General features: G+C 51.2%; 5 protein-coding genes and 1 pseudogene across 11 annotated transcripts; 3 read left to right on the plus strand and 3 right to left on the minus strand.

The window, feature by feature from the left end:
• Positions 1–6,512: 6,512 nt before the first annotated feature.
• TMEM25 (transmembrane protein 25) lies at positions 6,513–23,834 on the plus strand. 4 transcript variants are annotated; one of them, XM_038753884.1, is made up of 9 exons: positions 6,513–6,574; positions 6,699–7,206; positions 16,333–16,653; positions 21,834–22,124; positions 22,355–22,486; positions 22,605–22,635; positions 22,779–22,879; positions 22,957–23,019; positions 23,157–23,834. In XM_038753884.1, the coding sequence occupies exons 2-9, from the start codon at positions 7,137–7,139 to the stop codon at positions 23,228–23,230; spliced, it is 1,083 nt and encodes a 360-aa protein (XP_038609812.1). In that variant the 5' UTR covers positions 6,513–6,574; positions 6,699–7,136; the 3' UTR covers positions 23,231–23,834. The 4 variants fall into 4 exon arrangements, with proteins under 4 accessions (XP_038609812.1, XP_038609809.1, XP_038609810.1 ...); XM_038753881.1 differs by having other exon boundaries at positions 22,779–23,019; XM_038753883.1 differs by lacking the exon at positions 6,513–6,574 and having other exon boundaries at positions 6,774–6,780; positions 7,101–7,206; positions 22,779–23,019.
• Positions 23,835–28,052: 4,218 nt separating this feature from the next.
• Positions 28,053–41,200, minus strand: IFT46 (intraflagellar transport 46). Of its 2 annotated transcripts, none has more exons than XM_038754035.1 (13): positions 41,010–41,200; positions 36,675–36,771; positions 35,660–35,739; positions 33,457–33,582; positions 33,138–33,247; positions 32,695–32,769; positions 32,516–32,609; positions 32,263–32,391; positions 31,344–31,459; positions 30,394–30,460; positions 30,199–30,259; positions 28,578–28,663; positions 28,053–28,357 (listed from the first exon to the last, which is right to left on the minus strand). In XM_038754035.1, exons 1-13 carry the CDS (start codon positions 41,037–41,039, stop codon positions 28,265–28,267), a joined length of 1,164 nt encoding a protein of 387 aa, XP_038609963.1. In that variant the 5' UTR covers positions 41,040–41,200; the 3' UTR covers positions 28,053–28,264. The 2 variants fall into 2 exon arrangements, with proteins under 2 accessions (XP_038609963.1, XP_038609962.1); XM_038754034.1 differs by having other exon boundaries at positions 31,344–31,465; positions 41,010–41,198.
• A 14,951-nt stretch (positions 41,201–56,151) lies between these two features.
• On the plus strand, positions 56,152–94,081 carry ARCN1 (archain 1). The gene is made up of 10 exons (XM_038753809.1): positions 56,152–56,362; positions 77,116–77,379; positions 78,856–79,035; positions 79,130–79,335; positions 79,961–80,125; positions 84,808–84,973; positions 89,103–89,250; positions 89,688–89,796; positions 91,240–91,444; positions 92,586–94,081. The coding sequence occupies exons 1-10, from the start codon at positions 56,360–56,362 to the stop codon at positions 92,673–92,675; spliced, it is 1,536 nt and encodes a 511-aa protein (XP_038609737.1). The 5' UTR covers positions 56,152–56,359; the 3' UTR covers positions 92,676–94,081.
• Positions 94,082–114,972: 20,891 nt separating this feature from the next.
• PHLDB1 (pleckstrin homology like domain family B member 1) lies at positions 114,973–184,943 on the plus strand. Its single transcript, XM_038753869.1, is given in 23 exon segments — positions 114,973–115,057; positions 134,006–134,074; positions 134,374–134,497; positions 135,802–135,972; positions 154,366–154,491; positions 157,699–159,047; positions 161,546–161,827; positions 161,929–162,069; positions 165,523–165,660; positions 168,672–168,827; positions 171,585–171,695; positions 171,785–171,874; positions 174,714–174,848; positions 175,688–175,714; positions 175,716–175,829; positions 176,259–176,361; positions 179,344–179,638; positions 181,963–182,053; positions 182,213–182,359; positions 182,492–182,711; positions 182,994–183,079; positions 183,230–183,259; positions 183,846–184,943. Coding segments are annotated over 22 exon segments (4,125 nt in total). The 5' UTR covers positions 114,973–115,057; positions 134,006–134,026; the 3' UTR covers positions 183,987–184,943.
• LOC119935297 lies at positions 163,591–163,714 on the minus strand (annotated as a pseudogene).
• A 1,682-nt stretch (positions 184,944–186,625) lies between the features above and the next one.
• Positions 186,626–211,164, minus strand: TREH (trehalase). Of its 3 annotated transcripts, none has more exons than XM_038754091.1 (15): positions 211,058–211,164; positions 210,813–210,913; positions 207,139–207,283; positions 204,042–204,129; positions 203,189–203,289; positions 201,972–202,064; positions 201,764–201,880; positions 198,517–198,639; positions 198,354–198,403; positions 196,930–197,124; positions 190,901–191,118; positions 190,658–190,769; positions 189,492–189,604; positions 189,030–189,083; positions 186,626–186,793 (listed from the first exon to the last, which is right to left on the minus strand). In XM_038754091.1, the coding sequence occupies exons 1-15, from the start codon at positions 211,138–211,140 to the stop codon at positions 186,656–186,658; spliced, it is 1,731 nt and encodes a 576-aa protein (XP_038610019.1). In that variant the 5' UTR covers positions 211,141–211,164; the 3' UTR covers positions 186,626–186,655. The 3 variants fall into 3 exon arrangements, with proteins under 3 accessions (XP_038610019.1, XP_038610021.1, XP_038610020.1); XM_038754092.1 differs by having other exon boundaries at positions 186,759–186,793; positions 189,502–189,604; XM_038754093.1 differs by lacking the exons at positions 201,764–201,880; positions 201,972–202,064.
• Positions 211,165–227,014: the final 15,850 nt, after the last annotated feature.

Raw genomic sequence — 227,014 nt, forward strand, 5'->3', positions numbered from 1 at the left:
ACAGTGGGCTCACAGTCTAGAAGGGGGAGACAGACAACAAAAAAAAAAATATGTGGACAGGTGACAAGTCGTCAGAACAAATAGAATTAAAGCTACATAATAATAGTAATACTTGTTAAGCGCTTACTATGTGCAAAGCACTGGGGAGGTGACAAGGTGATCAGGTTGTCCCACGGGGGGCTCACAGTCTTCATCCCCATTTTACAGATGAGGTAATTGAGACCCAGAGAAGTGAAGTGACTTGCCCAAAGTCCCACAGCTGACAATTGGCGGAGCCGGGATTTGAACCCACGACCTCTGACTCCAAAGCCCGGGCTCTTGCCACTGAGCCACGCTGCTTCTCTGACTTCTCTGTGCACATCATTACCAAAGTAAATAGAATAGTTAATCTGTACAAGTAAAATAAATCGAGTAATAAATCTGTACAAGCACATAGACAGGTGCTGTGGGGAGGGGAAGGAGGAGAGGAAAAAGGGGGTTCAGTCTGGGAAGGCCTCTTGGAGGAGGTGAGCGCTCAGTAGGGTTTTGAAGGGAGGAAGAGAGCTAGCTTGGCGGATGTGGGGAGGGAAAAGAAGCAGCGTGGCTCAGTGGAAAGAGCCTGGGCTTTGGAGTCAGTGGGCATGGGTTCAAATCCCGTGTCTGCCAGTTTTGTTTTTTTTTAATTAAGTGCTTACTGTGTGCAAAGCACTATTCTAAGCGCCTGGGGGAGGGCGGGGGGATACAAGGTGATCAAGTTGTCCCACGTGGGGCTCACAATCTTAATCCCCATTTTACAGATGAGGTAACTGAGGCTCAGAAAAGTTGACTTGCCCAAGGTCACACAGCAGACATGTGGCTGAGCCGGGATTCGAACCCATGACCTCTGACTCCAAAGCCCGGGCTCTTTCCACTGAGCCACGCTGCTTCTTATTTATTTGTATTATTTATTCGTATTTTTCAGCTGTGTGACTTTGGGCAAGTCACTTCACTTCTCTGGGCCTCAGTGCCCTCATCTGGAAAATGGGGATGAAGACTGTGAGCCCCCCGTGGGACAACCGGATCACCCTGTAACCTCCCCAGCGCTTAGAACAGGGCTTTGCACATAGTAAGCGCTTAGTAAATGCCATTATAATAATAATAATAATTATTATTATTATTATCATTATTATTATTATTATTATTATTATTATTCCGGGCCAGGGGAAGGACATGGGCCGGGGGTCGACGGCGGGACAGGCGAGAACGAGGCCCAGTGAGGAGGTGAGCGGCGGCAGAGGAGCGGAGGGTGCGAGGGGATGGAGATTCATTTATTTATTCATTCACTGGATCGTATTTATTGAGCACTTCAATGTTTAATATTGACTCATCATCAATCATCATCAATCGTATTTATTGAGCGCTTACTATGTGCAGAGCACTGTACTAAGCGCTTGGGAAGTCCAAGTTGGCAACATCTAGAGACAGTCCCTACCCAACAGTGGGCTCACAGTCTAAAAGGGGGAGACAGAACAAAACCAAACATACTAACAAAATAAAATAGAATAGATATGTACCAGTAAAATAAATAATGAAGTACATATACTCCCAGTGGATTCTACTCCTTATTAGCCAAGTTAAAGAGTTACTTAGTTTAAAGATTGATACCTTGTTTTAATATTCCTCCCACTCAGTGAAAACACCACCATGCTTTATAAAATTCCTTCTGGTGATTTGTCATTATGGCTGTTTGGGTAACTCACTTTAAGACAATAATATTGATTATGTTACGAATCGGTACTACACAATCGCGCTTCAAACTATTCAATACATAAGAATTGGCCAACAGTATTATAAGAACACAGGCTTTGGAGTCAGAGGTCATGGGTTCAAATCCCGGCTCCGCCAATTGCCGGCTGTGTGACCTTGGGCAAGTCACTTCACTTCTCTGGGCCTCAGTTACCTCATCTGTAAAATGGGGATTGAGACTGTGAGTCCCTGTGGGGCAACCTGATCACCTTGTAACCTCCCCAGCGCTTGAAGCAGTGTGGCTCAGTGGAAAGAGCCCGGGCTTTGGAGTCAGAGGTCATGGGTTCGAATCCAGCCTCCGCCACATATCTGCTGTGTAACCTTAGGCAAGTCACTTAACTCTCTGAGCCTCAGTTACCTCATCTGTAAAATGGGGATTAAGACTGTGAGCCCCACGTGGGACAACCTGATCACTTTGTATCCCCTAAGCGCTTAGAGCAGTGCTTTGCACATAGTAAGCGCTTAACAAATGCCAACATTATTATTAGAACAGTGCTTTGCACATAGTAAGTGCTTAATAAATGCCATCATTATTATTATTATTTGTTAAGCACTTACTATCTGACAGGCTCTGTACCAAGCACTCGGGAGGCTACAATCAAATAGGATTGGACGCAGTCCCTGCCCAACACGGGGCTCACAGTCACAATTCCCATTTTACAGATGGGGTAACCAAGGCGCGGAGAAGTTTAATGACTTGCCCAAGTTCACACAGCGGACAAGCGGTGGGGGTGGGATTTGAATAATAATAATAATAATAATAATGACAATGATGATGATGGTATTTGTTAGGCCCCTACTATGTGTCAAGTGCCGTTCTAAGCGCTGGGGTGGGGAGTCAGAAGGTCATGGGTTCTAATCCCGGCTCTGCCGCATGTCTGCTGTGTGACCTTGGGCAAGTCACGTATGTTTTGTTTTATTCTCTTTCTCCCCCTTTTAGACTGTGAGCCCACTGTTGGGTAGGGACCGTCTCTATATGTTGCCAACTTGGACTTCCCAAGCGCTTAGTACAGTGCTCTGCACACAGTAAGCGCTCAATAAATACGATTGATTGATTGATTCTCTGGGCCTCAGTTACCTCATCATTATTATTATTATTATGTGGGACAACCTGATCCCCTCATCCGGAAAATGGGAAGCAGTGTGGCTCAGTGGCAAGAGCCCGGGCTTGGGAATCAGAGGTCGTGGGTTCAAATCCCGGCTCTGCCACTGGTCAGCTGTGTGACTTTAGGCAAGTCGCTTCACTTCTCTGGGCCTCTGTGACCTCATCTGAAAATGGGGATGAAGACTGTGAGCCTTATGTGGGACAACCTGATCACCTTGCATCCTCCCCAGCGCTTAGAACAGTGGTTTGCACATAGTAAGCGCTTAACCAATCCCAGCTCCGCCACTTGTCAGCTGTGTGACTTTGGGCTAGTCACTTAACTTCTCTGGGCCTCAGTTACCTCATCTGTAAAATGGGGATGAAGACTGTGAGCCCACTGTGGGACAACCTGATCACCTTGTAACCTCCCCAGCGCTTAGAACAGTGCTTTACACATAGTAAGCGCTTACTAAATGCCATTATTAAAAAAAACCAATGCCATTATTATTATTATTATTGTCAGCTGTGTGGCTTTGGGCAAGTCATTTAACTTCTCTGTGCCTCAGTGACCTCATCTGTAAAATGGGGATGAAGACTGTGAGCACCATGTGGGACAACCTGATCACCTGGTATCTACCTCAGCACTTAGAACAGTGTCTGGCACATAGCGCTTAACAAATACCATCATTATTATTATTATTATCATTCTCTGGGCCTCAGTTCCTTCATCTGTAAAATGGGGACTGAGACTTTGAGCCCCACGTGGACAGGGATTATGTCCAACCCGATTTGCTTGTATCCAGCCCAGTGGATACATGCCATTATTATTGCTATTATTATATTATTATTATATTATTATTATTATTGCTATTATTAATAATATCAATCATCATTATTATTAGAGAAGATACTCATCATCATCATCATGATTATTATCATGATGAAGCAGCACGGCTCAATGGAAAGAGCCCGGGCTTGGGAGTCAGAGGTCGTGGGTTCAAATCCCGGCTCCGCCAGTTGTCAGCTGTGTGACTTTGGGCAAGTCACTTCACTTCTCTATGCCTCAGTTCCCTCATCTGTAAAATGGGGATGAAGACTGTGAGCCCCACGTGGGACAAACTGATCACCTTGTATCCTCCCTAGCGCTTAGAACAGTGCTTTGCACATAGTAAGTGCTTAACAAATGCCATTATTATTATTATTATCATTATTACTATGTGGGACAACCTGATCACCTTGTATCCTCCCCAGCGCTTAGAACAGTGCTTTGTGCATAGTAATTGCTTAACAAATACCATCATTATTATAATTATTATCACATAGTAAGCGCTTAACAAATACCATTATTATTATTATTACCATGTGGGACAACCTGATCACCTTGTATCCTCCCCAGCGCTTAGAACAGCGCTTTGCACATAGAGAGCGCTAAACAAATACCATCATCATTATTATTATTATTATGTGGGACAACCTGATCACCTTGTATCCTCCCCATCGCTTAGAACAGTGCTTTGCACATAGTAAGCGCTTAACAAATACTATTAGTATTATTATGCGGGACAACCTGATCGCCTTGTATCCTCCCCAGCGCTTAGAACAGCGCTTTGCACATAGAGAGCGCTTAACAAATACCATCATCATTATTATTATTACGTGGGACAACCTGCTCACCTTGTATCCTCCCCAGCGCTTAGAACAGTGCTTTGCACATAGTAAGTGCTTAACAAATACTATTATTATTATTATTATGTGGGACAACCTGATCGCCTTGTATCCTCCCTAGTGCTTAGAACAGCGCTTTGCACAAAGTAAGCGCTTAACAAATACCATCATCATTATTATTATTATGTGGGACAACCTGATCACCTTGTATCCTCCCTAGTGCTTAGAACAGCGCTTTGCACATAGTAAGCACTTAACAAATACTTTATTATTATTATTATTATTATTATTATTATTATTATGTGGGACAACCTGATCGCCTTGTATCCTCCCCATTGCTTAGAACAGTGCTTTGCACATAGTAAGCGCTTAACAAATACCATCATTATTATTATTACTATGTGGGACAACCTGATCACCTTGTAACCTCCCCATCGCTTAGAACAGTGCTTTGCACATAGTAAGTGCTTAACAAATACCATTATTATTATTATTATTATTATTATTATGTGGAACAGCCTGATCACCTTGTATCCTCCCCAGCGCTTAGAACAGTGCTTTGCACATAGTAAGCACATAACAAATACCATTATTATTATTATTATTATTATTATTATGCGGGACAACCTGATCACCTTGTATGCTCCCCAACGTTTAGAACAGTGCTTTGCACATGGTAAGTGCTTAACAAATACTATTATTATTATTATGTAGGACAGCCTGATCACCTTGTATCCTCCCAGCGCTTAGAATGGTGTTTTGCACATTGTGCTTAACAAATACCATTATTATTATTATTATTATTATTATTATTATTATTATTATTATGTGGGACAACCTGATCACCTTGTATGCTCCCCAGCGCTTAGAACAGTGCTTTGCAAGTAGTAAGTGCTTAACAAATACCATTATTATTATTATTATTAAAAGGGACAACCTGATCACCTTGTATGCTCCCCAGCGCTTAGAACAGTGCTTTGTAAATAGTAAGTGCTTAACAAATACCATTATTATTATTATTATTAAAAGGGACAACCTGATCACCTTGTATGCTCCCCAGCGCTTAGAACAGTGCTTTGCATGTAGTAAGCGCTTAACAAATACCATCATTATTATTATTATTATTATTATTACTATGTGGAACAACCTGATCACCTTGTATCCTCCCAAGCGCTTAGAACAGTGCTTTGCACATAGTAAGCGCTTAACAAATACCATCATTATTATTATTATTATTATTACTATGTGGGACAATCTGATCACCTTGTATCCTCCCAAGCGCTTAAAACAGTGCTTCGCACATAGTAAATGCTTAATACCATCATTATAATAATTATTATTATTATTATTATGTGGAACAGCCTGATCACCTTGTATCCTCCCCAGCGCTTAGAACAGTGCTTTGCACATAGTAAGCACATAACAAATACCATTATTATTATTATTATTATTATTATTATTTGGGACAACCTGATCACCTTGTATGCTCCCCAGCGCTTAGAACAGCGCTTTGCACATAGTAAGTGCTTAACAAATACTATTATTATTATTATTATTATTATTATTTGGGACAACCTGATCACCTTGTATGCACCCCAACGCTTAGTACAGTGCTTTGCACATAGTAAGCGCTTAACAAATACCATTATTATTATTATTATTATTACTACTATGTGGGACAACCTGATCACCTTGTATCCTCCCCAGCGCTTAGAACAGTGCTTTGCACATAGTAAGTGCTTAACAAATACTATTATTATTATGATTATGTGGGACAACCTGATCGCCTTGTACCCTCCCCCTCGCTTAGAACAGTGCTTTGCACATAGTAAGCGCTTAACAAATACTATTATTATTATGATTATGTGGGACAACCTGATCGCCTTGTACCCTCCCCCTCGCTTAGAACAGTGCTTTGCACATAGCAAGCGCTTAACAAACGCCATCATTATTAGGATGATTATAGAAGCACATCCCAGGCCCGCGCTGTACGCACTGCGCCACGCTGCTATCCCCGTGAAGAGTAGCCAGCCCCATTCCCGGCCCGCTCCGGGCTTCCAGGTTGGAAGTTGGGGGTCGGATGGCCGGGAGGCGAAGTTGGGGTTCGGGGAAGTGTTGGGGGGGGTCAGGCGTGGATTGGTTGGGCCTGTCGGGGCCGGTGTCCCGCACTGCGGTGTCTTAGCAGACCCGATGAGTTGCTGCCATCAAGAGAGGAGCGTTGCAGTCGAGCACAGCCAAGCAACGCCAAGCCAAGGGACGCCCAGTGGGTGAGGCCTGGCCCTGGGGGTGGGGGGCGGCAGGGACCCATTCCCCCCCACCTCCCCAAACACACCATTGCCCAGCTCCCAACCCCGTCACCGACCCCCTCCCCCGGGCTGGGGGGCTCCCGGGGATGGACGGGCCGAGGGACGGGCCTGCAAGAGCCGGCTGGGGCCCACCTGAGGTCCGGGGGACCTGGAGAGCGAAAGAGAGGGAGCGTGTGCTTTGTGTGTCCACGTGTGTGAGCGTGTAGCCGCACGTGTGTGTCTTGGTGCCGTACCCATGGGTTTGCAGGGGGGTACGGGCGCCCAAATGTGTCTGTTTGCAGCTGTGGGGCCCCGGGCCGGCCCGCCCGGGGCTCGCCATGGCCCGGCCCCCGGGCCCAGGATGGCTTCCGCCCTTGCTGCTGCTCCTCCAGGCCGTCTCGCGCCCAGGTACATCCTCCCTCTTCGTTTTGGGGTCTTTCGTGATAATCAGAATCTCCCCCTTTTAGACTGGGAGCCCACTGTTGGGTAGGGACTGTCTCTATATGTTGCCAATTTGTACTTCCCAAGCGCTTAGTACAGTGCTCTTCCCCCTTTTAGACTGTGAGCCCACTGTTGGGTAGGGACTGTCTCCATATGTTGCCAATTTGTACTTCCCAAACGCCTAGTACAGTGCTCTTCCCCCTTTTAGACTGTGAGCCCACTGTTGGGTCGGGGCTGTCTCTATATGTTGCCAATTTGTACTTCCCAAGCGCTTAGTACAGTGCTCTTCCCCCTTTTAGACTGTTGGGTAGGGACCGTCTCTATATGTTGCCAATTTGTACTTCCGAAGCGCTTAGTACAGTGCTCTTCCCCCTTTTAGACTGTGAGCCCACTGTTGGGTAGAGACTGGCTCTATATGTTGCCAGTTTGTACTTCCCAAGCGCTTAGTGCAGTGCTCTTCCCCCTTTTAGACTGTGAGCCCACTGTTGGGTAGGGACCGTCTCTATATGTTGCCAGTTTGTACTTCCCAAGCGCTTAGTGCAGTGCTCTTCCCCCTTTTAGACTGTGAGCCCACTGTTGGGTAGGGACCGTCTCTATATGTTGCCAATTTGTACTTCCCAAGCGCTTAGTACAGTGCTCTTCCCCCTTTTAGACTGTGAGCCCACTGTTGGGTAGGGACCGTCTCTATATGTTGCCAATTTGTACTTCCCAAGCGCTTAGTACGGTGCTCTGCACATAGTAAGCGCTCAATAAATACGATTGATGATGATAATAACAGTGTTTGGTAAGCGCTTACTAGTCATTTGTTCCTTCAATCGTATTTATTGAGCGCTCACTGTGTGCAGAGCCCTGGACTAAGCGCTTGGGAAGTACAAGTACTAATCCCGGCTCTGCCACTTAATAATAATAATAATATTTCGGGTTTCTGCCCATCCGCCAAGCTAGCTCTCTTCCTCCCTTCAAGGCCCTACTGAGAGCTCACCTCCTCCAGGAGGCCTTCCCACACTGGGCCCCTTCCTTCCTCTCCCCCTCGTGCCCCTCTCCATCCCTCCCATCTTACCTCCTTCCCTTCCCCACAGCACCTGTATATATACGTATATATGTTTGTACATATTTGTTACTCTATTTATTTATTTATTTTACTTGTACATATCTATTCTATTTATTTTATTTTGTTAGTATGTTTGGTTTTGTCCTCTGTCTCCCCCTTTTAGACTGTGAGCCCACTGTTGGGTAGGGACTGTCTCTATATGTTGCCAACTTGTACTTCCCAAGCGCTTAGTACAGTGCTGTGCACACAGTAAGCGCTCAATAAATACGATTGATGATGATGTTGATGATGATGATATTTGTTAAGCACTTACTATGTGCCAAGCACTGTTCTAAGCACTGGGGGAGATACGAGGTGATCAAGTTGTCCCACGTGGGGCTTACAGACTTAATCCTCATTTTGTACAGATGAGGCTCGAGAAGCAGTGTGGCTCAGTGGGAAGAGCGCGAGCTTTGAGTCAGAGGTCATGGGTTCAAATCCCAGCTCTGCTGTGTAACTTTGGGCAAGTGACTTCACTTCTCTGGGCCTCAGTTCCCTCATCTGTACAATGGGGATGAAGACTGTGAGCCCCCTGTGGGACAACCTCATCACACTGGAACCTCCCCCGCGCTTAGAACAGTGCTTTGCACATAGTAAGCGCTTAATAAATGACATTATCATTTATTATTATTATGAGGTCACTGAGGCACAGAGAAGTGAGCAGCGTGGCTCAGTGGAAAGAGCCCGGGCTCTGGAGTCAGAGGTCATGGGTTCAAATCCGAACTCCTCCAACTGTCAGCTGTGTGACTTGGGGCAAGTCACTTCACTTCTCTGTGCCTCAGCGACCTAATCTGTAAAATGGGGATTAAAAGTGTGAGCCCCCACGTGGGACAACCTGATCTCCTTGTATCCTCCCCATTGCTTAGAACAGTGCTTTGCACATAGTAAGTGCTTAACAAATACCATTACTATTATTATTATTATTATTATTATTATTATTTGGGACAATCTGATCACCTTGTATCCTCCCCAGCGCTTAGAACAGTGCTTTGCACATAGTAAGCACTTAACTATTATTATTATTATTATTATTATTATTATTATTATTATTTGGGACAATCTGATCACCTTGTATCCTCCCCATCGCTTAGAACAGTGCTTTGCACATAGTAAGTGCTTGACAAATACCATTACTACTATTATTATTATTATTATTATTATTTGGGATAATCTGATCACCTTGTATCCTCCCCAGCACTTAGAACAGTGCTTTGCACATAGTAAGCACTTTACAAATATTATTATTATTATTATTGTTGTTATTATTATTATTATTATTATGTGGGACAATCTGATCACCTTGTATCCTCCCCAGTGCTGATAACAGTGCTTTGCACATAGTAAGCGCTTAACAAATAATATTATTATTATTTTTATTACTATTATTATTATTATTATGTGGGACAATCTGATCACCTTGTATCCTCCCCAGCGCTTAGAACAGTGCTTTGCACATAGTAAGCACTTAATAAATGGCATTATCATTTATTATTATTATGAGGTCACTGAGGCACAGAGAAGTGAGCAGCGTGGCTCTGTGGAAAGAGCCTGGGCTTTGGAGTCAGAGGTCATGGGTTCAAATCCGGACTCCTCCAACTGTCAGCTGTGTGACTTTGGGCAAGTCACTTCACTTCTCTGTGCCTCGGTTACCTCATCTGTAAAATGGGGATTAAAAGTGTGAGCCCCTCCGTGGGACAACCTGATCACCTTGTAATCACCCCAGCGCTTAGAACAGTGCTTGGCACAAAGGAAGCGCTTAACAAATACCATTATTATTATTATTATTATTAAGTGGCAGAGCCAGGATTAGAACCCACGACCTCTGACTCCCAAACCCGTGCTCTTTCCTCTAAGCAGTGCTGCATCTATTTGTTAAAATGCTTACAGCGTGCCAGACACTGTTCTGATAATAATAATCGTGGCATTTGTTAAGCGCTTACTATGTGCCAAGCACTGTTCTAAGTGAAGCGGTGGGTACAAGTAAATCGGGTTGGACACAGTCCCTGTCCCATAGGGGGCTCATAATCTTAATCCCCATTTTACATAGGAGGAAACTGAGGCACAGAGAAGTTAAGTGAGTTGCCCAAGGTTACACAGCATTCAATCGCATTTATTGAGCGCATACTGTGTGCAGAGCACTGTACTAAGCGCTTGGGAAGTACAACAGAGAAGTGGGAGTCAGGATTAATAATAATAATGGCATTTATTAAGCGCTTACTATGTGCAAAGCACTGTTCTTAGCGCTGGGGAGGTTACGAGGTGATGAGGTTGTCCCACAGGGGGCTCACAATCTTCATGCCCATTTTCCAGATGAGGGAACTGAGGCCCAGAGAAGTGAAGTGACTGGCCCAAAGTCACACAGCTGACAGTTGGCAGAACCGGGGTTTGAACCCGTGACCTCTGACTCCAAATAATAATAATAATAATAATAATAATAATAATAATAATAATAATAATAATAATAATAATGGCATTTGTTAATAATAATAATAATGGCATTTATTAAGCGCTTACTATGTGCAAAGCACCAGTCTAAGCGCTGGGGAGGTTACAAGGTGATCAGGGTGTCCCACGGGGGGCTCACTGTCTTCATCCCCATTTTCCAGATGAGGGAACTGAGGCCCAGAGAAGTGAAGTGATTTACCCAAAGTCACACAGCTGACAGTTGGCGGAGCCAGGGTTTGAACCCATGACCTCTGACTCCAAATAATAATAATAATAATAATAATAATGGTATTTGTTAATAATAATAATAATAATGGCATTTATTAAGCGCTTACTATGTGCAAAGCACCTTTCTAAGCGCTGGGGAGGTTACAAGGTGATCAGGTTGTCCCACGGGGGGCTCACAGTCTTCATCCCCATTTTACGGATGAGGGAACTGAGGCCCAGAGAAGTGAATTGACTTGCCCAAAGTCACACAGCTGACAGTTGGTGGAGCCGGGGTTTGAACCCATGACCTCTGACTCCAAATAATAATAATAATAATAATAATAATAATAATAATGGCATTTGTTAATAATAATAATGATGATGGCATTTATTAAGCACTTACTATGTGCAAAGCACGGTTCTAAGCGGTGGGAAGGTTACAAGGTGATCAGGTTGTCCCATGGGGGGCTCACAGTCTTCATCCCCATTTTACAGATGAGGGAACTGAGGCCCAGGGAAGTGAAGTGATTTGCCCAAAGTCACACAGCTGACAGTTGGCGGAGCCGGGGTTTGAACCCATGACCTCTGACTCCAAATAATAATAATAATAATGATAATAATAATAATAATGGTATTTGTTAATAATAATAATAATAATAATGGCATTTATTAAGCGCTTCCTATGTGCAAAGCACTGTTCTAAGCGCTGGGGAGGTTACAAGGTGATCAGGTTGTCCCACGGGGGGCTCACAGCCTTCATCCCCACTTTCCAGATGAGGGAACTGAGGCCCAGAGAAGTGAAGTGACTGGCCCAAAGTCACACAGCTGACAGTTGGCGGAGCCGGGGTTTGAACCCATGACCTCTGACTCCAAATAATAATAATAATAATAATAATAATAATAATAATAATAATAATAGCATTTGTTAATAATAATAATGGCATTTATTAAGCACTTACTATGTGCAAAGCACTGTTCTAAGCGCTGGGGGGGATACAAGGTGATCAGGTTGTCCCACGGGGGGCTCACAGTCTTCATCCCCATTTTCCAGATGAGGTAACTGAGGCCCCGAGAAGTGAAGTGACTGTCCCAACGTCACACAGCAGATATGTGGAGGAGGCAGGATTCGAACCCGTGACCTCTGACTCCAAAGCCCAGGCTCTTTCCACTGAGCCACACTGCTTCTCACAGAGCCCGGGATTCATAGAATTAGAACCCAGGATTCTTACAACCCAGGCCCTTCTGACTCCACTAGGCCACACTACTTGTCCACTCTCCACACCCGGGAATATGTTTGTACATTATTATTATAATTCTAAATAATTATAATTATTAAATTATTACTCGTTTGTACATATTTATTACTCTATTTATTTCTTTTACTTGTACATATTTATTCTATTTATTTTATTTTGTTAATATGTTTTGTTTTGATCTCTGTCTCCCCCTTCTAGACTGTGAGCCCGCGGTTGGGTAGGGACCGTCTCTAGATGTTGCCAACTTGGACTTCCCAAGCGCTTAGTACAGTGCTCTGCACACAGGAAGCGCTCAATAAATACGATTGAATGAATGAATGAATGAATGAATGAATAGCCCACCCCCTGCGCCCAAGAGAGCCCATGCCCACCTCTCCGGGACCACAGCGTTTAGTTGGAGGCTCTTCCCTCCTTGGGCTCCACTCCCACCCCGCATCCATTAGAGAAGCAGTGTGGCTCAGTGGAAAGAGCCTGGGCTTTGGAGTCAGAGGTCATGGGTTCAAATCCCGGCTCCGCCACTTGTCTGCTGTGTGACCTTGGGCAAGTCACTTAGCTTCTCTAGGCCTCAGTTCCCTCATCTGTAAAATGGGGATGAAGACTGTGAGCCCCCCGTGGGACAACCTGATCACCTTCTAACTTCCCCGGCGCTTAGAACCCTTCTCCCCAAGTGTTCCTGCTGGCTGGAAGAGAAGCCATCCAATCTGGAGCACCAGGGTCTGACCCAAGCAAACCCCCAAAGTCCAAGTTGGCAACATAGAGAGACGGTCCCTACCCAACAGTGGGCTCGCAGTCATCTCATAATGAAGAGATGAAGACTGTGTATTATTATTATTATTATTATTATTATTATTATTATTATTATCCACCCTTCTCCCCAAGTGCTCCTGCTGGCTGGAAGAGAAGCCAATCTGGAGCACCAGGGTCTGACCCAAGCAAACCCCCAAAGTACAAGTTGGCAACATATAGAGATGGTCCCTACCCAACAGTGGGCTCGCAGTCATCTCATAATGAAGAGATGAAGACTATGTATTATTATTATTATTATTATTATTATTATCCACCCTTCTCCCCAAGTGCTCCTGCTGGCTGGAAGAGAAGCCATCCAATCTGGAGCACCAGGGTCTGACCCAAGCAAACCCCCAAAGTCCAAGTTGGCAACATACAGAGACGGTCCCTAACCAACAGTGAGCTCGCAGTCATCTCATAATGAAGAGATGAAGACTATGTATTATTATTATTATTATTATTATTATCCACCCTTCTCCCCAAGTGCTCCTGCTGGCTGGAAGAGAAGCCATCCAATCTGGAGCACCAGGGTCTGACCCAAGCAAACCCCCAAAGTCCAAGTTGGCAACATACAGAGACGGTCCCTAACCAACAGTGAGCTCGCAGTCATCTCATAATGAAGAGATGAAGACTGTGTATTATTATTATTATTATTATTATTATTATTATTATTATTATTATTATTATTATTATTATTATTATTATAATCCCCCCTTCTCCCCAAGGGCTCCTGCTGGCTGGAAGGGAAGCCAATCTGGAGCACTGGAGTCTGACCCCAGCAAACCCCCAAAGTCCAAGTTGGCAACATAGAGAGATGGTCCCTACCCAACAGTGGGCTCGCAGTCATCTTATAATGAAGAGATGAAGACTGTGTATTATTATTATTATTATTGTTATTATTATTAATATTATTATTATTATTATTATTATTATTTTTATCCACCCTTCTCCCCAAGTGCTCCTGCTGGCTGGAAGGGAAGCCAATCTGGAGCACCAGGGTCTGACCCAAGCAAACCCCCAAAGTCCAAGTTGGGAACATATAGAGACGGTCCCTACCCAACAGTGGGCTCGCAGTCATCTCATAATGAAGAGATGAAGACTGTGTATTATTATTATTATTATTATTATTATTATCCACCCTTCTCCCCAAGTGCTCCTGCTGGCTGGAAGAGAAGCCAATCTGGAGCACCAGGGTCTGACCCAAGCAAACCCCCAAAGTACAAGTTGGCAACATATAGAGATGGTCCCTACCCAACAGTGGGCTCGCAGTCATCTCATAATGAAGAGATGAAGACTATGTATTATTATTATTATTATTATTATTATTATTATCCACCCTTCTCCCCAAGTGCTCCTGCTGGCTGGAAGAGAAGCCATCCAATCTGGAGCACCAGGGTCTGACCCAAGCAAACCCCCAAAGTCCAAGTTGGCAACATACAGAGACGGTCCCTAACCAACAGTGAGCTCGCAGTCATCTCATAATGAAGAGATGAAGACTGTGTATTATTATTATTATTATTATTATTATTATTATTATTATTATTATTATTATAATCCCCCCTTCTCCCCAAGGGCTCCTGCTGGCTGGAAGGGAAGCCAATCTGGAGCACCGGAGTCTGACCCAAGCAAACCCCCAAAGTAACATATAGAGACGGTCCCTACCCAACAGTGGGCTCGCAGTCATCTCATAATGAAGAGATGAAGACTGTGTATTATTATTATTATTATTATTATTATTATTGTTATTATTATCCACCCTTCTCCCCAAGTGTTCCTGCTGGCTGGAAGGGAAGCCAATCTGGAGCACCGGGATCTGACCCAAGCAAACCCCCAAAGTACAAGTTGGCAACATATAGAGACGGTCCCTACCCAACAGTGGGCTCACAGTCATCTCATAATGACGAGATGAAGACTGTGTATTATTATTATTATTATTATTTTTATTATTATTATTATTATTATTATCCACCCTTCTCCCCAAGTGCTCCTGCTGGCTGGAAGGGAAGCCAATCTGGAGCACCAGGGTCTGACCCAAGCAAACCCCCAAAGTCCAAGTTGGCAACATAGAGAGATGGTCCCTACCCAACAGGGGGCTCGCAGTCATCTTATAATGAAGAGATGAAGACTGTGTATTATTATTATTATTATTATTATTATTATTATTATCCACCCTTCTCTCCAAGTGCTCCTGCTGGCTGGAAGAGAAGCCAGTCTGAAGCACCAGGTTGTGACCCAAGCAAACCCCCAAAGTCCAAGTTGGCAACATAGAGAGATGGTCCCTACCCAACAGTGAGCTCGCAGTCATCTTATAATGAAGAGATGAAGACTGTGTATTATTATTATTATTATTATTATTATTATTATTATTATTATTATTATTATAATCCCCCCTTCTCCCCAAGGGCTCCTGCTGGCTGGAAGGGAAGCCAATCTGGAGCACCGGGGTCTGACCCAAGCAAACCCCCAAAGTCCAAGTTGGCAGCATAGAGAGATGGTCCCTACCCAACAGTGGGCTCACAGTCATCTTATAATGAAGAGATGAAGACTGTGTATATTATTATTATTATTATTATTATTATTATTATTATTATCCACCCTTCTCCCCAAGTGCTCCTGCTGGCTGGAAGAGAAGCCAATCTGGAGCACCAGGGTCTGACCCAAGCAAACCCCCAAAGTAACATATAGAGACGGTCCCTACCCAACAGTGGGCTCGCAGTCATCTCATAATGAAGAGATGAAGACTGTGTATTATTATTATTATTATTATTATTATTATTATTATTATTGTTATTATTATCCACCCTTCTCCCCAAGTGCTCCTGCTGGCTGGAAGAGAAGCCAATCTGGAGCACCAGGGTCTGACCCAAGCAAACCCCCAAAGTCCAAGTTGGCAACATATAGAGACGGTCCCTACCCGACAGTGGGCTCGCAGTCATCTTATAATGAAGAGATGAAGACTGTGTATTATTATTATTTTTATTATTATTTATTATCCACCTTTCTCCCCAAGTGCTCCTGCTGGCTGGAAGAGAAGCCAATCTGGAGCATCAGGGTCTGACCCAAGCAAACCCCCAAAGTCCAAGTTGGCAACATATAGAGACGGTCCCTACCCAACAGTGGGCTCGCAGTCATCTCATAATGAAGAGATGAAGACTGTGTATTATTATTATCATTATTATTATTATTATCCCCCCTTCTCCCCAAGTGCTCCTGCTGGCTGGAAGAGAAGCCAGCCTGGAGCACCAGGGTGTGAGCCAAGCAAAGCCCCACCACGCTGCGGCCTGCGCCCCTCTCCCCTCCGTCTTCCAGGCCGGGGCGAGCCGGCACCGCACATCGACGGGCGGATTTGGGCAGCGCGGGCCTTGCGGGAGGACGAGCGTCGAGCCTTCACCTGCCGGGCCCAGGGCGACGGGCACCAGGCCCCCCGGCTGGCCTGGTACCTGGACGGGCATTTGCAGGAAAGCAACAGCTCGCGGGTGCTGAGCGCGGGCAGCGGGGCCGTGGTGCGGGCCGCCGCCGCCACCACCTTCGTCGTCACTGCCCGGCGGGCACAGCGTGAGCTCAACTGCTCCCTGATCGACCCCACCACCGGCCGGGCGGCCAACGCCTCCGTCATCCTCGACGTGCAATGTGAGTGCCAGCCGCTACCGCTGGCCCGGGACCCACCGTTCCCTGGCCAATAATAATAATAACAATAATAATAATAATATATGTATAATATAATCAATCAATCGTATTTATTGAGCGCTTACTGTGTGCAGAGCACTGGACTAAGCGCTTGGGAAGTACAAGTTGGCAACACATAGAGACGGTCCCTACCCAACAGTGGGCTCATATATATATGTATATATATATATATATATATATATATATATATATATATATATGTTTAAGCGCTTAGTACAGTGCTCTGCACACAGTAAGCGCTTAATAAATACAATTGATGATGATGTGTATATCTATATATATATGTTTGTACATATTTATTACTCTATTTTACTTGTACATATCTATCCTATTTATTTGATTTTGTTAGTATGTTTGGTTTTGGTGTCTGTCTCCCCCTTCTAGACTGTGAGCCCACTGTTGGGTAGGGACCGTCTCTATATGTTGCCAACTTGGACTTCCCAAGCGCTTAGTCCAGTGCTCTGCACACAGGAAGCGCTCAATAAATACGATTGAGTGAATGACTCCAAAGCCCAGGCTCTTTCCACCGAGCCACGCCGTGACTTGCCCAAGGTCACCCAGCAGACAAGTGTCAGAGCCGGGTTTAGGATGTAATTCATTCAATCGTATTTATTGAGTGCTTACTGTGTGCAGAGCGCTGTACTAAACTCTTAGAGCACTGTACTAAGCGCTTAGAGCACTTGTATCTCAAGATGATACAAGATGGGGTAGATATAAGGCGATCAGGTCTGACTGACCCCGTCCCAGGTGGGATTCGCACTCTTAGCGGGAGGGCGAACCAGTGTTGAATCCCCGTTTTACAGATGAGGAAACCGGGAAGTGAAGTGACTTGCCCAGGATCACAGAGCAGGCACTTGGCAGAGGCAGGATTAGAATCCAGGTCTTTTATTTATTTATGTATTTTACTTGTACATGTCTATTCTATTTATTTTATTTTGTTAGTATGTTTGGTTTTGTTCTCTGTCTCCCCCTTTTAGACTGTGAGCCCACTGTTGGGTAGGGACTGTCTCTATGTGTTGCCAATTTGTACTTCCCAAGCGCTTAGTACAGTGCTCTGCACACAGTAAGCGCTCAATAAATACGATTGATGATGATGATGATGATGATGATGACTTCTAGGCCTGGGCTCTTTCCACAAGGCCAGCCAGGCCGCCCTGGGTCTCAGGCCAGAAGCACGACCCCGGGCATCATTCATTCAATCGCATTTATTAATAATAATAATAATTAATAATAATAATAATGATGATGGTATTTGTTAAGCGCTTACTATGTGCAAAGCACTGTTCTAAGCACTAGGGAGGTTACAAGGTGATCAGGTTGTCCCACGGGGGGCTCACAGTCTTCATCCCCATTTTCCAGATGAGGTCACTGAGGCCCAGAGAAGTGAAGTGACTTGCCCAAAGTCACACAGCCGACAAGTGACGGAGTCAGGATTTGAACCCATGACCTCTGACTCCAAAACCCGGGCTCTTTCCACTGCGCCACACTGCTTCTCTTGACCGCTTCCTTTTGTACAAAAGTTATGTGCCAGGTGCCAGGACAGGTTCAATAATAATAATGATGGTAATTGTTAAGCGCTTACTATGCGCCAAGCACTGTTCTAAGCGCTGGGGAGGTTACAAGGTGATCAGGTTGTCCCACGGGGGGCTCACAGTTTTCATCCCCATTTTCCAGATGAGGTCACTGAGGCCCAGAGAAGTGAAGTGACTTGCCCAAAGTCACCCAGCTGACAGTTGGCGGAGTCAATCAATCAATCAATCAATCGTATTTATTGAGCGCTTACTATGTGCAGAGCACTGTACTAAGCGCTTGGGAAGTACAAGTTGGCAACATAGAGAGACAGTCCCTACCCAACAGTGGGCTCACAGTCTAAAAGGAGTCGGGGGCGGGATTTGAACCCATGACCTCTGACTCCAAAGCCCGGGCTCTTTCCACTGAGCCACGCTGCTTCTCATGTATTGAGCACTTACTGTGTGCAGAGCACTGTTCGGTCCCAACCCTCATCCGGTCAACTGGGGTGAGGGGGCTTGACGTCAGAGGGCCAATAGCCACCAGGGTGGTGGGGAATCACGGTAGTAGAGAAGCAGCGTGGCTCAGAGGAAAGAGCCCGGGCTTTGGAGTCAGAGGTCATGGGTTCAAATCCTGCCTCTGCCAATTGTCAGCTGTGTGACTTTGGGCAAATCACCTAACTTCTCTGTGCCTCAGTTCCCTCATCTGGAAAATGGGGGTGAAGACTGTGAGCCCCCCGTGGGACAACCTGATCACCTTGTAGTCCCCCCCAGTGCTTAGAACAGTGCTTTGTACATAGTAAGTGCTTAACAAATGCCATCATTATTATTAAGTCAATTTCTCTGTGCCTCAGTTTCCTCATCTGTAAAATGGTGATGAAGACGGTGAGCCCCCCGTGGGACAACCTCATCACCTTGTAACCCCCACAGCGCTTAGAACAGTGCTTTGCACATAGTAAGCGCTTAACAAATGCCATTATTATTATTAAGTCCATTTCTCTGTGCTTCAGTTTCCTCATCTGTAAAATGGGGATGAAGACTGTGGGCCCCCCGTGGGACAACCTCATCACCTTGTATCCCCCCAGTGCTTAGAACGGTGCTTTGCACATAGTAAGCGCTTAACCAATGCCATCATCAGTATTATTATTAAGTCAATTTCCCTGTGCCTCAGTTTCCTCATCTGTAAACATGCGGATGTTTACACTGTGAGCCCCCCGTGGGACAACCTGATCACCTTGTAACCCCCCCAGCGCTTGGAACAGTGCTTGGCACATAGTAAGCGCTTAACAAATGCCATCATTATTATTATTATTATTTGGGCAAGTCACTTAGCTTCTCCGGGCCTCAGTTCCCTCATCTGTAAAATGGGGATGAAGACTGTGAGCCCCCCGTGGGACAACCTCATCACCTTGTAACCTCCCCAGTGCTTAGAACAGTGCTTGGCACAAAGCACTTAAAAAATGTCATTATTATTATTATTATTAGAGGTCTCGTAGGCTCCAGAGTGGGGGGGAATCATTCATTCGTTCATTCATTCAATCGCATTTATTGAGCGCTTACTGTGTGCAGAGCACTGGACTGAGCGCTTGGGAAGTCCAAGTCGGCAACATCTAGAGACGGTCCCTACCCGACAGCGGGCTCACAGTCTAGAAGGGGGAGACAGACGACAGAACAAAACCTATTAACAAAATAAAATAAATAGAATAAATATATACAAGTAATCGTATTTATTGAGCGCTTACTGTGTGCAGAACACTGTACTGAGCGCTTGGGAAGTCCAAGTCGGCAACATAGAGAGACGGTCCCTGCCCAACAGTGGGCTCACAGTCTAGAAGGGGGAGACAGACAACAGAACGAAACCTATTAACAGAATAAAATAAATAGAATAAATACGTACAAGTAATCGTATTTATTGAGCGCTTACTGTGTGCAGAGCACTGTACTGAGCGCTTGGGAAGTCCACGTCAGCAACATCTGGAGACGGTCCCTACCCAACAGCGTCTCACAGTCCAGAAGGGGGAGACAGATGACAAAACAAGACATATTAACAAAATAAAATAAATAGAATAAATATGTATTCATTCATTCAATCGTATTTATTGAGCGCTTACTGTGTGCAGAGCACTGTACTAAGCGCTTGGGAAGTACAAGTTGGCAACATATATGAGGAGAAGCAGTGTGGCTCAATGGAAAGAGCCCGGGCTTTGGAGTCAGAGGTCATGAGTTCAAGTCCCGGCTCCGCCACTTGTCAGCTCTGTGACTTTGGGCAAGTCACTTCACTTCTCTGAGCCTCAGTTCCCTCATTTATAAATCGGGGATGAAGACTGTGAGCCCACCTTGGGACAACCTGATCACCTTGTAACCTCCCCAGCGCTTAGAACGGTGCTTTGCATATAGTAAGCACTTAACAAATGGCATCATTATTATTATTATTATTATTATTATTATTTGGGCAAGTCACTGAGCTTCTCTAGGCCTCAGTTCCCTCATCTGTAAAACGGGGATGAAGACTGTGAGCCCCACGTCGGACAACCTGATCACCTTGTAACCTCCCCGGCGCTTAGAACGGTGCTTGGCACATAGTAAGCGCTTAACAAATGCCATCATTATTATTATTATTATTTGGGCAAGTCACTTAGCTTCTCTAGGCCTCAGTTCCCTCATCTGTAAAATGGGGATTCAGACTGTGAGCCCCCCGTGGGACAACCTGATCGCCTTGTAACCTCCCCAGCGCTTAGAACGGTGCTTGGCACATAGTAAGCGCTTAATAAATGCCATCATAAAAAGAGGCAGGTGTCTTTGACGCCACAGGGGCCCCCAGCCCCAGCCCAGGGATAAGATAAGATAATAAGATAATGATGGTATTTGTTAAGCGCTTACTATGTGCAAAGCACTGGTCTAAGCGCGGGGGGGGGGGGATACAAGGTGTTCAGGTTGTCCCACGGGGGGCTCACAGTGTAAACATCCGCATGCTTACAGATGAGGAAACTGGGGCACAGAGAAATTGACTTAATAATAATAATAATGATGGCATTGGTTAAGCGCTTACTATGTGCAAAGCACTGTTCTAAGCACTGGGGGGGATACAAGGTGATCAGGTTGTCCCACGGGGGGCTCACAGTTTTAATCCCTATTTTACAGATGAGGGAACTGAGGCCCAGAGAAGTGACTTGCCCGAAGTCACCCAGCTGACAATCGGCGGAGCCGGGATTTGAACCCCTGACCTGACTCCAAAGCCCGTCTCTTTCCACTGAGCCACGCTGCCCCCAACGATGGGGTCATCGTCCAGCCCCCCCAAAACTCTCCCACCGGTGCCAGGCCTCGCGCTGCCCGAAACGAGGCCCGTGCGGAGTCTGGGGGGACCAGGCCGGAGATGGAGGGGCTCCCCGGGACCCCCAAACTGGTCCTCCTCCTCTCTCCTCATCGGGCAACGCTCCCCTTCCCTGTACCTGGGGTGGGGGGTCTCCCCCTGTACAAAGCGCTTAGTCCAGTGCTCTGCACACAGTAAGCGCTCAATAAATACGATTGATTGATTGATCATGGCAGCGGACGGTCGGCAACCGCCAGAGGAGCGGGCGTTTTGGCAATTAAGGGCCGGTGTTTCTTTTGCCCCAGTCAAGCCAGAGATCGCCCAGGTTGGCGCCGAGGCCCAGGAGGCCCAGGGCCCGGGGCTCCTCGTCGTGCTGTTCGCCCTGGTCCGTGCCAACCCCCCTGCCAACGTCACCTGGACCGACCAGGATGGGCCGCTGCCGCTCAACGCCTCGGACGTCCTGGTGCTGGATGCCAAGAGGTACCCCTGGCTGACCAACCACTCGGCGCAGCTGCGGCTCCACAGCCGGGCGGGCAACCTCTCCGTCGTCGCCGCCAACGCCGTGGGCGTCACCAGTTCCTCCCTCCCGGCCCCAGGCAAGCCGGGCGAGGGCACGGGAGGCCAGGGTCAGGCCACCTACTAGGCCGGGCTGCCCAGGGTGGATCAGCGGGACGTCCGGGAGGGTCCTGGGGACGTTTGAGGGGGACTGGGGGGAGGACGGTGCCCGCGCCAGGCCCGAGGCTGGCTGGGACCCCTTCACCAGCCTCGTCCATGGAGGGGAGCGGGAGCACGGGCAACCTGGGGCCTAACCTGGGTTGTCCCCCAGGGCTCCTGGCTACCCGGGTGGAGGTGCCAGTCCTGGGCCTCGTGGTGGCTGGCGCCCTGGCCTTGGGTCCCGTGGCGGGGCTCGGCGCCCTGGTGGCCCGCCTGGTGTGCAGGAAGAACCGGAAGGCGGCAGGTAGGAAGCGTTCAGCTGGAGGGGGCGGTTGGCAGGCCCAGGCGGGCACCGTGAAGCCTGAAGACTTGGGGGCACCTTAGCCGGGCCTTCTCCTTTATGCCCTCTCCTCTCTCTCCAGTCCCCTCCCGGCGCCCATCTCTGCTCTCCAGGTAACCCGGCGGATGGCAGGGGGGCCAGCGGGACCGCCCCAAAGGGAAGTGGCAGAGGGGCCGGTGGCCGGGGGGGAGGTGGAGCGAGGGGAGGGCATCCGGGCCCGGCCGACGCCGGCCCCGGGGTCTGCTCTCTCCCTCAGCGACTCCAACAACCTGAAACTCAACAACGTGCGGCTGCCTCGTGAGAACATGTCTCTGCCCTCCAACCTGCAGCTCAACGACCTGACCCCCCGCCGTCCCGGTGCGTGCCCACCTCTCCGGCCGCTCGGCCTCCGGAGGCCGCGGGTCCTGCCCCTGAGCCCCGCTTTCCCCCAACAGGCAGACCTGGCAGCGGGCCTGACGTCCCGGACCCCTCGACTGGCACCCTTCTCAGCGGCCAAGGTAGCCGGGGCTCACGGCCGGCCTAGTGGGCTCTTTCTCTCTCCCCTTTGGTGGCCCACCTCCCCACCCCCTAGGCCTCTCTGCCCACGGGCACGAGGGTGGAGCCATCTGGGCAACCCTGGCCCTTTCTTCTGCAGGCTTCATCCACCTCCCAACACTGGGCTACATCTACCGGGTGTCCAGCGGGAGTAGCGACGAGATTTGGCTGTGACCGCCTGTTCCTGGGGCGGAGCGGGTGATGCCCCTCTCGTGCCCCCACCTCGCCCTTGCAGCTGTTGAGACAGGAGGACCACGGGCCCACGTTTGGATCTCCAGTGGAGTCCGGGGGGGAATGCCCCTGGGGTCGGGGATGCCCACAGGGCATCCGTGGGGTGGTAGAGAGATGTCACGTGCAACTGCTGCCATGTGTATAGGGGCATTTTGAAGTGGGGGGTGATGAGGCCGTGCTGGTAGCACTGGTCCAGCCCTGGAGAGGCCAGTGATGCCCACGCCATGGCCCATGCCAACTGAGGGACCAGTTTCCAAGCTCCCACCACAGCTAAGCCTCGTCCATGGGCCCACCCCATATCATCAATCGTATTTATTGAGTGCTTACTATGTGCAGAGCACTGTACTAAGCGCTTGAGCACTGTACCGTATCCCCCTGTGGCTCTCCAGGGACTGGGGACGGGGCGGTGAGTGGGTTCATTCCCATGGCCAGCGGCCAACACAGGGCACCTTGCTTTACTGACCCACTAAGAGTGGTATTTGTAGCGCTTACTATGTGCAAAGCACTGCCCTAAGCGCTGCAGAGGTTACAAGGTGATCAAGTTGTCCCACGGCGGGGGGCTCACAGTCTTAATCCCCATTTTCCAGATGAGGTAACTGAAGCCCAGAGAAGTGATTCGCCCAAAGGCACACAGCTGACGATTGGCGGAGCCGGGATTTGAACCCGTGACCTCTGACTCCAAAGCCCGGGCTCTTTCCACTGAGTCACGCCGTTTCTGTACTGCTGCTTTGGCACTTTATGCCCGGGCCTGGAAGTGAGCCAGGGCGAGCAGGTGGGAAGGCGGCCCACCCCTGCCTCAGCTAAGCATAGATTATTATTATTATGGCATTTATTAAGCGCTTATTATGTGCAAAGCACTGTCCTAAGCGTTGCGGAGGTTAGAAGGTGATCAGGTTGTCCCACGGTGGGGGGCTCACAGAGAAGCAGCGTGGCTCAGTGGAAAGAGCCCAGGCTTTGGAGTCAGAGGTCATGGTTTCAAATCCTGGCTCCGCCAATTAGCTGTGTGACTTTGGGCAAGTCACTTCACTTCTCTGGGCCTCAGTTCCCTCATCTGTAAAATGGGGATGAAGACTGTGAGCCCCCCGTGGGACAACCTGATCACCTTGTATCCACCCAGCGCTTAGAACAGTGCTTTGCACATAGTAAGCACTTAACAAATACCATCATAATTATTATCATTAATCCCCATTTTCCAGATGAGGTAACTGAAGCCCAGAGAAGTGAAATGACTTGCCCAAAGCCACACAGCTTACAATTGGCGGAGCCGGGATTTGAACCCGTGACCTCTGACTCCAAAGCCCGGGCTTTTTCCACTGAGTCACGCTGCTTCTCTACTGCTGCTTTACCAAAGTACCACTTTATGCCCAGGCCTGGAAGTGAGCCAGGGCGAGCAGGTGGGAAGGCGGCCCACCCCTGCCTCAGCTAAGCATAGCTTATTATTATTATGGCATTTATTAAGCGCTTACTATGTGCAAAGCACTGTGCTAAGCGCTGCGGAGGTTACAAGGTGATCAGGTTGTCCCACAGGGAGGGGCTCACAGTCTTCATCCCCATTTTCCAGATGAGGTAACTGAGGCTCAGAGAAGTGAAGTGACTTGCCCGAAGTCACACAGCTGACAATTGGCAGAGCGGGAATTTGAACCCGTGACCTGACTCCAAAGCCCGCGCTCTTTCCACTGAGCCACGCTGCTTCTCTACTGCTGCTTTGGTACTTTATGCCCAGGCCTGGAAGTGAGCCAGGGCGAGCAGGTGGGAAGGCGGCCCACCCCTGCCTCAGCTAAGCCTGGATTCGAATCCTGGCTCCGCCACTTGTCAGCTGTGTGACTTTGGGCAAGCCACTTCACTTCTCTGGGCCTCAGTTCCCTCATCTGGAAAATGGGGATTAAGACTGTGAGCCCCACTTGGGACGAACTGATCACCTTGTTTCCCCCCCCCAGCGCTTAGAACAGTGCTTTGCACATAGTAAGCGCTTAATAAATGCCATTTTATTATTATTATTAGATGCGCCCTCTGCTCTGCCCCTGCTTTCTCCTGGCCCCCAGAGCCCAATTTCAGACGTCCGTCTCCCGCTCCCCCAAGATTTCCATGCCAACCTGCCTGCAGGCAGTGCCAGTGTTGAGCAGCAGCATAGGATGGCGAAGGGGCCGAGGTGCCCGGAGAGGCACGACCCTAACAATAATAATAATAATAATGGCATTTGTTAAGTGCTTACTCTGTGCAAAGCACTGTTCTAAGCGTTGGGGAGGTTACAAGGTGATCAGGTTGTCCCACGGGGGGCTCACAGTCTTAATCCCCATTTTCCAGATGAGGGAACTGAGGCCCAGAGAAGCGAAGTGACCCAAAGTCACCCAGCTGACAACTGGTGGAGTCGGGATTTGAACCCATGACCTCTGACTCCAAAGCCCGGGCTCTTTCCATTAGAGCCACGCTGCTTACCCTAGGCATCCTTCGCCAGCCACATTAGCAGTTTGAAAAGGTCCCGTGCCCCCGGCTGGGCCGGCAAGTGGGGGCGGAGGGGAGGTCCTGGTGCCCACCCCGCATTAAGCACGGGCTTTAACCGCGTCTGTCGTTTGCTCCCGCTCTCGTTGCACGGGACCCACCTGCAGAAGCAATAAAACAGACCCATTTTGCTCCTCGACCTCCGCCGTCTGCTTCTACCCCGGGCAGGGATGCGGCCGGCCCGGGACAAGGGGCACTGGGGCCCTCCTCACCCCCTACCCAAGGGAGGAGGGAGTCTCGCGTCACCCCAAGTATCCAGAGACCCTTCTCTCTGATCTCCCATCCTCGTGTCTCTCCCCACTTCACTCCATACTTCATGCTGCTGCCCGGATTGTCTTTGTCCAGAAACGCTCTAGGCATGTTACTCCCCTCCTCAGAACCCTCCAGTGGCTACCAATCTGCGCATCAGGCAGATACTCCTCCCCCTGGGCTTCAAGGCTGTCCATCCCCTGGCCCCCTCCTACCTCACCTCCCTTCTGTCCTTCTCCAGCCCAGCCCGCACCCTCCGCTCCTCTGCCACCGCTAACCTCCTCACCGTTAGGCCTCGTTCTCGCCTGTCCCACCATCGACCCCCGGCCCACGTCCTCCCCCGGGCCTGGAATGCCCCCAATCCCTCTACCCATCCGCCAAGCTAGCTCTCTTCCTTCCTTCAAGGCCCTACTGAGAGCTCACCTACTCCAGAAGGCCTTCCCACACTGAGCCCCTTCCTTCCTCTCCTCCTCGTCCCCCTTTCCACACCCCCATCTTACCTCCTTCCCTTCCCCACAGCACCTGTATATATGTTTGTACATATTTGTTACTCTATTTACTTGTACATATCTATTCTATTTATTTTATTTTGTTAGTATGTTTGGTTTTGTTCTCTGTCTCCCCCTTTCAGACTGTGAGCCCACTGTTGGGTAGGGACTGTCTCTAGATGTTGCCAACTTGGACTTCCCAAGCGCTTAGTACAGTGCTCTGCACACAGTAAGCACTCAATAAATACGATTGATGATGATGATGATGATGATGATCAGCCCACGAGAGTGCCAACTTGGAACAGCTCCCAGATCTACTCGGGTCAGGATTCTTGTGAGCCCACTGTTGGATAGGGACTGTCTCTAATGTTGCCAACTTGTACTTCCCAAGCGCTTAGTACAATGCTCTGCACACTGTAAGCGCTCAATACGATTGATTGATTGATTCAGGGGCACCAGGTGACCCGGGGGAACAGCTCCTCCTTGCCTAAACAATAATAATAATCATAATGGTATTTCTTAAGTGCTTACTATATGCGAAACACTGTTCTAAGCGCTGTGGGGATACAAGGTGATCAGGTTGTCCCACATGGGGCTCCCAGTCTTCATCCCCATTTTACAGATGAGGTGACTGAGGTTCAGAGAAGTTAAATGACTTGCCCAAGGTCACGCAGCAGACAGGTGGCGGAGCCGGGACTAGAACCCATCACCTCTGACCCCCAAGCCCGTGCTCTTTCCACCGAGCCACGCTGCTTCTAAACCCTGGACCGTGGCCCGCAAATCCCATTCCTGTCCCGTCTCAGCCCGCAGCAGCGTGGCTCAGGGGAAAGAGCCCGGGCTTCGGCGGTCGGACGTCATGGGTTCAAATCCCGGCTCTGCCAATTGTCAGCTGTGTGACTTTGGGCAAGTCACTTCACTTCTCTGGGCCTCAGTTCCCTCATCTGGAAAATGGGGATGAAGACTGTGAGCCCCACGTGGGGCAACCTGATCACCTTGTATGCCCCCAGTGCTTAGAACAGTGCTTTGTACATAGTAAGCGCTTAAATACCATTATTATTATTATAATGAAGAATCCCAGCTCTTTCCACACTTCTTTGCCTGGAGGTGCACACGTGTTGTCTCCCTTTCTCCCATCTGGGTTTTGCCCTCCACCTCCCCTGCCCATCCCATCCTTCATCATCAATCGTATTTATTGAGCGCATACTATGTGCAGAGCACTGTACTAAGCGCTTGCGAAGTACAAATTGGCAATATCTGGAGACAGTCCCTACCCAACATCCTTCCTTCCTGGAGGCTGGAGTGCCCAGGGGCCGACCCACCCCGGTGAGAGGGGACGGTAGATCGGAGAGATCCTTGCTCTCGGCCCCTACCGCCCCATCTCCGGCTGTTTCTGGGCCCCATCCGCCGGCTTATCCTCCTTGCCCCCATTCCCGCCTCTATCCCGAGCTCAGGTGGCCTCTCCGTACAGGCGGTCGCTTCTTCTGCGCGATGTTTTATTTAGATTTTCATCCGGCTGCCCGGGCGGGTGGGTTGGGCCCCGACTCTCGGTCCCCTGGCTACCGATCCAGACGTCCACCCGCGGGATCGGTACCGGACACCGGGGAAACCCAGTCCGGGGCAGGAGGAGAGCTCCGGGCCGGGAGGGGAGAGGGTGAAGGCCGGGGGCGGCTCTCTCCCTGGCCCGAGGCCGACCCCGGTGTGGAGGCATCGCTCTGGGGGTCCCGGGCGAAGACGCGGGGGCTCAGGTGAAGCTCGCCATCTCGTCACCGGCCTGGGAGGGGGTGGTGGACGGAGGGGAAGGGGCTTTCTTCCCTTCGGCCAGGGCTTTGAAGTGCTGAGGGGAAGACCGAGGGGACGGATGCTCAGACAGGAGCCCTTCCCAGACCCACACGTCATCTCCAGCTCCTTCCCAGGTGCCCCCCTCCCGCTCCCATTCCCCACATTCCCTGCCACGCAGCCGGCCCTGGCCGTTCGGTTTTGAGCTCCTCTGCAGTCCCTGGCCCTGCAGGGACCCGGGCGGGCGGCGGTCTGCACTCTGGCCCAGGGAGACCTACCTGGGAATTCTTGAACTCGGAGTAGAGGGAGAAAAGCAGGTGGAGAGACTGGATCCGACTCTTGTAGACGGGGATGTCCAGGATGGCTGGAAGGGAGGTTATCCCAATGGGCAGGGCGGAACCGAACGCTTGGAACGGACATTCGGATTGGGACCCTTCCCCTAGGGGGGCAGCGAGGACCGTGGGAAGAGCAGAGGCCTGAGGGTCAGAGGACCTGGGTTCTAATCCCGGCTCCGCCACCGTTTTTTTTAATGGTATCTGTTGAACGCTTTCTGAGTGTCAAGAGCTGTACTAAACGCTGGAGACGATAATAATAATAATAATAATGATGGCACTTATTAAGCCCTTACCATGTGCCAAGCACCGTTCTAAGCGCTGGGGAGGTTACAAGGTGCTCAGGTCGTCCCACGGGGGCTCACAGTCTTCATCCCCATTTTACAGATGAGGGAACTGAGGCCCAGAGAAGTGAAGCGACTTGCCCAAAGTCACACAGCTGACAATTGGCGGCGCCGTGGTACCCTACCCTTGAGACACTGCTACACTGCTATGTTCACTGGGATCCACCCCGAATATGATGTTCTCCCCAATCCATAAAAATATATTCGCTGGGATTTATCCCTCAAATGACATTTTCTCTAAACCCATCAAAAAGGAGGGCAATCTGAAGGCAACATAATCTGCAGTGAAATCTGCCCTGGATCTGATTCTGCAGGCTAACGGAAATTCAGCCCTTCGGTCTTCTATTCAAAGATTACTCAAGTCAGACACAGTCCCTGCACCACCTGGGGCTCGGTCTAGGTACGCGGGGAGTAGGATTTAATCCCCATTTTACAGGAGAGGAAACTGAGACCCAGAGAAGTGACTTGCCCAAGGTCACGCAGCAGACAAGTGGCAGAGCCGGGACTGGAACCCAGGACCTGACTCTCTGAGGTCTGTGCTCTTTTCCCTGGGCCACACTGCTTCTCACTTCTCCACTGTGTGACTTTAGGCGAGTCATTTAACTTCTCTGGGTCATCATCATCATCATCAATCGTATTTATTGAGCGCTTACTATGTGCAGAGCACTGTACTAAGCGCTTGGGAAGTACAAATTGGCAACATATAGAGACAGTCCCTACCCAACAGTGGGCTCACAGTCTAAAAGGGGGAGACAGAGAACAAAACCAAACATACTAACAAAATAAAATAAATAGAACAGATATGTACAAATAAAATAAGAGTAAAAAAATATGTACAGACATATTGTTTGGGTCCCTCATCTGTAAACTGGGGATTCCGAACACATTCCCCTTCCCTTTTAGACTGTGAGCCCCACGTAGGGCAGGGACTGAGTAAACACGAGGCTTGGCACGTAATGAGAATTTAACAAATACCGCAATGATTATTATTATTGCCAGTTTGGGGGCTGACTAGTCCAGCAGAGCTGGGTCACCGGGGGAGAGGGGGTGGCACTGTCTGCTCAGGGGATGACTGCTCAATCAATCAATCAATCGTATTTATTGAGCGCTTACTATGTGCAGAGCACTGTACTAAGCGCTTGGGAAGTACAAATTGGCAACAATTTGCCAGCTTGGGGCTCGTAGGGGGGGATCGGGAGGTGCGGCAGGGCAGGGCGGCTCACCACAGATCATGTCGACGTACTCCGCCAGGCTGCAGTCGATGTCAGCGGTGGGCAGGTTCACCTGAACGTGAGGCCCGGGTCAAGGGCGAGACCCAAGCGCCCCATCTCCCGCCCACCGGCCCACTCGAGGGCTCAGACGGCACCCGTGCCTTCAAGGGGCCTGCCAGGCGCCAGCTCCTCCAGTCTCCCACCCACCTTGCCCAGGAGCTCCTCAAATTCCGGGCACCACTCCTGCATCAGCGTGTCGATGTCGGGCATGGGCCTGCGGGGGTAAAGACAGACCTCAGGGCAGCCCCCTTCCCCACCCTGATCCCACCTCCCGAGCAGGCAGGGCACGGCCCTGGCAACCAGAAGGACCTGGGTTCTCATTCCAGCTCCGACTTCTCCCTGTTTCCGTTCCCTCATCCGTAAATCAATCAATCAATCAATTGTATTTATTGAGCGCTTACTATGTGCAGAGCACTGTACTAAGCGCTTGGGAAGTACAAATTGGCATCACATAGAGACAGTCCCTACCCAACAGTGGGCTCACAGTCTAAAAGGGGGAGACAGAGAACAGAACCAAACATACCAACAAAATAAAATAAGTAGGATAGAAATGTACAAGTAAAATAAATAAATAAATAAATAAATAAATAGAGTAATAAATAAATATGTACAACCATATATACATATATACAGGCGCTGTGGGGAAGGGAAGGAGGTAAGACGGGGGGATGGAGAGGGGGACGAGGGGGAGAGGAAAGAAGGGGCTCAGTCTGGGAAGGCCTCCTGGAGGAGGTGAGCTCTCAGCAGGGCCTTGAAGGGAGGAAGAGAGCTAGCTTGGCGGATGGGCAGAGGGAGGGCATTCCAGGCCCGGGGGATGACGTGGGCCGGGGGTCGATGGCGGGACAGGCGAGAGCGAGGTACAGTGAGGTACATCCGTAAAGTGGGGATGAAGACCCTGAGCCCCACGTGGGGCAGGGACCGTGTCCATCCCGATTATATCGACCCCGGCACTTAGCACAGCCTGGCACGTTGCGCTTAACGGAGACCATAAAAAAAAAAACAACCCTCCGCAAAGGCGACAAGGCGAGACGGGGATGGGCAGACCTGTTTCCGCAGGCCCGGGCTGAGAGGCGGGAGGGCGGAGGAGATGCCCACACCTGGTATAGTGCACCGTAGCAGGGGGTTTGAAGCGGTGCAGCTCGCTGATGCTCTCGATCCACATGTCGATGGCTTTGGGGTTCTTCTCCGGGTCTTCCAAGCTCTTCACTTTCACCTGTTGCTGGGGAGAGGAAGGGGACACCGGCTTCTACTCCTGTGTGACCCGTGACCAGTCACGTAACTTCTCTGGGCCTCGGTTTCCACATCGCAAAATTGCGGATGAAATACCTTTCCTCCCCTCCCCTCGGCCTGAGTGTCCCGGTGGCACAGGGGTTGCCTTGTCGATTTACAGCGTAGCTACCCCACTGCTTGTCACAAGGCTTACTCTCCCCATCTCCATCCCCCCCATCTTACCTCCTTCCCTTCCCCACAGCACCTGTATATATGTTTGTACATATTTATTACTCTATTTATTTTACTTGTACATATCTATTCTATTTATTTTATTTTGTTAGTATGTTTGGTTTTGTCTCCCCCTTTTAGACTGTGAGCCCACTGTTGGGTAGGGACTGTCTCTATATGTTGCCAATTTGTACTTCCCAAGCGCTTAGTACAGTGCTCTGCACACAGTGAGCGCTCAATAAATACGATTGATGATGATGATGAAGGCTTGGCACAGAGTGCTTAACAATACCACCAGTACTACTGCTAAATCAAGAGAAGCGGAGTGGCTTAGTGGAAAGAGCCCGGGCTTTGGAGTCGGAGGTCGTGGGTTCAAATCCCAGCTCTGCCAATTGTCACTTCTCTGTGCCTCAGTGACCTCATCTGGAAAATGGGGATGAAGACTGTGAGCCCCACGTGGGACAACCTGATCACCTTGTATCCTCCCCAGCGCTTAGAACGGTGCTCTGCATGTAGTAAGCGCTTAACAAATGCCATCATCATCATTATTATTATTATTTTTATTATTATTATTACCGTGGTGGTGTGCTGCTTTGAGTTTTCCGTCAGCCAGAGGGACAGCACGGTGGGGTCCGACTGCTTGGTAGACGGCTCGTCCAAAACCAGCAGGCCGAGGTTGTCCGGCTTCCCGTCGGGCCGCGGGACCTGGAGGGCGCGGAGCGGGCACCCCTGGCGTCGCCCAACGGGCCAGAGGGAAAGGGATGCGCCCGTCCCTTCCCTACTAGGAGCCACTGGCACCGCCGGGCCGGGATCGGGGGCCGGGCCGTACCTTCAGGAAGGCGTCAATGTCCCCGACGGCCGGGATGAAGTCTGGAATGAAGGGTTTCAGTTTGTGGTCCAGGTCGACCAGCTGGGGCGTGTACCTGGGAGAAGTCCAGCAGAAGGTGAGGAGGCGGAGGGTCCGCAGCCCGGAGGGGACGGGGGCGAGGGAGTCCCCCCAAGACTCACCGGGTGATGTACTGGAAGAGCTCTTTCACCTCGGTGGAGACGGGCAGGTGCTCGTAGTCAGCTGGGTCATAGGCCCTGCGGAAAGAGGTACGCGTCACGTCCAGGCAAGCAAGGGACGGGCAGAACGCCGCCACACGGGGCCCAAGTGGCCACCCTGGACCGGCTCCGCTGGGGTCGGGGGCGAGTCACGTGGAGCCGGAACTATTTCCAGGCAATGCCAGGGCCGGAAAAGTGGCAGGACCGGCCGATGGCAGAGGCCCCAAGCACTGGGGACAGCTGGGATTTCAAAGAGATGATGCCAGGGCACAGAGGGAGAGCAAGAGAGCGTGTGCGTGTGTAGACCAAAGCCCAGATTTCCCTGTCAGCGAAAGGGGGAAGGAGGGAAGGGAAGCTGGGAAGGCAGGGAAGGAAGAGAGGGGAGGGAAGCGGAAGCCTGCGCTCACCCCTCCAGCGGGGCCCCGTGTTCGTCGTCGTCGTCCGAGTCCGAGTCGGTCTCGGATGAGTCTTCGTCTTCGTCGTCGCTAAATCCCCGCTGGGTCATCACCTTCTTCTCCTGGGGCGGGGGGGTCGGGGAAGGGGGTCGGGTCCCCCAACCCCCCTCCCCTCCCTCTCTTCTGCCCACCCCGGGGGCCGTTCACTGCCACACCTCAACCAGGGGCACCCCACCCCGAGGAACCCGGCTCCACTCTGCCCAGCTGCTGCCAGGACCTCCCCCCGTGCCCCAGGGCAGCGAGCAGCACGCCCCCCGCCCAGCCAGCCTACCTTTCTCAGCTTCTGGCTCCCCAGGTACCAGCCCACCCGCTGCGGTCCTCGGGATGGGGTGGGAGGGATGGGGTCCGTGTCTTTGCCTCTGTGGCCTGGGGGCTGGGGGACTCCCTCCCTCGGGACCTGCGGAATGACCAATCCCTTGGAGGAGCCGGGGGGCAAATAGTCCATTGCCACAGCCCCCGGGGGCTTCCCGGAGCCGACGCACGGACGTCTGCTCCAGGTTGAAGCCCCCGTGCTAGGCTAGAAACCCCCTCCCGGCGCTTCCCAACTGGCTTTGCCCCCGTCGGCTCCACGGTAGAAGGCGCATCTGGAACGTCCTCCCTCCTCATATCCGACAGACAATTACTTTTCCGACCTTCAAAGCCTTATTGAAGGCACATCTCCTCCATTCATTCATTCATTCATTCATTCACTCATTCAATCGTATTTATTGAGCGCTGACTGTGTGCAGAGCACTGTACTAAGCGCTTGGGAAGTACAAGTTGGCAACATATAGAGACGGTCCCTACCCAACAGTGGGCTCAAGTCTAGAAGGGGGAGACAGAGAACAAAACAAAACATATTAACAGAATAAAATAAATAGAATAAATATGTACAAGTAAAATAAATAGAGTAATAAATCCGTACAAACATATAGGCATATATACAGGTGCTGTGGGGAAGGGAAGGAGGTAAGGCGGGGGGGAGGAGGGAGGGGGGAAGGAGGGGGCTCAGTCTGGGAAGGCCTCCTGGAGGAGGTGAGCTCTCAGTAGGACATTTATTAAGCGCTTACCATGTGCAAAGCACTGTTCTAAGCGCTGGGGAGGATACAAGGTGATCAGGTTGTCCCACGGGGGGCTCACGGTCTTCATCCCCATTTTACAGATGAGGGAACTGAGGCCCAGAGAAGTGAAGTGACTTGCCCAAAGTCACACAGCTGACAAGTGGCGGAGCCGGGATTAGAACCCGTAACCTGTGACTCCAAAGCCCACGCTCTTTCCACTGAGCCACGCTGCTTCCCTACAAGTCACTTGGTAAATTCACTAAATAGGCCCTCGTTTCCCCCAGTCACCCTCCCTTCTTCATCAGCTAGGCACTTGAATCTGTAGCCCTAACGTACTTGTTATTCACCACTCCCCCAACAGAGCTTAGAACAGTGCTTTGCACATAGTAAGCGCTTAATAAATGCCATTATTAAATGCCATTATCAACACCCATGTGTATATCCTCATACCTTCCCATGTCCCTTTCCTGTAATTTATTTTCATCTGTCTCCACCTCTAAACTGCAGACTCCAGGAGTTTCCTTTCTTCCACTGTCCTCTGCACACAGCAAGCGCTCAATAAATACGACTGACTGACTGATACTAAGCGCTGGGGGAGCGTCTAGCTAATCAGGTTGGATACAGCCTTCGTTCCACACGGGGCTCTCAGTCGAAGGAGAAGCAGCCTGGCTTAGTGGGAAGAGCCCGGGCTCGGGAGTCAGAGATTGCGGGTTCAAATCCCGGCTCTGCCCCTTGTCTGCTGTGTGACCACTTAACTTCTCTGTGCTTCAGTTCCCTCATCTGTAAAATGGGGATGAAGGCTGTGAGTCCCGCGTTGGACAACCTGATGACCTCATATCTACCCCAGTGCTTAGAACACATAGTAAGCTCTTAACAAATACTATTATTATTATTATTATTGAGGATGTGACATCATCTCCCCCCCCATCCCCCCATCTTACCTCCTTCCCTTTCCCACAGCACCTGTATATATGTATATATGTTTGTACATATTTATTACTCTATTTATTTATTTTATTTGTACATATCTATTCTATTTATTTTATTTTGTTAGTATGCTTGGTTTTGTTCTCTGTCTCCCCCTTTTAGACTGTGAGCCCACTGTTGGGTAGGGACTGTCTCTATATGTTGCCAATCTGTACTTCCTAAGCGCTTAGTACAGTGCTCTGCACATAGTAAGCGCTCAATAAATACGATTGATGATGATGATGATCTCCACCGAGCAGGGATACGAGACTCCTTCCCTCTGTCCAGATGAGGCATTCTTCACCCTAAAACTCCCGGCACTTCTGCTCTCCTTTCTTCTTCTGAAAAGGTCATTCCTCGGATACAGCGCCGCTAATTTTCCCTAATTCTCAGGATCCCCCTCCTGACTAATGCCACCCAAGGCAAACCCCCGGAAGCCAAGAGTGCCAGGCCCTGACACCCCAGTACCTTGTTAATCTCCTCTTCAAACTCATCGCTGCTGTTGTCAGTCAGGGTACTGGCCGGGACGCGGGCAGACCGAGGAAGAGCTGAGGAGAAGATATATTCTTAACAGCTCTCCGGAATTCAATCAATCAATCAATCAATCGTATTTATTGAGCGCTTACTGTGTGCAGAACACCGTACTAAGCGCTTGGGAAGTACAAGTTGGCAACATCTAGAGACAGTCCCTACCCAACAGTGGGCTCACAGTCTAAAAGGGGGAGACAGAGAAAACCCAACATACTAACAAAATAAAATAAATAGAATCACATCCCATGTTTAGGATTACTTTCCATTCACTCAACAGAAAAGAAAATTTCACCAAAACAGTCTTTCTGCCTGACTGGTAAAAGCAAAGGCAGAAGCAGCATTGCCTAGTGGGTGGACCTGGGTTCTAATCTCAGCACTGCCCCGTGCCAGCTGGGTGACCTTGGTGACGTCACTCACCTTCTCCATGCCTCAGTTTCCTCAACTGCAAAATGGGGATTCAATACCAGGTCTCCCTCCCCGTTAAATTGTAAAGCCCACGTGGGGTAGGGATTTTGTCCAATAGGGTGATCTTGTACCTACCCAGGCAAATAGTGAAGGCGAAGCAAATACCCTTTGCAAAAAATGGAAAAGGCAGTAATCCACAGGTACAGAAGTCTCCCCGAGTGCTTTGAAGTAGAACGCACAACCCTCGGGTTCATTTCAAGAGTTTAATCGCAGCAGAACATTTTATTCTTGCATCTTCTCGATGCAACAGATTCCCAACAGATGTTGCAGCAATACCAATGCTAAATGAGGAAACCCTTTTCTTTCCCAGCCTCTTTAGGGCACGTGGCTCAGCCTTTACCCTCCATCAGAGACACGGCCAAGGATGTGATTTTAGCCTGACGTGGCAGAGGGTATCCTAAAAAGAGGACCGCAAGCCAGGGTCTTAACGAGAGCCAAGACCGCATCCGGCTCTCGGCATCCGAGCGGGAATCAGACTTGGTCCTACCTTGTTGTCGCGGGGTTGGAGTATAAACACTCGCCACCTCTTCGGAGTCATTAATCTCTAAGCTCTCGTCGTAGGGCTGGTTTTCAACAACCTTGGTCTAAAGTCAAAGGGCAAACGGTTACGGCTTTCACTTCACCCCGAAGGCCCACCCCACAGTAGCGTGGTCTAGGGGAAAGAGCACAGGATTGGGAATCAGATGATCTGAGTTCTAATCCCAGCTCTGCCGCTTGCCTGCTGCGTGGCCTCGGGTAAGTCACTTCACTGCTCTGTGCCTCAGTTACCTCAACTGTAAAATGGGAATTAAGACTGGGATTCCCACTTGGGGCAGAGACTATATCAAAACCCACTATCTTTCATTCATTCAATCACCCATCAATCAATCAATCAATCGTATTTATTGAGCGCTTACTATGTGCAGAGCACTGTACTAAGCGCTTGGGAAGTACAAATTGGCATCACATAGAGACAGTCCCTACCCAACAGTGGGCTCACAGTCTAAAAGGGGGAGACAGAGAACAGAACCAAACATACCAACAAAATAAAATAAGTAGGATAGAAATGTACAAGTAAAATAAATAAATAAATAAATAGAGTAATAAATATGTACAACCATATATACATATATACAGGTGCTGTGGGGAAGGGAAGGAGGTAAGACGGGGGGATGGAGAGGGGGATGAGGGGGAGGGGGGGAGACCCATATTTGCTGAGTGCTTACTGTGTGCCGAGCACTGTACTAAGCACTTGGGAGAGTACAATACAACAATAAACAGTCACGTTCCCTGCCCACAACGAGCTTATGGTCTGGAAACGGGGGAGACAGACATCAGTACAAATAAAATAACGGATTTGTACATAAGTGATGTGAGGCTGGGAGGGGGAAAAGGGAGCAAGGCAAGGCGACACAGAAGGGAATGGGAGGTGAGGAAAAGTGGGGCTTCGTCTGGGAAGGTCTCTTGGAGGAGATGGGCCTTCAATAAGGCTTTGAAGGTGGGGAGAGTCGTTGTTTGTCGGATTTGAGGAGGGAGGGCATTCCAGGCCAGAGGAAGGATGTGGGCGACGGGTTGGCGGCGAGACGGGAGAGATGGAGGCACAGTAAGAAGGTTAGCACTGGAGGAGTGAAGTGTGCGGGCTGGGTTGTGGAAGAAAAGCGAGGTGAGGTAGGAGGGGGCAAAGTGGTGGAGTGCTTTAAAATACTATCTTGTATCTACCCCGGCGCTTAGTACAGTGTCTGGCACATAGTGAGTTCTTGAAAAATGCCACAAAAAGGGCGGTGAGGGGATGGCTAGGAGGAGATTCGAAGTCAGTTTCGCTCTCTCTCTCTTTCCTACCCAAGGCAACGCTGGTGACCGCCACATCCCCGCCAGCCCCCAAATGCACTTGAACCCTGGTTGTAATAATAATAATAATGGTATTTGTTAAGCGCTTACTATGGGCTATGCACCGTTCTAAGCTCTGGGGTAGATGCAAGGTAATCAGGTTGTCCCACAGTCTTCACCCCCCCCTTTTACAGGTAACTGAGGCCCAGAGAAGTGAAGTGACTTGCCCATGGTCACACAGCTGATAAGTGGCGGAGCCGAGATTAGAACCCATGACCTCTGACTCCCAAGCCCGGGTTCTTTCCATTAAGCCACGCTGCTTCTCGCAGCCTGGGTAGGTCTCGCAGGTTGTGGCTCTAGCGGTCATCCTTGTTCTGTAATAATAATAATAATAATGATGGCATTTATTAAGCGCTTACTATGTGCAAAGCACTGTTCTAAGCACTGGGGAGGTTGCAAGGTGATCAGGTTGTCCTACGCGGGGCTCACAGTCTTAATCCCCATTTTACAGATGAGGGAACTGAGGCACGGAGAAGTTGTGACTTGCCCAAAGTCACACAGCTGACAAGTGGCAGAGTCGGGATTTGAACCCATGACCTCTGACTCCAAAGCCCGGGCTCTTTCCATTGAGCCACGCTGCTTCTCTGCATAGAAGTGATGGAATTTCACTGCCCCCACGTGAGAGAAGGAGAAGGCGAGGTAGGGGAGGATGGGGGAGACGATAATCAATCAATGCCATCGATTGAGCACTTACTATGCGAAGAGCACTGTACTCAGCTCTTGGGAGAGTACAAAACAGGAGAATTAGCAGACACGTTTCCTGCCCATAACGACCTTACAGTCTAGGCGGTGGAGGTCTTGGGCGCCGTACCGGGTAGGCTTCCTCACGTTCTTCTTGCCCTCTGCGGCAGCCCCAAAGACAGATGGAGTCCCGACCCTTAAACCCCCAAGGCCCTCATTTAATAAGAATAATAATAATAATAACGGTATTTGTTAAGCGCTTACTATGTGTGAAGCACTGTTCTAAGCGCTGGGGGGATACAAGGCGATCGGGCTGTCCCACGTGGGGCTCACAGTCTTCATCCCCATTTTCCAGATCATCATCATCATCATCATCATCAATCGTATTTATTGAGCGCTTTCTATGTGCAGAGCACTGTACTAAGCGCTTGGGAAGTACAAATTGGCAACATATAGAGACAGTCCCTACCCAACAGTGGGCTCACAGTCTGAAAGGGGGAGACAGAGAACAAAACCAAACATACTAACAAAATAAAATAAATAGAATAGATATGTACAAATAAAATAGAGTAAAAAAAATATGTACAAACATATATATGTATATACAGGTGCTGTGGGGAAGGGAAGGAGGTAAGATGGGGGGGATGGAGAAGGGGACGAGGGGGAGAGAGGGAACTGAGGCCCAGAGATGTGAAGTGACTTGCCCAAAGTCAGACGACTAAGTGGTGGAGTCGGGATTAGAACCCACGTCCTCCGACTCCCAAGCCCAGGCTCTTGCCACTGAGCCACGCGGGATGCCCGCCTCTACCACTTGTCAGCTGTGTGACTTTGGGCAAGTCGCTTCACTTCTCTGGGTCTCAGTTCCCTCATCTGTAAAAGGGGGATTAAGACTGTGAGCCCTACGTGGGATGATAATAATAATAATGGCATTTATTAAGCACTTAGCATGTGCCAAGCACTGTTCTAAGCGCTGGGGGGGTACAAGGTGATCAGGTTGCCCCACGGGGGCTCACAGTCAATCCCCATTTTTTACAGATGAGGTAACTGAGGCCTGGAGAAGTGAAGTGGCTTGCCCAAAGTCACACAGCTGACAGTTGGCGGAGCCGGGATTTGAACCCATGACCACTGACTCCAAAGCCCGGGCTCTTTTCCACTGAGCCAATCTACCCCGGCGCTTAGAGCGGGGTTTGGCACAGAGCAAGCGCTTAACAAACACTGCTATTATTATTATTATAGTGAAGCAGCGTGGCTCAGTGGAAAAGAGCACAGACTTTGCAGTCAGAGGTCATGGGTTCAAATCCCTGCTCCGCCAATTGTCAGCTGTGTGATTTGGGGCAAGTTACTTCACTTCTCTGGGCCTCAGTGACCTCATCTGTAAAATGGGGATGAAGACTGTGAGCCCCCCGTGGGACAACCTGATCACCTTGGAACCTCCCCAGCGCTTAGAACAGTGCTTTGCACATAGTAAGAGCTTAATAAATACCATTATTATTATTATTATTAAACCTTTTATAATAGACTAGTAATAGTATTAAGTGCTTATTGTATGTGGTAAAGATATACAGGTGGGAACTAGAGTAGCACTGTGGCTCAGTGGAAAGAGCACAGGCTTTGGAGTCAGAGGTCATGGGTTCAAATCCCGGCTCTGCCAATTGTCGCTGTGTGACTTGGGGCAAGTCACTTCACTTCTCTGGGCCTCAGTGACCTCATCTGTAAAATGGGGATGAAGACTGTGAGCCCCCCGTGGGACAACCTGATCACCTTGTGACCTCCCCAGCGCTTAGAACAATGATTTGCACATAGTAAGCGCTTAATAAATACCATTATTATTAGTATAAAGCGCTTATTGTATGTGGTAAAGATATACAGGTGGGAACTAGAGTAGCACTGTGGCTCAGTGGAAAGAGCACAGGCTTTGGAGTCAGGGGTCATGGGTTCAAATCCCGGCTCTGCCAACTGTCAGCTGTGTGACTTGGGGCAAGTCACTTCACTTCTCTGGGCCTCAGTGACCTCATCTGTAAAACGGGGATGAAGACTGTGAGCCCCCCGTGGGGCCACCTGATCACCTTGGAACCTCCCCCGCGCTTAGAACAGTGCTGTGCACATAGTAAGCGCTGAATAAATGCCATTGTTATTATTATTACGGGAGGGATGCCCCTCGTTGCCATGGAGACGGCGCCAGTTGTCAAGGGAACAGGTAGGGCATCCCCGGGCAGGTCCAAAGACCGGCCTCCAAACAGGCCGAGTGTGGGGCCCAGGAGAGGATGACGGTTACCTGGAGCCCCTCCGAGTCCGTCTCCTCCATGGGGAAAAAGCCCGGAGCTCTGGGCTCTTCCCCTCCCAAATCAAATGCCTCCACTCAGGGTAACCCCCTTCTTCACCGTCTCCAGGCGGTCCAGGCCTCGCGAGACATCCGGGCCCCTAAGCTGTATTCTCGCGAGAATTCCATCCCCTCCGCCACCGATAAGCGCACTCATATTATTGCCCAAGCTGTATTCTCGCGAGAATTTGCATCCCCTCCGCCGCCGCTAAGCGCACTCATATTACGGCCCAAGCTGTATTCTCGCGAGAATTTGCATCCCCTCCGCCGCCGATAAGCGCATTCATATTACAGCCCAAGCTGTGTTCTCGCGAGAATTCCACCCCCTTCGCCACCGTTAAGCGCATTCACATTAGGGCCTAGGGCGGCCTTGTCTGGTGTCATTCATTCGTTCAATCGTATTTATTGAGCGCTTACTATGTGCAGAGCACTGTACTAAGCGCTTGGGAAGTACAAGTCGGTGGCAACATATTGAGACAGTCCCTACCCAACAACGGGCTCTCAATCAATCGCATTTATTGAGCAATTACTGTGTGCAGAGCACTGTACTAAGCGCTTGGGAAGTCCAAGTTGGCAACATATAGAGACAGTCAATCAATCAATCGTATTTATTGAGCGCTTACTGGGTGCAGAGCACTGGACTAAGCGCTTGGGAAGTACAAGTTGGCAACATATAGAGACAGTCAATCAATCGTATTGAGCGCTTACTGTGTGCAGAGCACTGGACTAAGCGCTTTGGAAGTCCAAGTTGGCAACATATAGAGACAGTCCCTACCCAACAGTGGGCTCACAGTCTAGAAGGGGGAGACAGAGAACAAAACCAAATGTATTAACAAAATAAAATAAATAGAATAGATATGTACAAGTAAAATAAATAGAGTAATAAATATGTACAAACATATATACATTTACACAGGTGCTGTGGGGAAGGGAAGAAGGGAAGACGGGGGAAGGGGGAGACAGAGAACAAAACCAAACATATTAACAAAATAAAATAAATAGAATAGATATGTACAAGTAAAATAAATAAATAAATAGAGTAATAAATATGTACAAACATATACGTATATACAGGTGCTGTGGGGAAGGGAAGGAGGTAAGATGGGATGGAGAGGGAGAAGGGGGAGACAGTCTAGAAGGGGGAGACAGACAACAAAACAAAACGTGGACAGGTGTCAAGTTGTCAGAACAAATAGAATTAAAGCTAGATGCACATCATTAACAAAATAAATAAATAAATATGTAACTGTAGTGTCTATTAAGCCCTTTCTATGTGCCAGGCACTGTACTAAGCACAAGGGTGGATACAAACAAATTAGGTTGGCTAAAATTAGGTTGGCTACAGTCCCTGTCCCATGTGGGGCTCAATGTCTCAATCCCTCTATTACAAACAAGGCAATAAATACGAATAAATACGAATAATTGATCGATCGAGAGAGATCAATTTGGGAGCAAACCCATCTATCTCTCTGCTCTACTAACTCTTCCTTCCCTTGCCCCTGGCATGTAAGAGCATCTGTGCTGAAGATTTCCCCTCTTAGTGCTCTGCACACAGTAAGCGCTCAATAAATACGATTGATTGATTGATTGATTGATTGATTGATAATACGGAGAGATAACACCCTGAATAACCAAGTCCTTTTAGGAGGCCCGTTCTCAGGCGCATCGGTGGTTTCGGAGCATGTGCAGGGAGCGGCACCTTTTCAATAGAGGCATTGCCAGGGAGGCCGCTTCCACCTATTCATTCATTCGTTCAATCGTATTTATTGAGCGCTTACTGTGTGCAGAGCACTGTACTAAGCGCTTGGGAAGTCCAAGTCGGCAACGTATAGAGACGGTCCCTACCCAACAACGGGCTCACTGTCTAGAAGGGGGAGACGGACAACAAAACAAAACAAGTAGGAGCCGACGCCTGAGTTGAAATAAAATCAACGGCATTAATTCTCTCTTCCTACCGCGGAGCGTTCATTCATCATCATCATCATCATCAATCGTATTTGTTGAGCGCTTACTGTGTGCAGAGCACTGCACTAAGCGCTTGGGAAGTACAAATTGGCAACATATAGAGACAGTCCCTACCCAACAGTGGGCTCACGGTCTAAAAGGAGGAGACAGAGAACAAAACCAAACATACTAATGAAATAAAATAAATCGAATAGATATGTACAAATAAAATAAATAAATAAATAAATAGAGTAATAAATAAATAAATAGAGTAATAAATATGTACAAACATATATACATATATACAGGTGCTGTGGGGAAGGGAAGGAGGTAAGATGGGGGGATGGAGAGGGGGACGAGGGGGAGAGGAAGGAAGGAAGACATTCAGATTTGAGTGTCTGGAATAGCTCCACTCGGAATGGCTGGGGAGAAGGGGAAAACTCAAAGGAATATGCCCTAGGCCTGTTTTGGGCAGAAGGAAGGAGGAAGATGAAAAAATCGCAGCTAAATAGCTGTCCTTTGTATAACAAAGAAGCAGCTGGCCTAGTGGTTAGAGCGTGGGTTTGGGAGTCTGATGGCTCTGGGTTCCCATCCCGGCTCCACCACTTGCTGGCTGTGGTGCCTTGGAGCCGACAGATTAATTTTTTAAAAAAATACATACGTAAAAAAAATGATAAATCAAGCAGCAGCGTGTGCCGTACACTGTACAGAACCATTTGAAATCTGAGCAATAAGAGAATCCTAAAAAATAATTTTACCTCTCAAAGTAATGTAAAATGTAATTAATGGTATTCGGTAGTAGCCTGAAAACATTGCTGAGTTACTTAAAGAATTTCCCAAGTTCTGGACTGATAGTAAATTTTACTTACTTAATTTTACTTCACTTAAGCTCTACTGAAGAATGAGCGGGCGTACATTAGAAAGATGATTACCTGTCAGTTTTTTCATCTGATCAGTGATGAGAACCAGGCAAGTACAGATAACCTGTATATATGTATATATGTTTGTACATATTTATTACTCTTTATTTATTTTACTTGTACATATTTATTCTATTTATTTTATTTTGTTAGTATGTTTTGTTGTCTGTCTCCCCCTTCTAGACTGTGAGCCCACTGTTGGGTAGGGACCGTCTCTAGATGTGGCCAACTTGTCCTTCCCAATAATAATAATAATAATGGTATTTATTAAGCGCTCACTATGTGCAAAGCACTGTTCTAAGCGCTGGAGAGGTTACAAGGTGATCAGGTTGTCCCACAGGGGGCTCACAGTTTTCATCCCCATTTTCCAGATGAGGTAACTGAGGCCCAGAGAAGTGAAGTGACTTGCCCAAAGTCACACAGCTGACAATTGGCGGAGCAGGGATTTGAACCCATGACCTCTGACTCCAAAGCCCAGGCTCTATCCACTGAGCCACGCTGCTTCTCTGCTTCTCTGCTTCCCAAGCGCTTAGTACAGTGCCCTGCACACAGTAAGCGCTCAATAAATACGATTGAATGAAAGTAGGTAGGTGTCAATACCATCAGAATAGGTGCCAACTTGTACTTCCCAAGCGCTTAGTACAGTGCTCTGCACACAGTAAGCGCTCAATAAATACGATTGATTGAATGAATAGAATTATAGCTATATGCACATCATTAACAAAACAAATAGAATAGTAAATATATACAAGTAAAATAGAGTAATACCTATGACAAAGAACTAGTAATAATAATGTTGGTATTTGTTAAGTGCTTACTATGCGCCAGGCATTGTTCTAAGCGCTGGGAGGGATACAAGGTAAGCAAGGTTGTTCCCTGTGGGACCCACAGTCTTCATCCCCATTTTACAGATGAGGGAACTGAGGCACAGAGAAGTTAAGCGATTGGCCCAAAGTCAAACAGCTGACAAGTGGCGGAGGCGGGATTAGAACCCATGACCTCTGGCTCCCAAGCCCAGGCTCTTACCACTGAGTCACACTGCTTCTCTGCAGCATAGGGCTGTATTTCCCTGGCTGCCTCCCCAGTTCTAGAAGAGGCATTCGTTCATTTATTCAATTCAATCCTATTTATTGAGCGCTTACTGTGTGCAGAGCTCTGGAATAATAATAATGATGGTGTTTGTTAAGCGCTTACTATGTGCCAAGCATCGCTCTAAGCGCTGGGGTAATCAGGTTGTCCCACTTGGGGCTCACACTTTTAATCCCCAATTTTACAGGTGAGGTAACTGAGGCACCGAGAAGTCAAGTGACATGCCCAAGGTCACACAGCAGACAGGTGGCAGAGGCGGGATTAGAACCCACACCCTCTGACTCTCAAGCTCGGGCTCTTTCCACTAAGCCAAGCTGCTTCTCTTGTAGTAAGCGCTTGGGAGAGTGCAATGGAAGCAGCGTGGCTCAGTGGAAAGAGCCCGGGCTTTGGGGTCAGAGGTCATGGGTTCAAATTCCACCTCCGCCGATTGTCAGCTGTGTGACTTTGGGCAAGTCACTTAACTTCTCTGTGCCTCAGTTACCTCATCTGGAAAACGGGGATTAAGACTGTGAACCCCCGGCGGACAATCTGATCACGTTGTAACCTCCCCAGCGCGTAGAACGGTGCTTTGCACATAGTAAACGCTGAATAAATGCCACATTATTATTATTATTACAATAATAAACAGACTTCCTTCCATGACCTCTGAAATCAATAAATCAAGTGAGCAATCCTATTTATTGAGCACTTACTTGTCAGAGCACTCTACTAATATATTGGGACAATACAAAGAATTAGTACCCAGCACTTAATATCAATCAATCAATCAATCAATCAATCAATCATATTTATTGAGCGCTTACTATGTGCAGAGCACTGTACTAAGCGCTTGGGAAGTACAAGTTGGCAACATATAGAGACAGTCCCTACCCAACATTGGGCTCACAGTCTAAAAGGGGGAGACAGAGAAAAAAAAAACCAAACATACTAACAAAATAAAATAAATAGAATAGATATGTACAAGTAAAATAAATAAATAAATAAATAGAGTAATAAATATGTACAAACATATATACATGTATACATTAATACAGTTCCTGGCACATAGTAAGCACTTAATACCGTAATCATAATGATTATTATTAGTCATTTGGGGTTTGGTTAATTTGCATTTACGCATTGATCGTGCAACCCTTCCCCCCAGTCAAGAAAAATGCAGTGTCCAAGGCACAAATGAGCCTGTAGAACTGCCAACCTTTGGAAGCTGTAAAAGAGGTGATAAGGGGAGGAAAGCAGTGGGAAAACCAGTTCCTGAAATTAATCTGTGGAAGAAATCCTCCTGGCTTTGCGAAGAGGAAAGTAATAATGATAATAGCATTTATTAAGCGCTTACTACATGCAAAGCACTGTTCTAAGTGCTGGGGCGGTTACAAGGTGATCAGGTTGTCCCTCGTGGGGCTCACAGATTTAATCGCCATTTTCCAGATGAGGTAACTGAGGCACAGAGAAGTTAAGTGACTTCATCATCAATCGTATTTATTGAGCGCTTACTATGTGCAGAGCACCGTACCAAGCGCTTGGGAAGTACAAATTGGCAACATATAGAGACAGTCCCTACCCAACAGTGGGCTCACAGTCTAAAAGACTGTGACAGTCTAAAAGTCTGACAGTCTAAGAGTCAAGTGACTTGCCCAAAGTCACACAGCTGACAATTGGCGGAGCCGGGATTTGAACCCGTGACCTCTGACTCCAAAGCCTGTGCTCTTTCCTACTGAGCCACACTGCTTCTCAATTACCCGATAAAGCCCAGGAAGAGGGACTGAGAGAAAAAACCAGCCCGTCAGCCCACTCGAACGTGAATATCCATCCTCCTCCCTCGTACATACACACGCACACGTGAACGTTGACCGCTCTAGTTATAATTTTTTTAATGGCAGTTGTTAAATACTTCCTATGTGCCAGCCACTGAACGAAGTGCTGCGGTAGAGACGAAATAATCAGATCAGACACAATCCCTGTCCCTCATAAGGCTCCCGGTCTTGGTCCCCATTTTACAGACGGGGTAACTGAGGCCCGGGGACACACAACAGGCAAGTCGTGGAGCTGGGATTAGAATCCCGGTCCTCTGATTCCCAGGATGAGGCTTCTCATGGTTGTCTCCCCCACTAGCTTGTAAGATTCTTGTGGGCAGGGAATATCTTATTTCTCTCTCCCTCCAGCTCGGGAGTCCTTTGTGGGACAAGGAATCAATCAATCAATCAATCAATCAATCGTATTTATTGAGCGCTTACTGTGTGCAGAGCACTGGACTAAGTGCTTGGGAAGTCCAAGTTGGGAACATATAGAGACAGTCCCTACCCAACAGTGGGCTCACAGTCTAAAAGGGGGAGACTAAAGGAATGTGACTGAACTGATTCTTTTATACCTATCCCGGCTCGTAGCGTCATCATCATCATCATCAATCGTATTTATTGAGCGCTTACTATGTGCAGAGCACTGTACTAAGCACTTGGGAAGTACAAATTGGCAACATATAGAGACAGTCCCTACCCAACAGTGGGCTCACAGTCTAAAAGCATCAAACATTGGCCTCTCATAAGTGAGCCCGGTTGTGGGCAGGGATTGTCTCTTATTTGTCGCTGAATTGTAATAATAATAATAATGGTATTTGTTAAGCACTTACTATGTGCAAAGCACTGTTCTAAGTGCTGGGGGGGATACAAGGTGATCAGGTTGTCCCACGTGGGGCTCACAGTCTAAATCCCCATTCTACAGATGAGGGAACTGAGGCCCAGAGAAGTTAAGTGACTTGCCCAAAGTCACACAGCTGACAATATACTTCCCAAGCGCTTAGTACAATGCTGTCCACACAGTAAGCACTCAATAAATATGATTGAATGAATGCTTAATAACGATGATAATGGCCCTGATCAATCAGTGGCGCTTATTGAGTGCTTTCTGTGTGCAATCAATCAATCAATCGTATTTATTGAGCGCTTACTGTGTGCAGAGCACTGGACTAAGCGCTTGGGAAGTCCAAGTTGGCAACGTATAGAGACGGTCCCTACCCAACAGTGGGCTCACAGTCTAGAAGAGTGCAGGGCGTTGTACTAAAGGAGAGTATAATACAACAGAGTTGGTAGACGCTTTCCCTGCCCACAGTGAGCTTACAGAATAGAAGGGGAGACAGATATAAATATAAGTTAAGTAATTTATAATTTATAGATATGTATGTAAGGGCCGAGTTGCTAAGGGTGGGGCGAATACCAAATGCCCAAAGGTCGCTGATGATGATAATGATGGTTCTGGGGAGTGTTGTAATGGAAGGATGATTGAGAGGAGGGTGGGGAGAGTGGAGTGGGGAGGTGGGGGAAAACTCCAAGAGCCTTCCCTGATTAATAACAATAATAATAATAATAATTATAGTACTTGCTAAACACTTACTATGTGCCAAGCACTGTTCTAAGCACTGAGGTAGTTGCAAGTTAGGTTGGACAGAGTCCCTGTCCCACATAGGGCTCACACTCTTAACCCCCATTTCACAGATGAGGTATCTGATAATAATAATAATAATAATGATAGCATTTATTAAGCGCTTACTAGGTGCAAAGCACTGTTCTAAGCGCTGAGGAGGTGACAAGGTGATCAGGTTGTCTCACGGGGGGCTCACAGTCTTAATCCCTATTTTACAGATGAGGGAACTGAGGCATAGGGAAGTTAAGTGACTCGCCCAAAGCAACACAGCTGGCAATTGGCGGAGGCAGGATTTGAACCCATGACCTCTGACTCCAAAGCCCGGGCTCTTTCCACTGAGCCACACATCTGAGGCCCAGAGAAGTGAAGTCACTTGCCCAAGGTCACACAGCATATGTGTGGCGGAGCCGGGATTAGAACCCATGGCCTTCTGATTCCCAGGCCCATGTTCGATCCACTAAGCCAGGCTGCTTCTCTTAATGACTAAGCCCTCATTTAATTCATTCATTCAGTCAGTCGTATTTATTCATTCATTCATTCAATCATATTTATTGAGCGCTTCCTGTGTGCAGAGCACTGGACTAAGCGCTTGGGAAGTCCAAGTTGGCAACATCTAGAGACGGTCCCTACCCAACAGCTGGCTCACAATCTAGAAGGGGGAGACAAACAACAAGACAGAACGTATTAACAAAATAAAATAAATCCATTCATTCATTATCCATTCAATTGCATTTATTGAGCGCTTACTGTGTGCAGAGCACTGGACTAAGCGCTTGGGAAGTCCAAGTTGGCAACATACAGAGACGGTCCCTACCCAACAGCGGGCGAACAGTCTGGAAGGGGGAGACAGACAAGACAGAACATATTAACAAAATAAAATAAATTCATTCATTCATTATCCATTCAATTGCATTTATTGAGCGCTTACTGTGTGCAGAGCACTGGACTAAGCGCTTGGGAAGTCCAAGTTGGCAACATCTAGAGACGGTCCCTACCCAACAGCTGGCTCACAGTCTAGAAGGGGGAGACAAACAACAAGACAGAACGTATTAACAAAATAAAATAAATCCATTCATTCATTATCCATTCAATTGCATTTATTGAGCGCTTACTGTGTGCAGAGCACTGGACTAAGCGCTTGGGAAGTCCAAGTTGGCAACATACAGAGACGGTCCCTACCCAACAGCGGGCGAACAGTCTGGAAGGGGGAGACAGACAACAAAACAAAACATATTAACAAAATAAAATAACTAGAATAAATATGTACAAATAAAATAAATAGAGTAACAAATCCGTACAAACATATATACATATATACAGGTGCTGTGGGGAGGGGAAGGAGGTAAGGCGGGGGAACAAGGGGGAGAGGAAGGAGGGGGCTGAGCGTGGGAAGGCCTCCTGGAGGAGGTGAGCTCTCAGTAGGGCCTTGAAGGGAGGAAGAGAGCTAGCTTGGCAGATGGGCAGAGGGAGGCCATTCCAGGCCCGGGGGAGGACGTGGGCCGGGGGTCGATGGCGGGACGGGCGAGAACAAGGTACGGTGAGGAGATTAGCGGCGGAGGAGCGGAGGTTGCGGGCTGGGCTGGAGAAGGAGAGAAGGGAGGTGAGGTAGGAGGGGGCCAGGGGATGGACGGACAGCCTTGAAGCCCAGGGTGAGGAGTTTCTGCCTGATGCGCAGATTGATTGGTAGCCACTGGAGAGTTTTGAGGAGGGGAGTAACATGCCCAGAGCGTTTCTGGACGAAGATAATCCGGGCAGCAGCATGAAGTATGGATTGAAGTGGGGAGAGACAGGAGGATGGGAGATCGGAGAGGAGGCTGATGCAGTAATCCAGTCGGGATAGGATGAGAGATTGAACGAGCAGGGTAGCGGTTTGGATGGAGAGGAAAGGGCGGATCTTGGCGATGTTGCAGAGCTGAGACCGGCAGGTTTTGGCGACGGATTGGATGTGAGGGGTGAACGAGAGAGCGGAGTTGAGGATAACACCGAGGTTGCGGGCCTGGGAGACGGGAAGGATGGTAGTGCCGTCAACGGTGATGGGAAAGTCAGGGAGAGGGCAGGGTTTGGGAGGGAAGATAAGGAGTTCAGTCATGACCTCTGACTCCCAAGCCCGGGCTCTTTCCAGTGGGCCACGCTGCTTATTATTGAGCGTCTACCTTGTGCAGAGCACTGTACTAAGAGCTTGGGAAGTACAAATCGGCCACAGATAGAGACGGTCCCAAACCAACAACGGGCTCCCAGTCCAGAAGCAGCGTGGCTCAGTGGAAAGAGCCCGGGCTTTGGAGTCAGAGATCATGGGTTCAAATCCCGGCTCTGCCAACTGTCAGCTGTGTGACTTTGGGCAAGTCACTTCACTTCTCTGTGCCTCAGTTACCTCATCTGTGAAATGGGGATTAAAACTGTGAGCCCCCCCGGGACAACTTGATCACCTTGTAACTTCCCCCAGCGCTTAGAACAATGCTTTGCACATAGTAAGCGCTTAACAAATGCCATCATCATCATCATCAGCTAGAAGCAGCGGGCTTTGGAGTCAGAGGTCATGGGTTCAAATCCCTGCTCCGCCAATTATCAGCTGTGTGACTTTGGGCAAATCACTTAACTTCTCTGGGCCTCAGTTCCCTCATCTGTAAAATGGGGATTAAGACTGTGATCCCCCTGTGGGACAACCTGATCACCTTGTAACCTCCCCAGCACTTAGAACAGTGCTTTGCACATAGTAAGCGCTTAGTAAATGTCATCATCATCAAAGAGCATGGGCTTTGGAATCAGAGGTTGTGGGTTCAAACCCCGGCTCCACCAATTATCAGTTGTGTGAATTTGGGCAAGTCACTTCACTTCTCTGGGCCTCAGTTCCCTCATCTGTAAAATGGGGATGAAGACTGGGAGTCCCACGTAGGGCAACCTGATTACTTTGTATGCCCCAAGCGCTTAGAACAGTGCTTTGCATATAGTAAGTGCCTATTCATTCATTCATTAAATCGTATTTACTGAGCGCTTACTGTGTGCAGAGCACTGTACCAAGCACTTGGGAAGTACAAGTCGGCAACATATAGAGACGGTCCCTACCCAACAACGGGCTCACAGTCTTATCAAATACCATCATCATTATTATTATTATTAGAACACAAAGTAGACAGGTGTTTTGTTGTGTGCTTCCCCCTTCTAGACTGGAAGCCTGTTGTCGGGCAGAGATGGTCTTTATTAATTCATTCAATCGTATTTACTGAGCACTTACTGTGTGCAGAGCACTGTACTAAGCGCTTGGGAAGTCCAAGTCGGCAACATATAGAGACAGTCCCTACCCAACAACGGGCTCACAGTCTTATCAAATACCATCATCATTATTATTATTATTAGAACACAAAGTAGACAGGTGTTTTGTTGCGTGCCTCCCCCTTCTAGACTGGGAGCCCGTTGTCGGGTAGGGATGGTCTCTATTAATTCATTCAGTCATATTTATTGAGTGCTTACTGTGTGCACAGCACTGTACTAAGCGCTTGGAAAGTACAAGTTGGCAATGTATAGAGACGGTCCCTACCCAACAACGGGCTCACAGTCTAGAAGGGGGAGACGGACAACAAAACAAAAAATGTGGACAGGTGTCAAGTCATTAGAATAAATAGAATTAAAGCTAGATGCACATCATTGAGAAAATAAATAGAATAGTAAATACGTACAAGTAAAATAAATAGAGTAATAAATCTATACAAACATATATACAGGTGCTGTGGGGAGGGGAAGGAGGTAGGACGGGAGGATGGGGAGGAGGAGAGGGAAAAGGGGGCTCAGTCTGGGAAGGCCTCTTGGAGGAGGTGAGCTCTCAGTAGGGCTTTGAAGGGAAGAAGAGAGCTAGCTTGGCGGATGTGTCACATCACATCATATGCACCTCATTTAACAAAATAAATAATAATAATAATAATAATAATGGCATTTGTTAAGCGCTTACTATGTGCAAAGCACTGTTCTAAGTGCTGGGGGGATACAGTGGGATCAGGTTGTCCCACGTGGGGCTCACAGTCTTAATCCTCATTTTACAGATAGAATAGTAAATATGTACAAGTAAAATAAATAGAGTAATAAATCTGTACAAACATATATACAGGTACTGTGGGGAGGGGAAGGAGGTAGGGCGGTGGGGATGAGGAGGAGGAGAGGAAAAAAGGGGGGGCTCAGCCTGGGAAGGCCTCCTGGAGGAGGTGAGCTCTCAGTAGGGCTTTGAAGGGAGGAAGAAAGCTAGCTTGGCGGATGTGTCACATCACATCATGATATGGACCTCATTACCAAAATACGCAGAATAGTAATAATAATAATAATAATAATAATAATAATAATGGTATTTGTTAAGTGCTTACTATGTTCCAAGCACTGTTCTAAGCACTGAGGGGAGATACAAGGTGATCATGTTGTCCCACGTGGGGCTCAGTCTTCACCCCCATATTTACAGATGAGGTCACTGAGGCCCAGAGAACGATAATAATAACAATAATAATAATGGTATTTGTTAAGCGCTTACTATGTGCCAAGAACTGTTCTAAGCACTGGGGGAGATACAAGGTGATCAGGTTGTCCCACGTGGGGCTCAGTCTTCATCCCCATATTTACAGATGAGGTCACTGAGGCCTACAGAACGATAATAATAACAATAATAATAATGGTATTTATTAAGCGCTTACTATGTGCCAAGAACTGTTCTAAGCGCTGGGGGAGATACAAGGTGATCAGGTTGTCCCACGTGGGGCTCAGTCTTCATCCCCATATTTACAGATGAGGTCACTGAGGCCCAGAGAACGATAATAATAACAATAATAATAATGGTATTTGTTAAGCGCTTACTATGTGCCAAGCACTGTTCTAAGTGCTGGGGGAGATACAAGGTGATCAGGTTGTCCCACGTGGGGCTATGTACAAGTAAAATAAATAGAGTAATAAATCTGTACAAACATATATACAGGTGCTGTGCGGAGGGATAGGAGACAGGGCGAGGGGGAGAGGAAAGAGGGGGCTCAATATATTTATCTGTTGCCCAATTGTAGTTTCCGAGCACTTAGCCCAGTGCTGTGCACACAGTGATAATAATAATAATGATGGCATTTTATTAAGCGCTTACTATGTGCAAAGCACTGCTCTAAGCGCTGGGGAGGTTACAAGGTGATCAGGTTGTCCCACGGGGGGCTCACAGTCTTAATCCCCATTTTACAAATGAGGTAACTGAGGCCCAGAGAAGTGAAGTGACTTGCCCAAAGTCACACAGCTGACAATTGGTGGAGCAGGGATTTGAACCCATGACCTCTGGCTCCAAAGCCCGGGCTGTTTCCATGGAGCCACGCTGAAGTAGGCGCTCAATAAATAGGATTGAATGAATGAATGGATGAATGGATGGATGGATGGATGAATGAATGGATGGCTGGCTGGCTGGATGGATGAATGAATGGATGGCTGGCTGGATGGATAATAATAATAATAATAATGATGGCATTTATTAAGCGTTTACTGTTCTAAGCTCTGGGGAGGTCACAAGGTGATGAGGTTGTCCCACGGGGGGCTCACAGTCTTAATCCCCATTTTACAGTTGAGGTAACTGAGGCCCAGAGAAGTGAAGTGACTTGCCCAAAGTCACACAGCTGACAAGTGGTGGAGCTGGGATTTGAACCCATGACCTCTGGTTCCAAAGCCCGGGCTCTTTCCACGGAGCCACGCTGAAGTAGGCGCTTAATAAATAGGATTGAATGAATGAATGGATGGATGGATGGATGGACGAATGGATGAATGAATGAATTGATGAATGGATGAATGAATGGATGGATGAATGAATTGATGGATGAATTCAAACGTATTTCATTCAATCGTATTTATTGAGCGCTTACTGTGTGCAGAGCACTGTACTAAGCGCTTGGGAAGTGCAAGTTGGCAACATAGAGAGATGGTACCTACCCAACAGTGGGCTCACAGTCTAAAAGGGGGAGACAGAGAACAAAACTTATTAACACAATAAAATAATTAGAATAAATATGTACAAATAAAATAAATAAATAGAGTAATAAATCTGTACAAACATATATACATATATACAGGTGCTGTGGGGAGGGGAAGGAGGTAAGGCGGGGGGGGAAGGAGGATGAATGAATGAATGGATGAATGGATGAATGAATGGTTGGATGAATGGATGGATGGATTGATGAATGAATGAATGGATGAATGAATGGATGGATGGATGAATGGATGGATGAATGAATAGATGGATATAATAATAATAATAATAATAATGGCATTTGTTAAGCGCTTACTATGTGCAAAGCACTGTTCTAAGCGCTGGGGGGGATGCAAGGTGATCAGGTTGTCCCACATGGGGCTCACAGTCTTCATCCCCATTTTACAGATGAGGTTAACTGAGGTGCAGAGAAGTGAAGTGACTTGCCCAAGGTCACACAGCAGACGCGTGGAGGAGCTGGGATTCGAACCCATGACCTCTGACTCCAAAGGCCAGGCTCTTTCCACTGAGCCACGCTGCTTCTCTGCATGAATGAATGGATGAATGGATGGATGGATGAATGAATGGATGAATGAACGAATGGATGGATGAATTGATGGATGAATGAATGGATGGATGGATGGATGGATGGATGGATGGATGGATGGATGGATGGGTAAATGGAATGCCCCCAATCCCTCTGCCCATCCGCCAAGCTAGCTCTCTTCCTCCCTTCAAGGCCTTGCTGAGAGCTCACCTCCTCCAGGAGGCCTTCCCACACTGAGCCCCTTCCTTCCTCTCCCCCTCGTCCCCCTCTCCATCCCCCCCATCTTACCTCCTTCCCTTCCCCGCAGCACCTGTATATATGGATATATGTTTGTACTTATTTATTACTCTATTTATTTTACCTGTACGTATCTATTCTATTTCTTTTATTTTGTTAGTATGTTTGGCTTTGTTGTCTGTCTCCCCCTTTTAGACTGTGAGCCCGCCGTTGGGTAGGGACCGTCTCTAGATGTTGCCAACTTGGACTTCCCAAGCGCTTAGTCCAGTGCTCTGCACATAGTAAGCGCTCAATAAATACGATTGATGATGATGATGACTGAATGGATGGATGAATGGATGGATGGATGGATGAATGAATGAATGGATGAATGAACGAATGGATGGATGAATTGATGGATGAATGAATGAATGGATGGATGGATGGATGGATGGATGGATGGATGAATGGATGGATGGATGAATGAATGAACGAATGAATGGATGAATGAACGAATGGATGGATGAATTGATGGATGAATGAATGAATGGATGGATTGATGGATAAATGGATGAATGGATGGATGGATGAATGAATGAACGAATGAATGGATGAATGAACGAATGGATGAATGAACGAATGGATGGATGAATTGATGGATGAATGAATGAATGGATGGATGGATGGATGGATGGATAAATGGATGAATGGATGGATGAATGAACGAATGAATGGATGAATTGATGGATGAATGAATGAATGGATGGATGGATGGATGGATGAATGAATGAACGAACGAACGACCGAATGAATGAATGAACGAATGCCTGGCGGGCGGAGGTCGCCGGGGCCCCGTTCTGAGGCGACGGCGCGAGGAGGGAGGTGATTGGCCGGCGGCCGGGCGAGGCCCCGCCCCCTGCCCTTTGACCCGCGTCACTTCCGGTGGGAGACGTGGCTCCGGGCCGCCATCTTGGCGAGGGGCGAAGCGGCGTTGGCGGCGGCGGTGGCCGATCCGGTCCGCTCCGGTCCTGTCCGGTCCTGTCAGTCAGTCAGTCAGTCAGTCAGTCAGTGAGGGGAGCGCGGCCGGTCCCGTCGGCCCCCCGGCCCCGGAGGAAGGACCCCCGGGGTCACCCCCAGCGGACCCCGCCACCGCCCACCGCCCACCGGGAGGGAGGGAGGGAGGCCGGGCCCCGGCGACACCCACCTCACCATGGTAAGGCCAGGACCGCCGCGCCTCGGGACCCCCGAAGCCTTAGCCTGATACTCATTTACTATAACAATAGTAATAATCGTAACAATAATAATATTAGCAACAATAGGGGTGTTTGCGAAGCGCCTACTATGTGCCGAGCGCTGTTGGGGGCTGTAAGGCAACCAGGTCGTCCCCCCGTGGGGCCCGCACCCCCGAAGCCTTATCCTTCTACTCATTTACTGTAATAATAATAACAGTAATAATAATAACAATAATAGGAGTATTTGCGAAGCGCTCACTATGTGCCAAGCGCTGTTGGGGCTCTAAGGCAACCAGGTCGTCCCCCCCGTAGGGCCCGCACCCCCATAGCCTTATTCATTCAGTCGTATTTATTGAGCGCTTAGTGTGTGCAGAGCACTGGACTAAGCGCTTGGGAAGTCCAAGTTTATCCTTCTAGTCATTTACTGTAATAATGATAATAATAGGGGTGTTTGCGAAGCGCCTACTATGTGCCAAGCGCTGTTCTAAGCGCTGTTGGGGGCTCTAAGGCAACCAGGTGGTCCCCCCGTGGGGCCCGCACCCCCGAAAGCTTATCCTTCTAGTCATTTACTTTAATAATAGTAATCATAATAACAATATTAGGGTATTTGCAAAGCGCCTGCTATGTGCCAAGCGCTGTGCCAAGCGCTGTTGGGGGCTATAAGGCAACCAGGTCGCACCCCCAATGCCTTATCCTTCTAGTCATTTACTGTAATAATAATAACAGTAATAATAGTAACAATAATAGGGGTATTTGCGAAGCGCTTACTATGTGCCAAGCGCTGTTGGGGGCTCTAAGGCAACCAGGTGGTCCCCCCGTGGGGCCCGCACCCCCGAAGCCTTGTTCATTCATTCATTCAATCGTATTTATTGAGCGCTTCCTGTGTGCAGAGCACTGGATTAAGCGCTTGGGAAGTCCAAGTTTATCCTTCTAGTCATTTACTGTAATAATAGTAATAATAATAACAATAATAGGGGTGTTTGCGAAGCGCCTGCTATGTGCCAAGCGCTGTTCTAAACGCTGTTGGGGGCTCTAAGGCAACCAGGTCGTTCCCCCGTGGGGCCCTCACCCCCGAAGCCTTATCCTTCTACTCATTTACTGTAATAATAATAACAGTACTAATAATAACAATAATAGGGGTATTTGCGAAGCGCCTACTATGTGCCAAGCGCTGTTCTAAGCGCTGTTGGGGGCTCTAAGGCAACCAGGTCGTCCCCCCGTGGGGCCCGCACCCCCGAAGCCTTATCCTTCTACTCATTTACTGTAATAATAGTAATAATAGTAACAATAGTAGGGGTATTTGCGAAGCGCCTACTATGTGCCAAGCGCTGTTCTAAGCACCGTTCGGGGCTATAAGGCAACCAGGTCGCACCCCCGAAGCCTTATCCTTCTAGTCATTTACTGTAATAATAATAACAGTAATAATAGTAACAATAATAAGGGTATTTACAAAGCGCTTACTATGTGCCAAGCGCTGTTGGGGGCTCTAAGGCAACCAGGTGGTCCCCCCCCCCGTGGGGCCCGCACCCCCGAAGCCTTGTTCATTCATTCATTCAATCGTATTTATTGAGCACTTACTGTGTGCAGAGCACTGGATTAAGCGCTTGGGAAGTACAAGTTATCCTGGTCATTTACTGTGATAATAGTAATCATAATAACAATAATAGGGGTGTTTGCGAAGCGCCTACTATGTGCCAAGCGCTGTTCCAAGCGCTGTTGGGGGCTATAAGGCAACCAGGTCGCACCCCCGAAGCCTTATCCTTCTACTCATTTACTGTAATAATAATAACAGTAATAATAGTAACAATAATAGGGGTATTTGCGAAGCGCCTACTATGTGCCAAGCGCTGTTGGGGGCTCTAAGGCAACCAGGTGGTCCCCCCGTGGGGCCCGCACCCCCGAAGCCTTGTTCATTCATTCATTCAATTGTATTTATTGAGCGCTTACTGTGTGCAGAGCACTGGATTAAGCGCTTGGGAAGTACAAGTTTAACCTTCTAGTCATTTACTGTAATAATAGTAATAGTAATAACAATAATAGGGGTATTTGCGAAGCGCCTACTACGTGCCAAGTGCTGTTCTAAGCGCTGTTGGGGGCTATAAGGCAACCAGGTCGCACCCCCGAAGCCTTATCCTTCTAGTCATTTACTGTAGTAATAATAACAGTAATAATAATAACAATAATAGGGGTATTTGCGAAGCGCTTACTATGTGCCAAGCGCTGTTGGGAGCTATAAGGCAACCAGGTGGTCCCCCCGTAGGGCCCGCACCCCAGAAGCCTTATTCATTCAGTCGTATTTATTGAGCAATTATTGTGTGCAGAGCACTGGATTAACCCTGGGGAACTACAAGTTTATCCTTCTAGTCATTTACTGTAATAATAGTAATAATAATAACAATAATAGGGGTGTTTGTGAAGCGCCTACTATGTGCCAAGCGCTGTTCTAAGCGCTGTTGGGGCTATAAGGCAACCAGGTCGCACCCCTGAAGCCTTATTCTTCTACTCATTTACTGTAATAATAATAACAGTAATAATAGTAACGATAATAGGGGTATTTGCGAAGCGCTTACTATGTGCCAAGCACTGTTGGGGGCTATAAGGCAACCAGGTCGTCCCCCCCGTAGGGCCCGCACCCCCAAAGCCTTATTCATTCAGTCGTATTTATTGAGCGCTTATTGTGTGCAGAGCACTGGATTAACCCTTGGAAACTACAAGTTTATCCTTCTAGTCATTTACTGTAATAATAGTAATAATAATAACAATAATAGGGGTATTTGCGAAGCGCTTACTATGTGCCAAGCGCTGTTCTAAGCGCTGTTGGGGGCTCTAAGGCAACCAGGTGGTCCCCCCGTGGGGCCCGCACTCCCGAAACCTTATCCTTCTAGTCATTTACTTTAATAATAGTAATCATAATAACAATATTAGGGTATTTGCAAAGCGCCTGCTATGTGCCAAGCGCTGTTCCAAGCGCTGTTGGGGGCTATAAGGCAACCAGGTCGCACCCCCGAAGCCTTATCCTTCTACTCATTTACTGTTATAATAATAACAGTAATAATAGTAACAATAATAGGGGTATTTGCGAAGCGCCTACTATGTGCCAAGCGCTGTTGGGGGCTCTAAGGCAACCAGGTGGTCCCCCCGTGGGGCCCGCACTCCCGAAACCTTATCCTTCTAGTCATTTACTTTAATAATAGTAATCATAATAACAATATTAGGGTATTTGCAAAGCGCCTGCTATGTGCCAAGCGCTGTTCCAAGCGCTGTTGGGGGCTATAAGGCAACCAGGTCGCACCCCCGAAGCCTTATCCTTCTACTCATTTACTGTTATAATAATAACAGTAATAATAGTAACAATAATAGGGGTATTTGCGAAGCGCCTACTATGTGCCAAGCGCTGTTGGGGGCTCTAAGGCAACCAGGTGCCCCCCCCGTGGGGCCCGCACCCCCGAAGCCTTGTTCATTCATTCATTCAATCGTATTCATTGAGCGCTTACTGTGTGCAGAGCACTGGACTATGCGCTTTGGAAGTACAAGTTTATCCTTCTAGTCATTTACTGTAATAATAGTAATAGTAGTAACAATAATAGGGGTATTTGCGAAGCGCCTACTATGTGCCAAGCGCTGTTCTAAGCGCTCTTGGGGGCTCTAAGGCAACCAGGTCGTCCCCCCCGTGGGGCCCGCACCCTCGAAGCCTTGTTCATTCATTCAGTCGTATTTATTGAGCGCTTACTGTGTGCAGGGCACTGGATTAACCCTTGGGAAGTACAAGTTTATCCTTCTACTCATTTACTGTAATAATAGTAATAATAATAACAATAATAGGGGTATTTGCGAAGCGCTTACTATGTGCCAAGCGCTGTTCTAAGCGCTGTTGGGGCCTATAAGGCAACCAGGTCGTCCCCCCGTGGGGCCCGCACCCCCGAAAGCTTATCCTTCTAGTCATTTACTTTAATAATAGTAATCATAATAACAATATTAGGGTATTTGCAAAGCGCCTGCTATGTGCCAAGCGCTGTTCCAAGCGCTGTTGGGGGCTATAAGGCAACCAGGTCGCACCCCCCGAAGCCTTATCCTTCTACTCATTTACTGTAATAATAATAACAGTAATAATAGTAACAATAATAGGGGTATTTGCGAAGCGCCTACTATGTGCCAAGCGCTGTTGGGGGCTCTAAGGCAACCAGGTGGTCCCCCCGTGGGGCCCGCACCCCCGAAGCCTTGTTCATTCATTCATTCAATCGTATTCATTTAGCGCTTACTGTGTGCAGAGCACTGGACTATGCGCTTGGGAAGTACAAGTTTATCCTTCTAGTCATTTACTGTAATAATAGTAATAATAATAACAATAATAGGGGTGTTTGCGAAGCACCTACTATGTGCCAAGCACTGTTCTGAGCGCTTTTGGGGGCTATAAGGCAACCAGGTTGTCCCCCCGTGGGGCCCGCACCCCCGAAAGCTTATCCTTCTAGTCATTTATTGTAATAATAGTAATAATAATAACAATAATAGGGGTATTTGTGAAGCGCCTACTATGTGCCAAGCGCTGTTCTAAGCGCTGTTGGGGGCTACAAGGCAACCAGGTCGTCCCCCTGTGGGGCACGCACCCCCGAAGCTTGTTCATTCAATCGTATTTATTGAGCGTTTACTGTGTGCAGAGCACTGGACTAAGCGCTTGGGAAGTACAAGTTTATCCTTCTAGTCATTTACTGTAATAATAGTAATAATAATAACAATAATAGGGGTATTTGTGAAGCACTTACTTACTATGTGCCATGTGCTGTTCTAAGCCTCCTTCCTCTCCCCCTCCTCCCCATCCCCCTCGCCTTACCTCCTTCCCCTCCCCATAGCGCCTGTATATATTTATATATGTAGGTACGTATGTATTTATTGCTCTATTTTTTTACTTATTTTATTTGTACATATTTAATGTTTATTTTATTTTGTTAATGTGTTTTGTTCTGTCGTCTGTCTCCCCCTTCTAGACTGTGAGCCCGCTGTTGGGTAGGGACCGTCTCTCTATGTTGCCAACTTGGACTTCCCAAGCGCTTAGTACAGTGCTCCGCACACAGTAAACGCCCAATAAATACGATTGAATGAATGAATGAATGAATGAATATAAGGCAACCAGGTTGTTCCCTCGTGGGGCTCCCAGTCTTCATCCCCATTTTACGGAGGAAGGAACTGAGGCCCAGAGAAGTGACTTATAATAATGATGTGAAGCGCTTGCTATGTGCTAAGCGCTGAGGGGCCGATACAAGGCAACCAGGTCGTCCCCCGTGGGGCTCACAGTCTTCATCCCCATTTTACGGATGAGGGAACTGAGGCCCAGAGAAGTGACTTATAATAGTAATAATGGTGATGATGGTATTTGTGAAGCGCTTACTATGTGCCAAGCCCAGGGGGAGGATACAAGGCAACGAGGTTGTCCCCCGTGGGGCTTCCAGTCTTCATCCCCATTTTACAGATGAGGGAATTGAGGCCCAGGGAAGTGAATTAATAATAATAATAATGATGATGTGAAGCGCTTACTATGTGCCAAGCGCCAGGGGGGTATACAAGGTAATCAAGTCGTCCCCCGTGAGGCTCCCAGTCTTCATCCCCGTTTTACGGATGAGGAAACTGAGGCCCAGGGAAGTGACTTATAATAATAATAATAATGATGATGATGATGTGGAGTGCTTACTATGTGCTAAGCGCTGGGGGGGTACAAGGCAACCAGGTTGTCCCCCGTGGGACTCCCAGTCTTCATCCCCGTTTTACAGGTGAGGGAACTGAGGCCCAGAGAAGTGACTTATAATAATAATAATAATAATAATAATAATAATGATGATGATGTGAAGCACTTACTATGTGCCAAGCACTGTTCTAAGCGCTGGGGGGATACAAGATAACCAGGTCGTCCCCTGTGGGGCCCCAAGTCTTCATCCCCATTTTACGGATGAGGGAACCGAGGCCCAGAGAAGTGAAGTGGCTTGCCCAAGGTCACACACGGACAAGTGGCGGAGGCGGAATTAGAACCCACGACCTCCGACTCCCAAGCCCGGGCTCTGGCCACTGAGCCACACTGCTTCTCTACCGTCATTTCTATTAATGATGTCTGTATATCTGTAATTCTCTGTACATTGGTGCCATCGATGCCCCTTTATTTGTTTAGATAATAATAATGATGGCATTTGTTAAGTGCTTACTATGTGCCAAGCACTGTTCTAAGCGCTGGGGAGGATAGACGGTAATCAGACTGTGGGGCTCCCAGTCAATCCCCATTTTACAGATAAGGTAACTGAGGCACAGAGAAGTGAAGTGACTTGCCCAAGGTCACACAGCTGGCCAGCGGCGGAGCCGGGATTTGAACCCAGGACCTCCGACTCCAGAGCCCGGGCTCTTTCCACTGAGCCATGCTGTCTCCCCCTTTCTAGACTGTGAGCCCGTTGTGGGCAGGGATGGTCCCAATTTGTTCCTGAATGGTACTTTCCAGGCGCTTAGTATAGTGCTTTGCACGCAGTAAGTGCTCAATAAATACGATTGAATGAATGAATGAATGGGGGTCCTCGCCCCCTCCGGGCCGGAGTGGTGACCCTGAGGGTGGGGGGCCGATTGCTCCAGGAAACCTCACTCCCTTCCCTAAGAAGGGTCGTGCGTGCACTGGGGAAACTGAGGCACGGGGCGTTTGGGAATCGGGGACTTATAGACTGTGAGCCCGTCGTTGGGTAGGGACCGTCTCTATCTGTGGCCAGCTTGCACTTCCTGAGCGCTTTGTACTCTGTTCACAGTAAGCGCTCAGTAAATATGATTGAATGAATGAATGACCGGTTGGAAATAATAAAGGTGGTATTTGTCAGGTTGTCCCATGGGGGGCTCACAGTCTTAATCCCCATTTTACAGCTGAGGTAACTGAGGCACGGAGAAGTGATGTGGTGTGCCCAAGGTCGCACAGCAGACAAGTGGCAGAATTGGGGTTAGAACCTGTATATATAATAATAATGGCATTTATTAAGCGCTTACTATGTGCAGAGCACTGTTCTAAGCGCTGGGGAATTTATAAGGTGATCAGGTTGTCCCATGTGGGGCTCACAGTCTTAATCCCCATTTTACAGATGAGATAACTGAAGCCCAGAGAAGTTATGTGACTTCTAGACTGTGAGCCCACTGTTGGGTAGGGACCGTCTCTCTATGTTGCCAACTTGGATTTCCCAAGCGCTTAGTACAGTGCTCTGCACACAGTAAACGCTCAATAAAAGCGTTTACTATTTGCCAAGCACTGTTCTAAGCGCTAGGGTAAATACATGGTAATCAGGTTGTCCCACTTGGGGCCCACAGTCTTAATCCCCATTCTAAAGATGAAGTAACTGAGGCACAGAGACGTTAACCGGCCTGCCCAAAGTCACCCAGCTGACAAGTGGTGGAGCCGAGATTAGAACCCATGACTAGGTAAATACGTGGTAATCAAGTTGTCCCACTTGGGGCTCACAGTCTTAATCCCCATTCTAAAGATGAAGTAACTGAGGCATAGAGAAGTTAACCGACCTGCCCAAAGTCGCCCAGCTGACAAGTGGTGGAGCCGAGATTAGAACCCATGACGCCTGACTCCCAAGGCCGTGCTCTTTCCACCAAGCCACGAACTGCAGACCCCCTGGGGCCCAGGTGTCCCGGCTGAAGCAGCGTGGCTCAGTGGAAAGAGCACGGGCTTTGGAGTCAGAGGTCGTGGGTTCGAATCCCGGCTCCGCCACATGTCTGCTGTGTGACTTTGGGCAAGTCACTTCACTTCTCTGGGCCTCAGTTCTCTCATCTGTAAAATAGGGGTGAAGACTGTGAGCCCCACATGGGACAATCTGATGACCTTGTATCTATCCCAGTGCTTAGAACAGTGCTTGGCACATAGCACTTAACAAATGCCATTATTATTATTATTATTATTATTATTATTATTATTATTATTATCTTCCTGAATAATAATAATTGTGGTATTTAAGCGCTTACTCTGTGCCAGGCACTGTACTAAATGCTGGGGTGTTTCTAAGCAGATGGGGTTGGACACAGTCCCTGTCCCATGTGGGGTTCACAGGCTCAGTCCCCGTTTTACAGCTGAGGTAACTGAGGCACGGAGAAGTGATGTGGCTTGCCCAAGGTCGCACAGCAGACAAGTGACAGAATATATAATAATAATGGCATTTATTAAGCGCTTACTATGTGCAGAGCACTGTTCTAAGCGCTGGGGAATTTACAAGGTGATCAGGTTGTCCCATGGGGGGCTCACAGTCCTAATCCCCATTTTACAGCTGAGGTAACTGAGGCACGGAGAAGTGATGTGGCTTGCCCAAGGTCGCACAGCAGACAAGTGACAGAATATATAATAATAATGGCATTTATTAAGCGCTTACTATGTGCAGAGCACTGTTCTAAGCGCTGGGGAATTTACAAGGTGATCAGGTTGTCCCATGGGGGGCTCACAGTCCTAATCCCCATTTTACAGCTGAGGTAACTGAGGCACGGAGAAGTGATGTGGCTTGCCCAAGGTCGCACAGCAGACAAGTGACAGAATATATAATAATAATGGCATTTATTAAGCACTTACTATGTGCAGAGCACTGTTCTAAGCGCTGGGGAATTTACAAGGTGATCAGGTTGTCCCATGGGGGGCTCACAGTCCTAATCCCCATTTTACAGCTGAGGTAACTGAGGCACGGAGAAGTGATGTGGCTTGCCCAAGGTCGCACAGCAGACAAGTGGCAGAATTGGGATTAGAACCTGTATATATAATAATAATGGCATTTATTAAGCACTTACTATGTGCAGGCCACTGTTCTAAGCGCTGGGGAATTTATAAGGTGATCAGGTTGTCACATGTGGGGCTCACAGTCCTAATCCCCATTTTACAGCTGAGGTAACTGAGGCACGGAGAAGTGATGTGGCTTGCCCGAGGTCGCACAGCAGACAAGTGGAAGAATTGGGATTAGAACCTGTATATATAATAATAATGGCATTTATTAAGTGCTTACTATGTGTTCTAAGCGCTGGGGAATTTATAAGGTGATCAGGTTGTCCCATGTGGGGCTCACAGTCTTAATCCCCATTTTACAGATGGGGTAACTGAGGCCCAGAGAAGTTAAGTGACTTCTAGACTGTGAGCCCACTGTTGGGTAGGGACCGTCTCTATATGTTGCCAACTTGTACTTCCCAAGCGCTTAGTACAGTGCTCTGCACACAGTAAACGCTCAATAAATACGATTGAATGAATGAATGAATGACGTGACTTGCCCAAAGTCACACAGCTGACGAGTGGTGGAGCCGGCATTTGAACCCATGACCTCCGACTCCAAAGCCCGGGCTCTTTCCACTGAGCCACGCTGCTTCTCTAATATATGTTTGTACATATTTATTACTCTATTTTATTTGTACATATTCTATTTATTTTATTTCGTTAATATGTTTTGTTCTCTGTCTCCCCCTTCTAGACTGTGAGCCCACTGTTGGGTAGGGACCGTCTCTATATGTTGCCAACTTGGACTTCCCAAGCGCTTAGTCCAGTGCTCTGCACACAGTAAGCGCTCAATAAATACGATTGAATGAATGAAGTGACTTGCCCAAAGTCACACAGCTGACGAGTGGTGGGGCCGGGATTTGAACCCATGACCTCCGACTCCAAAGCCCAGGCTCTTTCCACTGAGCCACGCTGCTTCTCTAATATATGTTTGTACATATTTATTGCTCTGTTTATTTTATTTGTACATATTTATTCTACTTATTTTATTTTGTTAATATGTTTTGTTGTCTGTCTCCCCCTTCTAGACTGTGAGCCCGCTGTTGGGTAGGGACCGTCTCTAGATGTTGCCAACTTGGACTTCCCAAGCGCTTAGTCCAGTGCTCTGCGCACAGTAAGCGCTCAATAAATACGATTGAATGAATGAACCCGTGACCTCCTGATTCCCAAGTCCCTGCTCTATCAATCAATCAATCGTATTTATTGAGCGCTTACTGTGTGCAGAGCACTGTACTAAGCTCTATCTAGTACACCATGTTGCTTCTCTACAATATATTTCTAAACAGTAGTCCCCACGGGCTTGAGGCTCACAAAGCCCAAATCTTTATCCTTTCTTATTTTCTTAACCTTGCTACCACCCAGTAAATAAATAGGAGGAGTCCCTTCCCCCACCCCAAATTTCTTTGTGGCATAATAATAATAATAATAATAATGGCATTTATTAAGCGCTTACTATGTGCAAAGCACTGTTCTAAGCGCTGAGCACTGTTCTAAGGCATCCATGCCATGCATGTATTCACCCAGGAGTAATTCTCCGGGCTGGAAGTGAACCCCAGATTCCTAACTGCCATCCTCTCGTTTCCTTTTAAATTGGGGGTTGCAGTCAGGAAGCAGACACTCAGTTCCCTACAGAAGTATTAATTTTACTTTTTAACCACAGTTTAATAACCGCTTTGATCTGGGCAAAGTAGCCATTCAGATCACAGTGGTGGTTAATAATAATAATAATAATGGCATTTATTAAGCGCTTACTACGAGCAAAGCACTGTTCTAAGCGCTGGGGAGGTTACAGGGTCATCAGGTTGTCCCACGGCGGCTCACAGTCTTAATCCCCATTTTCCAGATGAAGTAACTGAGGCCCAGTGAAGTGACTTGCCCAAAGTCACCCAGCTGACAGTTGGCAGAGCCGGGATTTGAACCCAGGACCTCGGACTCCAAAGCCCGGGCTCTTTCCACTGAGCCACGCTGCTTCTCTAAGGATAACCTCCCTTTGGAGTTTTGTCATTGCAAATACTCGGTGCCTTAGTTTAGTATAGTTTGTCGGCTGCCTCTTATCAATAGATTTTAATGGATATATTTTTCCCCTATGCACCTGGGAAAGGGCAGAATTTTCATTCAATTCATTCAATCATATTTATCGAGTACTTACTGTGTGCAAAGCACTGTACTAAATAACTTCTAGACTGTGAGCCCACTGTTGGGTAGGGACCGTCTCTATATGTTGCCAACTTGTACTTCCCAAGTGCTTAGTACAGTGCTCTGCACACAGTAATCAATCAATCATATTTATTGAGCGCTTACTGTGTGCAGAGCACTGTACGCTTAGAACAGTGCTTTGCACATAGTAAGCGCTTAATAAATGCCATCATCATTATTATTATTACTGAGCGCTTGGGAAGTACAAGTTGGCAACATATAGAGATGGTAAGTCTCAATAAATAATAATAATAAAAAATAAATCTCAATTGAATAAGCGCTCAATAAATACGATTGAATGAATGAATAAATGCTTGGTTTAGTGCTTGTCAAAAAAAGTGACACTTTACTGACAACCATTTAGGTGAGGGAAGGTCTGGCAAGTTTTAAAGAGCTGACAGGTTAGTTCATCATTGGTTCTCACAGGACTCTGTCGACTTTCTAAAACTTCTACAAGAGTTTCGATTTCCAAATTCCAAGGAAAGACGCAAGACTTTTGGAGATGTCAACCTTCCCCCACCCTCCAGTTAAATATTTTAGTCCTAGTTTTAGTCAGGTATTCTGAATTCACAGTACCTTTGCATCTTCTAATGGCCTTAAAGTGTTATTTGGTAGCACTTAAATGCCACATGTCCTCATATACTCTCCTTCTTCCTACCTGTAGCTTATTTTAATGTCTGAATTATGGGGGTGATTATAAAACAGTGTAAAACAAGATGTCCCCCTGTTTTGTGGTGCTGAAAGTGGAAAATAAGCAAATCGGTACTATTTTGAGGTGGGAGAATAATATTTTTGTTGTTGTTGTTGTTAAGCGCTTACTACGTACCAGGCACTGTACTACGTTCCGACGTGGATACAAGCAAATCAGGTTGAACACAGTCCCTGCCCCATGTGGGGCTCAGTCGCAAACCCATTTTACAGATAAGGTAACTGAGACACAGAGAAGTGAGGTGACTTGCCCAAGGTCACACAGCAGATAAGTGGTAGATACGCAGATACACAGAATAATAATAATAATGGCATTTATTGAGCGCTTACTATGTGCAAAGCACTGTTCTAAGCGCTGGGGAGGTTACAAGGTGATCAGGTTGTCCCACAGGGGGCTCACAGTCTTCATCCCCATTTTACAGATGAGGGAACTGAGGCCCGGAGAAGTGAAGTGACTTGCCCAAAGTCACACAGCTGACATTTGGCGGAGCCGGGATTTGAACTCACGACCTCTGACTCCAAAGCCCGGGCTCTTCTCCACTGAGAAGATCACAGATCTGCAAAAAGATCACAGAGGACCCGAGTTTTAATCCTGACTTCCCTGCTGCGACACCCTGACGGCTCTGTGCCTCAATCAGCTCATCTGTAAAATGGGAATTCAGTGCCCCTCCCACTTAGACTGTGAGCCCCACGTGGAACCGGGACCGTGTCCAGCCTGATTCCCTTCTGGCTACCCCCAGCGTTTAGCACAGTGCTTGGCAAATGGTAGGCACGTAACAAATATAATCACGATAATAATAATTGCGGTATTTGTTAAGCACTTACTATGCGCCAAGCACTATCTTGGGTAATCAGGTTGGGCAGAGTCCCTGTCCCACATGGGGTTCACAGTCTTAATCCCCCTTTTGCAGATGAGGTAACTGAGGCACAGAAGTTACCGGCCCAAGGTCACACAGCAGACGGGGCAGAGCCGCTGTTTCGAACCTGCGCCCTCCGACTCCCGTGATTATTATCGATCCGACCCATTATCCGTTCAGCCCAGTCCCTCCAGGAGCCCCAAAGGATGCAGTGGGCAGTGATGCGAAGGGATTTGGCTCGGCCCTCTCTCACCTGCCGTGGGTTTTGTCTGTAAAAAGGAAGAAACTTGAATATTTAGCCTGTAGCTAAATTTCTTTTTAACCGTTTTTACTAGACTTCCAGAAGTAGACTCAGGCCAAATGAACGCACTCTTGAGATTTCACATAACGGAGATAAAGCAGAATGTAAAAAGGGCTCCAGAGGTTTAAAGGGGAAATTAATGGGCTCTGAAGTTGCCGTAGGTTTTCCATCTCATTCCTTGCGCTTCTAGGGAGGCAGCAGACGGGGCAGAGCCGCTGTTTCGAACCTGTGCCCTCCGACTCCCGTGATTATTATTGATCCGACCCATTATCCGTTCAGCCCAGTCCCTCCAGGAGCCCCAAAGGATGCAGTGGGCAGTGATGCGAAGGGATTTGGCTCGGCCCTCTCTCACCTGCAGTGGGTTTTGTCTGTAAAAAGGAAGAAACTTGAATATTTAGCCTGTAGCGAAATTTCTTTTTAAACGTTTTTACTAGACTTCCAGAAGTAGACTCACGCCAAATGAACGCACTCTTGAGATTTCACATAACGGCGATAAAGCAGAATGTAAAAAGGGCTCCAGAGGTTTAACGGGGAAATTAACGGGCTCTGAAGTTGCCGTAGGTTTTCCACCTCTGAGGCCTCCCTAGAAGCGCAAGGAATGAGATGCGTGCGTTGGCTCTCCTCCTCTTCCAATTTCTCAGTTCTCTTCCAGTTAATAAAACAGAATGGATACATGGGCAGGGAATCAGCTCCTCATTCGCTTCTCCGGATTACCCGAGAGTTCCTGGGCAGTGTTCGGACCCCACCGTCCCCCTTCAAAAAGTCTCTGCTTAGCAGAAGGGAAATCCCTCAGGATTGATGTGCTCTTCTTGAACAGGTTTAGTGCAAATGCCCAGTGAAGCTATGTAAATTTGAACCTTGGGGATGAGGGGGAAGGCTCTGTTTGCAAATCATTCATTCAATCGTATTTATTGAGCTCTTACTGTGTGCAGAGCACTGTACTAAGAGCTGCAGTCACTGGCTGCAATCAGCCTGGCCTAAAGGCCTTGTTTGCAAATTCATTCATTCAGTGGTATTTATTGAGCACTTACTGTGTGCAGAGCACTGTACTAAGCGCGCTGCATGTTGTCACTGGCTGCAGTCAGCCTGGCCTAATGGATAGAGCAGGGACCTGGAGTCAGACGGTCGTGGGTTTGAGTTCTGACTCCACCACTTGTCTGCTGTGTGGCCTTGGGAAAGTCACTTCACTTCTCTGGGCCTGTTACCTCATCTGCAAAATGGGGATTAAGACTGTTAGCCCCATGTGGGGCAGAGACTGTGTCCAACCCGATTTGCTTGTATCCATCCCTGTGCTGCTGTGTGGCCTTGGGAAAGTCACTTCACTTCTCTGGGCCTGTTACCTCATCTGTAAAATGGGGATTAAGACTGTGAGCCCCATGTGGGGCAGAGACTGTGTCCAACCCGATCTGCTTGTATCCATCCCTGTGCTGCTGTGTGGCCTTGGGAAAGCCACTTCACTTCTCTGCGCCTGTTACCTCATCTGTAAAATGGGGATTAAGACTGTTAGCCCCATGTGGGGCAGAGACTGTGTCCAACCCGATCTGCTTGTATCCATCCCTGTGCTGCTGTGTGGCCTTGGGAAAGTCACTTCACTTCTCATCAGTCGTGTTTATTGAGCGCTTACTGTGTGCAGAGCACTGTACTAAGCGCTTGTACTAAGGCACTTCTCTGTGCCTGTTACCTCATCTGTAAAATGGGGATTAAGACTGTTAGCCCCATGTGGGCCAAGCGCTTAGTACAGTGCTCTGCACACAGTAAGTGCTCAATAAATGCGATTGAATGAATGTGGGACGGAGGCTGTGTCCAACCCGATTTGCTCGTATCCACCCCTGTGCCTGGCACATATTAAGCGCTTAACCACTACCACTAATTCTTATTATTTGAGCATCTCGGTGCTGAGCGGCAGAGCCATATCCCGCCCCTTTGGAGGATGTAGCATTGCCCAGTGGATATTTCGCTTCTTTCCCTCTCCTGCGTAATCCAGCAGATATCGCAACTGGACGCCTCCGAACATGTGCTGAAAATGTTTTCTTGCTTTCCCTGTGCTTTGCCACCTGCTGAGACACCCAGCAGGAACTGTGCCGCAGGAGTCCCGCTTGACTTTTCCTTCCTTTGGACTTGAAGTTTCTGCCTGGGAAGATAATCCCCTCCTCAAGGCACACCGGGCTTGGCCTGTTTATCCACAGCCAGGAGCCCAGAACAAGCGGAAAGGTCTTAAAACACCCCCATTGCGGTTGTTTGTTCTTATCCAGGGTTGAGATTCTGGGTGGGTTGAGGATTTCATTATTATAACTTGCTCCTGCTGTCCTCCGGGTTCACTGGATCGTGGAAGAGAAAACAGCCCCTTCTTGTGGGAGGGTCTGCTCGTCTTTCCAGCCTGTTTGGGTTGGAAGGGGACTTGGGCCTTCATGCTCCCGGGACTCGGGGCACACCTGGAAACTTCCCACGGCGGACCCCCGTCCACTGGCCGGAAGCACCAGGAAACACTAATAATCATATTTGAGTGCTTACTGTGTGTAGTGCACTGTAGTAAGCCCTTGAGAAAGTACAAGATAAAAGAGGTGGGAGACATTCCCTGCCCACAAGGAGCTTACAGTTTAGGGAAACAGTAGGGGACGGCTGATAACCAGAACAAGTTTGGATCGGACAGTTGGAAAAATAGGGTGGCTAGCAAAACCGGGAGTGAGCCCATCCCAGGAAAGCCAAATGGGTTTTGTTCCGTTAGCCTGAGCCCACCCAGCCGGGCTTTGGCGTAGGGGAGATTGGAAAGCCGCTTTACTGCGGGATGTGGGACCAGCCTTAAGATGTCTAAAATTCCTGGCATTTTACTTGCAAAGATTGAAGGGAAAGTGACCTGTTCACACTGGGAAAGCTGAACTTCCATTGTGGAAATGACCTGGGAAGAATGGGGAGGAAGGGGTGATATGTTTCACTGGAAAGTTGTGTATACTTATTCCCTGTCTCTGGCCAGACTTTGGGCCCTCTGATCAGGACCGGGGTTGGACTGGGGAGACGTCTTCAAGGAGTCTTCCTGGGAATTGCTCCGCTCCGGCATTTTGCTCATTTTATATACACGGCTGTGAACATGGAACAGCTGAATTCAGGTTCTTCAAGGAGTCTTCCTGGGAATTGCTCCGCTCCGGCATTTTGCTCATTTTATATACATGGCTGTGAACACGGAACGGCTGAATTCAGGTTCTCCCGTCAGGCGATGTGTTGTCAGTTCTGGGCTGGGGAATTGTACTGTTCGATCCTAACCAGAGTCGGCCCGAGCGTAACTTGGGGGGAAGTTACAGTTCACCTATAGAAATAGGGATTTTTGCTAGCCAGCAACGGCAGAATAGACGTTTGCCAATGTAAAGGGCTGTCTGAGCAAGCGACTAGTCTGCTACCTCGTCACTGACAACAGAAAAAGAGGAAATCAATCAAGATTTTTGCAGGAGAGAGAGCTAGGTGAGATTTAAAAGCAAGGGACCAAGGAATTTTACATTTTCCAGAGAACAAAGGAAAAAGAGTGACTCATTCGTCTGAGGTGTAGAGAATCCAGACTGAAGGCAGGGGGTTGGCCACAGCAATTCCGAGTCCTGTGGTCATTGCTTGTTTTGTCCATGACCCAAGAGCTGATGTGGATCTGAAAACGGTTTCAAAATATGGGCCCTAATGGGTTGGAGTGTGTTTATACAATGATAATGGACCTATATTGACTTCGGGGCCTGGTGAATTTCCCTAAGTTGATTTTTTTTATGGTATTTCAGCACTTACTATGTGCCAAGCACTGTCCTAAGTGCTGGGGTAGATCCAAAACCATCAGATTGTCCACAGTCCATGTCCCACAGTCTTAATCCCCATTTTACAGATAGGTAACTGAGGCAGAGTGGAGTGAAGCGGCTTGCCCAAGGTCACATAGCAGGCAAGTTTTGGAGCCGGGATGAGGACCCAGGTTGATTGTGAGGACTGGAGCGGAGCAGGCTATTGGGCTAGTCATCTGTGTTCTTTCCTAGAAAACTTTGAAGACGGGCTCGAGTTGCTTCAGAATGATGTCACATCCCAGAAGGAACGCGTGGGTAGACGTGGGGGCAGGTTGTCCCTTGTCAAACCACCCGTCTGGATCGGGATGACTGGAAAGGGGCTTATATACGCATACGTTTACTCTTCCACGTCACCTGGGTTAAGATGTTTTCTGCTTCTGTGGCTGGGGTTCATTAAGCCGAAGCAGTGACACAGCATTAGTCTCTGCTCCCTGAATTCCCCAAGCCGACGGCCGGTGTGGGAAGAACCGCCCTACCTGCCAAGCTTCCCGTGCACGGCACCGTCCCATATTCACGCTAATCAATCAATCAATCGTATTTATTGAGCGCTTACTGTGTGCAGAGCACTGGACTAATCCACGGTCCGAATCCTGCTTCCTCTTGGGCTACGGTCCCGTAAACGGTACTTGCAGCTCGCCCGGCCCAGCAAACAATGCCCCTGTGCGAAGAAATCCTTGTCTACTACAGTGTGCTTTTTGTTGCCCCGCCCGGAGCACCGAGACTCACTTCCTTAACGGCCCAGAGGAGGAAATTCCCTTTGGGCGGGGGGAATTTCACCGTGTCCCGTCTCTGCCTCGGTCATCTTGGCGGCCACATCTTGTTGGCCGGGCTGGGGGAGACCCACCCGCGCGGTAAGGGGCCGAGGCCTGGAGCCTCCCTAGCCAGTAGTGCAGTCGGAAGGAGAGTCCCCGACAACGATCCCGTGCCGTTTTCTCTCGGCAAGCTGGGGCTTGCCGCCGGAGATATTAGAAAAGGTCGCTGGTCTCCATCAATCGATCGGTGGTAACTCTTGAGCGCTCACCGTGAGCAGAACGCTGTGCTGAGGACTTGGGAGGGTACAGTACGGCAGAGTTGGCAGACACGTCCTCTGCCCATCATGAGCACGCGGTCTAGATGCATGATGGCGCACGCGCCCCCGCCCCCAACAGAGTAGCCCAGAGGCTACGAGATTAAGCGCTTAGTACAGTGCCCTGCACATAGTAAGCGCTCAATAAATACGATTGATGATGATGGTGATTAGTTCAACTTCTCCGTCAAAGCCCACGCAGAGGTAAGTCAGATGTGAAGTAGGAGCCAGTCTCGGAGACCACCAGCCCAATTTACCGGGAGTCGGTGGCTTTTTCACCGGGCTGGAGTTCGACGCCGCTCTCTGTGTCAAGGGAAGGGCCGGGACCATATGACAGGACCAGAATCTGTAATTTTATTTATATTGATTTCTGTTTATTTGTATTGACTTCGGTCTCCCCCACAACCCGCGCCAGACTGAGTTTGCTGTGAGCAGGAATAGTCACTCTTTATTACTGTATTGTACTTTTCCAAGCACGTAGTACAGTGCACTGCACACAGTAAGCACTGAATAAGATTGAATGAGTGAATTCTGCGAACAGAGGAGCAAGGACCTGAAATTCAGTCCCCTGGCCTGCTTCCTCAAAGCTCCAGGTATCTGACCTGCCGACCCTCCGTGTACTAGACGGAGCTGTGAAGCAGCAGCTGAATGTTTCCCTCGAGGGGCTTCGCCGTAGAGAGGCCGTCCTCGAGGCTGTGCAAGCGAATCAGCGAGTGAAAACCCAAATCCCAGTTCTTCAGAGGCGAATTATTTGGGCTGGGAGCAGATGAGGCTGGTCCCCCTTGTGTATAAATTGTCGGCTTCCTCCTGCCTTGATTAGAAGGATGAGCCTTGTCTCCACAACAACCCCGCTATTTTTAGAGAGAAAAAAGGAGTGATTCCACCTTCTCCGGTAATCAGCGTCAGACTTGGGGTGGGACCGAGGGAGCATCATCTGACTTTTAATGCCCAGGCGGGGTTGGAGAGCGGCTGATATTCAGGTGACTCCATGGTGGCCTTTGTATTCCAGCACTTAGAACGGTGCTTTGCCCATAGTAAGCGCTTAACAAATACCAAATTATCACTATTATTATTCCTTCTGCTTGGGAACGGTGCGGTGGCTGCCGTGAAGAACACAGCACCATAGCTCTCATTTCTTGGACATCCCAGCAAATGGTATTTTAGGTCTTCTCTCCGGGAGGGTGCTTGCTTCTTTTCCTTTAGTGAAGCGGGCCCTTGAAACCTTGTTTTCAGAGATGCCGGGTCTTCGGATATCACGTTTTGCAGGAAGCCTGGCGGGCTAGTTGGGGTGGGGTTTGCTAACTCCAGGAAGGCGGGTTTGGTCAAGAGGGAACAGAAAGTGGCGGCTGAGTACCTCTGGGAATCAGGGAGGGATGGCCCAGCTTTGTAGTAGAAGTAGTACATATTTACATATTTATTTGTTTTATTTATTTTACATATTTGTACATATTTATTACTCTATTTTACTTGTACCTATGTATTCTATTTATTTAATTTTGTTAGTATGTTTGGTCTTGTTCTCGGTCTCCCCCTTCTAGACTGTGAACCCACTGTTGGGTAGGGACTGTCTCTATATGTTGCCAGCTTGTACATCCCAAGCGCTTAGTACAGTGCTCTGCACACAGTAAGCGCTCAATAAATGCGAGTGATTGATTGATTGAAGTAGTATAGTATTGATTAAGCACTTACTGCGTGCGGAGCAGTGAACTGAGCGCTGGAAGAGAGTACTCGTGGAAATTCAAACCTGTCCTCATCCCTCAAGAGGCTCACAGTCTTAAGAGTGTTTTGTCCTGCCTGGATTCCAGGTCCTTGGACGCCGAATTCAATTTTTCATGGAGAGACAGAGAAATTTGGGCCCTGGCTGACCCTCGTCCCCACTGGTACCAGAAATCCCGGCTAGGAGAAGGGGAGGGCGGCCCGGCTCGGACTCAGAGGGGATAGCTGGCTCTCCAGAAATGTCTTTTTCATCCCCACCACCTTGAGAGTTGAAGTGGTTTGCCAGAAAGCTCTGTCTGTTTTCCTTTGGAGTGGTCGTTTGGTTTGAAAAGCACATCGATCAGTCGGTCAGCCCCACTGTCTCCTCCCTGTGGCTTGTGTTGCCTTCTGGGTTAATAATAATGGCATTTATTAAGCGCTCACTATGTTCTAAGCACTGGGAAGGTTACAAGGTGATCAGGTTGTCCCTTGTGGGGCTCACAGTCTTAATCCCCATTTTACAGATGAGGTCACTGAGGCCCAGAGAAGTGAAGTCCGCCCGGAAGATTCAACCCGGCGGCTCCGGCCGGCCGGCCCGGTGGTTTTCCCATCCGCCGAGCTAGCTCTCTTCCTGCCTTCAAGGCCCTACTGAGAGCTCACCTCCTCCAGGAGGCCTTCCCAGACTGAGCCCCTTCCTTCCTCTCCCCCTCGTCCCCCTCTCCATCCCCCCCATCTTAACTCCTTCCCTTCCCCACAGCACCTGTATATATGTATAGATGTTTGTACATATTTATTACTCTATGTATTTATTTTACTTGTACATATCTATTCTATTTATTTTATTTTGTTAGTATGTTTGGTTTTGTTCTCTGTCTCCCCCTTTTAGACTGTGAGCCCACTGTTGGGTAGGGACTGTCTCTATATGTTGCCAATTTGTACTTCCCAAGCGCTTAGTACAGTGCTCTGCACATAGCGCTCAATAAATACGATTGATGATGATGAAAGTCCCACAGCTGACAATTGGTGGAGCCGGGATTTGAACCCCTGACCTCTGACTCCAAAGCCCGGGCTCTTTCCTTCTGAGCCACGCTGCTTCTCGTTGCCCACTCCGTAGCCCGGAGCCAAGCTTGCCATCCAGCTGGGCTCTGGGGCTCCCGGGGGCTGCCACGTTGCGCCTTCCAGCACCTGTCTGGGGGTTCACCCAGGCACCGGTTCTGATAGCAGCCCCCCGTCTTCTCCCCCTGACCCCGTGACCCTTAGGACAGGGTGGGGGAGTGTGGAATCAGACCCCGTCTCAGGTGAGCTCCCAGTCCAGGCCGCCGACCGTGCCCGTGTCCCCGGCAGGTGCTCCTGGCGGCCGCGGTCTGCACGAAGGCCGGCAAGGCCATCGTCTCGCGGCAGTTTGTGGAGATGACCCGGACCCGGATCGAGGGCCTGCTGGCCGCTTTTCCGAAGCTGATGAACACCGGAAAGCAGCACACGTTCGTGGAGACGGAGAGCGTGCGGTACGTGTACCAGCCCATGGAGAAACTCTACATGGTCCTGATTACCACCAAGAACAGCAACATCCTGGAAGACCTGGAGACCCTCCGGCTCTTCTCCAGAGTGGTAAGCCCTCCTCTCCCCCCCGCCCGGGGCACCATTCACTCATTCAGTCGTATTTATTGAGCGCTTACTGTGTGCAGAGCACTGTACTAAGCGCTTGGGAAGGACAAGTTGGCAACATAGAGAGACGGTCCCTACCCCACAGCGGGCTCACAGTCTAGAAGGGGGAGACAAACAACAAAGCAAAACTATTAACAAAATAAAATAAATAGGAGAGTAAATATGTACAAGTAAAATAGAGTAATAAATCTGTACAAACATATAGACAGGTGCTGTGGGGAGGGGAAGGGGGTAGGGCGGGGGGGGATGGGGAGGGGGAGAGGAATGGGGGGCTCAGTCTGGGACTCAGTCTCAGTCTTTCCCATTGGGGGTGAAGCGGGGGGTCTCCTGCTCTCTGTGGGGGTGGCCTAAGAGAGCGAGGCTGGGCAAACCAGCCAATATTTATTTATTTATTTTACTTGTACCTATCTATTCTATTTATTTTATTTTGTTAGTATGTTTGGTTTTGTTCTCTGTCTCCCCCTTCTAGACTGTGAGCCCACTGTTGGGTAGGGACTGTCTCTATATGTTGCTAGCTTGTACTTCCCAAGCGCTTAGTACAGTGCTTGCACGCAGTAAGCACTCAATAAATACGATTGATTGATTGAATATACCAGGTCCACTTACTGATTTTTTTTTTTTTTTAGCCGTGTGGTGTTTTTTAAGCACTTATTGCATGCCTGGCTCTGGGGTGGGTACAGGCTAATAAGGTTGGACACAGTCCCTGTCCCTCATGCAGCTCACGGTGTTAATCACCATGTCACAGGTGAGGTAACTGAAGTACAGAGAAGTGAAGTGACTTGCCCAGAGTCACACAGCAGACAAGTGGTCGACCCGGGATTAGAGCCCGGGCCCTCCTGACTCCCAGTCTCCGGCTCCATCCACCAAGCCGCACTACCTCTCAGCCTTGCCGTCTGACTGCGATTTGTAGGGTGGTTCTCCAAGGCTGCAATTTCTTCCTGGGCTGGACGGGATTTTGCCTGTGAAGTCATCTGTGGAGCAAAAACCCAGCTGTGAAAATGTCAGCCGACTAAGTGCCGGAGCTTGGGGTTTCGGGTTTTTTTTTTGTTTTTTTTTTTAAAAGGAAAAATCTTGGTCTTGGCTCTCACTGCCTGCACAATCCACGCAGCCAGTGGTTCCAGGAAAATTTTTCTGGCTGCCCCTTAAGTGATCTTACCTGGCAATTCTATTAGCAGTCATCAGAACCCGCTCAGCCCCGTGAGGGCCTCGACCACTCATCACCCCCGACTATTTTTTAACGTCGGCCCTGGGCCTGCAGCCTTCCGAGAGCAAATGATTCATTCAGTTGTATTTACCGAGCGCCTACTGTGTGCAGAGCACTGGAAATGATAACTCGCCAGGCAGTTGGGCCAGTACTGAACCAGTCCAACCTGGGACTGCCCCTGCCCCTTACCGTGTGCCGCTGCCGTTCGGACTCAGATCCCGGAGTACTGCCGAGCCCTGGAGGAGAACGAGATCTCCGAACACTGCTTCGACCTGATCTTTGCCTTCGACGAGATCGTGGCCCTGGGCTACCGGGAAAACGTCAACCTGGCGCAGATCCGCACGTTCACCGAGATGGACAGTCACGAGGAGAAGGTGTTCCGGGCAGTCCGAGAGGTGAGTCGGGGGCGGCCGGCCCCGTCGCGCCTGGGCGTCTCCGGGGACGATCTGGTCGCCGGGCGAACCGGGCCTCGGTTTGCGCCTCCCGCAGACTCAAGAACGAGAGGCCAAGGCTGAGATGCGACGCAAGGCCAAAGAGTTGCAGCAGGCCCGGAGAGACGCCGAGAGACAGGGCAAGAAAGCCCCCGGCTTTGGGGGATTCGGAAGCTCGGCCGTGTCCGGCGGGAGCACGGCAGCCCTCATCACGGAGACCATCATCGAGACGGAAAAGCCCAAGGTGGCTCCCCCACCAGCCAGGTAGGAGCCCTGGGAGAGGCCGAAGCAGAGGCTGCCGAGGGGGCCTGGCTTCTAGCCCCAAAGCAGTGACGGGGTAAGTGGGGGACAGAATAAATTCACGCCCCAGCTGGGCGGAGGGGCCAGATGAGAGTCAGGAGAGCCAGTTGGACCTGGCGGAGAACGAGCTGGAGGCAGTCGGGACGATGAGGTGGCGGAGCCTTTATCATCATCAATCGTATTTATTGAGCGCTTACTATGTGCAGAGCACTGTATAAAGCCATCACGGGGCAGTCACTCTTGAACAGCAGAGCTCAGGCACTGGAGGCATCTCCAGAGGTGGTTCCTCCATTGAGGCGGCATTGATTTCACTCAGTGCTGCTCCTGTGTCCCGCCAGAGTCCATGTAGGGGCCGGCTGGAGTCGAGGAACGCTCCCCACCCGTGTCCTTTCCCTTTGCTGGGAGGTTGGTCCCCAAGTTTCCCCAAGTTTCAGGCAACCTGGAGGTTATGAGTGAATCAGGGGTGCTGAGATCCCCCGAGTGCGTGCTGCCGGGGGGGCAGAGCTGCAACAAAGTTTCTTCCACCCCAAATGTTGCCGCTGCCTCTCTCCCCCCCTCCTCTCCCGACCCCTCATTTTCTTCCCCTCAGGCCTTCGGGCCCCAGTAAGGCCCTGAAGCTCGGCGCCAAGGGGAAAGAAGTGGACAACTTCGTGGACAAGCTCAAATCTGAAGGCGAAACCGTCATGTCGTCAACAGTCGGCAAGCGGGTGTCCGAAGCAGCCAGGGTTCTAGCTCCACCTATTAACACGGAGAGGTGGGTATTGGGTATGTAAATCTGAAACACATGGGTGGTAAGCGTTCGCCCGTGGCAAATCATCATCATCAATCGTATTTATTGAGCGATCAGTGTGTGCAGAGCACTGTACTAAGTGCTTGGGAAGTCCAAGTTGGCAACCTATAGAGACGGTCCCTACCCAACAGCGGGCTCGCAGTCTAGAAGGGGGAGACAGAGAACAAAACAAAAGATATTAACCAAATAAAATGCATCATTAATACTAAATTGGGTGGCTACTATTGGCCCAATGGGAAAAGCCTGGCTTGGGGAATCAGGGCTCCGGTCCCGGTTCCACCTGCTGGGGCGGTGCCCACCGGTGACCAGAGTTTCTAACCAAAGCACCACCCGGGGCCTTCCGGAGAGGTGGACAGGCCCGGTGGGAAGCCCGAAAAGCAGCCGGCTGATGTGCCACGGCCAGATGGCACCTAATTCAATCAATCAATCAATCAATCGTAGTATTGAGCGCTTACTATGTGCAGAGCACTGTACTAAGCGCTTGGGAAGTACAAATTGGCAACACATAGAGACAGTCCCTACCCAACAGTGGGCTCACAGTCTAAAAGGGGGAGATAGAGAACAGAACCAAACATACCAACAAAATAAAATAAATAGGATAGAAATGTACAAGTGAAATAAATAAATAAATAGAGTAATACATATGTACAACCATATATACATATATACAGGTGCTGTGGGGAAGGGAAGGAGGTAAGGTGGGGGAATGGAGAGGGGGACGAGGGGGAGAGGAAGGAAGGGGCTCAGTCTGGGAAGGCCTCCTGGAGGAGGTGAGCTCTCAGCAGGGCCTTGAAGGGAGGAAGAGAGCTAGCTTGGCGGAGGGGCAGAGGGAGGGCATTCCGGGCCCGGGGGATGACGTGGGCCGGGGGGCGATGGCGGGACAGGCGAGAACGAGGTACAGTGAGGAGATTAGCGGCGGAGGAGTGGAGGGTGCGGGCTGGGCAGTAGAAGGAGAGAAGGGAGGTGAGGTAGGAGGGGGCGAGGTGATGGAGAGCCTTGAAGCCCAGGGTGAGGAGTTTCTGCCTGATGCGCAGATTGATTGGTAGGCAATTCCTGGTGCGTCGGCTCTCGGCTGCAATCAGCTTGGCCGCCGGTGGCCTCGGCGGAATCACATGGCGATGATCTCGGCCCCTCCCGCAGTCAGTGGTATTTACTGAGCTCTTACTGTGTGCAGAGCACCGCGCTAAGCGCTCACTCGCTAAGGTTACACACACATCGCACCCGTGGGCTGCCGGGCCGGTAGAGCATGAGTGGCATCGCTCCATGCAGCCAGCACTCTCTCGTTAGTTCCTTCGCCGTGAAAGTCTCAGGGCCGACTCCATCTTGTTGTGGGGCGGCGGGGGGATCTTAAAATGTCTCCCCCTAAATTCCAGAGCGGCCCGCGGAGTCGTTTTCCCCCCCACCCGGCACCTCCATCCCCCCGGCCCTTTCACATCTGGGAGAGCCAAGGTGACTTAACTTTCCTGGCAGACGGGTTGTCTGTCTGGGGCCAAACTGAGGGGCTTCTGGCGGCCCCGGGCTGGCCGGGGCTTACGGCCTCCTGCCGTTCTCAGCTGACTGGCGGAAAACCTCTGCTCCGTCCAAAGTTCACAATTACCCAGAGCTCAGATTCCAGGCGTTCGGTTTTGCACGGAAGGGAAAACACTTTAATCGGTCTGCTACCAAAGCCGGCTGCCCGAACTCTGACGTGTAGATAGAGCCTACGCGTTCACGGCTCAGATTTCTCGTGTTCCGGCCCAGAGCCCGTCACCATTTGAGGTCAGGTGAAAGAGGAGACTTGGGGACGTTGTGTTGGTGTGCGGGAGGCAAACTGTGTCTCGGGGACATTGAATCGTCGAATCGTCGAGGTTCGGCTTTGGAGGAAGGAGGGCATTGAATCGTCGAATCGTCGAGGTTCGGCTTTGGAGGAAGGAGGGCACGGACAGAGCCAGGTGAGGCACTGGACTCACCCGTCTGGCGATCAGCTGAAGGAGAATAATATTAACTGTGGTATTTGCTAAGCGTCTACTATGTACCAAGCACTGTAACTAAGCCCTGAGGTAGAAGCAAGATAATCAGGTCCCAGATAATAATAATGGCATTTATTAAAGCACTTACTGCATGCAAAGCACTGTTCTAAGCGCTGGGGAGGTTACAAGGCGATCAGCTCGCCCCACGGGGGGCCCACAGTCTCCATCCCCATTTTCCAGATGAGGGAACTGAGGCCCAGAGAAGTGAAGTGACTTGCCCAAAGTCACCCAGCTGACCATTGGCGGAGCCGGGATTTGAACCCACGACCTCTGACTCCAAAGCCCGGGCTCTTCCCACTGAGCCTCGCTCCGGAGTAAATAGGAGGGAGAACAGGTATTGATTGAGCCCCCTTTTTGCGGATGAGGGAACTGAGGCACGGAGAATTTAAGTGACTCGCCCAAGGTCACCCATCAGACAAGTGGCAGGACCAGAATTAGAACCCAGGTCCTCTTGATTCCCAGGCCCAGTCTCCTTCTGCTAGGCCACAGTGCTTCTCGAGGAGAGGTTTCCCTTTTGCTGTAGAGGCCCATTCCGGGTGAGGCTTTCCACACCCATGGTTGTCGGGATACAGAGGGGGCACTCAATCAATCGTATTTATTGAGCGCTTACTGTGTGCAGAGCACTGTACTAAGCGCTTGGGAAGTACAAGTTGGCAACGTATCCTTCACCGGGCATCCGGGGGAGCGGAGAGGAGGTGAAAACTGACCAAGCCCTCGGGTCTGGAGAGCGTGGGACCGAATCAGGTGCTTAGTACAGTGCTCTGCACACAGTAAGCGCTCAATAAATACAATTGAATGAGTCCTCTCCCTAGCCGAGCCCAGCTGCCCGGCACCGCTCACGTCACCTTCCCATCGGCCTCAGTCAGCTGCCCTCACACTGGAACGCCTCATCTTTTGTGGAGAAGCAGCGTGGCTCAGTGGAAAGAGCCCAGGCTTTGGAGTCAGAGGTCGTGGGTTCGAATCCCGGCCCTGCCACTTGTCAGGTGGCTGACTGTGGGCAAGTCACTTCTCTGAGCCTCAGTTCCCTCATCTGTAAAACGGGGATGAAGACTGGGAGCCCCCCCGTGGGACAACCTGATCACTTTGTATTCCCCTCCACCGCTTAGAATAGTGCTTGGCACATAGTAAGCGCTTAACAAATGCCATTATTATTATTATAATCTCCACACGGATTATTATTATTATAATAGTTCTCCGCACGGAGACGCAGCGTGGCTCAGTGGAAAGAGCCCGGGCTTTGGAGTCAGAGGTCGTGGGTTCAAATGCCGGCCCTGCCACTTGTCAGCCGGGTGACTTTGGGCAAGTCACTTCTCCGAGCCTCAGTTCTTTTAGACTGTGAGCCCACTGTTGGGTAGGGACTGTCTCTATATGTTGCCAACTTGGACTTCCCAAGCGCTGAGTACAGTGCTCTGCACACAGTAAGCGCTCAATAAATACGACTGATTGATTGACTGAGTATCCCCCAACTCAGTTCTGCTTCTCCCGCTGCAGTCTGCTCTACCCTCTCCTCCTTCAAACCACAATTCAGGGCCCCCCCCCTCCTCCAGGTAGCCTGTCCTGATTAACTCTACCCACGGTCCAACCTGTCAGCCCAATCCACTCCCTCCTCCCACGCCCAGCTCGTGTTTGCAGATCAGGTGGCAAGTTACCACCCCACCGGTGCCCTGCAGGATGCCAGCCTTGCTCGTGGAAGTCGGACAGTGAAGGATGGCAAGGGAGGAAACCCAGCGTTGAGAAGTGGGTGCAGTTGGTTAAGGGCGGTTGAGGTAGAATTTTTCCTGGAGGTATCATCACCATTCCACATCAGCCTTCTCTTCCCCACCTGGCATTCTGTGATACCTCTTATTGGTATGAAAAATAACGATAATTGTGGTATTTGGTAAGCCCTAGCTCTGTGTGAGAAGCAGTGGGGCCTGGAATCAGAAGGATCTGGGTTCCCGTCCCAACGCTGCCTCTTGTCTGCTGGGTGACTTTGGGCAAGTTACTTCATTTCTCTGTGCCTGTTACCTCAACTGCAAAACAGGAATTAAGACTGCGAGCCCCGTGCGGGACACGGACTGTCCCTGATTAGCTTGTGTCCGGGAACAGTGCTTCGCACATAGTAAGCACTTGGCAAATACCATTTAAAAATAAGAACAACTTCCCCGGAGACATTCTCGAGAACAGACAGGGACAGTTGTGGGCCTGAGTGGTGGCCTTGGACCTTGACTCCCAAGAGCAGGGACCATCGCTAGCGGTGGCCAAGACTGCAAGCTCATCTCTGTTCATTCAGTCGTATTTATTGAGCGCCTACTGTGTGCAGAGCGCTGTACTAAGCGCTTGGGAAGTCCAAGTTGGCAACATATAGAAGCGGTCGCTACCCAACAGCGGGCTCGCAGTCTAGAAGGGGGAGACAGACGACAAAACAAAACACATTAACAAAATAAAATAGAATAAATACGTACAAATAAAATAGAGGGGGTAAGCTCGTTGTGGGGAGGGAGCGTATCTGTTCCGTCGCCCTCTCCCAAGCGCTCAGGACGGTGCTGTCCGCGCTCAGTAAGTGCTCGGTAAATACGATGGACTGACGGCCGATCCGGGACGAAGCGCTCGGGCCCGTGGCCTCCCTCCACGGAGTGACCGTGCTCTCCCCCGCAGCGTGCACATGAAGATCGAGGAGAAGATCACGCTGACCTGCGGGCGGGACGGGGGGCTGCAGAGCATGGAGCTGCACGGCATGATCATGCTGAGGATCTCCGACGAGAAGTTGGGCCGCATCCGCCTGCACGTCGACAACGACGACAAGAAAGGAGTGCAGCTGCAGGTGAGAGGGTGGGCCAGCTGGAGAGGGAGGTCTACGGTTCAGGGCATCCCAGGAGATCGCATTTCCGACATGCCGCCGGCGTGGCTCCGTGGAAAGAGCCCGGGCTTTGGAGTCAGAGACCGTGGGTTCAAATCCCGCCTCTGCCAGTTGTCAGCTGTGTGACTTCGGGCAAGTCGCTTCACTTCTCCGGCCCTCAGTTCCCCCGTCCGGAAAGTGGGGATTGACTGTGAGCCCCCCGTGGGACAACCTGATCGCCTTGTAACCCCCCCAGCGCTTAGAACAGTGCTTTGCACATAGTAAGCACTTAGTAAACGCCATCGTTATTATTATTATTAACCCACCGAACCGGCAAAACCTACCGTGCCTGCGGAAGAGCGGGATCAGTCGATCGGTGGTATTGATTAAGCGGAGCTCTGCATTGTGCGGAGCTCTCTAGGGCTGAAGATCTAGATTTGGGGACTGTATCATTCATTCATTCATCCAATCGTATTTATTTCTTGAGCACTTACAGTGTGTAGAGCACTGTACTAAGCGCTTGGGTATAGGTTAGTATATGGTATATTACAGTATAGTATAGTACAGTGTAGAGAAGCAGTGTGGTTCAGTGGCAAGAGCCCGGGCTTTGGAGTCAGAGGTCAGGGGTTCAAATCCCGGCTCCACCACTTGTCAGCTGTGTGACCTTGGGCAAGTCACTTCACTTCCCTGTGCCTCCGTTCCCTCATCTGTAAAATGGGGGTGAAGACTGTGAGCCCTGTGGGGGGCAACCTGATCACCTTGTAACCCCCCAGCGCTTAGAGCAGTGCTTCATTCATTCATTCATTCCGTTGTATTTATTGAGCGCTTACTGTGTGCAGAGCACTGTACTAAGCTCCTGGGAAGTAGGGAAGCATAGTGGGTCAGCGGAAAGAGCCCGGGCTTTGAAGTCAGAGGTCATCGGTTCAAATCCCAGCTCTTCCACTTGTCAGCTGTGTGACTTTGGGCAAGTCACTTCACTTCACTGGGCCTCAGTTACCTCCTCTGTGAAATGGGGATTAAGACTGTGAGCCCCACGTGGGACAACCTGAACGCCTTGTAACCCCCCCAGCGCTTAGAACAGTGCTTTGCACATAGTAAGCACTTAATAAATGCCATCGTTATTATTATTATTAACCCACCGAACCGGCAAAACCTACCGTGCCTGCGGAAGAGCGGGATCAGTCGATCGGTGATATTGATTGAGCGGCTCTGCATTGTGTGGAGCTCTTTAGGGCTGAAGATCTAGATTTGGGGACTGTATCGTTCATTCGTTCATTCATTCAATCGTATTTATTTCTTGAGCACTTACAGTGTGTAGAGCACTGTACTAAGCGCTTGGGAATAGGGTAGTATATAGTATATTACAGTATAGTATAGTACAGTGTAGAGAAGCAGTGTGGTTCAGTGGCAAGAGCCCGGGCTTTGGAGTCAGAGGTCAAGGGTTCAAATCCCGGCTCCACCACTTGTCAGCTGTGTGACCTTGGGCAAGTCACTTCACTTCCCTGTGCCTCCGTTCCCTCATCTGTAAAATGGGGGTGAAGACTGTGAGCCCCGCGGGGGGCAACCTGATCACCTTGTAACCCCCCAGCGCTTAGAGCAGTGCTTCATTCATTCATTCATTCCGTCGTATTTATCGAGCGCCTACTTGTGTGCAGAGCACTGTACTAAGCACCTGGGAAGTAGGGAAGCATAGTAGGTCAGCGGAAAGAGCCCGGGCTTTGAAGTCAGAGGTCATCGGTTCAAATCCCGGCTCTGCCACTTGTCAGCTGTGTGACTTTGGGCAAGTCACTTCACTTCTCTGGGCCTCAGTTACCTCCTCTGTGAAATGGGGATTAAGACTGTGAGCCCCACGTGGGACAAACTGATCACCTTGTAAATTCCCCAGCGCTTAGAACAGTGGTTTGCACATAGTAAGCGCTTAATAAATGCCGTCATCATTATTATTATTATTATTGTGGCTTGGGAGAGTACAGTAGAGTTAGTCGACCCCATCCCTGCCCTGAAGGAGCTTACCATCTAGCGGGGCGCACAGACCTCAAGATCACTTGTGTCTTTTTATTGTCATAGCATACTCTCCCGGGCTCTGCACACAGAGAAGCAGCATGGCTTAATGGTTAGAGCACGGAGCTGGAAGGACCTGTGTTCTAATCCTGGCTCCGCCACCTGTCTGCTGGGTGACCTTGGGCAAGTCACTTAACTTCTCTGGGCCTCAGTCGCCTCATCTGTAAAAGGGGGATTAATTGTGTGAGCTCTGTGTAGGGCAGGGACTACACAGTGTAGTAGCACTCTTTCTTCTTACCTCCTTCCCTTCCCCACAGCACCTGTTTATATGTATATATGTTTGTACATATTTATTACTCCAGTTATTTATTTACGTATTTTACTTGTACATATCTATTCTATTTTATTTTGTTAGTATGTTTGGTTTTGTTCTCTGTCTCCCCCTTTTAGACTATGAGCCCACTGTTGGGTAGGGACTGTCTCTATATGTTGCCAACTTGTACTTCCCAAGCGCTTAGTACAGTGCTCTGCACACAGTAAGCGCTCAATAAATACAATTGATTGATTGATAGCAGCGTAGCTCAGTGGAAAGAGCCCGGGCTTTGGAGTAAGAGGTCATGTGTTCAAATTCCGACTCCACAAACTGTCAGCTTTGTGACTTTGGGCAAGTCACTTCACTTCTCTGGGCCTCAGTTCCCTAATCTGTAAAAGGGGGATTAAGAGTGTGAGCCACCCCCGTGGGACAACCTGGTCACCTGGTAACCTCCCCAGCACTTAGAACAGTGCTTTGCACATAGTAAGTGCTTAATAAATGCCATCATTATTATTATAATCCAACCTGATTAACTTGTATCTTCCTCAGCGCTTAGAACAGTGCTTGGTACATAGTAAGTGCTCAACAAGTACTATAATCACTATTCTTATTATTATAGTAAGCGCTCAATAAATACCACTGAATGAATCAACCGCCCCTATCCATAAGGACCACATATTTAGGGCATTAATAGGGTGGGGAGGGGTATGTCCGTCCAGCTGTTGGTCATTCCAGTTTCCCCTGGTCGCTGTCCCACTGCGATTTCGCTGAGATTAAAGCCCGATCCCACGTACTGTGTGAGCCCCACCTCTACGAGAAAGAGGGTACTGTCTCCCAGCTGTGGCGGTGCGGGGAGGTTCATTCATTGTCGTATTTATTGAGCGCTTACTGTGTGCGGAGCGCTCGGGAAGTCCAAGTTGGCAGCACATAGAGACGGTCCCTACCCGACAGTGGGCTCGCAGTCTAGCCACCTCATGTAAGATAACCGCTTCTCTGTCCGGGGGAATGTAAATTGTCCCCGTCCATCTGTCCCTCCCCGACCGCCAGTCAAGATGCCCACCCGCACATCCGTCTGAGCTCTCCTGTAGCACGGCCGGGGCGGGGGGTTCTCTCATCGGGGCCCACGGGCGCCTGTGCAGTGTTCTGCTGCCCTCCCCTCCTCCTCCAATCGACCGGCCGTGCCCCCCGACCCGGACCGTCAGTCCAAGCACGCTATGACAGTAAAAGGACACAAGTGATCTTGAGGTCTGTGCGCCCCGCTAGATGGTAAGCTCCTTCAGGGCAGGGATGGGGTCAACCAACTCTGCTGTACTCTCCCAAGCCACAATAATAATAATAATAATAATAATGATGATGGCATTTATTAAGCGCTTACTATGTGCAAAGCACTGTTCTAAGCACTGGGGAATTTACAAGGTGATCAGGTTGTCCCACGTGGGGCTCCCAGTCTTAATCCCCATTTTGGACCCGGCCTCGAGGCGACGCTCAGAAAAAGCCTCCTTGGAAAGATCTGCGGCCCCGCGACCAGCAGTCTTTCCCTTCTTCGTGCATTTTTTTCCGCCCGCGCTGCGTGTCGCCCATCTGGAGGTCGGCCAGTCCTGTCCAAGGGAGGGGCCGGAGGAGAAGTTGCGGCGCCGGGGAGCTTTTGTCCCAACTGGGAGTCGGGCTTTTCTTTCATTCCTTTCTGGGGCGTGGCCTGCGGCAGGCCAGGGCCCAAAGGGGATGCTCCTCTCGCCACCCCCCTTGCTCTGCCTTGCTGGGCTGTCTTAGGGTCTCTCTTTCCACTCCCCGCTGTTTCAGACCCACCCGAACGTCGACAAGAAACTTTTCACGGCCGATTCTCTGATCGGCCTGAAGAACCCCGAGAAGTCATTCCCGGTCAACAGCGACGTCGGGGTGCTGAAGTGGCGGCTCCAGACCACGGAGGAGTCTTTCATTCCCCTGACCAGTGAGTGCGGCTACCAGCTGGAGACCCCAACCCGGGAGGGAGGACCCCAGAGGCCACGCTCCAGCCCCCCGTTCCACCTCTTTAAACCCGACGGTGTGGTCTAGGGAATGGGTGGGCCTTAAAACGGGCTTTTAGGCAGGATGGAGTAGCCACGACTGCACCATGGAACCGGAAAGGGACCGAAGCGGGTGTCCAAATGTTGTCCGTCCATGTCCCCCGACCTTTTCCCCCTTTCTCCTTCCATTTCTCCCTCCTCGCCATGCCTCCAGCACTCTACCCCAAATTCAAAATGAAGCATTTCTAGCAGTATCATCCGCCGGGGAGAGTCTGACGTTGGGCAGGGCCCGTGAGGGCGGACTGATCCCGGTCGGTTACGATCGCCATCCCAAGATCCCCCGCCCCTGACGCGCCAGTGTGCCCCGCTTGTGTGCCCCCAGTTAACTGCTGGCCCTCGGAGAGTGGGAACGGCTGTGACGTCAACATAGAGTACGAGCTGCAGGAGGAGAGCCTGGAGCTGAACGACGTGGTCATCACCATCCCACTCCCGTACGTGCCACCCCGCCCCTTCCCTCCCCACCCGAAGTAGCCGCTTACTCCTCCCTAGTTGGATCCGGCCTCCACTTCAGAGACACAGCTCTGGGCCCACCCCCGGAGAGCCGGCCTCACGGGGGTGGACCAAGAGGCTCACCGTCGCCATGGTAATTTCCCGGCAGGCGGGATTGAACGCTGCTGCTGTTGGGAAGGGGGAGCCCCCCGCCAACCCCTCTCCACCATCCCACCCCGCGACCACCTGGCTCCTCTTTGCCTCGGGGCTTCCAAGCCCCAAGGGGAACGGTGCTGCAGGGGGAGGAACCCGTCACCCGCCAGCCTCTCTCACCAGACAGCCAGGGTCTTGGTGGGCTGGGGTGGGCCCGTCTCCTTGCCAAGGAGATATCCCCGAGACCCTCAAACCGCGGGCCGCGGAGGGGCAGCGGCCGCCTGTCCGGAACCATAAGTAGTTTTCCAGTCCCGGCAAACGATAGTCTCTGCCAGGTGGCGTGGATAACCGAGGGACCCGCGGCGGCGGGTCGGGGGGAGGAGGGAGGTGTCTCCCTGACAGCCGTCACCACTGGAAACCTTCCCAGCCAGTCGGCGCGAGTCCTTCTGACTTCACCCCTCCACCTCCGAGAAGTTCAGCCCTCCACCGCCCGAACGGATCTTCCTCCCGCCCACAGCCGTGCGCTCCGTTTCCCATCCCGTTCCGCCCCCTGAGCCTCAACCCCAACCTCCCTCTGACGTGTCCCCCATCATCCGTGTTCCGCTCGGCCTGTTTACTGCCTCGTAGGGAACAATAGGCGGCTGCCCTGAGCCGGTACGGGCCGGGGCCGGAGCGATGGGTGTGGGTTTTTGTTTGTCAAGATTTGCTGGACTATTTTTAGGACGCCACAGTTTTTTTTTCAGTCTCCCGGTCTGCCCTGCAATTTAGTGGTTTCCTGTGTCTTCAATCAGTCTTGTAGTTGTGTCTGCGAGAGACCCTCACGCCCTCCCCTTTACCGCTCTCCTAGAGCGTCATGGGATCCTGGTTGGTCTTCGGGGGGGTCCTTGGGTTTGGGGCTGTCGGCGAGGGAGGTGGCACGTCGAGAGTGTCGTAAGTTGCCCTTGAGGGTGGTGGTGGTTTGCCCTATCTCCCCCGCATTTACTACCCCTAATAAGCACTGGGTCCTTCGGAGGGGGCAGGGGTCCAGTTTAGAGGCCAGGAACGGAGATCGGCAGAGGAGGCCCAGCTAGCTGCAGTCGATTTGCTTGAAAATGAAGGGCAACCAGTTTCTCATGGCCCCCTCCCCAGCTCCCAGGGTAGCGGGGCTTGGCGACCGTGGTGACCAGTAGCCAAGAGGAGCCCTCGTCCCAAAGCGGACATTCCCGCTCACCCGGGCGAGTCTCACAGAGGGGCCAGCCCGGCCAGGGCGGGAGGCGGGCGAGTTGACACCGGGCCTCTGTTGGCTGGCACAGATCGGGCGTGGGCGCCCCCGTGATCGGCGAGATCGACGGCGAGTACCGCCACGACAGCCGGCGGAACACTCTGGAGTGGTGCCTGCCGGTCATCGATGCCAAAAACAAGAGCGGCAGCCTGGAGTTCAGCATCGCCGGCCAGCCCAACGATTTCTTCCCGGTGCAAGTCACCTTCGTCTCCAAAAAGAACTATTGCAACATACAGGTATCCAGCCGGGGCACCAAGGGGCAACTGGGAGGCTGGTGGGGGGGCCAGGACCAGAATTCAGGTCGGGAGGAGGCGAGGCCGGCTTCCCACCCCGCAGCTTTCGGCGCTCTGGGTGACCTTGACCAGATCCCTCCCTCCTGCTCTGGGCCTCTCTTCCCCTGCTTGGGGGGCAACCATCAGACCCCATCTCTGCCACCCCCATCCCGAGGTGGAGGGTGAGCTTGATGCCAGGGGCCAGAGCTCTGGTTTTCGGTGGTCATCGGGCTGATTCCGATGCCTCGGCCGGCCCTTCCCTGCAGGACCCTGGGAACCAGCCAGGGCGGGAGGTCAGAGAGACGGGCTGTGCTTTTCCCGACTTCCTGCCTGGGCAGCTGGGCCGCAGGGACCAGGTCACGCCGTGGTGGCTCGCTCTTACTTCCTTTCCGTTAGCCGGCTGTCTTGGCAGCCTCCCTCCCTCTCCCTCCCCCCCCAAGCTGGAATCCATCTCGTGAGAGAAGTGGTTGGGAAGTTCCAGTTTCCTGTGCTGGTCATTCCCTAGGAGTGGTCCCCTCTGGGTTAGTCCTTGGCGGATCTCCTCGCTATCACTGACCAGCCCCGCGTGCGCCAGCCGGGAGGAGTTCCCATTCGACTCACTACCCGGCCTGGGTTGCGGGGGCTACGAAACCCGGGGTTGGTCCCCTCCCAGGGAACAGCTCTGCCGGGGCTCGGGCCCAAAACTGCCGGACGTATCCCAGGATGAGGAAGGTCAACATTCCAGGGTGACGCATCCCGGACAGCCAGGCCGGAGAAGGCAGAGGGGGAATGAGGAGGCTGGCTGGAAGGCCGCCCGCCAGCTGGGATGGGCTCCCCCGGCCTTGCGAGCTCCTCCCATCCAGATCATCTAAGGCGCTGCCTCCCCCGGGCCCACCCAGCCGGCTGGAAGTCGGACGTGAGGGTGGCAGGGTGGGCAACAAGGGGAGTGGAGTGAGGACAGGGACCGCAGCAGCAGGGCTTATCCTGCTGGACTCTTCCACGGCTCGATCACACCATCCTGAAACGCCGGGCGGTGGGAGAGAAGTGGATCCCGTGAGGGCAGGACCCTGATCGGAATTGGGGGTGATGCCCTGGCCCTCACCCACCCTCGTCCTTGTCTCCCCAGGTTACCAAAGTGACCCAGGTGGAGGGGAACAGCCCGGTGAGGTTTTCCACAGAGACCACCTTCCTCGTGGAGAAGTACGAAATCCTGTAAGGCTGGAGGAGGGGACCCAGGCGGAGATTTTGCAATGAATGGAAGAGAAGCCCGTCAGGGCCGAAGATTTCTCCCGAATCTCCAGGCCACCCAAGACCTTTTGTTTTCTGATGATGCTATATGCGCACGGACCCCGCCCTTCACCCCCGCGGTCCAGGGTCCCGACAACCTCATTCTTTGGCCAAGAATTGACAGACCGTGGAGGGAAAGTCCGCTCCCTTCTTCGGCAGATCCTCTCGGTGGCAGAGATGCCCCCGGTTTTACCCCCGCCCCAACCTCACCCCGGCCACCATCGTTCCTTGTTTCCTCCCGGTTTTAAAACAGTTTGCTCCGCCGAAGGCGGTTTCGGTTGAGTTTCCCCGTCCCTCTCCGGTCTTCAGCTTCGCCGAGTCGGGCGGGCGACAGGAGCCCCTCCGGCGTAGGCAGAGTTTGGCACTCACGGTCCCACCCCGAGAGGCGGATCACACCCGGGGATCCGGCCTTGATTTTAAAGGATTATGAATGGGGTGTGGGCACTAAGGCTCTTTTTTTTTAGGAGAGGGTGCCTGGGGTCTCCATCTTCCCCCTCCTCACCCCAATCCTTGCCCGCCCCACTTTGCTCCTTTCTGAATCTGCCCCCTAGGATGGTGCCTTGGCCCGGAGCATCGTCCTGCTTGGCGGGGAAGGTGGGCCCTTGGCCCTTTTACGAAGAAGGAGGCCGCCTAGTCACCTCTGACATCCAGGGACCAGCTAGGCCAGGGAAGAGTAATTTTAGAGTTGGCCCCGGAGTGGCAGGGACCCGGTCTGGGCTAGGACCCGAGCCGCCTCATCTCTCCAGTCCCCCACACTCTCCCTTCCCCGCTCCCCAGCCCTGCTTGCCCATCGCACCACCCCAGCTGGCCCAACGTGTCCTCTGACCTTTGAACTTTTCCAGGGCTGGCAGTGGGCATCATCCCAGGTGGCAGCCGAAGGGAAAAGAGATTCCCGTGGCCGCCGCTGTCGACGAGGAAACGGCCCCCTCTGTACACCAAGGGCAATGGGAACGGCTGCCAAAAAAAGTGACTGGCTTCTTCCTCTTTTCACAGAGACCTTGTGGCATCAGTCCCTCGGGCCTGGTGGCCCCGGGAGGGGGGAGGAGAGCAGGGGCAGACCCCTCGTCACGTAGCTATATAGGCAAGAAACCCTATTAATCCAGTTTTGTTCGAGAAATGCTTGTCCACACGATTTTTTAAATGGAGTCAGGTTTAGTTTCAACCATCAACAGGAGCCCCCCCTTTTTTTTTCCCCCTTGAAATTACTTTTGGGGTAATATTTAAAATGAGAGAAGTTTTGTAACCCTGTAAATTAATTACATAGGGAATATGACATTCCAGTGTACACACAGAATACGAATTCTTTAATCAAATAAAAGAGTATTGTAAAATTGAGCCACCTGGGGAGTTTGCCGCGGCGACCGCCGGGTTCCCTCGTCTTCCCCAGCCCCGGCCTGGGTGAACGTGGTGAGGGAAGAGTCACGGCTGGGGGACTTTGGTTTGAACTTTGGGCGAAGGTGGAGTGGATTGGCCGCTCTGAGGCTTACAAGGGGGCCGAGGGTCCCGGAGGCCGGGGTGGGAGGCTTTGTCGGCCCGTGAGTTGGGGGAAAAAGTAGCTTCTGGCCCCATCGGAGTGGACCCCAGCTGCTCCTGGCTTTCATTCTTTCATTCAATTGTATTTGAGTGCTTACTGTGTGCAGAGCACTGTACTAAGTGCTCGGGAAAGTGCAACACAACAATAAAGAGTGACATTCCCTGCCCACAGTTGAGTTCACAATTTGGGAAGGGAGGGCTGCGGGAGGAGACGGACATCAATACAAAGAAAATTGGAAAAGAAAAGAAAAGGAGAAGCAGCGTGGCTCAGCGGAAAGAGCCCGGGCTTTGGAGTCAGAGGTCATGGGTTCAAACCCCAGCTCCGCCACTTGTCAGCTGTGTGACTTTGGGCAAGTCACTTCACTTCTCTGGGCCTCAGTTACCTCGTCTGTAAAACGGGGATTGAGACTGTGAGCCCCCCCGTGGGACAACCTGCTCACCTTGTATTCTCCCCAGCGCTTAGAAGAGTGCTTTGCACATAGTAAGCGCTTAATAAATGCCATCATTATTATTGTAAAATGACACGTACGTAAGTGCTGTGTGGCTGGGACCGGGGGGAGAGCAAGAGGAGCAAGTCAGCGGGATGCGGAAGGAAGAGGGAGGTGAGGAAAAGGGGGATTTAGTCTGGGAAGGCCTCTTGGAGGAGATGTGCCTTCAATGAGGCTTTGAAGTCGGAGAGTAATTGTCGGGTGTGAGGAAGGAGGGCACTCCAGGCCAGAGGCAAGACAAGGGCCAGGAGTCGATAGGACGGGCGAGATGAAGGCACAGTGAGAAGGTAATAATAATATAGCATTTATTAAGCACTTACTATGTGCAAAGCACTGTTCTAAGCGCTGGCGAGGTTACAGGGTGATCAAGTTGCCCCATGCGGGGCTCACAGTCTTAATCCCCATTTTGAAGATGAGGAAACTGAGGCACAGAGAAGTGAAGTGACTTGCCCGAAGTCACCCAGCTGACAATTGGCGGAGCCGGGGTTTGAACCCATGACCTCTGACTCCGAAGCCCGGGCTCTTTCCACGGAGCCACGCTGCTTCCCAAGGTGAGTACCGGGGGACAAAATCTGGGGGTTGGGTTGCAGGGAGAGAGAAGAGAGGCGAGTTAGGAAGGGGCAAGGTGATGGACTGCTTTAAAGTTAACGCTGAGGAGTTTTTAATACGCAGATGGATGGGTAACCACTGGAGTTTTTTGAGGAGTAAAGTGACTCGTCCTGATCGTTTCTGTAGAAAAATGAACCGGGCAGCAGAATGAGAAGCAGCGTGGCTCAGTGGAAAAGAGCCCGGGCTTTGGAGTCAGAGGTCATGGGTTCAAATCCCGGCTCTGCCAATTGTCAGCTGTGTGACCTTGGGCAAGTCACTTCTCTGGGCCTCAGTTACCTCATCTGTAAAATGGGGATTAAGGCTGTGAGCCCCCTGTGGGACAACCTGATCACCTTGTAACCTCCCTGGCGCTTTGGACAGTGCTTTGCACATAGTAAGCGCTTAATAAATGCCATTATTATTATTATGAGTGATTGTATTAATGTGGTAGATTGGATGGAGAGGAAAGGGCGGATGTTGTAAAGGCGGGAATGGCAGGATTTAGTGACGGATTGAATATGTGAGTTGAATGACAGGAGTCAGGGGTAACACCATGGTTACGGGCTTGTGAGACACGAAGGATGGTGGTGCCGTCTACAGTGATAGGGGAGACAGGTTTTGGGTGGGAAGATAAGGAGCTCCGTTTTGGACGTGTTACGTTTTAGGTGACGGTAGAACATCCGAGCGGAAATGTCTTGAAGGCAAGCAGATGCGGGACTGGAGAGAGGGAGAGAGATCGGGGCCGGAGCTCTAGATTGGGGTAGCATCCGCAGAGAGGTGGTAGTTGAAGCCATGGGAGTTCTCCAAGGGAGTGGGTGGAGGTGGAGACTAGAAGGGGACCCAGAAATGAACCTTTATGGACTCCCACAGTTAGGGGACGGGGGGCAGAGGAAGGAGACGGAGAATGAACGGCCAGAGAGATACGAAGAGAACCAGGACGGGATCAGTGAAGCCAAGGTTAGATACCGTTTGCTAGAAGGGAGCTAAGAGGTCAAGGAGGATTAGGCAAGGAGGTCATTGGCGACCTTTAATTCATTCATTCAATCGTATTTATTGTGCACTTACTGTGTGCAGAGCACTGTACTAATTAATCAATCGTATTTATTGAGTGCTGTGTGCAGAGCACTGTACTAAGCGCTTGGGAAGTCCAAGTTGGCAACATATACAGTCCTTACCCAACAGTGGGCTCACAGTGTAAAAGGGGGAGACAGAGAACAAAACCAAACATACTAACAAAATAAAATAAATAGAATAGATATGTACAAGTAAAATAAATAGAGTAATAAATATGTACAAACATCTATACATATGTACAGGTGCTGTGGGGAAGGGAAGGAGGTAAGATGGGCGGGATGGAGAGGGGGACGAGGGGGAGAGGAAGGAAGGGGCTCAGTCTGGGAAGGCCTCCTGGAGGAGGTGAACTCTCAGTAGGGCCTTGGGAAGTACTTGGGAAGTACAAAGTTTAATAATAATAATAATGATGGCATTTGTTAAGCGCTTGCTATGTGCAAAGCACTATTCTAAGCACTGGGGAGGTTACAAGGTGGTCAGGTTGTCCCACAGCGGGCTCACAGTCCATCCCCATTTTCCAGACGAGGTAACCGAGGCCCAGAGAAGTGAAGTGACTAGCCCAAAGTCACAAAGCTGGCAATGGGCGTAGCCGGGATTTGAACCCCTGACCTCTGACTCCAAAGCCCGGGCTCTTTCCACTGAGCCACGCTGACCTTTGAGAGGACGGTTTCTGTGGAGTGAAGGGGACAGAAGCCAGGTTGGAGGGAGTCAAGGAGAGTATCGGAGGAGAGGAATTTGACACAGCAGATGTAGACAACTCGCTCAGGGAGTTGGGAGAGGAATGGAAAGAGGGAGATGGGGCGATAACTGGAGGGAGCCAAGGAGAGTATTGGAGGAGAGGAATTTGACACAGCAGATGTAGACAACTCGCTCAGGGAGTTGGGAGAGGAATGGAAAGAGGGAGATGGGGCGATAACTGGAGGGAGCCAAGGAGAATATTGGAGGAGAGGAATTTGACGCAGCAGATGTAGACAACTCGCTCAAGGAGTTGGGAGAGGAATGGAAAGAGGGAGATGGGGCGATAACTGGAGGGAGCCAAGGAGAGTATTGGAGGAGAGGAATTTGACGCAGCAGATGTAGACAACTCGCTCAAGGAGTTGGGAGAGGAATGGAAAGAGGGAGATGGGGCGATAACTGGAGGGAGCCGTGGGTCAAGGGAGGGTTTTTTTTTTTTTTAAGGTAGGGGAGATACGGGCATGTTGGAAAGCAGTGGGTTTCCCTTCGCTGTGGTAAGTAGCACCCATCCTCCATCTCACAAGGCCTTGGCAACCCCGTCCTTGACTCATCTCTCGTTCCACCCACGTATTCGGTCTCACCAAATCCTGTCCGCTCTGCCCTCACGCCACTAAAATCTGTCGTTTCCATCCAAACGTTGACATCCTCTCCCGCTCTATCCTCATCCACTCACCCTATCCCACCTTGACAACTTTTATTAGCCCCCTCTCTGAACTCCCTGCCTCCGTCTCTCCCCACTTCAGTCCACAGTTCACCCTGCTGCTCAGATCGTTTCTCTGAAAATCCGTCCGGTCAATCAGTCGATCAATCAATCGTATTTATTGAGCGCTTACTGTGTGCAGAGCACTGTACTAAGCGCTTGGGAAGTACAAGTCGGCAACACATACAGTCCCTACCCAACAGCGGGCTCACAGTCGAGAAGAGCTCACAGTCAGTGCTTCCCCTCCTCAAAAGCCCACCCCACTCCGTATCAAACAGAAACCGCTTACCGTTGTTGGCTTTAAAGCACTTAATCCTCTCTTAACTTCCCATCTCCATCCCCCCAATCTTACCTCCTTCCCTTCCCCACAGCACCTGTACATATTTATATTTATACATATTTGTATGTATACATTTATATTATATATATTATTATATATTATTATATAATCATATATTATATATTATTATATATATTTATATTATACATATTTGTACATATTTATTACTCTATTTATTTATCTTGTACATATCTATTCTATTTATTTTATTTTGTTAGTATGTTTGGTTTTGTTCTCTGTCTCCCCCTTCTAGACTGTGAGCCCGCTTTTGGGTAGGGACTGTCTCTATGTGTTTCCAAGCGCTTAGTCCAGTGCTCTGCACACAGTAAGCGCTCAATAAATACGATTGATTGATTGATTGATTGATTTCCTACTTAGGATCTAGCACCCTCACTTCACTTCTCTAACTGCTAACACTCACGCTCTCTTCTGTCCCGCCGCCGGTCCCCTCACCCTTGGCCTCCCTCTTCATATCCGACAGATATCCCCACCTTCCAAGCCTCATTAAAATCGCATCTCCAAGAGATCTTCCCTAAGCGCTCATTTCCCCTTAATAATAATAATAATAATGGCATTTATTAAGCGCTTACTATGTGCAAGGCACTGTTCTAAGCGCTGGGGGTATACAAGGTGATCAGGTTGTCCCACAGGGGGCTCACAGTCTTCATCCCCATTTTCCAGATGAGGTAATTGAGGCCCAGAGAAGTTAAGTGACTTGCCCAAAGTCACACAGCTGACAAGTGGCAGAGCCACTTCCCCTTCTCCCCCTCCTTTCTGAGTCACCCTTGCATTATGATCCGTACTGTTTATTCACCTCATCCTCAGCCCCACAGCACATATAATATCCATAATTTGCAATAATGATAATGATGGTATTCGTTAAGCAATCAATCAGTCAATGAATCGTATTTATTGAGCGCTTACTGCGTGCAGAGCACTGTACTAAGCGCTTGGGAAGTACAAGTTGGCAACATATAGAGACGGTCCCTACCCAACAGTGGGCTCACAGTCTAGAAGCACTTACTATGGGCGAAGCACTGTTCTTATAGTAGTGTCTATCCTCCCCCAATCAATCAATCAATCAATTGTATTTATTGAGCACTTACTGTGTGCAGAGCACTGTACTAAGCGCTTGGGAAGTATAAGTTGGCAACCTATAGAGACAGTCCCTACCCAGCAGTGGGCTCACAGTCTAGAAGGAGGAAAGAGAAGGGAGCACATTCAATCCCAAGACACCCAGAAGAAATTCATTCATTCCTTCAATCGTATTTATTGAGCACTTACTGTGTGCAGAGCACTGTACTAAGCGCTTGGGAAGTACAAGTTGGCAACATATAGAGACGGTCCCTACCCAACAGCGGGCTCACAGTCTCAAAGGGAGACACAGACAACAAAACAAAACATATTAACAAAATAAAATAAACAGAATAGTAAATATGTACAAGTAAAATAGAGTAATCATGCCCCCCAGGCTGTAAATTATTTGTCAGCAGGGAACATGTATACCGACTGTAATAATAGCCTCTCCCAATTATAATAGTAATAATAATGATGGTATTTGTTAAGCGCTTACTATGTGCAAAGCACTGTTCTAAGCACTGGGGAGGTTACAAGGTGATCAAGTTGTCCCACGGGGGGCTTACAGTTTTAATCCCCGTTTTCCAGATGAGGTAACTGAGGCCCAGAGAAGTGACTTGCCCAAAGTCACACAGCTGACAGTTGGCGGGGTCGGGATTTGAACCCATGACCTCCGACTCCAAAGCCCGGACTCTTTCCACTGAGCCATGCTGCTTCTCTAAGTGTGGAGTACAGTGCCCTGCACACAATAAATGTTTAATAAATAAGATGGATTGATTGAAGTGGCAGAGCCAGGTTTAGAAGTCAGATCTAAGAAGCAGAAGCAGCGAGGCTCAGCGGAAAGAGCCCGGGCTTTGGAGTCAGAGGTCATGGGTTCAAATCCCGGCTCCGCCACTTGTCAGCTGTGTGACTTCGGGCAAGTCACTTCACTTCTCTGGGCCTCAGTTCCCTCATCTGTAAAATGGGGATGAAGACTGTGAGCTCCACGTGGGACAACCTGATCACCTTGTAACCTCCCCAGTGCTTAGAACAGTGCTTTGCACATAGTAAGCGCTTAATAAATGCCATCATTATTATTATTATTATTATCCTCTGACTCGGGAGCTCTTTCCATTAGGCCACGTTGCTTCTCTCCCTGGCTTTGGATAGAGCTGGCGCAACCTTAAATGTCTGCGAGTCTTTCCCGGATTTTCCCGGTTTCCTTTCTGGGAGTGTGGCTCTGTTCCCTCAGAGAGGGATGGCTCTGAGCCCCGTGAACCCTTCTCCCCAGCTGCCCAAGTGGCCACTAAATAAATTTTGACCAGTCCCTCTGGGAAAACGGGACGGGGGGTTTAGGCTTGTGCCGGGGCGGTGAATCCGGCCCGGTAAAGCAGAGCGGCTTTGCCGGGAGGCCGACCGTGATCCTCCTTCACTCCGTTGGGTAGGGACTGTCTCTATATGTTGCCAATTTGTACTTCCCAAGCGCTTAGTACAGTGCTCTGCACATAGTAAGCGCTCAATAAATACGATTGATGATGATGATGAGTAGAAAGGCGTCACCCCAGGGTCCCGCACCTGACGGGAAGCTGCTCGGGACCCGGGGCAGGCCTACCGGGAGAAGCAGCGTGGCTCAGCGGAAAGAGCCCGGGCTTTGGAGTCACAGGTCATGGGTTCAAATCCCCGCTCCGCCACTTGTCAGCTGTGTGACTTTGAGCAAGTCACTTCACTTCTCTGGGCCTCATCTGGAAAAGGGGGATGAACGTGAGCCCCGCGTGGGACAACCTGATCACCTTGTAACCTCCCCAGCGCTTAGAACAGTGCTTTGCACATAGTAACGCTTAATAAATGCTGTTATTATCATCATCATCAATCGTATTTATTGAGCGCTTACTATGTGCAGAGCACTGTACTAAGCACTTGGGAAGTACAAATTGGCAACATATAGAGACAGTCCCTACCCAACAGTGGGCTCACAGTCTAAAAGAAAAGAGGTGATAAGCGGAGGAAAGCAGAGGGAAACCCAGTTCCTGGAATTAATCTGTGGAAGAAATCCTCCTGGCTTTGCGAAGAGGAAAGTAATAATAATAATAATAATAGTAGCATTTATTAAGCGCTTACTATGTGCAAAGCACTGTTCTAAGTGCTGGGGAGGTTACAAGGTGATCAGGTTGTCATCATCATCAATCATATTTATTGAGCGCTTACTATGTGCAGAGCACTGTACTAAGCGCTTGGGAAGTACAAATTGGCAACATACAGAGACAGTCCCTACCCAACAGTGGGCTCACAGTCTAAAAGACTGTGTCCCTCGTGGGGCTCACAGATTTAATCCCCATTTTCCAGATGAGGTAACTGAGGCCCAGAGAAGTGAAGCGACTTGCCCAAAGTCACACAGCTGACAACTGGCGGAGCCGGGATTTGAACCCATGACCTCTGACTCCAAAGCCTGTGCTCTTTCCTACTGAGCCACGCTGCTTCTTCTCAAGTTATTATTATTATTATTACTACAGGGGCCCCAGACCCGCAGGCCTGACTTGCCCTGGCTCCTTCTTGGCAACCACCCTTCTAGACTGCGAGCCCACTGTTGGGTAGGGACCGTCTCTATATGTTGCCAACTTGGACTTCCCAGGCGCTTAGTCCAGTGCTTTCTGCACACAGTAAGCGCTCAATAAATACGATTGATTGATTGATTGATCGACCCGCAGGCCTGATTTGCCCTGGCTCTTTCTTGGCAACCACCTCAGGGCCCAGCCAGCGGCGGGGCAACGGGGCTTCAACTTTTTCCGGGTCGGCAGGCCGAGGAAGGTGGCAGGGAAGGCCCGGGGCTGCCTCTCTTCCGAGCCAGGGCCGAAGGCCGGACGGGAGTTGGGCGGCTTCTCCGGACGTCTCTGGGGGCTCCCCTCCCTCTCCCCCCGCCGTTCTTCCGCTTCGGAAAATCTGAAGTATCTGGAGCGCGGCAGCCCCCCGCCCCCAGACTTCCCAGCTGTGCGGCCTCTTGTGCAATTCCGGCGACGGCTCCAGATGTGGGGCGCGGTGGGAAGGAGGGGAGATGGAGGAGGAGGCCCCGCTGAGAGCTCACCTCCTCCAGGAGGCCTTCCCAGACTGAGCCCCTTCCTTCCTCTCCCCCTCGTCCCCCTCTCCATCCTCCCCATCTTACCTCCTTCCCTTCCCCACAGCACCTGTATATATGTATATATGTTTGTACATATTTATTTTATTTGTACATATCTATTCTATTTATTTTATTTTGTAAGTATGTTTGGTTTTGTTCTCTGTCTCCCCCTTTTAGACTGTGAGCCCACTGTTGGGTAGCGACTGTCTCTATATGTTGCCAATTTGTACTTCCCAAGCGCTTAGTACAGTGCTCTGCACATAGTAAGTGCTCAATAAATACGATTGATGAGGAGGAGGAGGAGGAGGAGGAGGAGGAGGAAGGGCGTGCCCACTGTGGGAACCAGGAGCCTTGGCCCCGCGTGGGTAGGGACCGTCTCCATGTGTTGCCAACTTGTACTTCCCAAGCGCTCACACAGTAAGAGCTCAATAAATACGATTGAATGAATGAATAATAATAATGTTGGTATTTGTTGAGCGCTCACTGTGTGTCCAGCACTGTTCTGGGCGCTGGGAGAGATACCGGGTCATCGGGCGGTCCCACGTGGGACTCACAGTCTTCATCCCCGTTTTACAGATGAGGTAACTGAGGCCGGGAGAAGTGAAGTGGCTTGCCCAGGGTCACACAGCAAAGTGGCGGAGTTGGGATTTGAACCCTCGTCCTTCTGACGCCCAGGCCCGGGCTCCTGCTACTCAGTAGACACCACTGATCGATTAATCTTGTACTTCCCAAGCGCTTAGTACAGTGTTCTGCACAAAGTAAGCGCTCAATAAGTACAATTGAAGGAATGAAGGAAGGGAGGGACGGGAGAGAGCCCTGAGACACCGAGTCTCCTGGGGGCAGATCCTGGTCAGTCCCCGAAACCCCAAACAAGACCCAGGAGGAGAGGGAATAATAATAATAACAATGATGGCGTGGTTCAGTGGAAAGAGCCCGGGCTCTGGAGTCAGAGGTCATGGGTTCAAATCCTGGCTCCGCCAATTGCCAGCTGTGTGACTTTGGGTAAGTCACTTCACTTCTCTGGACCTCAGTTCCCTCATCTGTAAAATGGGGATGAAGACTGTGAGCCCCCCGTGGGACAACCTGATCACCTTGTAACCTCCCCAGCGCTTAGAACAGGGCTTTGCACACAGTAAGCACTTAATAAATGCTATCATCATTACTCTATTTATTTATTTATTTTATTTGTACGTATTTATTCTATTTTATTTTGTTAATATGTTCTGTCTTGTTGTCTGTCTCCCCCTTCTAGACTGTGAGCCTGCTGTTGGGTAGGGACCGTCTCTATATGTTTCCCACTTGTACTTCCCAAGCGCTTAGTCCAGTGCTCTGCACACAGTAAGCGCTCAATAAATACGATTGAATGAAAATGAGTGAATGAGGCTATGCTACTTCTCAATAATAATAATAATGAAGGCGTTTGTTAAGTGCTTACTATGTGCCAAGCACTGTTCTAAGCACCGGGGGGATACAAGGTGATCAGGATGGCCCACGTGGGGCTCACAGTCTTCATCCCCATTTTAGAGATGAGGTAACAAGCTCTTACCTCTTTCCCCTCCCCACAGCACCTGTATATATGTATATATGTTTGTACGTATTTATTACTCTATTTATTTTATTTGTACATATTTATTTTACTTATTTTATTTTGTTAATATGTTTCGTTCTGTTGTCTGCCTCCCCTTTCTAGACTGTGAGCCTGCTGTTGGGTAGGGACTGTCTCTATATGTTGCCCACTTGGACTTTCCAAGCGCTTAGTCCAGTGCTCTGCACACAGTAAGCGCTCAATAAATACGACTGAATGAATGAATGAATATTATTATTATTATTATGGTATTTGTTAAGCGCTTACTATGTGCCAGGCACTGTACTAAACGCCGGGGTGGATACAAGCAAATTAGGTTGGACAAAGTCCCTGTCCCACTCCTTTGGGAGCAGCCTCTCCCCACCCCTCATCCCCCCTGTCTGGGCATGGCATGGTGGGCACAGGCCTAGATGTTTGGCCGCGGTGCGGGGAGGACGGTTCATATTTATCATATTTACTGAGCGCTCACTGGGTGCAGAGCACTATACTAAGCGCTCTGGAGAGTAGCGTACCATTCCATGCCCACGCTAGGCTTAGAGTCTACAGGGAGAGAAAGTCGTTAGCAGCATGGTACAGTGGAAAGAGCCCGGGCTTTGGAGTCGGAGGTCATAGGTTCGAATCCCAGCTCCGCCACATGTCTGCTGTGTGACCTTGGGCAAGTCACTTCACTTCTCTGGGCCTCAGTTCCCTCATCTGTAAAATGGGGATGAAGACTGTGAGCCCCCGGTGGGACAACCTGATCACCTTGTAACCTCCCCAGGGCTTAGAACAGTGCCTTGCACAGAGTAAGCGCTGAATAAATGCTATTATTATTATTACTATTATTAACAGTGCTTTGCACATAGTAAGCGCTTAACGCCTTCATTATTATTACTATTATTGAGAAGTAGCATAGCCTCATTCATTCATTTTCATTCAATCGCATTTATTGAGCGCTTACTGTGTGCAGAGCACTGTATTAAGCGCTTGGGAAGTCCAAGTTGGCAACATACAGAGATGGTCCCTACCCAACAGCGGGCTCACAGTCTAGAAGGGGGAAACAGAGAACAGAACGAAACATATTAACAAAATAAAATAAATAGAATAAATATGTACAAATAAAATAAATAAATGGAGTAATAAATACGTACAAACATATATACATATATACAGGTGCTGTGGGGAGGGGGAAGGAGGTAAGAGCCTGTTACCTCATCTCTAAAATGGGGATGAAGACTGTGAGCCCCACGTGGGACATCCTGATCACCTTGTATCCCCCCAGCGCTTAGAACAGTGCTTTGCACAGAGTAAGCGCTTAACAAACGCCTTCATTATTATTATTATTGAGAAGTAGCGTAGCCTCATTCATTCATTTTCATTCAATCGTATTTATTGAGTGCTTACTGTGTGCAGAGCACTGGACTAAGCGCTTGGGAAGTACAAGTTGGCAACATCTAGAGACGGTCCCTACCCAACAGTGGGCTCACAGTCTAGAAGGGGGAGACAGACAACAAAACAAAACATATTAACAAAATAAAATAAATAGAATAAATATGCTTACTGTGTGCAGAGCACTGGACTAAGCGCTTGGGAAGTCCAAGTTGGCAACATCTAGAGACGGTCCCTACCCAACGGCGGGCTCACAGTCTAGAAGGGGGAGACAGACAACAAAACAGAACATATTAACAAAATAAAATAAATAGAATAAATATGTACAAATAAAATAAATAGAGTAATAAATACGTACAAACATGTATACATATATACAGGTGCTGTGGGGAGGGGAAGGAGATAAGAGCCTGTTCTGTAAAATGGGGATGAAGACTGTGAGCCCCATGTGGGACATCCCGATCACCTTGTATCCCCCACAGCGCTTAGAACAGTGCTTTGCACATAGTAAGCGCTTGACAAATGCCATCATTATTATTATTACTATTCACTTCTCTGGGCCCCAGTTCCCACATCTGTAAAATGGGGATGAAGACCGTGAGCCCCACGTGGGACAACGTGATCACCTTGCATCCCCTCCAGCACTTAGAACAGTGCTTTGCACATAGTAAGCGCTTGACAAATGCCATCATTATTATTATTACTATTCACTTCTCTGGGCCCCAGTTCCCACATCCGTAAAATGGGGATGAAGACCGTGAGCCCCACGTGGGACGACGTGATCACCTTGCATCCCCTCCAGCGCTTAGAACAGTGCTTTGCACATAGTAAGCGCTTGACAAATGCCATCATTATTATTATTACTATTCACTTCTCTGGGCCCCAGTTCCCACATCTGTAAAATGGGGATGAAGACCGTGAGCCCCACGTGGGACAACGTGATCGCCTTGCATCCCCTCCAGCACTTAGAACAGTGCTTTGCACATAGTAAGCGCTTGACAAATGCCATCATTATTATTATTACTATTCACTTCTCTGGGCCCCAGTTCCCACATCTGTAAAACGGGGATGAAGACCGTGAGCCCCACGTGGGACAACGTGATCACCTTGCATCCCCTCCAGCGCTTAGAACAGTGCTTTGCACATAGTAAGCGTCTACTATAGAATTTATTGTAAGTAAGTTGCCCCTGGCCCTGTCAATGAGTTACCAGGAGTCCGGCCAAGTGACCGGCCTCTCCTGGCTGTAGGAGTTGAAGGCACAGGGCCGGAACGCTGACCGGAGCGTGCTGCGGATTCCCAAGGACACCCTGACCCTCTCTCCTCTACTGGCCCTTCAATCAATCAATCAATCAATCGTATTTACTGAGCGCTTACTGTGTTCAGAGCACTGGACTAAGCGCTTGGGAAGTCCAAGTTGGCAACATCTAGAGACAGTCCCTACCCAACAGTGGGCTCACAGTCTTCGGCCCCCTCTTCCCCCGGAGAAGGGACAAAGTCTCCAATCCCGACCCCATTCCCCGCGGGGGCCCGAGGACCCTTGTTGGAGAGAGCTCGAGGACGCTCAGGGTTGGAGAGGAAACTGAGGCACGAAGCGGGCCTTCCCCAGGCAGGAATCTCCCTTTTGAGGCGGGGAGCCGGGAGTGGACGGTGCCATATTCCTGCTCTTGAGTTGCTCGTACTAGCCCCAGTGCCCGTGGCTCTAGCCCCGCATCCGGGGCAAATAACGGTGGCATCCATTGAGCGCTTACTATGTGCCAGGCACTGCACTAAGCGCTGGGGTGGTTATAAACCAGAGAAGCAGTGTGGCTCAGTGGAAAGAGCCCGGGCTGGGGAGCCAGAGGTCCTGGATTCTAATCCCGGCTCTGCCACTTGTCAGCTGTGGGACCTTGGGCAAGTCACTTAACTTCTAGACTGTAAACCCACTGTTGGGTAGGGACCGTCTCTATATGTTGCCAACTTGGACTTCCCAAGCGCTTAGTCCAGTGCTCTGCACACAGTAAACGCTCAATAAATACGATTGATTGATCCTCTGGGCTTCAGTTCCCTCATCTGTCAAATGGGGATGAAGACTGTGAGCCCCACGTGGGACAACCTGATCACCTTGTATCCCCCCCCCAGCGCTTAGAACAGTGCTTTGCACATAGTAAGCGCTTAACAAATGCTATTATTATTATTAATCCCAGATCCTCCACTTGTCAGCTGTGTGACTTTGGGCAAGTCACAACTTCTCTGGGCCTCAGTTCCCTCATCTGTCAAATGGGGATGAAGACTGCGAGCCCCACATGGGACAACCTGATTACCTTGTATCCCCCCCCAGTGCTTAGAACAGTGCTTTGCACATAGTAAGCGCTTAACAAATGCTATTATTATTATTATTAATCCCAGATCCACCACTTGTCAGCTGTGTGACTTTGGGCAAGTCACTTCACTTCTCTGGGCCTCAGTTCCCTCATCTGTAAAATGGGAATGAGGACTGTGAGTCCCACGTGGGACAACCTGATTGCTTTGTATCTACCCCAGCGCTTAGAACAGTGCTTGGCACATAGTAAGCGCTTAGCAAATGCCAACATTTTTATTATTATTATTACAAACAAATCGGGTGGGACAAAATCCCTGTCCCACGTGGGGTTTCCAGTCTCGATCCCCACTTTCCAGATGATGGAACTGAGGCCCAGGGAAGTGAAGGGACTCTCCCGGGGTCACACAGCTGACAGGTGAGCCCGTTGAAGGCAGGGATGGTCCCCTTTTGTTCCTGAATTGTACTTGCCAAGCGCTTAGTCCAGTGCTCTGCACACAGTAAGCGCTCAATCGACACGATTGATTGAATGAATGAACGAGTGGCAGAGGCAGGATTAGAACCCAGGACATTTTAAGCCCCAGGCCCCAGTGCTCTGCACACAGTCAGCGCTCAATCAATATGATTGATTGGATGAATGAACGAGGGGCAGAGGCGGGATTAGAACCCAGGACATTTTAAGCCCCAGGCCCCAGTGCTCTGCACAGAGTCAGCGCTCAATCAATACAATTGATTGAGTAAATGAATGAGTGGCAGAGGCAGAATTAGAACCCAGGACATTTTAGGCCCCAGGCCCCAGTGCTCTGCGCACAGTCAGCGCTCAATCAATACAATTGATTGAGTGAATGAATGAGTGGCAGAGGCAGGATTAGAACCCAGGACTTTTTAGGCCCCAGTGCTCTGTGCACAGTCAGCGCTCAATCAATATGATTGATTGGATGAATGAATGAGGGGCAGAGGAGGGATTAGAACCCAGGACATTTTAAGCCCCAGGCCCCAATGCTTTGCACACAGTCAGCGCTCAATCAATACGATTGATTGAGTGAATGAACGAGTGGCAGAGTCGGGATTAGAACCCAGGACTTTTTAAGCCCCAGTGCTCTGCGCATAGTCAGGGCTCAATCAATACGATTGATTGGATGGATGAACAAGTGGCAGAGGCAGGATTAGAACCCAGGACTTTTTAGACCCCAGGCCCCAGTGCTCTGCGCACAGTCAGGGCTGAATCAATACGATTGATTGGATGGATGAACAAGTGGCAGAGGCGGAATTAGAACCCAGGACTTTTTAAAAAGCCCCAGTGCTCTGCGCATAGTCAGGGCTCAATCAATACGATTGATTGAATGGATGAACAAGTGGCAGAGGCGAGATTAGAACCCAGGACATCATAAGCCCCAGGCCCCAGTGCTCTGCACACAGTAAGCGCTCGATCAATGCAGTTGAATGAATGAATAATAATAATAATAACGTTGGCATTTATTAAGCGCTTACTCTGTGCAAAGCACTGTTCTAATTGCTGGGGGGGATACAAGGTGATCAGGTTGTCCCACGTGGGGCTTGCAGTCTCCATCCCCATTTTCCAGATGAGGGAACTGAGGCCCAGAGAAGTGAAGTCTTCTAGACTGTGAGCCCACAGTTGGGTAGGAACCATCTCTATATGTTGCCAACTTGTACTTCCCAAGCGCTTAGTACAGTGCTCTGCACACAGTAAGCGCTCAATAAATACGATCGAATGATTGAATGAATGAAGTGACCTACCCAAGTTCACACAGCAGACAAGTGGCGGAGGTGGGATTAGAACCCACAACCTCTGACTCCCAAGCCCGGGCATAGGCAGGGCTCAATTAATATGACTGATTGGATGGATGACCGAGTGGTAGAGGCGGAATTAGAACCCACGACCTCTGACTCCCAAGCCTGGGCATAGTCAGGGCTCAATCAATATGACTGATTGGATGGATGACCGAGTGGCAGAGGCGGGATTAGAACCCATGACCTCTGACTCCCAAGCCCGGACATAATCAGGGCTCAATCAATCCCACTGATTGGATGGATGACCGAGTGGCAGAGGCAGGATTAGAACCCACGACCTCTGACTCCCAAGCCTGGGCATAGTCAGGGCTCAATCAATATGACTGATTAATAATAATAATGGCATTTATTAAGCGCTTACTATGTGCAAAGCACTGTTCTAAGCACTGGGGAGGTGACAGGGTGATCAGGTTGTCCCACGGGGGGCTCCCAGTCTTAATCTCCATTTTCCAGATGAGGTAACTGAGGCCCAGAGAAGTGAAGTGACTTGCCCAAAATCACACAGCTGACAATTGGCGGAGCCAGGATTCGAACCCATGACCTCTGACTCCAAAGCCCGGACTCTTTCCACTGAGCCCCGCTGCTTCTCTGGATGGATGACCGAGTGGCAGAGGCGGGATTAGAATCCAGGGCTTTTTAGGCCCCAGGCCCGGGCCTATCCGTGCTGGCAAAGCGAGGCCCAGAGGGGACTCAGGAGTCCCCGGGGGCTTCGCGGCCTCCATAATAATAATAATAATAATGGTATTTATTAAGCGCTTACTATGTTCTAGACTGTGAGCTCACTGTTGGGTAGGGACCGTCTCTCTATGTTGCCAACTTGTACATCCCAAGTGCTTAGCACAGTGCTCTGCACACAGCAAGCGCTCAATAAATATGATTGAATGAATGAATGAATGCAAGGCACTGTTCTAAGCGACTCTGAGCCCGCTGTTGGGCAGGGACCGTCTCTCTATGTTGCCAACTTGTATTTCCCAAGCGCTTAGTCCAGTGCTCTGCACACAGTAAGCGCTCAATAAATGTGATTGAATGAATGAATGAATGAATGAATGAATGCAAGGCACTGTTCTAAGCGACTGTGAGCCCACTGTTGGGCAGGGACCGTCTCTCTATGTTGCCAACTTGTACTTCCCAAGCGCTTAGTCCAGTGCTCTGCACACAGTAAGTGCTCAATAAGTACGATTGAATGAATGAATGAATGAATGCAAGGCACTGTTCTAAGCGACTGTGAGCCCACTGTTGGGTAGGGACCGTCTCTCTATGTTGCCAACTTGTACTTCCCAAGCGCTTAGTCCAGTGCTCTGCACACAGTAAGTGCTCAATAAGTACGATTGAATGAATGAATGAATGAATGCAAGGCACTGTTCTAAGCGACTGTGAGCCCACTGTTGGGTAGGGACCGTCTCTCTATGTTGCCAACTTGTACTTCCCAAGCGCTTAGCCCAGTGCTCTGCACACAGTAAGCGCTCAATAAATACGATGGAATGAATGAATGAATGAATGCAAGGCACTGTTCTAAGCGACTGTGAGCCCACTGTTGGGTAGGGACCCTCTCTCTCTGTTGCCAACTTGTACTTCCCAAGCGCTTAGCCCAGTGCTCTGCACACAGTAAGCGCTCAATAAATACGATTGAATGAATGAATGAATGAATGCAAGGCACTGTTCTAAGCGACTGTGAGCCCACTGTTGGGTAGGGACCGTCTCTCTATGTTGCCAACTTGTACTTCCCAAGCGCTTAGTCCAGTGCTCTGCACACAGTAAGCGCTCAATAAATACGATGGAATGAATGAATGAATGAATGCAAGGCACTGTTCTAAGCGACTGTGAGCCCACTGTTGGGTAGGGACCCTCTCTCTCTGTTGCCAACTTGTACTTCCCAAGCGCTTAGCCCAGTGCTCTGCACACAGTAAGCGCTCAATAAATACGATTGAATGAATGAATGAATGAATGCAAGGCACTGTTCTAAGCGACTGTGAGCCCACTGTTGGGTAGGGACCACCCCTATATGTTGCCAACTTGTACTTCCCAAGCGCTTAGTCCAGTGCTCTGCACACAGTAAGCGCTCAATAAATGTGATTGAATGAATGAATGAATGAATGCAAGGCACTGTTCTAAGCGACTGTGAGCCCACTGTTGGGTAGGGACCGTCTCTCTATGTTGCCAACTTGTACTTCCCAAGCGCTTAGTCCAGTGCTCTGCACACAGTAAGCGCTCAATAAATACAATTGAATGAATGAATGAATGCAAGGCACTGTTCTAAGCGCCTATGAGCCCACTGTTGGGTAGGGACCGTCTCTCTATGTTGCCAACTTGTACTTCCCAAGCGCTTAGTCCAGTGCTCTGCACACAGTAAGCGCTCAATAAGTACGATTGAATGAATGAAAGGTGATGAGGTTGTCCCCCGGGGGGCTCCCAGTCTTCATCCTCATTTTCCAGATGAGGGAACTGAGGCCCAGAGAATAATAATAATAATAATAATAATAATAATAATAATAATAATAATAATAATAATAATAATAATGATGGCATTTATGAAGCGCTTCCTACGTGCAAAGCACTGTTCTAAGCGCTGGGGAGGTGACGAGGTGATCAGGTTGTCCCACGGCAGGGGCTCACAGTCAATCCCCATTTTACAGATGAGGGAACTGAGGCCCAGAGAATAATAATAATAATAATAATGGCATTTATGAAGTGCTTACTATGTGCAAAGCACCGTTCTAAGCGCTGGGGAGGTTACAAGGTGATCCGGTTGTCCCACGGGGGGCTCCCAGTCTTCATCCCCATTTTCCAGCTGAGGGAACTGAGGCCCAGAGAATAATAATAATAATGATGATGGCATTTATGAAGTGTTTACTATGTGCAAAGCACCGTTCTAAGCGCTGGGGAGGTGACGAGGTGATCAGGTTGTCCCACGGGGGGCTCCCAGTCTTCATCCCCATTTTACAGATGAGGGAACTGAGGCCTAGAGAATAATAATAATAATGATGGCATTTATGAAGCGATTACTATGTGCAAAGCACCGTTCTAAGCGCTGGGGAGGTGACAAGGTGATCCGGTTGTCCCACGGGGTGCTGCCGGTCTTCATCCCCATTTTACAGATGAGGGAACCGAGGCCCAGATAATAATAATAATAATAATAATAATAATAATAATAATAATAATAATAATGGCATTTATGAAGCGCTTACTATGTGCAAAGCACCGTTCTAAGCGCTGGGGAGGTTACAAGGTGATCAGTTTGTCCCACGGGCGGCTCCCAGTCTTCATTCCCATTTTCCAGATGAGGGAACTGAAGCCCAGAGAATAATAATAATAATGCTGGCATTTATGAAGTGCTTACTACGTGCAAAGCACCGTTCTGAGCGCTGGGGAGGTGACGAGGTGATCAGGTTGTCCCACAGTGGGCTCACAGTCTTCATCCCCATTTTCCAGATGAGGGAACTGAGGCCCAGAGAATAATAATAATAATGCTGGCATTTATGAAGTGCTTACTACGTGCAAAGCACTGTTCTGAGCGCTGGGGAGGTGACGAGGTGATCAGGTTGTCCCACAGGGGGCTCACAGTCTTCATCCCCATTTTCCAGATGAGGGAACTGAGGCCCAGAGAATAATAATAATAATGATGGCATTTATGAAGCGCTTACTATGTGCAAAGCACTGCTCTAAGCGCTGGGGAGGTTACAAGGTGATGAGGTTGTCCCGCGGGGTGCTCACAGTCTTCATCCCCATTTTCCAGCTGAGGGAACTGAGGCCCAGAGAATAATAATAATAATAATAATAATAATAATAATAATAATAATAATAGCACTTATGAAGTGTTTACTATGTGCAAAGCACCGTTCTAAGCGCTGGGGAGGTGACGAGGTGATCAGGTTGTCCCACGGGGGGCTCACAGTCTTCATCCCCATTTTACAGATGAGGGAACTGAGGCCCAGAGAATAATAATAATAATGGCATTTATGAAGCGCTTACTATGTGCAAAGCACTGTTCTAAGCGCTGGGGAGGTTACAAGGTGATCCGGTTGTCCCACGGGGGGCTCCCAGTCTTCATCCCCATTTTCCAGATGAGGGAACTGAGGCCCAGATAATAATAATAATAATAATAGTAATAATAATAATAATAATAATGGCATTTATGAAGCACTTACTATGTGCAAAGCACCGTTCTAAGTGCTGGGGAGGTTACAAGGTGATCAGGTTGTCCCGCGGGGGGCTCCCAGTCTTCATCCCCATTTTACAGATGAGGGAACTGAGGCCCAGAGAATAATAACAATAATAATGATGGCATTTATTTAGCGCTTACTATGTGCAAAGCACCGTTCTAAGCGCTGGGGAGGTGACAAGGTGATGAGGTTGTCCCACGGGGGGCTCACAGTCTTCACCCTCATTCTCCAGCTGAGGAAACTGAGGCCCAGAGAATAATAATAATAATGATGATGGCATTTATGAAGCGCTTCCTACGTGCAAAGCACCGTTCTAAGCGCCGGGGAGGTGACGAGGTGATGAGGTTGTCCCGCGGGGGGCTCCCAGTCTTCATTCCCATTTTACAGATGAGGAAACTGAGGCCCAGAGAATGATAATAATAATAATGATGGCATTTATTTAGCGCTTACTATGTGCAAAGCACCGTTCTAAGCGCTGGGGAGGTGACAAGGTGATGAGGTTGTCCCACGGGGGGCTCACAGTCTTCACCCTCATTTTCCAGATGAGGAAACTGAGGCCCAGAGAATAATAATAATAATGATGATGGCATTTATGAAGCGCTTCCTACGTGCAAAGCACCGTTCTAAGCGCCGGGGAGGTGACGAGGTGATGAGGTTGTCCCACGGGGGGCTCACAGTCTTCATCCTCATTTTCCAGCTGAGGAAACTGAGGCCCAGAGAATAATAATAATAATGATGATGGCATTTATGAAGCGCTTCCTACGTGCAAAGCACCGTTCTAAGCGCCGGGGAGGTGACGAGGTGATGAGGTTGTCCCACGGGGGGCTCCCAGTCTTCATCCCCATTTTCCAGATGAGGAAACTGAGGCCCAGAGAATGATAATAATAATGATGATGGCATTTATGAAGCGCTTACTACGTGCAAAGCACCGTTCTAAGCGCTGGGGAGGTGACGAGGTGATCAAGTTGTCCCACGGGGGGCTCCCAGTCTTCATCCCCATTTTCCAGATGAGGGAACTGAGGCCCAGAGAATAATAATAATAATCTGAAGCGCTTCCTACGTGCAAAGCACCGTTCTAAGCGCCGGGGAGGTGACAAGGTGATGAGGTTGTCCCCCGGGGGGGGCTCCCAGCCTTCATCCCCATTCGACAGATGAGGGAACTGAGGGCCAGGGAAGTGAAGCGACTCGCCCAAAGTCCCCCAGCTGACAAGTGGCGGGATTTGAACCCAGGACCTCGGACTGCAAAGGGCTCTTTCTACTGAGCCACGCTGCTTCTCCCGGCAGCTGCGGAGGGGAAGGAGGGGGCCGGGCCCGCCTTGGGCGCCTCCCCTTCCTCCGCCCGGCCTGCTTCATTCAGTCCCTCGGATTTGTTGGGCGCTTATTGGGTGCCGAGCACTGTACTGAGCGCCTGCACTAAGCTGTCGTCGGTCCTTCGGCGGCCCCGAAGGGGCAGTGGCCCCCACCCAGGTAACCCCGGGGCCCTGGGTTCCAGTCCTGCCCGCCGCCCCTCCCCGACTCACCCGGGGGGCTTCCCGGAGGAGGGGGGCTTCTGTGTGTGTGTGTGTGTGTGTCTGAGTGTGTGTGACTGTGTCTTCGTGTATGTGTGTGTGTGTGTGTCTGCGTGTGTGACTGTGTCTGCGTGTGTGTCTGTCTCTGCGTGTGTGTGTCTGTGTCTGTGTGTGTGACTGTGTCCGCGTGTGGGCCTGCCCCTGTGGATGTGTGAGTGTGTGTCCCTGAGTTGTGTGTGTCTGTGTGTGTAACTGTGTCTGTGTGTGTGTGTGTGTCTGTGTGGGTGTGTGTGTCTGCGAGTGTGACTGTCTCTGAGGATGTGTGTGTGGCTGTGTCTGCGTGTGTGTCTGTCTCTGAGTATGTGTGTCTGTGTCTGCGTGTGTGTCTGCGTATGTGTGTGTGACTGTGTCCGCGTGTGGGCCTGCCCCTGTGGATGTGTGTGACTGTGTCTGCGTGTGTGTCCCTGAGTTGTGTGTGTCTGCGTGTGTAACCGTGTCTGCGTGTGTGGGTCTGTGTGGGTGTGTGTCTGTGTCTGCGAGTGTGGCTGTCTCTGAGGATGTGTGACCGTGTCTGCGTGTGTGTCTGTCTCTGAGTATGTGTGTGGATCTGTGCGTGTGTGTCTGTCTCTGTGTGTGTGTGTGTCTGTGTCTGCGTGTGTGTCTGTGTATGTGTGTGTGACTGTGTCTGCGTGTGGGCCTGCCCCTGTGGATGTGTGTGACTGTGTCTGCGTGTGTGTCCCTGAGTTGTGTGTGTCTGCGTGTGTAACTGTGTCTGCGTGTGTGGGTCTGTGTGGGTGTGTGTCTGTGTCTGCGAGTGTGACTGTCTCTGAGGATGTGTGGCTGTGTCTGCGTGTGTGTCTGTCTCTGAGTATGTGTGTGGATCTGTGCGTGTGTGGCTGTCTCTGTGTGTGTGTGTCTGTGTCTGCGTGTGTGGCTGTGTATGTGTGTGTGACTGTGTCTGCGTGTGGGCCTGCCCCTGTGGATGTGTGTGACTGTGTCTGCGTGTGTGTCCCTGAGTTGTGTGTGTCTGCGTGTGTAACTGTGTCTGCGTGTGTGGGTCTGTGTGGGTGTGTGTCTGTGTCTGCGAGTGTGACTGTCTCTGAGGATGTGTGTGTGGCTGTGTCTGCGCGTGTGTCTGTCTCTGAGTATGCGTGTGGATCTGTGCGTGTGTGTCTGTCTCTGTGTGTGTGTCTGTCTCTGTGTGTGTGTCTGTGTCTGCGTGTGTGTGACTGTGTCTGCGTGTGGGCCTGCCCCTGTGGATGTGTGTGACTGTGTCTGCGTGTGTGTCCCTGAGTTGTGTGTGTCTGCGTGTGTAACCGTGTCTGCGTGTGTGGGTCTGTGTGGGTGTGTGTCTGTGTCTGCGAGTGTGGCTGTCTCTGAGGATGTGTGTGTGGCTGTGTCTGCGCGTGTGTCTGTCTCTGAGTATGTGTGTGGATCTGTGCGTGTGTGTCTGTCTCTGTGTGTGTGTGTCTGTGTCTGCATGTGTGTCTGCGTATGTGTGTGTGTGACTGTGTCTGCGTGTGGGCCTGCCCCTGTGGATGTGTGTGACTGTGTCTGCGTGTGTGTCCCTGAGTTGTGTGTGTCTGTGTGTGTAACCGTGTCTGCGTGTGTGGGTCTGTGTGGGTGTGTGTCTGTGTCTGCGAGTGTGGCTGTCTCTGAGGATGTGTGTGTGGCTGTGTCTGCGCGTGTGTCTATCTCTGAGTATGTGTGTGGATCTGTGCGTGTGTGTCTGTCTCTGTGTGTGTGTGTCTGTGTCTGTGTCTGTGTGTGTGTCTGTGTATGTGTGTGTGACTGTGTCTGCGTGTGGGCCTGCCCCTGTGGATGTGTGTGACTGTGTCTGCGTGTGTGTCCCTGAGTTGTGTGTGTCTGTGTGTGTAACCGTGTCTGCGTGTGTGGGTCTGTGTGGGTGTGTGTCTGTGTCTGCGAGTGTGGCTGTCTCTGAGGGTGTGTGTGTGTGGCTGTGTCTGCGCGTGTGTCTGTCTCTGAGTATGTGTGTGGATCTGTGCGTGTGTGTCTGTCTCTGTGTGTGTGTCTGTCTCTGTGTGTGTGTCTGTGTCTGCGTGTGTGTGACTGTGTCTGCGTGTGGGCCTGCCCCTGTGGATGTGTGTGACTGTGTCTGCGTGTGTGTCCCTGAGTTGTGTGTGTCTGTGTGTGTAATTGTGTCTGCGTGTGTGGGTCTGTGTGGGTGTGTGTCTGTGTCTGCGAGTGTGACTGTCTCTGAGGATGTGTGGCTGTGTCTGCGTGTGTGTCTGTCTCTGAGTATGTGTGTGGATCTGTGCGTGTGTGGCTGTCTCTGTGTGTGTGTGTGTGTCTGTGTCTGCGTATGTGTGTGTGTGACTGTGTCTGCGTGTGGGCCTGCCCCTGTGGATGTGTGTGACTGTGTCTGCGTGTGTGTCCCTGAGTTGTGTGTGTCTGCGTGTGTAACTGTGTCTGCGTGTGTGGGTCTGTGTGGGTGTGTGTCTGTGTCTGCGAGTGTGGCTGTCTCTGAGGATGTGTGTGTGACCGTGTCTGCGTGTGTGTCTGTCTCTGAGTATGTGTGTGGATCTGTGCGTGTGTGTCTGTCTCTGTGTGTGTGTGTGTGTCTGTGTCTGCGTGTGTGTGTATGTGTGTGTGACTGTGTCTGCGTGTGGGCCTGCCCCTGTGGATATGTGTGACTGTGTCTGCGTGTGTGTCCCTGAGTTGTGTGTGTCTGCGTGTGTAACCGTGTCTGCGTGTGTGGGTCTGTGTGGGTGTGTGTCTGTGTCTGCGAGTGTGGCTGTCTCTGAGGATGTGTGTGTGACCGTGTCTGCGTGTGTGTCTGTCTCTGAGTATGTGTGTGGATCTGTGCGTGTCTGTGTCTGCGTGTGTGTCTGTGTATGTGTGTGTGACTGTGTCTGCGTGTGGGCCTGCCCCTGTGGATGTGTGTGACTGTGTCTGCGTGTGTGTCCCTGAGTTGTGTGTGTCTGCGTGTGTAACTGTGTCTGCGTGTGTGGGTCTGTGTGGGTGTGTGTCTGTGTCTGCGAGTGTGGCTGTCTCTGAGGATGTGTGTGTGACCGTGTCTGCGTGTGTGTCTGTCTCTGAGTATGTGTGTGGATCTGTGCGTGTGTGTCTGTCTCTGTGTGTGTGTGTGTCTGTGTCTGCGTGTGTGTCTGTGTATGTGTGTGTGACTGTGTCTGCGTGTGGGCCTGCCCCTGTGGATATGTGTGACTGTGTCTGCGTGTGTGTCCCTGAGTTGTGTGTGTCTGCGTGTGTAACCGTGTCTGCGTGTGTGGGTCTGTGTGGGTGTGTGTCTGTGTCTGCGAGTGTGGCTGTCTCTGAGGATGTGTGTGTGACCGTGTCTGCGTGTGTGTCTGTCTCTGAGTATGTGTGTGGATCTGTGCGTGTCTGTGTCTGCGTGTGTTTCTGTGTATGTGTGTGTGACTGTGTCTGCGTGTGGGCCTGCCCCTGTGGATGTGTGTGACTGTGTCTGCGTGTGTGTCCCTGAGTTGTGTGTGTCTGCGTGTGTAACTGTGTCTGCGTGTGTGGGTCTGTGTGGGTGTGTGTCTGTGTCTGCGAGTGTGGCTGTCTCTGAGGATGTGTGTGTGGCTGTGTCTGCGTGTGTGTCTGTCTCTGAGTATGTGTGTGGATCTGTGCGTGTGTGTCTGTCTCTGTGTGTGTGTGTGTCTGTGTCTGCGTGTGTGTCTGTGTATGTGTGTGTGACTGTGTCTGCGTGTGGGCCTGCCCCTGTGGATATGTGTGACTGTGTCTGCGTGTGTGTCCCTGAGTTGTGTGTGTCTGCGTGTGTAACCGTGTCTGCGTGTGTGGGTCTGTGTGGGTGTGTATCTGTGTCTGCGAGTGTGGCTGTCTCTGAGGATGTGTGTGTGACCGTGTCTGCGTGTGTGTCTGTCTCTGAGTATGTGTGTGGATCTGTGCGTGTCTGTGTCTGCGTGTGTGTCTGTGTATGTGTGTGTGACTGTGTCTGCGTGTGGGCCTGCCCCTGTGGATGTGTGTGACTGTGTCTGCGTGTGTGTCCCTGAGTTGTGTGTGTCTGCGTGTGTAACTGTGTCTGCGTGTGTGGGTCTGTGTGGGTGTGTGTCTGTGTCTGCAAGTGTGACTGTCTCTGAGGATGTGTGTGTGGCTGTGTCTGCGCGTGTGTCTGTCTCTGAGTATGTGTGTGGATCTGTGCGTGTGTGTCTGTCTCTGTGTGTGTGTGTCTGTGTCTGCATGTGTGTCTGCGTATGTGTGTGTGTGACTGTGTCTGCGTGTGGGCCTGCCCCTGTGGATGTGTGTGACTGTGTCTGCGTGTGTGTCCCTGAGTTGTGTGTGTCTGTGTGTGTAACCGTGTCTGCGTGTGTGGGTCTGTGTGGGTGTGTGTCTGTGTCTGCGAGTGTGGCTGTCTCTGAGGGTGTGTGTGTGTGGCTGTGTCTGCGCGTGTGTCTGTCTCTGAGTATGTGTGTGGATCTGTGCGTGTGTGTCTGTCTCTGTGTGTGTGTCTGTCTCTGTGTGTGTGTCTGTGTCTGCGTGTGTGTGACTGTGTCTGCGTGTGGGCCTGCCCCTGTGGATGTGTGTGACTGTGTCTGCGTGTGTGTCCCTGAGTTGTGTGTGTCTGCGTGTGTAACCGTGTCTGCGTGTGTGGGTCTGTGTGGGTGTGTGTCTGTGTCTGCGAGTGTGACTGTCTCTGAGGATGTGTGGCTGTGTCTGCGTGTGTGTCTGTCTCTGAGTATGTGTGTGGATCTGTGCGTGTGTGGCTGTCTCTGTGTGTGTGTGTGTCTGTGTCTGCGTGTGTGTCTGTGTATGTGTGTGTGACTGTGTCCGCGTGTGGGCCTGCCCCTGTGGATGTGTGTGACTGTGTCTGCGTGTGTGTCCCTGAGTTGTGTGTGTCTGTGTGTGTAACCGTGTCTGCGTGTGTGGGTCTGTGTGGGTGTGTGTCTGTGTCTGCGAGTGTGGCTGTCTCTGAGGATGTGTGTGTGACCGTGTCTGCGTGTGTGTCTGTCTCTGAGTATGTGTGTGGATCTGTGCGTGTGTGTCTGTCTCTGTGTGTGTGTGTGTCTGTGTCTGCGTGTGTGTCTGTGTATGTGTGTGTGACTGTGTCTGCGTGTGGGCCTGCCCCTGTGGATGTGTGTGACTGTGTCTGCGTGTGTGTCCCTGAGTTGTGTGTGTCTGTGTGTGTGACTGTGTCTGCGTGTGTGTCTTTGTGTGTGTGTGTGTCTGTGTCCGCGTGTGACTGTATCTGCGTGTGTGTCTGTCTCTGTGTATGTGTGTGTGACTGTGTCTGCGTGGGTCTCTGTGTATGTGTGTGGCTGTGTCTGCGTGTGTCCCTGAGTATGTGTGTGTGGCTGTGTCTGCGTGTGTGGCTGTGTCTGCGTGTGTGACTGTGTCTGCGTGTGTGTGTCTGTCTCTGAGTGTGTGTGTGTGTCTGTGCGTGTGTGTCTGTCTCTGTATATGTGTGTGGCTGTGCCTGCGTGTGTCCCTGAGTATGTGTGTGTGTGCGTGTGTGACTGTGCGTGTGTGTGTCTGTCTCCGAGTGTGTGTGTCTGTGTCTCCGTGTGTGTCTGTGCGTGTGTGGCTGTGTCTGCCTCTGAGTGTGTGTGTGTGTGTCTGCGTGTGTGACTGTGTGTGTGCATGTCTGTGTAGGTGCGTCTGTGTGTGTGACTGTGTTTATGTGTTTGTGTCTGGGTGTGTGTGACTGTGTGTCTGGGTGTGCCTGTGTCTGTGTGTCTATGTGTGTATGTCCGTGTGCCTTTGTGTCAGTGTTTGTGTGTCCGGGAAGTGAGCGCCCCGCTACTTTCTGACGTGGCCCGGGACCGGGGCGGGGGTGTGTGTGTGTCTGTGTGTGTGTCTGTGTCTGTGTGTCTCTGTGCGTCTGTCTGTGTATGTCTGTGTCTGTGCGCCTGTGTGTCTGTGTGTATGTTTGTGTCTGTGTTTGTGTGTGTGTATCTGTGTCTGTGTGTATGTTTGTTTGTGTGGCTGTGTGTTTGTGTGATTGTGTCTGTGTGTGTTTGTGTATCTGTGTCTGTGTGTATGTTTGTGTGTTTGTGTTTGTGTGTGTCTGTGTGTGTTTGTGTGTCTGTATACCAGTGTTTGTGTGTGTGTCTGTCTGTGTTTGTGTGTCTGCGTATCAGTGTTTGTGTGTGTGTGTCTGTGTGTGTGTCAGTGTTTGCGCGTGTGCGTTTGTGTGTCGAGGAAGTGAGCGCTCCGCTACTTTCCGACGTGGCCCGGGACCGGGGCGGGGGCGGGTGTGTGCGTGTGTGTGTCTGCGTCTGTGTGTCTCTGTGTGTGTGTGTGTGTCTGTCTGTGTGTGTCTCTGTGTGTGTGTTTGTGTATCAGTGTTTGTGTGTGTGTGCTTGTGTGTCTGTGTATCAGTGTTTGTGCGTGTCTGTGTGTGTTTGTGTGTCTGGGTATCAGTGTTTGCATGTGTGTCTGTGTGTGTGTGTGTCTGTGTGTCTGGGTATCAGTGTTTGCATGTGTGTCTGTGTGTGTGTGTCTGTGTGTCTGGGTATCAGTGTTTGCAAGTGTGTCTGTGTGTGTGTGTGTGTCTGTGTATCAGTGTTTGTGCGTGTCTGTGTGTCTGTGTATCAGTGTTTGCATGTGTGTCTGTGTGTGTGTGTGTCAGTGTTTACGTACGTGTGTGTTTTTGTGTCGAGGAAGTGAGCGGTCCGGCTACTTTCCGACGTGGCCCGGGGCGGGATTGGGTGTGTGCGTGTGTGTGTGTGTGTGTCTGCGTGTGTGTGTCTCTGTGTGTCCGTGCGTCTGTCTGTGTGTGTCTCTGTGTGTGTGTGTGTGTTAGTGTTTCAGTGTCTGTGTGTGTGTCTGTGTGCTTTTGTGTGTCTTTGTATCCGTGCTTCTGCGTGTCTGTGTGTGTGTTTGTGTGTCTGTGTATCAGTGTTTGCATGTGTGTCTGTGTATCGGTGTTTGCATGTGTGTCTGTGTGTCTGTGTATCAGTGTTTGTGCGTGTCTGTGTGTGTTTGTGTGTCTGTGTATCAGTGTATCAGTGTTTACGTGTGTCAGTGTTTACGTGTGTGTTTGTGTGTCGAGGAAGTGAGCGGTCCGCTACTTTCCGACGTGTCCCGGGGCGGGGGCCGCATTCTGGCCCCGTTAGGTCACACCCGGCCGTGACTCAGGCCCCTGGGGACACACACACACACACACACACACACACACACACACACACACACACACACCCCACACTCCACCCCCTCTAGGCATTCACCCAGTACCCCACGCACAGCATCACTCACGAGGCAAGGCCTGTGCCCAACCCAGTTGTGTGCCCCTTGTTGGGTCGGGACCGTCTCCATCTGTTGCCAACTTGTCCTTCCCAAGCGCTCAGTCCAGTGCTCTGCACACAGTCGGCGCTCAATAAATACCATGGAATGAATGAGCTGGTGGCCACCTCAGTGCTTAGTACAGCGCCTGGCACGGAGAAATAATAAATAATGTTGGTATCTGTGAAGCGCTTACTACGTGCCAAGCACTGTTCTAAGCGCTGGGGTTAGTGCAGCGCCTGGCACAGAGTAATAATAAATAATGCTGGTATCTGTTAAGCGCTTACTATGTGCCAAGCACTGTTCTAAGCGCTGGCGCTTAGAACAGTGCTTGGCACATAGTAAGCGCTTAATAAATGCCATTATTATTATTATTATTATGAAAAGCAGCGTGGCTCAGCGGCAAGAGCCCCGGCTTTGGAGTCGGAGGTCATGGGTTCAAATCCCGGCTGCGCCAATCATCAGCTGTGTGACTTTGGGAAAGTCACTTCACTTTTCTGGGCCTCGGTGACCTCATCTGTAAAATGGGGATAAAGACCGTGAACCCCCCCGTGGGACAACCTGATCACCTTGTAACCTCCCCAGCGCTTAGAACGGTGCTTTGCACATAGTAAGCGCTTAATAAATGCCATCATCATTATTATTATTATTCTCTGGGCCTCAGTTCCCTCACCTGTAAAATGGGGATTAAGACTGTGAGCCCCCAGTGGGACAACCTGATCACCTTGTAACCTCCCCAGTGCTTAGAACGGTGCTTTGCACATAGTAAGCGCTTAATAAATGCCATCATTATTATTATTATTATTATTCTCTGGGCCTCAGTTCCCTCACCTGTAAAATGGGGATTAAGACTGTGAGCCCCCAGTGGGACAACCTGATCACCTTGTAACCTCCCCTGTGCTTAGAACGGTGCTTTGCACATAGTAAGCGCTTAATAAATGCCATTATTATTATTATTATTATAAATGTGTACAAGTAAAATAGAGTAACAAATCTGTACAATCTTCTAGACTGTGAGCCCACTGTTGGGTAGGGACCGTCTCCATATGTTCCCAACTTGGACTTCCCAAGCGCTTAGTACAGTGCTCTGCGCACAGTAAGTGCTCAATAAATACGACTGACTGAATGAATGCAAATATATATATATATATATATATATATATACATACAAAACACACACACACTGCCAGAGTCTCACCAACTCTACAAAATAATACTCATGATGGTATTTGCTAAGCACTTACTAGGTGCCAATCACTGTTCGAAGGGAGGGGAAGGAAGGGAGGAAAATGGAGGCTCAGTCTGGGAAGGCTTCTTGGAGGAGGTGAGCGCTCAGTATGTGTACAGTGTGTTGTGTAGAGTGTGTCTACGCGTGACTGTGTGTATGAATAACAATAACTGTGGCATTTGTGAAGCGCTTACTATGAGAAGCGGCGTGGCTTAGTGGTAAGAGCCTGGGCTAGGGCTCAGAGGTCGTGGATTCACGGGCTCTGAAGTCAGAGGTCATGGGTTCAAATCCCCGCTCCGCCAATTGTCTGCCGTGTGACTTTGGGCAAGTCACTTCACTTCTCTGAGCCTCAGTTCCCTCATCAGTACTTCCCAAGCGCTTAGTACAGTGCTCTGCACATAGTAAGCGCTCAATAAATACGATTGATGTTGATGACTGTGAACCCCCTGTGGGACAACCTGGGCATCTTGTAGAGAAGCAGCGTGGCTCAGTGGGGATGAGCCCGGGCTTTGGAGTCAGAGGTCATGGGTTCGAATCCCGGCTCCACCACATGTCTGCTGTGTGACCTTGGGCAAGTGACTTCACTTCTCTGAGCCTCAGTTCCCTCATCTGTAAAATGGAGATTGACTGTGAGCCCCATGTGGGACAACCTGATCACCTTGTATCCCCCCCAGCGCTTAGAACAGTGCTTTGCACATAGTAAGCGCTTAACAAATGCCATTATTATTATTATTATTATTATTATTGTAACCTCCCCAGTGCTTAGAACAGTGCTTTGCACATAGTAAGCGCTTAATAAATGCCATTATTATTATTCTCTGGGCCTCAGTTCCCTCATCTGGAAAATGGGGATCAAGCCTGTGAGCCCCACGGGGGACAACCTGATCACCTTGTAATAATCATGATAATAATAATTATAATAATGATGATGGCATTTGTTAAGCCATCGTGGCTCAGAGAGAAGCAGCGTGGCTCAGTGGAAAGAGCGCGGGCTTTGGAGTCAGAGGTCATGGGTTCGGATCCCGGCTCCGCCACATGTCTGCTGTGTGACCTTGGGCAAGTCACTTAACTTTTCGGAGCCTCAGTTACCTCATCTGTACAATGGGGATGATGACTGTGAGCCCCACGTGGGACAACCTGATCACCTTGTATCCCACGCGGGGGGCTCACAGTCTTAATCCCCATTTTCCAGATGAGGGAACCGAGGCCCAGAGAACTGAAGTGACTTGCCCACAGTCACCCAGCTGACAATTGGCGGAGCCGGGATTTGAACCCAGGACCTCGGACTCCAAATCCCGGGCTCTTTCCACTGAGCCACGCTGCTTCTCTACTTATTATTCTATTTATTTTGTTGATGATAGGCGTCTCCCCCTTCTAGGCTTTGAGCCCGCCGTCGGGTGGGGACCGTCTCTAGATGTTGCCGACTCGGACGTCCCAAGCGCTTAGCCCAGTGCTCCGCACGCAGTAAGCGCCCAATAAGTGCGACGGAAAGAATGAATGAATGTGTGGGTTCTGCTGGAACAAGCGGCTCCTTCTCCGGCCCGAAGAAAGGACATTTGTCCGCCGGGCCGGAGGGGCGGGTAAATTGAGGCTGCGGCTCTAACACAGGCCCCTTGTCCAGCCGGGACGGAGGGCGGGAGGGCTGAGGCCTCCCCAACTCTGCAATGATGTGGATGATATTTGTTGAGCGCTTACTATGTGCCAACCCCTGTACTAAGCGCTGGGGGACACGCAGGGCTCCTATCCTTGAGAAGCAGCGTGGCTCAGTGGAAAGAGCCCGGGCTTTGGAGTCAGAGGTCACGGGTTCGAATCCCGGCTCCGCCACGTGTCTGCTGTGTGACCTTGGCCAAGTCACTTAACTTCTCTGAGCCTCAGTTCCCTCATCTGTAAAGTGGGGATGAAGACTGTGAGCCCCACGGGGGACAACCTGATCGCTTTGTATCCCCCCAAGTGCTTAGAACAGTGCTTTGCACATAGTAAGCGCTTAACAAATGCCAACATTATTATTATTATTATCCCCTTCCCCATGGCACTTGTATATATTCCTACATATTTATTACTCTAGATGTTGCCGGCTTGTCCTTCCCAATCGATCAATCAATCAATCAGTCGTATTTATTGAGCGCTTACTGTGGGCAGAGCACTGGACTAAGCGCTTGGGAAGTACAAGCTGGCAACTGGAGCGCTTAGTCCAGTGCTCTGCCCACAGTAAGCGCTCAGTAAATACGATGGAAAGAATGAGTGGATGTGCGGGCTCTGTTGGGACCCCTCCTTTTTTCTTTGTCCATATAGTTGGCAACTGGAGCGCTTAGTCCAGTGCTCTGCCCACAGTAAGCGCTCAATAAATCTTACCTCCTTCCCTTCCCCACAGCACCTGTATATATGTATATATGTTTGTACATATTTATTACTCTATTTATTTATTTTACTTGTACATATCTATTCTATTTATTTTACCTTGTTAGTATGTTTGGTTTTGTTCTCTGTCTCCCCCTTTTAGACTGTGAGCCCAATGTTGGGTAGGGACTGTCTCTATATGTTGCCAATTTGTACTTCCCAAGCGCTTAGTACAGTGCTCTGCACATAGTAAGCGCTCAATAAATATGATTGATTTTGATTGATTGATAAATACGATGGAAAGAATGAGTGGACGTGCGGGCTCTGTTGGGACCCCTCCTTTTCTCTTTGTCCATATTTATTACTCTGTTTTATGAACGATGCCGTGGCTCAGTGGAAAGAGCACGGGCTTGGGAGTCAGAGGTCGTGGGTTCGAATCCTAGCTCCGCTGTGCGGCCGTGGGCAAACCACTTCACTACTCCGTGCCTCAGTTCCCTCATCTGGAAAATGGGGATGAAGACTGTGAGCCCCACGTGGGACAACGAGATCACCTTGTATCCCCCCCAGCGCTTAGAACAGTGCTTCGCACATTCATCCACTCAATCGTATTTATTGAACGCTTACTGTGCGCAGAGCACTGTACTAAGCGCTTAGGAAGTCCAAGTTGGCAACATAGAGAGACGGTCCCCACCCAACAGCGGGCTCACAGTCTAGAAGACTGTGTCTAGAAGTCTAAAAGTGTTCTCATTCATTCATTCAATCGTATTTATTGAGCGCTTACTGCGTGCAGAGCACTGTACTAAGCGCTCGGGAAGTCCAAGTTGGCAACATATAGAGACGGTCCCCACCCAACAGCGGGCTCACAGTCTAGAAGATTGTGTCTAGAAGTCTAGAAGTGTTCTCATTCATTCATTCAATCATCATCATCATCATCAATCGTATTTATTGAGCGCTTACTGCGTGCAGAGCACTGTACTAAGCGCTTGGGAAGTCCAAGTTGGCCACATAGAGAGACGGTTCCCACCCAACAGCGGGCTCACAGTCTAGAAGACTGTGTCTAGAAGTCTAAAAGTGTAATCATTCATTTATTCAATCGTATTTATTGAGCGCTTACTGTGCACAGAGCACTGTAGTAAGCGCTTGGAAAGTACAATTCGGCAACAGATAGAGACAATCCCTACCCGACAATGGGCTCACAGTCCAGAAGGGGTGGACAGACAACAAAAGAAGTAGACAAGCATCGAGACCATCAAAATAGATATAAAATTACAGATCTATAGACATCATTAATAAAATAGAGTAATAAATATATGCAAGCGCGAGGTCCTGCCACCTTCAGATTGAGATTATGTCCATGAGACCGTGTCGTCTATTGTGCAGATAATAATAGTGGTATTTGTTAAGCGCTTACTTTGTGCCAAGCACCGTCAGTGCTAGGGTAGATAGAAGATCATCAGGTTGGACACAGTCCCTTGTCCCACATGGGGCTCACAATCTTAATCTTAATCCTCATTTTCCAGATGAGGAAACTGAGGCACGGAGAAATCAATCAATCAATCGTATTTATTGAGCGCTTACTGTGTGCAGAGCACTGTACTAAGCGGGCGGGCGGGCGAGAAATCAAGTGGTTTGCCCAAGGTCACACAGCAGACAGGAGGAGGCAGGATTAGAACACAGTTCCTTCCGACTCCCGGCCCCCACCGGGCCACCCTGCTTCTTTACTACTCGCCCCACCGCATTTTTTTTTAATGGCATTTATTAAGCGCTTACTATGTGCAGAGCACTGTTCTAAGCGCTGGGGAATTTACAAGGTGATCAGGTTGTCCCACGGGGGGCTCACAGTCTTCAGCCCCATTTTCCAGATGAGGGAACTGAGGCCCAGAAAAGTTAAGTGACTTGCCCATAGTCACACAGTTGACAAGTGGTGGAGCCGGGATTTGAACCCATGACCTCTGCCTCCAAAGCCCGGGCTTTTTCCACTGAGCCACGCTGCATTTATGTAGAACAGTGCTTTGCACATAGTAAGCGCTTAATAAATGCCATCACTACTATGTATCTTTAAATTATATATTAGAAATTAGTTATTCATATTATCGTGTCTCCCCCTCTAGAGTGTAAACTTGCTGTGGGCAGAGGACGTGCCTGCTAATTCTGTTGGGTTGCCCTCGCTCAAGCGTTTAATACAGTGATCTGCACGTAGTAAGTGCTTAATTCATTCAGTCGTATTTATTGAGCGCTTACTGTGTGCAGAGCACTGGACTAAGCGCTTGGGAAGTACAAGTTGGCAACATAGAGAGTCTTTTAGACTGTGAGCCCACTGTTGGGTAGGGACTGTCTCTATATGTTGCCAACTTGTACTTCCCAAGCGCTTAGTACAGTGCTCTGCACACAGTAAGCGCTCAATAAATACGATTGATGATGATAGAGAGACGGTCCCTACCCAACAGTGGGCTCACAGTCGCTTAGAACAGTGCCTTGCATTCATTCATTCATTCAATGGTACTTATTGAGCGCTTACTGTGTGCAGAGCACTGTACTACGCGCTTGGGAAGTACAAGTTGGCAACATATAGAGACGGTCCCTACCCACCAGTGGGCTAATAGTCGCTTAGAACAGTGCCTTGCATTCATTCAATCGTACTTATTGAGCGCTTACTGTGTGCAGAGCACTGTACTAAGCGCTTGGGAAGTACAAGTCGGCAACATATAGAGACGGTCCCTACCCAACAGTGGGCTCACAGTCGCTTAGAACAGTGCCTTGCATTCATTCATTCAGTCAATCGTACTTATTGAGCGCTTACTGTGTGCAGAGCACTGTACTAAGCGCTTGGGAAGTACAAGTCGGCAACATATAGAGACAGTCCCTACCCAACAGTGGGCTAATAGTCGCTTAGAACAGTGCCTTGCATTCATTCATTCAGTCAATCGTACTTATTGAGCGCTTACTGTGTGCAGAGCACTGTACTAAGCGCTTGGGAAGCACAAGTCGGCAACATATAGAGATGGTCCCTACCCAGCAGTGGGCTCACAGTCTTAATAAATATGATTGATTGACCCTGGTACCCCTCTCGCCTCTGGGAGACCCGGTTTCCTCAACTGGGGATCAAGGGAAGAGATCGAGAGAAGCCGCGTGGCTCAGTGGAAAGAGCCCGGGCTTTGGAGTCAGAGGTCATGGGTTCAAATCCCAGCTCCACCAATTGTCAGCTGTGTGACTTTGGGCAAGTCACTTCACTTCCCTGGGCCTCAGTTACCTCATCTGGAAAATGGGGTGAAGACTGTGAGCCCCCCGTGGGACAACCTGATCACCTTGTAACTTCTCCAGCGCTTAGAACAGTGCTTAATAAATGCCATTATTAAGCACCTGTATATATGTTTGTACCTATTTATTCCTCTATTTATTTTACTTGTACCAATCTATTCTATTTATTTGATTTTGTTAGCATGTTTGGTTTTGTTCTCTGTCTCCCCCTTTTAGACTGTTGGGTAGGGACCGTCTCTATATGTTGCCAACTTGGACTTCCCAAGCGCTTAGTCCAGTGCTCTGCATACAGTAAGCGCTCAATAAATCCGATTGATTGATTGATTGATTAAGGGAGCAAGCCTAGGCACGCTCCCCTACCCCCTCCTCATCTCAAACACGACTGACTGACCGCCTTGCAGGCCGTAAGCGCTCAATAAGTACCGTTGGTTGATTGACTGATGGATGGCTCCTTATCTCTCTCCCCATCTCCCTCTTTCCTCTCCACCACCTTTATCTTCCTCTTAACTTTCACCAGGCCTCTCCTCTCACCCTCTCCACTCTCCCTTATCTCTCTCGCTCCTTATCGCTCTCCTTCTCGCCTTTCTCTCCCTCATATCTATTCTATTTATTTTATTTCTGTTAGTAGGTTTGGTTTTGTTCTCCGTCTCCCCCTTTTAGACTGTGAGCCCGCTGTTGGGTAGGGACCGTCTCTATACGTTGCCAACTTGGACTTCCCAAGCGCTTAGTCCAGCGCTCTGCACACAGTAAGCGCTCAATAAATACGATTGATTGATTGACTGCCTGCTGCCCCAAAGGCCGGTCCTCTGCCCACTGGGCACCGAGGCCTGGCACCATCCCCGGGGCCCGCGGCCTCGCTCCGGGCGCTTCCGGTCAGCCGGGGGTGGGAAGGCCAGGCCGGAAGGGCGGGAACTGGGAGCTGGAGTAAAATTAGTAACACCACCGGTTCCACTCGGATTCCACTCCCTGCCGCCCACCGGAGTCCCGGATCCCACCCCTTTTTCCTCTCAGAGTCGGCCGGAATGGGAGCGGGCCTCTGAAACCGGCACCCGTGGCGACTCAGTGACCCCTGGGGTGTGCGGGCTAGGAAAAGAGGTACCGTCTGGTCCTAACTTCTAGACTGTGAGCCCACCGGTGGGTAGGGACCGTCTCTCTATGTTGCCAACTTGTACTTCCCAAGCGCTTAGTACAGTGCTCTGCACACAGTAAGCGCTCAATAAATACGATTGAATGACTGAATGAAGTTGGGTCCCGTGTGCAGGTGATTACACACATGGGTGCACTCGGCAGGCCCGTGGCCCCCGTGACTTGTTTTTCTTTTAATGGTATTTGTTAAGCGCCTACTATATGAACTCAGTGTTGGGGTGGGTACAAGATGATCTCTGGAGTCAGAGGTCACGGGTTCGAATCCCGGCTCCACCATACGTCTGCCGTGCGACCTTGGGCAAGTCACTTAACTTCTCGGAGCCTCAGTTACCTCATCTGTAAAATGGGGATGAAGACTGCGAGTCCCACGTGGGACAACCTGATCACCTTGTATTCCCCCCCCAGCGCTTAGAACAGTGCTTTGCACATAGTAAGCGCTTAACAAATGCCATCATCATTATTATTATTATATGATCAGTTTGCACACAGTGCCTTTCCCACATGGGGCTCACCATCTTAACCCTCATTTTGCAGGTGAGGGAACTGAGGCACTGAGAAGGGAAGTGACTTGCCCATGGTCATACAGCAGATAAGTAGCCGAGCTGGAATTCGAACCCAAGTCCTTCTGATTCCCAGGCCCGTGCTGTGTCCACTAGACAGCACACGAAGGCGTGTGCAGCTGTGGTGTGTGTTTCTGGAGAAGAATGGGCCCCCCTTCCGCCCCTCCCTCACTAAATGAGAAGCAGCGTGGCTCATTGGAAAGAGCCCGGGCTTTGGAGTCGGAGGTCATGGGTTCAAATCCCGGCTCCGCCACTTGTCAGCTGTGTGACTTTGGGCAAGTCACTTCACTTCTCTATGCCTCAGTTCCCTCATCTGGAAAATGGGGATTAAGCCTGTGAGCCCCCCGTGGGACAACCTGATCACCTTGCAAACTCCCCAGCGCTTAGAACAGTGCTTTGCACATAGTAAGTGCTTAATAAATGCCATTATTATTATTATTATTATTATTAAATCTCACAGCTGATGAAGAGGGGAAAATTGAATGGGGGGAAGGGGCGGGAGGCAGGAGAAACAGAACCCTCCCCTTCCCCGCCGCCCTACCTCCTTCCCCTCCCCACAGCACCTGTATATATGTTTCTACAGATTTATTGCTCTATTTATTTTACTTGTACATATTTACTATTCTATTTATTTTATTTTGCTAATATGTTTTGTTTTGTTGTCTGTCTCCCTCTTCTCGACTGTGAGCCCGTTGTTGGGTAGGGACCGTCCCTATATTTGCCAACTTTCACTTCCCAAGCGCTTAGTTCAGTGCTCTGCACACAGTAAGAGCTCAATAAATACGATTGAATGAATGAATGAGTGTTTGTACAGATTTATTGCTCTATTCATTTTACTTGTACATATTTACTATTCTGTTTATTTTATTTTGCTAATATGTTTTGTTTTGTTGTCTGTCTCCCCCTTCTCGACTGTGAGCCCGTTGTTGGGTAGGGACCGTCCCTATATTTGCCAACTTGCACTTCCCAAGCGCTTAGTTCAGTGCTCTGCACACAGTAAGCGCTCAATAAATACGATTGAATGAATGAATGTTTGTACAGATTTATTGCTCTATTTATTTTACTTGTACATATTTACTATTCTATTTATTTTATTTTGTTAATATGTTTTGTTGTCTGTCTCCCCCTTCTCGACTGTGAGCCTGTTGTTGGGTAGGGACCGTCTCTATATGTTGCCAACTTGTACTTCCCAAGCGCTTAGTATAGTGCTCTGCACACAGTAAGCGCTCAATAAATACGATTGAGTGAATGAATGTTTGTACAGATTTATTGCTCTATTTATTTTACTTGTACATATTTACTATTCTATTTATTTTATTTTGTTAATATGTTTTGTTTTGTTGTCTGTCTCCCCCTTCTCGACTGTGAGCCTGTTGTTGGGTAGGAACCGTCTCTCTATGTTGCCAACTTGTACTTCCCAAGCACTTAGTACAGTGCTCTGCACACAGTAAGCACTCAAAAAATACGATTGAATGAATGAATGTTTGTACAGATTTATTGCTCTATTTATTTTACTTGTACATATTTAGTATTCTATTTTATTTTGTTAATATGTTTTGTTTTGTTGTCTGTCTCCCCCTTCTCGACTGTGAGCCCGTTGTTGGTTAGCGACCGTTTCTATATGTTGCCAACTTGTACTTCCCAAGCGCTTAGTCCAGTGCTCTGCACACAGTAAGCGCTCAATAAATACGATTGAATGAATGAATGAATGTTTGTACAGATTTATTGCTCTATTTATTTTACTTGTACATATTTACTATTCTGTTTATTTTATTTTGTTAATATGTTTGGTTTGTTCTCTGTCTCCCCCTTCTAGACTGTGAGCCCACTGTTGGGTAGGGACCGTCTCTATATGTTGCCAACTTGGACTTCCCAAACGCTTAGTACAGTGCTCTGCACACAGTAAGCGCTCAATAAATACGATTGATTGATTGATTGATCTATCCCAGGACTTGGTACAGTGTTTGGCACACAGTAAGCACTTAACAAATACAATAATAATAATAGCTTGTTTGAACAGAGGGGACGCAAGGAAGGGGCAAGGTGGCCGGGCTGCAGATTTCCCACTGGGGCCTCTACACCCAGTCTAGAGGGGCAACTTTTCAGGAAAAAAAAGTCTAAAAAATGTTCAATGCACCACCCCAGCCCCTTGGATGTGTATTTTCAGTTGTGCTTGGAACTCTGCTTTAACAAATATGATAATAATAATAGTTTGTTTGAACAGAGGGGACACAAGGAAGGGGCAAGGTGGCCGGGCTGCAGATTTCCCACTGGGGCCTCTACACCCAGTCTAGAGTGGCAACTTTTCAGGAAAAAAAAAGTCTAAAAAATGTTCAATGCACCATTCCAGCCCCTTGGATGTGTATTTTCAGTTCTGCTTGGAACTCTGCTTTAACAAATATAATAATAATAATAGCTTGTTTGAACAGAGGGGACACAAGTGGCTGGGCTGCAGATTTCCCACTGGGGCCTGTACACCCAGTCTAGAGTGGCAACTTTTCAAGAAAAAAAAAACCTCTAAAAAAATGTTCAGTGCACCACCCCGGCCCCTTGGATGTGTATTTTCAGTTGTGCTTGGAACTCTGCCTGCCTTTTGAACCCATTTCACCCCCCGACTAAGGTGAGGCCCCTGGAGCAAAATAGCAGGCTCTCAGAAGGAAATACCAAGTATCCCAAAGACAGAAATGTCCCTGCTGCTCAGGCGGAGAGGGACAGAGGGGCAGCCTGTGCCCTGTGTGCCCCTGAATCTGGCCCATTCATTCATTCATTCAATCGTATTTATTGAGCGCTTACTGTGTGCAGAGCGCTTGGGAAGTACAAGCTGGCAAAATATAGAGACGGTCCCTACCCAACAGTGGGCTCTAGTCTGGCCCATCTATAGGGGTGAGAGGATGGGCACCCCCTCTAGGCTGTAAGCTCGCCGTGGGCAGGGAGTGTATCGTTTATTGTTATATTGTACTCTCCCAAGCGCTTAGTACAGTGCTCTGCACAGAGTAATAAATACAACCCGATGAATGAATGACTGGGCATGGGGCAAGGCTGTCTGAAATGTCTTGGTTGCTTCATCATTCCCAGCGGTGGGCGGTGGGCATTAAGCCCCACGCGTACCGTTGCCATCCAGCGCTGACCTCCTCCTCCACCTTCTCCTGTCCAGGAACTCCGGATCCCCGAGACTATGGAGGCTTTCAACAGGAATACGGCGGGTTCTGGACGCAAGATTCAGGTAAGCCGTGCCCAGCGCCGGGCATAAGGGGCACTTGGCAGCCCTTCTCCCGTCCTTGGCCCTGTCCCCTCCTTGCTCCCCGGGAGCGACACCTGATTCAGCAATCACCTCTTCTCCATCCCACCCAATCCCATTAGCAAAGGTTCCTCAATCCGGTTAGACTAACGGGTTCTCCCCGGAATCCTGTTAAAAAGTTCTGGGGCTCTGTTCCTCTGTACCCTGGGGTCCCAGCTGGGAGAACTGGGCCTCGAGGTTCCCGCAGCTTCCTAACCACCCCGTTGTCCCGCTGCTGCCCACAGAAGGGACCCCTGGACCTGATTGAGACGGGGAAAGGGCTGAAAGTCCAGACGGACAAGCCCCACCTGGTGAGCCTGGGCAGCGGACGGCTCAGCACGGCGATCACCCTGCTGCCCCTGGAAGAAGGTGAGTTTGTGTCCTCTCTGGGGGCAGGGGGACCGTCCGCCCTCCGTGGGCGCCCAGCCGGTCTTTCCCGTGGCCTAGACGAACGGGCGAGATCCGGGCTCTCGGGGGAAACTGAGTTCCCACGATCTGGCCAGGTGTGGGTGATATCCAGCCATGCCTTTCTCTCTCCCTCTCTCCCTCCAGAGCGGTCTGCCCCCACATCCTGACTCCCCTTCCGTCCCAGGGAGCCCAGCCAGACTCCGGCCTGCCCTGGATTAGAGATGAGATTAGAATTGAGGGGAGAAGGGGAGTGGAAGGGAGGCAGGAGGCGAGAGCCGAGGGGGGACAGAAGGGGGGTAGGGAGAAGGCTTCGTTGCTATTGGCAACCAGTTGGTGCCCCTGGTCTGGAAGGAGGAGCGGAGGCGGGGGTGGGAGAGGAAGAGGCCTGGCCCCAGGAGGGACGCCGGCTGGGCACCCAGGGAGCGGGCTAAGGCGGCGGGGTTCCCCGAGGTGAGTTCCCTCACCCCGTGGCCCTCGCCCCATGCCCCTCGCCCCATGCCCCTCGCCCCCTCACCCCATCCCTCCCCCGGCACTGGCTGGCTTGAGGAGTCGCATTCCTGGCGTTCTCCGGATACCAGCCCTGGGGCTCTGCCAGGGTTGGGGCGGTGGAAACGGAGAGGGGGAAGGGGAAGGGATAGGATGGTAGGGGAGGAAATAGCCAGAAGCCCTTGCCTTGGGTCTCAGTTTCCCCTCCTGCTTGAGAGGGAGGAGGGTGGAAACGGAGAGGGGGAAGGGGAAGGTGGAGGGATAGGATGGCAGGGGAGGAAATGGCCAGAAGCCCTTGCCTTGGGTCTCAGTTTCCCCTCCTGCTTGAGAGTGGGGAGGGTCAGGAACAGCTCTGGGCATTGCCAGTCGTGGCCCAGCCCAGGTTTGGGGCCCACAGTCTCTCCCCCCTCTCAGGGGATGAAACGGTGAGGTTCGGAGGGCAGGTGTCTCTGCTTCTTGTTACTCCCTGAGCTTGGGTCAGGCCACTAATAATAATGATGGCATTTATTAAGCGCTTACTATGAGCAAAGCACCGTTCTAAGCGCTGGGGAGGTTACAAGGTGATCAGGCTGTCCCCCGGGGGGCTCACGGTCTTCATCCCCATTTTACAGATGAGGTAATGAGGCCCAGAGAGGTTAAGTGACTTGCCCGAGGTCACACAGGTGACAAGTGGCGGAGCCGGGATTTGAACCCGTGACCTCTGACTCCAAAGCCCGCGCTCTTTCCGCTGGGCCACGCTGCCCGTCCGCTGACCTCTACTCTTTGTCCCCCGCCTCCAGGGAGGACGGTGATCGGTTCGGCCGCCAAGGACATCTCGCTGCAGGGCCCCGGCCTGGCGGGGGAACACTGCTACATTGAGAACGTGCAGGGTACGCTCACCTTGCATCCTTGTGGCAACCCCTGTGCCATCGACGGTCTTCCAGTCCGACAGCCCACCCATCTCACTCAAGGTATCATTATTATTATTAATGATAATAGTAACGGTATTTGTTAAACGTTTATTACGTGCCAAGCACTGCTCTAGGCACTGAGGTAGATACAAGATAATCGAGTTGGACACAGTCCCTGACCCATTTAGGGTTCAACAGCCTGAATCCCCGTTTTATAGATGAGGGAACTGAGGCCCAGAGAAGTTAAGCGACTTGCCCAAAGTCACACAGCAAGCAGGCGGTGGAGCCGGGATTAGAACCCAGGTCCTTCTGAGCCCCGAGCCCGTGTTTTAATAATAATGATGGCATTTATTAAGCGCTTACCATGTGCAAAGCACTGTTCTAAGCGCTGGGGAGGTTACAAGGTGATCAGGTTGTCCCAGAGGGGGCTCACAGTCTTAATCTCCATTTTACAGATGAGGGAACTGAGGCCCAGAGAATAATAATAAGAATAATGATGATGGCATTTATTAAGTGCTTACTATGCGCAAAGCTGTGTTCTAAGCGCTGGGGAGGTTACAAGGTGATCAGGTTGTCCCACAGGGGGCTCACAGTCTTCACCCCCATTTTACAGATGAGGGAACTGAGGCCCAGAGAAGCGAAGTGGCTTGCCCAAAGTCACCCAGCTGACAAGTGGCAGAGCGGGGATTTGAACCCATGACCTCTGATTCCAAAGCCCGGGCTCTTTTCCACTGAGCCACGCCGCTTCTCTGAAACAGGCCGTGTTTTATCCTCTAGACCACCCTGCCCCGAGGCCCCTCAAGTCAGAAGGAGAGGCTGGTGGTCAAAGCATCACGGCCCACCCTCCTGGTTCCCATGGTAACCACCCAAAAAGCCATATTGGCCAGGCAACGGGGTGCAGTCATCTTGCCCCGTTTCTGTGTGTGTGTTTGGACCCGTGGACACGTGGGCATGCAAGCCCCTCCATGCTGGCCCTACGAGGGGAGCATCGCCGTCACCCGTGAGCCCCGGAGAAGATTACACCACCAGTTCTCAAAGGGCATCGCGGGGCAGTGGCGTGACAGCTGCGGCGGGAGGTGGCGGGTGGCCGAGGGAGGCCAGGAACAATGGGGCTGTTTGTGTGACGCAGGGAACTGGGGGAGCTGGCCGCTTAGAAACAAACCGAGCTGGGATCCTGGGTCCTCCCTCATCCCAGAAGGGGAGGTGGGGGCGGCCAAGGGGAGTTTTGCTCTTGGGAGAGGGAGGGAGAGGCAGCCGGGGAAAGAGGGACAGAGAGTGTGAAGAGAGGAAGGGAGGGACAGATTGAGAGAGAGAATGTGTGTATGTGTAACAGGGAGAGAGAGAGTTGCCATGGCAACATTCCCATCATAGTGTTGTAGAACCATCTGGGCCCAAGTGCCTTGGTTGCTGTGGCAACAGGCCCCCAGCCTGCTCTCAGGGTAGCTGTTCAAGTTGCCATGGAGACAGACAGGACGGGAACTGGGCCTAGTTGTTTCCCTTTTAGACTGTGAGCCCACTGTTGGGTAGGGACCGTCTCTATATGTTGCCAACTTGTACTTCCCAAGCGCTTAGTACAGTGCTCTGCACACAGTAAGCACTCAATAAATACGATTGATTGATTGATTGATAGTGGTTACAGGGTGAAACGTCCTCCGTGCCAAGTCCCCTGGTTGCCATGGAAATGCCTCTCCCCACCCCACGTTTCAAGCACAAGCTCGGGAGGGGAAGTGGGCCCTAGAGCTGTGAACCAGGGACTCCGGCTGTGACTCCTGGGCTGGCAGAGTGACCGCGTCCTGTCTGTGGAAGGGAGCCAGCCCTGGGGGAGGAGGAGGAGGAGGGCACGCGTTGGCAAGGCCAGACCTGGGGCATGAGCTGCACATCACCCCATCCCCGAGGCTCCAGCCCCAGCTGTGTGGTTACAGACCGCGGGGACCCCACCCAATCCCTCGGCCTCCCCTTTCTCCGACACCTGACCTCCCCTGTGCTCCCCTTCCTGTCCCGCCCAAGGTGGGATCACTGATGATATCACTTTAAGATTTCCAAGGGACAACTAGGAGGGAGGGCCTGGATGGTGACATACAAGGTGTGCCCTTATTTCATCTCCCGGGCCCATTGTGAAAGGAATCCAAGGGGTGTCCGAAGCCTGGCAGAGGGCTGTTGTCACGAGGAGCCCGGGCGTGCTGGAATCAAATGGGGGACCGAATGGCCGGGGAACTGGGGGAGTACCTCACGGTTTCCCCTCTGTGGCTCCCCTGAGGAGGGGACATTCATTCATTCAATCGTATTTATTGAGCACTTACTGTGTGCAGAGCACTGTACTAAGTGCTTGGGAAGTACAAGTTGGCAACATATCATCATCATCAATCGTATTTATTGAGCGCTTACTATGTGCAGAGCACTGTACTAAGCGCTTGGGAAGTACAAATTGGCAACATATAGAGACAGTCCCTACCCAACAGTGGGCTCACAGTCTAAAAGGGGGACACAGAGAACAAAACCAAACATACTAACAAAATAAAATAAATAGAATAGATAGGTACAAGTAAAATAAATAAATAAGTAAATAAAGAGTAATAAATATGTACAAACATATATACATATATACAGGTGCTGTGGGGAAGGGAAGGAGGTACGATGGGGGGAATGGAGAGGGGGACGAGGGGGAGAGGAAGGAAGGGGCTCAGTCTGGGAAGGCCTCCTGGAGGAGGTGAGCTCTCAGTAGGGCCTTGAAGGGAGGAAGAGAGCTAGCTTGGCGGATGGGCAGAGGGATTGGGGGCATTCCAGGCCCGGGGGATGACGTGGGCCGGGGGTCGATGGCGGGACAGGCGAGAGCGAGGTACAGTGAGGAGATTAGCGGTGGAGGAGCGGAGGTTGCGGGCTGGGCTGGAGAAGGAGAGAAGGGAGGTGAGGTAGGAGGGGGTGAGGGGATGGACAGCCTTGAAGCCCAGGGTGAGGAGTTTCTGCCTGATGCGCAGATTGATTGGTAGCCACTGGAGATTTTTGAGGAGGGGAGTGATATGCCCAGAGCGTTTCTGGACAAAGATAATCCGGGCAGCAGCATGAAGTATGGATTGAAGTGGAGAGAGACAGGAGGATGGGAGATCAGAGAGAAGGCTGGTGCAGTAGTCCAGACGGGATAGGATGAGAGCTTGAACGAGCAGGGTAGCGGTTGGGATGGAGAGGAAAGGGCGGATCTTGGCAATGTTGCGGAGCTGAGACCGGCAGGTTTTGGTGACGGCTTGGATGTGAGGGGGTGAATGAGAGAGCGGAGTCGAGGATGACACCAAGGTTGCGGGCTTGTGAGACGGGAAGGATGGTAGTGCCGTCAACAGAGATGGGAAAGTCATATAGAGACGGTCCCTACCCAACAGCGGGCTCGCAGTCTAGAAGATAAACGCTTACTACGTGCCAAGCACTGGGGAGGTTACAAGGTGATCAGGTTGGCCCACGGGGGGCTCACAGTCTTAACCCCCATTTTACAGATGAGGGAACTGAGGCCCAGAGAAGCGAAGTGACTTGCCCAAAGCCACACAGCTGACCGTTGGCGGATCTGGGATCTGAACCCATGACTTCGGACTCCAAAGCCCGGGCTCTTTCCACTGAGCCACGCTGCTTCTCACGGAGCCCGCTCCTCCTGCCCCCCGCCTGCTCACACGTGCGAAACCAGATGAAGCCAGGGTTCCTCCACGTACAATGCCCCCATTCAGCTGCCCTCCCGGGTGTTTCGCCCCATTAATTAGGTCTTGTTAGGTATTTCCTGAGTCCCTAGAGCTCCGTGCCCTTCTCAAACCTGCCAGGTCTCGGCAGCCCGGACACCCCCAGCGGTCCCGACCCCGGGAAAAACCTCGGGCCCTGATCCAGATGCCGCCACGCTCTCCCTGTTCAGGCCCATCCGCCACCGGGGAGCTTGGCAGTCTGCATGGGTGGGAAACAGACGCACAAAGGAGCCGTGTTCTCCCACCACCCCCTCGGCCCCTTCCCAACTGCTCCTCCCTGGGAGCTCTGGAAGCTGGGATCTTGTCTCATCGCTCCAGCGAGGCAGCCGAGCTGGACATTCTTGGGAGTATGTCTCCATGGAGACTGCACTTCCCAAGCGCTTAGTACAGTGCTCTGCACACAGTAAGCGCTCAATAAATACGATTGAATGAATCCCCCCATCTCCTTCCCCTTCCCACAGCACCTGTATATATGTTTGTACGTATTTATTACTCTATTTTATTTGTACATATTTATTCTATTTTATTTTGTTAATATGTTTCGTTTTGTTCTCTGTCTCCCCCTTCTAGACTGTGAGCCCACTGTTGAGTAGGGAGCATCTCTATATGTTGCCAACTTGGACTTCCCAAGCGCTTAGTACAGTGCTCTGCACACAGTAAGCGCTCAATAAATACAATTGAGTGAATGAATGAATGAATAAATACGATTGCATGAATCCCCCCTTTCCTCCTTCCCCTCCCCACAGCACCTGTATATATGTATATATGTTTGTACGTATTTATTACTCTATTTTATTTGTACATATTTATTCTATTTATTTTATTTTGTTAATATGTTTTGTTTTGTTGTCTGTCTCCCCCTTCTAGACCGTGAGCCCGCTGTTGGGTAGGGACCGTCTCTGTATGTTGCCAACTTGTACTTCCCAAGCGCTTAGTACAGTGCTCTGCACACACTAAGCGCTCAATAAATACGATTGAATGAATCCCCCCCATCTCTTTCCCCTCCCCACAGCACCTGTATATATGTTTGTACGTATTTATTACTCTATTTTATTTGTACATATTTATTCTATTTATTTTATTTTGTTAATTTTTTTTTCGATGGCATTTATTAAGTGCTTACTATGTGCAGAGCACTGTACTAAGCGCTTGGGAAGTCCAAGTTGGCAACACACAGAGACCGTCCCTACCCGTCAGTGGGCTCACAGTCTAGAAGGGAGAGATGGAGAACAAAACAAAACGTATTAACAAAGTAAAATAGAATAAATATGTACAAATAAAATAGAGTAATAAATCCGTACAAACTTATATACATATATACAGGTGCTGTGGGGAGGGGAAGGAGGTAAGGCGGGGGGGGATGGGGAGGGGGAGGAGGGGGAGATGAAGGAAGGGGGACTTCAGTTTGGACTGGCATCCCAAAACCACACCCCAAGACCCCAACCCTATGATCAATCAATCCGTTGTATTCATTCATTCGGTCGTATTGATTGAGCGCTTACTGTGTGCACAGCACTGTACTAAGCGCTTGGGAAGTACAAGTCGGCGACATTTAGAGACGGTCCCTACCCAACAGCGGGCTCACAGTCTAGAAGGGGGAGACAGACAACCAAACAAAGCATGTGGACAGGTGTCAGAATAAATAGAATTAAAGCTGGATGCACGTCATTAACGAAAGAAATGGAATAGTAACTTTGTACAAGTGAAATAGAGTAATAAATCTGTACAAACATATATACAGGTGCTGTGGGGAGGGGAAGGAGGTAGGTTGGGGGTGGATGGGGGGGGAGAGGAAAGAGGGGGCTCAGTCTGGGAAGGCCTTCTGGAGGAGGTGAACTTATTGAACGCTTACTATGTACAGAGCACTGTACAAAGCATTGGGGAGAGTAAAATACAACAGAATTAGCAGACACGTTCCCTGTCCGTATGGATCTGTGCCTAAAGGCTCTGGTGCTGAGGGTGGGATGAATAAAAAATCCAAGTGACGCAGAAGGAAGAGGGAGTGGGGGAAATGGGGGGTTCATTCATTCATTCAGTCAGTCGTATTTATTGAGCGCTTACTGTGTGCAGAGCACTGTACTAAGCGCTTGGGAAGTCCAAGTTGGCAACATATAGAGACGGTCTCTACCCAACAGCGGGCTCACGGTCTAGAAGAACAGTCTAGAACACAGTCTAGGGGTTATTTAATAAGGCTTTGAAAGTGGGGCGAGTGATCGTCTGTGGGCTGTGAAGAGGGAGGGAATTCCAAGCCAGAGGCAGAGTGACAAGATACATCAGATCTTCTGGATCTTCTAGATCTCGATCTTCTAGACTCGCTGTTGGGTAGGGACCATCTCTGTATGTTGCCCACTTGGACTTCCCAAGCGCTTAGTCCAGTGCTCTGCACACAGTAAGCGCTCAATCAATACGATTGAATGAATGACTGAATCAGATCGAGGAACGGTGAGCGGGTTAGGATTCAAAGAGCCAAGTGAGCAGACCAGGAACTAGGAAATCAGCCAGATGAGATAGAAGGGAGTGAGCTAATCCAGGGCTTTCAAGCAGATGGTAAAGAGATGGATGGGCAATCACGGGAAGTTCTGGAGGAGTGGGGAATCCTGAGCGGAATGTTCTTTATGAAAAATGATCTGAGCGGCGGAGTGAAATATGGACTGTAGTGAGGATATGATGTGCAGGGTAGGGCGGGCCAACCCCGAAGCCCCTTCCCCCAACCAGCGTGGCTCAGTGGAAAGAGCCCGGGCTTTGGAGTCCGAGGTCATGGGTTCAAATCCCGGCTCTGCCAATTGTCAGCTGTGTGACTGTGGGCAAGTCACTTCACTTCTCTGGGCCTCAGTTCCCTCATCTGGAATATGGGGATGAAGACTGTGAGCCCCCCGTGGGACAACCTGATCACCTTGTAACCTCCCCAGTGCTTAGAACAGTGCTTTGCACATAGGAAGCGCTTAGTAAATGTCATCATCATCAAAGAGCCCGGGCTTTGGAGTCAGAGGTCGTGGGTTCAAATCCCAGCTCCGCCAATTGTCAGCTGTGTGACTTTGGGCAAGTCACTTCACTTCTCTGTCCCTCAGTTACCTCATCTGTAAAATGGGGATAAGACTTTGAGCCCCCCCCCCCCTTGGGACAACCTGGTCACCTTGTAACCTCCCCAGCGCTTAGAACAGTGCTTTGCACATAGGAAGCGCTTAGTAAATGTCATCATCATCAAAGAGCCCGGGCTTTGGAGTCAGAGGTCGTGGGGTCAAATCCCGGCTCCGCCAATTGTCAGCTGTGTGACTTTGGGCAAGTCACTTCACTTCTCTGGGCCTCAGTTCCCTCATCTGTAAAATGGGGATAAGACTTTGAGCCCCCCCCCATGGGACAACCTGGTCACCTTGTAACCTCCCCAGCGCTTAGAACAGTGCTTTGCACATAGGAAGCGCTTAGTAAATGTCATCATCATCAAAGAGCCCGGGCTTTGGAGTCAGAGGTCGTGGGGTCAAATCCCGGCTCCGCCAATTGTCAGCTGTGTGACTTTGGGCAAGTCACTTCACTTCTCTGGGCCTCAGTTCCCTCATCTGTAAAATGGGGATAAGACTTTGAGCCCCCCCATGGGACAACCTGATCACCTTGTAACCTCCCCAGCGCTTAGAACAGTGCTTTGCACATAGTAAGCGCTTAATAAATGCCATTATTATTATTATTATTATTATTATTATTATTATTATTAACCAGGCTCAGTTTGTCCTCTCCTTAAAACCGGGTGGGGTTCTTGAGGCAGAGGAGGGAGGTTGGAGGGTTAGTTCTTTGTCACCAGACTGTTAGCTAGATGTGGGCAGGGAATGTATCTGTTTATCGTTGTGTTGTCCTCCGCCAAGCGCTTAGTATGCAGTGCCCTGCACACAATAAGCGCTTAATAAGTATGATTAGATGAATGAATGCCCCTGTGACCTGCTTCGAGGGAGGCTGGTTGGGGTCATCATCATCAATCGTATTTATTGAGCGTTTACTGTGTGCAGAGCACTGTACTAAGTGCTTGGGAAGTACAAATTGGCAATATATAGAGACAGTCCCTACCCAACAGTGGGCTCACAGAGGGGGGAAAGGAGTGGTGTGGGGGGAGAAATGGGGGGAAAGGAGTCTTCTAGACTGTGAGTATGTTTGGTTTTGTTGTCTGTCTCCCCCTTTTAGACTGTGAGCCCACTGTTGGGTAGGGACTGTCTCTATATGTTGCCAATTTGTACTTCCCAAGCGCTTAGTACAGTGCTCTGCACACAGTAAGCGCTCAATAAATACGATTGATGATGATGATGACCCCATTGTTGGGTAGGGACCGTCTTTATATGTTGCCAACTTGGACTTCCCAAGCGCTTAGTCCAGTGCTCTGCACACAGTAAGCGCTCAATAAAGACGATTGAATGAGTGAATGGTGGGGGGCTTGGCTCCTCAATCCACCCTGCTGCGGGGCTTAAGGTGATGGACGCCCCCAGACCGCTCACCCCCAGTGCAGTGAGCAAGAGCAGTGAGATGCAGTGGGATCAGAAACCGTCCTGAGTGTCACAGCTTCCACTGCCGCTGAATCACTCTCTTCCTGAGGAGCCTCGACCTTAACGTCCGCCGCTTGGCTCGGCTCCTGCGGGCTCCTCCCCGGCGTAGGGGGGTTAGGAGGGATGGAAAATAAACTGGAATGGTCCCTGGAAAGTTGGCTCAACTTCATACCTCCATCCTCTTAAGGCTCTGGGGTGAGCGTGGGTTTGAACGGGTCGGGGCCCGAGGGGCGTGTGTGGCGTGTGTTTTTTGGGCCTGTCCCCAACTCCTTCTTCCCCTCCCTCGCAGCCCAGCTCCAGCTAATTGGTGTGTGTGTGTGTGTGTGTTTGTGGCATCCTCCATCAATCAATCAATCGTATTTATTGAGCGCTTACTGTGTGCAGAGCACTGGACTAAGCGCTTTGGAAGTCCAAGTTGGCAACGTATAGAGACAGCCCCTACCCATCCATCCATCCATCAATCGTATTTATTGAGCGCTTACTGTGTGCAGAGCACTGGACTAAGCGCTTGGGAAGTCCAAGTTGGCAACCTATAGAGACAGCCCCTACCCATCCATCCATCCATCAATCGTATTTATTGAGCGCTTACTGTGTGCAGAGCACTGGACTAAGCGCTTGGGAAGTCCAAGTTGGCAACCTATAGAGACAGCCCCTACCCATCCATCCATCCATCAATCGTATTTATTGAGCGCTTACTGTGTGCAGAGCACTGGACTAAGCGCTTGGGAAGTCCAAGTTGGCAACATATAGAGACAGTCCCTACCCAACAGTGGGCTCACAGTCTAAAAGGGGGAGACGGAGAACAAAACCAAACATACTAACAAAATAAAATAAATAGACCTCAGAGATGATCCCCCAGCATAAGAAGCAGCGTGACTCGGTGGAAAGAGCCCGGGCTTGGGAGTCAGAGGTCGTGAGTTCTAATCCCGGCTCCGCCAATTGTCTGCTGGGTGACCTTGGGCAAGTCACGTCTCTGGGCTTCAGTGACCTCATCTGTAAAATGGGGATTAATAACAATAATAATTTTGGTATTTGTTAAGTGCTTACTAGGTGCAAAGCACTGTTCTAAGCGCTGGGAAGGATACAAGGTGATCAGGTTGTCCCCCGTGGGGCTCACAGTCTTCATCCCCATTTTACAGATGAGGTAACTGAGGCCCAGAGAAGTGACCTGCCCAAAGTCACACAGCTGACAATGGGCGGAGCCGGGATTTGAACCCATGACCTCTGACTCCAAAGCCCGGGCTCTTTTCCACTGAGCCACGCTGCTTGTGAGCCCCACGTGGGACAACCTGATGACCTTGTATCTACCCCAGTGCTTGGTGCATAGTAGGTGCTTAACAAATGCCATCGTCATTATTATTATTATCAATCAAATACTATTGGTCTGATTGGATTGTATCTCCCTCAGAGCTTATCACGACGCTTGTCACATAGCAGGAACTTAAATATTATTATACCCTGTTAGTAAAGCAGGATTTTTCCTCCAAGCTAGCCATCCCCCCCAGCCAAATTGATTGTAAACAGAAGAGGGCTTCCAGGTGGAGTTCCTCTGGGGATGGGTTCGGGATTTCGGGGGGCTGGATGTTCCTTCCCCATGGGGCTGGGGGAAGGCTCAAGGCCAGGGCCAGTCACCTTTCCGAACGGGGAAGGAAACAAAGGACCGGGAGGGGGGTCCTAGGGCTTCCCTGATCCCCCCCACCCCATTCTCGTTGTAGCCTCCAGGAACTGGGGGTCGGAGGAGGTGGGGATGAGGGAGGGGGCTGAGTCTCTGGCTTTCAGCAGGCCTCCCCTTCGCCCCCACACCCAGCCGGCTGCCAAACCGCCCCTTTCCCAGCCCTCGTCTCTCTCCCTCCAGTCTCTCCCCCTCCAGTGTCTCTCCCTGCAGCCTCTTTCCTCCCAGTCTCTTTGTCCAGTGTCTCTCCCTTCCGTCTCTGTCCCTGCAACTTCTCTCCTCCCAGTCCCTCCCCCTCCAGTCTCTCTCCTTTCCATCTCTCTTCCCTTCGGTCTCTCTCTGCTCCCAGTCTCTTTTCTCCAGACTCTCCCCCTCCAGTGTCTGGCCCTCCCGTCTCTCTTCCCTCCAGTCCCTCTCCCTGCAGCCTCTCTCCTCCCAGTGTCTCCCAGTTCAGTCTTTCTCCCCCTTCAGTCTCTCCCCCTCTAGTGTCTCTCTCCCTCCAGCCTCTCTCTCGCCCCAGTGTCTCTCTCCGTTCCAGTCTCCCTGCCCTCCTGACTCTCTCTCCCCCAGTCTCTCCCCTCCAGCCTCTCTCCCTCCTGTCTCTCTTCCCTCCAGTCTCTCTCCCTGCAGTCTTCCTCCAGTCTCCCTTCCCTCCCGACTCTCTCCCCTGCAGCCTCTCTCCTCGCAGTCCCTCCCTTCCAGCCTCTCTCCTGGCAGTCTCTCCCCTCCAGCCTCTCTCCCCCAGTCTTTTCCCTCCAGCCTCTCTCACCCCTATGTCTCTCCCTCCCGTTTCTCTTCCCTCGTGTCTCTCTCTGCAGTCTCTCTTTCTCCAGTCTCTTCCCTCCCGTCCAGCCTCTCCTCCCAGTCTCTTCCCTCCAGCCTCTCTCGCCCCCGTGTCTCTCTCCCTGCAGTCTTTCTTTCTCCAGTCTCTCCCTGTAGTCTCTTTCTCCAGTCTCTCCCCTGCAGCCTCTCCCCCTCCAGCCTCCCCCCTCCAGTCTCTCTCCCTGCATTCTCTCTTTCTCCAGCCTCTCTCCCACTCTCTCTCTCTTCTCTCTCCCCTCCAGCCTCTCTCTCTCTCTCTCTCCCAGTCTCTTCCCTCAGCCTCTCTCCCCCAGTCTCTCATTCTCCAGTGTCTCCCTTCCCTCCAGCCTCTCTTTCTCCAGTCTCTCCCCCTGCATTCTCTTTCTCCAGCCTTTCTCCCCCAGTCTCTCTTCCTGCAGTCTCTCCCCCTCCATTCCCTCTCCCCCTCCCGTCCCTCCGTCTTCCATCACTTCCTCTTCCCTCCCACCGCCGCCGCCTCGGTCCCAGGCCGGCCCCTTTGGCCCCGCCCCCGGCCCCGCCCCCTGGCGGCTCCCGCGCTCCCATTGGCTCCCGCCCCCCCTCAGCCTCCAGGCCCCGCCCACCAGCTCCAGGCCCCGCTCCCTGGCGGCTCCCGCGCTCCCATTGGCTCCCGCCTTCAGGCCCCTCCCACCAGCTCCAGGCCCCGCTCCCTGGCGGCTCCCGCGCTCCCATTGGCTCCCGCCTTCAGGCCCCTCCCACCAGCTCCAGGCCACGCCCCTCGGGCGGCTGACAAGCTCCCATTGGCTCCCGCCCCCCGCCTCCAGGCCCCGCCCACTACCTCCAGGCCCCGCCCCCGGGCGATTCCAGAGCTCCCATTGGCTCGGGGCTCCAGGCCCCGCCCCCGGGCGGCTCCCGCGCTCCCATTGGCTCCCGCTCCATACTCCGGGCCCCGCCCACCAGCTCCAGGGCACGCCCCCTGGCGGCTCCGGGATCCAGGCCCCGCCCCCCGGGCGGCTCCCGCGCTCCCATTGGCTCCCGCCCCCAGACCTCGCCCACCAGCTCCAGGCCACGCCCCCTGGCGGCTCCCGCGCTCCCATTGGCTCCACCCCCCGCCTCCAGGCTCCGCCCACCACCTCCAGGCCCCGCCCCCGGGCGGTCCCAGAGCTCCCATTGGCTCCGGGCTCCAGGCCCCGCCCCCAGGCGGCTCCCGCGCTCCCATTGGCTCCCGCTCCCGCCCCAAGGCCCCGCCCACCAGCTCCAGGGCACGCCCCCCCGGTCGGCTCCCGCGCTCCCATTGGCTCCGGGCTCCAGGCCCCGCCTCCGGGCGGCTCCCGCGCTCCCATTGACTCCCGCTCCCGCCTCCAGGCCCCTCCAAGCGGCACCAGGGCACGCCCCCCCGGGCGGCTCCCGCGCTCCCATTGGCTCCGGGCTCCAGGCCCCGCCTCCTGGCGGCTCCCGCGCTCCCATTGGCCCCGGGCTCCAGGCCCCGCCCCCGGGCGGCTCCCGCGCTCCCGTTGGCTCCCGCCCCCTACGCCTCCAGGCCCCTCCCACCAGGCCCCGCCCCCGGGCGGCCCCCGCTCTCCCATTGGCTCCGGGCTCCTGGCCCCGCCCCCCGGGCGGCTCCCGCGCTCCCATTGGCTCCCTCCCACCAGCTCCAGGCCCCGCCCCCTGGCGGTTCCAGCGCTCCCATTGGCTCCGGGCTCCAGGCCCCGCCCACCGGGCGGCTCCCGCGCTCCTATTGGCTCCGGGCTCGGGGCGCCGTGGACGGGAGGTGGCCACGCCCCCTCAATAGGCCCCGGGGCCCGGACCGGACGGAGGCAGCGGGTACCGGGTCCCCAACCGGCTTTCGCGGGGTGAGTCACCGGTGGGGCTAACGGGGCTCCCTGCTCCCGGAGGGTGATTAATAATAATAATAATAATAATAACAATAGCATTTAGTAAGCGCTTGCTATGTGCAAAGCACTGTTCTAAGCGCTGGGGAGGTTACAAGGTGATCAGGTTGCCTTCTAGACTTCTTCACAGTCTTCTAGACTGTGAGCCCACTGTTGGGTAGGGACCGTCTCTCTATGTTGCCAACTTGGACTTCCCAAGCGCTTAGTACAGTGCTCTGCACACAGTAAGCGCTCAATCAATACGATTGATTGATTGATTGGGGGCTCACAGTCTTCACCCCCAGTTTCCAGATGAGGGAACTGAGGCCCAGAGAATAATAATGGTAATGATGATGATAAGCGCTTAGTACAGTGCTCTGCACATAGTAAGCGCTCAATAAATACGATTGATGATGATTTATGAAGCGCTTACTATGTGCCAAGCACCGTTCTAAGCGGTGGGGAGGTGACAAGGTGATCAGGTTGTTCTCCTGGGGGCTCCCAGTCTTCACCCCCAGTTTGCAGATGAGGGAACTGAGGCCCAGAGAATAATAATAATAATAATGATAATAATAATGGCATTTATTAAGCGCTTACTATGTGCGTTCTAAGCGCTGGGGAGGTTCCAAGGTGATCAGGTTGTCCCCCGGGGGGCTCCCAGTCTTCACCCCCATTTTGCAGATGAGGGAACTGAGGCCCAGGGAATAATAATAATAATGATGATGGCATTTATTGAGCGCTTACTATGTGCAAAGCACCGTTCTAAGCGCTGGAGAGGTTACAAGGTGATGAGGTTGACCCCCGGGGGGCTCCCAGTCTTCACCCCCATTTTCCAGATGAGGGAACTGAGGCCCAGAGAAGTGAAGTGACTTGCCCAAAGTCACACAGCTGATAAGCGGCGGAGCCGGGATTTGAACCCTTGACCTCTGACTCCAAAGGCCGGGCCTTTTCTACTGAGCCACGCTGCTTCTCTGATAATAATGATGGCATTTATTAAGCGCTTACTATGTGCAAAGCACTGTTCTAAGCACTGTGGGTTGTGTGCCCTGGGCGGGAGGCCCTCTGCGTGTGTGTGTGTGTGTGTGTGTGCCCGTGCCCAGGGTGGTGGGAGGGTGGCGACTGCATACGTGGGGGTATGATGGAGGAGAGGTGTGGGGGGTTGTGCGTCCGCCCGGGGGGAGTCCAGAGGGCTCGATGTGCGGTTGTGTGATGGAGGAGAGTTGTGAGGGGTTGTGGGTCTGGTGGCGGGGGAGAGCTGGATGTGTGGTTGTGTGATGGAGGAGAGTTGTGGGCTGGATGTGTGGTTGTGTGATGGAGGAGAGTTGTGTGAGGTTGTGGGCCTGGGGAGGGGGGGAGAGGTGGATGTGTGTTTGCGTGATGGAGGAGAGTTGTGTGGGGTTGTGGGCCTGGGGAGGGGGGAGAGCTGGATGTGTGGTTGTGTGATGGAGGAGAGTTGTGTGGGGTTGTGGGCCTGGGGAGGGGGGAGAGCTGGATGTGTGGTTGTGTGATGGGGAGAGTTGTGTGGGGTTGTGGGCCTGGGGAGGGGGGAGAGCTGGATGTGTGGTTGTGTGATGGAGGAGAGTTGTGTGGGGTTGTGGGCCTGGGGAGGGGGGAGAGCTGGATGCGTGGTTGTGTGATGGAGGAGAGTTGTTGGGGTTGTGGGCCTGGGGTTGGGGGGTGTGCTGGATGTGTGGTTGTGTGATGGAGGAGAGTTTGGGGGTTGTGGGCCTGGGGTTGTGGGGGCTGGATGTGTGGTTATGTGATGGAGGAGAGTTTGGGGGTTGTGGGCCTGGGGTGGTGGGGAGAGCTGGATGTGTGGTTGTGTGATGGAGGAGAGTTGTGGGGGTTGTGGGCCTGGGGTTGGGGGGGGGCTGGATGTGTGGTTGTGTGATGGAGGAGAGTTGTGGGCTGGATGTGTGGTTGTGTGATGGAGGAGAGTTGTGTGGGGTTGTGGGCCTGGGGAGGGGGGAGAGCTGGATGTGTGGTTGTGTGATGGAGGAGAGTTGTGTGGGGTTGTGGGCCTGGGGAGGGGGGAGAGCTGGATGTGTGGCTGTGTGATGGAGGAGAGTTGTGTGGGGTTGTGGGCCTGGGGAGGGGGAGAGAGCTGGATGTGTGGCTGTGTGATGGAGGAGAGTTGTGGGGATTGTGGGCCTTGAGGAGGCAGTGGATTGGATGTGTGGTTGTGTGATGGAGGAGAGTTGTGGGGGCCGCAGTGTCACTGTGATGTACGTTTTGACCGAGTGGGGGGCGGCGCCTAACTGTGCGTATCCGAAGGGAGCTGGGACTGTGTGTGATTGTGGGTTTGTCCGAGGGGTGGCCGTGTGGGATGTGTGTGTGTGTTTGTGTGGATTGGTGTTTGTCCGGGCGTCGTGTGGGGGCTTTGGTTTTGTCTGAAGGAGGGCCCACGTTCGGCTGTGGGTGTGTGACCTTTGGTGGGGATGGGGGGGGTGCCCATGGAGGGGTGTGTGTGTGGTTTTGTGTGTGTGTGTATTTGTGTGTGTGTCCCTGGAGGAGGGGCCTACAGGCTCCCTCTCCCTTTTTCACACCCATGTGTCCCTCCCACCCTGGGAGGCCCCAATTTTTCCAGCTGTATCTGGCCCAGTGGAAAAAGCCCGGGTTTTGGAGTCAGAGGTCATGGGTTCGAATCCCGGCCCCGCCACATGTCTGCTGTGTGACCCTGGGCAAGTCACTTCTCCAAGCCTCAGTTCCCTCATCCGGAAAATGGGGATTAAGATTGTGAGCCCCACGGGGGACAACCTGATCACCTTATATCCTCCCCAGTGCTTGGTAGGGACCGCCTCTATATGCTGCCAATTTGTACTTCCCAAGCGCTTAGTCCAGTGCTCTGCACACAGTAAGCGCTCAATAAATACGATTGAGTGAATGAATCAATCAATCATATTTATTGAGCGCTTACCGTGTGCAGAGCACTGGACTAAGCGCTTGGGAAGTCCAAGTTGGCAACATCTAGAGACGGCCCCTACCCAACAGCGGGCTCACAGTCTAGAAGGGGGAGACAGACAACAGAACAAAACATATTAACAAAATAAAATGAATAGATATGTACAAGTAAAATAAATAAATAGAGTAGTAAATCCATACAAACATATATACCTGTGCGTATCCGAAGGGAGCTGTGACTGTGTGTGATTGTGGGTTTGTCCGAGGGGTGGCCATGTGGGGTGTGTATGTGTGTGTGTGTGTTTGTGCTCTTTTAGACTGTGAGCCCACTGTTGGGTAGGGACTGTCTCTATGTGTTGCCAACTTGGACTTCCCAAGCGCTTAGTACAGTGCTCTGCACACAGTAAGCGCTCAATAAATACGATTGATCGATTGATACAGGCATATATACAGGTGCTGTGGGGAAGGGAAGGAGGTAAGGCGGTGGAGGGGGGAATGAACAATGAATCAATGAATAGTACAGTGCTTCTCTATATGTTGCCAACTTGTACTTATGTTTGTACATATTTGTTACTCTATTTATTTTGCTTGTACATATCTATTCTGTTTATTTTATTTTGTATGTTTGGTTTTGTTCTCTGTCTCCCCCTTTTAGACTGTGAGCCCACTGTTGGGTAGCGACCGTCTCTATACGTTGCCAACTTGGACTTCCCGAGCGCTTAGTACGGTGCTCCGCGCACAGTAAGCGCTCAATAAACACGATTGATGATGCTTAGTACAGCGCTCTGCACACAGTAAGTGCTCAAAAAATGCGATTGATTGCTTTGCACATAGTGAGCGCTTAACAAATGCCATCATTATTATTATTATTATTATTTTTACTCCTTCACCCCACCTCTCCCCAGCCCCCCACTCCTTCACCCCACCTCTGTCCCCCCCCCACTTCTTCACCCCAACTCCCCTGTCCGTCCCCCACCTCAATCAATCAATCAATCAATCAATCGTATTTATTGAGCGCTTACTATGTGCAGAGCACTGTACTAAGCGCTTGGGAAGTACAAATTGGCAACACATAGAGACAGTCCCTACCCAAAAGTGGGCTCACAGTCTAAAAGGGGGAGACAGAGAACAGAACCAAACATACCAACAAAATAAAATAAATAGGATAGAAATGTACAAGTAAAATAAATAAATAAATAAATAAATAAATAGAGTAATAAATATGTACAACCATATATACATATATACAGGTGCTGTGGGGAAGGGAAGGAGGTAAGATGGGGGGATGGAGAGGGGGACGAGGGGGAGAGGAAGGAAGGGGCTCAGTCTGGGAAGGCCTCCTGGAGGAGGTGAGCTCTCAGCAGGACCTCCCCAGCCCAGAGGTGGAGGCCTGGACCCCCGGGTCCCCCGGGCGGGCATCTTCGGGTGGAAATAGAAAGTTAATTTGGGGCAGGAGCCGTCCAGGCGGAGCCACAGCCGCCGGCCCCTCTATTAATACGGCCCACCCGGCTGCCCACCCGCCCGGCCCGCCCTATTTATAGGGCGCCCGCTCCGGGTGGGCCAGGGAGACTGACCCTGTCCCGCTCCTCCTCCCTCCCAGCCTGCGAAGAAATCCCAATTAATTAGCTGAGGGGGAGAGGCCGGGCGCCCACTTGGCCACCCCTCTCCGGCAGCCACTCGGCTCTGCCCACCAACCCGTCATTTGACTGCTCTGTGCCAGCCGGCCGCGGGCGCTTGAGGTCCCAAGGGCTTATCTGAGCCGGGGGAGGCGGGCAGGCACTTGGCCGTTGCTCTGTGCCAGGGGGAGTGGGGGGATATCTTGTGAGCCCCGGGAAGTGGTAGGGGTCCCACAGATGTCCATCCAGCGCTCTGCCCCTCCAGGGTGCCCCCAAATGCCCCCTGCCCATGCTGCCCGCCTGGGCCGAGCCGTGTCTCAGCGTCCGGGAATGCGGCCTTCCCCGCCAGCCGTGACTCGGTTGGCTCGGAGTCCGGGGCATTGGTTGGCCTCGGGCTGGGCAGCTTTAGGGGGAAGGTTGTGGGCACGTCTGGGGCTCAGTGCCAGCCCTTTCCCCTGCCTGCTCCTTTGGGGCCCACACGCCTGCTGGCACGGAGAGAGTGGTGGAGGCCTGCCGGGATGTGCCCACGGCGCCCGCGGGCACAGCTGCTGCCTTACGCATTCCCCGTACCCCCAGGTCACAATTCGTGGCTCCCTCTCCCAGGCAGGACCAGGCTTGTGTCGCTCCATTAGGCACGCGCATGCTCCCGGAAGCCAGGGGGGCCCCCCGGGAGCAGAAAGACTCGCACCTCGGTCCTTAAAATGCCCCAAGTTGGGGTCCTTTCCTCCTTTCCTTCCCACAGCCCCCACTAACTCTTCCAAGGAGCAGAACATCCCTTTTGAAAGCCAGTCTCCTTACCCGAACAGCGTTGTCCTTGAGGTGGCAGAGATGCCGCTGACGGTGTGATTGTATCTAGGGTGCGAATGACTCTGGCACCCTGTGCCCATGGCAACCCAGCCTGGCACCTTTTCTGCCCCCACCCCGCCTTTCGGGGTGAGCATTGCTCAGACACGCCAGTGGATGATGCGGGGGGAGACGGTGTATCCGGCACAAAATGGGCTTGAGCTCCTTGGCGGTAGCGGGGATGGTCCTCCTCACTCCCCTGATCCCCCTATGTCCAGTGGCACACACTGCCGGCTGACCGGCTGGGGTGGCGGCCGCGATAGCCGCTCGGGGGGTACGGGTGGTTCCTGCTCCAGGGGGAAACTGAGGCTCAGAGAGGGTAGCGCAGCAGGTGGGGACTAGAATCCAGGGGATCCCGGCTCCCAGGACGGCATTCTCTGTGAGGAGGGGGAGAGAGGAGGAGAAGTAGTCCTCCGTGCTTGGAGAGGGGTGGGACCGTTCTGTGTGCGGGTGCCCGGGAATATATGTGTGATGGGGTGAGAGAGGGTGGGCACCCCTAGCTCACTCCCTGCCCTCCCGTCTCTCCCGCAGGCTGCATGCTGTGCCTTGGGCAGTCCACCTTTCTTCGCTTTAACCACCCGGCAGAAGCTAAGTGGATGAAGAGTATGATCCCGGCAGGGGCACGGGGCCCTGAGGCACCCTACAGCCCGACCCAAGGTACGTGCCCGTGCGCCAGCCTCCGGAACAAATACCCAGCCTGGGGCGAGAGGTCCGCTGACGCCACGTGATCCATCAATCCCATCAGTGGTGTTCATTGAGCGCTTACTAAGTGCAGAGCGCTGAACAAAGCGCTTGGGAGAAAAGAATGAGGGGAGGCGGTCCCTGCCCATAAGGAGCTGTTGGCAGCTTCCCGGGGCAGGCCGGGAGTGCTAGGAACGGGCAAGGCCGCGGATTTGACTCCCCGGGCTGAGGGCCCGGCGGGGAGGTGTACCAGGGGTGGATCTAGGGCACTGCCGTTCAGTGTTGGGTTTCCCCAGTTCTCAAGTGACTCCCGGGTGCCCTGGGGGAGGTGGGTTCTCTGCCAGCTCCTCTCCCGGCCGTACCCGGAGAGCGCCAGGGGCCGAAGCCTCGCCCCTCATCACGGCGATGAGATTTCTGGAGCAGTTCCCTGCGCCTCGAGGAAGAGCTCAGATTAGCACTCACTCCAGCTGGACCGGGGTTCTGCCCATCAGCGGGCACTGCCCCTGCCGTACCCCCAAACGTACACTTTGAGGGCACCGCTGGCTGATTGATTTTTTTTTCCTTTAATGGAATTTAAGCGTTTACTATGTGCCAGGCACTGTTCTAAGGGTAATCCGGTTGGACACAGTCCCTGTCTCGTTATGGCTCACACTCTTAATCCCCATTTTGCAGATGAGGTAACTGAGGCCCAGAGGAGTGAAGTGACTTGTCCAAGGTCACACAGCAGCCAAGCGGCAGAGCCAGGACTAGAATCCAGGGCCTTCCGACACTGAGGCCCGGGCTCGATCCACTAGGCCACGGTGGGCTATAGCAGCGTGGCTCAGTGGAAAGAGCCCGGGCTTTGGAGTCAGAGGTAGTGGGTTCAAATCCCAGCTCCGCCATTTGTCAGCTGTGTGACTTTGGGCAAGGCACTTCACTTCTCTGGGTCTCAGTTACCTCATCTGTAAAATGGGGATTAAGACTGTGAGCCCCTAGTGGGACAACCTGATCACCTTGTAACCTCCCGAGCGCTTAGAACAGTGCTTTGCGCATAGTAAGCACTTAATAAATGCCATCATTATTATAAGCGCTTAGTACAGTGCTCTGCACACAGTAAGCGCTCAATAAATACGATTGATTGATTGATAGGCTGAGCTCATGGCGGTGGCTTGTTTTAAATAACTAATCCACCAGAGAGAAACTGAATTGTCCCCAAGTCAGGTGAAATCCTAAACTGGGCATGCCCTCTTTGCCCTGCTGGGTGCCCTGGAACCGTGGCTGTAGTCGTCGGTTCTAATCCACAGATGAGGCAACTGAGGCCCAGAGAAGTGAAGTGACTTACCCGAGGTCACAGAGCAGGTGAGTGGCAGAGTCAGGTTTAGAACCCGTGACCTCCTGATTCCTAAGCCCAGGCGCTCTCCAGTACGCTTGGCACATTGTAAACGCCTAACAAATGCCATTACTATTAGTGGATGGGGATGGTGAATGTGAAATGGGCAGAGGATGATGGTGTTACCCCCGCCCTGCCCAGAAAAATGCCCGCTCCCTGCTGCCGGCTGGAACTTAGGCTCCGCAGCCCTTCCCCTGCGAGACCTCTAAACTGGTGATGTGGATGGCCCCCCCCAGTCATCATCATCATCATCAATCGTATTTACTGAGCGCTTACTGTGTGCAGAGCACTGTACTAAGCACTTGGGAAGTACAATTTGGCAACATATAGAGACAGTCATCATCATCATCATCAATCATATTTATTGAGCGCTTACTATGTGCAGAGCACTGTACTAAGCGCTTGGGAAGTACAAATTGGCAACATATAGAGACAGTCCCTACCCAACAGTGGGCTCACAGTCTAAAAGGGGAAGACAGAGAACAAAACCAAACATACTAACAAAATAAATAGAATAGATATGTACAAGCAAAATAAATAAATAAATAAATAGAGTAATAAATATGTACAAACATATATACATATATACAGGTGCTGTGGGGAAGGGAAGGAGATAAGATGGGGGGATGGAGAGGGGGACGAGGGGGAGAGGAAGAAAGGGGCTCAGTCTGGGAAGGCCTCCTGGAGGAGGTGAGCTCTCAGTAGGGCCTTGAAGGGAGGAAGAGAGCTAGCTTGGCGGAGGGGCAGAGGGATTGGGGGCATTCCAGGCCCGGGGAATGACGTGGGCCGGGGGTCGATGGCGGGACGGGCGAGAACGAGGCACGGTGAGGAGATTAGCGGCGGAGGAGCGGAGGGTGCGGGCTGGGCAGGAGAAGGAGAGAAGGGAGGTGAGGTAGGAGGGGGCGAGGGGATGGACAGCCTTGAAGCTGAGGGTGAGGAGTTTCTGCCTGATGCGCAGATTGATTGGTAGCCACTGGAGATTGAGGCCCCTGAGGCCTAGGACCCCTGGGTTCCAGCCACTTGGGACCAGCCCCCCGCCTGGTGTTCTCAGTCCGTGGGTCAGGGCCGGCTGTGGGCGGTGATTCTGGAGCGGTCTCGGAGAGGGAGAAGGGCTGGCAGCTTAATGGAGATAATTGGAGCGGAGCTGCTCCCCAGGCAGCCGACCTGCAGCCGGGGTTCCGGGAAGCAGCCGTTAGCGCTGGCCCTTCCTCCCCTTCCCTGCCCGGCCCACCGCCAAGCGGCTCCGGATTGGCCGTGGGCCCTGCCCGCTCCTCCTGACCCCACAGGTTGGGTTTGTCCTTCCTGGGCCCAAGGGGGAGGAGGATTCGGAGACCGCCCGAGCTGGGGCTGCCTGGTGGTGCCAATTTAGGCCCGCTCTCCCCTCCCACCCCCGCCCCCCGGGCAAGGTAAGTGAAGGAGTTGTCTGTCCCGAGCAGGGAAACTGAGGCAGAAAGCGTGGGAAGAATGGGCCCACCCCAGGACTCTCCGGCTCCTGCGTCTCCAGCTGTGTGACCTTGGGCAAACCAGTTAACTTCTCTCAGTTCCCTCATCTGTAAAATAGGGATGAAGGCTGTGAGCCCCGTGTGGGAAAACCCGATGACCTTGTATCTACCCCAGCGCTTAGGACAGTGGCACGTAGTAAGCGCTTAACAAATACCAACATTATTATTATCACCCCGTGGGAGTGATGCGGGGGCGACGGCGCCAGGTGGAAAGTTGGTCAGGGCACAGGGTGCAATTGGCACGAGGAGGGGTAGGGTGGGCGTGAATCCTGGGACCCGGTGGGAGTCCATTCTCTCTCCCGTCCACCCTAGTCTCCCCAGTCGAGTCGGAGAGCCTGGTGAATGGCAACCACCTCCCCCAGCCTGCTGGCCGGGGGCGCCCGGCCTGTGCCAGCCACAGCTCCCTGGTCAGCTCCATCGAGAAGGACCTGCAGGACATCATGGACTCGCTGGTGTTGGAGGAGCCGGCCGGGCCCGCCAAGAAGCCGCCCGCCACCTCCCCGCTCTCCCCTCTGCCCAACGGCGGGCGCTACCTGCTGTCGCCGCCCACCAGCCCCGGCGCCATGTCGGTGGGCTCCAGCTACGAGAACACGTCGCCCCCGTTTTCCCCCCTCTCCTCGCCCGCCAGCAGTGGCAGCTGCGCCAGCCCCTCACCCAGCGGGCTCGAGCAGGGCCCCGCCATGCCCCCCTTGGTGCCCGCCCGCTCCTCTAGCTACCACCTGGGCCTGCAGCCCCCTCAGTCCCATCCCGCCGAGAGCCCCCGGCCGGGCAGGAGGGGCGTGCCCGATGGGCCCTCCATCCCCGGCCTCCGGGCTCTGCTGACCGATGGCCCCGCGGCCACCATCCTGGCCGAGGCCTGCAAGGCCTCCGAGGGCCCGCGCCTCGGCATGCCGGTGCCCCCCACCGTGGCCGTCGGCCTGAGCGAGCGCCCGGCCGGGGGCGGCCGCTGCCAGCCCTCCAGCGTGCCCGGCAGCCCCCGCCTGCCCCCCAAGTTCCAGCCGCCGGTTCCCGCTCCCCGCGGCAAAACCGGCGGCCTCCAGGAACGTCCACCCAGTCCCTTCAGGGAGTCCCCGGGTGCTGACCGAGCCGTGCCCGCTGTCTCCTCCCGCCAGCTGCTGGGCAGAACCTTCTCCGAGGGGGCGGGGGGCGGCCCCCAGACCCGCTCCCTGCAGCCCCCAGAGAGCCCCCGCCCTGGGCGCAAGGGGCTGGACAGCCTGCGGGACCGGCCGCCCCTGAGCCCGGCCCTGTCCCGCCGGGCCCTGCCCCTCTCCCCCGTGCCCGCCCGGGCCCCTCGAGATGCCAGTCCGGACGGCCCCCGGGGACGGCGCTGGGCCGGCCCGCCCGAGGAGCCAGCCTGGACGCTGGGAGGCCGGGGCCGGCGGGCCCGGAGCCCCTCGCCCACCCTCGGGGAGGCGGCGGGCGCCCGCAGGACCGGCTTCGGGCCCGGGCTGAGCCCTGCCTACAGCCTGGGCTCGCTGAGCGGGCCCTCGCCCCGCCAGAGTCCGCGGGCGCGGAGGAAGCTGTCGGGGGGCGAGCTGGGAGCCCCCGGGGCCCGGGAGCGTAAGAACAGCGTCCCGGAGCTGGGCGCCCAGGGAGACCTACTGGACTACCACCGGCGACAGCGCCAGGAGCGCCTAAGGGACCAGGAGATGGAGCGACTGGTCAGTGCCTCACCTGGCCCTCACCCCTGGGGCCACGTGGGCAGCATGCGGGACTGCAGCCCTCTGCCAGGGACAGTTCCCTTTAAGAGCCCAGCTGTCCCCTCCTCCCCTTCCCCTTCTCCCCAGCACTCCTCCTCCTCCCCGCCCCACCCCGGCAGCTGTCCGGCCCAGGGCCCAGCCACTGCCGCCTGCCACCGCAGACACCCCAGGCCGCCGGGGATGGGTGGGGGGTGGGGTGAGGCCACCCTGGGGCCACCGTGGCTCCGAGGCCCAGCCAGGTAGGCCTCCTCCTTCTCCCTTCCCACCTCTTAACCTCTCTTCCCTGCCCTCAACCTCCCTTCCTCCTCTTCCCTTTCCCAATCTTTCCCTTCCTTACTCTTTCCTTCCTTCCCCCCTTAACCTCCCTTCCCCCTTAATCTCCCTTTCCCCCTTAACCTTCCCTCCCCCCTCTTTCCTCCCTTCCCCCCAACCTCCTCCCCTCTCAACCTCCCTTTCCCCCTTAACCTCCCTTTCCCCTCTTTCCTCCTTTCCCCCATAACCTCCTTTCCCCCCCTCAACCTCCCTTTCCTCCTCTCCTTTTCCCACTTAACCTCCCTTCTCCCCCAACCTCCCTCCCCCCTTAACCTCCCTTCCCAACTCTCCTTTTCCACCTTATCCTCCCTTCTCCCCTCTCAACTTCCCTTTCCCCCCTTAACCTCCCTTCCCCCTCTCCGTTCCCCCCCTTAACCTCCCTTCTCCCCAATTTCCTCTCTTCCCTTCTCCCTTCCCTCATCTCTTCTCCCCTTCTGCCTTCCCTTCTTCCTCTTCCGTCTCTTCTCCCCTCATCCCCCTTTCATCCCTTATCCCTTTTTGGTCCCTCTTCCCCACCCTTCTCCCCTCCTGTTCGTCTTTTGAGAAGAAGGGGCTGCCCGGCAGTGCCACCCGGCCATGCCACCCGGCCGGGGTGTAAGAGCGCAGCCAGGGGGACTTGGAGGTCGGCCACCGTGTGCGTGTCCGTTTGTGTCCATGTGTGTGTTCTCGAGGGGTGGGGTGTTGGGCTGGGCAGCTGCGGGGCCACTTGACGGGGCAGGATTCCCAAGATGGCTAGAAGAACGGGACTGGGAGACTTCCCCGCCCCTACGGGCCCATCCCTCTGGGGGGATCCGGGAGACTTGGTGATCCGCAGCTGGACCCCCGGCAAGAAGGGGACGAGGAGGAGGAGAAGGAAGAGGCCGGCCATGGGTGATGGAGCTCCGCCGGGCAAGGAAGGCCCAAGAGGCTATGGTCACCCGGTGGGGTGAGCGGGCGGAGCCCCTTCCTCGCCAGCTGGGCACGAGGCGGGTGGCTGGGGGGACCCCGGTGTCCTCTGAGGGAGCCCCATACCCCACAACTGCCCAGGCCTGTCTCCACCTGCCCCTTGAGGGCTTTGAAGCCTCCCGCCCTGCCTCTCCCTCCTGGCAGCTGCTTATCTGTGCCCTGGGGCCCGTGGCGGGGGAAGATCCGGCCCAGGAAGGAGGGAAAGCCACCCGGGCATCACCTGCCGTGGGCCGGCGATGGTGGGGAGCTGGGCACCCCTGGGGTCAAAGAGCTGGGGAAAGCAGAGAAGCACCCCCACACCCTTACCCCGGGCTAGGTGGCTCGGTGGAAAGAGCCCGGGCTTTGGAGTCAGAGGTCATTCATTCATTCAATCGTATTTATTGAGCGCTTACTGTGTGCAGAGCACTGTACTAAGCGCTTGGGAAGTCCAAGTTGGCAACATATAGAGGCGGTCCCTACCCAACAGTGGGCTCGCAGTCTGGGTTCAAATCCCAGCTCCGCCAACTGTCAGCTGGGTGACTTTGGGCAGGTCACTTCACTTCTCTGGGCCTCAGTTCCCTCATCTGTAAAACGGGGATTAAGACCGTGAGCCCCCCGTGGGACAACCTGATCACCTTGTAACCTCCCCAGCGCTTAGAACAGTGCTTGGCACATAGTAAGCGCTTAATAAAAATGCCAGCATTATTATTACCCACCTCTGAACCAGGGGATTGTGGCTGGGAGGGGGAGAGAGGCCTCTGAGCAGAGACGGGCATCTGGGCTGGGCCCACCGTTCATTCATTCATTTACTGAGTCGTATTTATTGAGCGCTTACCGTGTACAGAGCACTGTACTAAGTGTTTGGAAGAGCACAATGTAACAGTAAACAGATACATTCCCTGCCCAAAATGAGCTTACAGTCTAGAGGGGGAGACCAGCCAGTCCCCGGACACGGGACCAAGGGGCAAGGGAAGAGAAGTGGGGCTGGGGTGTGTGTTTGTGTGGCTGAGCGGGTGTGTCTGTGTTCCTCCATAAATCCCGGGTCCGAAAAGAAAGTGAAAGCCGGAGAGGTGCCTGGCCATTGTGCCCCCACGTGCCCTGCCACGGGTCTCTGGTTTCCCCGGCTCAAGACGGAGTGGGATTCCTGCAGTTGAGGAGTGGGCAGGGGAGCCCAGCCCAGTTCAGCCCCTGCACGCCCTACCCCGATCCCTTTTCCCCCCCAGGAACGCCAACGTCTGGAGACCATCCTGAGCCTGTGTGCCGAGTACAGCCGGGCAGACGGGGGCACCGAGGCTGGGGAGCTGCCCAGCATCGGCGAGGCAGCGGCGGCCCTGTCCCTGGTGGGCAGGAGGCCCTCGCGGGGCCTGACGGGAGGGTCGGGGCCCCCCGGCCGGGGGGGCGAGGAGCCGAGCGGCAGTGCCCAGCGGCTGTGGGAGCCCATGGAGCGCTCGGATGAGGAAAACCTCAAGGAGGAGTGCAGTAGCACGGAGAGCACCCAACAGGAGGTGACGGGCGGGTGCGGCCGGCCTGAGCGGGGGGTGGTGGGGGGTCTCCGCCGGCCTTCCGGCTTCCTCCCTCCCTGACAGAGGGTCGCCTCGCCCCTCAGCGTGAAGAAGCCCCGGGCACGTTGGGGCACGGAGAAGCCCTGGCCTTAGAGGAGGAGCAGGCCCGGGCGCTGGGCCGCGTGGACCAACTCAAGGGCCGGGTGAAGGAACTCGACCAGCAGCTGCAGGAGGCCACCAGGGAGGTGAGCCCCTCTCGGAGGGCCGGGGGGAAAGGGCCACCGAAAGTGGGCAGGCCAGCGTGATCACTGGCCATCAATCAATCGATCAATCAATCAATCAGTCGCATTTACTGAGCGCTTACTGTGTGCAGAGCACTGGACTAAGCGCTTGGGAAGTCCAAGCTGGCAACATCTAGAGACGGTCCCTACCCAACAGCGGGCTCACAGTCTAGAAGGGGTAGACAGACAACAATTTCAATTCAATTCAGTTGTATTTATTGAGCGCTTACTGTGTGCAGAGCACTGGACTAAGCGCTTGGGAAGTCCAAGTTGGCACCATCTAGAGACGGTCCCTACCCAACAGTGGGCTCACAGCTTAGAAGCGGGAGACAGACAACAATTTCAATTCAATTCAGTCGTATTAATTGAGCGCTTACTGTGTGCAGAGCACTGGACTAAGCACTTGGGAAGTCCAAGCTGGCAACATCTAGAGACGGTCCCGACCCAACAGCGGGCTCACAGTCTAGAAGGGGGAGACAGACAACAATTTCAATTCAATTCAGTCGTATTTATTGAGCGCTTACTGTGTGCAGAGCACTGGACTAAGCGCTTGGGAAGTCCAAGCTGGCAACATCTAGAGACGGTCCCTACCCAACAGCGGGCTCACAGAAGGGGGAGACAGAGAACAATTTCAATTCAGTTCAATCGTATTTATTGAGCGCTTACTGTGTGCAGAGCACTGGACTAAGCGCTTGGGAAGTCCAAGTTGGCAACATCTAGAGACGGTCCCTACCCAACAGCGGGCTCACAGCTTAGAAGCGGGAGACAGACAACAATTTCAATTCAATTCAGTCGTATTAATTGAGCGCTTACTGTGTGCAGAGCACTGGACTAAGCACTTGGGAAGTCCAAGCTGGCAACATCTAGAGACGGTCCCGACCCACCAGCGGGCTCACTGTCTAGAAGGGGGAGACAGACAACAATTTCAATTCAGTTCATTCGTATTTATTGAGCGCTTACTGTTTGCAGAGCACTGGACTAAGCGCTTGGGAAGTCCAAGCTGGCAACATCTAGAGAAGGTCCCTACCCAACAGCGAGCTCACAGTCTAGAAGGGGGAGACAGAGAACAAAACAAAACATATTAATAAAATAAATAGAGTAATAAATACGTACAAACATATATACACATATACAGGTGTCCTCCCAGGCGCTTAGTCAGTTAACGGTGTGTAGGGAGCACTTACTGTGCATGCAGAGTGCTATACTAAGCGCTCGGGAAAGTACAACATTGTGTTACTTGTTAAGTGTTTACTGTGTATAACAATTTTGGTATTTGTTAAGGGCCTACTGTGTGCAAAGCACAGCACTGGGGAGGATACAAGGTGATCAGGTTGTCCCATGGAGGGCTCACAATCTTAATCCCCATTTTACAGGTGAGGTAACTGAGGCACAGAGAATAATATTAGTAATAATGATGGCATTTATTCATTCAGTCATATTAAGCGCTTACTGTGTGCAGAGCACTGTACTAAGCGTTTGGGAAGTACAAGTTGGCAACGTATAGAGACGGTCCCTACCCAGCAGTGGGCTCACAGTCTAGAAGGGGGAGATATTAAACTGTTAAGAACAGATACTACACTTGATCTTATCCAAAAGGCCAAGAAGCGATTAAGCGCTTACTATGTGCTAAGCACTGTTCTAAGCACTGGGGAGGATACAAGGTGATCAGGTTGTCCCATGGGGGCTCACAATCTTAGTCCCCATTTTACAGATGAGGTAACTGAAGCACAGAGAATAATATTAATAATAGCGATGGCATTTATTAAGCGCTTACTATGTGCAAAGCACTGTTCTAAGCACTGGGGAGGATACAAGGTGATCAGGTTGTCCCATGGGGGGCTCACAATCGTAATCCCCATTTTACAGATGAGGTAACTGAGGCACAGAGAATAATATTAATAATGATGATGGCATTTATTTAGCGCTTACTATGTGCTTAGCACTGTTCTAAGCTCTGGGGAGGATACGAGATGATCAGGTTGTCCCATGGGGGACTCACAATCTTAATCCCCATTTTAATGATGAGGTAACTGAGGCCCAGAGAAGTTAAGTGACTTGCCCAAAGTCACACAGCTAAGCGGCAGAGCAAGGATTTGAACCCATGACCTCTGACTCCTAAGCCTGGGCTCTTTCCACTGAGCCACGCTGCTTCAGTGTGCCAAGCACTGTTCTAAGCACTAGGGTAGATACAAACTAATCAGGGTGGACACAGTCCCTGTCTCACTCTGGGGCTTATGCTCTTTTTCCCCATTTTACAGATGAGGTAACTGAGGCCCAGGAAAGTGAAGTGACTTGCCAAAGGTCACACAGCAGATATGTGGTGGAGCCAGAATTGGAACTCAGGTCCTCCTGACTCCCATGCCCGTGCTGTGTCCAGTAAGCCACGCTGCTTTTCGTAGACACGTTCCCTGCCCACAAGAAGCTTACAGTCGAAAGGGAGAGCTTACAGCGCAGGGCTTTGCACACAGTAAGCTCTCAATAAATAAATAGAGAAGCAGCGTGGCTCAGTGGAAAGAGCCCGGGCTTTGGAGTCAGAGGTCATGGGTTCAAATCCTGGCTCCGCCACTTGTCAGCTGGGTGACTTTGGACAAGTCGCTTCTCTGTGCCTGTTACCTCATCTGTAAAAATGAGGGTTAAGACTGTGAGCCCCCCGTGGGACAACCTAATCACCCTTTAACCTCCCCAGCGCTTAGAACAGTGCTGTGCACGTAGTAAGTGCTTAATAAATGCCATCATTATTATTATTATAATTAAATGCCACCGACTGATGGATTGACCAGGCATTATTATTAATAATAATCACAGTCTTCTAGACTGTGAGCCCACTGTTGGGTAGGGACCGTCTCTGTATGTTGCCAACTTGGACTTCCCAATCAATCAATCAATCAATCAATGGTATTTATTGAGCGCTTACTGTGTGCAGAGCACTGTACTAAGCGCTTGGGAAGTACAAGTTGGCAACATATAGAGCTGGTCCCTACCCAACAGTGGGCTCACAGTCTAGAAGGGGGAGACAGAGAACAAAACCAAACATACTAACAAAATAAAATAAATAGAATAGATATGTACCAGTAAGATAAATAAATAGAGTAATAAATATGTACAAACATATATACATATGTATGGGGAAGGGAAGGAGGTAAGATGGGGGGGAAGGAGAGGAGGACGAGGGGGAAAGGAAGGAAGGGGCTCAGTCTGGGAAGGCCAAGCGCTTAGTACAGTGCTCTGCACACAGTAAGCGCTCAATAAATTCATTCATTCAATCATATTTATTGATTCAATTCAATCATACAATTGAATGAGTGAATGAATTATATGCCACCGACTGATGGATTGACCGGGGCAGGGGAACCGAGGCGGGGGCATGATGGAGTCAATCAACCCTGTTGATTGGGCCCGGGGCTGTTGTGCCCGCAGGCGGAGATGGAGCGGGCCCTGTTGCAGGGGGAACATGAGGAAGAGCTGGCACTGATGCAGAAGGAGCAGAAGGCAGTTGAACAGGTGCAGGAGAAGCTGGTGGCTCTGGAGACGGGCATCCAGAAGGAGAGGGACAAGGTAACCCTGCAGTTGGCTCCCCACCGTCTGTAGGGATACCGTGAAGGGGGTGCCAACTGCCCTAGGTGGACGGGAGAGCTCTCCCTCGGAGGTCGCGGACCCCGTCGACCCTCTACCCCCCGCCGTCTGGAGGGGACCAGCTTGGGCAAGGGCGCTGCCAAGGTGCGGGTGTCTGGGCCTCTGCTCTCTGGATTCCTCTCCCTGTTGCCTCTGGGTGCCAGGGTCTCTGCCATGCTCGGTTTCCCCGGGCACTCACGCGGTGTCCGGACCTGGGACTTGGGGGAGCGTCTTCTCAAGCGGGCACATCAGGCGCGCAGAGTCCCATCCCGGGGGTTGGTATCCGAAGCCCGTCTGGATGATGATCAGGTTGCCCGATGCCCGGCTGCTATTCAGCAGTCTTATTCCACCAAACCTCCGAGATGGGGGACAGTGCCCCCTCCCCCTCCGCCTGGCCACCAGCTGTCCAGGACCCTCAGTTTCCCCAAGACAGGGACCCCCCTCACCACCTCTGATCCCTTTTGGGTCCTTGTCCCCCGGCTGCAGGGGGTGCTCCGGGCCCTTTGACCCCACGGTGCCCAAGGAGACGGCGCTCGGCACAGGCACTGAAGAGAAGAGGGTTTTTCCCGATTGGACGGCATGGTCTCCCCGGTGGATTTTGCTCATATTTTTAGAGGCTCCTTTTCTCCCGCCTCCGTTGCTGGAGACGTTTTCCTTCATTTTTCTTTTTGGAGTCTTGGGCTCTGGTCCCCACTCCTCCCAAAACACACTTCCCAAATCTGTGCCAGTCTAACTCTGCGCTTGCCAATCAGGTCTGCACTAACGACCCGCCCCCTCATTCTAACAACCACCCTGGGCTCTCCGCATGCCCTCTAACTGCCGGGGCAGACTAGGAAGGGGCTGTGCCCCTTGCTGCGTGCCAGCTACAACCCTGTCCATCTCTGCACTAACCCCATGGGCACATAGGTGCCCGAGTCTCTTCTCTGATATTGCCTCCTTCTGTTCTCCGTGATAACACTCGGGCACCGATCAAGGGACCGGGGGGATAGAGTGGAGAGGCCAGGAGCCTAGGTCAAGAACTTGGGGCTGGGAAGAGGCCAATGAGAGGGACTTCTCCAAGTCTTTCAGGCACCTGGGCACAGTTGGCTTTGGAAGAGCCCTGGCACCCATGATGCCCAAGAGGGTTCTAGAGGCTGGGTTGGTTCCTGGCTTTTGGGCCCCAGCTAGGAGACTCCCTGAGCTCAGTGGGTAAGAGCAGCATCTCTGTGATTCGTTCCTGGGCCGGGGGCGAGGGTGGCACCGCGTGGCACGGAGCGGACTCTGCTCCAGATCACTCAGGCAAGGGGCGAAAGGGAAGGGGGGAATGAGACAGGTGAGTCTGGAGGAGAAGGTCCCGGGTTCCACGGGGGGACAGAGTCGATCGATTTTTTTCCGGGCTCCTCTGCCAAGCCCAGTGGTTCTGGGTTCTTGAACCCGTTGGATGCTCGCAAAAGCCCAGAATGGGCAGGAAAGCCGGGTCCTTCCAGATGCTTGCATGGCATCTCTGGCCCCCCTGAAGGCTGGTCATCGCCCCTCTCTGCCCTCTCCCTGCCCTTCAGGAAATCAGAAATAACTGATGCCTCCACCCACCCACCCACCCACCCTTTGGCTGCAGGGGTGACTCACCGGGCTCCCCCCTCCCTCCTGAGGTGGCATCTCGCCCCAGATGGAGCTGCTGTGTCCCTCCCCCTTCCCCGTTGCCCCGGCAATGGCCTTGGTAATTGCAGGCCCGGGCCCTTCCTGTGGTTGAGATTCAGGTTCGGCCTGGCTAGGCTGGGCTGGTGCTGGGAGGGGGGCCGGGGAGAGGTGGGGAGGGCGGATGGGGAAGGGGTGTACCCAAGTCCCCTGTCTGTCTGCCTCACTAACCCCCCATCCCCTCGCTGCCCCCTTCCTCCCTCAGCTGCCAGGCTTGGGCTTTGGTTTGGGGGCCAGTGGGAGGGCAGGGAGATGAGTCATTCATTCATTCGTTCAGTTGTATTTATTGAGCGCTTACTGTGTGCAGAGCGCTGTACTAAGCACTTGGGGAGTACAAGTTGGCAACCACTCCCCCTGGGAAAGGTGGGGCTACTTGGGATCCAGCTCGCCCCCCTCTCTGTGGGCAGCTTGCCGGACCCTTCCTCCAGCCCCCCTCTCCCTCCGCGTCCATGAACCCGACTGGGCGGAAAGGGGGATTCCGGCGGGGCTGGGCCACGGGGAACCACCTGCGCAACCAAGACCAAGCCACAGCCCAAGCCGGGGACGGCCCCTTCCCTGCCTAATTGCTTGCTCCCCTGCCTGCTTCCTTCTCAGCTCCCCTCCCCGCTCCCCCCAGTCTTCGTCTGCCCCCCACGTGCCCCAGTCCTACCTTCCCACCTCCTCCCCTCTCCCCGTCCCCCCGCTCTGTGCGTGGCTGTCTGTCTCACCTCCTAGTCCTCTCCCTCCCCGGCTCCATCCGTCTGCCCCCACCCAGGGCCTGGGTTTGAGCAGTGTGTGTTCTGTTTTTTTTTTCCCCCCCTCTTTTTGTTGGTCTCTGCCCCTCCCACTCCCCCAGGAGAGGGCCAAGCTGGCCGTGGGCCGCCTGGAGTTGGAGGCACAGCAGGCGCTGTACGCGGAGCTGAAGACCCAGTTAGATAACTGCCCCGAGTCCGGGCGGGAGCAGTTGCAGGACCAGCTGAGGAGGGTCAGTCCTGCCCCCCACGGCACCGCCAGGACAGCGGGGCCCGGTCGGCCGGCGGAGGAAGGCCAAGGCTGAGGACGGGGCGCCTCTCCCCCGGGGGACCGGACCCCCACCTCTGCCCACCCTCAACCTCCCCGGGTTGTCCTTGAATCGATGCCTTCCGGTGACGGGCAGGGACAGAGCTGGACCGCGGGGATGGGGCACGGGGGGGGGGAAACCACTCGCTCTCCGCTCTTGGAGGTGGCCGAGTTTCCTTCCCCTCCCGAAGCCCGACCCGAGGCCTCAGCTGAACCCCCCGCACCCCCGGCTGTTGTTGAAGGAGGCCGAGGCGCTGGAGACGGAGACGAGGCTGTTTGAAGACCTGGAGTTCCAGCAGCTGGAGAAGGAGAGCCGGTTGGAGGAGGAGCGGGAGCTGGCCGGACAGAGCCTGCTGCACAGCAAAGCTCAGCTCCATCGAAGCATCGCCGAGAGGAAGGTGAGGCCGCGGGTGGGTGGGCTGCTGGGCCCGGGGGCTCAGAAGCTGAGGAGAGGTGGCCTAGTGGAAAGACTGGCAGTCCGAGGACCTAAGTTCTGTCCCCAGCTTGGCCGTTGGCCTTGGGCAAGTCGCTTAACTTCTCTGGGCCTCAGTGTTTTTTTTTTAAATGGCATTTATTAAGCGCTTACTATGTGCAAAGCACTGTTCTAAGCACTGGAGAGGTTACAAGGTGATCAGGTTGTCCCACGTTACCCTGCCTGTAGAATACCGGTTCCCCCTGTTCGCCCCATGTCTGGTCTGGTTATCTTATCTCAGAGAAGCAGTGTGGCTCAGTGGAAAGAGCACGGGCTTTGGAGTCAGTGGTCAAGGGTTCAAATCCCGGCTCCGCCAATTGTCAGCTGGGTGACTTTGGGCAAGTCACTTCACTTCTCTGGGCCTCAGTTACCTCAGTTACCTGTAAAATGGGGATGAAGACTGTGAACCCCCTGTGGGGCAACCTGATCACCTTGTAACCTCCCCAGCGCTTAGATCAGCGCCCTGCACATAGTAAGCGCTTAATAAATGCCATCATCATTATTATTATTATTATTATTCTCTGTGCCTCAGTTACCTCATCTGTAAAATGGGGATTAAGACTGTGAGCCCCCCGTGGGACAACCTGATCACCTTGTAACCTCCCCAGCACTTGGAACAGTGCTTTGCACATAGCACTTAACAAATGCCATTATATATCTATCTATCTATCTATCTATGTAGATATATCTATCTATCTATCTATCTATATAGATATATCTATCTATCTATCTATATATAGCACTTAACCAAGCACATAGCACTTAACAAATGCCATTATATATATATATATATATATATATATATATATATATATATGTATAAAATGGGGATTAAGACTGTGAGCCCCCTGTGGGACAACCTGATCACCTTGTAACCTCCCCAGCACTTAGAACAGCGCTCTGCCCATAGTAAGCGCTTAATAAATGCCATCATCATTATTATTATTATTATTGTTATACCAACCCCAGCAGTTAGTAGAGTGCTTGGCACACAGTAAACACCTAACGCACCCCACAACTGTTATTACTATACCCCATTCCTCAGACTGAGCCCTGGCGGGGTGGGGGAGCCCTATCTGCCTCTCTCTACCCCTCCCTCCTCTTCTTTCTGCCTCCCTCAGGCTGGTGCAGAGGGCGGAGAGCCCTCAAAGCTCCTCAGATTACTTTCGGTGAGGGGGAGGATGGGTGCTGTTAGAGAAAATGGGGTCTTTGTCTTCTCTGCCAATTTCACTTATCCACCCCCATCTGCGATGGTGGAGGTAGACGTTTAAAGGCCCGCACGTGGCCGAATGCGTTGAGCACCAGTCCGGGAGTCAGAAGGGCCTGGGTTCTAATCCCGGCTCGGCCACTTGTCTGCCGTGTGACCTGGGGAAAGTCACTTTCCTTCTCTATGCCTGTTACCTCACCTGTAAAATGGGGACTTAAGACGGTGGACAGGGACTGTGTCCAGCCCAATTTTATTGTATCCACCCCAGCACGTAGTACAGTAAGTGCTTAACAAATACTACACCTATTATTACTATTGTGAACTAAGCACTTGGGAAAGTGCAAGGGAAGCGTAAGACGTGTTCCCTACCCGCAAAGAGCTTCCAGTCTAACAAGGGAGACAGTCGATCTAGATGAGGTTAAAAAAAAAAAATACACAGGTATTAGGTGGGGCCGACGGGGCGATATGACTCGGGGTGCTGGGAGGAAATCAGGGAAGGCTCGTTGGAGGAGGAGGTGAGATTTTTAGGAGGGCTTTGAGGGCCGGAAGGGCTGTGGCCTGTCCGGTGTGGGAAGGTAGGGATTCCAGGCCAGGAGAACTGTAGGATCGAAGGGATGGGGGTGAGAGAGAGGTCAGAGCGAGGTGCAGTTAGAAGGTTGGCTGGGGAGGAACGGCTGGAGGGGGAGGCCCGCGGAACAGCGGCTGCAGGGAGTCTGGACCGAGTCCCCCGGCGCCCCGGCTCTGAACGTGGGAGAGACCCGACCAATCCGACTGGGAACACCAGAAGACCCACAGACCCCCCGCTACGAGTTGGGAAGGACAGAGGGACCAGATGGAGGGAGAGGGATGGGTATTGGTTGCTGCCAGGGTGATAATGATGATAATAATAATGGTATTTATTAAGTGCTTACTATGTGCTAATACCATACTTAGTGCCGGGGTCAGACACAGCCCCTATAATAATAATAATAATAATGATGGTATTTGTTAGTGCTTACTATGTGCAAAGCACTGTTCTAAGCGCTGGGGGGGGGATACAAGGTGATCACGTTGTCCCACGTGAGGCTCGCAGTCTTCATCCCCATTTTACGGATGAGGTAACAGGCTCAGAGAAGTTAACAAGGTCACACAGCAGACCTGCGGAGAAGCCGGGATTAGAACCCATGACCTCTGACTCCCAAGCCCGGGCTCTTCCCACCGAACCACGCTGCTTCTCTATCCACCTGGCGCTCACGATCTAAGTCAGGGAGGCCTTCCTGGGGGACAGGCGGGAGCAGGGGGGTCGGCAGGAAGCGAGGTGTGGATTGCGGGCCGGTGGTGGTGAGGCAGAGGACTGAGCTGTCCTGGGTTGGAGTAGCGGGTGGGGGGAGGCGGGTGGGAAGACGTCGTGGCTTTCCCCGCTGACCCTGGGCCTACGGAGAGGGCGGTTTCAAGGCCGACGCCGACCTCTGCCCCGTCCCCGCCGGCCCCTCGCAGGAGCGCCTGGCCCTGTTGGAGAGCCAAGCGGGCCAGATCCGGATTCAGGCCATGCAGGAGTCGGAGCGGCTGGCCCGGGACAAGAGCGTTACCCTGCAACAGCTGCACAAGGTGGGCCGGGGGGCCGGGCAGAGCCGGGCGAGGGGACCCATGCCCTCTCCGGGCCCAGCTGACCCCCTCCCCCTCGCTCCCCGGTGCAGGAGAAGGAGAAGCTGGCAGCCCTGGAGAGACGCTACCACTCACTCACCGGCGGACGCCCCTTCCCCAAATCGCCCTCCGCACTCAAGGAGGTAACCGTGGAGTGGGGCCGGGAGAGGGAGAGGGGTTCGGGGGCTTCCTGGCTCCCGGGCATGGTGGGTTGGGTTGTTGCTCGGCGCTCCGTGTCCCGCTGGGTGCCCTCCTCGGCGCCTTGCTTGCCCTGTTGGTTGGCAGCACCCACTAGGGCCTAGGCTCGGGAGGCTCTTGGAGCCACGGAGGCCGAGGGATTCGGACCCTGATCGGGATCACTGGGCGTCCATAGCCTGTGTCCTGCACGGGGAATCCCCAGGAGCTGACGTCACTGGGGGGGCGGGAAGGGTCAGGCTGTTCTCCCCAGGAGGCTGGAGAGGCTTGGTGCAGTGACACGGGTGTTGCCATGGGCATTGAGGTCTTGTCATTGCCGTTTCTATGGTGTGCCTGGTAAGGGCAGGGAGCGTGTGGCCGCGTGCCCAGGGAAGGGGCAACCTCTGGGCCCCAGCAGGCAGGCAAAACTTGATCCATAGCTAAAACGAGTGCCCCGGGGGGCCGACACAGTGCCAGCTGGGACCGGGGAGGGGGAACATCTCACCTGCCCCCTCTCCTCAGGATGTGCCGCCCATCTCCGAACCCACCCCCCTAACCCCGCCTGCCTCTGCCCAGCCATGCCCCAGGATGCAAGAGGTAATCTCCACTAACCGCCTGGCAACGGCATGCCTGCCACCCCCACCCCCGGGCCCAGAGACCAGTGGCGGGGGACGGGAGAAGAGGGTCAGACCCTGGTGTGGCACCCCGTAGCCCGTGCGCCTTCGTGGGTGTGCTTGTGTGTATGCTTGTGTGCCCGCGTCCGCTTGCAGGGAGGTAGCCGCTGCTGCTGCTCAGTTCTGCAGGGAAAGCGATAGCTGGTAGTTGGCACGGCGGTCTGCATGTCATCTGCCTGAGTTACACTGCCTGGCATGTATCGCCTGGTATCACAGATGTCCAGATGTTCAGAAACCCCCGTTCCTCCCTCCCCTCTGGCTCTGCCTAGGCTGGTCCAGGAGGACTCGCTTTGGGGTGCCAGCCTGGTATCACCTACAGTCTCTGCAGGCACCCCGCCCACTCTCCCTCCCAGGCCTCTGGCAGACTTCGGTCCCTCAAAGTCTTATAATAATGGCATTTATTAAGCACTTACTATGTGCAAAGCACTGTTCTAAGTGCCGATAATGTTAGCATTTGTTAAGTGCTTACTATGTGCCAAGCACTGTTTCTGTGTATCCACGCTGGGGATAATAGTAATGATGATGATGGTATTTATTAAGCGCTTACTATGTGCAAAGCACCGTTCTAAGCGCTGCGGGGATACAAGGTGATCAGGTTGTCCCACATGGGGCTCACAATCTAAATTCCCAGGTAGGATGCCCCACTACTCAGCAGGATCTGCAGGAATCTGCCCTCAGCCTCAGGATATGTGGACTAGAGTCAGATGCCCAGGGATCCACCCTGACCTGGGGAAACTAGGGGCCCGGCATGGCAGAAAGTATGTGCCCAGGGGGGCTGAGCCCTTCTTAGAGGCGAGCCAGAAAGCTGAAAGTGGTGTTGTCCAGTCTGGGCAGTTGTGGGCGGTTGGCAGGGGCACCCCAGGGTAGGGGAAAGAGCAGCCAACCTGGAGTTGTGGTCCTGCCCTTCCCTGGCACCCCTTTGCTCCCGGCCCGCCCGCTGGCTCTGGTTTCCTGTTGGTGTGGCATGGGCATGCTTGGCTGGGGGGCTGGGTGCCTGGCCCTGCCCAGAAACGTGCTCACCCCCGACCCCCGCCCGGGCTCTAGGAATACATCAGGTTGGCCGACGCTCTCCGCCTCTGCCCCCGCCTGGACCCGCGTGCTTCCTCTGCCTCGCCCCGGGGGCACCTAGTCGCTCTGCCTCCGCCTGCCCATGAGGTACCCGCCGCTGCTAGATGGGCCCCCTGCTGCCTGTGTGTTCCCCCCCCCAGGCCTTGCCCGCGAGGCTCTGGAACCCTCTGGCCATGGCGGGAGTCCCGTTAAACACCCCGGGCCCAGGGGTGGGGAGACGAGACCGGCCTTTTCTCCCTGCCGCCCCAGCCCTCCCTAGAGCCGTGAGGGAGATGGCGTACCTCCTGCTGCTGGTGACACAGGCCTCGTGGGTACGGGGTTGGAGGTGGAAGCGGGGGTCTCAGCTGATCAGGGGCCTGGGCAGACAGAAATAGACAGGACCTGGGCCCTCTGCTCTTATTCCCCTGCGCAGGCTCTTCCCTGCCCGGGTATCTCCTGGGCACCCTCACCCTCTGACCTGTCACTTTCCTTTCTGCCCACCCCCTGTCTCTCCCCTCCACCCTAGTATGTGACCCTTGAGCAGCTAAAAGAGATCTGGGGCTCCAAGCTGGCCCCCCCGGTGTCCCCACCCGGTGCCTCCCTCCCGGGCTCCGCCTTCCGAGCCGTCACTGCCGCCGCCGCCGCCCGCCCGCCCTGCTCTTCCTCCTCCTCCTCCTCCTCCTCCTCTTCCTCCTCCATCTGGCCCGAGGTTCGTGGCCTGAGTGCTCCCTGCCCCCTGCACGTGTGTGCTTGTCTGGATGCGTGCGTCTGTGCCTCCCACCAGCCTCTGCGGGGCTTCGGCGTGCCAGGCAGGGGTGGGCAACTGCATGGCTGAGGGGTGCAGCTGGCAGTACTGCAGTGGTGGGCACCACCCCTGTGTCTCCTCTTTGCCCTCTGTGCTCCCACCCCTCAACACCGGGGTGGCCAAATCTTACCGTCTCTCTTCTCTGCCTCCCCTCTCCTTCTCTTCCTCTCTCTCCTCCTCTCTCTCCCTGTCCCACTCCCTTCGCTCTCCCTTCTCTTCTCCCCTCTCCCTTCCTCTCCCGCTCCACCCCATCTCCATGCCCGCCTGCCCCCTCCCCTCCAGATGGAGTCACTCCTCCCTGCCCTTGACTTAGAGCAGTGGTATCAGCAGCTCATGGCAGGGCTGGAAGGGGGTCCGGCCACCTCCCCCCGCTCCTCCCCTCCGCCTCTGCCCGCCAAAGCTTCCCGCAAGCTGCAGGTAATGGTGCCCTCCCCCGACACCCGCTCTGGTCCTCCCAGGGCACTAATAATAATGATAATAATACTAATAATATTATGGTTTCTGTTAAGCACTTACTCTGTGCCAAACACTATACTAAGTGCTGACCCACTGGGGCCTCACAGTCTTAAGGGGAGGGAGGACAGGAGGAGACTGAGGCACAGAGCTGTGAAGGGCTTGCCTAAGATCACATAGCCGGGATGAGGATCCAGGTCCCCTCCCGGCTGTCAGGCTTGTGGTCCTTCTAGGTCGCATCGCTTCTCTGACTCTGGAAAGGGAGTCTGGCAGGGGTCTCCTGGGTCCTGCTGGGAGCCGGGTGGCTGTCCCGGGTGGTAGCGCCCGGCGCCAGGGGTGGTCGAAGTGGATTTCCTGAGGGACGTGTGGCCTGCAGCGATGCCTGGTCGGCTGTGACCTCAGACTGGTCCTCCTTGCCCCGTTCATTTCCGCTCTTGCAGGCCCTTCACACTGGTTTGCTCGGCATGGTCTGGGCTCGCCGGGCAGGGGCTGCCCGCGCTCTCCCTCACCCTGCCGGGCTTGTGGGCAAAACCGGCGCCTTCTGCCCACGGTGCTCAGGTGCGGGGCTTTTGGAGGTAGGGGCAGGACAGAGGGCACCCAGGCCTGGCCCCCCTGTGTCCGAGGTCAGGGGAATGGGCAGGGTGGCCCAGTGCGGGGCGTTTTCCGTGGCACCTGCCTGGCCCCCGTTCCCAGAGTGACCCCGGTCGGGCCCAGCCCGTCGGGCACCCGGCCTCCGGGCTCGCTCCCGTCACCGCCTGCCTCTGTGGAAATGCTGACGGGGGGCGGTTTGTCCCCCGCGCCAGGTGTTCCGCTCCAAGATGGAGGGAGACGGCGGCGGCCCCCCCTGCGGCCCCGCGCCCCCCCCCTTCTTCCTCTTCCTCCGGCTCCTCCTCGTCCTCCTCCCAGCTCAGCGTCGCCACCCTGGGCCGCGGTCCCTCCCCCAAGGTCTGGACGCCCGGTCTTCGCTGGCGGGGCAGGGGGGAGAGGGGTGACCCAGGGGCTGGGGGATAAAATGCTAGGAATGGCTCAGGGCAGCGGGGTTTGGAAACCCCTCTTCCCCGCAGGGAAATTGGGGAGACCGTCCTGGGGCCCCACTGGAGGAGAGAGGGGGCCCGCTGTTGGGTAGGGACTGTACTTGTACTTCCCAAGCGCTTAGTACAGTGCTCTGCACACAGTAAGCGCTCAATAAATACGATTGATTGATTGATTGACCCCCCCCGGATCTCGGATACCCCGAGAGCTCTCCCGGAGCAGTCTCCCCCATAACCTGGAAGCCCCCAGATCTCTGCCCTCTCCCCACCAACCCCCAAGCCCTGACTCCTTCCCTCCCAGCTCCCCCAGATCACTGACCCCCGATCCCCCCCGCCCCACCAGAGTCCTCCCCTCTCTCAGAGCAACCCCGGCGGGCTCCCCCACAATCTGGCGGCCACCCTGCAGGACATCGAGACCAAGCGGCAGCTGGCCCTGCAGCAGAAAGGTGAGCGTCCCCCATGCCCGCTCCCCCCAGCTCTCCGCCTCCGGGTTCAGGCGGGCACCCGCCCCATGCCACCCTTCCACCTTGGGACCAGGAGGGATTTGCGTTTGACCTTCCCGTCAGCGAGGGTTGAGAGACCTGCTACAAAGGCAGGAAAGGTTGGGAACAGAGGGAAGGGGAGAGGAGGGCCACTGTGAGACCCCCCCTGGGGTTGGGGCCACCCTCCTGCTCTCCCCATCTTCTGCTTTGATGCTCCTAGCACCCGGGAATATGCATTTTTGTTTCTCCGTCTTCTCCACCCCGGGGTGGATCTCCTCCCCTCCCCTCCCCATTCCGCCATGGCGGGTGAGTCCCTTCCCCATCATCACCCCCGGAGCCCCGCCGGTTGCCAACACACCAAACGGCACAATGATGTGGCACAAGTGGCTCTTAATAATGATGGCATTTGTTAAGCACTTACTATGTGCAGAGCACTGTTCTAAGCACTGGGGTGGGGATACAAGAGGACAAGAGGAAGGGTAAGGGGAGAAGATGGGGTAATAATAATAATAATGATGGTATTTAAGCGCTTACTATGTGCAAAGCACTGTTCTAAGCACTGGGGGATACAAGGTGATCAAGTTGTCCCACGTGGGGCTCACAGTCCCCATTTGACAGATGAGGGAACTGAGGCTCAGAGAAGTGAAGTGACTGGCCCAAGGTCACGCAGCAGACATGCGGCAGAGTCGGGATTTGAACCCATGACCTCTGACTCCAAAGCCCGGGCTCTTCCCACCGTGCCACGCTGCTCCTCTTGAGTTCCAGACCTCCGGCCTTCCAGCCCAAGCGCCTGCCCCGTGGCACAAAGTAGAAGCGGCCTGGCCTAATGGCCAGGACTTTAGAGCCAGAGGACTTGGGTTCTAATCCCGGCTCCCTCACTTGTCTGCTGTGTGACCTTGGGCAAGTCACTTCACTTCTCTGTGCCTCAGTTACCTCATCTGGAAAATGGGGCTCAAGACTGTGAGCTACATGTGAGACGGGCTTTGTACAATCTGATCTACCCCGACGCTTAAGGCTTAGAACAATACGTGGCACACAGTAAGTGTAACAAATACCGTAATTATTATAATTATGACATGGCTGCTACCCCTTCTGTAGCCCCCTCGGCCCCAGCTCCTACCCACCTCCCTTACCCGATGCCGGGGGCCCCTTCTGATCCAAATGGGCTCTCTGGAGACAGTGTGGCTCAGTGGAAAGGGCCCGGGCTTTGGAGTCAGAGGTCATGGGTTCAAATCCCGGCTCCGCCAATTGTCAGCTGGGTGACTTTGGGCAAGTCACTTCACTTCTCTGGGCCTCAGTTCCCTCATCTGGAAAATGGGGATGAAGATGGTGAGCCCCACGTGGGACAACCTGATCCACCTTATATCCCCCCAGCGCTTAGAACAGTATTTCGCACATAGTAAGTGCTTAACAAATACCATCATTATTATTATTATTATTATTATTATTATTATTATTATTATCCCATCTTCTCCCCTTACCCTTCCTCTTGTCCCTACTCCCTGGCTTCTCCTCCTCCCCTTCCTCTGGGCCTGCCACCATGACTCCTGCCATCTCTTGGATGGGTCGGCCAGTCTGAGACACCCCACCCCTGTCCCCAGGCACCGCGTGCCCATGTTCCCGGCAGGTCGGCCGGATGCGGTGTGGGGTGAGGTGAGATAATAATAATAATGGCATTTATTAAGCGCTTACTGTGTGCAAAGCACTGTTCTAAGCGCTGGGGAGGCTACAGGGTGATCAGGTTGTCCCACGTGGGGCTCACAGTCTTAATCCCCATTTTACAGATGAGGTAACTGAGGCCCAGAGAAGTGAAGTGACTTGCCCAAAGTCACACAGCTGACAGTTGGCGGAGCCGGAATTTGAACCCATGACCTCTGACTCCAAAGCCCGTGCTCCTTCCACTGAGCCACGCTGCTTCTCTAAACAATGTTCTAAGTTCTGGGGGGGGGGCGGGGGGATACGAGGTGATCAGGTTGTCCCACGTGGGGCCCACAGTCCTAATTCCCATTTTACAGATGAGGTAACTGAGGCCCAGAGAAGTGAAGTGACTTGCCCAAAGTCACACAGCTGACAAGTGGCGGAGCCGGGATTTGAACCCATGACCTCTGACTCCAAAGCCCGGGCTCTTTCCACTGAGTCACGCTGCTTCTCTAAACAATGTTCTAAGTGCTGGGGTGGGGGGGATACGAGGTGATCAGGTTGTCCCACGTGGGGCCCACAGTCCTAATTCCCATTTTACAGATGAGGTAACTGAGGCACAGAGAAGTGAAGTGACTTGCCCAAAGTCACACAGCTGACAAGTGGCGGAGCCGGGATTTGAACCCATGACCTCTGACTCCAAAGCCTGGGCTCCTTCTCTAAACAATGTTCTAAGTGCTGGGGGGGGGGAGATATGAGGTGATCAGGTTGTCCCACGTGGGGCCCACAGTCCTAATTCCCATTTTACAGATGAGGGAACCGAGGCACAGAGAAGTTAACAAGGTCACACAGCTGACAAGTGGCAGCGCTGGGATTAGAACCCATGACCCCCGAGCCAGGGCTCTTTCCACTGAGCCACGCTGCTTCAGATGGGAGGCAACCTCTCCTGCATCGGGGGGCGTGACGGGCTCCTGAGGGGAGTCAATCAATCAATCAGTCGTATGTATTGAGCGCTTACTGTGTGCAGAGCACTGTACTAAGCGCTTGGGAAGTCCAAGTTGGCAACATAGAGAGATGGTCCCTACCCAACAGTGGGCTCACAGTCTAAAAGGGGGAGAGTCACCCTGCTGAGTGGGCACCGGGGCGGTCAGTGCACCTGGAGCAGGGTAGAGAAGTGGGCGTCGCTGCCCACTGGTCGGGAGGTCCAGCGGCTAACCGGTGCCCACGCTGGCTGCCCTCCCCGGCCCCATGGGAGCCAGGGGGTAGGGCAGCCCCGTGACGTCAGTCCTCCCTCCCTGCCCTCCGTAGGGCAGCAGGTAATTGAGCAGCAGCGACGGCGGCTGGCAGAGCTGAAGCAGAAGGCGGCGGCTGAGGCCCAGTGCCAGTGGGAAGCGCTGCACGGGCCCCCCGTGTACCCCGCGGCGCCCGCTGGCTACCCCCCTCTTATGCATCACTCCATCCTGCACCACCTGCCCGGGGCCCGGGAGCGGGCGGAGGACGGGGACCACCACGCCTACGACACGCTGAGCCTCGAGAGTTCGGACAGCATGGATACCAGCATCTCTACGGGGGCCAACTCCGCCTGCTCTCCGGACATGTCCAGGTGCCGCCCCCCCACCCCAGCTAGTGCCCGACCCCAGGGAGGGGGGCGGGAGGGAGAGGCAGAAGGGGAGGCGATCTGAGCTCCCACGCGGCAGAGGCGCGAGTAAGTATGAGAGGAGCGCTCAATCAATCAGTCAATCAATCAATCGTATTTATTGAGCGCTTACTGTGTGCAGAGCACTCTACTAGTTGGCAACATATAGAGACAGTCCCTACCCAACAGTGGGCTCACAGTCTAAAAGGGGGAGACAGAGAACAGAACCAAACATACTAACAAAATCAAATAAATAGAACAGATATGTACAAGTAAAATAGAGTAATAAATATGTACAAACATATGTACGTATATACAGGTGCTGTGGGGAGGGGAAGGAGGTAAGATGGGGGGATGAAATATGTACAAACATCTATACATATATACAGGTGCTGTGGGGAAGGGAAGGAGGTAAGATGGGGGGATGGAGAGGGGGACGAGGGGGAGAGGAAGGAAGGGGCTCAGCCTGGGAAGGCCTCCTGGAGGAGGTGAGCTCTCAGTAGGGCCTTGAAGGGAGGAAGAGAGTCGGCTCAGGCCAATCCAGGAAGGTTGCCTGGAGGAGGTGAGGCTTTCGAAGAGGAGGAGGAGCAGCAGGAGGGGCGATCCAGGCTGGGGGACTGGTAGTGATTGTGGTATTTGTCAAGCACTTACGATGTGCCGAGCCCGTTCCGTAGCTTACAGTTGGTTCCGTGGCTTACGTGGTTAAAGCGCCTGTGTAGTAAATGGAAGATCCTGGGTTCGAATCCAAACGGGACCTCTTCTCGTCACCTTTTTCTAGACCGTGAGCCCACTGTTGGGTAGGGGCTTTCTCTATGTGTTGCCAACTTGGACTTCCCAAGCGCTTAGTACAGTGCTCTGCACACAGTAACCGCTCAATAAATACGATTGATTGATTGTTGGGTAGGGACCGTCTCTATATGTTGCCAACTTGGACTTCCCAAGCGCTTAGTACAGTGCTCTGCACACAGTAAGCGCTCAATAAATACGATTGAATGAATGAATCCAGGATAATTAGGTTCAGACAGCCCCTGTCCCACAAAGGGCTCCTGGTGTAAGTAATAATAATAATAATAATGATGATGGTATTTATTAAGTGCTTACTATATGCAAAGCACTGTTCTAAGCGCTGGGGGGATACAAGGTGATCAGGTTGTCCCACGTGGGGCTCACGGTCTTAATCCCCATTTTACAGATGAGGGAACTGAGGCCCAGAGAAGTGAAGTGACTTGCCCAGTCACACAGCTGACAATTGGGGGAGCCGGGATTTGAACCCCTGACCTCCGACTCCAAAGCCCGGGCTCTTTCCACTGAGCCACGCTGCTTCTCTAAGTAGAGTGGACGGTGGCTTGGAAGTGGTGGGGAGCCCAAGGGGTAGTAAGTGGGGAACCAGGGTAGATGAGAGAAAGGGGGTGAGGGTGGGTGGAGGCCAGGGACTGGAGTTCAGATTGAATAGTAATTATGATATGTGTTTTTAAGTGCTTACTATGTGCCAGGTACTGTACTAAGTGCTGGATGTGGGCAGCCTGGAGATGTTAACAATAATAATAATAATGGCATTTATTAAGCGCTTACTATGTGCAAAGCACTGTTCTAAGTGCTGGGGAGTTTACAAGGTGATCAGGTTGTCCCACGGGGGGCTCACAGTCTTCATCCCCATTTTACAGATGAGGGAACCGAGGCCCAGAAAAGTGAAGTGACTTGCCCAAAGTCACACAGGTGACAACTGGCGGAGCCGGGATTTGAACCCATGAACTCTGATTCCAAAGCCGGGGCTCTTTCCAGTGAGCCACGCTGCTTCTCCAGCAGCGTTCTGTTGGCAGGGATTGGGGGCGGGGTGGCACGTGGGTGGCCGTGGGTCTGTTTATTGTTATTCTGTACTCTCCCAAGTGCTTAGTACAGCGCTCTGCATGTAGTAAGTGCTCAATAAATATGACTGAGTGAATGAATGGGAGGGGCCAGAGTGTCAGTGCCAGGAGGGAGGAAGAAGTTGCCCGAATACTGAATCCTGAGCAGCATGGCTCAGTGGAAAGAGCCCGGGCTTTGGAGTCAGAGGTCATGGGTTCAAATCCCGGCTCCGCCAATTGCCAGCTGTGTGACTTTGGGCAAGTCACTTCACTTCTCTGGGCCTCGGTTCCCTCATCTGTAAAATGGGGATGAAGACCGTGAGCCCCCCCCGTGGGACAACCTGATCACCTTGTATCCCCCCCAGCGCTTAGAACAGCGCTCGGCACATAGTAAGTGCTTAACAAACGCCATCATTATTATTATTATTCTCTCTCCACCCCCCGCAGTGCCAGCGGCTTGGATGCGGGCAAGATTGAGGAGATGGAGAAGATGCTGAAGGAGGCACACGCAGAGAAGACTAGGCTCATGGAGTCTAGGGTGAGGCAGCGGGGGCACCCGGGGCAGGGCGGTGGAGGGACTGCCCGGGTCGGTAAAGGGGGAGATGCCAACGGCAATGCCAGTGGGGTGCCTGTTGTTGTTTTGAGCGGGTTTCGCCCAGCCAGCCCCTGAGGCCGTGCCCGTCCCCGTGTCCGGCAGGATCGGGACATGGAGCTGCGACGGCGGGCACTGGAGGAAGAGCGGCAGCGGAGGGAGCAGGTGGAGCGGAGGCTGCACAGCGAGGGGGCCCGGCGGCAGCAGCTGGTGGAGAAGGAGGTCAAACTGCGGGAGAAGCAATTCTCCCAGGTCAGGAGCCGGGGGCGAGGGGCCCGGGCCGGAGACGCCTCCGCCTCCCTGTTCTGCCGGGTGGGAGACCGAGGCCCGGACGGCGGGGACGGGGCGGGAGGGTGACCCGGCCACCTCCGCTGCGCCCCGCAGGCCAGGCCGCTGACCCGCTACCTGCCCATCCGGAAGGAAGACTTGGACCTGAAGACGCACATCGAGTCTTCCGGGCACAGCGTGGACACCTGCCTGCACGTGGTGCTGGGCAGCAAGGTGTGCCGCGGCTACCTGGTCAAGATGGGCGGCAAGATCAAGTCCTGGAAGAAGCGCTGGTTCGTCTTCGACCGGCTCAAGCGCACCCTCTCCTACTACGTGGGTGCGTTTTCCGCTGGGAGTCCCTCCGGCGGGGGCCAGCCTTGCCCACGGTGCCCGGGGAGGGCTGGGGGTGGGCACCGTCTGATCCGGTGCCTGGGATGGAGCGGCTGCCCAGCCGACGGGGCCCAGCTGGCCGAGGGGAGGAAGGGGCTTCACCACCTCCCCCGGCCCCTCCACTCAGATGGAGAAAGAGCGGAGGCCTGCCGGGGGGCCGGGGGCAGGTCTAGGGGTCCCACTGACTCCCGGCCCCCCGGGGAACTCGCCCGTCCCCTCTGCTCCGCAGACAAGCACGAGACGAAGCTGAAGGGAGTCGTCTACTTCCAGGCCATCGAGGAAGTGTATTACGACCACGTGCGCAGTGCGGCCAAGGTGGGCGAGGCTGCAAGAGGGCTCGGGAGAGGATTCAGGGGAGGGGAGACCGCACCCACTGGGCTGCCCAGCCTCTCCTGCTGACCTTCGCCCTTCTCTTTCTCCTCCTCCCGGCCCCCCTCGTCCCCTCCCCTCCCCGCCCATCCCCAGAAGAGATTGTTCGGCTGCAGCCTGGTGACTGTAGGTACCCCAGCCGTGCTTTAACCAGCCCTGCCCCCCGGCTCCTAACCAGCGCTGCCTCCCCCATTCCCCCCCGCCGCCCCAGAGTGGCAGGAGGGCCGTCCCAGGACGGGCCGGCTGCTTGTCAGACACCCCCGGCCGAGGGCGAGAACTGAATTTGGCTGCCAGCCGTGGGGATCCCGTTGCCCGGCGCCAGCTTGTTAGTCCCCTGCTCCTCTCAGTGGCCCCCTTTGTCTAACCCACTGCCCCGTGCTGCCCCCGACCAGGGGCCTAACCAGAGGGGGCGGGGGCTGGCCTGTCTCCCCTCCCTCTCCCACTTTGTTCTGACTCCCCTCCTTCCCGTGGTTCTGACTAATCAATCAATCAATCCGTATTTATTGAGCACTTACTGTGTGCAGAGCACTGTACTAAGCGCTTGGGAAGTACAAGTTGGCAACAGTGCCTCTGAGAGGGGGCCGGTGGCGTGGGGGGGACTGGCCTGGGTGGAGCAGGAGGGGCTCGGTGCCCATGTGGATCAGAGATGGGGGCACGGCCAGCTCCAGCCTCCTCCCGCGGTGCCCGCGTTCAGCCCTTCCTCCTCCCGCAGAGCCCCAACCCGGCCCTGACTTTCTGCGTCAAGACCCACGACCGCCTGTACTACCTGGTGGCACCTTCGGCGGAGGCCATGCGCATCTGGATGGACGTCATCGTCACGGGGGCCGAGGGCTACACCCAGTTCATGAACTGAGCGGGGGCCGCCCCCTCCCCACCCCACGCCTGGGCCCAGGGCCCACCCTCCTGGGGCATCGGACAGAGCGGGCCTCCAGCCGTGACCGGGCCCAGGACGGGGCGGCGAGGGACCGGCCATGGCCAGTCCACCCCCAGCTCTGACGCTACCCTGGCCGGGGGCCGGAGTACGGCGGGGGTGGACCCCTCTCCCGTGGCCGAGGGGCGGGTGAGGAGGCCCGGCAGCCGGACCTGCCATCTCTGCCCTGGAAAGACGGTGCTGGGTATGCTACTGCACTCTGCCAAAGATCTCCCCTCATCTCCTCTCCCCGGCCCCTTGGCAGCTGAACCAGTATGCCCCCTCCCCACCCTCCAGCCTCTCACCTTTGATGCTCCAAGTTCACCCCATCACCATGGTTACAGCCCCATCACCAGTGTGGGGGGGACCCGTGGCCTTTGTGTCTCCTCCCACCTCTCCACTTGTGCCTTGACCAACACCAGAGGTGCCTGGATGCCATGGCGGGGCGGGGAAAAGGGGGAGGACCCTGGCTGGTTTGAAGGTGCCTGGATGCTGGACTCCCCCCATCCCTCTCCCTTCCTCCACCCGAATCCCCGGCCCCTCCCTCAGTTACCCTCCTTAAAGTCAGCGGCGGCTGGCGAAAGGGGAGGGGGTGTCCCTGGCTGCCAGGGCTGAGCGGGGAGTGGGTCGGACCCCTCGCCTCTCCCGCCCATGCCCCTGGACTATAACACTAACACCCCCTGCCCCCTCCGCGTTTATAAGCGGTGTCTGTGGCCGGCGGTAAACCATTTGGAGTAAGCCACTGTGTCCACTTTTTCTTCCTCTGGGTTGCCAACGTCAGCCCTGGGCAGAAGGTTCTGCCCTGGCCTTAACCATGCCCGGTGATGGAGGCGGCTTACTGGAACCAGGCTCGGGCCCAGGATACTAAGGGAGATCAAGCAGTGTGGTCCAGTGGATAGAGCGGGGGACTGGGAGTCCTACGGGCCAGGGTTCTAATTCCGGCCCTGCCACACGTCCGCTGTGTGATCTTGGGAAAGTCACTTCCCTTCTCTGGGCTTCAATGACTTCATTGATAAAACAGGGATTAAGACTGTGAGGCCCACGCTGGGCAGGGATTGCGGCCAAACTAACTTGCATCTACACACTTAGAACAGTACTTGACACACAGGAAGCGCTTAGCATTATTATTAATTGACATGTGCGTTTACGGTGTTTAGAACACTGTACTAAATGTTTGGGGAGTGCAATACAGAGTTGATAAACACGTTCCCTGCTCCCAAAGAGCTTGGATAGACAAGCAAATACATTACAGAGAGGGGAATTGGCGGTGGGTAAAGATATGGACATGTGTGGGGGAGGCATAATAAGTGCTTAAAGGGTGTAGGATATGCAGAAGGGAGGGCAAGTAGGAGAAAGGAGGGCTTAGAGGAGATGTGATTTTTAGGAGGGCTCTGAGATGGAGGGGAGCGGTTTTCTGTCTGATATGGAGAATGTGGGCGAGGGTAGGTGAAACTGAGGTACAACATTGTTAGAGAGGTGAAGTGTGTGGGCTGAGTTGGACTTGATTAGTAAGGTAGGAGAAGAAGAATTGATTAAGTGCCTTAAAGCCGATGGTAAGGAGCTTCTGTTAGATGTGACGGTGAATTCGGCCACCACGGGTGAGGAGATGTGGACCGAATGGATTTTTTTTTAAGAAAAATGACCTGGCCAGTGGAGTGAAGTACGAACTGGAGGGGGGAGAGGCGGGAGGTCAACGAGGAAGCCGATGCAGTGGTCAAGGCGAGATGTAAGTACTTGGATAGACATAGTAGCCGTTTGGATGGAGAGGAAGGGATGGATTTTAGCAGTGTTGTGGAGATAGAACCAACAGGAGGTGGTGGCAGATTGAATTATGTGAGTCGAGTGAGAAAGATGAATAATGCCAAGGTTACGGACTTGTACTACAGGGTGGATAACGGTGTTGTCTACAGTGGTAGGAAAGTCAGGGAGGACAGGGTTTAGAAAGGAAGATGAGTTCGGTTTTGGATATGCTTGAGAAGTCATTCGAGACACCCAAAACATCCTAAAGGCAGGCGGTAAATGCCAAACTGCCAAGAGAGACGTCAGGGCTGGAGAGGTAGATGTGGAAATCACCCACAAAGAGATCATAGTTGAATGAGTTCTCCAAGGTAATGAGTGGAGCTGGAGAATAGATGGGGACCCAGAACTGAGCTTTGAGGGACCCGCGTTGGTAGAGGATGGGAGGCAGTGGAGAGGCCTGCGAAAGGGACTGAGAATGGCCCGAGAAATAGGAGAAAGACCAGGAGAAGACCGTGTTTAGTGAAGCCAAGATGGGAGAATGTTTCCGGCGGGCAGCAGAGAGGTCGAGGAGGATTAAGATGGCTTAGAGGCTGTTGAATTTGGCCAGAAGGAGGTCATTGGTGACCTTAGGGCCGTTTCCATGGAGTGAAGCGGGCAGAAGCCAGGTCGCAGGGGTGAGGGGGAGGAGAGGAAATGGACGCAGCAGCTGAAGCCAACTCGCTTAACGAGTTGAGAGAGGAATAGTAGGAAGGGGATGGGGTCATCATTGGAGAGAACAGGAGGGTTTTTTTTTAAGACGGGGAGGCATGTTCATGGTTGAGAGCAGTTTGGTAGGGGCTGAAGGGAGGCGGTGGGGCTCGAGGGGGAGTGCTTCAGCACAGCAGGTAGAGGAGGGGGCCGAGGATCAGGGCCACTGGGGGTAGGGCCAGCTGCCCCGTCCCCGATGTCAGGCGGTCGCCATAGCGAGCCAGGAGCTGCAGAGCCACCCCGTTGGTCCAACCGAAGCCCACCTGAGGAGAGGGCAGGGGGAAATGGAGAGGTAGAAAGGAGACCCCATCCCCGCCATCCTCTTTGCCATTTCTTCTGTGTTCCCCCCTTCCCCCTCGGCCTTCCCCCTTTCTTTCCCTCCATTCCCCATCCCCCTTTTCTTTTCCTCCATGCCCCTGTCCCCCCTTTCTTTCTTTCCTTCCATTCATTCAGTCGTATTTATTGAGCACTTACTGTGTGCACAGCACTGTATTAAGCGCTTGGGAAAGTACAATACAGCAATAGATACAATCCCTGCCCACAACAAGCTCAAGGTCTTGAGGGTGAGGGGAGTCAGACATCAATACAAATAGACATAACTATAAATATTCCCCTGCCCCTATCTTCCCGTTTCCGTCTTCCTTCCTTCCTCCTTCCCCATCCCCCCTTTCTTTCCCTCCATTTCCCCATCCCTCCTTTCTTTCCCTCCATTTCCCCATCCCTCCTTTCTTTCCCTCCACTTCCCCATCCTTCCGTTCTTTCCCTCCACTTCCCCATCCTTCCGTTCTTTCCCTCCACTTCCCCATCCTTCCGTTCTTTCCCTCCACTTCCCCATCCTTCCTTTCTTTCCCTCCATTTCCCCATCCTCCCTTTCTTTCCCTCCATTCCCCCTCCCCTTTCCTTCCCTCCTCTTACCCCCTTCCTTCCATTTCTCTTTCCCTTCCCCATCCCCCTTTCTTTCCCTCCATTTCCCCATCCCCCTTTCTTTCCCTCCATTTCCCCATCCCTCCTTTCTTTCCCTCCATTTCCCCATCCCTCCTTTCTTTCCCTCCACTTCCCCATCCTTCCGTTCTTTCCCTCCACTTCCCCATCCTTCCGTTCTTTCCCTCCACTTCCCCATCCTTCCGTTCTTTCCCTCCACTTCCCCATCCTTCCTTTCCCTCCATTCCCCCTCCCCTTTCCTTCCCTCCTCTTACCCCCTTCCTTCCATTTCTCTTTCCCTTCCCCATCCCCCTTTCTTTCCCTCCATTTCCCCATCCTCCCTTTCTTTCCCTCCATTCCCCCTCCCCTTTCCTTCCCTCCTCTTACCCCCTTCCTTCCATCTCTCTTTCCCTTCCCCCCATTTCCCCATCCCTCCTTTCTTTCCCTCCACTTCCCCATCCTTCCGTTCTTTCCCTCCACTTCCCCATCCTTCCGTTCTTTCCCTCCACTTCCCCATCCTTCCGTTCTTTCCCTCCACTTCCCCATCCTTCCGTTCTTTCCCTCCACTTCCCCATCCTTCCGTTCTTTCCCTCCACTTCCCCATCCTTCCTTTCTTTCCCTCCATTTCCCCATCCTCCCTTTCTTTCCCTCCATTCCCCCTCCCCTTTCCTTCCCTCCTCTTACCCCCTTCCTTCCATTTCTCTTTCCCTTCCCCATCCCCCTTTCTTTCCCTCCATTTCCCCATCCTCCCTTTCTTTCCCTCCATCCCCCCTCCCCTTTCCTTCCCTCCTCTTACCCCCTTCCTTCCATCTCTCTTTCCCTTCCCCATCCCCCTTTCTTTCCCTCCATTTCCCCATCTCCCCATTCTTTCCCTCCATTTCCCCATCTCCCCTTTCCTTCCCTCCACTTCCCCATCCTCCCTATCTTTCCCTCCATTCCCCCCTCCCCTTACCCCCTTCCTTCTATCCCTCTCCTTCCCTTTCCCCATCCCCATTCTTTCCCTCCACTTCCCCATCCCCCCATTCTTTCCCTCCACTCCCCCTCCCCTTTCCTTCCCTCCCCTTACCCCCTTCCTTCCATTCCTCTCTTTCCCTTCCCCATCCCCCCGTTCTTTCCCTCCACTTCCCCATCCTCCCTTTCTTTCCCTCCATTTCCCCATCCCTTTCTTTCCCTCCATTCCCCCTCCCCTTCCCTTCCCTCCCCTTTCCTTCCCTCCCCTTACCCCCTTCCTTCCATCCCTCTTTCCCTTCCCCATCCCCCCTTTGTTTCCCTCCACTTCCCCATCCCCCCTTTGTTTCCCTCCACTTCCCCATCCCCCCTTTGTTTCCCTCCACTTCCCCATCCTCCCTTTGTTTCCCTCCACTTCCCCACCCCCCCCTTTGTTTCCCTCCACTTCCTCATCCTCCCTTTCCCTCCATTCCCCCTCCCCTTTCCTTCCATTCCTCTCTTTCCCTTTCCCACTCCCCTTCTTTCCCTCTCCCACTCCCCTTCTTTCCCTCTCCCACTCCCCTTCTTTCCCTCCATCTCCCCATCCCCCCTTTCTTTCCCTCCCTCCCTCCCTCCCGCCCCGCGGCTCACCTGCACCTGGTATTCCCCTCCGGCTCCGGGCTCCCCGTCGCCGCTCACGTCGTACTGCGGGAGGGAAGGGAAGGGAAGGGAAGGAGAAGGGAAGGAAGGAAAAGGGAAGGAAAGGAAAGGGGAAGGAAAGGGAAGGGGAAGGGAAGGGGAGGGGAAGGAAAGGGGAGGAGAGGGGAAGGGGAGGGAAGGGGGAGGAAAGGGGAGGGGAAGGAGAAGGGAAGGAAGGAAGGAAGGAGAGAGAGAGAGAGAAAGGGAGAAAAAAAAGGGAGAGAAAGAGAGAAGGAAAGAAAGAAGGAAGGAGCGGTTTTGGCCCAGGACGGGCAGTGGGCGCTGCCGGCCGAGAGAGGCGGGCCCGGCCCCGCTGCAGTACTGCGCGTCGCCAGCGGAGGGCGCCGCTGTCCCGTGTGTCCCGGCGGGGGCGGGGGGGGTCGCGCGGCGGACGGGGGGGGGGGGGGGCCTCACCTTCTCGTACATGTGTTTGTGGCGCTTGTAGGTGTCCACGTTGGTCCTGATCCAGTTCTGGGCCAGCACGAAGGCCGCGGCCCCGGCCCGCTCGGACCCCGACTCGGCCAGGCCTGGGCACACCATCCCCCCCCCCGGCCCCAAACCCAAAAACTGCTCTGAGCCACTGCAGAGGGAAGGGGGCCCTTACCCCCTCCCATTCATTCGTTCGTTCATTCATTCAATCGTATTTATTGAGCGCTTACTAAGCACTTGGGAAGTATAAGTCGGCAACATGTAGAGACGGTCCCTACCCAGCAAGGGGCTCACAGTCTAGAAGGGGGAGACAGACAACAATACAAAACATGTAGGCAGATGTCGAAATCGGCAGAACGGAGCACTTACTATGTGCAGAGCACTGGACTAAGCGCTTAGAAAATACAATCAATCAATCGTATTTATTGAGCGCTTACTGTGTGCAGAGCACTGTACTAAGCGCTTGGGAAGTCCAAGTCGGCAACACATAGAGACAGTCCCTACCCAACAGCGGGCTCACAGTCTAGAAGGGGGAGACAGACAACAAAACATGTAGATGACAGATGTCGAAATCGTCAGAACAAATAGAGCGCTTACTATGTGCAGAGCACTGGACTAAGCGCTTGGAAAGTACAATTCGGCAGCAGATAGAGACAAGCCCTACCCAACAACGGGCTCACAGTCTAGAAGGGGGAGATAGACAACAAGTGTCAAATCATCAGAACAAAAAGAGCACTTACTATGTGCAGAGCACTGGACTAAACGCTTGGAAAGTACAATTCGGCAACAGATAGAGACAAGCCCTACCCAACAACGGGCTCACAGTCTAGAAGGGGGAGACAGACAACAAAACAGAACAAGTAGACGGGCGTCAATAGCGTCAGAAGGAATAGAGCGCTTACTATGTGCCAGGCACTGGACTAAGCGCTTGGAAAATACAATTCGGCAACAGATAAGAGACAAGCCCTACCCAACAACGGGCTCACAGTCTAAAAGGGGGAGACAGACAACAAAACAGAACAAGTAGACGGGCGTCAGTAGCGTCAGAAGAAATAAATAGAATTATAGATATGCCCAAGCGCTCAGTACAGTGCTCTGCACACAGTAAGCGCTCAATAAATACGATTGAATGAATGCCTCTCCCCACTTACCGGTGATGACCAGTTCCTGCAGGGGGGCCCAGGCGTTGGGATAGTCCCACTGCTCCCCACTCTGCTTCAGCGAGGTCGGGATCCCCTTCCCGAAGTTCAGGATACCGCTGTCCTGGAGGGGAGAGGGGACAGGGCCGCCCTGTCACCCCACCGAAGGAGGGGCCGGACCAGAGAGGTTACAGCCCTCCCCAAGCACACACAGCAATAGGGGTAGACACAGACCCACCGGCCCGGCCTCCGCACCTGCAGGTATTTGACTGCTCTGTCCCCTTCCTCCGGGCCTGGGGCGCAGCCGGCCCAGAGCGGAGCCAGGTTGGAGGGGAAGAAGGCCTGGTGCCGCTGCCCCTTGGCCAGGTTGTAGTCGAACCAGGTGCCAGCCTGCGGATCCCACAGCACAGCGCTCAGGGCGGCCTGGCACTCGGCCCGCTGGTCCTGGAAGGCCCGGGCCTGTGTCTGGTTCCCTGGAGAGAGGGTCAAGGGCAACGCTAACTGGCACAAGAGCGGGCGACGCCAACTCCTGCTGCAGCAAATAATCTCAGCTCCACCACTTCTTCTCTGCTGTGTGGCCTAAGATAAGTCACTTCACTTCTCTATGCCATTCATTCGTTCAATCATATTCATTCATTCAATCGTGTTTATTGAGCGCTTACTGTGTGCAGAGCACTGGACTAAGCGCTTGGGAAGACCGTCTCTATGTGTTGCCAACTTGGACCCTACCCAACAGTGGGCTCACAGTGTAGAAGGTGGGCTCACAGTCTAGCCTATATATTCATTCATTCATTCAATCAATAGTATTTATTCATTCATTCAATCGTGTTTATTGAGCGCTGACTGTGTGCAGAGCACTGGACTAAGCGCTTGGGAAGTACAAGTCGGCAACATGTAGAAACGGTCCCTACCCAACAGTGGGCTCATAGTCTAGAAGGTGGGCTCACAGTCTAGTCTATATATTCATTCATTCATTCAGTCAATCGTATTTATTCATTCATTCATTCAATTGTATTTATTGAGCACTTACTGTGTGCAGAGCACTGTAGTAAGCACTTGGGAAGTCCAAGTTGGCAACACATAGAGACAGTCCCTACCCAACAGTGGGCTCACAGGCTAGAAGGTGGGCTCACAGTCTAGTCTATATATTCATTCATTCATTCATTCAATCAATTGTATTTATTGAGTGCTTACTGTGTGCAGAGCACTGGACTAAGCGCTTGGGAAGTCCAAGTCGGCAACATATAGAGACGGTCCCTACCCAACAACGGGCTCACAGTCTAGAAGGGGGGGGACAGACAACAAAACAAAACATATTAACAAAATAAAATAAATAAAATAGTAAATATGTACAAGTAAAATAAATCGAGTAATAAATCTGTACAAACATATATACAGGTGCTCTGGGGAGGGGAAGGAGGTAGGGCTGGGGGGATGGGGAGGGGGAGAGGAAGGAGGGGGCTCAGAGGGCTTACTGTGTGCAGAGCACTGTACTAAGCGCTTGGGAAATACAAGCTGGCAACATCTAGAGACGGTCCCTACCCAACAACAGGCTCACAGTCGAGAAGGGGGAGACAAACAAACCAAAACATGTAGACAGGTGTCAAAGTCCTCAGAACAAATAGAATTAAAGCTAAATGCACATCACTAACAAAATAACAGAGAAGCAGCGTGGCTCAGTGGAAATAGCCCGGGCTTTGGAGTCAGAGGTCATGGGTTCAAGTCCCAGCTCCGCCACTTGTCAGCTGTGTGACTTTGGACAAGTCACTTAACTTCTCTGGGCCTCGGTTCCCTCATCTGGAAAATGGGTTTGAAGACTGTGAGCCCCCCGTGGGACAGCCTGATCACCTTGTAACCTCCCCAGCGCTTAGAACAGTGCTTGGCACATAGTAAGCGCTTAACAAATGCCATTAAAATAAGTAAATAAATAAAAATAAGTAGAAGAGTAAGCATGTACAAGGATTACCTTGTATTTACCTCAGAGCTTAGAACAGTGCTCGGCACATAGTAAGCGCTTAACAAATGCCATTAAAATAAGTAAATAAATAAAAATAAGTAGAAGAGTAAGCATGTACAAGGATTACCTTGTATTTACCTCAGAGCTTAGAACAGTGCTCGGCACATAGTAAGCGCTTAACAAATGCCATTAAAATAAGTAAATAAATAAAAATAAGTAGAAGAGTAAGCATGTACAAGGATTACCTTGTATTTACCCCAGAGCTTAGAACAGTGCGTGGCACATAGTAAACGCTTAACAAATGCCATTAAAATAAGTAAATAAATAAAAATAAGTAGAAGAGTAAGCATGTACAAGGATTACCTTGTATTTACCTCAGAGCTTAGAACAGTGCTCGGCACATAGTAAGCGCTTAACAAATGCCATTAAAATAAGAAAATAAATAAAAATAAGTAGAAGAGTAAGCATGTACAAGGATTACCTTGTATTTACCCCAGAGTTTAGAACAGTGCGTGGCACATAGTAAACGCTTAACAAATGCCATTAAAATAAGTAAATAAATAAAAATAAGTAGAAGAGTAAGCATGTACAAGGATTACCTTGTATTTGCCCCAGAGCTAAGAACAGTGCTTGGCACATAGTAAGCGCTTAACAAATGCCATTAAAATAAGTAAATAAATAAAAATAAGTAGAAGAGTAAGCATGTACAAGGATTATCTTATATTTACCCCAGAGTTTAGAACAGTGCTTGGCACATAGTAAGCGCTTAACAAATGCCATTAAAATAAGTAAATAAATAAAAATAAGTAGAAGAGTAAGCATGTAGAAGGATTACCTTGTATTTGCCCCAGAGCTTAGAACAGTGCTTGGCACATAGCAAGCGCTTAACAAATGCCATTAAAATAAGTAAATAAATAAAAATAAGTAGAAGAGTAAGCATGTACAAGGATTACCTTGTATTTACCCCAGAGCTTAGAACAGTGCTGGCACATAGTAAACGCTTAACAAATGCCATTAAAATAAGTAAATAAATAAAAATAAGTAGGAGTAAGCATGTACAAGGATTACCTTGTATTTACCCCAGAGCTTAGAACAGTGCTTGCACATAGTAAGCACTTAACAAATGCCATTCAAATAAGTAAATAAATAAAAATAAGTAGAAGAGTAAGCATGTGCAAGGATTACCTTGTATTTGCCCCAGAGCTTAGAACAGTGCTTGGCACATAGTAAGCGCTTAACAAATGCCATTAAAATAAGTAAATAAATAAAAATAAGTAGAAGAGTAAGCATGTACAAGGATTACCTTGTATTTGCCCCAGAGTTTAGAACAGTGCTTGGCACGTAGTAAGCGCTTAACAAATGCCATTAAAATAAGTAAATAAATAAAAATAAGTAGAAGAGTATGCATGTGCAAGGATTACCTTGCATTTGCCCCAGAGCTTAGAACAGTGCTTGGCACATAGTAAGAGCTTAACAAATGCCATTAAAATAAGTAAATAAATAAAGATAAGTAGAAGAGTAAGCATGTACAAGGATTACCTTGTATTTGCCCCAGAGCTTAGAACAGTGCTTGGCACATAGTAAGCGCTTAACAAATGCCATTAAAATAAGAAAATAAATAAAAATAAGTAGAAGAGTAAGCATGTACAAGGATTACCTTGTATTTACCCCAGAGTTTAGAACAGTGCGTGGCACATAGTAAACGCTTAACAAATGCCATTAAAATAAGTAAATAAATAAAAATAAGTAGAAGAGTAAGCATGTACAAGGATTACCTTGTATTTGCCCCAGAGCTAAGAACAGTGCTTGGCACATAGTAAGCGCTTAACAAATGCCATTAAAATAAGTAAATAAATAAAAATAAGTAGAAGAGTAAGCATGTACAAGGATTATCTTATATTTACCCCAGAGTTTAGAACAGTGCTTGGCACATAGTAAGCGCTTAACAAATGCCATTAAAATAAGTAAATAAATAAAAATAAGTAGAAGAGTAAGCATGTAGAAGGATTACCTTGTATTTGCCCCAGAGCTTAGAACAGTGCTTGGCACATAGCAAGCGCTTAACAAATGCCATTAAAATAAGTAAATAAATAAAAATAAGTAGAAGAGTAAGCATGTACAAGGATTACCTTGTATTTACCCCAGAGCTTAGAACAGTGCTGGCACATAGTAAACGCTTAACAAATGCCATTAAAATAAGTAAATAAATAAAAATAAGTAGGAGTAAGCATGTACAAGGATTACCTTGTATTTACCCCAGAGCTTAGAACAGTGCTTGCACATAGTAAGCACTTAACAAATGCCATTCAAATAAGTAAATAAATAAAAATAAGTAGAAGAGTAAGCATGTGCAAGGATTACCTTGTATTTGCCCCAGAGCTTAGAACAGTGCTTGGCACATAGTAAGCGCTTAACAAATGCCATTAAAATAAGTAAATAAATAAAAATAAGTAGAAGAGTAAGCATGTACAAGGATTACCTTGTATTTGCCCCAGAGCTTAGAACAGTGCTTGGCACGTAGTAAGCGCTTAACAAATGCCATTAAAATAAGTAAATAAATAAAAATAAGTAGAAGAGTATGCATGTGCAAGGATTACCTTGCATTTGCCCCAGAGCTTAGAACAGTGCTTGGCACATAGTAAGAGCTTAACAAATGCCATTAAAATAAGTAAATAAATAAAGATAAGTAGAAGAGTAAGCATGTACAAGGATTACCTTGTATTTGCCCCAGAGCTTAGAACAGTGCTTGGCACATAGTAAGCGCTTAACAAATGCCATTAAAATAAGTAAATAAATAAAAATAAGTAGAAGAGTAAGCATGTAGAAGGATTACCTTGTATTTACCCCAGAGCTTAGAACAGTGCTGGGCACATAGTCAGCGCTTAACAAATGCCATTAAAATAAGTAAATAAGTAGAAGAGTAAGCATGTTACAAGGATTACCTTGTATTTACCCCAGAGCTTAGAACAGTGCTGGCACATAGTAAATGCTTAACAAATGCCATTAAAATAAGTAAATAAATAAAAATAAGTAGAAGAGTAAGCATGTGCAAGGATTACCTTGTATTTACCCCAGAGCTTAGAACAGTGCTTGGCACATAGTCAGCGCTTAACAAATGCCATTAAAATAAGTAAATAAATAAAAATAAGTAGAAGAGTAAGCATGTACAAGGATTACCTCGTATTTGCCCCAGAGCTTAGAACAGTGCTTGGCACATAGTAAGCGCTTAACAAATGCCATTAAAATAAGTAAATAAATAAAAATAAGTAGAAGAGTAAGCATGTACAAGGATTACCTTGTATTTGCCCCAGAGCTTAGAACAGTGCTTGGCACGTAGTAAGCGCTTAACAAATGCCATTAAAATAAGTAAATAAATAAAAATAAGTAGAAGAGTATGCATGTGCAAGGATTACCTTGCATTTGCCCCAGAGCTTAGAACAGTGCTTGGCACATAGTAAGAGCTTAACAAATGCCATTAAAATAAGTAAATAAATAAAGATAAGTAGAAGAGTAAGCATGTACAAGGATTACCTTGTATTTGCCCCAGAGCTTAGAACAGTGCTTGGCACATAGTAAGCGCTTAACAAATGCCATTAAAATAAGTAAATAAATAAAAATAAGTAGAAGAGTAAGCATGTAGAAGGATTACCTTGTATTTACCCCAGAGCTTAGAACAGTGCTGGGCACATAGTCAGCGCTTAACAAATGCCATTAAAATAAGTAAATAAGTAGAAGAGTAAGCATGTTACAAGGATTACCTTGTATTTACCCCAGAGCTTAGAACAGTGCTTGGCACATAGTAAGCGCTTAACAAATGTCATTAAATAAAAATAAGTAGAAGTAGAAGAGTAAGCATGTACAAGGATTACCTTATATTTACCCCAGAGTTTAGAACAGTGCTTGGCACACAGTAAGCGCTTAACAAATGCCATTAAAATAAGTAAATAAATAAAAATAAGTAGAAGAGTAAGCATGTACAAGGATTACCTTGTATTTGCCCCAGAGCTTAGAACAGTGCTTGGCACATAGTCAGCGCTTAACAAATGCCATTAAAATAAGTAAATAAGTAGAAGAGTAAGCATGTACAAGGATTACCTTGTATTTACCCCAGAGTTTAGGACAGTGCTTGGCACATAGTAAGCACTTAACAAATGCCATTAAATAAAAATAAGTAGAAGTAGAAGAGTAAGCATGTAGAAGGATTACCTTGTATTTACCCCAGAGTTTAGGACAGTGCTTGGCACATAGTCAGCGCTTAACCAAAAGAAAGCTCCTTCTCCCAGGCCCTGGGTACAGGGGGCACTGCCACCTTCTCTCAGCCCCTTACCCAGTATGGTGTGAAACTTGGCCAACAGGCCCATGGCCTGGCAGAGGAAGGCGTTGAGATCCACGGGCACCGTGTGGCTAGTCCGCGTGTCCCGAAGGGTGCCGGCCTCCTGGCGCAGGTCGAACCAGCGTGAGGAGAAGTCCCAGCCTGACTCGGCCCCGGCCTTCAGCTCCGACCACAGCTCCTCCCGATCCGCTGTCCGGGAATGGGAATGGGTCGGTCACACAACTCCTGGGACGCGGGGCCAGTGACCCCGGGAAGGAAGGAGGGAGGAAGGGCAGGGACCGTTGGGAAGGACTGGCCCCTTTTAGACTGTGAGCCCACTGTTGGGTAGGGACTGTCCCTACATGTTGCCAATTTGTACTTCCCAAGCGCTTAGTACAGTGCTCTGCACACAGTAAGCGCTCAATAAATACGATTGATGATGATGATGAAGGATGGAGAGAGAAAAGCCAGGTGTGGCTCAGTGGAAAGAGCACGGGCTTAGGAGTCAGAGGCCATGGGTTCAAATCCCGGCTCAGACTTTGGGCAAGTCACTTCACTTCTCTGGGCCTCAGTGACCTCATCTGTAAAATGGGGATTAAGACCGTGAGCCCCATGTGGGACAACCTGATGGCCTTGTATCCTCCCCAGCGCCTAGAACAGTGCTTTGCACATGCCATCATTATTATTATTATTATCCCGGGAAGGAGGGATAACAGATTTAGACTGTAAGCCCACTGTCTTTTAGACTGTGAGCCCACTGTTGGGTAGGGACTGCCTCTATATGTTGCCAATTTGTACTTCCCAAGCGCTTAGTACAGTGCTCTGCACATAGTAAGCGCTCAATAAACACGATTGATGATGAAGGAGGGAGGGGATTCATTCATTCAATCACATTTATTGAGCACTTACAGTGTGCAGAGCACTGTACTAAGCACTTGGGAGAGTACACCACAACAATACAGACACATTCCCTGCCCATGAGCTTACTTTTCATTCATTCATTCATTCAATCGTATTTATTGAGCGCTTACTGTGTGCAGAGCACTGGACTAAGCGCTTGGGAAGTCCGAGTTGGCAACATGCAGAGACGGTCCCTACCCAACAGCGGGCTCACAGTCTAGAAGGGGGAGACAGAGAACAAACCAAAGCATATTAACAAAATAAAATAGAATATGTACAAATAAAATAGAGTAATAAATACGTACAAACATATATACATATATACAGGTGCTGTGGGAAGGGGAAGGAGATGGGGGGATTCATTCAATCGTATTTATTGAGCGCTTACTGTGTGCTTCCCATCTAGAGGGCTTCGGGAAGGAGGTTAGGGAGGGAGAGAGGGAGGATGGGGAGTCAGGCCACAGAACTACGGGCTCCCCGGAGCTGGGCAGAGCGTGTTGGGGAACGTTACAACCTCCCCTGGCCCCACTGCCGCTTACCTTGGCCCAGTGGCTCGGCCAGCTCCGCGTCTTTGCTGTACGACTCCGGCCTAGGGGAGGAAAGGGCCGGCGGGCTGCATGGTGGACGAGGGGAAACTTGGGGGGCTTCGGTACCGGTGCCAAGCAGGGTGGGGAGCGAGGGCACGGAGGGGCAGAGGCTCACCTGGGTCCCCCAAAGGGGACGTAATAGCGGAACATCTTGTAGGAGCGCGACCCCAAGGTCACCGTCACCGTGCGGTTCTGCCTCCAGAAGTCCAGTTCCTTCTCCAGGAGATGGATGTTGGCCCTGGGCAGAGAAGGGAAGGAAGGGAAGAAAGAGAGGGAAAAGGGGCCATCCGGTTCACCTCCATCCCCTCCATCCCACCGCCAATCCCTCGCCCACCTCCGGTCTCTGGCCTGTAACTCACACCCGCTTTATATCCGACTGAGGATCATTCATTCATTCATTCAATCATATTTATTGAGCGCTTAGTGCGTGCAGAGCACTGCACTAAGCGCTTGGGAAGTCCAACTTGGCAACATATAGAGACGGTCCCTATCCAGCAGTGGGCTCACAGTCTAGAAGGGGGAGACGGACAACAAAACAGAACATATTAACAAAATAAAATAAATAGAATAAATATGGACAAATAAAATAGAGTAATACGTACAAACATCATCACCATCATCATCAATCATATTTATTGAGCGCTTACTGTGTGCAGAGCACTGTACTAAGCGCTCGGGAAGTACAAATTGGCAACATATAGAGACAGTCCCAACCCAACAGTGGGCTCACAGTCTAAAAGGAGGAGACAGAGAACAAAACCAAACATACTAACAAAATAAAATAAATAGAATAGATACAAACATAAAAGCACATCTCCTCCAGGAGCCTTCCCCAACTAAGCCCTCTCTTCCTCTTCTCCCTCTTCCTCGCCCTTGGATACATTCGCTTTTTATTCACCCCACCCTCAGCCCCCCAGCACTTATGTCTGTGATTTACTGATGTCTGTTTCCCCTTCTAGGCTGTAAACCCGTTGTGGGTAGGAAACGCATCTACCAACTCTGTTATATTGTCCTCTCCCAAGCTCTTAGTACAGTGCTCTGCACACAGTAAGCGCTCAATAAATACGATTGATTGATTGATTGATTCAAAGCAGCGAGAAGCAGCGTGGCTCAGTGGAAAGAGCACAGGCTTTGGAGTAAGAGTTCATGGGTTCAAATCCCAGCTCTGCCAACTGTGAGCTGTGTGACTTTGGGAAAGTCACTTCACTTCTCTATGTCTCAGTTACCTCAGCTGTAAAATGGGGATGAAGACTGTGAGCCCTATGGGGGACAACCGGATTACCTTGTATCCACCCCAGCCTTAGAACAGTGCTTGGCACATAGTAAGCGCTTAATCAATCAATCGTATTTATTGAGCGCTTACTGTGTGCAGACCACTGGACTAAGCGCTTGGGAAGTACAAGTTGGCAACATATAGAGACGGTCCCTACCCAACAGCGGGCTCACAGTCTAGAAGGGGGAGACAGAGAACAAAACCAAACAAAATAAAATAAATAGAATAGATATGTACAAGTAAAATAGAGTAATAAATATGTACAAACATATATACATATATACAGGTGCTGTGGGGAAGGGAAGGAGGTAAGACGGGGGGGATGGAGAGGGGGACGAGGGGGAGAGGAACCAACATTATTATTATTATTATTCTCTGTGCTTCAGTTCCCTCATCTATAAAATGGGGATTAAAACTGTGAGCCCCCCCCTGGGACAACCTGATCACCTTGTAACCTCCCCAGCGCTTAGAACAGTGCTTGGCACATAGTAAGTGCTTACCAAATACCAACATTATTATTATTATTATTATTATTATTCTCTGTGCTTCAGTTACCTCATCTATAAAATGGGGATTAAAACTGGGAGCCCCCCACCCCACCCCCAGGGACAACCTGATCACCTTGTAACCTCCCCAGTGCTTAGAACAGTGCTTGGCACATAGTAAGCGCTTACCAAATACCAACATTATTATTATTCTCTGTGCTTCAGTTACCTCATCTATAAAATGGGGATTAAAACTGTGAGCCCCCCTTGGGACAACCTGATCACCTTGTAACCTCCCCAGCGCTTAGAACAGTGCTTGGCACATAGCAAGTGCTTACCAAATACCAACATTATTATTATTATTCTCTGTGCTTCAGTTACCTCATCTATAAAATGGGGATTAAAACTGTGGGCCCCCCTTGGGACAACCTGATCACCTTGTAACCTCCCCAGCGCTTAGAACAGTGCTTGGCACATAGCAAGCGCTTACCAAATACCAACATTATTATTATTCTCTGTGCTTCAGTTACCTCATCTATAAAATGGGGATTAAAACTGTGAGCCCCCCGTGGGACAACCTGATCACCTTGTAACCTCCCCAGCGCTTAGAACAGTGCTTGGCACATAGCAAGTGCTTACCAAATACCAACATTATTATTATTATTCTCTGTGCTTCAGTTACCTCATCTATAAAATGGGGATTAAAACTGTGAGCCCCCCTTGGGACAACCTGATCACCTTGTAACCTCCCCAGCGCTTAGAACAGTGCTTGGCACATAGCAAGCGCTTACCAAATACCAACATTATTATTATTCTCTGTGCTTCAGTTACCTCATCTATAAAATGGGGATTAAAACTGTGAGCCCCCCTTGGGACAACCTGATCACCTTGTAACCTCCCCAGCGCTTAGAACAGTGCTTGGCACATAGCAAGCGCTTACCAAATACCAACATTATTATTATTCTCTGTGCTTCAGTTACCTCATCTATAAAATGGGGATTAAAACTGTGAGCCCCCCGTGGGACAACCTGATCACCTTGTAACCTCCCCAGTGCTTAGAACAGTGCTTGGCACATAGTAAGCGCTTACCAAATACCAACATTATTATTATTCTCTGTGCTTCAGTTACCTCATCTATAAAATGGGGATTAAAACTGTGAGCCCCCCCCGGGACAACCTGATCACCTTGTAACCTCCCCAGCGTTTAGAACAGTGCTTGGCACATAGCAAGCGCTTACCAAATACCAACATTATTATTATTCTCTGTGCTTCAGTTACCTCATCTAGAAAATGGGGATTAAAACTGGGAGCCGCCCCCCTGGGACAACCTGATCACCTTGTAACCTCCCCAGCGCTTAGAACAGTGCTTGGCACATAGCAAGCGCTTACCAAATACCAACATTATTATTATTCTCTGTGCTTCAGTTACCTCATCTATAAAATGGGGATTAAAACTGGGAGCCGCCCCCCTGGGACAACCTGATCACCTTGTAACCTCCCCAGCGCTTAGAACAGTGCTTGGCACATAGCAAGCGCTTACCAAATACCATCATTATTATTATTTAAGGGGGAGAAGGGTGGGGAGCCGTGTCCGGGGACCCCACCGGAGGAAGGCCGTATCCTGGGTGTGGGCGACGTAGCGGTCCATCATGAGGGCCAGGAGCGGGGGCTGGCTCCGCTGCAGGTAGTACACGCGGCCTCCGTTGGGGATGTGACCATAGCTGCGTCAGAGGATGCGCTGTGATGCCACCCGCACGACCCCCGAACCCCGAGTGGGCCCCATCCTCACCCCTGCCCACCCTGTCGCCTCACTCTTCCACCAGATCCAGGAAGTTCTGCAGCATGCCCTTGACTGTGCTTGGCATCTCAGACAGGAGCAACCCCTGCATCACCCAGTACGAGTCCCTGAGAGTGGAAAAAGATTCATTCAATTCACTCAATCGTATTTACTGAGCGTTTACTGCGTGCGGAGCACTCTACTAAACGCTTGGGAAGTACAAGTGGGCAACATATAGAGACGGTCCCGACCCAACAGTGGGCTCACAGTCTAGTCCTCTCTCCCCCTTTTAGACTGTGAGCCCACTGTTGGGTCGGGACTGTCTCTATATGTTGCCAATTTGTACTTCCCAAGCGCTTAGTACAGTGCTCTGCACATAGTAAGCGCTCAATAAATACGATTGATGATGATGATGATATGTTGCCAATTTGTACTTCCCAAGCGCTTAGTACAGTGCTCTGCACATAGTAAGCGCTCAATAAATACGATTGATGATGATGATGATATGTTGCCATCTTGTACTTCCCAATAATAATAATAATGGCATTTATTAAGTGCTTATTATGTGCAAAGCACTGTTCTAAGCGCTGGGGAGGCTACAAGGTGATCAGGTTGTCCCACGTGGGGCTCACAGTCTTAATCCCCATTTTACAGATAAGGTAACTGAGGTGAGGCCCGGAGAAGTGAAATGACTTGCCCAAAGTCACACAGCTGACAGTTGGCGGAGCCGGGATTTGAACCCATGATCTCTGACTCCAGAGCCCATGCTCTTCCCACTGAGCCACTCTGCTTCTCCAGTGCTTAGTACAGTGCTCTGCACACAGTAAGCGCTCAATAAATATGACTGATTGATTGATTGATTAGAAGGGGGGCCCACAGTCTAGAAGGAGGGGAGAGGAAAGTCTTTTAGACTGTGAGCCCACTGTTGGGTAGGGACTGTCTCTATATGTTGCCAATTTGTATTTCCCAAGTGCTTAGTACAGTGCTCTGCACATAGTAAGCGCTCAATAAATACGATTGATGATGAGAGGAAAGGGGGCCTGGGGCAGGTCGGGTCCCGCCCCCTCCCAGGCCCCCCACGTCCACTTAACCTCCCCGTGCCTCAGTTACCTCATCCGTAAAACGGGGATTAACACCGTGAGCCCCACAAGGTCCACCCCAGAGCTGAGACCAGTGCTCGGCACATAGTACGCACTTAACAAATTCTATAATTATTATTATTATGATCCCCCCAGCATTCCCCCGAGCTCACCAGTAGTAAAATTCAGCAAAGCGGCCTCCTGGCACGATGAATGGGTTCTTGGCGGGGAGGAGGGAATAACGCTCCGGCTGGATCCTCACTTCGTCCTTCATCTGGGAGAGGGGGAAAGGCCGAGGCCCTGCCACTCAGCAAGGGTTGGGGGCTGCGTATGGTCCCCCCCGCCCTTCTCTTAATCATCAATCGTATTTATTGAGCGCTTACTATGTGCAGAGCACTGTACTAAGCGCTTGGGAAGTACAAATTGGCAACATATAGAGACAGTCCCGACCCAACAGTGGGCTCACAGTCTAAAAGGGGGAGACGGAGAACAAAACCAAACATACTAACAAAATAAAATAGAATAGATATGTAGAAATAAATTAGAGTAAAAAATATGTACAAACATATATACAGGTGCTGTGGGGAAGGGAGGGAGGTAAGATGGGGGGGTGGAGAGGGGGACGAGGGGGAGAGGAAGGAAGGGGCTCAGTGTGGGAAGGCCTCCTGGAGGAGGTGAGCTCTCAGCAGGGCCTTGAAGGGAAAAGGGGGAGACAGAGAACAAGACCAAACATACTAACAAAATAAAATAGATATGTAGAAATAAATTAAATAAATATAGTAAAAAATATGTACAAACATATATACAGGTGCTGTGGGGAAGGGAGGGAGGTAAGATGGGGGGGTGGAGAGGGGGACGAGGGGGAGAGGAAGGAAGGGGCTGAGTGTGGGAAGGCCTCCTGGAGGAGGTGAGCTCTCAGCAGGGCCTTGAAGGGAGGAAGAGAGCTAGCTTGGCGGATGGGCAGAGGGATTGGGGGCATTCCAGGCCCGGGGAATTGCATTCCAGGCTCTTCCCTCTCCCCCGCACCTTTCTCCCTAGAATCTTCCACAGCCCATGCAAGGCCCCGGCCCAGGCCCTCAACTCGGGGTCAGAGATGTTCTGCAGCAGCGGGAGGCTGGAAGACAGAACCGACACCGGTCCGGCCCAGTCAGGGTTGGCCCCAGATCTTCCCCAGAGCACGCGGGCGCATACACACATAGAAACAGAGACGCAGCGGGGCTCAGTGGAAAGAGCCGGGGCTTTGGAGTCAGAGGTCATGGGTTCAGATCCCGGCTCCGCCGATTGTCAGCTGTGTGACTTTGGGCAAGTTACTTCACTTCTCTGGGCCTCAGTTACCTCATCTGGAAAATGGGGATTGACTGTGAACCCCCCGTGGGACAACTTGATCACCTTGTTACCTCCCCAGCGCTTAGAACAGTGCTTTGCACATAGTAAGCGCTTAACAAACACCATCATTATTATTATTCTCTGGGCCTCAGTTACCTCATCTGGAAAATGGGGATTGACTGTGAACCCCCCGTGGGACAACCTGATCACCTTGTAACCTCCCCAGCGCTTAGAACAGTGCTTTGCACATAGTAAGCGCTTAACAAACATCATTATTATTATTATTCCCTGGGCCTCAGTTACCTCATCTGTAAAATGGAGATTGACTGTGAACCCCCCATGGGACAACCTGATCACCTTGTAACCTCCCCAGCGCTTAGAACAGTGCTTTGCACATAGTAAGCACTTAACAAACATCATTATTATTATTATTCTCTGGGCCTCAGTTACCTCATCTCTAAAATGGGGATTGACTGTGAAACCCCCGTGGGACAACCTGATCACCTTGTAACCTCCCCAGCGCTTAGAACAGTTTTTTGCACATAGTAAGCACTTGACAAACATCATCATTATTATTATTATTATTATTCTCTGGGCCTCAGTTACCTCATCTGTAAAATGGGGATTGACTGTGAACCCCCCGTGGGACAACCTGATCACCTTGTAACCTCCCCAGCGCTTAGAACAATGCTTTGAACATAGTAAGCACTTAACAAACACCATCATTCTTATTATTATTATTCTCTGGGCCTCAGTTACCTCATCTCTAAAATGGGGATTGACTGTGAAACCCCCGTGGGACAACCTGATCACCTTGTAACCTCCCCAGCGCTTAGAACAGTGCTTTGCACATAGTAAGCGCTTAACAAACACCATCATTATTATTATTATTATTCTCTGGGCCTCAGTTACCTCATCTGTAAAATGGAGATTGACTGTGAACCCCCCGTGGGACAACCTGATCACCTTATAACCTCCCCAGTGCTTAGAGCAGTGCTTTGCACATAGTAAGCACTTAACAAACACCATCATTATTATTATTATTCTCTGTGCCTCAGTTACCACATCTGTAAAATGGGGATTAAGACTGTGAGCCCCATGTGGGACAACCTGATCACCTTGTAACCTCCCCAGCGCTTAGAACAGTGCTTTGCACATAGTAAGTGCTTAACAAACACCATCATTATTATTATTATTCTCTGGGCCTCAGTTACCTCATCTGTAAAATGGAGATTGACTGTGAACCCCCCGTGGGACAACCTGATCACTTTGTAACCTCCCCAGCGCTTAGAACAGTGCTTTGCACATAGTAAGCACTTAACAAACACCATCATTATTATTATTATTCTCTGTGCCTCAGTTACCACATCTGTAAAATGGGGATTAAGACTGTGAGCCCCATGTGGGACAACCTGATCACCTTGTAACCTCCCCAGCGCTTAGAACAGTGCTTTGCTTATAGTAAGCACTTAACAAACACCATCATTATTATTATTATTATTCTCTGGGCCTCAGGTAGCTCATCTGTAAATGGGGATTTACTGTGAGCCCCCCGTGGGACAACCTGATCACCTTGTAACCTCCCCAGTGCTTAGAACAGTGCTTTGCACATAGTAAGCACTTAACAAACACCATCATTATTATTATTATTCTCTGGGCCTCAGTTACCTCATCTGTAAAATGGGGATTAACTGTGAACCCCCCGTGGGACAACCTGATCACCTTGTCACCTCCCCAGCGCTTAGAACAGTGCTTTGCACATAGTAAACACTTAACAAACATTATTATTATTATTATTATTATTCTCTGGGCCTCAGTTACCTTATCTGTAAAATGGAGATTGACTGTGAACTCCCCGTGGGACAACGTGATCACCTTGTAACCTCCCCAGCACTTAGAACAGTTTTTTTGCACCTAATAAGCGCTTAACAAACACCATCATTATTATTATTACTCTCTGGGCCTCAGTTACCTCATCTGTAAAATGGGGATTGACTGTGAACCCCCCGTGGGGCAACCTGATCACCTTGTAACCTCCCCAGCGCTTAGAACAATGCTTTGCACATAGTAAGCGCTTAACAAACACCATCATTATTATTATTATTATTCTCTGGGCCTCAGGTACCTCATCTGTAAAATGGAGATTGACTGTGAACCCCCCGTGGGACAACCTGATCACCTTGTCACCTCCCCAGCGCTTAGAACAGTGCTTTGCACATAGTAAGCGCTTAACAAACACCATCATTATTATTATTATTATTCTCTTGGCCTCAGTTACCTCATCTGTAAAATGGAGATTGACTGTGAACCCCCCGTGGGACAACCTGATCACTTTGTAACCTCCCCAGCGCTTAGAACAGTGCTTTGCACATAGTAAGCACTTAACAAACACCATCATTATTATTATTATTCTCTGGGCCTCACTTACCACATCCGTAAAATGGGGATTAAGACTGTGAGCCCCATGTGGGACAACCTGAATCACCTTGTAACCTCCCCAGTGCTTAGAACAGTGCTTTGCTCATAGTAAGCGCTTAACAAACACCATCATTATTATTATTCTCTGGGCCTCAGGTACCTCATCTGTAAAATGGGAATTGACTGTGAACCCCCCATGGGACAACCTGATCACCTGGTAACCTCCCCAGTGCTTTGCACATAGTAAGCGCTTAACAAATACCATCATTATTATTATAACACTGCTTTGCACATAGTAAGTGCTTAATAAATGCCATCATTATTACATTCAGTACAAACACACACACAAAAAAATCTATATTCTCGGTCAGCTTGATACCTGTCCTTCCAGTCTCCCGGCACCCAGGTTTCCAGCTCCTGCCCGGCGGGTTGGAAGTGTTTGCCCACAAATGCCCTCAGCTGGGCCTGGGTCAGGTTGGGTCCTTCCCTCTCTTCCAGCTGATTAAAATCCTGCAGCACTTCACCTGGGGGCAGGAAGCCCAAGTCACCCTTCCAGTCCCAGGGAAGAGGAAAAATCTGCCCCCTTCACGAACATGCCCCGGCTTGGGGGCGGAAGGCCCCACCCCATCCCTGGTCCTTTTAGACTGTGAGCCCACTGTTGGGTAGGGACTGTCTCTATATGTTGCCAATTTGTACTTCCCAAGCACTTAGTACAGTGCTCTGCACATAGTAAGCGCTCAATAAATACGATTGATGATGATGATGACGGTCCTGTCTAGGAGCTGGTATATGCCAACGTGGCAGTTGTTCGCCCCCCTCCCCTAAGTGAGACCCCCCCACCCCCAATCCATCCCCCCATCTCTGCCCCTTTGATTTTGTTAGTATGTTTGGTTTTGTTCTCTTTCTCCCCCTTCTAGACTGTGAGCCCGCTTTTGGGTAGGGACCGTCTCTATATGTTGCCAACTTGGACTTCCCAAGCGCTTAGTACAGTGCTCTGCACACAGGAAGCACTCAATAAATACAATTGATTGATTGATTCCTTCCTCTCCCCCTCGTCCCCCTCTCCACCCCCCCATCTTACCTCCTTTCCTTCCCCACAGCACCTGTATGTATGTATGTACATATTTATTACTTTATAATAAATATGGTGCTCTCGCACCACTAACCCACAGCCCTGGATCACTGCCACTGTCCGCCTCCTTCGCTCTTATGCTCGAGCTGCCGAACGCTGCTGGCGAAAGTCTAAACACCATGCCAACCTCGTTCACTTCAAGTTTATCCTTTCCTGCCTTAACTCAGCCCTCTCTTCTGCCAGACAAAACTATTTCTCCTCCCTTATTGACACCCATGCCCATCACCCCCGCCAGCTCTTCCGTACATTCAACTCCCTTCTCAGGCCCCCGGTTCCTCCCCCTCCTCCCCTAGTTCCTCCCCCTCCTCCTTCCCTCACCCCCAACGATCTGGCCTCCTACTTCATTACTAAAATTAAATCCATCAGGTCTGAGCTCCCCAAAGTCACTCCCCCGCTTTCCGCAACCCCCCGGCTCTCAACATTCTCTGCTACTCTCCCATCCTTCCCAGCGGTATCCTCAGAGGAACTCTCCTCCCTCCTCTCAAGTGCTACTCCAGCCACCTGTGCTTCTGACCCCATTCCCTCTCATCTTATGAAATCTCTCGCTCCATCCCTTCTCCCCTCCTTAACTTCCATCTTCAACCGCTCACTCTCCACTGGTTCCTTCCCCTCTGCCTTCAAACATGCCCATGTCTCTCCCATCCTAAAAAAACCCTCTCTTGACCCCACCTCACCTTCTAGTTATCGTCCCATATCCCTCCTACCATTCCTTTCCAAACTCCTTGAACGAGTTGTCTACACGCGCTGCCTAGAATTCCTCAACAACAACTCTCTCCTCGACCCCCTCCAGTCTGGCTTCCGTCCCCTTCATTCCACGGAAACTGCGCTCTCAAAGGTCACCAATGACCTCCTGCTTGCCAAATCCAACGGCTCATACTCTGTCCTAATCCTCCTCGACCTCTCAGCTGCCTTTGACACTGTGGACCACCCCCTTCTCCTCAACACGTTATCTGACCTTGGCTTCACAGACTCCGTCCTCTCCTGGTTCTCCTCTCATCTCTCCGGTCGTTCTTTCTCAGTCTCTTTTGCAGGCTCCTCCTCCCCCTCCCATCCTCTTACTGTGGGAGTTCCCCAAGGTTCAGTGCTTGGTCCCCTTCTGTTCTCAATCTACACTCACTCCCTTGGTGACCTCATTCGCTCCCACGGCTTCAACTATCACCTCTACGCTGATGACACCCAGATCTACATCTCTGCCCCTGCTCTCTCCCCCTCCCTCCAGGCTCGCATCTCCTCCTGCCTTCAGGACATCTCCATCTGGATGTCCGCCCGCCACCTAAAGCTCAACATGTCGAAGACTGAGCTCCTTGTCTTCCCTCCCAAACCTTGTCCTCTCCCTGACTTTCCCATCTCTGTTGACGGCACTACCATCCTTCCCGTCTCACAAGCCCGCAACCTTGGTGTCATCCTCGACTCCGCTCTCTCATTCACCCCTCACATCCAAGCCGTCACCAAAACCTGCCGGTCTCAGCTCCGCAACATTGCCAAGATCCGCCCTTTCCTCTCCATCCAAACCGCTACCCTGCTAATTCAAGCTCTCATCCTATCCCGTCTGGACTACTGCACTAGCCTTCTCTCTGATCTCCCATCCTCGTGTCTCTCTCCACTTCAATCCATACTTCATGCTGCTGCCCGGATTATCTTTGTCCAGAAACGCTCTGGACATATCACTCCCCTCCTCAAAAACCTCCAATGGCTACCGATCAATCTGCGCATCAGGCAGAAACTCCTCACCCTGGGCTTCAAGGCTCTCCATCACCTCGCCCCCTCCTACCTCACCTCCCTTCTCTCCTTCTACTGCCCAGCCCGCACCCTCCGCTCCTCCACCACTAATCTCCTCACTGTACCTCGCTCTCGCCTGTCCCGCCATCGACCCCCGGCCCACGTCATCCCCCGGGCCTGGAATGCCCTCCCTCTGCCCATCCGCCAAGCTAGCTCTCTTCCTCCCTTCAAGGCCCTCCTGAGAGCTCACCTCCTCCAGGAGGCCTTCCCAGATTGAGCCCCTTCTTTCCTCTCCCCCTCGTCCCCCTCTCCATCCCCCCGCCTTACCGCCTTCCCCTCCCCACAGCACCTGTATATATGTATATATGGTTGTACATATTTATTACTCTGTTTATTTATTTATTTATTTATTTTACTTGTACATTTCTATCCTACTTATTTTATTTTGTTGGTATGTTTGGTTCTGTTCTCTGTCTCCCCCTTTTAGACTGTGAGCCCACTATCGGGTAGGGACTGTCTCTATGTGATGCCAATTTGTACTTCCCAAGCGCTTAGTACAGTGCTCTGCACATAGTAAGCGCTCAATAAATACGATTGATTGATTGATTGATTGATTGATTGATTACTTTATTTATTTTACTGGTACACATCTATTCTATTTATTTTATTTTGTTAGTATGTTTGGTTTGGTTCTCTGTCTCCCCCTTTTAGCCTGTGAGCCCACTGTTGGGTAGGGACCGTCTCTATATGTTGCCAACTTGGACTTCCCAAGCGCTTAGTCCAGTGCTCTGCACACAGGAAGCACTCAATAAATACGATTGATTGATTGATTCCTTCCTCTCCCCCTCATCCCCCTCTCCACCCCCCCATCTTACCTCCTTTCCTTCCCCACAGCACCTGTATGTATGTATGTACATATTTATTACTTTATTTATTTTACTGGTACATATCTATTCTATTTATTTTATTTTGTTAGTATGGTTTGGTTCTCTGTCTCCCCCTTTTAGCCTGTGAGCCCACTGTTGGGTAGGGACCGTCTCTATATGTTAACTTGGACTTCCCAAGCGCTAAGTACAGTGCTCTGCACACAGTAAGCGCTCAATAAATACGATTGATTGATTGATTGATCTTGGAAAGGTGGAGAGGGCGATCTGGGGCCCCAGTTCCAGCCCTCCCCACACCCCCCTGCCCCGTTTGCTCACTGGGCCCCTTGTTCAGCGGCATGTCCACAAACTCCTTGTCGTCTGGGAAGAGCTTGGCCATCTGTACTTGCCGCAGGAGCGATCCGAAGCAGAATATCTCACTGCGGGGAGAGACGAGGACAGGTTCACCGCTGGGTCCCCTCCCCTTGGGCCCCCAGCCTCTGCAGAGCGGTGCGCAGAGGATGGGGAGGGTCGGCACGCCCCCCATCCCGGGGCGCCCACCACCCCTGGCTCAGTCTGGGTACCTGGGGCACGGAGGGGGCAACGCTGCTCCGAGGGCTAGGCCTGCGAGGAGGCCCAGGCCCAGCCAACAGCCCGAACCCCGCATGGCTGCAGACTGAGGGAGCCAGGCGGGGCCCAGAGGGGAAGCGAGAGGGAACCCGTGCCCTCTCCGCCACAAATGGACCTCTGACAAAGTCCAAGTGGTGACGCTCCGGGTTCCATACAGGCCATGTAACCTGAGCAAGGCAGGGCCCAGAGCCAAGAAAATCCCTCGGGCTTCTGATGTCCATCGATCCATCAGTCCTCCCCGAGGGCGGAGGGTCAATGTCCACCTGAAAATGGAGCCCATCCCCACCCCTCTCATCCAGCGCGCTAAACCCTGCCCCGGACGAGATGAGGTCCTCGCCCTGGAGAGGGCTACTCGTCCGCTGAAGCCGGCGGGGAAGGGTGGCGAACATCGAAGAGCCCGCTGTGGGGTTGGGACCGCCTCTATATGTTGTCAACTGCACTTCCCAAGCGCTCTGCACACAGTAAGCGCTCAATAAATACGATTGAGTGAATGAATGAATTTAATAAGTGATGGAAATCGAGTCCCAACCCTGACCCGTGGCAGAGCGAGACCCCAGAGGGGAGGGAAATGCTGCAATGCCCACCGCCGGGATGGAAGGCATCCTAGAGAAGGCAACTTGGGATCGGGGCAGAGAATAATAACAATAATAGTAATTGCAAAAGTGCTTACTCCATGATGAGTTCTTCTAGACTGTGAGCCCGTTGTTGGGTAGGGACTGTCTCTTTATATATCCCGACTTGTATTTCCCAAGCGCTTAGAACTGCTCTGCACACAGTAAGCGCTCAATAAATACGATTGAACGAATGAATGAGTACTGTATTAAGCACTCGGGTAGATACAGGATAATCAGGGCCCACATGGAGCTCACAGTCCAGGTAGGAGGGAGGACAGGTATTGACTCTCCATTTTGCAGCTGAGGGAACTTGAGCCCCGGAGAAGTTCAGTGACTTGCCCAAGGTCACACAGCAGGGATGTGGCGGGATTAGAAACCAGCTCCTCTGGCTCTCGGGCCCGGGTTCTTTCCTCTAAGCCACGCTGCAAGAGGAGCGAGCGAGAGAGAGTGAGCCATGGGCCGAAGGCAGATGAATTGGGTGACTGTAAGCCCACTGTTGGGTAGGAACTGTCTCTATATGTTGCCAACTTGTACTTCCCAAGCGCTTAGTACAGTGCTCTGCACACAGTAAGCGCTCAATAAATACGATTGATTGATTGATTGGGTGCGGGGGGACGGGGAGGAGGCCGAGCCGGAAGAGAGCCACGGGAGCCATTAGGTTTGGAAGGGGAATTTTAAATTTATGATTCGAGTAGGGCCGCCCTGCCCCCCTCCCCCACCGTTATGGAGAAGCAGCGTGGCTCAGTGGAAAGAGCCCGGGCTTTGGAGTCAGAGGCCACGGGTTCAAATCCTGGTTCCGCCAGTTCCCTCACCTGTAAAATGGGGATTAAGACTGTGAGCCCTGCGTGGGACAACCTGATCACCTTGTATCCCCCCAGCGCTTAGAACAGTGCTTTGCTCTTAGTGGGCGCTTAACAAATGCCATCATTATTGTTATTATTTCCATCTGCAAAATGGGGATTCAGTACCCATTCTCCCTCCTGTGAGCCTCACAAGGGACCCAATTATCTTGTATCTATCCAAGCACTTAGTACAGTGCTTAGCACATAATAATAATAACAATAACAAAAACAGCAAATCTCAGCTCCGCCAATTGTCAGCTGTGTGACTTTGGGCAAGTCACTTCACTTCTCTGGGCTTCAGTTCCCTCATCTGTAAAATGGGGATTAAGACTGTGAGCCCCGCGTGGGACAACCTGATCACCTTGTATCCCCCCAGCGCTTAGAACAGTGCTTTGCACATAGTAAGCGCTTAACAAATGCCATCATTATTATTATTATTTCCATCTGCAAAATGGGGATTCAGTACCCATTCTCCCTCCTGTGAGCCTCCGGGGGACTCCATTCATTCATTCAATCATATTTATTGAGCGCTTACTGTGTGCAGAGCACTGGACTAAGCACTTGGGAAGTACAAACTAGCAACATATAGAGATGGTCCCTACCCAACAGCGGGCTCACAGTCTAGCAATTATCTTATATCTATCCCAGCACTTAGTACAGTGCTTAGCACATAACAATAACAATAACAAAAACAACAAATCCCAGCTCCGCCAATTGTCAGCTGTGTGACTTTGGGCAAGTCACTTAACTTCTCTGGGCCTCAGTTCCCTCATCTGTAAAATGGGGATTAAGACTGTGAGCCCCGCGTGGGACAACCTGATCACCTTGTATCCCCCCCAGCACTCAGAACATCATCATCATCATCAATTGCATTTATTGAGCGCTTACTATGTGCAGAGCACTGTACTAAGCGCTTGGGAAATACAAATTGGCAACACATAGAGACAGTCCCTACCCAACAGTGGGCTCACAGTAGAAAAGGGATATGTACAAGTAAAATAATTAAATAAATAAATAAATAGAGTAACAAATATGTACAAACATATATACATATATACAGGTATACATATATACAGACAGTGCTTTGCACATAGTAAGCGCTGAACAAATGCCATCATTACTATTACTATTGTCAGCTGTGTGACTTTGGGCGAGTCACTTAGCTTCTCTGGGCCTCAGTTCCCTCATCTGTAAAATGGGGATTAAGACTGTGAGCCCCGCGTGGGACAACCTGATCACCTTGTATCCCCCCCAGCGCTTAGAACAGTGCTTTGCACATAGTAAGCGCTTAACAAATGCCATCATTACTATTACTATTGTCAGCTGTGTGACTTTGGGCAAGTCACTTCACTTCTCTGGGCCTCAATTCCCTCATCTGTAAAATGGGGATTAAGACCTGTGAGCCCCGCGTGGGACAACCTGATCACCTTGTATCCCCCCCAGCGCTTAGAACAGTGCTTTGCACATAGTAAGCGCTTAACAAATGCCATCATTATTATTATTATTTGGGACAACCTGATCATCTTGTATCCCCCCCCCCCAGTGCTTAGAACGGTACTTTGCACATAGTAAGCGCTTAACAAATACCATTATTATGATTATTTATGGGGCAGGCAAGGTGACAGGTGGGGAGACACAAATATGCCCACTCCAACCAAGGGGCCCAGAAGATAAGATTCCTGTTGGCTGAAGACTTGGGAGCTGCTCTGGGGTAGGGAAGTCCTGGTCCCTTTCCCCCTCTGCCATTCCCCTTTTCCCTCGCCGTCTCCCACACTGCCCTGCACAGGATCTGGTGGGAGGGAGCTCAGATAGTGTGTGGACTGACTGATAGCCAAGTGAGGCCAGGAGAACGGTGAGGCCTTCTGTGGGCATCAAAATCCCAGGCAGCAGCTGGCTGAGATAGTAATAATAATAATAATGTTGCTATTTGTTAAGCGCTTACTATGTGCAAAGCACTGTTCTAAGCGCTGGGGTAGGTACAAGGTAATCAGGTTGTCCCACGAGGGGCTCACAGTCTTCATCCCCATTTTACAGATGAGGGAACTGAGGGCCAGAGAAGTGAAGTGACTTGCCCAAAGTCACACAGCTGACAAGCGGCGGAGCCGGGATTTGAACCCATGACCTCTGACTCCAAAGCCCGGGCTCTTTCCACTGAGCCACACTGCTTCTCCTAGATGTCTCCCCGCTGGCAGCCCCCTGCCTTATTTCGACCTTTTCTGTCCCTGCCCCATCTCCATCCTCTTGCCCTGGGCGGAGGGAGGGCAAAGCCCGAGGCTCTGGGCTGAGGGGGTGGTCTTTGAAGCCTGGGGTAACAATCAATCAATCAATCAATCGTATTTATTGAGCGCTTACTGTGTGCAGAGCACTGGACTAAGCGATTGGGAAGTACAAGTTGGCAGCATATAGAGACAGTCCCTACCCAACAGTGGGCTCACAGTCTAAAAGGGGGAGACAGAGAACAAAGCCAAACATACTAACAAAATAAATAAATGGAATAGATATGAACAAGTAAAATAAATAGAGTAATAAATCATCATCATCATCATCATCAATCATATTTATTGAGTGCTTACTATGTGCAGAGCACTGTACTAAGCGCTTGGGAAGTACAAATTGGCAACATATAGAGACGGTCCCTACCTAACAGTGGGCTCACAGTCTAAAAGGGGGAGACAGAGAACAAAACCAAACATACTAACAAAATAAATAAATGGAATAGATATGAACAAGTAAAATAAATAGAGTAATAAATATGTACAACCATATATACATATATACAGGTGCTGTGGGGAAGGGAAGGAGGTAAGATGGGGGGATGGAGAGGGGGACGAGGGGGAAAGGAAGGAAGGGGCTCAGTCTGGGAAGGCCTCCTGGAGGAGGTGAGCTCTCAGTAGGGCCTTGAAGGGAGGAAGAGAGCTAGCTTGGCGGATGGGCAGAGGGAAGCCATTCCAGGCCCGGGGGAGGACGTGGGCCGGGGGTCGATGGCGGGACAGGAAGGCTGAGTAGGTGCGACTGAGGTTGGGTAACCCTCCGCTGAAGGCCCCCGGAGAGACGGTGATGATGGCGTCGCAGAGCCGTGAGCACCGGAAGACCCACAGCCTCCTGGGCCTAGGCTCCCCGGGGAACCAGGCTACTTCAGGGGACACACAGGGGTCTCCTCATCTAATAATAATAATGAGGGCATTCATTAAGCGCTTACCATGTGCAAAGCACTGATCTAAGCGCTGGGGAGGTGACAAGGTGATCAGGTTGTCCCCTGGGGGCTCACAGTTTTAATCCTCATTTTACAGATGAGGGAACTGAGGCCCAGAGAAGTGAAGTGACTTGCCCAAAGTCACACGGCTGGCAGTTGGCGGAGCTGGGATTTGAACCCAGGACCTCGGACTCCAAAGCCCGGGCTGTTTCCACTGAGCCATGCTGCTTCTCTACCACCTCCCTCCACCCCAGTCTTCCTCACCCCCTGACTGGGCCTGGCCCCCAACCTCCAACACAGGGCCTTGGAGCAGCCCTGCCCAAGAGCCTGAATTTCCCTACCAAGTTGGGTTTGTTGGGCACTTCATTCATTCATTCATTCATTCATTCATTCAATCATATTTATTGAGAGAGGGGTGAAGGTTAAATTCATTCATTCATTCATTCAATTGTATTTATTGAGCGCTTACTGTGTGCAGAGCACTGTACTAAGCGCTTGGGAAGTCCAAGTTGGCAACATACAGACACGGTCCCTACCCAACAGCGGGCTCACAGTCTAGAAGGGGGAGACTGACAACAAAACATATTAACAAAATAAAATAAATAGAATATGTACAAATAAAATAGAGTAATAAATCCGTACAAACATATATACATATATACAGGTGCTGTGGGGAGGGGACGGAGATGTGGGGGGGGGGATTCATTCAATCGTATTTATTGCACTTCAGCCGATCCCATGGCTCAGCAGTCCTGGGAAACTACCAAAACTCCAATCTCCCTAGCAGGATCACTGATAATAATAATAATAATAATAATAATAATAATAATAATAATAATAGCATTTATTAAGCACTTACTATGTGCAAAGCACTGTTCTAAGCGCCGGGGAGGTTACAAGGTGATCAGGTTGTCCCACAGGGGGCTCACAGTCGTAATCCCCATTTTCCTGATGAGGTAGCTGAGGCCCAGAGAAGTTAAGTGACTTGCCCAAAGTCACACAGGTGACAATTGGCGGAGCCGGGATTTGAACCTCTGACCTCTGACTCCAAAGCCCGGGCTCTTTCCACTGAGCAACGCTGATAGTTCAGTTGGGGGTGGGGGGCCCTCACCCCTTAGCCCTGCAGTCTCGTCTTTAGAAACAATCAGTGGTATTTATTGAGCGCTTCTGGGTGCAGAGCACTACTAAGTTCTTGGGAGAGAACAGGACAATCGTTAGTAGACACAAAATCCCTGCCTCCAAGGGACTTACAATCCAGAGGGGGAGATACATTAAAATAAATTACAGTTGGGAGAAATGTTCTTTGGGCCTGAGGGTGGGAATCAATCGATGGCATTTAAGCGCCTACTATGTGCAGAGTACCATATTAAGCACTCGGGAAATTACAATACAGCAGAATTGGCAGACCCCCCTGCCCATAATGAGCTTACAGTCTAGAGGGAATGAATAACAAGAAGCAGCGTGGCTCAGTGGAAAGAGCCTGGGCTTTGGAGTCAGAGGTCATGGGTTCAAATCCCGACTCCACCATATGTCTGCTGTGTGACCTTGGGCAAGTCACTTAACTTCTCTGAGCCTCAGTTCCCTCATCTGTAAAATGGGGATTAAGACTGTGAGCCCCCCGTGGGACAACCTGATCACCTTGTAACTTCCCCAGCGCTTAGAACAGTGCTTTGCACATAGTAAGCGCTTAATAAATGCTATAAAAAACATAAATATGATTGAATGAGTGAATGAATCAATTTGCTTCTGGGAGGAGGGATATTGGCCAGTCTGTACTTAGATCCCTGGAGCTACAAGCACCCCTCCCTCGACTCCCAAACCCACCCCAGGAAACTTCCTGCCACCTTCTAGGGATCCCAAAGCACAGACAATGACTCTCCCTCCCCTCTTCAAAGCCCTAGACTTCACTGAGAAGCAGATAGATAGATGAGAAGCAGCGTGGTTCAGTGGAAAGATTCCGGGCTTGGGAGTCAGAGGTCAGGGGTTCAAATCCCGGCTCCGCCAATTGTCAGCTGTGTGACTTTGGGCAAGTCACTTCACTTCTCTGGGCCTCAGTTCCCTCTTCTGGAAAAGGGGGATTGAGATTGTGAGCCCCCCGTGGGACAACCTGATCACCTTGTATCCTCCCCAGCGCTTAGAACAGAGCTTTGCACATAGTAAGCGCTTAATAAATGCCATTATGATTATTATTATTATTATAACAAGTGCTTAAGGGGGACAGATCGGGGCTGCAGAGGGGAGGGGAAAGGAGGTTTTAGTCTGGTTTTAGTCTGGTAAGGCCTCTTGGAGGTGTGATTTTAGGAGGGTTTTGAAAAGGGGGAGAATGTTGGTCTGTCCGATATGAACAGGGAGGTCGTTCCAGGTCAGAGGAAGGATGTGGCGCAGGGGTCGGTGACGAGAGCGAGGTACAGAGAGCTGGTTGGCTTTGGAGCGGCGTGCCGGCTGGGTTGTATTAGGAAAAATAGGCGGGAAGGGGAAAAGCTGATCGATGGTCTCCCTTCAAGACCCTACTGAGAGCTCACCTCCTCCAGGAGGCCTTCCCAGACTGAGCCCCTTCCTTCCTCTCCCCCTCGTCCCCCTCTCCATCCCCCCCCATCTTACCTCCTTCCCTTCCCCACAGCACCTGTATATATGGATATATGTTTGTACAGATTTATTACTCTATTTTACTTGCACATATCTATTCTATTTATTTTATTTTGTTAGTATGTTTGGTTTTGCTCTCTGTCTCCCCCTTTTAGACTGTGAGCCCACTGTTGGGTAGGGACTGTCTCTGTATGTTGCCAACTTGGACTTCCCAAGCACTTAGTACAGTGCTCTGCACACAGTAAGTGCTCAATAAATACGATTGATTGATTTTAGACTGTGAGCCCACTGTTGGGTAGGGACTGTCTCTATATGTTGCCAACTTGTACTTCCCAAGCGCTTAGTCCAGTGCTCTGCACACAGTAAGTGCTCAATAAATACGATTGATTGGTAAGGAGTTTCTGTTTGATGTGGAGGTGGTTAGTACAGTGCTCTGCACACAGTAAGCGCTCAATAAATACGATTGAATGGTTGGGCAACCACTGGAGGTTCTCAAGAAGAGGGGAGACAAGGACTGACCTGTTTTTGAAGAAATGATTCGCTCATTCATTCATTCAATCGTATTTATTGAGCGCTTACTGTGTGCAGAGCACTGTACTAAGCGCTTGGGAAATCCAAGTTGGCAACATAGAGAGACGGTCCCTACCCAACAGTGGGCTCAATCCATCAATCAATCAATCGTATTTATTGAGCGCTTACTTTGTGCAGAGCACCGTACTAAGCGCTTGGGAAGTCCAAGTTGGCAACATAGAGAGACGGTCCCTACCCGACGGCGGGCTCACAGTCTAGAAGGGGGAGACAGACAACAAAATGAAACATATTAACAAAATAAAATAAATAGAATAAATATGTACAAATAAAATAGAGTAATAAGTACGTACAAACATATATAATGATCCAGGCAGCGGAGTGAAGGAAGGTCTGGAGTGAGGAGAGACTGGAGGCAGGGAGGTCAGCGAGGTGGCTGAGGTGGTAGTCAAGGCGGGAGTTTAATTGTTTAAATAATGTGTAATAATAATGTAATAATAATAATGATGGCATTTATTAAGCGCTTACTATGTGCAAAGCACTGTTCTAAGCGCCGGGGGGGTTACAAGGTGATCAGGTTGTCCCACTGGGGGCTCACAGCCTTCATCCCCCTTTTACAGATGAGGGAACTGAGGCCCAGAGAAGTGAAGTGACTTGTCCAAAGTCACCCAGCTGACAATTGGCAGAGCCGGGGTTTGAACCCCTGACTGTAGGAGACAAAGAGCGAGGATCCTGTTCATTCATTCATTCCACTGTATTTAATGAGTGCTTACTGTGTGCAGAGCACTGTACTAATCAGTGGAAAGCGCCCGGGCTTGGGAGTCAGAGGTCATGGGTTCTAATCCCGGCTCCGCCGCTGTGTGACTTTGGGCAAATCACTTCACTTCTCTGGGCCTCAGTTCCCTCATCTGCAAAATGGGGATTAAGACTGTGAGCCCCACGTGGGACAACCTGATCACCTTGTATCCTCCCCAGCGCTTAGAACAGTGCTTTGCACATAGTAAGCGCTTAAATGCCAAAATTATTATTACTACTAAGCACTAGGGAGAGGGAAATATAACAATAAACACATGACCTGCCTGCATCGAGATTACAGTGTAGAGGGGGAGACAGACACTAATATGAATAAATTAATTACAGATTATGGACATAAGTGGCCCCCACCTTACCTTCTCCCCCCCCCCCACAGCACCTGTATATATGTATATATATTTGTATGTATTTATTACTCTATTTTATTTGTACATATTTATTCTATTTATTTTATTTTGTTAATACGTTTTGTTTTGTTCTCTGTCTCCCCCTTCTAGACTGTGAGCCCGCTGTTGGGTAGGGACCGTCTCTATATGTTGCCAACTTGTACTTCCCAAGCGTTTAGTACAGTGCTCTGCACACAGTAAGCACTCAATAAATACGATTGAATGAATGAAAAGTGCTGTGGAGCTGGGAAGGGGGATGAATTCATTCAATCGTATTTATTGAGCGCTTACTGTGTGAAGAGCACTATATTAAGTGCTTGAATAAGAAAAGCAGCGTGGTTCAGTGGAAAGAGCACGGGCTTGGGAGTCAAGAAGTCATGGGTTCGAATCCCAGCTCCGCCAATTGTCAGCTGTGTGACTTTGGGCAAGTCACTTCACTTCTCTGTGCCTCAGTTACCTCATCTGTAAAATGGGGATTAAGACTGTGCACTCCACTTGGGACAAGCTGATCAACTTGTATATCCACCCCAGAGCTTAGAACAGTGCTTTGCACATAGTAAGCCCTTAACAAATTCCATCATTATTATTATTATTACTAATAAAGGGAGCAAGTCAGGATGATGCAGAAGGGAGTGAGAGAAGAGGAAAAGAGGGCTTCCGGGCCCTCCCCACCCCCTTCCAACCCTGGTCAATCGATCAATCATATTTATTGAGTGCTTACTTTGTGCAGGGCACTGTACTAAGCGCTTAGGATCTGTTTAGGATCTGTTTACCCGAGGAATTGATATCCAAGCTGTGAATGTGGTGATAAACTTCGACTTTCCAAAGCTGGCAGAGACGTATCTCCATTGGATTTGGAAGATCAGGTGAGGGAAGAGAGGGAGAGGGGAGGTCGTTAGGCCGAGAGAAATTGCTACATTTTGTGATGTAACAGAGCGAATTAGAGGTGGGGGCGTAGTCGCAGTAATAATAATAATGATGGCATTTATTAAGCGCTTACTATGTGCAAAGCACTGTTCTAAGCGCTGGGGAGGTTACAAGGTGATGCTCTGTACATGGTAAACAATCAATCAATCATATTTATTGAGCGCTTACTGTGTGCAAAGCACTGCACTAAGCGCTTGGGAAGTCCAAGTTGGCAACATCTAGAGACAGTCCCTACCCAACAGTGGGCTCACAGTCTAAAAGGGGGAGACAGAGAACAAAACCAAACATACTAACAAAATAAAACAACATAACAGAGTTGGTATACATATCCAACTCTGCTGAGGCCCTGCTGAGAGCTCACCTCCTCCAGGAGGCCTTCCCAGACTGAACCCCTTCCTTCCTCTCCCCCTCGTCCCCCTCTCCATCCCCCCATCTTACCTCCCTCCCTTCCCCACAGCACCTGTATATATGTATAGATGTTTGTACATATTTTTTTACTCTATTTAATTTATTTGTACATATCTATTCTATTTATTTTATTTTGTTAGTATGTTTGGTTTTGTTCTCTGTCTCCCCCTTTTAGACTGTGAGCCCACTGTTGGGTAGGGACTGTCTCTATATGTTGCCAATTTGTACTTCCCAAGCGCTTAGTACAGTGCTCTGCACATAGTAAGCGCTCAATAAATACGATTGATGATGATGATATCCCCGGTCCACAAGGAGCTTCATCAGGCATTACTGAATCTGTACTATTTGTTTGGAAAAGCAGGTACACCACTTTAATTTAATTTTATTTTTTTTACAACCCAGTTTCTGCTCTGAAGCCACACCTGATAACGATTGTGGCAGTAGCCAGCGGCAGTTAGGCATCGCTGTCACTGGAGATGAAGAACAGGAGAGACTTTTCATTCTCTAGCATTGTCATAGGGTATCATCATCATCAATCGTATTTATTGAGCGCTTACTATGTGCAGAGCACTGTACTAAGCGCTTGGGAAGTACAAATTGGCAACATATAGAGACAGTCCCTACCCAACAGTGGGCTCACAGTCTAAAAGGGGGAGACAGAGAACAAAACCAAACACACTAACAAAATAAAATAAATAGGATAGATATGTACAAGTAAAATAAATAAATAAATAGAGTAGGGTATGTCACGGGGCTGTACAATGGCACCATCTATTAGGCTGTAGGAAAAGGCTCATAGTTCAGACGTACTTTTTTGTGTTTTACCGTCAGCCGAAGCAGCGTGTTCGATACAATTGGCGGATACTGGCACCCATACTAAGAAGGGAAGGAGTAAAAGTAGTACTAGCAGTTATTTACTGAGTGCCTACTTGGTGCAAATCCCTGTGCTAGGTGCTTGAGAAGTACAGAATACAGAATTTACAAGCTCCCCACCCAAAAAGGAGCTTACAAAGGAAGCGGCGTGACAGTGGAAAGAGCACGGGCTTGGGAGCCAGAGGTCATCGGTTCCAATCCCGGCTCCACCACTTGTCAGCTGTGTGACTTTGGGCAAGTCACTTCACTTCTCTGGGCCTCAGTTACCTCATCTGGAAACTGGGGATTAAGACTGTGATTGATTGATACTGGCAGGGATGTTTAGTAGTAGTAATAGTAGTAGTGACATTTAGTGGGTGTAAAGTACTACATTGAGGGCACGGTAGTTTGGGGTTTTTTGGGGTCTTTTTGAAGACCTGTTTTGGGTTCCAGTAAACACTAAACCACCCTTTAGACTGTTAAGTCCCTGTTGACTGTATGCTCGTTGTGTACAACAAATGTGTCCACTATCTCTGTGGACAGTGCTCTGCACATAGTAAGCGCTCAATAAATACAATTGATGATGATGATCTCTGTTATATTGAACTTTCCCAACCCCTTAGTACAGTGCTCTGCACACAGTCAGCACTCAGCAAATACCACTGATTGATTAGGTTCTGCTGTGACCTCAGTTCCTCCGGGGGTTACCTCAGTTTGGGGGGTGGGCACGGAGAAGGGTCCGGCAGGGCAGGGAGATACAGGCCTCCCCCCATCCACAACCCTGGGTCACCGCCGCCGAGACCGCAGCAGCATCATCATCATCATCAATCGTATTTATTGAGCGCTTACTATGTGCAGAGCACTGTACTAAGCGCTTGGGAAGTACAAATTGGCAACATATAAAGACAGTCCCTACCCAACAGTGGGCTCACAGTCTAAAAGGGGGAGACAGAGAACAAAACCAAATATACTAACAAAATAAAATAGAATAGATTGTATAAGTAAAATAGAGTAATAAATATGTACAAACATATATACATCATCATCATCATCAATCGTATTGAGCGCTTACTATGTGCAGAGCACTGTACTAAGCGCTTGGAAAGTACAAATTGGCAACATATAAAGACAGTCCCTACCCAACAGTGGGCTCACAGTCTAAAAGGGGGAGACAGAGAACAAAACCAAACATACTAACAAAATAAAATAGAATAGATATGTATAAGTAAAATAGAGTAGTAAATATGTACAAACATATATACATATATACAGGTGCTGTGGGGAAGGGAAGGAGGTAAGATGGGGGGATGGAGGGGGGACTAGGGGGAGAGGAAGGAAGGGGCTCAGTCTGGGAAGGCCTCCTGGAGGAGGTGAGCTCTCAGTAGGGCCTTGAAGGGAGGAAGAGAGCTATTAGAGTTTGGACCTTGTGGCGGGGACGGCCTCTTAGGCCAACGGGGCGGAGGAGGCGCAGTCCATTTGGCTTCCCGCCCGTCTCTCCCGCTTCTTCTCCTCAGCCAGGCCGGGGTGCGCAAGCCAAGGGCGGAGAAGGAGGACTGTCCCATTAGCAGGAGTCCAGGGGTGGGAAGGGAGTTACCGCAACCATCCACCATGACTCCGCTTAACTAGGGTCCGGGAATGGCCTCTCCCCCACCTCTGCACCCCAACCAGAAGGTCAAGGGTCATTCTCAGGGGCCAACTCTGCCCTCTAAGGGGTCTCCCAGGGGCAACTTAGATCAGGCCACGTTCCCCCGGGGCTGGGGGTGGTGAGTGAGCGCTAACTAATGACCAGGTGTGGGGATCATTCGAAGATTTCGGTCGTGGTAGTTTTCTCCCTAGGCCCCTCAACTCAATTGCCTAATCAATGGCATTTTAATAATAATAATAATAATGGCATTTGTTAAGCGCTTACTATGTGCAGAGCACTGTACTAAGCGTTTGGTAATAGAATTAGCAGACACAATCCGTCTCCCCCAGCCAAATCAAGCAGCGGCCCTCGGCTTCCTCGTGAAGCGACAGTGGCCCTGATCCGCAGAAATCTTCACCGGGTGGAAGATCACACGGTAGTCTGGGAAGAGGGAGAACATCATCATCAATCGTATTTATTGAGCGCTTACTATGTGCAGAGCACTGTACTAAGCGCTTGGGAAGTACAAATTGGCAACATATAGAGACAGTCCCTCCCCAACAGTGGGCTCACAGTCTAAACGTCTGTTGGAGAACAGCCTGTCTCGGAGACGGGATCCCAGCGGTCAAGACTGTGTTGGAACGTAGGCTGACCTAGAGGGCAGGGAATGGTTAATGATGATGCCATTTATTAAGCGCTTACTATGCGCAAAGCACTGTTCTAAGCGCTGGGGAGCTTACAAGGTGCTCAGGTTGTCCCACAGGGGGCTCACAGTCAATTCCCATTTTTACAGATGAGGTAACAGGCACAGAGAAGTTAAGTGACTTGCCCAAAGTCACACAGCTGACAAGTGGCAGAGCCGGGATTTGAACCCATGACCTCTGACTCTTTTAGACTGCGAGCCCACTGTTGGGTAGGGACTGTCTATGTTGCCAACTTGTACTTCCCAAGTGCTCTGCACACAGTAAGCGCTCAATAAATACGATTGATTGATTGATTGACTCCAAAGCCCAGGCTCTTTCCACTCATTCATTCAATCATATTGAGCGCTTACTGTGTGCAGAGCACTGTACTAAGCGCTTGGGAAGTACAAGTTGGCAACATATAGTGACGGTCCCTACCCAACAGTGGGCTCACAGTCTAGAAGGTCCCTTCCTCTGCCAGAAGGTTCCATCTTGGCCAACAGACTGACACTGTGGCCCTGGAGCCAACACAAGATGAGAACTGATGAAGAAAAATAATTTCCTCCCCTCATATCGGGCAGGGATCGGGGCCGAGCGCCCGAAAGTGGTAAATGAGTCTAGCGTTCCCTTTCCCATCACCTGAGGAAAGCAGGGGAAATGGGATCGAGGCCTAGGCCCGGCCAAACATCCGCTGTCCCTCTTGGGCGTTCGGGAGGCCCACTCACCACAGACACATACATACGCCAAAGTTGGAGTTCCAGTGGGCTTTTATTGAGTTAAAGCAACAACAAAATGAAAAGACCAAGATTTTACCAACCATCTCATCTGAATTTTTATCACATCCTCAGCAGAATCCCACGACTCCGCACGCCTGTACACACAACACGCGCTTCCCAACTGAAACGTGGCCCACTGGACTGCTTGCCAATTGACAGCACGCCAATTCTTCCCTCCCCCAATGTTTCCAAATTTGAGTCCCCACTGTTCACTTTGCAGGGGAACTTGGTCCCTTGGGGCTAGGGACCCTGGATTTTAAATTCTCCCGTTTGCAAGGAACAAAAAAATAGTTGCTTGTTTTTTTTTCCTCTGAATCCAATTCCAGTTTGGTTTCAATAAAGGGAACAGTGACTTTGCGCTCCAGATACCCCTCCCCCACAATCACTGGTTAAAATACAGTAGAAACCTGTATCTTAATTCCCCATCCCTCCCCCCACCCTCCCCCGGTACCACCCGCAAGAAGGATTTAGATACACTTCCGATGTATGCATCAGCTGGGGGGGTGGCAGAAGATGGCAGAGGAAGGTCGGCCCGGCCTTGCCACCCGACAACCTCCGGCCGCCCGCTTCCCACGATACTGATTTGGACGGGAACGGGTTTGGGGAGGGATCTCTCCCGGGGTCCTGTCCAAGCTGCAAAGGACCTCTGGCCTCAGACCCCACAGGACTGAGCTGCCCACTCCTCTCTTGCCAGAAGCCCGTCCTCCTCGCCGGAACTGATGGCTCCTTGGCTCCAGAAATTGTCCCCCGATGGGACGGGGCCGAAAGGCCCAGCGTGGCATTAAGGAAGGGAAGCAGGTGAATCTGGGACTCCCCGGCTTTGGATGACTCAGTGGCCGGGGGGACCCCGATGAGGAACCAGCTTGGAAGTGTTTCTAAATCCTTCCCTTGAACCCCCCACCCCCCCATTAAAAAAAAAAAAAGAAAAAAAAAAATCAAGGCCCAGAATGAGATGTTTCGACTCCAACGTGTTTTTCTGGGGGCTTTGTGGCTTCCCCTCACCACCACTTGATGGTCACGCACACAAAGCCAACACCAGGGAAAGATGCTCCAATCTCATTCTGCAAAAACATATGGACAACCGACCCACCCCCCAAACCCTCAGGGCCAACCCACTTTTGAGACACAGGGGCCAAATTTGGTGTGACTTGAAGTCTGAGCATTTCTCCTTCCTTCCTTCGCCCTTCCCTGCAAGGTCACTTCTGGGTCAATTGATCCAATTTCTGCAGGAGTAAGGCAGAAGGAAGGAGGCTGCTTTCTGACTTTTTTTTAGGGGGGAGGACACAAAGCAGGGGGAGAGTGGGCAGAGGTTGCCAACCCCAAAGGCTGGGTCCTGCTCCTCTCCCTCCCCGCAACCTTCCCCCAACCACCACGCCGGTGCAGACTCCCAACTGGACCGGACAGGGGCTCGGGTAACTAACTAGAGGTCTTGTTCCACCCAGAGGATTTAGTGGAACCGTTGACATTTCTTTTTTTTAAACAAAGCTGGATTTGAAGACAGCCCTCCAGAAAGTTACGCTCATCACTGCGAGGGGATTAAAAACAAAACAAAAACCCAAAGGGACCGGGCTTCCGCCTGGTCGGGTAGAGCATCTTTCCGTTTGCTATTCCTATGAGAACGAGGGGGGGGGATGTGGGAGACAGAGGGAGAAAGACGGAGAAAGGGAGGGAGAAGAGAC

Source organism: Tachyglossus aculeatus, chromosome 11, assembly GCF_015852505.1.
Source record: "Tachyglossus aculeatus isolate mTacAcu1 chromosome 11, mTacAcu1.pri, whole genome shotgun sequence".
Taxonomy (NCBI): Eukaryota; Metazoa; Chordata; class Mammalia; order Monotremata; family Tachyglossidae; genus Tachyglossus; species Tachyglossus aculeatus.

What these genes read in the sequence shown, in the direction of transcription:
- TMEM25 (XM_038753881.1), top strand. Translation starts at nt 7,137, where the DNA reads ATGGCCCGGCCCCCGGGCCCAGGATGGCTTCCGCCCTTGCTGCTGCTC. An exon ending in GAAGAACCGGAAGGCGGCAG is followed by an intron (nt 22,487 to 22,604) that starts GTAGGAAGCGTT and finishes CTCTCTCTCCAG; the next exon opens with TCCCCTCCCGGCGCCCATCT. An exon ending in CACCCTTCTCAGCGGCCAAG is followed by an intron (nt 23,020 to 23,156) that starts GTAGCCGGGGCT and finishes TTTCTTCTGCAG; the next exon opens with GCTTCATCCACCTCCCAACA.
- IFT46 (XM_038754034.1), bottom strand. Translation starts at nt 41,039, where the DNA reads ATGGAGGAGACGGACTCGGAGGGGCTCCAG. An exon ending in CACGGGGCCCCGCTGGAGGG is followed by an intron (nt 32,770 to 33,137) that starts GTGAGCGCAGGC and finishes CTCTTTCCGCAG; the next exon opens with GGCCTATGACCCAGCTGACT. An exon ending in CTCTTCCAGTACATCACCCG is followed by an intron (nt 32,610 to 32,694) that starts GTGAGTCTTGGG and finishes GACTTCTCCCAG; the next exon opens with GTACACGCCCCAGCTGGTCG.
- ARCN1 (XM_038753809.1), top strand. An exon ending in TCCGGCTCTTCTCCAGAGTG is followed by an intron (nt 77,380 to 78,855) that starts GTAAGCCCTCCT and finishes GTTCGGACTCAG; the next exon opens with ATCCCGGAGTACTGCCGAGC. An exon ending in GTGGCTCCCCCACCAGCCAG is followed by an intron (nt 79,336 to 79,960) that starts GTAGGAGCCCTG and finishes TCTTCCCCTCAG; the next exon opens with GCCTTCGGGCCCCAGTAAGG.
- TREH (XM_038754091.1), bottom strand. Translation starts at nt 211,140, where the DNA reads ATGCGGGGTTCGGGCTGTTGGCTGGGCCTGGGCCTCCTCGCAGGCCTA. An exon ending in CAGGATACGGCCTTCCTCCG is followed by an intron (nt 198,640 to 201,763) that starts GTGGGGTCCCCG and finishes TTCTCTGCCCAG; the next exon opens with GGCCAACATCCATCTCCTGG. An exon ending in GGCCGAGCCACTGGGCCAAG is followed by an intron (nt 197,125 to 198,353) that starts GTAAGCGGCAGT and finishes ATTCCCGGACAG; the next exon opens with CGGATCGGGAGGAGCTGTGG.